We start from the raw sequence: 288,358 nt of genomic DNA, 5'->3' as shown, positions 1-288,358 counted from the left end.
GCACAGATGACTCACGAGTATGACTTTTGTTATGGGACTTTTGGTACCATCCAGCAAAGAAAAGCAGTCCCGGCCAATAACAGAAATTCTGTGCTTTCCTCTGTTCACAGTCATTGCCCTCTGGCTATTTCTTCTAGAAAATGAATCCTCCATAGTGGGAAGGCCCTGTGTTTTTTTAGGGTAAACCTAGAAGGTCTCCCACCCTAACCACTAAAGCTGGAGAAGGGTAAAAGTCCCATGGCAAGGAGTAGATGGGGGATACATTTACTTTTTCCTTTAAAACATATCATTAGCCCTGGCTGGTGTGACTCAGTGGTTGTGTGCCAGCCTGCAAATCAAAGTGTTGCCAGTTTGATTCCCAGACTAGGGCACAGGCCTGAGCTGCGGGCCAGACCCTCAGTAGAGGGTGGTTGAGAGGCAACCACACATTGATGTTTCTCTCCATCTCTCCCTTCCTCTCTCTAAAAAATAAATAAATAAAATCTTTAAAAACATATCATTATTACATGTTCTATTTATGAAAAAAGGCAGACAAGCAATATGGGAAAAGAAAATTCCCACATCACTGGACACGTGTGTGTATTCTTCCAGATGGTTTTGTGTGTGTGTGTGTGTGTGCGTGTGTGTGTGTGTGTGTGTGTGTGTGTGGCTTCTTTGAAAAGAAGAAGAAAAGAAGAACAGACATCCTTGTACACTACTTCTGAGGGTAAACTGGTGAAGACTTTTTTTGAGTCTTTTAAATTAAAAACTTTAAAAAACTGCACCAACCCTTTGGCTCAAAAATTCCACTTCTAGGAACCCTTCCTCTAATAACAAGAGTGGTGGATTCTTAGCTAAAGCTTACAGAATGCCAGGTACTGTTCTATGAATTTTTATGTTAACTCAGTGAATCCCCCAAATGCATGAGAGAAGTACTATTAATTTTTCTATGACAGTTCTATTGAATTACAATTCATGTACCATACAATTTGCCCATTTACAGTGTACAATTCAGTGGTTTTTAGTATATTCAGAGTTGTGTGACCATCACCACAAGTTTAGAAGGTTTTCATCACCCCAAAATGAAACCCTATACCCATTAGCAGTCATTTGCCATTACCTCAGCCCCTTGGGAACCACCAATCTGTCTGTTTCTATGGATTTGCTTATTCTGACATTTCATGTAAATGAAATCATACAAGATGTGGTCTTTTGTGACTGGCTTCTTTTGGTTAGCATAATGCTTTCAATTAATTTATGTTGTAGCTTATATCAGCACTTCATGTGTTTTTAAAGCTGAATAATACTGCATTGTATAGATACACCATTTTGTTGACATGTTCATCAGCTGATGGACATTTGGGTTTTCCTACTTTGGGCTATTATGATTAATCCTGTTATGAATATCTGTATACAAGTTTTGTGTAAACATGTTTTCATTTATCATGGGTATATATGTATATGGAAGTAGAATCGTTGGGTCATATGGTAATTCTACATGTAACCTTTTCAGGAGCTATCAAACTTTCTTTTAAAGTGGCAACACTGAACTTCTGGCCAAGACGGAAGCATAGGTACATATACTGTGCCTCCTTGCACAGCCAAAAGAAGGACAACAACAAATTTAAAAACAAAAAACAACTACAACTGACGGAAAATTGACTGTGTGGAAGTCTCACACCAAGGAGTTAAAGAAGAAATATTCACTCAGACCAGTAGGGAGGGCAGAGACAGGCAGCTGGGGTGGGGAGGACTCACGGCATGGCAGTGGCTAGAGGACTGGGGCAGACGAGGCTGAGGCTGGCAGAGCAGGCTGTCCCATATTTGCATGTGGATAAACCAGGAGGAACAACTGGGGAGCAAGACAGACCATGCAATCTAGGATTCCAGTGTGGGGAAATAAAGCCTCAAAACCTCTGACTGAAAACACCTGTGGGAGTTGAGCTGGCAGCAGGAGAGATTCCCAGCCTAACAAGAGACTTCACTGGAGAAACCACGGGGTCCTAGAATGTACACAAGTCCACCTACCAGGGAATCAGCACCAGAAGGGCCCAATTTGCTTGTGGGTAGCAGGGGAAGTGACTCAAAGCCAAGAGAGATCTGAGCAAGTGGTACTGTTTCCTCTCACACCCCACCCCCACACACAGCACAACAATGCAGTGATGTGGGTTGTCCCACCCTGGCAAATACCTTAGGTTCTGCACCTTACTACATAACAGGCAAGCCGAGACAAAAAAATATGGCCCAGATGAAAGAACAGATTAAAGCACCAGAAGAAATACAACTAAGCGATGAAGATGTAGCCAACCTATCGAATGCACAGTTCAAAACACTGGTAATCAGGATGCTCACAGAATTGGTTGAGTATGGTCACAACATAGAGGAAAAAGTGAAGGCTATGAAAAGTGAAATAAAGGAAAATGTGCAGGGAATCAACAGTGATGGGAAGAAAACTGGGACTCAAATCAATGGTTTGGACCAGAGGAAAAAAATAAATATTCAACCAAAACAAAATGAGGAAACAAGAATTCAAAAAAATGAGGAGAGGCTTAAGAACCTCCAGGACAACTTTAAACAGTCTAATATCTGGATCATAGGGGTGCCAAAAAGAGAAGAGGAAGAGCAAGAAATTGAAAACTTATTTGAAAAAATAAATAAGGAGAACTTCCCCAACCTGGCAAAGGAAATAGACTTCCAGGAAGTCCAGGAAGCTCAGAGAACCCCAAAGAAGTTGCACCCAAGGAAGCACACACCAAGGCACATCATAATTACATTACCTAAGATTAAAGATAAGCAGAGAGTCTTAAAGCAACATGACAAAAGGAGATAGTTACCTACAAAGGAGTGCCCATAAGACTGTCAGCCAATTTCTCAAAAGAAACCTTGCAGGCAAGAAGGGCTGGAAAGAAGTATTCCAAGTCATGAAGGGCAAGGACCTACATCCAAGATTGCTCTATCCAGCCAAGCTATCATTTAGAATGGAAGGGCAGATAAAGTGCTTTCCAGATAAGGTCAAGTTCAAGGAGTTCATCATCACTAAGCCCTTATTTATGAAATGTTTAAGGGACTTATCTAAGAAAAAGAAGATGATCAAAAATATGACCAATAAAATGTCAACAAACTCACAACTATCAACAGCTGAACCTAAAAAAAAAAACCCCAAAACGAACTAAGCAAACAACTAGAACAGGAACAGAACCAATCACAGAAATGGAGATCACATGGAGAGTTTCTGGCAGTGGGGTGGGGGCGGGGGAGAATGGGGGAAAAGCTACAGGGAATAAGCATAAATGGTAGGTACAAAATAGACAAGAGGATGTTAAGAACAGTATAGGAAATGGAGAAGCCAAAAAACTTATTTGTACGATCCATCGACATGAACTAAGGTGGGGAGGGGAATGCAGGTGGGAGGAGTTGCAGGGTGGAGAGGAATAAAGGGAGGGAAATGGAACAACTGTAGTAGCATAATCAATAAAATATATTTTAGAAATAAAAATAAAATAAAGAAAAAAATAAAGTGGCAGCACCATTTTACATCTCCACCAGGAGTGTATAGGCATCCACTTTCTTCACATCCTTGTCAACTGGTACTGGGGAAAGGTGGGGAGACAGGCCACTCCCGCAGGGCACCCCTACTCCAGTTGACAAGCTGCTCTTCCTGGTAATGGGAATCCAATGTCAAGGGCCAGCAGTACATCTTGTTTTCATGCCCGAGATGATCTTAAAAATCAATAAGCATGGAAGGACACAGCCAAGTATTTTTCTCTCTATCATTTTTCAATATTTGTTTAATTTGTCATCCCCAAGGATCAAGGGCTTCTGGTGAAACATCTCAGCTGGAAAGGCTGGGTGGGTTGGAAGACAATCAGAAAAGGGGCCAGGGGCTGGCTGTGGCCTACCTGTGCCAGTACACTTCAGGGGCAGGAATGACATAGATTACCACAGCTGCAGGTGACAAAACTCGAATCATGAGAATAGCAAGCTGCACCTACAATGATGTTTAGCAGAGGACAGGACAAGAGAAACGTGAGTGGAATGTACAGCAGTCTGCTCCTCTCAAATAGGGGGAATGTTAGGGCTCTCCTCATACCCTTCCCGTGCTTGGGAAGAGGTTATCTCCACATTCTCTCTGTCCATTTCTCACCCTGAGATAAGTAAGCTCTCTGTTGGGTGTGGCCCAGGCATCGTCTTTGACTCCGCCTTCCCACAACTGGCCAATCACTGAGTCCTGTCGATTTCACTCCAGAAGAACTCTTCTGTCCTTTTCGTTCACCTCCACTGCTTCCACTTCAGTTCAAGTCCCCATCGCACTTGCCTGGGACTCTGCAACTGCTTCCAAAGCAGTCTCACTGCCTTGAGTTCTGCATTCCCCCAGTTCCTTCTCCACAGAGACCAGACTGGACTTGAGCGGCAGTGTGGCTTGCGGGGAAGAGCTGGGCACGGGCCCAGCAGCCTGGGTTCCATCCTGGCTCCTCCAAATTTGTGAACTTGCATGGGTAACTTAACTCTTCTGTGCCTCAGTTTGCCTCATCTCTGTAATCAACATGCTAACTTTTAGGTGCCTGGAAAAGGCACAGAGGTAGTGAATTAACACAGATGAAGTGTCTGGAATAGCGGCTGCCAGCTCCATGCCCGTGAGCTACACCTTCTGGAGTGTAACCGCCCTGCTTACACTCGTGGTCAGGACAATCTCTCCAACGCAGCTTGCAGCTTGAAGCTCCGCAGGACCTGCTTGCTTGTCCTTTCTCACCTCTTGGTAGCTCCCTGCTTCACACTCCACACTCACATGAAATGCCTTTTTGTTCCTCTAGCCAAACAGGCTAGTGGGGATCTTTGCATGTGCTGTTCCCTCTGCCTGGAACATTCTCCCTGATGTTCTTACCATCCCACTGGTCTCTCATCTCTCAGGTCTGGATGGTCTTTTCTTTGTGAAGTGTCTCTCACTCATCAAAATCCAATTAGGAGCTTTCCTTTGTGTTCCCACAGAACCCTTGCTTCCCATCAATGCACTTGCTACCTTGTATTTTTAATTTTTTTATTATGAAAGATTTCAGACAGAAAAGAATACAATAGCCCCTGCTGGTGTGGCTCAGTGGATTGAGTGCCAGCCTGCAAACCAAAGAGTCACGAGTTCAATCCCCAGTCAGGGTACATGCCTGGGTTACGAGCCAGGTCCCCAGTTGAGGGGCACACAAGAGGCAACAGCACATTGATGTTTCTCTCCCTCTCTTTCCCCCTCCCTTTGCCTCTCTCTGGAAATAAATAATTTTTAAAAACGAGAATACCACAAGAGTAGAATTAGCTCTTGTGTTGTCCCAAAATTGGTAAAGTTTTGCCACATTTGCTCTCTCTTTCTCTATCATTCTCTCTGTATTTAGTCTGTTTCCAAGTAAAGGACAGATAGCAGGACCTTTCACCCCTAAATGTTCTAACTTTCATATCCAAAAACTAAAAAAACCAAGGGGTATTCTCTCACCTACAACACAACACCATGATCACACCTAAAAAAACGAACCCTTCTCTAACATCACTAAAGACTGGATCCACACCCAGCTTCCCCGGCCCTTCTGCTACATTGCATTTGAATTGCTCCTTCGCTGGCCTGTTTTCTTCCAATGGGCTGTAAGCTCTCAGAGGAATGGAATGTGTCCCCTTTCTTCCCTCTCCCAAGCACTCAGCTCCTGGCAGAACAACCCTGATGCCCCAATTCCTCCTGCTGAGAAGAGCTTCCAGCCTCCTGCAATCCCAGCCCAGCTGTCCCCCTGTGCGTGCACACACACACCCTTTGGTAATGCTTGGCCTCTCTCCAGTGTCCCAGGTCAGAAACCAGTGGGGCATTCTAGACACCTCCCTCTGCTGAGCTGACGTGGGTCCCCTACCCTCTCTGGCCTGACCCCTTCCCGTTCTCCTCCCCATTCCGGAGGCCAGGCTTTGGTCTAGCCCTTCATCCTCCCTGGCCCAGCTCCCTGAGTCTTAACACCACCGATGCTGCATCATGTCCCTGTCCTGCCTCAGAGCTTGCTCTCTAAAGGCAAACCCACTCCATTTGCTCCCCTTCCTCAAGCCCTGCTGTGGACCCTCTGGGCCCAGCCTCCCCATCCAGCCTCAAGTACTAACCTGGCAGCTACCACCCCCTTCCTTCTCCCTGTTCTGGCCCCTGCCTTCCCAACTCCCTTGGCCTCTAGCCATTCAAAACTATCTACCCCATGCCTCTCCCTGCCTCCAGTCTCTCCACCTGGCACGCCCACCTTCCAGTGCCTCACCTGCCTCTGAGAGCCCAGAGGGAAAGCCAGATGTCGCTTGTCTCCAGGGCCATTCACCTACCTGTCCCTCCTGGCAAGAGTGCCCAGAGTGCTTGAGCATAATCGGTGTTAAGTACTTGCTAAGTGGGCAGACAGAAACACCATCCTCTCCTTCCTCCCTGGTCTAGGTCAGCTGCAGCCCTAGTCCATCTCAGTCCTTTCCCTGGGCCCCGACGCCAGCCCAGCCCAGTGCTGCTCCCAGATGGACAGGCCACAGCCTGGGCATACTGCCTCCCCATAGCTGCCAGGCCCATTTGTTGTCCTCCCTTTCCTAGCAAACTGTGCAAGGAGGGCAACAGCACCCTGGACTGTTTCTATTTAAAAAATAATAATAATTAGCCCTGGCTGGTGTGGCTCAATGGATTGAGTCCTGGCCTGGGAACCAAAGGGTCACTGGTTCAATTCCCAGTCAGGACACATGCCTGGGTTGCAGACCGGGTGCTTGGTTGGGGGTGTGTGAGAGTCAACCACATACTATTTCTCTGCCTCTCTTTCTCCCTCCCTCTCCCTCTCTCTAAAAATAAATAAATAAGTAAAATCTTTTTAAAAATCATCAAAAATCTAAACAAAAAGTTTTCTTGGAAAACTTTTGAAGTCATCTTAAAGCGAAGTACTTCCTAGGAAACAGAAAGTGAGATGGGATGGCCCCTTTTGCCTGGAAGAGGATTTTCAGAACACAGTGCAGTTTATGCATGCCTGCAAGAAAAGGTATTCCACGTCCATATTGGTATGCCATTGATTCGGTTATGCAGGGGGAGGGGCAGGGGCTTCAAGCAGGGATGCCCTTGGTCCACGCGGTTCACCTCCTACTGTACCTGAGAAGGTTCCTGACACCCTTGTCACTGCTGGTACCAGCCCCTGCATCACACCTGAAGCACAAGCAGGAATTTTACCTTTTCACCTTTATAACATTCTGCTCAAAGGGATGTTTTTAGCAGCACAGAACAAGACCCGGCACGCAACCTCTGGGAACCCTGGTGGTGAAGGCCCAGGAAGTGATGGTGAAGGGGGTCTAAGCCAGAATCTCCACGCCTGTCCCCCCGAGAGCTGAACAGTCTGTCCTGAATGAGGCCTTGACCGATCTGAGCACCTACCCCTTCGGCTGCGTGAGGCTCCTCCCTCCCTCACAGGGTCCTTCATGAAAATTAAATGAGGGGTTGCATGCACAGCAGGAGGGAAAAGCAATTTTCATCTCAGGTTGTGCTGAAGCCATGAAACATTGATGACACATTCCAAGGTGAGCTGTGACAGCATCATGCGGGGCTCCTGGCTTCCCTTTATCTGACCACCTCCGGCCCACAGGGAGGGTTGGGTGAGGAAGTCAATGGGAGAGCAGAGAAGGAGTTCTAGAATGAGCGAGGGGTGCTTGCCACGTTTCAACTGCCCACTCCTGACTCCCCAAGAGCTATCTCAAAGGCCCTGTGGCCTGGGATCTGGGACTCACTGAGGACTGTGTCTGAATCAGGCCCAAGAAACCTCACATGCAAGGCAGCCAGCTGCAGGGACAGGGAGTGGTAGCTTTGGATTCACCAGGGTAAAGGCGCGTTGGGTGTTTTCCCGAAGCCAGAGGGGTACAACAGGTGACCTTGTGGGCTGTGCAGGTCATTCTGAAGAGGGCCACAAGGAGGAGTGGAAACTTCCAACTGCACCTGGTACGGCTGACCTGTGTCATCCCCAAATTCATGTGTTAAAGCCTACTGCCCAGGACCTCAACATGTGACTGCGTTCAGAGATGGCTTTAAAGACAATCTGTTAAAATAAGTCCCTAAACTTGAGCACCAACTGACACCATACACAAAAATAAAATCAAGGTGGATAAAAGATTTAAATATAAGCCGTGACACCATTAAAGTCCTAGAGGGGAACATAGGCAGGAAAATCTCAGATATTTCATGCAGCAACATTTTTACTGATACATCCCCCAGAACAAGGGACATAAAGGAAAGAATAAACAAATGGGATCTCATCAAAATAAAAAGCTTCTGCAAGGCTAAAGAAAACAGTATTAAAATAAAAAGAGAACCAACCGTATAGGAAAACATATTTGCCAATGATACCTCAGACAAGGGTTTAATCTCCAAAATATATAAAGAATTTACACGACTCCACTCTAAGAAGACAAGTAACCCAATTAAAAAATGGGCAAAGGACTTGAACAGACACTTCTCCAAGGAGGACATACAGAGGATCCAGAGACACATGAAAAGATGCTCAATATCGCTAGCCATCAGAGAGATGCAAATTGAAACCACAATGAGATACCACTTCACACCAGTCAGAATGGCCATCATAAACAAAGCAACAAACAACAAGTGTTGGAGAGGTTGTGGAGAAAAGGGATCCCTAGTTCACTGTTAGTGGGACTTCAGACTGGTACAATCACTATGGAAAACAGTATGGAATTTTCTCAGAAAACTAAAAATGGATCTGACTTTTCACTCAGCAATTCCACTGTTAGGATTATATCCTAAGAACCCTGAAACACCAATCCAAAAGGACCTATGCACCCCAATGTTCACAGCAGCACAATTTACAATAGCCAAGTGTTGGAAGTAACCTAGGTTCCCATCAGTTAATGAATGGATCAAAAAACTATGGTACGTTTACACAGTGGAATCCTATGCAGCAGAAAGAAAGAAGGAACTCCTGCCCTTTGCAACAGCATGGATGGAGCTGGAAAGCATTATGCTAAGTGAAATAAGCCAGGCAGTGAAAGACAAATACCATATGATCTCATCTTTAACAGGAACCTAAATGACAAAACAAACAAACAAGCAAAATATAAACAAAGACACTGAAATAGAGAATGGGCTGACAGTGACCAGAGGGGAGAGGGGAGGGAATTTCAGGGGAAAGGGGGAAGGGTTTACAGGAACAAGTATAAAGGACACATGGACAAAAACTAGAGGGGGGTGGAAATGGGAGGGAGGTGGGGAAGGCTGAGGGGTGGGATGGGATGGGAGTAAAAAACAGAAAACTGTACTTGAACAACAATTAAAATTAGAAAAGAAGAAAAAAGAAATAAATAAAATAAAATAAGGCCCTAATGCCATTGGACTGGTGTCCTTATAAGAAGAAGAGATTTGGACCCACAGAAATACACCAGCCATTCGCGTGCAGAGCAAAACCGTGTGTGGACACGGGCAAGAAGTGGCCAGCTGCAAGCCAAGGAGAGGAGCCTCAGAAGAAAGCAACCCTGCCCTCCCCTTAATCTCAGATGCCTAGCCTCTGCAACTGTGAGGAAGCTAGTTCTGCTGCTTCCGACCCCGAGTCTGTGGCATTTGCTGTGGCAGCTCCAGCAAACTCACACAGCGCCACTCAGAGGCTGGGGACTGAGGAGAGGGTCCAGGGCAGTCAGCGTCCAGGGTCTAGCAGTTCAGAGATTGTTCTCTGAAATATTCACAAAATCATGCAGGAGATGAAGAAATCAGGTCTAAGCACCCACTAGGCCCAGCCAGTGGGGTGCCAGCCTACCTGAGTATTATTAACCACTTAAGAACTTCCGGCCCCTCGCCTTCCTCTCCTGTCCCTGTCCCCCACACCCTCTCGCCACCTGGGTTCAGAATCCTCAGTGAGCCAGATGGAAACATAAGGTGGGGGGTGAGGGGCTGACCACAGACCCCCTCCCCCAACTCCAGGCACCAGATGGAGGAGGAACAGGGGCGTCCACCTGGAGCAGAGTTTTAGGTCTGGGTTAGTCCACAGACTCAGACACATCAGTGGCTGAACTGAGACAGTGAGGGAACCAGCAAGGCCACCGGACAGTCCTGGACTGGCCCTAACTTTCCTCCCCAGGCAAGGCAAGAGTGGGGCTCTGCTGAAAAAAGTCAGGGGTAGTGATAGGGGAGTTGGCTTCCCGAAAACACCCTGTGAGTCCTGTGTATTCAACATGCAACCTCCTACCCACGGGGCGCCTCAGCCCAGTCTCCGGCCAAGTAAGACATGGCGTTCTAAATTCCTTCCCTGTCACCATGAAGCAATTCTATCTTTTCCAAGCAAGACAAAAGCTAACAACAACTGACAAACCATTTAAGAGCATTTGTGTTCATCGAACTGACAACTCAGGCTCTACCAAGCCTGGACAGGATGCCACCCGCCACACCTGCTGACCCAGGAGAGGACACTAACTCCAAACCAGCCACGGGGCTGGGCAGGCTTTAGAGGCACACAGCTCCCCGGGGAGAACAGAGTTCAAATCCTGGCTCTGCCACTTAGAACCCTGGGTGAGTCACTTTTCTGTACTTCAATGTCCTGATCCGCAAAATGGATATGATAGAAGTACCTATGCAACAGGGTCACCACGCAGGATAAATAAGGAAATCGGGGCCAAAGCATTGCCTGGCACAGGGCAGAAGACTCAATACGCACAGTTATCACTGCCTCTCAGAGTGAAACCTTGGGATGGCCTTGGTTTATCGTCAAGAACAGTATATAAGAGGTGTGGTGATGAAAAGCATCGATCCAGCCCTGGCTGGCGTAGCTCAGTGGATTGAGTGCAGGCTGTGAACCAAAGTGTCACAGGTTCGATTCCCAGTCAGGGTACATGCCTGGGTTGCAGGCCATGACCCCCAGCAGCCGCACATTCATGTTTCTCTCTCTCTCTCTATCTTCCTTCCTTCCCTCTCTAAAAATAAATCAATAAAATCTTAAAAAAAAAAAAAGAAAAGCATCGATTCTAGGACCAGACTGCCTAGGTTTGACTCAAGCAAGAATGGGAAGTACATTGTATAAATGTTTGCTATAATAGATACCCATTTATTTATTTATCAATAGCTAAGCCAATAAATAAAGATACATACAGTAACATGCATGCAGATACAATACAGATAATAAGAGCATAGTAATGGCAGCTATTACTAAGGGAACGACCATCTCAATAAACTCACATGGGTCCTGAAGTTTCTGGTCACCAAGAGACATCAGAGGCATTGAATGGGGCTCAGACAGGCAGAGTGACCTCAGCTGCTCTTGCCTGTTTGTTGGCAGAATGTCTTGAACCCAGAAACCCATCCTCCTGGGGCTGGGCTTTCAGCACCGCCTCCCACCCTGGCGCCCGCCAGCAGCTCTCAGCGTCTCTCCTGTGTTACCTGGTCTGGTTCCCTCCTCCAGGGCAGGTCCCTTCTTGCAGGGGAGGCATGAGGTCCCCCGGCCTTCCAGCCTCCTGAGAAGGTGACATTTCAACAGGCCCAGCTCCCTCTGATCCTGGCTCTGCATGCATTCCCGCTGACTCGGGGCCTGAGGACTGATGGAGGAAAGGGGCAGTCAAGATGAAAAGCTGGTACACCCCGCAGGAAATAATTGTTTAGCCAATTCCAGAACTGAGAAAACAAGTGTAACATTGGAGAAAGGAGAGTGAAGTGCCATTCAAGGCCATTGTCACAGCCTCCTCCCTGTGTATTGGGGAAACAATAGGGCCTGTGTGTGTGAGGACAATGCTGGGTGTTATCAGCCACGTCTGTGTTACTCCTGGGGACAGGAGGGCGAGAAACGAGGCCACGATGCCCTCCTGGGTCTGCTGTCTCTGGAACTCACGAATCACAGCCACCAGGCCCGTCGGAGCTGGGAGAGGAGCCTTGCCCTCCAGCCCGGAGTGCTCTGTAATGGGGGAGGGGACACCTGCTCGGGAGGGTCCTCACCCTTTCCCCTTCCCTGACCAGCTTTCAGAGACTCCCCACAAGTTAGAGCCAAAAGGAATCACAGGCATCACCCCTGCAAGCACACATACCGTCTCCTCCAAGTCTTGACTTCAATGACGGGCACCTGGCAGGGACTGTGGCCCAGCCACAAGCCTATTAGCAGCAGTGGGTCAGGCCAGAGGGACGCTTCCACTGTGTCCTCCACCGAAACCCCATGGTGGACCAGGGCGCAACAAGACCTCGTTTGCTCCTGCCTCTAAGACCTGGCTCTGTCGCTAATTACCTGTGGCCCATGAGCCAGTTTCTTCTCTGACTGCTAGGTTTGCCACCTGAAAACTGGGGTTATTTGGAGCCACTGTCAGGATTAAACGTACGAATCCATGCAAAAGTCCTAGAACAGTGCTTCGGCCATAGGCGTCCCTCAAGAAGCATGAGTGACAACTTAGATGACCACATCACACCTGCCACTGGCTTAGATTCATGAGGAGATGGTGCAGAGATGGCTGGAAACCTGGGATCCCAAATACCCAAATTCTATGTTTCCCCCGCTGGGTCCCTGAGGGAAGTTGGCACTGACCAGTACTCCCAGGGATAAGGCAGGTGACAAATGTATGGAGAGGGTTAACTGTGGCCCACAGAGAGCAGCGGGGATGGTAGGGGTTCCGAGAGCCCACACCGGGCATCGGGGGCAGCCAGGACTCAGGCCCAGCCAACCGCTGCAGCGTAGACAGGTGGGAGCAGCGTGGCTAGGCCTGTAAAATGTTTTTAAAGAGCCAGAAATTTGAATGTTCATATCACATCTCCCCATTTTTAAACACCGTGTCAACTAAGACGTTGTTTGTGCAGAGTCAGCCCCTAATCACACAGCCTGTGATCCGGACACAGAGGGCGTTTCCAAGCCAGGGCGTGCCTGTCATTATCGGTCCTTCTGGCCCCAGGCTGCCTGTGGTCTCCTGGTGAGCGACCAGCTCACTTCAAAGCCACCCCTTAGCTTGGAGCCTCAGACCAGAAAGACAGAGCAGCGCCTTCTGCCCGGACACTACCCTCCTCTCAGTCCATGAAATGGGGGTGAGGAAAAGGGAAACCGGGGAAGCGAGGGGGCCCACCCTGCAGGACCACCCCACGCAGATGTTCCTGGATAAAGAAGGCAGTTGGAACCTGGTGGTGGGACCAGAGGGCAGACTGGGGGACTTAAGGCCCCAAATCTTCACCCAACAAACTGAAGCCGTCTACAGGATGAAACGTGCTTGCTGTGCCAATGCAATTTCAAAGCAACACTGCTCACAATGAGGTGCCACGCCACAGCCGCGGGGGTGGCTGCGGACAAAAAGGCTTAAGGATAAGTGCCGGCCAGGAGGCGGGAACTCGGGGCCCTCCCACACTGCAGACGGGAATGGGAAATGGTGCAACCGCTTTGGGAGACAGTCTGGCACTTCCTCAAAAAGTGAAACACAGAATTACCACATGACCCAGTAACTTCACTCCTGGATACATATACCCCAAGAGGAATGAACACATGAATCCAAAGAAACTTGTTCAAGCGTGCTCACAGCAGCATTACTCATGACAGCCAGAAGGTGGAAACCACCCAACTATCTATCAGCGAGCGGGTGAATGGATAAACAGCATGTGGTGCAGCCACACAGTGGAAATTATTTAGTAATCGCAAGGAATGAAGTATTGATACATGCTACAATGTGAGGAACTTCAAAATATTGGGATAAGTGGAGGGAAAAAAAAATAAAAAAGACCACGTAGCAGATTATTCCATTTTTATGGAATGGCCAGAATACACAAATCTGCGGAGACAGAAAGGAGGTGAGAGGTGGCCCAGGGCTGGGGTGTGATGGAGAGGGTTCAGGGCTGGATAGCTGAAGGGCACGGTGACCTTCAGGGGTGGTGATCATGCTCTAAAACGGACTGTGGTGATGCTTCTACCGCTCTGTAAATATGCTAAAATCCACTAAGTTGTAGCCTTTAAATGGGTAAATTGCATATGTGAGTTACATCACAATAACACTGTCACCACAAAAAAAGAACCCCCAACTAAGACCGCTACCCTTGACTCCCTTTGGTTAAAACACTTCTGCATCCATACTGTTCTCTTCGCGTCAGCCCCCCTGGGGAAGACAGCGCAAGCGCTCTGCAAAGATGATTTTCCTCAGGGAATCAGAGCTCAAATGAGGGTGACCAACTGGCCTGGTTTCCCCAGGGCTGTCCCAGCATTAGTACAAAAAGTCCTGTGTTCCCAGAAATCCCTCATTCCTGGGAAAACTGAGTTGGCTGGTCACCCTGGGGCAAACCCCTTCCGGCGGCACAGGGAAGCGCTGCCAGGGGCAGGCACAGTCCCTAGATCCTTCCAGAGTTGGGGTATAAGTCACCCTGAAGCTCCTCCTAATAGTCAAAAGGTATTTTAATGACTGGTGTTCCCATTCTACAGATGAGGAAACTGAGGTCCAGAGAGATGAAGTAACTTGCCAAAAGTACACAGGAGCCAGGAAATGAACCCGGGGCTTTTCCCAAAGCCCGAGGTACCCCCTTCTACTCATCACACTGTCTCTCACCACACCACTGGGTCACCTGTCCAGGAACACCCTTAGACCGCTTTTGCCCCCCGGGGAAGGTAGTCTGACATCCAGACCGAAGCAGCATGAGTTTTCAGCTATGGGAAGACGAGAAGACAGGTCCAATTTGGTGGGTAACAGCTCAGACCGTGGAGTCAGATTGCTCAAGTCTGAATGTGGGCTCTGCCACTACTGTGCTGTGTGACCTTGGACAAGCTACCAAACTTCTCTGTAACTTAGTTTCCCCCTATGTAGAATGGGAAAACTGATACCACCCTCTGCGTGTGTGTATTGCATAGGATTGTTATGGGAAGTAAAAAATCAATAAGGGTGTCAGAGGCTTAGATGGAGGCTGGGAAGTTCATTAAATAAATATAAGAAAGCACAGTTTGCTATACCCAGTATTGGAGAGAAATCAGATTAATCTTAAGAAAAACCAGGCAGTGGGACCAAATCATGGAAATGTTGAACTCTAATATTCCGTTCTGTTTCTTCCCGTGAAAATGTTTATGGTTTAGGAATTGCTGGGAGATCCCCAGCCCACAGGCAAACCTGTCAAAGCAACATGGTAGGGGCATCTGGGCAGCCTGCCCCAGTGGGATGCCACGGGGCAGGCATGAGGCCCTGCCTGGCCACCCGGAGCCCAGGGGATCCCTTCGTACCTGACCTGCCCACGAGGACAAGGGGAGCTGGAATTCTCCAGCTGGGGTAGCACCTCTTACTCAGCGGTGCTCTCTGAGAAGGCATGAGCAACATCATTTTACAGATTTGGAAACAGACTCAGAGAAGTTCGAGAACTGGTTCAAAGTCCAGTTAATAACACGCAGAGTCGGGATTCAAACTGAGATTGAATTCTAGAGTCCCTCTGCCTTATTGTTTCCGTGTGCGTTTTGACTGTCACGTAACAAGGTACCTCAACACTTAGTAGTTTAAAACAACAGACATTTACAATCATACAGATTTGAAGGTCAGATATCCAGGAGTGGCTTGGCTGGGTGTTTCTGGCTCAGAATCCCTCATGAGGTTAGAGTGAGGATGTTGGTCAAGGCTACCGTCAATTTCAGAGCTGTACTGAGTTTGCGGCTGGAGAACCAGCTTCTAAACTCGGCAATGAGGCTGTTGGCAGGCTGGCTACTGGCTGGAGGCTTCAGTTTTTCATCACATGGACCCCTCCAGAGGACTACTCGCAACGTGACAGCTTGCTTTCCCTAGAGCAAGAGATTCAAGAAAAAGAGAGCAGCCAAATGAAAGAGCATCAGGAGGTGCAGCCTTTCATATCTCAGTAGCAACACACCATCACTTCTGCCATCGGCTGTCAGTCACACGGACCAATCCCGGTAAAGTGTGGGAGGGGACTACGCAGGGGTGTGAATACCAGCAGGCAAGGATCTTTGTGGGCCGTCTTGAAGGCTGGTGACCACACTGCTCACTTCTCTAAAATCAGACAAGAAGGCACATCCTGCAAATAGTAAGGCAGTGCCCCCCACAAACAAATCACAGGAATTAATCTTAGTCTAACCACTTTTGGGATGTTGTTTATTGAACACACATTCAATTCATTCAAGGCGTAGGCTGGCCCCTCTGGATACAGGCAGGTGTTAAACCTACAGCTTACAGTGGCTCATGGGAGAAGAATAAGAATCAAGCCATGTGGACCCCCGGAGAAGAGAAGAGGGAGAGGCCAAGAAATAGAGGTGGACTCAGGACTCCGTTTCAATGTGGCTCTAAAATCTTCTAGTCCAGGTATGGGTTCATCCTGACACAACCTGGGTTTATTTTCCTGGGCCTGGACAACACCCCGACAGAGAACAGGAGAGAGAGAAGGAAAAGGGAGAGAAGTAGGAAGCCTTGGAAAAAATGTCCTAGTTTACCAATGTCTGGAATTTCACAATTAGGCATTCTTTTTTTTAGCATGAACTTATCAAGCTAAAATTTTGAGCCAAATTTTGCTAAGGAAATGGGGGTGGAAAAAACAGTGAGTCAACCAGATACTAAAGGTGGATAAGGGAAATGACAGAGAGACTGGGTTTGGGGTGCAAAGGAGACAGGTGTTTCCTTAAAAAATCAGTCCTGTACTGTCTACCAAAAACCACCTGCCACATTCACTGTAACTATCTCGTTGAACAAAGGAATAAAATCATTTCCGTGAATGCCCCCACAAGTGTGATAGGAACCTAGTAGGTAATATCTATTTTAATTTATTTTTTACTTTTCGATTACAGTTTATATTCAAAATTAGTCTGTATTAGTTTCAGGTACAAAACAGTGGTTAAAAACTCATACTACTTTACATGGTCCACCGATGTTTCAAGTACCCACCTGGTCCATACTTAGTTATCTCAATATCATTGACTACATTCCCGCTGCTGTAGCCTACATCTCTGACTATTCTCTAACTACCCATGTGCACTGCTTAATCCCTTCACTTTTTTTCACTTGATTCCAGCCCTACCCCCACTCTTCTAAATGCTTCTTCACCTGCTCTTCAGAACGGATCTCCCCTAGGACTATAGCAAAGTTACTAAAAACTTTGATTCAGTTTCCCCGTCTGGGTAAGGCAAATAGTACCAGCACCTACCTATCGCACACATAAAGAAACTACACGTGAAAGCAATGTTACATTCTCCGAAATGGGGGGAGGGATAAATTCCAAGAATTCCGACACGCACAGCCACATTTTAATTCCAAGCAGCTAGGTAGCTACGTTCCCAAGGCTTCTGCTAATGAAGGCGCATTCCTCAAATCAGCCAGCCCATCCACTCGGGTCAGGGAAAAAATCAGGGTTTTTCCTGATCTGGTAAGTAAACAAGCTAAGTCATTTCCTTCCCTGGAAACCAAACGGTGCCCACGTCCTCCGATCCCACAGCCTTAAAGTCGCCCAACAGCACTTCCAGACATCGCGCCCTGCTTGGCTGGCTCCGCCCCATTTCGCAGGGGCACCAGCCCCGGGCGGTTTCCGCCACCCTAAAGGACTACAGACCCCGGCCTGCCCCGCGCGGCCGCAGGGACGGCGCTTCCCCAATGAAGTGGTCACATGACCTGGGGAAAATGGCTGCGTTGACTGCGGAAAATTTTGCAGCACTCCAGAGCCTGTTGAAGGTAAACTAGAGCGTGGGGACAGCGTGAGGCGGCCCTTTGTCACCGGGATTTTAGATGGAATCGGAACTTGGGATAAACGGACCTTGATTTGGAGCCACGACTCTGCCATTGCTTCTCTGTGGCCCCGGGCAAGTCGCTGCCCCTTTCTGAGCTGTTTACAAGAAAAAATAAAATTAATGCTGGCCTGACAGTGGTGGGGGGACAAATAAGATAATGATTGTGAAAGCGCTGCTGGTTTTCCTGAGCGGTGCATTAGGGTGGCAATTGCTGGGTCCACGAGGCAGTTCAGATTGCATCCAGCAGCCCCTGTGCAATGCTAGGCAGTAGAGAAATTCTCTCTGCACGCGCCCTGCCCTGAGTGAAGTGCACATTCTTTGTTCTCCACAGTCCTGGGTTTTCTGTCCTTGCTTTTGAAACCGGAAAAGACGGTGTTCATGCAGCCTGTCACCTACCAGTGATTGAATCTTTATGGGCTCTTTATTCAGATGGTGGGCAATCTGAGAAGACAGCGGGATTGTACCCTAACAGACTGTCTAAACTTCTACTTTAAACCTTCCCTTTTTTTAAGGGGAAGGAAGACAAGCCTAGGTAAGGGGTTTGGAATTCAGGGAAAAAGTTAATCAGATAAAAGCTGCAACATTCTTTCATCCGTGCCCTGGGTGGTGGACTGCTCTCCCTGGAGCACAGTGACTCAGATACCATCTTGAATTGTTTGTAGTCCTCCCGAGGCACAAAGGTGGAACTGCTTAAGGTCTCCTGGAGTCAGGGTGGGTTGTATCTTCAGTTCCTGAAACAATGGCTTTTTACATACATTGATTACTAAGCTTATTAACTGTTACCTGAGATTAAAAATTTTCCAACATTTGAGTTTCCCATCACTTTAACCTCTATAAGGGCCCGAAGTTCTGATCATCATTTGAAAGATTATAAGGTCAGAAGGGACGTACTTCACAGGTCTTGGTAAGGATCGAATGAAATGACGGATTGGATTTATTTGCTTAACTTCAGGCTTCTCCTGTAGGAAGGAGTGGCTTTATCTTCCTCTGCAGTTTACAGTTCTTGTCACTAGCGGACATTATGCATCGATTTGTCTATCTTTCTCACAAGATTGCAAGATCCATGAGTGACTTTTTTTCAAACACACCAGACGAAGAGGGTAGAGTTAATTACACTCAGCAGTCATGTGGGGCACAAGTTCATCATTCACGGCACAACATTCCTCATTGGTCCATGCCGTGGTCCCTATGTTGTTTTAACCACCTCCCCCGTGTTCTTCTGTATCTTCATCCCTAAAGGCATCTAATGTTATTCACAAATGTATCGCCGACAAGTGTACCCCCAACACCTGAGATACAGCATATGCTTAATAAGCAGCTGTTGGACGTATTCATGAGGGAAGTGAGGCCACCGGGTGAGGGCAGGGTCATGGTCCTTTCTGCGGTGTCTGACGGGAGTAGAGAGCCGTTGCTGTCTAAGGTTTTCTGTGTTGCTGGGCTGCCCTTTTCTTGGTCCCTTGGCTAGGGAGCAGGTGTTTGTTGGAACTTTCTTCTTTCTGCACCCATTGGTGTTCTCGGTTGCCCTTGTCTTCGGCTCAGAGTCTGAGATATGTGAACAAAAAGAAAGCCCAGGGGACTCACCTCCATGCCATTCCCTGGCCGTGAGGTCCACAGCAGGGCGGTCTCCTCCTCTCCCCCTTTCAGAGTCACCTTGGGTTTGTTCACCTGGTGCCCAGGGACATTTATTGTGCTTCACAGGAAGAATAAGGAAAAGTACTCCGAATCCATCGTCCCAGACATGAGAGTGTCCTACTCACTGTTAAATCTGGAGTGTCAACACGGTGTCACACCATCACATCATAGAGGGACAAAACTGTTCTAAAACATCTGTTTTCATCAACTGTTTATTTGCTTTTCCATCTGTGAATTAATTTCTAGGCCTCTTCAAAAGACGTCGTCAGACAGCTATGCCAAGAGAGCTTTTCCAGGTCAGCCCTCGGCTCGAAAACACTCTTGGACACCACGTGTTCCAGCTTGTCTGTGACCCAGGAGGAGGCGGAGCAGGTCAGTGTGGTCAGAAACAACCTTCGGCCACTGGGCTCTTGACTCCTTAGTCTCTTTCTTGACTTCCCAGCCATTGCTGTGTCCAAGGAAGTTTTTTCCCCTTAAATGTCTATTGATATTAAAACCACTTAAAATAGATTTTTTTAAATGTTAGTGAACTTAAAAACCTTGGTTTTGAACCTTTATTGTTCATTGAACCTTGTTGTCAATGAGGCGTGAGTGGGAGAACTTACCCAGAATCAGGGTTCCTGACCATTTCCATTTCAGACATGTTACCCACCAGTGTGGCCGAAGCCAGCCATTTCGTCTTTTCTTTCCCAGCCCGTCACTCACTGCTGCTCACTAATCGTTGGTTGGATAGCTCAGGCAGACTCTTCTGGGGTCAGTGGCAGGAGCTCCACGGCCTGAGTGCTGTGAGGGAGGATGTGCGGGCTGGGAGGGCGATCTCAGCTGGTGGCCAAGAGGAAGAGTAGAGAGACTCACGGGATGTCGCACTCCAACACGGGAGTGCGTCCAGACCGGCCTCTGTTACTGCTGCTGCTGCTGCTGCTGCTGCCATTTCTAAACCCGGAGCTTTGTTCGTTGAAGTTAGCTGTGGGAGGGTAAAAGGCAGAAGTACGATTATCAAACTGAGTTGGAGACTGACTTTGGGTTCCACATCTATAACCCTGAAGCAAAGACTTGGGTGCAGGTACCACCTGAGAGGTGGTTCTGGGAACCACAAAGGAGAAGGTGGGGGAAATCAAACTGGGAAGAGAGGCAGACCAATAACAGGGTGTGTGTTAGTGAGCGGTCACTTCTGTGGGCAGCTAGGGCCCAATCATAGGGGCCTGTTAGAAGCCGTGGGGAACACACCCCAGAATGTTGGTGGCCTGGAGGGCAGAGAGGCTGGGGAGGTCTCCACTAACGCCCACTCCTCCTCAGTGGCGGGGTCACTGTCCCCTGTCCTCTGGTCGTGCCCGCCTGTTGCTGAACAGCCTCCCGAGGCGTCAGGGAATGCCCTAAAGCAGCAGGTGACCTCTGGAGAGTCCCCTCAGGTTCAGCTATGCGTCATTATGTCCACAGAGCGACCACAGCCACGCCTGGAAGGTGGAAGGGTGGAACACAGCGTCCTAGCCCTCCTCTTCCGCAGGGCGGGCCACACAGCCAGCCTGGAGCCGATGGTTCTCTGTCCTCCCAGGTGACAGCCCAGGGACAGGGCCACAACGCTCCCACCACTCGGGATTCAGCGCCCAAACCCGCAGGGGCCAGTACCTCTGGGAGCAGACAGTTCGGTCGGCACAGCCTCAGGCTCTGGCCAGGTGCGCGCGGAAACTGATTACTAGAATTCTGTAGCACACTAAACATATGTTTTTTGCAGATTTGACCAAAAAAAAAGGTATAATTTTGATTTATGCACACCAGATGGCTATGGTTGTGTTGTCATTCTTTTTATTTGACAGTCTAAGGGGAAGAGAGGTCAGCCCCCCTGACTAAATAGTCAGGTACTGCATGTTTTAAAACTTCTTGCGGCGCACTGGTTGAAAATCACTGGGCTAGAAAGTTAACTGACGGTCAGAGTCTGTGCAGTGGGAAAGGGTACTCAGTAACTCTGTGCTCGAAAGCAGGGTGTGTGGCAGGGTGACAGCTTCCCATGCCAGGTGGCCACGTCTGTCTTCTAAAGCAGCAGGTGAGCTTAGGGACAGACTGAGGCACGTGGGCATCGGCACCTGAGACAGAGGCCTCAGGACTCACGAGGCCACGCTGAATGGCTGTCGCAGTGTGTGGCCGGCGGTGGTGGGGGGAGCCTGGCCCCGGCCCCTGCCCGCTTTCCCTCAGCGCGCAGGGCGCCCATCTCTCTCCTGCAGCTGCTCCAGGCTCTGCACCGCCTCACCAGGCTGGCGGTGTTCCGTGACCTGGGCTCCGCCGAGGCGGTTCTGGCTCTCTTCCCGGAAAACTTCCACCAGAACCTCAAAAACCTCCTGACGAGAATCATCCTGGAACACATGTGAGTGCTCGTTTCGTGGGAGTTCCTTGTAAGGCTTGTGCTGTTTGTTCCTGTTCTAGAAGTAGTAGGTTCACTCTTTTTTAAAAAAAAATTTACTTTTTTTATTTTTAATGAGAGGGAGGGGAGGGAGAAAGAGAGCGAAGGGAGGGAGAAAGAGAGGGAGAGAAACATGAAATCAGTTGCCTCTTGTACGTTCCCCAGCTGGGAACCAAGCCTGCAACCCGGGCATGTGCCCTGACCCGGAATCGAACTGGGGACCTTTCGCTTTGCGGGGTGATGTCCAACCCCCTGAGCCACACCGGTCAGGGCAGCAGGTCCGTCCTTGAAAAGCAAACACGAGTAAGCAAGAAGAAAACCCGAGCCCTGCCACCCAGGGGCTGAGCAGCATCGCCTGCTGAATGGAGAGCCTTTTCGGACCTGTTTGGTTTTTTCACTTACACGTGCAGAGAGAGGTTGGCGTGGTTTTTAACACAATGGGACGATGCCATTTGATAACATGCGTGTTTGCAGTTAACAGTCTTAATGTTCATGGCACTTCAGGTCAATAAACACTCACCTTCAGTAACATTTTTAATGGCTAACTGTATCCCATTACGTAAAGAAACTATGTGTAGTGTAATTAAGGAATTCCCAGGTGCTAGGCATTTGTGCTGTCGGCCGTTTTCACTTCAGTGGAGATTTGTCGCAGGCGGTGGGCGGTGGAGGCTTCGGCTTTATGCCGTCAAGTTGGCCACAGAGAGGTCGCCCGGCTGCTGTTACACCAGTAAGACACAATGTGCCTTTCTCCCCAGACCTCCACCAGTGCTGAGGGAGTGTGTTTTCTCTTTTTAAAGACTTTATTTTTGAGAGAAGAGAAGGGAGAAAGAGAGACAGCGGGGTAGAGAAACCTCAATGTGCTAGGGATACATTGACCAGCTGCCTCTCAAATGCCCCATGCTGGGGACCTGGCCTGCCACGCAGGCAGGTGCCCTGACTGGGAATCAAACCTGCGACGTTTCGGTTCACAGGCCGGCACTCAATCCACTGAGCTACACCAGCCAGGGTGGAATTTTTACTTTTCTTACAGTTTTTTCTGTTTCACACATGGCAAATAGCACCTCATGTCAAGTTGTCTGTCTTTGCTACTGGTGATGTTGAACATCCTTTTTGGCCATGTTTTTTGGTCAGTTTTATTTTTTGGTGAATTATCTGCATATTTCCTTGGCTGGGGAAATCCTTTTACACACACACACAATTAAATCAGATTCCACGAACTGGCCAGCAGCAGGTTTGAACAGACCTCCCGAATAGGAATAACAGAGAATGCCTGTTGACACAGGGTTTCGTTGTCTATTGAGAAACTTCCTCCTACGTGACCACATTGTAGTCTGACTGTGCTTGGCACCCGTCTCACAGCCGCACTGTTCACTGTAGCGTTAGGCCTGTGTGGGCATGCTTGGCATACGCTGTAGTGCACTGGTCTCTCCCTGTGTGGCTCAGTTGGTTGGGCGTCGTGTGCGGCCAAGTGAAAGGTTACAGGTTGTTTGATTCCTAGTTGGGGCACAGGCCTGGGTTGCAGGGTCCGGCCTGGTTGGGGTGCGTACAACAGATAACCGATTGATGTTTCTCTCCCTCTCTTCCTCCCTCCCTCCCCCTCTCTCTAAAAATACAGTTTAAAAAGTAAAATAAGATGCAGTGCATTGTGTAGTAGATGCTCAGTAAAAAGAGACTCAGTTGCCCTTTGTTTTGTCTCTGAGAGTGACAGGCACAACAAGATCACAGTGCATTAAGCCTTTTCCTCTTTTTTTTATGTTGTGAAAATAGCACTTATGTCCTTAAAGTCTCTGAGCTTTACAAAACAGACAACAAACAAGTGTTTGTTGGAATGCGGCTACCTCTGTGGTCCTTGCCTGTCGGAGGCTTGAAGCTCACAGGGTCGGGGAGCAGGGCCGGGGCCCACGGCCCCTCTCATTGTCAGAAGACGCCGTCTGCATCCCCTTCCCATCATTTTTACCTCCTCTTTCTCTCGGAAACAGATCCACATGGAGGACTGAAGCCCAAGCAAGTCTGAGTGAGTATCAAGAAGTCGGCCTTTTCCTCCTCACCTCTCCTTCCCAGCCCCAGCTCCGAGTCTGCCAGGTGGCTGAGCTTTTAACCCAAAATCAGAGTGAGCCTGATCCCCGCTGAACAGTGTGTGTTGTTTGCCTCTCGATTCCACTTTTTAAATAATTAACTTTTTCTCTGATTATAAACTTAATACAACATAAGCACGTTGTTAAAAAACAAACAAACAGAAATCTCCAAAGCAGTAAGTGAAATACTTAAAATAATGACATTTCCATTAGGAAAAAACCATAATTGAAATCAGGTTGAAAGTTTGGATGGAAGCGGGTGTTTAATAAATGATCACTCTGCTCACGCAGAGGCAGTCATTGTGCTGAAGAACTCTCCCTGCGTTAACTCAGTGAGTCCTCCCAGCAACCCTGGGAGCTCGGCCGAGAGCATCCCCACTTTACAGGTGAGGAAGTGGAGGCCCAGAGGTCAGACAGGTGGTAGAACCCACCTGCAAGCCTAGTCCATTTGTTCCTCGAACAAAAGCTCCTTCCACTGCCGTGGAAGCTGCACATTTCCGAAGGCTCCAGCCACAACCTCACCCTCTCTGCCCTGTGTCATTTCTCTGCCCTGACATCGGGGGCCTTGGGTGTCTGGGCACAGGCCTGAAGACGCTGCCGCTGGGAGTCGGTGCTACGTGCAGGTGGCACGGAGCAGTGGGCCCCGCCGGCCCGTCCCCCTCAGGGACTCACTGTGTGGCTCGCATGCGTCGCCCACAGACAGCCCTCAGAGCCGCCGGTCACAGAGCAAAGGCTCGGGAAACACGGGCGGCGTGAGCTCTGAGCCGAGCTATCCCCTCCACAGTCTCGCTGCCGCGCCTGGTTGATCTGGACTGGAGGGTGGACATCAAAACCGCCTCCGACAGCATCAGCCGCATGGCTGTCCCCACCTGCCTGCTGCAGATGAAGGTGCGTGCACTGCCACCCTCGCTGGGAGGGAGGGAGGGAGGGAGGGGCCGCAGCGACTCGGTGCCCCTGCGTGCCATCGAAGACACCGGTCTCTGAAGTGTGGGCATCTCTGACCCCATAAATTAAAAAAGCGAGCCCCCTCCCCCCGAGTACAGTATTTATTTACAAAGTGTGTGTTGCTGTATTAACCTAGATACGATAAAGCATACACTGAGAGTAGAAATTTTAAAATAATAAGACAAACACAAAACATAAATTTTAAAGACATTTGCCAATACCTAGAGGTTACCTTATGTCCTGTGGGAAAGGTGAGCTTTAATAAGAAGAGCGCGCTTTCAGATTCCGAACGGCCTCTGGAGGGTTTGCTGCACGTCAGCCAGCTTCTCCTGCAGCGTGATGCGGTCGTCACTGGGGGTGACGTGGCTGGTCCCCGTTAGCAGTTGGAGACGTGTCAGTTCTTCATTTTCTTGTCCCCAGGCTCCTGCCTCTTGGGTGTCACCTTCACTTTACAGTTCTTCCTTTTTTTTTTTTTTAAATAAGATTTTATTTATTTTTAGAGAGAGGAGAAGGGAGGGAGAAATAGAAGGAAAGAAACATTGATGTGAGAGAGAAACATCAATCCGTTGCCTCTCGTGTGCTCTGACTGGGGAGCTAAACCCACAACCCCGGCATGTGCCCTGACCAGGAATCGAACCAGTGACCTTTCGCTTTGTGGGATGACACCCAACCATCTGAGTCTCAGCGGCCAGGGCTTCACTTTACAGTACTCTCCAGGAATCGGTTTAAGCCACGTTTTCCATTCCGAGGGTTTGTTTAGTTAACACTCCATAATGGGAAGCTGGCTGTGTAGACCAACCAGACACTCAGGAACTCAAAACTTGTAAGGAAATGAAAATGTAAGGTTGCCTCTAAGTTATTAAATATTAGTAAAGCTCACTTTTTAATAAGTGGAAGTCATAATACAGGGGTGGGCAAAGGTAGGTTCACAGTGGCTCGCGTGGTTATGATTATTGCCAAGCTTCATTAACGCAAGAGGACATCACAGTGCACTCAGGCAGAATCTAGTAAGCAGTGCTCGAATTGCCGGCCCCGTTATTTACGCATTTCACAGTCTACTTGCTGTACTCCAGCACAGGCGGCACAGAGTGCTTTATAAACCTGCTTTAGCCCACCCCTGTGTTTTGCCTGCATCCCACTGGCTGCTTCTGCACCCCGAGGGCCCCTGTGTCAACTGCCAATATGAACACGTGGTGTTTCCTCCCTTGACTGCCGCTCGGGATGGGAGCGAGCCCGGCTTCTCGGGTACCCGCCCTGAGTGCTTGTTGTGAGTGGAAGCTGACCCCCAGCCTCTGAGGCATCTCCCTCCTTCTCTGGTGGCTGAGTGACGCCAGGGCTAGGACTGTCTGTAGCTCTGAGCAAAGAGCCTCTCTTCAGAGGTTCCCCAAACGGGGTGGGGGCCCGGGTCCAGGGCGTTTGGAAGTGAGGTGACTTTGACTTGGGGACCATGTTCTCTTTTCAGGTCCAGGAAGACCCCAGCCTGTGTGGGGACAAACCCTTCGTCTCAGCCGTCACAATGGAGCTGAGTAAGGAAACGCTGGACACTATGTTGGACGGGCTGGGCCGCATTCGAGACCAGCTTTCTGCCATGGCCAACAAATGACCCCGGCCAGCTGCTGGCCCCAGCTGCTGTCTGCGGTGGAGCACCTCGAGACGCTGGGTGGGCGGCCCAGGCTGTGGTGGCCGCAGCTACGGGACCTTGGGGGTGCAGGGGGGCTGCCGTCCAGAAGGCGCGCCTGCACCCAGAAGCAGCAGCCACGCCCCCACGCCGTTCTCACGCACCTTCTCCGTCCTCTTTCTGACGCCGGTGCGCAGGAGCCTCCGTCTGTGGAACGCTCCTGCTCTGCGTGCAGTGATGACCGTGGTGGCAGGTGAGGGAGCCTCTGCTGCGACTGCCGCCTCAGCACGTCTGCTGAGAGAGCTGGTCTGATCAGTTCCTTTCCAGCATTACTCGGAGAAGTTCGTTCCCAGCCCTGGAGCTCGTGGGGGGAGCAGGTGGGCGGCGCCAGCGGCTCGTGCTTCTCTGTCTGAGAAACCGGGCAGACCCCACGGAGCAGCGTCACCGCAGTGGGCCCCCCGCCCTGAGTCCAGAGCCTTCCCAGCTCCCTCGGCCCTGCTGGACCTGTCAGCACAGGAAGTCTGCAGGGGGGGCCACTGATCAATGTAGCCACGCCTGGGTGAAGACGTGGGAGGGACTGGGAATAAACAGCAGTTCTGAAAACGTCTGGTCATGCCCCTCACAGCTTCACCCTCCGCCTGAGACTGTTGCCTCAGGCCGGTGCCGCCCATCCTTATTCCCAGCTGAGCTCGTGACCACAGTGTGACCTGAAACCAGGCGCGCGGCCCTTGCCACCTTCTGTGGGTCTCGTGGAGAGCAAAAGCAAGGCTGACAGTGTGTGCTTGTCACAAGAGCTGGGACATGCGAAAGCACTCCTTGGAGTCTAGTCAAACAAGAGCATCTCTGTCACGTGCCTGACATGTCACAGGGACACAGGGTGTAGGGCTCCCCCACCCCCATCCAGGCCTGCAGCCTGCTCTCAGGGGTTGGGGACGGCGGGGATGGGTGGAGGGGAAGCCTGGGTTAAGGGGAAGGATGTGAGGCAGGCAGCCAGGGGTGGGAGCCAGCTCTGCTGCCCAGGGGTGAGGGCTCTGTCTCTGAGCCTCAGTCCTCCCACCTCCCCACTCCTCAGTTAAATGGGGATAATAATACTGCCTACTCTAGAGGCCTTTGGTGAGGATTAAATGACATCACACACCTAAAAGCACTTAACACTCTTTTGGCCAATAGGAAGGGCTCGGTGATGTTCACTTTTGTTATTAATGGGAAGGAAAGTAGAAAGCGCTGGGCATCCATTGGTCCAGCTACCATGACGGGGCTGGTGTGACAGTGTAGTTCCTCCCCCTGCTGGTGAGGGCGTCCGCTCTCTGAGGTTAGGTCACCTGCTGGTGAACAGCCTCACTGGGACTTGGGCCCAGGTTTCTCTTCCACACAGGACTCTGCAAGGGGCGTGGAGTTCTCTGACTTGAGGTCCATTTGGAAAATACGGGAACTGAGGTAGAGATGAGAACTCTGCCCTCCCGGTGAGACGCCAGGAGAGTCCAGGGGGACATCCCAGGCTGCTCTTCGTCCGCCAGCACCCGGCAGCTGAGCCGCCCCCTGCTGAGGTGGCCGAGGTGGCTGTGCTCAGCCCACTGGGGGTCACGGAGGCTGGCGAGAGCCGTGGGTCCTTTCTGCAGGAAACGAACGTTCATTCTTGACGTTCAGTGACAAGTCTGTGGACCAGGGAAGGCGGCCCACTATTCCAGGTTGAGGGCCTTGTCTTGAATTCATTCCCTCTGTTTTTCTTCTATTCCCAATGACCCACGAAGATCAGATCTCACCCGTGGGCCCCTGTAAAAGACCAGCATGAAGCAGGGAGCCCAGCATGGGTGCCTGGAGGTCTAAGCGTTCCCTCTGGGCAGATCCAGCGAACGGACTGTCTGGGAGCACGGGGTGGGGAAGGCATCAGTGACTGGAGACCTCGATAAACGACTGCTACCCTCTTCCTCACGTGCTCATGTAAGGTGCTTGTTTCCCGCTGTCAGGGAAGCTGGGTTTTGGACACCCTATTTCTGGCTGGCCTGACCCTATTTCCACTTATTGATTTCAGAGGATGTTCTTTCATTCAATACTCGCCTGGTTTCCCAGCAGAACTGTCTGCATGCCATCCTTTCCTTACAGAGCAGCACGGTCTGGGTATCCAGATGCCACCCACAAATGGGCAATGACAGGCCTCAGTGGCGACTGTGCTCCTGGCTGCCCAGGGCTTTCCACCGCCCGGCCACAGGGCTGAGCGTTCGGCTGCATCCTGATCAGTGTGCGTGTCCCGTGGAGGTCGTCCCACGGTTGTACAGGACTCAAGCCGGGCCTGTCTGAGTCTTCCTCTACAACTTTTTTCTCTGCTGGAGTCGGCAGCGAAGACTACTTCCTGCCTCTGGGCTCTGGCAGTGAGGCCAGGATGCTTAGGACCATCCGCCTTCCCACTCAGAGACAGCGCATCTGCGAAGGGGCCAGCCCAGAGAAAAGCAGGGCTCGGAGGTTGCAAAGGGGAGAAACCCAGTGTGCCTGATGCCAGCCTCATCTCCCTCCTAGTGTTTCTATCAGGATGGAAAACGTGCCCAGGATTTGCTTGAATCAAGAATGGAAAGACAGACACAAATAATTGTCATGAAGAAAGATTCTATTCATGGATTCCTGGACCCAGGAGGCACGCACAGTACAACGGGCCACATCAGGGAGGGACTGGGGTGGTTCAGGGAGCAGCAGGACTTCATTGAGGTTTCCCTGGGAAGGAAGGGGCGAGGCAGGGTAGGTACGCTGAGTAGACTCAGGTTTGGCTGGTTTGGAGGATGTCAGGCCCCAGGCTACACCTGGTTGTCCAGTGCCTGCTCCTGGGTGGCTCAGGGCCGGGGCAGCCTTGGCTTGCTGTGTGCCAGTTTGATGCAAGATGTGTCTGCAGGTGTGACTACGCAGTGGTTGGTTTGTGTGTCCCAGATGCGCTCTCAGGGGTGGTTTGCAGTCTCTAGGAATTAGCTCACCCTAGGAGGAACAGTCCAGGATCAAGACCCCACATGCCAGAGCATCAAGAATACAGAAAATGAAATCCAGTCAATGCAGGCTTGTGGTGCAGCAGCGGACAGTCCCGTGGTACGGTGGCGTTGAATACAACCCAACTTTATCTTGGCCACACAGCCAGTGGAGTTGGGGGGCGGGAGGTGGTGGTTGACTTGCTGCAGTCACCGAGGGGTCCCAGACCTCGCGAACTGCATCTCAGCGTGTGCCTTCACGATCCCCGAGACGGGACAAGGGAATACAGCAGACTGTGCCCTTGTTCTTAAAGCTTTTGCCCAGAAGCGACAGGCAGGTGACATGCTCATATCTAACTTTAAAGAGGGCAGAGAATGCCAACCCCATCATGTGCCAGGAAGGAAGGAAAATGGGATATCTGCTTTTAGCTCTGATGACTGCTGTCCCCCATTGTCTGAACCGAGTTTCCCGTCGTTGCCCAAGCTAGTTTGCACGCACAGACAAAAGAACTGCGAGTAACTGCCACCTCAGCATGCTCTCTCGTGACAAACACCGTCACCAGTGTGGCAGACATCTGAAGTATTTTTGGGACATCCTACGGCGCTCCAACCCCCTGGGATCAGTGTAGCATCCGCTGATTTACTGTTTGCATTCTATTGCAAAGGCAGCTCAGCCAAGTCCGGGGTCTGCGTTGGGACCCAGATCTGAGTCTTGACACTCAAAGGCTGTTGATTTCTCCACTCTGGCCTCAGTGTAGGGAGAAGAAAACCTGCAGTTCCTCCCAGACAACCGAAGCTCTCCCTTCATGTGGTGGCCTTCAGCCCTTCCTCATCCACCCCGCCTTCCCACTTCTATCTGGGCCACCTTAACCCCCCTTCCCTCCCCTTTCTGGCGATTCTCAGGGCCAGAGACGTTGACGTAAGGATCAGGCACTTGGGTCTTTCCCACGGCAGCCAGTTCTCCAAACACACACGGTGGGCACCGCGTCCAAAGTCGTTAGTCAAGCTCTGTGGTCTGGTGTTTAGGAGTTTCCAGGAAACGAGTCCAGTGTGGTGGCCACGGGCTCTCCGTTGCTTTGCTCAGTAAGCTGAGACATCAGGAATGAGAGAGGGTTTTTGTTACTCTCTGTATGTCTAGGGTAACGATGTATATATTTGAATCTGGGAACCACTGGCTGCCTGGCATTCTGAAAGTTTCCCAGTGGTCGAACATTCACAAGAACCGTTTGAACGAGTGACCGCTGACCTCCAAGTACTGATCGTTCCTGAACATTCTTTTACCCGCATGATGTTGACTTCCGTACTTCCCCCTTCAGTGCTCGCATTTCTGCAGTTTAATTGTCCTTTTTACAACTCCTTTAAGAAAGGATCAAAGACCTCCTGGCAGTATCCCCTGGTTGGTGCCGGCGGACCCTCATCTCCCAGGAGAGAACCGTTCTTCCTTTGGGGAAACATCAAGAGCTCACGACGGGGACTCAGAGAGGCTGAGCTTCTGTCGGCCCTGGGCTCCAGGGAAAGACTGGTGGGTTTCTGATGCCTTATTGGCCAGTGGAGCTAAGATGCCCACTTAGGTAAGGCACACGGTGGGCTGTGGAAAAGTGGGAAGCGGGCTCCCAGCGGAAGACAGGGATGCTCTCGGCTGTGGAGTCAGTGTTGCTCCAGCCTCAGGGCCTTGGGCTCCTCCCACACAGTGGGGCCTAACACAGTGAAGGAAGAACGAACCGAGAGATACCTTGGCACATCAGAGGGAACTGGGGACCTGGTTATAAACACCAGATCTGCCGTTCGGCAGTGGCCTCTGGATCGGGCTGCAGGAACTCGGATAGAGCGCCCACACTATTCCTTCGGTGTCTTCGCCTTGTGGGAGTGAGCATGTTGTATTCGTGTTGGGGTGCTGGCTCGACTGCTTTAGCCACAGCCAGTTCCCGTGGACTGAAGGATGTAGTGTGTCTCTCACATCAACGTCTGGGCTGGTGGAGGGTGTGAGGAGGATGGACGGCTCTGCCCCGGGAGACAGTCCATAGAGCCAGGTTCCCTCCATGTGGTTGCTTCATCAGCCACCAGTGAGCAGGGTCTGCTCATCCCTGCACTCTGAGTCCGTGCCCCAGCCCGTGGGGGAGAAGGAAGAGGAAGGGAAGCATGGGCTCCAGAAGATGCCATGTTCTTCCACTTACATCCTGTTGGTCACGGTCGCATGGCCAGTACGTAGCTGGGAGGTAGGTTGGGAAATGCATTCCCCAGCTGGGCCGTCAGGGGTCTAGCCACAAACCAGAGGGCAGGCAAGTGAGTGAGGCTCGTTACTAATGTAAGGAACAGAATGGACAGAGCAGATTGGCATGGCTTTGTGATCAGTTGCTTTCCTGAGATCAGGTTTCCCAGAGGAAGAGAACAGAAAGGCCGCCTAGGTATGGGTGTGTGTGCGTGGGGGGGAGGCGGCGGTGCAGTGGAGTGCTTCTTGAGGCTGGAGACCACGTCTCCTCGGCTGGGTGTGCACAGCGCCTCAGCACGCGGCAGACTGCTCATAGATGCCCATTTGTGTCCCACCGCCCACAAACTCACTCAGGATCTGACCTGCGTTAGTAAATGATGGTTGAATTATAGTGAATTGATAGAATGGCAGACTAACGTTGACTTGACTTGCTCGTCCTAAATCCACCTCAGCAGTGCCTCCTTTCACCCTAAAAAAATGTATTTAAACCCCCGAAATGGGGTCTGTGGCTGCTGGGCCCCCGAAGTCACCAGGTAGGACCACGCCCCCACCTGGCTAGGACCACGCCCCCACCTCACCACTAAGCTTTCGGGCCTTCGCTTGACTTCAGGTCTGTGCCCTGCAGCCACCCTAGTGCCCCCGGGACACGAGGAGGAAGGGGGTGGCATCCCGGGTGAGGGATCCGCCTCTGGCAGGTTGATGGTGCCGGGCGACATCAGCGGGCTGAGCTCCTGCCACAATTACAGGGTCCGGGACCGGCGTTTCCAAGGGGCGAGCAGACGGAAGACGCCTCCTGGGGAGAGCAGGCGAGGAGGGACGCCCTGGGCCCCGGAAGGGAGGGCAGCGCACCCTTCCAGGTGCCCCCTCTCCGAATGTCTCCCCTTCATCCCGGCTCCACTGCCGGTCCTCCTGCTGGGTCCCGGAGCAGCACCTGAAGGGATGGAGGAAGTCGACAGTAATCGCCTATCTTCTCTGCCTGTGTCGTCTGCGTCATTGCTCTCACCACACCGCCCTGTGCGCGGCTGGGCGTTTGCCTTCTCCCCTTGCTGTTCACCTGCGGGCACCGGTAATGGGCAACCCTGTGGGCACTTCCTCCTGCCACCAGCTGAGATGGGGTTCTGTTCCTAGGGTTGCTCCCAGAGAAGAGGTCACTAGTCACATCCTCTTGGTGGGTCAAGATTCTTCCTGTGCCCAAAAGCCACACCAGAAGGGAAATGCGTCTGCCTACACCTCACCTGAGCGCAGCTGGAGCTTGCCCAGCATGCCCAGCAGATGGCGCAGTTGCTCTCCTTATCGTCCCACCCTGACCTCATGCGGAAAACAAAGGCCAGGAGAGCAGGGAAGGTAGGGTAGGCCACTCTCAGGACACAGGCGAGGGGAGAAGCCCCCTGCAAAGGCAGGCCCCAGGCCCAGGCCCTTCAGAGCTACAGAGCTCCCAGGCCCTACAGAGCTCTTCCCCATGGGCGCAGAGCAACAAAAAGAGACGGGAGACGGAGGCAGGCAGCCCCCTACCCCTTGACCCTGGGGGGCCCATTCAAGCCTGCTCCCAAAGCTCAGCTCCAGGGCACCCACTTGTCTTCTCTTGCTTCTATCCCTGGGTGGTGGGCGCCAGAAATCCCACCACTGAGGCCTGGTAGATCGACGCATCCAAGTAAGGTTTTGTTAGGAGCAACCGCACAAGTCCAAGTCTCAGCCCACGAGGCCTGTACTGCATAAGTTTCTACCCATACTATTAAATAAAGATTCAACCGAGTACATTTTAAAGATGTAGTTGGCTTTATTGAAAGATTCATGAATTGGGCAGTACCCAATCTAGCAAGTGGGAGTGTTTTAAAAGGGAAATGTTTTAAAAGGCAGGACAAGGAAGTCATAAACAAACAAACAAACAAACAAACAATAATAAAGGATGATTTCAGGCAAGGTCACCTCTCTTTGGGGACAAAAACAGGCCTATTAAAAGGATTACCTCATCTTCCTTTGGGGATCGGGGGCCCCATGTGGTAGATGATCTCATTGGTGCCTAGCAGAAAATTCCAGACTGACCGGTTAAGACTGCAATACATTCCTGGGAGAAGTTGTAACTGTAATCAGTTCAGGGGTTAAGTTCTGGTTTGGTGGTGCCGGCTTAGCCCAAGTGACTCCATTTTGGACTGTTGCTTCTTTTTAACAATACCTTGGGCAGGTGGTAAGAGCGAAGGTTCACATTTCAGGGGGGCTTGGAGCCAAGTCTCCGTTTTTCCACCCATAAGAGAGAGAGGTCAAGTGTAATTTTTCCTGACAATGCAGCTTAGAGGGAATTAATTATACATGAAGGTGTCGGAGACATGGAAGCTTCCCAATCAATGCTGGTTAAACTTCAAACACACACCAATGCCCCCTGCTGGGGTAGACCTTTCCATGGGTCAGAAGACTTGTCAGTTCCCTTCCGAGAGTAGCGTGGGTGTGACAGGCAGGGGCAGGGGTGGGAGCAAGAGAAATTAGCTCGAGTCTGGATTCTTCCCAAGCCTCCGAGATGGTTTCTCCACTCCAGTCTTGCCCTCCTTCTCGCCTCGCCTGCCACCCTTCCTCCTCAGAGCTGTGGGTCTTTTCTAAATGGAAATTAATGCTATTCCCTCGCCAAAAATACTTAAATGGCTTCTTAATGCTCTCAGAATAAAGGCCGAACTCGGCAAAATGTCACGCGGTGTTCTTCACAACCTGACTTCTCCCTACACTTTTGTCTCATGAGACAAGATGAAAGGAATGGGCTTAAATTGGAATGAACAGTGTGAGGGGCCCGAAGACAGAGGCAGTGGGATGTGGGGACAGACGTGGGGACAGAGTGAGGGAGAAAGGAGTCCGCATCACCCGGCTGTTGACCTGCCTTTTCTCAAAGACAGAGACTGGGTCGTGCTCACTGTCCTGTCCCCAGCACCTGGGACATGCCTGCCCCTGGCAGAGGCTCAGTCAGTACTTGTGGGAAGCGTGCAGGCGGGAACCAGGGAGTGAGCAAAGAGTCTGACAGGGACCGGAGGTGACAGAGTGGCACCTCCTCCTCCCCCACCGCTGCCAGGCCAGCCCCTCTCCCTGCCGCCTGGGCTCATCGCTGGGCTGGAGTGGGCGCTGCCGCACAACCAGGAGGCCACAGACAGGACAGCTGGCCGTGCCGTGCGGCCTGGGCCCCAGATCTAGAGGGGAGGTCATGGAGGCACTGAGGGCAGAAATCCCAGAGTGTGTGATTCCCCGGCCGCTCCGCATGCCCCGTCCTAAGCCACTCAGGAAAGTCACCCTGGATGCAGAAGGTCGGCCGCCCTGCCTTTCCCCTGTGAACCCGTGGCTGCCAGGCCACCTGTTCCCCAGGATGGCCTTCTCCCTGCCCAGGTGGCGCTCCCTCTCCCCTGTCAACTGCGGCTGCAGCCACTGCTGGTCTCTCTTGGGACCCCCACGTCCCACATCACTGGCCTCCACTCCTCTCTGCACACGGCGGTTTCCCTTCAGTGTTCTCCAAACAGCCCTGCTCCCTACCTTCCCCCCACCACTGGCCAGCTCCGCCTCCTCACAGATAGCAACCCCTAGCCTCTGGGGAGGCAGAGGCTCTCCTCTGTGCTGGAGTAGCAGGGATATGGGTTCTCTCACCACCTCCTACCATCCCCCATGGGCACCACCCTAGGTGGCCCTCACCTGAACCTGTCCCCTGGGAGACTGGGTCAGCCCTGCACTGGCTCCCCGCCCTGGGCGTGTCTTTCCCTAGTCTAGCTTCACCGTGCTTTCCAAAAGGGAAACTGAATCTTGTTTAACCTCCACACCTGATCCCCCTTTTCCAGGCGAAGAACAGCTGCAGCCAGAAATGTGGGCCACGGCCTCGCCGCCTCCGCCTCCTCCTCCCCAGTGCCACCCCACCCTCAGCCCGCTCAGTCCACTGGCGAGGCCACGGGTTCCACCTCCCAAACAGACTCACAGGGGTTTGTTCCTCTTCGTCTCTGCGCCAGGCTGGTTCACGGTGCTGTCGTTTCTCAGTGGCCTCTAAGTGCGATGGCCTCTGCTGACCTCCGCCCCCTGACCTCCTGCCGCTCTCCTCAGTACACCCACCTCCCGTTGGTGCTTAAGGGCTTCTGAGCTCTTCCGGGGCAGGGCCTCTGCACCTGCTGCCCCTGCAGCCCCACCCTCCTCCTCCTGGTTTACACCAGACCAGCTTCTTCTCACTGTTTAGGGCTGGGCTAGAAAGTCACGTCCCTAGAGAGACTTCCTTGGGCTCCTCTCTCCAAAGAGGATGCCTTCTTTTATTCTCAATCCCAGAAGCCTGTGTATTTCCTTCCCGCCCCCAGTATCAAGTCTTATCAGTTTAGTGAATGGACGAGCACGTTACTCATCTAACCGTGCACCCTCTGCCTCCCCCCTGGAAGGCACCGCGAGGCTGAGACTCCGGTCGGCCTTGGTCAACACTCTGCACCCCCCCACCTCCCGCGGCACAGAGCCTGCACCGTGTGTGCTCGGTGGGTGTGTCAGACGAACAAAATCAGCAAGCAGAAGAACCACGTGTCCCCGCCCTGCTTTTAGTCTGTCTCCTCACTACACACTCCAGACTCCACAGCGCCCACTGCTGGCCCTTCCCACCCTCGTGGGAGCTTGCCCTTTCCGGCTTCCTCACACGCCAAGTGAGGGTCCCAATCGAGACAGAAAGGATGGAGCCAGACTGGATGCCTCAGTACAGACACGACCGCAGGCCTGGGAGGCGGGAGAAAGGGACAGGTGACAAATGACCTTCCTGATGCTCTGCAGAGCTTTGATTCTGTGAGGCCTAATTTTTCACATTTAGTTTCAGTTAGCATTGACACACAGTGCTGTATGAGTTGCAGGTGCGCAGCACAGGGAGGTTACATGCTGACACCTACGCAGCGATCCCCCCCCGCAAGAAGTCCAGCAGCTGTCGGACGCCATCGAAGGATTAAACTTCGGACCAGGAAGCGGAGGGGGCAGCTCAGTGTCAGACGGGCCAGGTGGCTGGCAGGATCCATACAGACGTCAAACTCCCTCCGAGTGCTGACCCAGGCCGGGAGGGTGGGGGGCATGGAATTCTCGAGAGAACAAGCCCCCAAAATAAGCAGACCTGGGAGCTGGGCAAGGCCCCTGCAGCTCATGCTGAGCCCAGGTCTCGGCATGTGTTAGGTCCTCAGTGCGGAGCTGAGTTGAGAGCTGTCTCGGGGGCCAGAAAGCTGCCCCCACTCATGTCATAACTAAGATGCAACCAGAAGCCCTGGCCGGGTGCTCAGTTGGTTGGAGTCTCGCCCCATGTACCAGGAGGTTGCAGGTTTGATCCCCGGTCCGGATGCACACTGGAGATAACCGATCCATGCTTCTCTCCCATCTCTCCCCACCTACCGCCATCTTCCTCCCCCCCCCCCGTCTCAAATCAATAAAGCATATCTTTTTAAAAAGATTTTATTTATTTATTTTTAGAGAGGGAAGGGAGGGAGAAAGAGAGAGAGAGAGAAACATCAATGTGCAGTTGCTGGGGGTCATGCCCTGCAACCCAGGCATGTACCCTGGCTGGGAATCGAACCTGTGACCCTTTGGTTCCCAGCCCACGCTCAATCCACTGAGCTACGGCAGCCAGGGCTTGTAAAACATATCTTTAGTGAGGATTTTTTTTAAAAAGATGCAACCACAGCCCCCCTCCCCCCCCACACCCCTTAGGGGTGAGAAGCCTCTCTGCACGGCAGAGGCAGAGGAGGGAGCTGTCTGCCCCACCCCCACTCCCCTCCCTGGGAAAGGCCATGACGGAGTCATCAGCCGGTCCAGGGAGTGAGGGTGTCTGCTGGCCCAGCCTCCGCTCCCCACGCTGCTACACGCATCTGGAAGATCAAACCCATCTCTGCTGCATCCTCCCAAGCGACTCTGCGCTGAGCTCACCACTCCTCCCAGCCCACCACCCAGCGGCTGCCAGGGCTGAAGAGGCCTTTCTGAGTCTCTGGGTCAGCAGCCCCCTCAGACAGCCCTTCCTAGGCGCCCAGGCGCATGCCACTGTGGGTGCCGGCCTCCGGCCCAGCCCTGACCCTGGCATAAATCCAGCCTCTGCTGTGGGAGTGGGTGGGGGCAGGAGTGGGGTTTCGAGAAGGAGCTGAAGACATCTAGGCACCTTTCCACCGACCACGGTCCTTCTGAGCAGCGTGAGTGTCCCCACGGCAAACTCGGAAGCCTGTTTGTATTTCTGAGCCACCCGCTGAGACCTTCCAGATGGGTCTGCTGAGAGGGCGGAGCAGCTTCTGTTTAGTGCCCAGCACTGGCGCCGGGAGTGGCACGGAAAGCCTGCCTCTGGTGGGAGGCGCACTCCGTCCGCTCGGGTCAGGGAGCAGAGGCCCAGAGAGGCCAAGTAACTTGCTGGGGGTCACACAGCTGAAGGCCTTCTGGCCTCAAGTCAAGTGCTTTTCCAGGGAAAAGTTCAAGCTCAGAAAAGTACAATGTAAAGACGGATCCTCTCCCAAAGAACGGAAGTCAAAATCAAAGAGAAGACGTCCTGACGTGTGCGGGAGACCTGAAGGGCCTGCTGGGCAGGGAGCTGCCCCAGACGGACCCGCCAGGCAGAGGGACCTTGAGGTGTAAGGGGTGGCTGGGAATACAGGGGGAGTGGAGGGGGCACCGCCTTGCCGCAGCGCCTCATTAGGCTTGGGGGAGCAGGCAGAGGCTGCACCCCGTCCTCCCCCCACGACGAGGAGGGGGCCGGATGAGACCCTCCGCCTGCCGACAACTCCAAATAAATCTCCACTTTCCTACTTCCTGCACACATGCCTTTTAACTTTTTTATGCGTTTGAAGTGGGTTTTGATCTTTAAAGTCCTCAGAACATTTTCAGCACCTCCTTTGCAGATCCTGCCTCAGCGTGGAGTACAGGGGGTGCGTGACATTTACCGCTTTGTGCTTGGCCTCTGGGGATCTCAGTGAAGAGGAAAAGGTTCCACTTCAATGTCAAGGTTCATTTTACTTTATTTTTTTAATTGGTGATACATTTACGTGATCAAAAAATATCCAAAAGTACAAAAGTGCACACGAGGAAAGCTCTCCGTCACGCCCAGTCCCAGGGTCCCCGCCGCAGGGGCGCTGATGGTATCGGTGGCCTGGTTATTCTTTCAAAGAGATTTAATCCCACGGTCAGCCAACCGGCAGCTCCGATCGCCCAAGGCCAAGGCCAGCTCACAGCCTGTTTTTGTATAGTCTGAGAGCAAACAATGGATTTTACATTCTAAAGGGTTATAAGAAAACAAAACAAAGAAAAATATGCAACAGAGGTCATCCGACGCTTGCAACGGCTAAGGTCTTTACTATCTAGCCCTTTGCAGAAAAAGTCTGGTCAGAGTTTACCCAGAAGATGGTGTACTCTCCACATCTTGCCTTTTTTTCGCTCGATCATCTGTCCTGAAGGCCTCTCTCTATCAGCACAGAAGCTCCTCTTCATCCCTTTCCACAGAATTCCGTTGTCTGGGTGGGCTATAATTTAACCCGTTTCTAGTGGACAGTGAGGCTGTTACCGACTTTGGCTGTTTGGGGGCTGCTGGATCCACACCACGAACCGGATGGCTCATAACTACGAGAATTTACTGCTCGTAGTTCTGGAGGCCTGAAGTCCAAGACCGAGATGCAGGCAGACTCGGTATCTGGTGAGGGCCTGCGTCCTGGTTCCCAGACAAGTGTCTTCTTCTTGTTTCCCCAACCTGGCTGTCTGGGTCTCTTTTATAAGGACACTGATCCCACTTATGGGGGCTCCACCCTCATGAGCTGAGCGCCTCCCAAAGGCCCCGCCTCCTAGAACCATCACACTGGGGCTTAGGTTCCAACATAGGAATTCTGGGGGAGGCGTAACATTATCTATGTATGGCAGGGCCCATGCCCATTTCCTCCCTCCCTCCCTCCCTCCCTCCCTCCCTTCCTCTCTCCCTTCCTCCCTCCCTCCCTCCCTCCCTCCTTCCTTTCCTCCTTCCCTCCCTCCCCTCCCTCCCTTCCTCTCTTCCTTCCTCCCTCCCTCCCTCCCTCCTTCCTTTCCTCCTTCCCTCCCTCCCTCCTTCCTTTCCTCCTTCCCTCCCTCCTTCCTTCCTTCCCTCCTTCCCTCCCTCTTCCCCTCATACCCTCCAGTCCTTCCCTCCCCATCGTCTTTTCTTTCTCCTGACTCATTTTTTTTCTCTTGGCTGTATGGCTGGCATCTCAAAAACTGTTGGGTGAAGTGTGTGAGCGCGTGAGTGAATGGACTTGCCAACAATTTTTTCCAAACAAATATCTGTTTTCCAAAGTCCTGCACACATTCCTTTCAATTCTTTTATACTTCTGAAGTGACTTTTGATCTTTAAGTCCTCAAAACATTTTCAGCGCCTCCTTTGCAAACCCCTTCTCAGCATGAACTGGGGAGGGTTCAGTGTGGGGCCAGGGGGCCCAGGGAGAACCAATCTCAGGTGTTGTGGCGCCGGGTGTCTTCCTCCCTTTCTCACCCCTGCTGCCAGCACTGTGGCCCCAGGAATGGGCCCACAGTACCTTCCTGTGGTCCTCAGAGGCCGTCCTGCAGCGCCCCCTGCAGGAGATGGGGGTGATGAGGAGGACAAGTTGGCGAAGGAGGTGGTCCCCAGGTGACCTGCACTTCCTTCAGGCCTCCTCCAGCTCCTCGTCCCTTGGAACTTTGTGCAGACGATGAGGCCCTGCACTCCATCCAGACTAGGAACTCGAGGACCACAGATAACCCACCCGAGGGCTGCCAGGGCCCAGCAGCCCCCACAGCACATAACTCAGGGTCCCACGACACAAACATCCCTTTTCCAATCCTCCCAAGGCCCCTCGCTTTCCAAGCTCTGTCCTAATGGCTTGGTGTAGGGGGAGCAGTTGTCCGAGAAGACCAGCCACTGGTGGCTGAATCCTCTCATCCGCTGAGCCCGAGGCTGGACAGACAGGCTCATGTTGGGACTGGGCTGTCCCCAGGGCCTCTCCACTAACCCTTCTATTTTCTGGACAGTGCTGGGCTGGCTTTGACCAGTCCCCTGTTCCTCAGAGCCCACCCACCCTGTGGCATCGTCAAGCAGGGTTCCTTTGAGGGTGGTCCCTCAGGAGTTGTAAGGAGAGGTTCTCTTCTCTGTAGTTCTGGTGTTCCAACTGCTGGCTCAGCTCACCCGGTGAAGGGCCTTGAGACAGACCCTGTGCAGGTGGACAGCCCACTGAGCTCAAGCCCCGGACCCCCAAACCTGCCTGCCTTGTCCTTTTCCTCATGCCCCACATCTAGGGTACAACAAGTTCACTTGGGCCCCTAGTCACAGTAAAGTTCCAGCTTGCCCATTCCCTTCAATGTCACTGTTTGAGTTTGGGGTAACAGTGGACTCCTAAAGACCCCCTAAGGGGCCACCCCACTGTCCTGTTGTCCCTGGAATCCATTCTTCACCTGGGAGCCACGTGATTGGGGCTGTCCGTCCTGTGCTAACAACCTGCACAGGGCTCATCATGACAAGGGCATGCCTGTCCCAGCCTTGAGGTCCCTGTCCCCCGGCTCAGGGGCCCTTGTCTTTTGTGCACTGTGCTCTGACTTAAAGCCCCTTGCATGGGCTCACCCCTCTCTCCAGAAAGCTCTCTCCCAGACCCTGGGCTGGGTTGGGGGGCAGCTCAGGGCTGGCCCAAACATGCCCTTCCAACAGAGGCTTCCTTGACAGCCCCACACAAAGTAGTCCTCCAACCACCATCATAGCACGGGGTCCTCTGTATCAGCCTGCATCACACTTGCTGAACTGGTCCTGCTTGGTGTTGCCTGTCCCCTCCCCTGGAAGCTGGTTTGCTGCCATGTCCACACCTTGAACTCCCTTCTCTGTAGAGCTCCAGGGGAACTGTGTCCTGGTCCCTGCCCTGAACCCTTTCAACAACCACCTTCATTAGTCAAAGGCCCAGCGGCCCCTTCATTTTGGTTTATGAAACTGAACTAGGGGTCACAAATTAGAGCACAGGCCCGTCGCAGAGGATGGGAAACCCTCCAGCCCATGGCCCCTCTCTCCTCTGATGTGGAGTCCCTTCATCTCCCCCCGCCCCACCTCCTCAGCCCCAGCCTGCCTCCTGGCCCTCCCCAGTCAAAAGAAAGGAGGTTGCTCAGGAACTCCTGAGACCATTTGAAACAAGCAGAAGGAGCTAGGAAAGGGAGGCAAACACAGAAAACATGGAGGGAGGGGGAAGAAGGCTACCAGAAGTACAGTCACAGCCAAGGACTCACGGCATCAAGGATGCGCTTTCGGGCAAGCTCAGCTGAACTGGAGTCCAGGGACAAGACCAGGAAGGAAGGAAACCTCGGAACATCAGCTTTGTGTTGGGCTGTTGAGCAGTTGGGGGGTAGGGGTCTGAGGAAGTCACATGTCTCTTGATTGCTTTGTCTCTTTATCTGGTCCTTGACCTCTACCCCTGGTTGACTGGAGAAAGAAGAATAAAAGCTCAAATTCTGAGCATTTATTATGAGCCAGACTTTGTTCAGGGACTTTAGATGTTTAGAATATTGAATTTACACATTACATATTCAAATGACTTTATGAAGTAAGAACTAGCGTTAGTGTTTGTAATGGACGAGGACATTGGGACCCAGGAAAGTTCAGTCACTTGCCCAAGGTCACATAGCGACTATTCATGAGAACTGGAGTTTTCTCCAGGCTGTGTCATTCCAGGCTGTGCTTTCCACCACTACCCCCGGGCCCCGCACGCCTCTCCAGCAAGGTAATCCATGTGAACGAACCTTGTTAAATGGGACATCCTACGTAGGAACTCACTGGCAATCAGTTTTTTCTCCCCTGCATCCCCCCACATCTCCATGATGGCACTTCTACCCCAGGGACCTCAAGGGTTCCACGAGAAAGGGAGGGAGGGAGGGAAAGAAAGACCCCCAGGGCCCATCCCTAAATATTTTGGCTCACTAGGGCTAGAATGGGACCTTTAGCTGATTTAATACCTAAATATTTCAGGACCCACTCATATCCCAGGAACTCCTCACTTTACAACCATGGCTCCCCCACTCGGCTAGTCGGGAGAGACTTCATTATGCTGCAGTAACCAGAAATACCAGTGGCGTCCCCCACAGAGGTTCAATTCTCCCTCCTATCTCAGTCTGAGAGCAGTTGGGCGGTCCTCCTCCACCCTGAACTAAGCCACCTGGAACCCATGGCTTCCCAAATCACTGCTGGGGAGCAAGAGAAAGAAAGGAGTCATCATGGAACATGTGTATAAGGGTCAAGCCTGGAAGTAACTTATGTGATGCCCACCCACAGTCACTGGCCGCACCCAGTCTCTCAGCCCTAATAGACATGCAAGGGATGCTGGGAAATGTGAAGAACAAATGAACGCCTGGGGGACCACAGCAACTCTCTGCCCTGCCCATTAGTTGGCCGGTAGTTATGTACTCTTTTGCAAATATTATGTTCTTCCTGATTCCTCAATTCAATATCATCTTTGAGGTCAAGGGCAACCTTCATCTCTCCCCCTAGGACTGAGCACTTAAATGTTGCTAAAGGTGTTCTTCCAGATAAACTGGTGATGCTGTAGCTCCAAGGAAGCAAACAGCAGCCATGTGACGGAGGGTGGGACGGGTCTGTGTGCGAATCCCGACTCCAGGACTCCCTCGGCAGGTGTCTGAGCCTCAATGATTTTGTCCGTAAAATAGGAATGATCATGAAGAACACCTCGCACAGTGATTATGGGGACTGAGTGAAGTCTTTAGAACAGAAATTACCTGCCACCCTTCATGCGACGTAGTGGAGGACACACAATGGTAGTAGCTGCTGTCATCTGCCAAGCCGGGGCCTGAAGACGGATGAGTTCACCTAGAGTTGTGAACCCCCTGAAATCACATGAAAACATTTTGGATGTGCCTGAGTACACAGGGACTTTTTTGTTTTACTCATCTTTTGTTTATTCGCAAGAGCATGCATGTAATAATTCCAATTGTGGAGTGTTTAAACATTCCAGATCATAATCACTAAGGCATGTTAAGGGCTTCCCTACAAGCCGGGCTCTGCCCTGAGTGCTTTAACTCACTTAGCTCTCAAAAGCCATGAGGCAGGGACTACCAGTGTCACTCCTGATTTACAGGTGAGGAACCTGATTCACAGAGAGACTGAGTTGTCAAAGACCCCACGGCCAATGATAGCCGAGTTGGTTTCCAGTCAAACCCAGCAGCCTGAGCCCGGAGCCCATAACCACTAGTGTCGGTGCTTCTCAGAGGGTGGCACCATCACCCGTGACACCAGCACCACCGGGGAACCTGTGAGAAATGCCAACCCTCGGGCCTCACCCCAGACTGAGTGTTTTCACAAGCCCTCCCTCTGGGTGACGGAGACACGGTCAAGTTTGAGAACCCTGCCCTCTGCTGGAGCGCTGCCTCTCCTCTCCTGCAGGCTGCCCTTCTGCTCAGGGGAGCGCCTGCAGCTTACAAAACGAACAGATAAACGTTGTCACTGCTCATCACTCCTGTTCAAGGCCCTTCTCCCGGCATCGGATGTCAGAAGCTTCAGAATTAAACGTTCACCCCAAATGGCCAATGCCCTCCTTTGTCCTGCTGGAGTCACCTGAGCTGTTCTCACACTGGACAACTCAGCCATCGCTGCTGCTCACTGGTTAAAACTGGCCCAATCCCCATGCTTCCTGCATGCCAAGAAGGAAGGCCCATAGTGCCTGGCTGCGTCCTGGAGAGGATGGTTTGTTCCTTGCCAAAAACCATGCATCTCATATGAGTGTGCAACAAGCAGATTGCAGCCCAGAACTCTCCCGGGCCTCCGCCCCAGCTGTTCCTGCCTCAGAGACCGGCCCTCCCTCTGTGCTCCCTCTGAGGCCCAGATGGCAGCAGACACAGCGGGAAAGGCCGCCCCAGCCTGGAGGCTCCCGGGCCAGCTGTGTATTTGATGAACTAGAGAGCTGGCAGGCACATCTTATGTGGACAGCTCATGCAGGCGGTGTGCAGGCCGCGGCAAAAAGCCAGCCTGTTTTACCCTCAGCCCAGCCCAGGGAGTTTTCCCCATTGATTCCAACGTTTGTTAAATGGCACGGTGATGACTGAGCACTCACTCTGGGTCGGGCAACCGCACGGCAATAACCCTTGGTGGAGAGAGTGTATTATATTATCCCCCTCTCACATGGAGGAAACGGAGGCTGAGAGTGGTCTCAGAACTGGTGAGTGTGAGGGTGGGTTGCAGGAGGCTCTGTGGGACCCCCATGCCTGGATGTCTAACCATTGTGCTAGATATGACGCACTTGAACTTAGGCCTGAGCTGGCCAGCAGGGACTCTGGCCCACCTCCCCAGGCCCCCGGAGCAGCCTATCATAAAGGCTGCTAGTGTTCGCAACCATTTACTGATGAGACCCGGTCTTTGCTTAGAATTGTGACATTTTGTTCACCATTAACTCTTTTTCTCACCTGAGGACATGCTTAGAGAGAGGAAGGGAGAGAAAGAGAAAGAGAGAGGAAGCGCTTTGACCAGGGGTTGAACCCATGACCTCAGTATGTGCCCTGACTGGGGATTGCACCCTCAACATTTTGGTGTATGGGATGATGATCCAACCAAACTGAGCCAATCAGCCAGGGCTGTTCACCATTGACTGTTTTTTTTGTTTGTTTGTTTTTGGTGGTTTTTTTTGCATTAACTTTGATTTTTAAAAAATTTTCTATAAAAAATATTCTTTCTGCCCTGGCTAGTGTGGCTCAGTGGATTGAACACTGGCCTGCAAACCAAAAGGTTGCAAGTTTGATTCTCAGTCAGGGCGCATGCCTGGATTGTGGGCCAGGTCCCCAGTAGGGGGCGCGTGAGAGACGATCACACATTGATGTTTCTCTTCCTCTCTTTCTCCCTCCCTTCTCCCTCTCTAAAAATAAATAAAATATTTTTAAACATATTCTTTCTGTTGGTGATTGAGCTTTGTGGCACCTTACATTTTGTGCCCAAGGCAAATGTCTTGCTCCTCTCACCCGAGTCCAGCCCTATCAAGCCTTTCCAGGTAGGCGCTGACCCAGAGTGAAGAAATTACTGCATGTTTCCAAATGGGGACACTGAGGCTGGGAGGGAGTGGCTTCCGACACCCAGTGGCCTCCTGAGGCCAAAACACAGACCACTCTCCGAGAGTGAAGGAGGCTCCAGCCCCAAGCCATCCTTTCACGGTCACTGTCACCTGCTAGCCCCAAGCCTCTCTTCAGAGGGTTTGTCACCCACTCCCTGGTCAACGAAGCCGCAGTGCTCAGCTCTGGTGCCACAGGGCACTTGAGGCCAGGGATATGGGAGCCACAGTCTCGTCCATGGCAGAAACAGCCGGGGCTGGGGTGTCTCCTACAGACATTTAGTCTCCTGCCCCTGCCTCTGAGGAGGAGCTGGCCCTGTTGCCCAGATGCCCAGCCCAGGAGGACCTGCATTAAGAAAGAGCTAGCAAGCCCTGGCTGGTGGCTCAGTGTGTTGGAATGTTGTCCCAAACACCCAAAGGTTACAGGTTTGATTCTTGGTCAGTGCGTATTACCTAAGTTTTCGATTTCTCTCTCTCTCTCTCTCTCTCTTCCATCCCCCACCCCCACTGATAAATCAGTAGAAATATCCCCAGGTGAGGATTAAAAAAAAAAGAGGTAGCAATTAAGAAATAATGGTAGAAATGACACTGAGATGAGACATGACCCAGCTTGTGTATACTGACCCATTGTTGCATAATAAAATGTCCCCAAACTTAGTGACTACAAACAATCATCACCTCATAACTGGTGTAGATGAGAAAGCAGGCACAGCTGAGCTGGGCCCTCTGCTTCCGGGTCTCTCACAGGTTGACGTCAAGGTGTGGACCGGCGTGGGTTCGGCCCAAGTGTTTGCGGGGACAGGGCCATTTACCAACTCATGTGACTCTTCGTAGGATTTCTGTTTCCAGCTGTCGTTTGGAGGTCACCCACAGTTCCTCTCCATCAGGGCAGGCATATGAGAAGACCCAGAGCGAGAATACCAGCAAGACAGAGGTCACCTTGGGCGACGGAATCACAGAAGTGACACCTCATCACTTTGGCTGTGTGCTCTGGGTTAGCAGCAGGTCACTGGGTCCAGCCCCCACTCAGGGGGAGGGAATGACACAGAGCAGGACCACCCGGAGGCAGGCGTCATCTGGGGGTCGTGTCAGAATCTGCCCATCATAGCTTATTTTTGCAGAACCGCATCTGTGCCCAAAAGTCACTACTTCCATCTTTCTGGAAGCTTTAGATTACCTGCAAGGAGTTCTTCACAAACACGTGGGCCTGCTAGATATCGGCCAGAATGAATTGGACCCAGGTGGGCTGCCTGACCAAATACAGACCTGCTGGAGCTCAACTTACCAGCTCCCAGTTTTTGGCACGTGTGAATGGAAAACTCAGAGAAAGACGAAAATCATTTGCTTATGTGGAAGTATCCAAGGCCCTGGGTGCACAATGGCACAGAAAGGAGGAGGCGTGGTCTCTGCTCTCCAGGGTAGGCTAGGAGGAAGTGGAGGGATGCGTGAAGCAAAGGCAACGGGCAGGGACTAGGAAGCATCAGTGGCCAGGAAAGGGAGCCGTTAGGAGGCGGCAAGAAAAAAGAGGAGGGGAAAGTAATGCAGGAGGAACGGAAGCAGAGGCAAAAACAAAGGGGAGACCCGCCCACAGGAGGCAAGCCCAGGTGTAAGGACAAATGCATACCTAGCAACCAGTTCAGCTCCACTGAAGAGATGCCATCTTTCCTGAAAATTGTGGACAAGGAGGACACTCATTGGCCTAGGCTGGGACAATTGCCCACCATTGAACCAAAGAGCGAGAGTTTCTCACTGGCCACCTCTGAATTACCAGTTGGCCTGTGGCGGGGTGTGGGGGGAACTAGGATCAATGTACATAAACCACGAGAAAAATGGGTTCTGACTCTAGAGCTAGGGCTCCTGGGTAGGCAAAAACAACATGTGGAGTTTAGAGGAGGGAAGGGCAGGGACTGGCTACTAATGTCCGTCTGAGAGACCTCCCTGGACGGATTTTGGATAGTTGTTCTTCACTTCTGACACAGCCATGAAATACTGGGTCTTCCAATGGTCCTCCTGCTTGTAACCTCTGTGGGTGATTTTTTTCCACAAGCTCTGCGTTCTGAGCAAACAGGGCACCTTTTCTTCGCTGGGCCAGTTGTTGAATCCAAAAAGCCAGATGTGTGTTTCCATTTCTTGTTTATTTCTATAAAATTGCACATTGAAAATTTTCCAAGTTGGCAACTTTTTATTTCAATTTATTTTCCCCAACTCCCCTATTTGAGGTCAGAGGTCATTTGAAAAAAATGAGGACATGATTCCCTTGCCTTTGGCCTGCCCAGTCCAGTGTTTGACAGGTTCCTGGAGTCCCGCTGACTTGTTCTTATTTAGTTTGCACACCCAGGTCTGCCCAAGCTGCCCTGCCCAGTGCTGTGCTGTGTTGGGCCGGCTGGCAGTGGCTGCCTCAGCTGTGCTCCCAGATGGCCCATGGTTCACTTGAAGGCAGCCATGGTGACTCACTGCCCGGAAATCTGTGAACAGGACAATTCACAGCTCCCCCGCCTGCCAGCCCCCGCAAGACAGCTGGAGGTTAAGCATTTACTAGCATACCATTGCCTTCAAAAGGAAAAGGCTTTTGAAGTTGCCTTATTTTAGTAACTTTCCTATTTTTCTTGTTCTTTCAAGGACATTTGAAGAATTGCGGCACAGCTGGGTTATTTAGTTTTCTCTTCCTCCTACACTGCTGCTTTTAACACCACCCCTCACCTATTGTTAGTTAAAGGGATTAATAATGAGGTAAACTCGTTGGTATACACTTGATATAGCCCAGGAAAATCACTATAACACAATCCTGAATTCTGCAGCCAATTTCTGTCTTTCTTCCTGAGGTTTACAAAAATACTATAATCATAGCTCTCGATTTAGCTCTAGACCATGGTTAAAATTCAACTTCTATAGATATGCCTTCAAGTTTAGCAGTTTTAAGGGGATCTTTTGTGATGTGATGGTTCCTTGCCTGAGACAAACTCATTTAGGATGTCAAGAGAAAGAGCAGAAGGCAGAGGGGGACTTAGTGGGTGGGGACAAAGGAGAGACAGATAGCAGAGGGCGGAAGTCTGGAAGTCTGAGCAGAGGCAAGCTACAGACTCAACCAGACAGACTGTCTTGCAGTCAGTGTTTTCTTTTGAGTTGTCAACATCAAATCAATCAAAGAAGTCAACTATTGCCTTTGAGGTCTGTCCAGAAAAAGTCCAGCCATCTTTAATCTAACAAGAACAGTTTGTGCAACATTGATGTAACCTGGCAGCCACGGAGAGTGGACTGGAATGCACATGCATGAACAATGACGACTTCACTGTACTAGTCAGTGGGGTGGTAGACGCTGTTGAGGGAGTACGTCTATGGTGCGGCCATCACATTTAAAATGACAGCCAGTAGAGCAACGAATCTGCATCCAACTTTGTGTTAAGCTTGAGCATTCCTCCATAGAAACTATTCAGATGATTCAGAAAGCCGAAGCTATGGGCAACTGGTGATTGGCAGCTTCATCATGACAATGTGCCTGCTCATCCATCGCATCTCATGCAGAGATTTCTGGCAAAACATCAAGTCACCCAGGTGACTCAGCTCCCCCACAGCCCAGATTTCGCACCCTGTGACTTCTGGCTTTTTCCAAAACTAAAATCACCTTTGAAAGGCAAGAGATTTCAGACCATCAATGAGATTCAGGGAAATATGATGGGGCAGCTGATGATGATTGGGAGAAATGTGTGAGGTCCCAAGGTGCCTACTTTGAAGGGGACTGAGGGATCATTGTCTTATATACAATGTTTCCTGTGTCTTCTTCAATAAACGTCTCTATTTTTCATATCACATGGCTGGATACTTTCTGGACAGAACTCATTGTATAATTTTCTAAAGATATTGTTAAATGTCTTAATTTCTTAACATTGACATGTCAAAATTCCCCCCAAAGTTCAGTCGTTCCAAGTGTTATAGGCTGAATTGTGTCCCCCTCAAATTCACCTGCCGAAGTCCTAGCCCCAGCACCTCAGAACATGCTGTATTTGGAGACAGGGTCTTTATGAAGGTCATTAAGTCAAAATGAGGTCATCCAAGAGAGAAATGGTGTCCTTCTAAAGCAAGCAGGAAAAAAAACCTGAGCAGATTAATGGTAAAAAAATAACAACAAAAAATAGGTCTAATTATCCAATGACTGAGGTCAAATTTCCTTGTACAAAGATTTGGTTGCAAATCTTAGGGTTACAAAATTCTGCAAAGACATTTTAATGAAACACATCAGGAAAATCCATAAAGTAAGTGGAATTTGGGCACCAAGGGCCCAGTGAGGGCAGCTGTGGGGCTGGAAGTCTTCAGAGCAATCTCCTTGGGGCCTCCCGGTTTACCAGCGGAGGCGTCCCCCATCCCAAACCCAAAAATCGTTCTGCGGTCAACGTCAGGAAGAGCCATGCTGGTCAGACCATCCTCAGAGCAGAGCAGACTGCCGGGTTTTAATGTCATTGCTGGGAACTGTGCGTTTGGGGCTGCATTGGCTTCAGAGCAGGAGTGGGTTGGTGTCAGCCTCAGAGCCGTGCTCACAGAAGCGAGTCCGCCAGCAGTGGGCCGACTTCCACACATGAGGCTGTCACCGACGGCCTGGCTTTCAGAGCTGTAGTCATTGGAGTTGGTTGTCACTCATCACTTGGTCCGGTTTAAAACCAGCTCTTGGTTTATTTGATGCCAAGATGATGGAACCGTCATTGATGGATGAGACAGACTTAAAACCAGTTGTGACGGAAGCTTGTAGTCAGGACCACAGAACAGTCAGTCCTTTGCTAGGAGTGTGGGGACAACATATACCAATCTCTGTATTTCACCTATTTATTTTGACTAGGGCCTGTCTCTCCATTGGAAGAGAGAGAGGGGTTCGCTCCATGAGGGCAGGGATTGCTATCTGTTTTGATCCCTACTAGATTTCCAGCACCGAGCCAAGTGTCCGGCACCCAGGAGGCACACAGTAAGTATTCATTGAATGCACAAAGGAGCCTGGCCTCCAGATGTTGGCCTGCGGAAGGCACAGGCAAGATGTGGTTTTCTATTTGCATTATTTTAAAAATAATTCATCTGCACCAGGGCTGAGCTGAATCTAATGATCAATGCCCTTGAATTGAGGATGATTAATGAACTGTGAGACACGGCTAAGTGGGGGGTGTGCCTGTTGCCTCTTCAGGCCACGTTCCATCCCTGTGGATGATACCGTCCTGCAGTATCCATCTCGGCGGCGGATGCTCGTCAAAACACGAGACAAACATACACAGAGACAACCAGGTCCTGTGGGGGAATAGGAACAGAAGGGCCACTCCTCATGTGGGGAGCACCTTGGCCACCCTCTCTCCTGGAGGGCGCCCCCTGTCCATACCCAAGCAGATTTGTATTGAGAAAACAGACTTAGTTTGTGGATTCACAGTCTGGCAGAAAAGATCAAAAGATGTAGGCAACTTACAAAGGTGGGGACAGCACTTCTGCTGAGATTCTGGGCAAGGTTTGTGGTCTTTAACATATGGCTCAAAGGGCTAGTTTTGGTTTCCTGCCTGTGCTTTTAAATTCCAAGTTAATAACATCCTCCAGCAAACAGATCTCACAGGATCTTGCATATTCTATGTCCCAGGCCTGATCACCCTGGGGTTCTGCCATTTCTGATCTGGGCCGCCCCTGCTATCCTGAGTTAAGAGAAGACAAAGGCAGCCAGGAGACCTGGATTTCTCACATCTAAAAACAAAGACTCAGGCTTTGACAAAGCCAAGGGGGCAGGGGTTGATGTCCATCATCCCTTCATTTCCACAGCCCCGAGTCTCTTCCCAGAAGCCTTGACGTGATCATGCCTGTCTTAGACGTTTCCCTCCTTGGGAAATCTTACCCGTCATTGGCTAACTGATCAAGCTAGGAGGTTTTGGCACAGAACAGGCAGCATTCATGTCAGGGAAATAAGTTTTGTCTTCTTCAGTGGCTCCTGGTCTGGAGGCCTTTCACTCAGCCTAAGTCACGGGGGGTTACAGCTTCCTGAGACCAGGCAGGGCGGCCCCCAACACATTCCCACTGATGCTGTAAGTGCAACAGATTTTGGATCCTGGTGGCATCACTAGGGTCATTAACCTTGGAACATTCCTCCTCTGGTTTTGTACTCTTTTGGTCTTCGAAAGTGAAATCGAGAAGGTGGTATGGTATAGTGACCAAAAAGGTAGGCTCTCATCTTTTCTAAGCCTCAGTCTCCTCTTCTGTGTAATGGGCATAATAACAGAACAGACCTCCTATAGCTCTTTTCATCAGCACTAGCAACATCACCCATGCCCTGGGTCTCCAGTGGGCTCTTCGGCCAGGCCCTGGGCTTCACCAGCTTGGACAGAGGGGTCATGGGCCTTTCTAAAGAGCTGACTTTGCCATGGGAGCCAGAAGAGGAAAGGTGACATTAAAAGTTGCTGCTGAGCATGATCAGCCCAAACCAAGTGTAGTTCATGCTCACGTTCAAGGGGAAGAACCGGCGGAATCCAGCAAAGGTAGTGGCGACAGACTCTTTTATTTGACTAGTCAATATTTTCTTTCTCCCTTGCTCCACTAGAGGGACTAGAAATGATGCCATTTGCTTTCCCAGCCTCCCTTGCTTCCAGGGAGGGCCACGTGACTGTCTCAGGCCAGTGGAACGTAGGTGGAAGTCTGCTGGGAAAGGTCTGGAAAAACTTGCTTTCTGGATAACAAGCACCAGAGTTCTTGACACAGTCTCTTCCGGTTTCCTTGCCTTGAATGTGGGCATGAGGCCTGGAGCCGGGGCACACACCTAGTGATTAGGGACTGGGCACACCACCTCTTGGAATTCACGTTCCAAGAATAGAAGACCAAAGGGCAGCAAATCTCCAGGGACCACAAAAGCTGGAGCTGACATGTTCCGTGATCAGGGACCCAAGGGATGCTACCAGTGGCCAGTCACTGAGCATTAGGGAATTCTCACGAGACTCCTGAAGGTGATATCACTGAACCCTGAGCCAATGCCAGCAGCCATCGACAGACTTTGGTTACTGAGAAAGAATACATGTTCTTGAAGTCAGATTTTCAGTAGCTTGCCGTCAAAATCATTCCTAACTGACCCAATGCCACCCTCCCCAGCAGTGGAGCCACTGCCGGATGAACTTCTGCAAAGAGGCACCATGTGCTGGTCTCCAGAGGGTGGCCACGGCCCACCCGACCTGGGGAAGACTGGCCAGGGGTAGTTTGCTTCTCTGACTTTTGAATGCAGACTTAGTCTTTGGGGTCCTAGATTCGGATCTGGGACAAAAATGAAACGAGTATTAGAGCAGGCAGAATAATGCCCCCCACTTCCCCATCAAAGATGCCCACATCTTAATCCCTAGAACCTGTGAAGATATTTTACATGGTAAAAGGGAGTTTGCAAATGTGATTAATTTAAGAATCTGAGATGGAGAGACCACTCTGGGTTATCTGGGTGGGTGCAATCCGATCCCCAGTATCCTTATCAGAGGGGAGGAGGGGGGTGAGGGGTGTGACCTTGGAAGCAGAGGCCAGTCATGTGGCCAGGAGACAAGGAACCTGGTGACTTCCAAAAGCTGGAAATGGCGAGGAATGGATTCTCCTCTGGACCCTCAAGAAGGAACTCAGTCCTGCCAACGCCTTGATGTTGGCCCAGATGAGAATGTTGGGTACTTCTGATCTCCAAAACTGTAAAATAATAAATCAGTCTTGTTTTAAGCCACTAACTTTATGGTAATTTGTTATAAGAGCAACAGGAGACTAATCCAATGTTTTGTTCTTTGCGGAAATCAGAACTCCAGCTTCCACATTTTTCCATGAGAAATCAAATCCCACTGCGTTATATTAATTCATTCTAGCATGGAGAAAACACAGTTTTCTAATAATACACTCCAAGCCAGTCCCATGGAGTCTCTGGCTCCGTGCTAGTCTGTGCGAGCCTGTTTGTGCTCAGGCCTGCCCACCGCCCTCCTCTCGTTCAGCTCTGCACCACGGAGAGCTACCTTTTCAAGAATCTCCTTCTTATTGGCCCTGGGTCCATTTTGGCCAGTGGGTGGCACTCCCAGAAGAAGGTGAGAGGAGAGGAAAAGCCAGAGCACGTCTTTATCTCGCTCTGCCCCTGGTGGCATCTCTAGCTGTAGCCACACCTCCTCTTGGCCTCAGTTCCTTCTGTGGTCCCAGGTCCCACCGGGCATCACCCACCACGGCTTTGGCTCTGCCCGTCGGTCCCTGACTCAGGGCTCCTCCTTTGTTCTCTCCAGCCTGGGCATGAAATGACTTCCTGTGCCTGCTCATCTCTGCGTTGTTTGACTTCTCGGCTGGGCCAGCACCTGCATACCCAGTTCCCTGTACTTGCTGCCCTCTGTGTGACATCCCTGGAGTGGCTACTTCTCACAGAGGCACTGAGGACAGTGCGAGGTTCTCTGGCTGCCAGCCCTTCCGCAGGCTCTGGGAGTGCGGGCTCTGTCTGCCGGAACTGTGACAGCACTTGACCTCCCGCTGAGCTCAGCAGCTCTGTTTGGTTTTGGTCACGGTTTAAAAGGGGGGAAAAGCAATTACAGCAGTAACGGCTTGTTGTTTCCTATTCCTCATAGTAATAGTATTCCAGATCTTAGCTGGGCACTTCACACGGCTGTGTGAAAAAAGTCCACTCTTCCCAACCTGCTTTCCAGCTAGGTATGGCCGTAGGACGAAGCTCCGGTGGGTAGAACTTGAATCGAAGTGACGAAGTGACAGGTGCAACTTTGGGAGCACGCCCTCCTCCCCTCCCCTCCCCTCTTCCTGCTGGCTGGCACGTGGACAGGGTGGTGAGCCCCCTTCGGCCACGTGGATGAAGGCAACACGCAGGCATGGCAGGGCCACAAGTTGGAAGGATCACAACCCCTGATGCCCTAGAGCTGTCGTGACAGTCTCGGACACCTCCTGTCTGGACTGTCCTGTGAGGGAGAAGTGAACAGTCACCTTGTGTGAGCAAGTGCTATTTTGTTCCCAGGCAAGCCAGCAAGCCTAGACCCCATCACTGCAGGGAGGTCAGGAGAGGCAAAGGTGCACATGCAGTTGGCTGAGTGTGCTCGGCTCCGGTGGCCTTCCCTGACTCGTGCGGCATTAGGTGGTTCTCTGAAATAAGCCTACCTGCCACCACCACTTAGGAACTGCATGCCTGTGGCATTGACTCTCTCCGAGTCACAGGTGTCTCGTCTGTCAGATGGAGATGATAGATAAAGGTGTCCATCTGATGAAGTCGGTAAGTGGATGAAATGAGTAAAGGCCTCTAGACCGAGGTCCCCAACCTTTTGGCAACCAGGGACCAGTTTCATGGACAACAATTTTTTTACAGACCTGGGGGTGGGGGAGGGTATCGGGATGATTGAAGAGCATTATATTCAAGCTCACCTCCTGCTGTGCAGCCCGGTTCCTAACAGGCCTTGGACCCGTACTGGTCTGTGCCTCAAAAGGTTGGGGACCCCTGCTGTAGAGCGTTTATCTCAGTGTGTTGCACATGGCAAGTGCTTAATAAAGGGCCCTTTCCTTGCACACTGAGATGGGGAAGGGGGAGATTCTGAGAGCAGAGTCATGAGCAGCATCAGCGATACCCAGTGTTAGCAGGGAGCTGCACGGGGCCATGGGATGCAAGCCAAGATGAAGCCCTCTCCTCTACTTGTCCTGTGAGCAGAGGTGACAGTAGACAGCCCCTGTCCCCTGAGATGCCCACATGGGTCCCCAGCCACCTGCCGGCGGCTCACCCCTCCCTCCTTGCTCAGACAGATTGCCCCTGTCAGGAGCCACGGTGGACTGCTTCATCACTGTAATTGCCGTGTGGTTTGCATTCATCAAGGAAACAGCAGGGATTCCAAATTAAATTCCAATATGCAATTCATTCAAGATAGAGGCCTATTGAGAGATTATCTGCAGAGCCCCGCCTCCTGTTTTGGAGGCAGAGATTTGCTGCTGCCAGTGGTGCTGTGCCCCACGTTTATCTGGGGGACCGAGGCCTCCGGGGACAGGAGGCTCCCTGGGCTGATGGCCAGCTGCACCCCCATTTTACGGAAGGTGTTGCTGAGGCAGACAGAAGGGTCTTACATGTGGGAAGAGTCCTGGGGACCCCGAGGCCAGGATGGGCATGGGCTTGTCTGTGTGTGGGAACTATGCACGACAGGGTATCTCCCTGGCACGCCCCGAGGTGACAGAGGAGCCCACCAGAGCCAGGTGGCTCCTAGGAAGGGCTGGGGGAATCTCATTTTGAAACCAGAACCATTCTACTGGCATCCATAGGCCTGAAAGAGGTCACTCAGAGCCCAGGCATGAACCCTCTGTCTCGGGCCTCACACCAGGGGCTAACCCCTTCCTGCCAGAGCCAGCTGCCAGGCCTTCCAGACTGGCTCCTGCCACCTGTTTCCCCCAGTGCTGACATGCTGCGTGTGTCAGTCACACAGATGTCAGGACCAAGATGACAAAGTCGTTGACAACCACAGAGCTGAGGAAGCAACAGAACTGGGAAGGCAGCGTAGTGGGGACTGTCCATCCTCTGGCCCCTTCCGTCTTAGCTCTGCCCTGACCGGGTATGTGGGGGCCCAGCCCGAGGGCTCCTCTCTGCAGGAGCGTGGGTGGTGGCCAGCGGGTCTGTTGTTACTCACTGTCAGAGACGGATCCTCCCCAGTAAGCTTTGGGCACAGATGAGCAGTACAGCAAAATACCAAGACTCCCTCTGGGGCCCGGGGCTCCCTACAGTGGGAGGTGTGGTGCAGGGACATCAAAGTGACATGAGCTGAAGCCCTGGGAACGTTTGTTCCGGAGGGAAGAGTTTCAACATAGCCAGCCATGCCTGGCAAATTGCATTTCCCCTGGGTCCTGGCTTCAGTCCCCAAACCTGCTCAGATTTCCTGTCAGTGTGCAGAGCGACAGCACCGTGGCTTCGGGAACTGATTGATTTTGAGAAGAGCAAGGCAGCACATAACCGCTAGGGAAGAAACATCCAGTTCTGAGCGAGAGCCGGCAGCAGGAAGTGGGTGTTTCGATCCAGGTGCGATGCCGTCATTTGAAGGTGGAGGTGGGGGCAGCTGTGCACCTGTTTTCTCCGAGGGAACGGGAACAGGAAGGAAGAGGGAGACATCACTGTGGTCAACAGATGGAAGGTCTGAAACTCGGGGGTTGGTGCTCCAATCTGACACTTGAGGACTTGCCAGGTTTAGGTCTTAGATCAAGCTGTTTTCCCCTCTGCCCCTCAGTTTCCCAATCTGGAAAGTGGGTAGAACAATGGCATCCAACTGGCAGGCTTCATTCGAGCAAGGGCCAGCAACTTCTTCCTGAAGGGACAGATAGCAAGCATCTCAGGCTCCCTGGGCCCCGTGAATGCTGCTGCCGGTGACTCGCCTCTGCCGGTGTGGAAGGGAAGCTGTCGCAGAACCGGCCAGAGAATGAGCACCGCCGTGTCCCCAGAGAACGTTATCTACGAAACAGGTGGTGGGCCTGATTCGGCCTGCGTGTCAGCACTCGCCAGCTCCTGATTCAGGGGATTATGTGATGATGCAGACGAGGGTCCAAGTGCGCGGCAACAAATAACTGACCAGTAAATGCCACATCACCATCATCCTCACTGCTCTGCATTGGGCCATTCGGATCGTCAGGTTGCCTAAGACAACCCTCCATTCCCCCTCTCCCCGCCTTTACCGACTTCAGGAAATTTCTAAAAAGGGACTTGAATAAATGAATTCGACCCCTGGGCACCAGTGCATCTAAGAGTTTGCCCTGAAGTGGTCTGCTTGATGCAGACACCCCGATCGCTTCGCATTTAAAAGTCAGGGCAGGCCGCAGGGCTCAGTGGTTAGAGCGCCGGTCCCACAAAGGCACAGGCAGCTGGGTCCCCGGCGAAGACACGGCAGCACGACGTCCCCATCGGACAGCTCTGGGGCCCTTCGCGCGGGTTTCCCACGGCTGCGAGAGGAAGCAAAGATGGTGGCCGAGTTTCACCTACTGGACACAGCTTTGCTGAGGCAGGCCGGCTGGCGTGAAGTCACGCTGGGAGTCGGGAACTGAGCGGACCCTCGATCTCGGCTCTGTGAACTCGGGGTCCAGAGCGGTTCCCACACATTCCAGCTGTGCTGAGCGTTGGCTTAGTCAGATCCTTGCTGCGGATGACACATTTGCTGGTTTACACAGAAAAGGAGTTCATTAAGTAAGCGGCTTGGAGGATTTGGGGGAGGACCAGGGACGCAGGCTAGAGGCTGCGTGGGGGAAGGGCACCCCAGGGAAAACGCCGGTGCTCAGCGGCAGACGCTCCTGGCACAGGGGCCACGGCTGGTGCCACCGACGCTGGGCGCCTTCCAGACGCCGGCCCCTGTAAGCAAGCCATGCATTTACACAACGGAATATTACTCGGCCGTGAGAGAGAAGGAACTCTTACCATCTGGGCCAACATGGATGGGCTTAGAGGGTATGACGCTAAGTGACGTAAGTCAGACAGACAAAGGCAGATCGCGTATGATTTCACTCACATGTGCAATCTAAAGAACAACGTCAAGGGGCAGAGAAAACAGAAGCAGGCTCACAGACGCAGAGAAGAGCCTGACGGCTGCCCGAGGGGAGGGGCTGGGGGGCCGGTGAAACAGGCGGAGGGATTAAGAAGTGCGAGTTGGTGGCTGGGAAACAGTCACCGGGTGTGGAGCACAGTGCAGGGGACGAAGTCGGTAACACGGCGATAATGCCACGTGGGGCGGGGCGGGCACCGGACTGGTCCAGGGAGCTCTCTGGGAAGTGCAGGGCTGCCTGACCACCATGCAGCACACCTGAAACTGATACAAAATAGTATCAGATGTAAACTGTAGTGGAGAAACTCTAAAAAACGTCCCAAGGAAATAAAAGATCCCTGTCCCTGCTGCAGCCTGGAGCTCCGCATCCCCCTGCCGCCCTCAGAGGGAACGCTGCGTGGCGTCCCTTTTTCCCCGCACTCTTGAGCTCGGGCGTTCACTCAAGGGTCCTATCAGCTGAGCCCCTGTCAGGGGCCCGGGCCCCAGTTCCCAGGGAGTTCTTGGGGAGGCAGGACTCGCAGGAATCCCCCAGACCTATAGGAAGGATGAGCAAAAGGTGCTGGGTCAAGTCCACTTTTGGGTATCTCCCCGAAAGAAACAGAAACAAGAACTCCAAGAAATACTCGCACACCCCCATGCGTAGCAGCATCAGTCACTATCGCCAGAGTGTGGAGACCAGGCACATGTCCGCCTCTGGAAGAGTGGATAAACCAAGTGTGGTGTTCACAACATGGAATGTTATTCCGCCCTTAAAAGGAAGGAAATTGTGGCACATACTACATCATGAACGAGCCTCGAAAACATTATTCTAAATAAAGTAAGCCAGACACAAAAAGACAAGGGCTGAATGATCCCACTTAAGCGAGGTACCTAGAGGAGTCAAGTTCATAGCCACAGAAAGCAGGATGCTGTTTCCCAGGGGCTGGGAAAAGGGGAGATGGGGAAGTCCCATTGGATGGGCACAGGAGTTTCAGTTCAGGAAGATGAACAAGTTCTACACGTGGCTGGGGGTGATGGTTGCAGAACACTGTGCTTGTACTTAATGCCACGGACCCTGCAAAGTGGTTAAAATGGTGAGATGTGTCATGTGTATTTTAGCATAAAAAGGCACGGGGCATAACAAATGTCCACTATGAGAGCTGTTAGTGAAGGGAGACCCAGAAAGTGGTGAGACTCATGGACAGCTACATCGGCAGTTGTCCATCTTCTTGCTCCTTCCAGAAAGAATCTGCCCGTGACGGTGAGAAGTTTGGATAGCAGCTCCTCAGCCTCACAGCCTCCAGGTTCTAATTAGCGGATGGGGCCCAGCACGCAAGTCAAGGCGTGAAGCGGGTGGGAGGGGCCGAGACCCAGAAGCAACTGCGGTAGGCTACTGAGCAACGTTCCCTCCGAGCAGTGCAGCCGCTCCTCCGCTCTGCAAAGTTTGGCATGTGGGAAGGTGGCCCCAAAGCCCTGCACCCACTGGCTCTTCAAAGAAGTTGTGTACCCAGGTGTTTGTGTGACCTATCCTGAATTTCCAGCATTGGCAACAGTTTCCAATGAAAAAAGAGAAGAGTCTACAAGCCCATTGAAATATTCAACCTGTGGGTTGAATACTATCCGTGGGCTGCTGGTTGCAAACTCAGTGTTTGGGTGCAGAGGCGAGGACCAAAGATAAAATCCATATATCTGTTTTAGGAGTAGACGTGAGGGTCCGGTAATGTGTCAAAGTAGATGGCCTCTCCAGTAAAGGCCAATAAGAAAATTATGGCTCTGCAGCTAATGTTAAATAATATTGAATGACAAGTGTAATTGAAGAATTAAAAAAAACTATAGCTATATCAAAACCAAAATGAGAGCCTCCTATGACATCCTATTTCTCAGATCTAAACACTGAGATGTTCCAGGGAGGAGAACGGAGCCTTAGCCGCCTGGCTTGCTCCACAAGCTCAGGGAGGTCAGCCTTACAAAGGCACTGACCAGGAGCACAGTGAGAGAACAGGCAGGGGGGAGGAGAGGAGAGGGGAGGAGAGGAGGGGGGAGACAGAGGACGGAGAGGAGGTGAGGGAGAGGGAAGGAAGGAAACTGGGTCTCCAGGCCTTTCCAGGGCTGACTCCTCCTCCTCCTAGAATCTCACACTTCTGGTCCCAGTTCGAGCCATCTGGTTTCTGGTGGAGGTGGACCAACGGATGTTTTCACTTGACTGACTCTCGCCTAGTAAATTTGCTCCCACGAGAAAGTGTCAGTAAACAAGAGAAAGGAAAACCAGAAACCTTACACTTTTCAACACTCCCCCGCCCCCGCCCCCCAACTCACGGCTTTGTGGCCAAACCCACAGCCATCCTGTGGCCTGTATCTCGGGGAGAGAGCTGCCTCTTACTTCCCCCTTCCTGAGGCCGCCCACCCAGCGCCCACTGCCGCCCCTCTACAAGTCTCTCTGGGACCCACAGTGGGCAGCAGAAAGTTCTGTTCAGGGCGAAAACAGATCGTTAATAAAAATAACTCCAAAGTTATTATTCCTATTTCCTGACATCAATCATCCAGTGTACCAGAGATTATACCAAATCATATCACGGAATCATTGTCCTTTTGAAAATTGTGAACTCCAATGATTGGGTACGCCTACAAGAATTCAAAGTCGAAAGTGAAATTCCCTCTTCTCCCTAGATACAAAGAAACGGAGGTCCCATACTTGTTGAGTCCAGTTCGCTACACAGTAAGAATCCTTTCCCCTGGAGGATGGTGGGTCTGGGCTGGAAGCCGCTGAGTGGCCCAAGATTTCGGTCCTCAGGGGCTGATGCCTGCTGTCTCCGCCCTCTCCTGGGAACCATGCTTCCTGAGTCCCCTTCCCTGTGTGGTTCCCAGGGCAAGTGTGCCAATGGCAGATGCGCCTGTCTTGAGATTTGAAGGCAAATGTGCGGGCAGAGTCCTTATGCTCAGGGGCCGGGTTCATGAGACACCCGGCTTCAGAGTCCTCTCCGGGAGCTCCCTCGCTGCAGTGCCACCTTGGAAGTCCACGCAGTGGCCTCTTGGCCTTCCGTGCAAGCTCTGGTTTCTCCACCCGCCCCAGGCCCAGGCTGGTGTCCTTGGTAACCGTGTCTCGGATCCTCCACCTGATCCTTCTGGGCCTTCCTTCACTCCACCAGCTCTTCATCAGTGTCGGCCCAAATTTCCAGATTCAATCCCTCGTTTCCATAACGCTTGTTGTGGCTCTGACTGATCCCTGCTGACACACTGCGCAAACACACACACTGTTTTCACGAAAGAGCCACTTATTTGATTTGAGCCAAACCAGCGAGTAGGGTCGAGACACCCATATTCAATTATTTCCTGACAAGTGATTCCAACTCGAGAGCTGAGTTGTTTACTTTTCACGTACAAGGAGGCCAACCCCTTCTTTTCTAGAATATCTACGTCACTCTTTTACCCGTTTGAGCTGGGGGCCAGTTCCCCACCTCTGAACTGGGGACGCCACCGTCTGCACGCACAGTTTGTGGTGCTGGGAGTTCCCACGCACGTGCGTGCGCCCTGAGCGGACGCACAGGCCGGCACACCAGGAACACACTCCGGGACGAAGGTCTGGCCGGGGCTCCTGTGCAGAAGCGCTGCACTTCCTGCGGAGTCACTGCAGGAGCAAACTCCCCGACGGGGCCTGTTCAGCTCATTCCAGCGCATCACTTCCATTATCAAGGCATTTCTTCAGTTGACTCACTTCCTAACCCGAGAACGTTGATCCAAATCAAATTAAATTAAATTTCCATGCCACGCTCCGAACATATTCCCCAGTGCTCCTTCCCAAGCGCCCATGCCCTGCTCTGCTCTAGGGCAGCAGGCCCAAATCCCTTGGGTGGGAGCCAGACGTTGGTCGAGAGAGCACCCTGGGGCTCCTCTCCTCTGGGAGTCCCCACGTGGCCACTGCTGAGGTCCCAAAGATGGCGGTAGCAAGCCTCTCCGTGGACGTGGCCCCTGGCGGTCCCCCGAGGGGGAAGTTCCACAGGTACCTGCAGAGGGGCGTCCCAGGCCGAGGGAACTCGGAGCCCAGGTGCTGTGCGGGGAGTGGGGCTGGTGAGTTCCAGAGCCGGCCAGGTGGCGAAGGCAGCTAGAGCAGGTGGAAGAGCGGGGAGAGCAGAAGATGAAGTGAGATAGGTCACGGGGAGCTGATGGTATAAGGCCCAGGAGACCATGATTTGGACTTTTATCCTGATTGATTTTTAGATTATTCAAGCATTTTGAGAACAGGCCACAGGGAGGCAATCCAGGAGAGAGAGAATGAGAGCCGCGGGGCTGGGCACCGTCTTACCGGAGGAGCCGCATCTGGACCTGACGTATAGATTTTCACCAGTTCCTGGACTTGGAATCGGATTACATGGGGCGGTTGGGTTTCTTCTTTCCGGGGTGGGGCGGAAGGTGAGTGTATTCCACGTGTGAACAGAACACACAGGTGTTTGGGGGCCAGCGCCTAGCCCCACTCCTGGTTCTTCCTGGACACACAGCCAATCTCCCTTCCCAGCCTAGCCTCCCTTGCGGGCAGGTGTGGCTGTAAGACTGACCAGATGACGGGCAATGGAATACGAACGGAGGTGATGGCTACCTCCAAGCCTGGCCCATAAATACCTCCCATGTGGGCTCCTTTGTGTACCTTTCCCTCTGCTGCCTCCCTGGGGTGATTCGCCAGGGTGAACTGGAGAGCCACGGGAAGCCAAATACTGTCTAGCACTGAAATCTAGTGAGAACCAGCCTTGCTCAGACCATAGGCCTAAACCCAGCCCAGTCGAAGCATCGGTCACATTAAAATACACAAACCCCCCCAACACTGCATCCCCGTCCCCCATGGCCATGCCTTCACACCCCAAACATGATGGACATTCAGTCCCTCAGCTCCTGTGGCACCAGCTGTCCCAGAATTTCCAGAGGGTGGTTACCTAGGTACTGATGTACCTTAGCTCTTAGGGCGTAAATGAAAGGTTAATCCTGGAAAGCTTAGTTAACAACGTGCATAACTGAGTCTGACTCTTTGGGTAACCTGACAAGGATAATCAATGGGAACATGTCTTTGATCCACTCACTTAAAAATCCGGCGCAGGCTAGGTGTGACCCTACGTAGGATAATAGCTCGTTTCAGTGCTCTCAGTGGTTTGGGGAGAGTTCTGGGGCCTACAAGGTGGTTCAGATTTCTTTAGTGTGGAACTCTTCCTGCGTGGCTTCATCCATGCTCTTGTGACCTACCCCAGAAGTCCACCTCACATAAACACACCTAACCCAGGTCCCAAGTGTCTGCAGCCTGCCCTTGCCTCTTAGCTTTAGGGAAAGGCTGTTGAGTCTCCTGTAATTTTCATTGTCACATTGCCTCTGCGCCCTGCAGACCTGGCTTTGTTACCTGAAGCTTTTTATTGGGATGCTTTTTTCTTATATGAACTAGAAATTGTGCCAGCCAGCTGTGGGTCCCCTTCTTTGGTGAGGTTTTACAGTAGATGCCTTGGTATTTTGCCTTCCACGTGTCCCTTTTGGGTTCCAATGTAATTCATGTGGGGCTGTCAATCAAGAGACGGATTGTCACACATAGTAGCAGACATAGGACCAAGCAAGTCCATTTGAGGGAACTTCTATAGACTCTTGGGAAGATGGTATCTCTTTTCCTGAGTGGTAAGCCTGGACCCCTGGGACCCTCGCTTCTACCTGATGGAAAGCCATCAAGCTAACACTGAGCAAGGCCGGGCTGAGAAGCTAGGGAGAGAGAAATAGATTCCTAATGACAGTCGTTGAGCGACTGGGTCCAGCCAGTCCTGTCCCAGACCGACAGCCCCATACCCTTGGACCTGGATGCATTAGCCAACGTGTCTTCTAAAATTAGACACAATTGAGCTTGCACGAGTTGAATTTCTATCATTTACAACCGGAGGTTCTATGGACATTCCCAAGAACGTGACTCATCATAAGACGTCAAGGGGTGATCTGCCTGTTTTCCCGCCGACGCTTCTCCCGAGGCCCTCACTGCAGCACTTCCTTTCCTGTGTCCAGTCCGGGCCCCTGTGCTGTGGCCAGCTGAAGGTCTCCTTACACAGTTCACCCTCTGGATCTGCCTTCCCGGGGGTGGCAAGCTAAATGGAGAACACAGGTACTACCTTTCTGACCACTCATCCCCATCCTTTTTCTAAAAGACAGACTGTTGTGTCAATTCATCATCTTACAGAATCCTTAGTGAGAGGTTTTTGGTTTTTTTTTTTTTGACCAGGACCTCTGCATTCGATCTGCCTGTTGAGGATGTTACTGGGAAAACCTCTATGCATCTCACTCCTTTGTTTCCTTATTCACTGCAAACAGCTAATAGGGTCAATGAAAGTGAATTTTACAGCTCCTCGAATTGCCCCCTTCTGAAGTTATTCTACTTTTAATTTTGTGAAGGTCAGTGCCATTTCAAGGGTCCTACTATTCCAGGCCATGGACACACTTTTCTAAAGTGTCCCCAGCTCTGGGCCCCCGAACACAGTGTGGGAATGCTCCTTCAGACCAGGGGTCGGCAGATGACAGCCCAGGGGACAAAAGCCAACCAGTCACCTATTTTTGCACGTAGTTGTTGGAACATGGCGCACTCACTCGCTCGCGCATTACATGATGACGGCTGCTTTTGTAGTTGCCACAGAGACCATTGGCCACAAAGCCAAAAATGTTTTTTATTTGGCCCTTTACACAGAATGTTTACTGATCATCTGCTCTGGATTAGCACTTCTCGATCACTTCTTCATGGTGGCACCTGTTAAAACATGACACCCCAGGAGATGGAGACATCAGCAACTCGACAAACCTCTGGGGCACTCTGCCGGGGAAGGTCTACCCTAGACCACGTGCGGGAGAACATGAGCTGGCCTGCACTTGTGGATTTCACCTGTGGCCAAGACCAAGACCACTTGTCCTGTTCATGGGTGGTGGCAGTAGTGACCCCCTGGGCATCCTGATGTCCTCTGCAACTGTCCTTGTGGCATCAGTCGGGACACGGTTCTAAAGTGAGACTTAAAAGAGCACAAAGATGTTCTCATCGCTGACGGGGCCAACCTGCCCCATTTGTGGCTCAACACCAATTACTGGCACACTTGTGCTGGCACCGCTGTGCAGCCCTGATGACATGGTCACAGCCTGTCACGGTCATCACAGTCATTCCCCTTCCCCTACAGGCAGCACTGGGTAAACACAGCTAATGCCCGTCTTCTGAGGGGCCTCCCAGGGCCCATGATACTAACCAGACCTACTGATTTCACCTCTGGATTCCCATCGCACTGGCTGCAGAACCCTTAATTGCCTGCCCCTCATATTCCGGGGTCCCGTCAATACACTCTTCCCTTTTCTCCCTTTATGATGGCATAAATTCATTGCAGAAGCTGTGACAGGAGTGACCGTTCATTTTTTATGTTGCTGTAGAGGAGAAAGGAATGTTAAGAACCAGCCACACCGATAAAGAATGAAACTGCAAGTTTATTTGAAAGTATAAAATTAAAAAAAAAAAAAACCTAACAAAAAAAAAAGCCCTGCACACAATCTTTCCAGTTTAGATCAACTTTGAACATCACACACCGATAACCACTTAGTTGCATTTTTTAGAAGTGTCAATTTCAAATTAGAGGGAGCTGGGTCAGATGATGACCTATCTATCACAGTAGAAGTATTTTAAGGCTAAAATAAAAAGGACTCGTTGACCTCATTTGAGAAAAGAGAGCAGAGACGGTTTTCCAGTTGGCATAGATTTAGGCAATGTATAAAAAAATATCCTGACTGGAATGAGTTAAAAAATATCGCTGGGCACTTAATTTGCTATCTTGAGTAGAGGGGGGGAAACCCCCCCCAAACCCCCACAGCTTTGGCGTCTTATTAACATATTTTAGAAACATTCATTAAAAAAGTCAAATCTGGAACAAAAGTGTCCCTGTGTTTTAAAAAACATTAAAGAGGCTCCCCTCACCTACTAACACCATTTGTTCTCCCAAGACGCCCGGAAGCAGAAACGCACGAGAGCGTCACGCACTCACTGCCCTGCTCACGGTTCACTAAAACCAGAGCCCTGGCCCCGAACAACGTCCGGGGCACCAGACGGAGGCGGGGCCCGTCCCAGGGAGGAGTAAAGCCATTCCGACTCACAGGAGGTGCAATGTGCAGCCCGAGTTTCTGACGTACTCTGGCTGCCATCAAAAGTTCTCTCTTCATTGGACTTCTCAGAAAATAACTACAGTGTTATTTTAAAAATGAAGGATGCAAGCAACTAGGTTCCTTTCCTTAAAAAAAAAAATCACAAGTGGTTATAGCTTTCCTGGAACACCCTCTGGGTCCGGTTCGAAAGAAGGGGTCTGCAGAACGGGGTCACTGACCGCCACTTCATTCCCCCTCTGCAGGCTCCACGGGGGTTAGCGTCCGAGAGGCTACTGCGGGTTTGCTGGGCCGTGGGGGGGAGCCCTGAATGGGTAACAGCTGCCCAGGGTGGCCCCCTGGTTCCAGTTGTGTCCCCTGCCCGTTTCTTGCCGAATAACACCCAGGTTTTTCTACCCAGTGTGTCCCCGGGGGGCGGGCCCTGCGGCTGGCGGGGCGGGGAGGAGAGGAGAGCTAGCAGGCACGGAGACTGGGACCGAGGGAGAAGGGCGCCCCTCACTCGGGTCCTTTGAGAACTAGATAAATAACAGCTTGAAGTGCAACAACGCACAAACACCGGGCACGCAGGTTGGTCTGTGGTGACTTGTTGTCAGGGATCATTAGCGGGACACAGGCGTGACCTCCCTTAGCATCGCTCTTTGGACCTCACTCGAGAAGCAACGGCGACGACGACGACAGCTGTCCTGTACACATATAAATAGTCCCTTAACTGGAAGGGAAAAAACAAACACACCGTTTCAAATGCATTTCTAAAAGTTAAAAAAAAAAAAGTCCAAATGGCAAATCCTGACTCCAAATTGTCCATGTCCATGTCTCTCGGGGGAGAAGCTACGGGATGTTCGAAGAGGCTTAACCTGCTCTAACCCTAACCCTCCACTGGGGCCTTGCGGCGGGGAGTGTGCGCAGTGCAGGGAGCTGGCAGCTCTGCTGGGAGGTGCTGAACATGGTTCCTCATGTGTGAGCAACAGTGTCAAGCCCAAACACACAGGTGAAACAACTTCTGGGTGTTAAGGGGACTTAGGAGGCTAGTGTTGAAACTGCATGAACGGGCCAGGCAGGCTGGGTATGCTTCATAGGGACGGAGGGCCAGATCAGACATGAGGCCAGCTTTGGCTGGGTGTTCATCCCTTGGCCACGATCAGGCCACAGCTGGGAGGCCGACGAGCCAGAAACCAAGGAAGGGGCCGTGGACAATAGCAGGGCTTGGCTCCTGGCAGCCTGCCCTTCAGGAGCCGTGAACTTGGACAGACCGCTGGTGGGGATGTCCTGCCTATTCTGGCAATATGTTGCCAGAGAAAGCTCTCAAAACGAGGATTCTTGGGCAAAATGTTAGAGCCAGAATCTAGCCAGAGAAGGCAGTTTCAGGGTCATTTGCAAGCCCAAAATGACATGGCTGATTACAGAAAGGCTCTACTCATGCCAAAGGTTTTCTCTGGCCACCGCCTCCCCTGAACTGAGAGTTAAGCACAGGACAATGCAAGGTTTCCACACTCACCTGGCTTCGACCCCAAACCCCCAACACAGCTGCCAGGTGGCAGCCCACAGAGCACATGGCCCCGTGTCTCCTGCCCTTCTGAACGCCCAACACGGCACAGAAACGATGCTTCTCGGGGCTACTCACACCCTGCTTCGTGCAGCCGCCTACTCAGCCCGATTACAGTGGCAACAGAAGCACAGTGCGAGGAGTGAAGCTGTGATCCCAGGCCCCAGCGGAAGGGTGACCTCCCAGAAAAGATGCGCAATATACGTCATGTCAACTGAGAGGCCGGGGAACACCCTCCCAAGAACATCCCTGAAATCTGCGGGAGGAAGGGAACGGAGAGACAGCTGACGCCCCTGATCACTCCTGGAGGCACCCCGAAGAGCTTCCCACAAGTGCAAGTTGTTAGGATGGAACAAGTCAGAGCAGATGAACCCACATGGACTTTGGAATAACTGGATTTTACACTTCTTCGGTGCCCTGGCTGGGCCCGGAGTCCCTGGGCTGGGTGGCGCTCTCCTGAGGGCCAGGCTGCCCTGCGCTGTGGCCGGCGTCTTCCACGCTCAGGAGGCTGCTGGCGGCCTGGGAGCTGGTGCTGTCGGCGCTGCCGGACCGGGAGCGGTAAGGGGGCAGGTCAGCTTGGTTCAGGGACTCAGTGTCGGAAGAGTAGGGCGGCGGAGGAAGGTCGTACCATGCGGGTCTGCAGTGGAGAAGGCAGGTGGGGCGGGAGAGGAGGAGGAGAATGCATTACGAGGAGGCAAGGCAGGCAGGCAGTGCTAGCCTCTGCCCGTTTCTGAGCAGACGCTGACCTGAGGATGATCTCCCCTTCAAGCACAGGGGCAGCTCAAGGTGGTGCGCAGCAAGACGGGGCTGGGACTGGGACCGGGCACAGGTCGGTGGGCTCCGGCGGGCTCGTGCCTGCTGGGCAGTGCCCCAGCCACATCCTCTGGGTGGAGCCGGAGCGAGGATGCCAAGTGTACCCTCGGCTCGTCCTGGGTGATCTGGCGGAGTGGCCTTGCTCCATCAGCTGGGGTCCCCGTGGCCAAGCCGCTGGCCTGGTGTTTGATGGAACCTCTGAACTTCTTACTGAGAGCTAAGTCTACCTGGCTGTGTGGACTTGGGTAACAGAGAGGATGCCCTCTCAACACCTCAGTCTCCTTGTCTGTGGAAGGGGATACTAATGACGCTTTGCTTGCAAGGAAGTGACAGCTCCCTTTCTGGCGCTCACTCACTGGGAGCTCATGGAGCCGGGCCAGACCCCGTGCCTCACACTCACGCCTCATGTCAGGGCCACAAGAACGAAGAGGCAGTGGTTGCTTTGTGCCCTTGCACTGACTGGGGGGGAAGCTGAGGAGGCGGGGGCACAGGATCACCAGTGACATGGAAGCAGCAGGGTGGGATCTGTACCCAGGCGTTGTCTCGGTTTCAGTGATTTTAACCTCACTCTGCAGTGAAATCAGAGGTTGTGAGTGGGGAGTGAGGTCCTGTATATTTATGCTAATTTGCAAAGAGATCCTAAAGCACCGCTCCCTGAAGCTACCTTTTATGAGGGGGGAAAGCAAAGATTAAATAATACAAGAGCTGCCACTGAGGAGGGTGCAAGAGGAACCCAGTCACCCCAGAAACATGGGCTCACACCCAGTCAGTCCCGAGCTCAGAGGAAGAGGGACACTGAGCAGAGCCCTGCAGGGAGAGCACGGCAATCTCAGAGCCCGAGGGGACTCGGACAGCTCTGGTCCAGGTCCTCTGGGACACCCTGGAGGTCAGCAAGGGGGAGAGGGAGGCTGAGCAGGCAGGATGCAGGCCCACTACCCACTTCAACCTCAGAACTCTGAGTTCTGACTTCATACACGGACTCCATTTGTAGGGAGGGCTCTACTGTGTAACAAAGCTTGAGAGTGCTCTGCTCCGCCCCCTTTATTTTATAGATGAAGCCAAGCAAAGGTAAGGAACTAATTAATTGGCTCACTCATTCATTCACTTGGTCCCTCATTCATTCATTCGTTCCACAAACATTAACCAAACCTCTAATATGTAGGGGACACTGGTCTGCGGTAGCAGCCGAGGCCTCCGAGTGTGAAAGCCAGTGGGCTGCGCATGTGCCAGTGCGGCAGTCACAAGGAGGAGCAGGGCTCTCAGCTGGCCAGGACCCTAACTGTATGCCCTTAACAAGTAACTAAAGTCCAATGGCCTCAGTTTCCTCATTTGTAAACTGGAGGCAGAAACAGAGCCATCCTCAGTGAGTCATGGAGAGGATGCAGCGAGAGGATGCACGCAAATGGTTCTGCAAGAACTCAGCGAATGCCAGGTGCTGCTGCGCCTACAGCACCTGAACGCAGACTCTTGGCAAGACCCAGGAATCCAGGTGTGCACACATTCTGCTCCCCCCACTGGATGAGCTCCCTCCCCACATCTCCTCCACTCGGCACGCACCTTTGGTCCAGCAAGGCCTCTGAGTAGGAGGGCGGGGAGCCCACTTCTGAGGAGTTCTGCTCGGCCTGGCTGGCCACGTACTGGATGCCATTGTTGACGTTGTAGGTGACGTTGCAGTGGTGGGGGTGGTCTAGGACCACCAGGCGCGACAGCAGCACAGGGTGCTGCAGCCGGTGCACCGGCAGCGTCATGAGGTTGTTCCGCTTCCGCTGGTGGTGCAGGACCAGCGCCAACAGGGCCACCACCAGCACGAAGATGACGGAGCTGCCGATGATGGCGTAGGTGATGCTGGGGTAGTACACGAGCTGGTTCTCCGAAGTCACAAACACCTGCCCGCTGCCAGGTTCTGAGAAACCCCAAAGGGGAAAGAAGAGGAGAAAGTCATCATTTAACTCACCCCAGGGTGTGCATTGCAGATGTTTGCAGCAGCACGATTCACAACAGCCAAAAATGAGAAACCACCCAAATGTCTACTGACTGGTGAATGGATTAATAAAATGGGGTATGGCTGTACAATGGAATTTTACTCAGCCATAAAAAGGAACAAATCACTGGTATATGCCACAACATGGATGAACCTCAAAAATGTCATGCTAAGCAAAATAAGTCAGACACAAGACCATATTGTATAATTCTGTGTGTATCAAATGTCTAGAAAAGACAAATTTATAGACAAAAAGTAGGTTAATGGTGGTCATGGGAGGGAGGGTGGAAATGGGGATTAACTGGTAACGGGTCCCAGGGATCTTGTTGGGGTGAGGGAAACGTTGGAGGTGGTGAAGACTATGTATAAATTGGTAAATCAACGACAATACATTGAATGACACTCAAAATGGGGAAATTTTATGTTATGTAAATTATACCTCGATAAAGTTGTTTAAGGGTATCAGCCCCGGGAACTACAGTATCCAGGAGGGGCAGCTCCTGTGGCAGAAATCAGTTTTCCCCGGAAGCTTTACTGTAACAGACACGAGGAACACTGGTCCATGTGTCTAAGTGCTTATGTGTGCAGAGCACTTATTTTACGCCAGGCCCATGCCCAGCTTTCAAGACAGAGAGCCAGCACAGCATGGGCTAAAATCGTGGACTCTGGAGCCAGACTAGGTTCAAATCCCAGCTGCTCGGTTTACTGGCTGTGTGCCCTTTGGAAAGTAGTCCACCTCTCTGTGCAGTACTTTCCCAACTGCACAATGGGGGTAGTAAGTGCCCACCTCACTGGGCTGCCGTGAGCATGAAATAAATGCAGAACCACCAAAAGGCCCCACATAGCAACAGTGATCCTGAGAAAGAAAAATGAAGTTGGAGGAATCATGCTACCTAACACCAAACTATACTATAAGGCCACAGTAATCAAAACAGCATGGCACTGGCATAAAAACAGACACAAGGTCAATGGAACAACACAGAGAGCCCAGAAGTAAACCCACCCCTTTACAGTCAATTAATATTTGGCAGAGGAAGGAAGCACATACGACGGGCTAAAGGTAGTTTGTTTATTCAGTAAATGGTGTTGGGAAAATTGGACAGGTACGTGCAGAAAAACGAAACTAGACCACCTTCTTACACCACACACAAAAATAAAATCAAGATGGAATAGAGACTTAAAAGTTAGGCCCCAGATCATAAAAATCATAGAAGAAAACATAGGCAGCAAAATCTCAAACATTGCTCATAGCAATATTTTATCTGACATATCTCCCCAGGCAAGGGAAACAAACAAAAATAAATAAATAAATAGGACTATATCAAACTAAAAAGTTTTTGCACAGCAAAGAAAATCATCGACAACATAAAAAGACAACCCACAGAAAGGGAGGACGTATTTGCAGACACATGTGATAAGGGGTCAATATCTAAAATTTATAAAGAACTTACAAAATCCAACACCAAGAAAAAAAAAACAATCCAATTAAAAAATGGGCAGAAGACCTGAATAAACACTTCTCCAAAGGGGACATACAGATGGACAATAAACATATGACAAGATGCTCAACATCACTAATTATCAGAGAAATGAGATGTCAGAATGACTACCATCAATAAATCAACAAACAACAAGTGCTGTCGAGGCTGTGGAGAAAGGGGATCCCCTTTACACTGTTGGTGGGAATGCAGACTGGTACAGCCACTGTGGAAAACAGTACGGAGATACCTCAAAAAATTAAAAATGAATATGACTTTTGACCCAGTGATCCCACTTCTGAGACTATATCCAGAGGAATCTCAAACACTAATTTGGAAAAACATAAGCATCCCTGTGTTCACTGCAGCATTATTTACAATCACTAAAACATGGAAACAGCCCAAGTGTCCATCAATAGATGAGTGGATAAAACTATGGGACATTTACACAATGGAACACTTCTCAACTGTAAAAAAGAAGAAAAATTTACCCTTTGTGACGTAGGGATGGACCTGGAGAACACTACACTAAGTGAAATAAGCCAGTCAGAGAAAGAAATACCATATGATTTCACTCGTATGTCCAATCTAGTGAACAAACTGAACTAATAAGGAAAACAAAGATAGACTCATAGAGAACAGGATGACAGCTGAGTGGGTAGGGAAGGTTAGGGGGTGGAGGGATTGAGCAAAAAGGAAAAAGGACTCGTGGACATGGACAACAGTGTGGTGACTGCCAGGTGTAAGAGGACTAAATGATAATGGAAAAAATGCATTAAAAATAATGAAGAATCACAACTACCCACATCTGCGGCCCAGCTGGAAGAGTAATCTAAATTCAGTGCAAGTGAGCAAACCTGGTGACCACACCCTGTGCCTTTCCACCTGGGAAGCAGTGAGGAGGGTTAGTGTGATGTAATGCAGCAGTAGCAACGACCCCTGCTCCTTGGGCCAGTGCCCTGGCGCCAGGCTAAGCTTCACTCCACTCCTCATCACTTGATGATGCTTGTTCCGTTCATCACTGTATCTCCACTAGTGTGCCTGGCACATAGTAGGCATTCATTCAGTAAGTGCGCACAATTCAGTGGAAAAAAGTCTGTATGCACATACCTGGTAAGGTAGGTGCTTTTATTGTTTTATTATTCCTAGTTTTCAGATGAGCAAATTGACTCAGAGAGGTGAATTAACTTGTCTAATGTCACGTACGTAAGGAGTCAGCATTAGAACCCAGATAGTTCTCCTTCAAAATATTCCACACGTGCTGAAACATACTATCTTCCTTCCTAACATCGGTATTCCCCGATTCTCCCCAAAAATGCTCATCTGAGACAGATCTTCCCCTTCGGGCTCCAGGCTTTGTGCTAATTTTCTTCCCATCTACGCTCAAATGTGAATGAAAGCTACAACACTCCTGTGGGTCATTCAGTGATTAACTGTACAGAAAGGAGCAAAGAAAACCCCAGACAAAAGGCAGAAGCGTGCTCCAGAGAGTTAGGGCAGGGGGATAGCGTTGAAATTTTCCGGAGATAGCTGTCACTCAGGGGTTCTGCTGGAGTTCTGTCTGTTCTCAGTTCAGATCATTAAAAAACTGGGTGGGGGCTTGAGTTTCAGAATTCAGACTGAAACTATCCTCTTTATTTTGTTGTCTGCAGCCAGCACAGAGCAAGGGGTTGAATCCTGGGACCATCACGTCTGGCTGCTGCTCAAGGAAGTGACTGAACTTTTATGGGCCTCTGATGCCTCATCTTTAAAACAGTGGTGGTTCTGTGTAAATAACAGTGGCCATCTCCTTGGTTACTGAGAGGGTAAACTACAGTGTCCCCAGAGTTCTGAGCAAAGAGCCTGGCAAGGTCGTGTGTGTATGTGTACGACACAAAATCGATCATTTTAACCATTTTTAGGTGTAGAGTTCAGTGACATTAAGTACATTCACACTACGGTGCAAACCATCACCATCCACCTGCAGAACTTTTCATCACCCCAAACTAGTTAATGCTAATTCTTGGTGTTCACAGTCTTTCCACTGAACTTCTCTGGACCAGAGAGAGAGGCTGGAAGGTCTGCTTTTGGGGGGTAAGGCCGGGGACAGGATAAGGACTGAGGAATTTCCTTTCCAGTGAGATATGTTTCTTTTCTTTTTAAAGAAGAGTTTTGTTGCTTTGGGGAGTCTTTAAAAATTTTATTTATTTACTTTTAGAGAGAGGGGAAGGGAGTGAGAGAGGGAGAGAAACATGCGAGAGATACATAGATAGATTGTCTCTTACATGCCCCCAGTGGGGGGCCTGGTCCACAACCCAGGCATGTGCCCTGACTGGGCATCAACCCAGCGAGCGACCTTTTGATTCACAGGCTGGTGCTCAATCCACTGAGCCACACCAGCCAGGGCGAGATATGTTTCTTAAAAGAGGAAAGTGGCTGGGTTTTCACATGGAAAACCAATGGGTCCAGTTTTAAGACCTTGACTTCTGTGGAACCACTCGCGGTTTTAGGAACACAAGAGAGAGCTCCCTCAGTGAATGGAATGTCAGATGCTCGTGATGCTTGACAGTCTCGGTAACGTCTCCAAGGGCAGGCCCTCTGCTGATGGGCCCGCGTTGGCAGGCGAGAAGCGGCCATCACATTCACTTAAGAAATTATGTTACATAAGTCAGCGGTGCCTGGTCTCATTTTCGCTCTGTGTGTAAAATGTCATCTTGTATTAATTCATTAACTAGACTCACTTTTCTTAAGAGCTTAATGAGCTCACTGGCCAAATTACTAATATCAGAGTTGCCTGGGACCCAGGCTCCAAGTGCATAACCATGGATAATAAAGTTCCCATTCATTCTGTCTATCCTCAGGCCGATGCCCTCCTGCTCCATTGTCCAGCAGCATGGACCCCTGTCCTGTGCCTGCTCCTCCTGCCGCATGAACTCCAGGCGACCTGGTTACTAGCCAGAGGCCATCGTGCTGGCTCCCTCTGATGGGGTGTGCACCACTCCAGGGACGCTTTGCCCCTCAACATCCCCCTGGGTTTGTGTAGGTGTCACAGCAGTTTTCAAGGGTCTCAAAGCAGAGTGCCTTCTTCTCATTCACACAGAGGTGCTGTCTGGACCGACGGCGGGATGAAGGCAGCTGACACGTGTGACTTGGGTGTTCCTTTGCTTCTCAAAAATTCCTTCCTGCAGGTACAAAAGAATTTCCTACAAGAAATCCTTTTTTTTTTTTTTGCTTATCAGATTGGTGAAGGCAAAGATGGACTTCACAATTTGCTGGCCAGGACTCAGGAAAACAGGCGTGATCCTGAATGCATGGTCAGCGGGGGGTGGGACGCTGGTATGAGTCAGTGTGGTGACAGGGTTAAAATATACATTAAAAAAAGTACATTTCCTTTGACCTAGCCATTCCACTCTGAGAAACCTATCTGGGTGTGTGTGTGTGTGTGAGAGAGAGAGAGAGAGAGACAGAGAGAGAGAGAGACAGAGAGAGAGACAGACAGACATGAACTTGTTGCTCCACCCGTCCCCACACTTGTGGTTCTCCTGTATGTGCCCTGGCTGCGGGATCGAAGCCACAATCTTCATGCATGGGGATGACACTCAAAACACCTGAACTACCTGGCAGGGGAGAGAGATAACTTCTTAATTTAAGTATCTGCTGTTCATCATAGTGCACATATCCAAAAGCATCTATCAATTGCAGCCTGGCTAAATTACAGTGTATTCACACATCTTTAAAAAATTAGAGCAGCTCTACATACGCTGACGGAACAACCTGAAAGATACTATATAAATGAAGAAAGGCAGAGTTCAATGGAAGATGCACAGAATGCTTCTACAGGGACCCACAGCACTGGCATCACTGGCAGTGTCTAGGGAGAGACAGAGGCAAGAGAGGGACTTTGGTTTCCCCTTCTACTCTGCGAGGCCTGTGGTCCTGTGCTACCTGCTGGACGCGTGCACGCTGGTGCGTCTTGCTTCCTTCTTTCTGTGTGATGTGAGGGCTCCCCGGGGTCCATGTCCCCGTCACTCACTGAGACCCCTCGCTGACGGACGCACCACTCCCTGAGGATGCTCCACAGCCTCCAGCCTGACTTTGGGGACCCCAAAAACATGTTCTGGAATGTTCACTGCCCTGTTCAAACGGACTGTTTACCCTCCCTCTGAGAAACTGACTCCTGTGTGCCTTTTTTAAAATTATTTTTTTGAAGTTTATTTTTCTCCAGATGAACTATTTTAAAAAGCGAGGTTTCTTCAGGTATAACTTACGACCAATAAAACTGTAAAGCTGTAGTTACCCTTTAAAAATGTACAGTTAGGTGAATTTTAACAAAACAGTTGCATAACCACCACCATAAACGCAATATGGAACCTTCACCCCCGCCCCCCGCTAATTTGTTCCTGGGCTCCCAGGCAGTCACCAGAAACCACGGAGTCACATGTGTGGAATCACATTGTGTGTAGCCAATTGTGTCTGGCTTCTTTCACGTGGCAAAATGCCTCTGACATTCATCCGTGTGTCTGTGAGCATTCCCATTTCATTCCTGTCCATGGCTGAGCAGTAACTACTGAAGGGATAGGTGTGCCGCCATTCGTTTATCCATTCACCAGTTGAGGGAGTGAATAGGGGTGCTGCCAGTTTCTGGAAAGCAGGTCGTTATGCTGACATACATTTTTCATGTCTATTAATATATATTTAGGGGTAAGGTTGCTGAGTCATATGGAAAGTATATGTTTAACTTGGTAAGAAACTGTTATACTATTCCCCAAAGTGACTACAGCATTTGGTGTCCCCTGCCCTGCCAGTTGCGCTGCAGGCTCATCTGCACTTAATATGCTCAGTCTTGTAAATTTTGGCCATTATGCTAGGTGTGCAGTGGTACAAACTGAGGCTTTAACTTGCATTTTCCAATGGCCAATGATGTTGAATATCTGTTCTGTGCTGATCTGCCATCCCCTGATCTCTGGTGAAGTGTCTATTTAAATCTCTTGCCCATTTTTAAATGGGTTTGTCTGACTGCTTATTACTAAGTAGTTAAGTGGCTTTTATAGGAGTATGTTCTGGGATACAAATCCTTTTCCAGAAATGTCATTTGCAAATTGTTCTCTCCCAGGCTGTGGCTTGTCATTTCATCTACTTTACGGTGTCTTTTGTAAGATAAGTGTTTTAAAAAATTTTTCATGAAGTACATTGTATTAATTATTACTTTTCCTTTCTGTACCTTTTGTATCCCATCCAAGAAATTGTTGCCTAAAAGAAGTTTTATAGCCTTAGATATTACATTTACTTCTATGATCCATAGCAAGTTAATTTTTGTTTATGGGACAAGTTGAAGTTCAATGTTCTTTTCCCCCTCCCTTTGGATACCCAACTGCTCCAGCACCATTTGTTAAAAGCCCTATTCTTTCCTATTAATTACCTTGGCACCTATGTTGAAAATCAATTGACCAGACAGGCCTGGGTCTATTTCTAGGTTCGCTATTCTGATTGAGCCACATGCCAACTCTTATGCCAATAAGTGTGTTGATAACTACGGCTTTAGAGTAAGTCTCAAAATCAGGTGGCAAGAGTCTTTCATAAATAGAACTTCGTTTCTGATTATAAAAACCTATGTTGATTATTCAAATTAAAGTAAGATATTAATATCCAAGACACACATAATCCCCCCTGTAAACCAACTTAGAAAGCCACCAGAGAAAAATAATGGTCTGGTATAGACTAGGTGTCGGTTCACTTTATCTGTTTGGAGCCAGATTGTAAATATTGCTCTGTGGGATGTGCAACTTAGGGATGTGATTTTTGTAGGGCAAAAATCGGTGACAAACAATATGTCAATGATCGAGGATTTCTGTGTCCCAATCAAGCTTTATTTACAAAAGCAGGAGGCAGGCTGGGTGTGGCCCACTGGCCTTGGTTCACTGACCCTCGGTACAGACCCTTGAGAAGGATTATTCACAGACACAGACACACACGCACCTTTCTTCATGCCATGCAAAAACTTCTACAGCAAACGTCTTTCCTCACCCACCCACATCTTTGTTAAGGAGCGGCTGTGTAGTGTTCCATTATAGACTATATCACAATTTACTTATCCACTGAGAGAGGGAACTGGGAACGACTAACCCCTATGGGTGTACATTTAAGTTGCCCTATTGCACTATTAAAGACAAAGCTACAACAACATTCAGGCAGACCCACCAGACCGTGAAAGCCTAAGGAGAGGAACAGGCTTGCTTTCTGTCCACCAGTCTACCCCCGGTGCTCAACACAGATGCCGAGTACATTAGTGACCTGTGTGGTCCCTGGTGCAGAGATTTCTTAGGATGGGCTCCTGGATGGTAGCCATTTCTCTGGCCACACGGTCTCCTGGGTCTGAACACTGCAGGTTGTCTTGAATTCTCTCCTTTTCTCTGTCCACACCAAGCCACCATTCTGCTTCTGGTTTCCATTCCCACGACCACACCCAGGCTCAGAAAGAGAAACCTCCTTGTGGGTCCTCTAACCCTTCTGCAAAACTCCCATCAGTTTGAACATCACCCAGCTCTGTGACGCTGTGGAATTCTTGTGAAAATCTTCAGACCAGGGACCCTCAATGGCTCCTATCCCTCTCCTCAGCCAGGCATTCAGTGTCTGCCATCTTCCCTGCCTGGGCTTTGCAGCACAAGCCCCGGAGGCCATGGGGAAGGAAGGCCAGAGCTGGAGTGTGGAACACCCTTTGCCCTGTGGCCTGTCCTCACTTCTGATCTGAACTACACAATACAAGTAACACTAACCACCACCACCACCACAAAGAGTAATAACAATGCCATCCTAACAACCACCATTAGCAGCACTGGCCCTGTATCTATGTGTTTACATATATAAACTCTGGTTTTATAATCCTTATACCATCTGGAGTGAGTGGATTGGTGTCCCTGCAAAAGGTAGGTCCATTGGGAATCTCAGATGTGACCTCATTTGGAATAAGGGTCTCTGCAGACGTAACTGAGGTGAAGATCTCAAGAAGAGATTATCCTGAACCCAGCTAACAGAGAGGAGAGGAGAGGACACGGAACCAGACAAGGGAGAGGCCCCGTGAAGGTGGAGGCCGGAGTCACGCAGTCCCCGAGCCCGGGGCCGCCGAGCAGCGCAGGGAGCTGGCAGAAGCCGAGACAGACGTGGAACAGACTCTCCCTCGGAGCCTCCCGGGAGAGTGGACCCTGCCAGCGCTTTGACCTTGGACTTCTGGTCTCCAGAACTGTGAGGGAACAAGTTTCTGTTGTTTTAGGCCACTAAGCTGGTGGCAATTTTTTACGGCAGCCCTAGAAGACTCACGCGCCACCCTGGAAAGCAGGCCGTGAGGAAATGGGGGCTCGGAGGAGTGACAGAAACCCGCCCGCGTCCTCCACGCCCCGCAGTCATTGTCCGCAGCTGTGATTCCAGGACTGGGCAGAGCCTCCACCAGGCAGACATACACTGTGACACTTTGTGAGAGGATGCGGCTGTTTTACCAACCTCGCTGCCATGCTGAGATGAACAGAAAGCGCAGCGTTCCACGAAAGCACATTCCCAACACTCTGGAGAGCGTCTTTTCACAGATCAGATGGGGCCTGGCCCTCGGCACGCTGCTAGGGGAAGCTTCTGGCTGTGGGTACCAACCCAAAAGGCAGAAGCTGAGAAGGGACCGCCTCAGCCCCTCCCCTCTCTGTGCAGCAGCAGCTCCACCTTCCAGGCCACACCCACTTAGGGTTCAGCATCGCCACCTCTGGCTGATGCCTGCCCAGCTCCTGAGTGTGAAATGAGAGACCCCATCCTCGGGAAGTGCTGTGTGACACCCTGCCATCGTGACACCTGACAAGAAAGGAGCTGATCCTGTCAAATGCACCAGGAGCCCGAGGCAGCCGTGGGTCTGTTCTTCACATCTGCACGTCTGTGACGGCCCCTGCATAATCGGTTCATCGGTGCTGCGTCTGCCTGTTAAACCGTATTACCCGGGGAAACGCTGAGTGCGCACACTTGGACCTAGTGAATGCAGAAAACCTTCTGAATAATTTAGGGAAAAGGGCTGATAACAGAGGCATTACAGGCAGGGCTCCCAGGGGGGAGCTTTACAGACCATGAACAATTTCCCGGCTTCTGGAGATTTCAGAGAATCTTAACACAACTGGGGCAGACACCCCACAGCGAAAGGCTATTCATCTGGCACACAGTGGGGCCTTGCGCTCTGGTCCGAGGGCTGGCAGATGAGGATCCTCACAGGGGGACACAAGCACATCTGACCCCAGTCAGACTGCACACCAGCCCTGGGGTGGGCCGGTCCTAGTGCCCACGTCTCCTTCCCTCTGCTGCTGCCGCCCTTGTCCCAGCCATGGTCTCCTCCGTCCACCCTGCCCCACCTGCTCCCTACAGTCTCTTTCCCCTTGGCTGCAGAGTGCTCCTTCTAAACCCTATATTCCTCCATCATGTCACTCTCTGCTCAAAACCCTCCAGTGCCTTCCCACAGATGCAGTATAAAGTCCAGAGTCTTCACCATGGCCTCCCAGGCCCTAAAGAACTGTGCCTGTTACCACTCCAACCTCCACTCCTGCCCGCTCATTCTGCTGCAGACTCCCTGGCCCCCCTGCTGTGGTTCCAGAACACACAAAACCCCTGCCCCAGGGCCTCTGCCCACGCTGTGCCCTCTGCCTGGGCATTTGCATCACTCACCCTATGCCACTCAAGTCTCTGCTCCTAGGTCAATGTTAGCAGGAAGACATCCCGGGCCACCGCCATCCTCTCCATCTCCTACCCTGGCCTTGTCTGTCTTCGTGGCACTTGTCACTGCCTGCCACTGTTCACTGCGTTTGTATGCAATCACCTGCTTCCTACTGAAGGGCAACCCTGCGTGGGCACAGCCAGGCTCTGCTCACGTGTCGCTGCATCTCCAATGCCCAAAATGGTGCTCAGTGACCATGTGCTGGGGGATGTGCACAAAGGGCCTCTAGCTCCGTGGCTCTGTGCGTCTCGGTTTCGGCGTGCTGGGCTCCTGCAGCAGCTCTCGCCTCCTTCACCGGAGACTAAGCACTGCCTATGCCAAGTGCTTCCTGGCCGGGACTCACTCAGCCTCGCAGGTGAGGAAAATAAGTCTCAGAGAAGTAAGGTCACACACCCCAGGTCACACCGTCTAGAAGTGACAGAGTACAGCTGTGAGCCCAGGTCTGTCAATACAACACCCAGAGATCCTACGGTATAAGTGCAGGTCTGTGGAGGCGACTTGCTCTGAGGAACGGGAAACCACCCCTGTGGCGGACATAGCCAAGGTGTTACTGATGGGCAGCCGCCGAGCTCAGCGGCTGTAGAGGAGATACATGTTCACTGCTTAAAATATACAAGGCCTGTCTGGAAAAAGTCCAGCCAGTGTTAATATAACAAGAATGATGTGCATGGCATTGATGTAACCTGGCAGCTGAGAAGAGTGGGCTGGAATGCGCATGTGTGAACAATGATGCTTTCACTGTACTAGTCACTGGGAGAGGTAGATGCCATTGAATGAGTATGTGTACTGTGTGTCTGTCGCATTCAAAATGACTGAGCGAGTAGAACAACACATCTGCATCAAAGTATGTGTTAAAGCTTGAACATTCCTCCATGGAAACCATTTGGATGATTCAGAAGGCCGCAGCTATGGGCAACTGGTGATTGGCAGCTTCATTAAGACAACGTGCCCACTCAAGCATCATGTCTCATGCAGAGATTTTTGGAGAAAAATTATTATTGATTACTGATTTTTGGCTATATCCACTCCACTGTTGATTCCCTGTAAATTTTTCTTTATTTCACTTAGGGTAAACTTCATTTCTGCCTGGGTCTTTTTTATGCAGTTGAAATACCCAATGAGTTCTTTGAGCATCCTAATAACCAGTGTTTTGAACTCTGTATCTGATAGATTATTGCTTATCTCCATTTTGTCTAGTTCTTTTTCTGGAGTTTTGTTCTGTTCTTTCATTGGGCAGTATTTCTTTGTCTCCTTATTTTGGCAACCTCCCTGTGTTTGTTTCTGTATACTGGATACAGCTGCTTTGACTCCCTGACTTAGTAGTGTGGCCTATTGTAGAAAAACACAGGGGTAAGTTGAATGGGGTGGAGCCTCAGGTACTGTATTTTGCTGTGTATAATGCGTGCTTTTTTGCCCAAATTTTTGAGGGAAAAGTAAGGATGCACATTATACATAGGTAAAATAATCCCGTGTAAAATGCACACAAAAACATGGGTGCACATTAGACACAGCAAAACACAGTAATCACCAGGGAGGGGAAACCCACAGGGCCACTCTAAGCCTCCATGTGGGGGAGGGCCCAGAAAGGAGACAATGCTGCTGCCTGGCCTCCGGAGTTTTGTCTGGGAGGAAGCTTTGCTGGGAGGTCTCCCAGCCTCACCCTGATGCCAGTCACTTCAATTTCCCCCCGTATGCCAGCTGCTGCCCTGGTGCTGGAGCCCAGAGGGAGCGAGTCTGAGGAAGTCCTAAGTCTGTTGCGGGCCCTTTAAAAGGAGACTGCTGGGAATCTGCAGTTTCTTCTGCTGCCCCAACCCCCACTGGTTTTTACAGCCAGAAGTTATAGGGACTTATCTTCCTGGCACTGGAACCCTAGGCTGGGTGGTCTGACGTGGGGCCGGGTTCCCTTGCTCCCCAGGTGTCCTTCCCACTTTTTATCCACCACACGTGGGCGTGGGACTGTTCCGTGTCTCTGCACCTCTCTGCTCGTCTCTGTGTCTCTTCCGCATCTCTGCGCCTCCGCCCCTCCTGCCTGCCTGGATAAGTGTGGCTTAGTTCTTTGGTGGTCCGACTTCTACACTGCTCAATTTTCTGATGATTCTGGGTGGTATCTGTTTTATAGTCTGGCTGTAATGTTTGCTGTGGTTGTGTGAGGAGGTGAGCCGTGTTTACCCACACCTCCATCTTGACCAGAAGTCTGGGAGACTGAGAGAATTTAATGAACACCCGTGGGAAGCTGTTCCCGACCTCAGGCCTGAGGGTGAGGATGTGGCTTCCAGAAGCAGGTGAGACCTGACAGGAGCTGAAGCCTTCCGCAGATGAAGACGCCACCGCTGATCTGTGGCCTCACCGACAGGGAGCTGGGGGAACAAATGTTCTGATCTTTTCCTTCTTCCACCCTCTACCTCGTGCTGGTGCTGCCTATTGACCGAACCCACCAAAGCCAGATGGTAAGAGGCCCAGCAGACAAAGCCCGTGAAAAGCAGCTGTCGCTGCAGAGAAGGGGCTGGCTGCAAACGGTGATCAGAGTTTCCAGGGTGCTCCCTGTTCTCCTGCCCCCACCTCCAGGGAGCCCCTTCCCTCAGCCCTGCAAGTCCCACCCCCTCTCCACCTTCACTCAACTGCTAGCACTTTCACAAAGCCTTCCACTGTCCCCTCCACGGGAAGGAAAAGGTTCCTTCCTGCGCTCCCCTCACTGCCATTCCTTCTGCTACGCCCCTGTGACATCTTGCTTTATGCCACGTCTGACAGCATGCTGGAGGCAAGGCGGCTTAAGCGAGACGGGGACGACCCGAGGTCCCTCTGGCCCAGTGCTGACCAGCCCTGCTCGGCTGGGCTCGGGGCCCCACGCAGGGAAGCACCTTCCTTCAGAGCTGGCACTCAGGCCCACCGCACCCCAACTGGAAAAACACAAAAACCACCCAAAAGAGCAAAGCGGAGATTATTTATTCTGAGCCTGCCGCAGCAAGGGAGTCATGCTTCACTTGTGTGTTGGTCGAGACCGGAAAGCAGGAAGAGGAGCGGGACAGCGCCTCAGTGGGGAAAGGGGCGGCTTCAGGTAAGTCCAGACTGGGGACTGTCGGCAGGGGAAGTTGAAGGGGGGGCTACGTAAGTGGCTAGGGGTGCATACTCAGCTTTCTCCGCTGGGCCCTAAGCTAGAAATGGGGATTAACATCAGGGAGGCTGTCAGTCATTAATCAAGCCTTGGATGTTTGGGGCCCATGGTTAAGGGGTCGCTGTTTGGCTTCGTTGGGTCAGTTGCTGTAGGTTGCGGGTCAGCGTTCCGGTCTTACACACCATCTGCCCGTGCCCGTCTGTATACTGCGTCTCTCACTGACTATGTGACCCACGTCTCCAGGTCTGGCCCCCGTCCCACGGCTGCCCGAGTCCCTGTGACACCCTGGGCAGGTCTAATGCTCGGTTCCCTCATCTTCAAAGTCGGGGCCACAAACAGCCCCTGTGCAGAGTCGCCGAGAGGCCGAGAGCGAGGGTAGGGGAGTCCCTGTCGTGGAGCAGCAGGTCTGTGGAAGGAGACGCCGGTGCTGCTGTGTGCCCGCCTGTGCGTACGGGGAAGACACGGGCTAGAGGAGGGTGAGCCCACCTAGTGAAAAAGGCGGTGTGCGTGGCGGCAAGTCCGTGTGGAAGTCCAACTGGCTTAGCTTCTGGTTTTGTCACAGACCACACGAGTGACTCTGACCAGTTTACAGCCCCTTTCTCAGCCTCGCCTGTAAAACTGGGACTAAAAACCTGCACCTAAGTCAGACCTGATACGAACACTAAAGACTATTCTTTTAAGCCTGAACCGAGAGGGCTGACCGTGAGCCTGTTTCTGGGACTCCCTTTAATCTGTGCGAAGACTCTGATCTCTTCACGTCCTGTTAAAAAGGGCCCCGAGCCCTGGCCGGTGTGGCTCGGCAGGTTAGAATGTTGTCGTCCCATAAACCAAAAGTAATGGGATGGATTCACAGTCAGGGCGCACACCTAGGTTTCAGGTCTGATCCCCAGTCAGGGCGCACATGGGAGGCAACCAATCGATGTTTCTCTCTGACATCAATAGTTCTCTGTCTCCCTTCTTCTCTCTAAAAGCCATGAAAAAAAAAAGTCCTCATGTGAAGATTAAAACAAGCAACAAAAAAAGCCCTGTGAGTGGTAACCGGCCAAGAAGAGGAAATGCTGTCCAGAGGAGACAGGAAGAACAGCCGGGACCTTAGGGACGTGGAAGGAGTGGCCTTCAACGGGCTGGGCTGAGAACTGAGGAGGGAGGTCTTGCTGGGTGCACGTTTATTCATCCACTTAATGCAGTCCCGACACAGCAGCTGGGCCCTGTGCTCAGTGTGGAGGATTCTGGAACCTAAATGGCAGGACCTGGCCCTGGAGGAGCTCCCGTGTGGGCGAGGCCCTGGGGCCGTTTCTCTCCAGCATGGCCCTGGGGTGACCTCTGCCCTCCTGCAGCCAGACCCCGGAGCCACGGCCACTGTAAACCAAGGGCGTCCCACAGCCACCCAGGCTTCCCTGTTTAAAGAAAACACCCTGTGGACTGCAGTGCCTTTGGGGATCCCATTCCAAGCTCATCCTCTGTCCCAATTTAGATACAAATTGAAGAAGTTTTATTTAAAGGGCAGACCAACAAATAACTGAATCAAGAGAGAACCATGAAAAACTCCACTGAACCATTACCATGGCAACTCAAGTTTCTAAAATTAACCAAAGGGAGGGTGACGGGAAATCCACGCTGCCAGGCTGCCCAGCGGCAGTCGGGCCACAGCAGGAGCCATCCTGTCGGAAGCAGCAGGAAATCAGACAGAGAGGGGATCCATCTGCTGGGGGGGAACCAGGGTTGCTAAGACCATCCAGAACCAGGAGACAAGCGCTATATGATTAAACTCAAAATGAGAGAGGTGAGTACAAGCTGAAAAGCTTCTAAGGCTAAAGACGGAATAAGGCAGACACCCTGGGAATTCTCGGATGTTCTTATTCCAAAGGACCAAAGGGGTTCTGGTCCAGCCTGCCCGTGGGCAAAGGGGGCAAGGAAGCGTCCCTGGAAGGCCCTGTAGTTTTAACAAGTGCTGTGGGGACAGCAGCTGTCACCAGCGGCCTCTAACGCACAATGAGGAGAGCACATTGGAACGGAGGAAGTGCCCGGTGATCCCAGGCTCTCAAGGCTCCTCAGCTCGGCCTCTCACCAGGAAAGGCCCAGTGATAAGCTGGGGAGTGGGTGGGGAGAGGCCTCTTTGCTAAGAAACAGGCCCAGGGTAGTTATAGTGTTGGCTGGAGGGTAAGAAGCTTAAATATTTAAGGTATAAAAGGGCATTCTTAAAATATGAATTCAGATTGCCTGCAGAACTCTGTGATGAGGGTAACTGCGAGCTAGGGCTCAGGGGTCTTATTTTAGAACTCTGCTCAACTGTGCAATGGCCTAAAAAATGTCAGCAGAAGAGCACAGTGAGGGGGAGCAGCCGTTCTTCGGGGCCGCTGCTTCTGCAGATCACAGAAAGCAAAAACCAGAGCAAGCATCCGTGGGGGTCTGCAACCTGGTAATGAGCTCACGTGTTGGAATGAATGTTCTATTCACTCTGACTGCTAAAGTTCTGATTCTTTGAGCAGACACTGTAGTGAGCCATGAGCTAGGAGGGACATGACCTGCTTTCACCCAGCGTACAGTCTCTTTGGGAAACTACCTGACTACAAAAAACCTGTCAATCATGGCCATAGCTGAATGGTGAACTGAAAGTCAGGCCCCGGCCAGGCTTCCACTGGCTTCTGCTTCCTGTTGTCTGTAGAAGCGAGTGACTGAAATACTCCTGCAGGAAATGGCAAGCTTGCTCATGCGCTCGGATATGAAACACCCGAGTGGCCAGAAGTCCCTCTGCCAGCACCACCTCCGTGGGTGGTGGTGGTGCTGCCTGACGGTGCATCCACCCGTGAGAAGTGCCTGGATGTCTCCTATTTACGTCCTGACATGATGACCGGCCAGGGGAGGTGTCATGCTCTCCAAGACAAGGTGCTGGGGCTCCACTCCCACACCACAGGGCCCTCTGGGCAGCTGACTCTGGCTGTTCTATCACGGATGAGTAACGACAGGGTCCCGGCCAGGGGAGGACTCGAGGTTACCTGCTCGATTCTTTAAAGAGGAAATAACTACCGACAATCCCCTGGGTGTTTTAGAACCCGTGTATCCCTGTCAAAAACTCTCCAGACACCGAGGAGAGGCCAGAGAGCTCGGGTGAGCATTTGTAAACATCAGCGGGGCTGTGTTTATACAAGTACGTGAAGAACTGTAAGTCCTCCGTCACTGACGGGGAGCCCAAGCTGGCCTCCTAAGAGGGAGAATCAGAGGACCCGCCTGGATTGATGTGATGTGAAGATGAGTCCTGTGAAGGGCCAGGAGCAGAGAGCACCTGCTTAGTCGCTACCATTTACTGAGCATCCACTGAGGGCCGGCCAGGGTGCCCGGAGATGCTGGGTTGCCGCTTTGGCGCAGGAGTCACTGGGGAGTGGACAGGGAGCCCTGGGAACTGCAGAGCTGCCACGGCCACATAGGCCTTTTTAAAACTTTTTGAATAGGCAACATACACGTGGTTCAAAACTCAGGAGGTGAGAAAGGATATGCAGAAAAATAAGTCTGTCTCCCACATCTGCCTTCTGGCCGCCACATTCCTCTCCTGGGAGGCAACCGCCGGTGCCAGTTTCCGTCTGCGCAGGCTTCCGGAGACGGGCCAGGCACGCGTCAGCAAAGATCCAGTATTTCTAACACACACGGCAATTAAATTTGTTCCGCTTAACCACACGAATACATACGTTTTTTCTAAACCAAGTGCCATATTGCCTATTTTAATAAACGCCTGTACAGTCCTCACTTTATGCTAACTCTCCTTTTTAAAATAAATTGAGCTTTTAATTTTTGAAACAAGATTAGATTACAGGAGGGTTGCAAACATGGTGCACGAGTTCCCATGTGCCCCACAACAAGTATTCCCTCATGCTAACACCTTACCTGGCCACAGGGTGACCGTCAAAACTAAGAGCTAACCAGAAGCCATTACATGAACTGATTATGGAATTTACTAAGATTTTGCCGGCTTTCCTCACTGATGTCCTGTTTTCTGGTCTAGTACCCAGTCCCGGACCCCACCCAAACTGCAGGCGTCTCCTCCCGTCTGTGACAGACTCTCAGCCTTCCCTGGTCTTTCATGGCCTTAACACTGCTGAAGAGGACTGGGTAGTTGCTTTGGAGAGTGCCCCTCCACCTGGGTTTTTCTAATGTGGTTTCACCATTAAAGAGAGGACCTAGCCCTGGCTGGTATGGCTCAGTGGATTGAGCGCTGGCCTGCAAACCAAAGGGTTGCCGGTTCGATTCCCAGTCAGGGCACATGCCTGGGTTGCAGGTCAGGTCCCCAGTGGGGGGGTGTGTGAGAGGCAAGCACACATGGATGTTTCTCTCCCTTCCTCCCTCCCTTCCCTTCTCTCTAAAAAAAAAAAAGTAAATAAAATATTTTTAAAGAGAGAGGACCTAGATTATTGAGAACATCACAGAGGTGAGGTGCCCTTCTCAGTGCGCTGTCAGGAGACACCTAATGTGCGTTTACTCACGATGCTGACTGTGATCACCGCATTAATTTAAGGTGGCGCCTGCCTCAATCTTACACTGCCGAGTTCCTAGCTGTCCCTTTGTAATTAATTAGTGAGTGTCTCGGAGATCCTGTGAAACTATACAAACACGCTGTTTCAGCTTAAACTTTCCCCTACTAATTTTAGACTTCATCACGGATCTTGCCTGCAGTAATTATTACTGTGCTGTTCTCATGATTTTCTCTCTCTCTCTCTCCTTCCTTCCATGTTCATGTACTGAAGTTTTCCTGTAGGGGAGATGTTCCCCCTCCTCCCACCTCGTTATTCTGTTATTTATGTAAAGAAACAGTGACATCAGATGGGCTCATGAATATACTATTTGACTCTCTGAGCCATAACCCAATGCCATTACTATCTAATCTGTCACTGCGGTTGCCCCAACTTGGGCCACGGGAGCTCCTTCCGGGAGGCCCCTGAGACAACCTTTGACCCGCCCCCCTTATTCTATCTGTTGGTTTTTTGGACTTGTTTACTTTCTGGCAGAGGATGCTTCGGGCTCCTCTTGTGTTTCCGGCCCGAGGCCTGGCACCGACTCTTTAATAAACAGCTGCACAGTGTGCTCTTTGTAGAGACGCGCCATCCCTTATTTAGCCAGAATCCATCAGCTGGGCGCTTGGGATCCACTTCCAATCTTTCCCTATTATAATCTTTTACAATAAAAAAACCTGGTAGGTGGATTCCACACTGTAGCAGCTGCTAGAGTAAAGCCCGAGTCTTCACGAAGACTTACAAGGCCTCCCTGAGTGGCCCCTGGGTTCGCTCTGACCCCAGGTCCTGCTGCCCCTTCTTCCCTCCTGCCCAGCATGGTGGGCCATCCCTGGGGCGGCCTCCTCCTGCTCTCGGGACCTGGAAGGACTCCGGAAATTCACCCTCTGGAGTGATCGCTTTCCTGTGAGTTGGGGATGGACTTATTTTCTCACTTCTAGGGAACAGACAATGGCAGAAACAAGGAACGAATGAATGGTCATTTCCTACATGAGGTTATAAAAAGACTGGCTTTTATTCTGCTTTAGGTGCTTGCTGTGGTCTCCGCCAATCAATCAACCAATCAATCTCTCTCTCTCTCTCTCTCTCTGTCTCGCTCTGCAGGCCATGACGGGAGCTGCCCTGTGGAGAAGTCCCTGTGGCAAGGAGTGGAGGGAAGCCACCAGGCAGCTGCTGAGGGGCTGAGGTGCTCCTTCCAGCAGCCCACAGGGAGCTGCGTGGTGCCACCGTCTACCTCAGTGAGTCTCGCAGCAGAACCCCCCCACCCCCCCAGCCTTCGGATGAGACCACAGCCCCGGCCAACGACGAGCCTGCAACCTCACGGGACCCAGAGCCAGAGCCTCTTGCGTACGAAGGGCGACATCAACTCCCGTCACAGAAGAGCTGACGCGGCGAGCAGTGTTCTCAGCCACAGGGCTCCACAGGCCGACCTTTCCAGAAGCCCTGCCTTCCCAGCACTGCCGCTGGCCTGCAGGGCTCTTCCCCACTTGACCTCCCTCTCGTCCATGTCCTGGCCAGCCTTCGAGACTGGAATGGCCATGGAGCCACGTTCTCCCTGGCTTCTCCCCACAGCTTTCTGACCAGAAGGAACTTCTCTTTGCCACAGCTTTCCCTGGCGCCTCACCTGGTCCACGTCATGGCCCTTCTCACTCCCTCCTTTGCTGAATGAACAATTATGGACACAGCCAGTTTCCTGCCAACAAAACCCTGCCTTTCTTAAGGACTGACTTCCTGTTTCAGTCACTGTTACACCCTGTCCCTCTTACCTCCAAGCGTGAAGTTCAGCCACACTCACACCCATTAGGTGCTGATACCTGCAGAACCAGGAAGAGACGATGAGCCTGGAATCACGGGCTTAGGGTCTCCCGGCAGACAAGGTGCTCACCACACACAGTATGAGCTATTGTAAGCGTGATTACCACCACTTAATACTCCATGAATGAATGGATGTACCCTTCTCTAATGAGGATTTAATTTTTTGGACTCCCCCATGAGCTTCCTCCCTGATGTTACACTCTCCAAAATTACAAGAAGTAAGAAATAACTCCTGACCAGAAGCTGAGCGCCTTTGGCTCAATTCTGTTGTTTTTATCTATCAAATGTTTTTACATATCCGGTGACGCCTCCACCCAGAGCAACAAGGAGACACTGGTGTTCACACCGGCCCCGGATTTCCACGGGGTACTCGGGGCGCAGGAGCCGCCAGGCAGGAGCACCGACAAGACAGGTGCGTGTCAATTACTACTCTCCTCCTCACTTCTGAGAATTTGCAGCCACCCCGTCATTCCCGGCAAAACTCCCCTTGCAACAGTGTGCATGTCCACTGGCACTAATTGAACACACAAATGAGGGAGATAGAGGGCGACCGGGCTAATTGTATTTCTTTAATTGGCTTCAGAGGAGGAAAGCTCATCATCAGTCATGATCATAAACTCCCCTTGCGGTCTCAACAACACAGACCCCAGCGGGAGCCAGCCTGAAGCGTCTCGCCTGAGGGCAGATAAACCGGTGCTTGGCCCTTGTTGGTCTATAAAGACTTCGAGGGAATAGGGGTGTTGGAAGCCTTCCTGCTTCCTTTGGCTTAGAAGACCCTGCAACCCCGAGTCTTAAGCTAGAGATACTGTCATTTGTCCCATTTCTACCAGTATCGGTTGTCTTTCTGGACAAAAGATGCTGTGCCAATAGTCTCTTTGAAAAAATTTATTGATTTAGAGAGAGAGAGAGAAGGGGGGAGAGAGAGAGAGAAACACCAATTTATTGTTCTACTTATGCATTCATTGTTTCTTGTATGTGCCCTGACTGGGGGTCGAACCCACAATCTTGTTGTTTCAAGATGACACTTTAACCAATTGAGCTACCCAGCCAGGGCCTGAATAGCCTTTCAACGTGAGCATCATTGGGACAACACAACCCCAGGGCTAGGCTCGAGAATCCTGTGACTGTCCCACTTCTTGGAAGTCACTTTCGGGAGGCAGAGAGGAGAAGCAGAGGCACTGAGGGAAAGGCCCTGGGGTTCCGCTCTCTGCAGGGATGAGCCGTGCACCTCCTCTGGCCTTTCACGCTGGCAACAGTGGGCGGTGGGTGAGCCCCGTTGATGGCAGGAACCTCCATGCCCGTGCGGACCACAGGAGGGACCGGGGTGTCGTTGCCTGAACTTACCCTAAATGCACAGGTTTTGTGAGAAGAATAAGGCAAATCCAAACTGAACATACATCTTAGTTCCAGAGAATTCTGGTCGCTTGTTAATGAAGAGGAGGAAGGGGCTGGGAGCCTGGGGTGGGGGAAGAGGGGGTGGTGTGCCAGGGCTGGGGGCACACAGGGACAGGCGGCCTGAGTCTGGCCACCGGCTCTCTGCACACTTGAGCAGGGCAAGTGCAGGCGAGATGGCCTGAAGGGCTGCCGGCAGCAGACGGGGATGTCTAATGGTGGAAGGGTACTTAGGGCAAACGTCATGTGTGTAAGAACTAGATAGAGGGGAGCTGAAACCATTAAGCAAGAAACTCCAATGGTAACAAGAAGACAGAAAATAGCTGGAAGAGATCCCAGGGCCCAGGAGCTCAGCCCCCCCCCCCCCCCCGCCCACGGGACGGCCTGCGAGGGACACAGGAGCAGGAGGGAGTGGATTGGGTCTGGCCCACTCTGGCCACTGGCCGGCTCGTTCTCCACCTTTGGGTGAACTGCCTCACCGTGCCTCAGTTTCCTCTTCTCAGGATGCGCCGGACACAGCATCCAGACTGGCTCAGACCTCACACACCTGTAGCGCCATTATTTCTGATGGACACCCAGGGTCTACCAGACAGACACGCCTGCCCAGAGCCTCTGACTCCCTCTGACCGCACGCCATAAACCGATGCGTCTCACACATCAGCAAGTCTGCCCATAAATACATTCAGCCCCAAATTGCTTTAATTACAGGAGGAGGAAATTGCTTCACTTGGTGAAAGGTTCTTCCCAGTTTTGTTAATGGCAGTCTGGTATGCATGTCTGTGATGGAATTTTTTTTTTTCAACTAAAGCCATCGAGCTTAATGAGAACTGGAAAGGGGCCGTGGGATCAGCATTCACAGGAGGCCTGCGTTGGCCCTGCTGGTGAGCTGTGACTGCTGAGAAATCACACACTATTCCAGACGGTAACCACTGACCTCAAAGACAGTGCTTCAAGAACCAAATGAAGCCACTGGCTAGGAGAGCAGGACCTGACAGGCAGGGGCAGCGGGGCAGAGGCCTTGGGCGGTCATGTATTTGCAGTGCAGCCCCAGGGAAAGCGCTCTGGGTTCCACGAAGACAAGACCCTGCAAAGACTGCAGTGAGACGCACTCTCCTCTCCTCTAAGTCTTTGCTCTGGAGAGTCTACAAAGTCCCTTATAGGCATCCAAGTATCACCCCATCTGCGGACGGGAAATCTTCCAAGATTTCCACATGCTCAGACTCTGGCTCTTACCACCAAGGAATGATGTGGAAGTCTGTCTTTGTGGGGACATGTTTTCCTGCCTGGTGGGAGGCTGCCCAGGGACACTGAAAAGGGTTTAGAGGGATGCTGGACGGGTGATGCAGTGACGTCTAGTATAGACCCCAGGCTCTTCAGGCGGAGAGACCTGCACCTGGGTCCTGGCTCCACCATGTGCTGGCTTTGCCATCCCAGCAAGCTGCTGAAGCTCCAGAGGCTCCATCTTTCTGATCTGTGGAATGGGGATAACAGCAGCCATCGCACGGGGTGTTTGTGAAGATCAGACTTGGCCATCATAAAGCGCACAGCGCAATGGTTGGTGAACAGCCTGAGGGCGTAATACGTACTTGTTGCCGCTACTGTACCAGAGCCACCAGCACCTCTGCTGTCCGGTCCCTCGTGGCTTCTTGTTGGGGCCTCTACTGCTTAGATGCCCTGGAATGTCGATGTGTCAGGAAGGCGACCTCAGAGACACCAGGGAGTTGAATAAACTCCACTTGCAGCTTAATGTGGGAACTAAAAAGATTTCCTTCTGTGTTTCCAATGTGGAGAAATGTGAGAGTGAATGAGTGGCAAAGAGCCCAGGTCTAAGGATTGGAAAGAGCTGGGTTCAAATCTACCTCTGCCACTTCCTCGGCAGGTGACCCCGGGGAAGTTTCTTTAAGTTTCAGACCACAGTGGCCAGAAGGATGAGGGAATCGTGCCATGCCAAGTGCTCAGCACACTGAGTAGCCTGCAGGAACAGTCCAATCCAGGAACTGGGTTATAACATGCTGTTACCATCATATTCTTGTTATAAGCCAATTCCTGTACCCAGCGCCCTGGACAAGGGTGCCCGAGGGATGCTCAACGAAAGGTTTTTGACCCGGGCTGATGTGACACACGGTGGCCTGTGCTTGTCATAAAAATGTTAATTCAAGGTACTATTGTGGCCACACCCTGAGCAAGGACGATCCAATGATCATCCAATGATCACCCCAGGACCTCAAGATCCAAGGAAGTTAGAAGTCTGCAAAATTAAGAGTGAGAAAAAAGGCACGTGTGCCTGTCTTCTTCATATTTCTGGGAGCTATCTGTTTGGAGAGACTTTGCTGTTTATTAAATAGTTTGAGGAGACGAAAACACAATGCAGGCTCCCCGAGCGAAGCCAGCGGAAAGTTTAATTAAATACAATTGCTTGCTGCGAGTCCCTTTCCCAACCGGCCTCATACATATTCATCACTGTAATTGCGGTAGTGAAAAATCCACAACTAATTACTCCATGTTCCCCATCTTTCACATGCCTTGAGTTTTTGCATAATTATTGTTGAAATTAATTGCAAGTTAGTTAATTTTATACTTTGTCCGCTCAAAGCTTAATTGAAAATTAATTTAAAAGATAAAAAAAAAAAACCCAAAACTCAACAACCACACAACAAAAACCCCACCGCCAGCCATCACGGCAAACCTGGTTCCTCCCACTTACTATATCATGGGCAGTCAAAATGCGATATGGTCACCTCTAACCCAAGTGCAGGGCTGTACTCGTCAAGCTGAACCATGAAAAGGCCGATCCCATAAATGGCCTCACGGTCACGTCCCTATTTTTCTGCCTCACAGCAACAAAGGGAAGGCTGGTGGTGCCTGGAGCCGCCTGTCAATTCCGGCTGTGGGCTCATCATTTTATTCTTCGTTAATGGCATCTCCCGGGAAGGCCAGCATGTGCTTCTGTTATCACCCCATTCCACTTCCACCATCCAAAGCCTCTACCGGCACCCACTTTCAGGACCCGACTGCAGCATGGCACCCAGGATACTTTTCTCGCACGCTGAACTGAAGAAGACAGCTCTTCTCCCCGTTCCGTCACTGCACTCGGGTATCACCAGTCCCTGAGAGACTCCCAGTGACTCTGTTTCTGTGATCCGTTCTGTGTGGGGCCAGGAAGGAAACACTCACTGAGGCCCCACCCTGTTTTGCACTTGGTTTTACGCATGCACATGAGTTTCATTTAATTTCAGCCCCTAACACAGTGCCTGACGCATAACAGCTAACCAATTGACCCATAGTTATTTCTTGACTGACTCATGGAGTGAAGAATGCCCCTTGCAAGCCCCTGAGTGAGCATCACCTGCCCTGCTTTTACAGAAGGGGAGCAGGCAGGTTCAGAGGGGTTAAGTGCACCTCTCAAGTTCACACAGCCAGTCAGTGGCAAAGCTGGCACCTGCCTCCCTTCTCGGCCCACATCCTCTTCCTCCTGAAGTCCTCCCACTAACAGTCTGGATTTTATCTTCTGCCCGCCACGGTCTCTCGGTAACATGCTTTTCTTATTCCCAAGTCCTAAAATCTGGTGGTGATGGACTGAACATTTTGTCCCCTCCCCACATTCATCTGTTGAATTCTCTAACCAATACCTGTTGGTATTTGACGGGGGGCCTTTGGTAGATAATTAGGGTTAGACGAGATCGTCAGATGAGGGTTAACTCTCATCATAGGATTTAATGCCCTTACAGGAGGGGATGGCCGGAGAACTTGGGCTCTTTCTCCCTGCCACGTGAGGACGCGGCAAGAAGGCGGCCATCGACAAGGCAGGGAAATAGCTCGCACCAGGAAATGAACTGGCTGCACCTTCATCAGGTGACTTCCCAGCCTTCAACACCACGAGAAATAAATGCCTAAGGCTCCCAGCCTATGGAATTTTGTTATGGCAACCTGAATAGACCAAAACACTGTTCCAGTCTTACTGAGTGACCTTGGTTACTCGCCTTATGTACTGTGGACTGATTCGAGGTGAAGCTGTGCGAGTATAAAGGAAGAGGAAGTGAAAACCAAGTTGAGAGGGAAGACCAGTCTTTGTGACACAAAGGAGGCAGGTCGAGGGGCTGTTAACAGGCTAAGGCTTAGCACGTGCTAAGCAGTGGATGCCACCCCACCTGGAGGAGACGGTGCATCTGTATCCGCTAACTGGGGCCCTCATCCGCACAGCAGGTGTGTCTTCGATCCCACCACAGAGGAAATGAGTGAATCAGCCTGTCACTGAGTAGACGGGGAGGAGAAGGGGTGGGAAGCCAATGCACAGAGCACAAGGCCATTGATTTTTTTTTTTGAGTCCATAAACTATCTCCTTTAAAGGTGACCTTTAGTGATCTGAGCCTTCAGCCATTTCAGGACAAGCAATTCATCCCCCAAGAGACTTGTAAGATTTGGTGATCTCTTAGGACCCTAGGAGCCAATTCCTTAACAGGAAATCTTTATTAGAGTTCCAGCTCCCAAACTGTGAGAGGTGGTTTAGAAACAAGGCGATGCATATGTGCACAAATTTTTCCTGCAAATGTTAAACTGAGCCCCCCATTCCAGCCCATAAACGCTGGTGGCAAACCCCAGTTAGGTGTCCTCCTGGATACCATCTGCACAGTGGGAGAAGAGCCCTCGGGCGTCCAGAGGCCCTGCGTGGTGCTGGAAGCAGCCTGCAGACAGGGGGAAGCCCAGTCCGTCACTGGGTGTGCGACCGGAGTGGAAGGGCTGGCTCTTGAGCAGAACCTTCCTGCCTCCTGGGGGGGGGGGGGGGGGGGAGGGGCAGGGCGGTGAGCGGGTACTTGAGGAGCTGGAAGGTCCAGGGTGGATCTCGGGGATAAGAAAGTCAGTCCTGATGGCTGACACGGCAAGGTGAAAAACAGTGCTTTAGTGAAGACTATGTATTTCATAAGAGCAGAATGCCGTTTTTGTGGATCAGAAAACATGTACATGTGTGCATGGATTTCTATTCATTTAAAAAATGTGGATAATGGTTATTACTGGATGGATAAATCATGGGTGATGTTGGGGACTGCTCTACTGTATTCTGTGACTTAATTATTCTGTCACGAATTAATGCTTCCCTCTCCTTTGATCTCAAGTCAGTCACGCCTCCCGGAGGAAGCCTTTGCAGAGTGCCCTGACAAGGACACCTCTCGGGTCCCCCTGGAGCCAGCGACCTCCCCTGCATCTCCTGCAGCGCATGCTGCTGTTCCAGCCCCACTGCCACCTCCCACTAGTGTCTGCTGCCCCCGGGAACCTCTGCGTCTCGTAAGCACAAGGTTTGGATTTGTGTTTGTGGACAAGTCGGTTCCCGGCACCTAATAATAGTGATGCTCATGATATCGACAGCAGCAGCAGCAGCGGTGGCGGCTAGCCCTTGCACGGTACTCACTCAGAGCCAGGAACGAGGACTTGAGAAGGAGGTGCAGCTGACATCCCCCTTTACCAAAGCGGAAACCACGACCCAGGAAGGCTGTGTGCCGAGTGCCGCCTCCCGCAGCCACCAACGGCTGAGTCCATGCTCACAGGGACTAAATTTACACTGCCCTCTTTTAAAAAAAATTTTTTTTAAAAGTCCTCACCTGAGGACATTTTTTCATTGCTTTTAGAGAGGGACAGAGGAGGGGAGAGAGAGAAACATGGATGTGAGAGAGAAACGCCGATCGGCTGCCTCCTGTTCGAGCTTGGACTGGGGATCAAACCCATGACTTAGGTGTGTGCCCCAACTGGGAATCGAGTCCACGGCCTTTCAGTTACAGTTACGGATGACGCTCCAACCAGCCGAGCTGCCCCAGCCACGGTGTGCTGCCCTTTCACCCAGCACTTAACACACAGGGTGCCCCATGAATAGTTGTTAAGGAAAGATCTATCATGCAGTCCCTTTTAGAATCCTAAAAATATTACCTTCTTTTTTTGGATAAAGGGAAATGGAAAAAAAAATCGCTCCCCTAGGAATGAGCCAGCAGAATAAAAGCTGTAGTTATGAAAAACCAGAGTTTCCTGGAAAGCAGTTTCCTGTTAGGCAGCGGTGCTTGACTCTGAAGAAAACACTCCACGCAGCCCCATTCACGGGAACAAGTCCCCGTGTCTTCGGTTTCCTGAGTCCAGAAGGGCCTGGGGACACACAGGGCTCAACGCCGTTCTCTTCACACACAATACAGCGGGACGCCAGACTCAAGCTCCCGAGCCTTGAGGAAGTCAGAGGTCCTCGTCCCCGTAAGTGGCTAATCAAAGGGAAGGCCAACCCTCGATGTGACACCTTCCCAGGGCGCACGCAGTGAGAGGAGCTGACCCTACAGAACGGGCTGTGCACCACCGCTAAGGTTAACACAGGCCAAGTGCCCCCTCATGTGAGGGATTCGAGTACAACCATGGCAGCACGGGGCATTATTGACTCCCTCCTAAAAAAGCAGGCAGGAGCAGTTGTACGTGCACGGTCTTCGCAGAACAAGACTGACTGTGGAGCGGAAGGGCCCCGTGGGCATTGTTAGTTTGAAATATTTAACAGATTAGGACCGCGCGTCCTGGCAGACAGACCTGATTTAAAGTTTTCGCGTGGTGTGAATTCCCCAGGGTGCGAGCCAGCAGGCTGGCGTCTCTCCAGGTTCCAGCAGGGGATCAAACTGGGAGACTCCGGGCTGCTCCATTCATTCGGAACCGAGAGAGAAAACACTCCTCGGAGCTCATTGTTTCGGGATTAGGGTGTGTAATGTCAGTGCCAGAGTGAATGCCGAGGAGACGGGCCTCACTTCATTAAGCACTTGATACGGTTAAACGGCCTCCCTGTTTCAAAGTCTACAGGAATTTCCACGCCGACAACCCGTCCTGCGGATGGAATGCAAAGTACACCCCACACCCCGCTTCCCCTCTGGATCGTTTTAAAATCCAGTGGGAAGGAAGGAAGAAAAAAGGACGAACTTTGCCCCCACTCCCTGTATTTTTGAGTAAGATAAGAACACGTTTTCTACTATTTCTACCATCATCCTCTGGCTCACGTGGAAGATACTGAATAACTCAGCAAAGCCAGCTGCTTCCCACTCCCGCCAGAGCTCGCAAACCGACCCAGCACCTGGCGGCTGTGAAGGGCAGCAGCCGTCTGTCATGATTTCATTACGCCAGCTTTTTGGATGGGGTATACTTTAAAAAAAACTTTTTTTGGACAGACATTTTGGCAAAAAGGCTGGGACGGGCTGATTTTGGCATAGGTGTGTCCTTGATTCAGGTGAGGTCTGACTGATTAAGAGTGGCAAGAATGACTTCCCCTTCTTTACCTGCCCACCCTAAACACAAACAGATACAGACCCAGAAGTGTCTGAATTTCACCCACAGGCCGGGAATTAACAGTGGCATTTCTGTGGCTTTCCTGCCAAACTCACACTGTCATGGCCTGGTTCGGTGTCGGGAGATGGAGGGGGCAGCCCCAGAGGAACTCAGGATGCACTCAGCCCCAGGACCAGTGACTAAGATCTGGCCACAGAGAAGCACACGCAGGCACTGGTTTCATGCATCATGAGGCTGCTTTGCAGCCCTTTAGGTCTGGCTTACAGAGTTATTAGCCATTTTCTCCCTGCTTTAAAATGTTTAATTCATATTCAGCTGTTCTACGTTCTGAGCCTTAGTAGTGAAAAGCCACTGGAATGTTCAAAAGGCATTAGACGGTGGGGCTTCACGGGACAGCAACAGCAGATCGACGGGCGTCACCCAGGTGGCCAGCGTCAGGGGATTAGCTGTGGTAACTGTACCAGATGCTTAAGGGAGGGGTCGTGCAAGGGCTTGGGGGGAGTCTCATGCGGCTACTCCCCGGCTCCCCTCATTCTTCCTCTGAGCGGGTCTGCACGGAGTGATTAGTGATATGAAAGGTCAGGGGGTCTGATCTGCAGCAGCAGCAGCAGCGACAGGCTCCGGGTGGAAAGGTCACCCTTGGGGTCAGGTCCTGGCCTACCATACTTGTTTCCCAGTTCTGCCTGTTGCTGGGCACCAGGACTTGCTGCCCTGGTGACATGGCACACCTGGCCGATGGCTCCTGCTCCCCATGTCTGCCCAACTGCCCTAACAGGCGGGCGCAGCGCCGTGCTGTCAACCGGGGCGAGGCGCGACTGCATGGTGGCATTCACGGGACATTTCCGATGAACCCGAAATGGCTTCCAGGGGCTCATGTGCAACATGGACAACCCTTTGCAATGTTGTTCTCACAGGAAATGCAAAACCTTCCCTGTTCGTGCAACATCTTGTCATTCCCACCACATCTGTTACTGGTACCACTGTTACTGGTACTGATGGTGAGGATGATGATGATGGTGATGGTAATGCTTAGCAAGGGCTTGCCATATGCCAATGTCTTTATAAAATGTTTTATTTGGACTATCTCACTTGCTCTTTATAATAACCCTGTCATGTAAGTATGGCTATCATTCCCACTTTACAGAAGGTAAGACTGAGGAACAGAGAGGGTTAGGGACTTGCCCACAGTGGCTAGGAAGGGATGCACAAGCCCACGTGGGTGGTCTTGCTCCAGAGCCCGTTCTTAACCACCACAGTCCACTGCCTTCTCTGCCCAATCGTCCAAACAAATCTGAGTTGGCAGGGACCATGCCGGTCTCGGTTATCACCACATCGTTGTAAACAAAACAGTGCCTGACACATAGAAGGTCTCAGTAGATACGGTATTTGTCAAGGAAACAAATACACGGATGAATGAGCCAAGATGACAGAACGTTAGAGAGCTGGCGTCCCTGAACACTGGTCAGGGTTTCGGGCAGGATGGAGCTTCCCTCCCTGAGTGTCCTCGGTGCTTACAGAGTGGTCGAGTCTCTAGACAACTGGACTCGCTCCGGGTTTCTGGGAGAGGCTGTGGATCGCAGTGAGAGAACCATGGACCCTCAGCAAACTGGACTGTTTCTAACTATTGAGGCTCCCAGTGCTTGGACGAGGCCCGGATGCCCAGCGGTGACACCAGGCTTTCAAACAGGCATCACCATGGGCGAGGCCTGACACGGGCCCCTGGAGGATATGGCGGTCCTCAGGAGGCTGGCCAGTGTTCCTGAATTTCTCTCCTTCCAGATACACAGTAAGACTTGACTTCCCTGTCCCCTTAGGAGTTAGTTAGACTTGGCCTTGTGACTTGCTCCGGCTGATGAAACGTGAGCATACTTAAAATGAGAAGAGCAGGCCCTATGGGTCCATAACAGACATGCAGGTGAACAAGAACTAAACCTCCATAGTTTTGAACTGTGGAAATGTGGGTGTCTCTGTTACCACGGCATCAGCCGGCATATAGCGACTGACACAGGAGGACAAGTGACTCAAAGAAAATGACCAGGCCCCGCACCCACGGAGCTGATGTTGCAGCAAAGCAACAAAGCTCTCGCATGTGAAGAAACAACGGAGGGAAGGGAATTCACATGCAAGCAGCGCCACGCCAGATGTGAAACCAAGGGGTGCACATGGCTGTTTTATGAGGATTTCACACATCCCTTTATCTCTCACTGACTCACCATGACACTACCCTGTTTTACAAACTCCCCGTTTACGAGTGAGGACACGGAAAGGAGACACTCTGCTCCCAAGGTCTCTCAGGTAGCCAGTGGCAGAGCTGAGATGGGATTCCACCTCCCTCAGACTCCAAAACCTCACCCTCTTTCCCGCCACAGTGAGGTGGTCCCCGCCAGGGAAACGCACCCGAAACTGCACACGCCCAGTGCTGGCTGCAGCGTGGAGAAGTGATCAGAGAATGCTTTCTGATGGAAGTGAGTTTCCACTCAACTCTTAACATATCTGATGCTCTTAGGAAGCAGTAGACGTAAGAGCAGATGAAGAAGAAGATGGTCACTTGGACAGAAAAGAGGCAGAGCAGCAGAGTGGGAAGGAGACAGTGTGAAAAGCTTTACACAGCCAGCCAGGGCGTTTTGATTTTACAAGCACTGCGGGCTGTTCAATGAGGGTGGGAGGTGATAAAAGCAATGTTTGTGAAACGTTGTTCTGGCTACTGCGTGGAGGGTGCATTCCAGAGGAGAGAGGGGAGACTCGGGGTGGCCAGAGAAGGTATTTTGGTGGCCAGGCATGAGGCAGGTAGGCTTGAATAAGGACAGAGGCTGTGGAAGTGGAAAGAAGGGAAGTGGTTACTGCCTTTGTGAGCCAAGCTCTCACTAAGTGCCATGCATCGGGCTAAGCGGTGTGCAGACATCGGCTCCCAGAACGTGCACAAGTACCTCAGGAGATGCGGTATCACCCCGTTGTGCAAATGAGGAAACTGGAGCTCCAGAGTCTCCCAACAGGACATAAGTAGATTAATGCTGAGTTAATAGCTAATACGTGACAGGCACCCTTCTACAAGCCCATCTTATGTATTATTTCATTCTATGCTATGGGTGCTGGTGTTACACCCCTTTTAGAGATGAGGAAGTGGGAGCTCAGGGAAGTGAGGCCACTTACTCTGAGTCAGCAGTCAGCAGCCAGATCAAGACCTGAGCCCTGCCTGGCCTGTCTCCAAAAGCTCATGGGCTGAACCACTGCACCCATGAGAACGTGCCTTTGGCCTTTGTGGCCCTGGCTGGATGGGCTACGTGCCTGGGTGCACGCGGCAGGACCCCATCTCAGAAAAGGAGCCTCTGCCATTCACCCCGGGGGGTTGCCGGGAGAGGAATCGGTAACACGATCTGCCTTGGGAGCTCGAGAGGAAGACCTCAATCAGTGTCCCTAATCCAGGCTGCCTAGGAGCGTGGGGGGAAAGAGAATAAATCCTCACCCCACTTCCCCAGGTACCTGCCATGTGGTTTCGCTTTAAAAACCAGGGCAGAATTATAACTTGCTCCCCAAAGGGGTGTGTGATGCTTTGTGTGGGATCCAAACCCACTCAGAGGCCACCTCGGCCACCTCTTCTGGTTTGTGGTAAACCAAAATGCTCAAAATTGGATTTTTTTCAATAAACCACTCACCCTGCAGAGAAAAGAGTCAGCTCACAGGCTTCTGAAAAGTCATCTCTGCTTCCACCATTAAGGCGGACCCGGGGCTGGCAGGCCAGGCGGACAGAGGCGTCTGTGCCGGGGGGCCATCTGTGGCCAGGCTGAGAACACTTGAAAGGGCTTTTCCGCCGACAGCTCCCTTTGAAAGTACAAGCGCTCTTACCGACCAACTGTTCCTCCCAGTGCATTCTTTACATTCATTTTTATTTCTATCAAGTGAACATGTGCACACAATGTAAAGAGTCAGATGGTTGTAGAGGCCTCGATAAAAGGAACAGCGTTCTTTGACCCTCCTCTGCCAGAAGCGATCACTTCCTACTAATTTTGGTTGGGTCTTTCCTCAGTTTCCCTCCGTATCTCTCAGCCACACGCTTACAGAACTACTTCTTCATTTCAGTTTTAGGAATCAGCTGCGGACTGCCCACTGGAAGACGAGGACGCAGCTCTCTTGTGTTACCATCTCAGCAGCCGGCACACGAACGCCCACGTTCAAGTCCATTCCAAGCCTCCTGGTTAGACAGTAGTTTTAGATAACCGGTGCTTTTCTGATCTTGATCATAAAAAGGTTATTCACTGCTGCATCGTAATGTATATTATGGTTTGCACACTTTTCTTCCTGGCAAAACTTTCTGTTTTCCCTGGAGTTCCTACAGCCTCCCCCCCCCCTCATTTGTTTAGAGTTATATATGTATTTGTCTAGTACTACATATAACTCTCACTAATCCAAACACAGAGCCTTCCCCAGCTTCGTAAATACCTTCTCAATACACTCAAGCCCGTGAAGGGTTTCGTCCATGCCTGGAGGCTGCCTTTCGCTCTCACTGGTTACGTTGGATTTCCCGCGACCTGTCTTCTCATTTCTCGGTTTACTCCTTGAGTTTGGGTACAGCATCCTCCTTCCCAGTTTCCTGGAAGGGCTGTGTGAAAGTCACTTTTTAAAAATCATTTCTGAAAATGTGTTTATGGGGCAGAATTTGACAATGTCCACTTTAGAACTGTTGACTCATGCACAATGTTAGTAAGAAGTCTGATGCCACTCTGGTTCTTGAGCCTTTGGAGAAAGCCTGCTTCCCTCTGCACATCTGTCCTCCCAGGCCCTCCAGGGAAGCCCGCAGGGTCAGGCCCTCCGGGGAAGCCCACAGGGCCCATCTCCTCTGTGCCTGGGGTTCCGACATCCCACACCCATGTGCCTGGACCAGAGCACTAGACAGACCTGTTCCTGTTTGAAAACTCCATCCTTGGTTCGGGGGAATTTCCTTTAATTTCTCCATTTTCTCCCTTCTCTCTAGAATTTCCTATCATCCGGGTGTAAATAACCACACCCTTGATTTACTTTTCTTATCTTTTTTCGACTTTACTCTGCATTTCTCTGTGTTTTTGTACTGTCTGGGACGTGTCCCCCTACTCATGTCTCAGCTTTGTCATATTGTAAGTTTCTGAGTGCTTCCCCGTTTGCTCTCTTAAAAGGACATCCATCCTGTTTTTGCTTCCAGAATGCAGTATCTTCGGTTAGCTCTCAGGCTTTAAAAATCACTTTCCTCCTCTTTGTATAGCCTGTTTCCTTTAGGTGCTTTTCACTTCTGTCGCTGTCTCTTCATAGGCATGTGCCTGTGCACACATGTGTGTGCACGTGCGTGTGAGTGCATGTGTGAATGCTCTGTCCCTCACATTCCAGTGCCTGGCGATCCCGGCTGGACACTCACTTATAGGATGGGGCACTAACAAGCTCTCGGATATGGTTTATTGACTGCTGGCTTCCTCATAAGATGACTTAGTTGGCCCATGTCATTGGGGACCTCTAATCCCTGAAACTGGTGAGATCCCCCCCAAAACTCTGTTTAATTCTTGAATGGAAGGAGCCTGAGCCTGGCTGTGTCCTGGGAGATGACTGGGGGGTGGAGAGTGGGGGGGATATGTCGGCAGGGGCAGAGATTAGTGGTTTCAACACTCATTATATCAATGTGCACTAAGTCCATTTCCAGAAAGGTACCCTCATCCTCATCCTCAACTGCACTTGACATACGGTATCCAGAGACCCTCTGTTTCCCCTCACCAGAGAATCAACCTGCATCTTCTGCCTCAGTGACAGGGGCAGTCGCCTGGCCGAGTCAGGTGTGGAGAGAGTCTGGAGGTGTGACAGCTTCCCAACGAAACTCCAAACAGCAGTCCTGGTCACCTCTGCTTCCAGAGTTCTCTCCTGCTGCCAACCCCCAGACCTTCTGGGAGTCAAGCTGGTTGGTTCTTGGTTCTCCCGAGTGCTGTCAGCCAGAACCCTGCTTTCTCAGCTAAGTCAGGCACTACTCATCCGACTGTTCTCCTGCCTCCCCATTTTTATTGTTGCTTTTTCTTTCCTCCTTACATTGTCCTTGGGGGTTTACTCTTTAAAATACCATTAGGGTGGATTTTTAGGAGGAAACAGAAATACACGTGTGTGTCCAAGTTGCCATTTTAAACAAAGAGGCTTGTGGGCAGGCAGTCCTCTCATGTACTCCCCTGAACCCCAACGGTCTCGGGCACCTGTGTTTTCAGGTGACTAGTGCTAATGGCACCCTGGGCGGCTGCTCTGTGATCACCGATCCCCCCACCCCCGTGGAACCTCAATGATCTCAGGCACCTGGGTTTTCAGGTGACTAGTCCTAATGGCACCGTGGGTGGCTGCTCTGTAATCACTGTCCCCCCCACCCCCCCCCCCCGGCCCCTGGTGTGGTTCACTTTTCAGTGTGGCCAGAACACTGGGCCGGGAGTAGGGAAAAAGGTACTAATCCTAGCTCTGATTCCCACTTACTGTTTTCCCTGGTCTCACCTGCAGTTTTAGGATAATCACCACCAACCTATGCACTTTCAGGGTTCAAAGAGGGATCAAGTAGGATGATGACTATGAAAGCATTTCGAAAAGCGTAACGGACTACAGGAACACAAGGCTTTGCCATTGCTTAAACCCTCACTTTCATCTCCTGAAATCCAATCTAGCATCACCTTGGCCTGTCTTCAGGGGAGAGAGGCTTGTCGGGAGTAATCTTATAACCACCCTTTGACGTTCAAAAGAATGTCCTCTAGTCACAGACATACGACAGAGGATAGTGTTACCCCTCTACCGAGACCTTTCTATCAGTTGCCAAAGCCAGCCTGACTCCTCAGCACCCCAAACAAACACACCCCAGAATCCGAGACAGTGTTACTGAAAAGCAGTGAGAGAGATGGAATTCTTTTGGGGGTCCATTCCACAATGGGTCTGTCTCTCAGCTGAGCTACATATGCCCACCTTGAGTGATGCGAGAAATATAGCAGTAAGAGTGGTTAAATATATCTCAACAACACATTCTATATCATAGCCATTGAAAAAGAGTGGGGAGGAGGCTCCATACGTGATGTCGTAAGAAGACGCCCACGGTCTGTTAGTGATAAAAACAAGGTGCAGAACCACGAGAACGATTCCATCTCTATAATAAAACAAGACCATATATATATATGTGTATGTATATATCTACTTACCTGCATATTTGCATTATACATGTTAAACTACAAATACATTTAAAAAGTGGTTGCTTCTGGGAAACAGGGTCGGGGGTGGGGAAGGGGAATGACTTTCACTTTTTACTTAAACCCTTCTGAGTGGTTCAATTTTTTTTCATAGTATGCACATATTACTTCTGATCATAAAAAGAAAAAAAAAGTAAGTTAAAAGAGTAGGAAAGAAGATCAAATTCAGGGGGAAGATAAAGGTGATGAGAAGGCAGAGAAGGCACGGGACAGGCTAAGGAAGGGCCAGCGCTGGCAGGAGCCAGGGACAGGCCCCGCACTCCTGCGAGAGACATGGCAGGCGCGCCCCTCCCCGGGAGCCCCACAAGAACCCCTTTCCGGCCACGACAGCCACCGATGCGTCTACACAAGCCCCACTACCAACTCATTTGGAAAAGGAAAACTCATTTTTTAATTTTACCTTGGTTTTTATTTATTTTTAGTTTTAATAGATTTTTAAAGTTTATTTAGTTTTACTTATTCTTTAAATTTTTACTGTATTTTTCCATTACCATTTATCCCCCTCAACCCCTCTCTCCTCCCCCTCGATCACCACACTGTTGTCCACGTCCACGAGTCTTTTTTCCTTTTTGCTCAGTCCCTCCACCCCCAAAGCTGCCCCCTACCCCAGAGGTGTCCGCCTGCTCTCTATCTGTAAGTCCGTCTCTACTTCGCTTGTTAGTTGCGTTTGTTCCCATACAGCTATGGGACATTTACACAGCGGAGTTCTACCTGGCCATAAAAGAGAAAAACATTTTACCTTTTGTGACAGTAGGGATGGACCTGGAGAACACTATGCTAAGTGAAATAAGCCAGTCAGAGAAGGACAAATACCATATGATTTCACGCATATGTAGAATCGAATGAAAACTCGTTTTTAAAAAATTGTGTCATTTCAGTCCAGTGACTTCTGACAAGTGCACACAGCCGGGTAACCTACACAGAGCATTCGCTTCAAACACAGTCCCCTCTCTGTATGCCCACGTGTGGCTCTGCAGGGAACGAGCTCATTCGGTGAGGGTGAGACACAGGAGAGGGCCGTCTCAATTCTGGCAGCCAGTGACCGGCGGGGCTTGGTCCAGTGTGGGGTTCACGCCCGATCCCTCTCACCAATCCCCAGCCGGCGCCTGCCTGCTGGTGCCATCTCATCTTCTCTCTGCATTTCCCAGAGACCTCCTGATCCTGCACTCCTCATCTGAGTGTCTCCTGGCCAAGCAACTCATGTCTCTTGGCAACGAACGTGAGAACCCTAGACCACATGTGCAATCAGCCTGGCAAGGAGGCACTGAGCTGCAAAGACCCTCGGAAGTGAACCAGCCCTCTCCAACAGGCCAGCACTACCGCCGATTTCCCCTTTCAGAATGGGAGCTCCTAGCTCCCTGACTCACTGGAAGAGTGGACTGTTTTCCAGGCACTGGCGGCACCTGCGTGCGGTCCCTCTTGGCCAGCATAATAATCATGATAGCTCGCATTTACTGAGTGCTTGCCATTGCCAAGCATTATATTCTGAGCAATTTGCATGATTTATCTGCACAACCACACCATGCCCTAGGTACTATCATTATCTCCTCTTTATGGATGGGGAACTCGGGCAGAGATGTGAGTCGCTTGCCCAAGGTCACTGAATTAGTAAGTGATAGTGTCCAGCCTGGAACCCTGCAGGCCGAGCTGTCTCTCACCGGGGAGAGACTGGCAGGACTGAGGTGGGAAGTGTCATCTCCTGACTTCCTGGCCAGAGCGTTCTCTGCCAGACTCCGTGGCCTCTGTCCAACACATAAAGCCGTCAAGTCCATCTTTCTTCTACAAAGAGGCAAACGGACAGCAATCTCGAGGTATTGATTGCTTGGGCCACAAAGGAGCCTCGTAGCTCTGTCTAGACACAAAACCCACAGGGCATCATGCCTAATGGTGTTTTATAGCTACAGGTTTTTATCTCGTTTCCTCTCTGAGGAGCTGCCTTGATAAATCAGGCTTCACGGGTGGAGAGGAAAGTGTGTTTCGGAGAGTGGTTTTCAGAAATGGAGTGAAGGGCAAGCAATAACTCGGCCAACAGAGGCACCTTTGGAACCAGTGGCAACCTCGCCTGGAGAGGCCGATCCACCCACCCGAGGGAGTGACAAGAGTGGCAGAGCCCCGGCGCAGACTGTCTACCCAATCTTCAGCGACGGAGCTGGATCACTCTTCCCGCCTCCAATCTGTCAGTCTCTGCGGTGAGCATGAGCCACCCTGTGCCACCACACTGATCGAAGTGCACTTACCGTCTAGTGGCCCCCGGTGACTGCGAGAGAGAAGACCAGCCTGGGCTGATCTGAACGGCTGTGGCTCCTGCTCCCTGCATTCCTGGCACCTAAGGATTCCCAACTCAACACTAGCCCCCTGGCCTCCTCCTAAAAGCACCGCTTGACCTTTTTATTCCCCAAAGTAACTGCTGCTTTGAGACTTGTGTCATCTCATTGGAAGCACCTCGATACACATGAGGGAGAACAAAGTGAAAGATCTGGGCAAAGAAAGGCAAGTCAAGCGTTCTATCCAACAACAGGCCCGAAGCACAGCTCTCGCTCTCTCCCTCCACGAGTGTGGGCTGGAGTGGACAGAGGCGCAGCTCTCCAGCTCCAGCAGAGGGGCCTCCGGTTCTGGCAACGTGGGGGGTTGACTGTTCACACCAACGTTCCCATGGCGGGGGGAAGCTTATAATGGTGGAGTGAGGTATTTATTAAAAACATCTTGATGTCATTAAAGAGGTGATAAAAAGTAAAGGGCAAGCATCTGGGCAACAGAGATAACTCTGTCCCGAGAGCAATGGTGATCCGGACCCACTCGGGTTTCAGGCTTGCCCAAAGTGGGGAGTGCAAAGGAGACCCCTCCTTTATGACAGGGCTCCAAGAGCAACTCACAGGGTAAGGGTGGACCAGAGGCAGCTCCGCTCCCCGCCGCCCAGGGGCTGCAGGAAGGGTTATCCTTGCAACACGTGCACCAGGACAACGCAGAGGCATGTGTCAGTGTGGGTGGCCCTCTCATGGGCTGTGTGCCGTGGGTCTGCATTATCTAGATGGCCTATGACGTTCATGAACTTGGTTTCAAATGACAGTTAACTGTGGTGCTCCCAGGAACCCAGCAGAAGCCAAGTGAAACCTCTCTGGAGAAAGGCAGCTTTATCGTACCCCTGGATAAATCCCTGCAAACAATTTTTCAAAGACAATAAGTGGAACGCAGCCCCGAATACCAAATGCTTGAAGATCAAAGGCACCGTGAACAGACCCGTGGAAACAACAGACATCAGACACACAAACACTGCAGATACTAAATTATCCGACCGAATCATAAACATGTTTACTGTGTCTAAAGAAATAAAAGAAAAGGTCAACTACATCCCTCTGCAGGGAACAGTAAACTATTAAAAAAGGACCAAATAAAAATTTGAAGAAAGAACCAAACAGACTATCTAGAAGTGGATATTATTACTAAAATTAAAAACTCAATGGACCCATTTAATAGTATATTAAAAACATACGAAAAAATATATGTGTATTTCACTTTATTGTGCTTTACTTTGCTGTGCTTCATAGATAATGCATTCTTACAAAGTGAAGGCAAGACCCTTTACCAGAAAAAAGATTGTGACTCGCTTCATTGTGGTTGTCTGGAACCACACCCCCACCATCTCTGGAGTACGCCTACAATGAACTGAAAGGTGCCTCAGGAGGAATCACTCAGAATGCAGCAGAGAGGGACACAAAAAGATGGGAAATACAGACAAGATGCCAACAGACCCGGGATGGGGTGGTTTAAGGAAATTCAAACTGTGGTGTGCAACAGAATCACCTTTGGGGCTTGTTAAAACATGGATTCTGGGCCCTGGCTGGTATAGCTCAGGGGATTGAGTGCGGGCTATGAACCAAAGGGTCACTGGTTCGATTCTCAGTCAGGGCACATGCCTGGGTTGCAGGCCAGGTCCCAGTAGGGGGGCCAGCTGGGAGGAAACCACACATTGATGTTTCTCTCCCTTTCTTTCTCCCTCCCTTCCCCTCTCTCTAAAAATAAATAAAACCTTTAAAAAATATGGATTTGGAGGGCTATAATCCTATAATTCTCTGGGATTACGTTGGGTTCCAGGAATATGCAACATTAACAGGTATGTGACTCATACCTTAAGAAGTACTGAAATAGTGACTTCTGGTGGCAGACTTCAGAAGTGAGTGCTTCCCTCTTGTCTAACTGGATTAAACTTGCACTGCGCACTGACCGTACCCTTCTCACCTGGAAGAGCTGGGTGGGGTGTACAGTGTTCCTCCTCGTCTCACGGTCAGTGGGCTCTACTCCAACTCAATAGGGTTCAGACAAGAGAATCAAAATTTGTTTTAAAACCCTGTATTTCTATATTTGCACAGCAAATGGTATTTAAAATTTGCTTTGAGTGTATGTAAATTTATTACCTTTGCTTAAACTGGGGTTTGGTTAAAAAGTTCATGCTGCTTATCCTCCACTCGCTCCAGCCTGTGAAAAGTGCCTCTCAGAAGTTAGCTCACTGCCCCCGTGTGCCTGTGGCTGGCTCACTTAACCTTTCTGTTTCTCGCCTTCCCCGCCTGCGACAGGGACATCCCACCGTCTACATCCCCAGAGACATGCATGAAGCGCTCAGCACAGTGCCTGGGATGTTGCAAGCGCTCAAAATCTAGAAACCATTATTAATAAATGATGAATCCATTTCTTGAATTGTAGCCCCAACCTTGGAGACCTCCTTCCTTCTTGTTTTCTTTCCAAATGTCTTGTGCTTCTTCAAAGATAGCAACTTCTTGGCCACACTGTCTTAGCCTGGCTCCCTTGCTTAATGCTTAATACCAGGTTCTGTGTGTAACTAATAAGAACTAAAAGTACGCATCATTAAACTGAGACACACAGCTCCTGGGGATCCCAGGAACGGCTTCCCAAAGAAACAGAAGGTGACAGATGAAGGGGGAAAGCTGTTGTGACTTGTCACCACGCTCTTCCCCATGCAATGGTGGTATGCACTGTCAAGTCTGCAAAAGCTTCCACAGGTAACTAAAGGGGACTGGCAATTTCCCCTTGTCCCCCACTCCAGAAGCTGGGAGCAAGGGGCTTGTGGACTCTCTGAAGTCAAGTAGGATGAGACTTTCAAGAGGGCAAGTGCACCAATGAGTAGCAGATGCTGCCAAGATGGAAACGCCTTAGAAGGCCAGGCTGGGGTAGAGGTGAATAGGAGCAAAAAACAAACAAACAAACAAACAAACAAACAAACAAACTTGCACATCCTTTTATAATTTTTCCAGTCTGCCTAGAATATAAACCCCTTGAGGACAGGAGTTTCTGTCCACTCTGCTCACTGCTGCATTTCCCAAATCTATAACAGTGGCTGGCACACAGCATACCCTCAAGCATATGCTGCAGAAACAACACCAACAGAAAGGGATTCTAAGAGAAGCAGCATTGATGTGTGTCCTCTAGCTCACGTCCACGGGGCCTCAGCAGCAGAAGGGGTGGAGAAGAGACAAATCCCAGCTGGAGAATAGTTGGCGGCTCAGATGGAGAAGACCTTAAATAATGTTTGGGGAGGGAAATGATGGTGCACCTAGGCAGGTAAACGTACCTGGAACCAGCACTGAGAATCAGATGTGTCTTCTTTGATCTAAGGCTTGGCCTGGCCATGTTACATGTGCTCTTCTATTTGACCCACCAGTAGCCCAAAAAGGCAAGTAGGACCACGCCCATTTCACAGACAGGGAGGCTGCCCAGGTCGGCACAAGCAGGAAACTGCAGAACTGGACTCAACTTAGATCCACGTGATCTGAGCGGTTCCCGAGAGCAGTCTGAGCAGCAATCACCTTCTGAGGTGTCTGTTCATAACACAGGTGCTTGGGATCCACCCTTTGACTCAGCATCTCCAAGGGCTCAATCCAGGAATCAGTGCTCAATGGATGCCCTGAAGTCCCTTATCAGCCAGGCCCTTCTGCCTCTCTGACTGACTCCTCATTCAGGTCAGAGAAAAAGTTAAGCTACAAATAGAGACTCACTATCCAGTTGAGAGTTCAACCCAACTCACAATAGAGGGCTTACGATTGCTAAGGCAGATGGCTATTCCTTTGGGCAACATGGCACTGTCTTACTCTTGTGACCTTAAGAAGTTTACAACCAAGTAGGTGGAACAGTAAAGGGAAACAAATAGTAGGAATAGAAGCGCCCCAACAGAGGCGTGGGAAAAGCAGCACTAATTAAACGCTATGGATGCTCCAGGTCAGGAGCGACGGTCTCTGGTCTGGCGGCGCAGTCGGGAGAGTCAGTGCAGGTGGCGTTAGAGAGGAGTCTTGAAGGATGGAAACAATTCCAGCAAGTGGAGATGGAGTGGGGACATTCTCTGTGAAGGGAAATGACAAGATCCACTTGGGGAATGATGAACAATCCAGTTTTGCTGGGCCACAGAGGGAGGGTGTGAAGTTCACTGGAATCAAAATGCCAGGGTGAGGAGCCTACTCTTAATCTAAAATGTCAACCCTCTTTTAAAAGCACCTTTCTCAAGCTCAGAGAACGATGTGGGTTGTATTCTGAATGAAGACCACCTCACAGCAGTCCTAAGAGTCATTTAATTTACTGAGTGAGACGGTCGGGAAATCACAGCATCAAGGAGCTCGGTTTCTCCAAGCTCTCGCTGCTAAGAGGAGGGTCCACTTTCTCAGGGTCCTGCTGTTTCCTCACCACGGACTTGGGGTGCTAACTCCTGGCTACGGTTGAATTCCCTGGTTTCATACTTCAGCTGTGACACACACACTCACACACACACACACCTGTTGCTGTGAAGCGAAACAAGTGACATTTACAGCTTTGCTTTCTTTGCGGAGGCTACCCTACTGATCACAGCTGACATTTACTTAAACATTCCCCAGTGGAAATGCACCTCCTTGTTCTGTGTCCTTCTGAAAAGGCCAACAAATGTGCAGGAGGCAGGAAAAAACGCACCCAGAATAAAACCATCTATCCACTCCCCTACACCCATGTTGTTTTAATATTGTAACTTTAATTATTTCTTCGGTTCTTGACAGCTCGTTGTTAGTCTAACCCTCACCCGGTATTGATTCCCTTCCTGTTAAAAATAAGCATCAGCCAAGCACCCAAAACTGCCTGCTCGAGCGCATTGCTATGCCAGGAGGTTATGACGTGCATATGAAATCCGGACAGCATGTAAGCTGAAGCAGTCTTAACTCTGTGACCTTGTTGGTTTTTAAAGCAAATGTTAATGAAATAACACATTACTTATGGTGAAATGGCAGTCCCAGCGGGGGCACATTTTAATTAGTAGAGTTTGTTCAAAGAAAAGCAAATTGAACTCCTCGTCTGTCAGCAGGCTGCCCTGTACCCTGAAGACAGGGCGAGAGGAGAAAGGAGAGGAGGGCACATGAGAGCATTTCCGGGTCACTCTCGAGTCGGGAAGAAGAGGGGAGCCCTGACCTGGTCATTCCACCACAGTGGCTCTGAACTTCTGGTCTGCAGTAAAACACATTTGTGTGTGCACTTTGAGACTCTGGGTCCATCTTTCGAGAGAGCAGATTACCAGAAAAGTCCAGCACTGGTGGTGATGTCCTCAGGCTTGCCACTGCCTATGACTTTGGACGTTGTGACAGGCTCCTAGGCAGCTTTCTCTTGCTGTAACAAAGCACCACAATGGGGTGGCTTACACCAACACAAGCTAAGGCCCTAGGGAAGAGTCCTCCCTTGACTCTGCTTAGCTTCTGGTTGTTGCTGGCAGTCCTTGGCAGTCCTCGGCTTGCAGATGCACCGCTCCACTCCCTGCCCCTGTCCTCTGCACATGGTCCTGTGTGTCTGTATGCAGATTTCCTTGTTCTTCCAGGGACACCAGTTATACTGGATTTAGGGCCCACCCTAATCTGATGTGGCCTCATTGCAATGGTTAAACTTGTGCCAACCTGGCTAGGCTGTGGTACCTGGCTTTGGTCAAACGCCAGGCTAGATGTTACTGTGAAGGTATTTCTTTAGATGCAATTGGCACTTAAATCAGCGGACTTTGGGTAAAGCAGAAGAGCCTCCGTAATGTGGGCGGGCCTCGCCCAAGCAGTTGAAGGCCTTAGAAAAGACTGGCGTCCTCTGGGGAAGAAGGAACTCTGCCTCCAGAGAGGGCATCGGATTCAAGACTGCAGTGTCAGCACTTCCCGGGGTCTCCAGCCTGGGGGCCTGCCCTGAGGACGGTGGGTCCTGCCAGCTCTCAAAACCCCAGGAGCCCATTCCTTAAAGCCAGCTAATCTCTTTTTCTCTTGACAGATGGATAGATAGATCCCTGACTAATATCTTACCTTGATTACATCTGTAAAGCCTCTATTTCCAGATAAGGTCACATTCATAGGTTCTGAGTAGACATGAATTTGAAGGAATGCTATTCAGCCCAGTGCAGCTACGCAGACCAGAGCCTTACTGTTCAAAGTGGGTGCCTGGGCCAGTGGCAATGACATCTCCTAGTAGCGCAGTAGAAATGCAGTCTTTCTGAGACCGGGTCCTGGACCTGGTGAGTCCGCATCTTCATTTTAACAGATCTCCAGATGAGACGTACGTGCATTACAGTTCGAGAAGCCCTGGGCTGGAAGATCATGTTTCCACCCATTATGGTATTTATAATACAAGACATTGTAAAAGTCAGACAACTCTAAAGCAAGGGGTCAGGGACCAGGGAGAAAGAAAGCAGGGAGCTTCAAAGTAAATCCTGTCTCATCCATATGCCCCTGACCAAGAGTTGAGACTCTATAAATTATTTATCAACCGAGTGGACAAAGCAATAAAAGAGTGACATGGGCTCTTTAAGCTTTCAGATAAAGAGGTTTCCTAATAAACTGACTTCTATTTACAAGGAAGGCCCTTAGGCAAAAGAGAGAGAAATCTCATTTCCACCCCCCGGAGCCCAGCTCACCTTTCCCCTCTGTCACGCGGGAAGGCCCCGCTACGGCTGTGTGATCGCTCAGGGAGAGTGCCACACTCCGACACTGACGTCTCGCTCGAGGCTTCCGCCGTAACTCATGTTGACACCAAGAAATGTTTCATTTTCAGATCCATATGTATGAATTCTTAATGAACTGTGTCAAAGAAATCAAATATTCCCCCTCCACCCCCACTGTGAGGAGTCGGATTCTGACCTTCTGCCAGACGACTATAAATCACGTTCGGCAGGAAGAGGAACAGGGCCCGGGGCTGCGGCATGGGGATCGGCCTGTCCACTTCCCACCGCCACCAGGCCTCCGTTTGAGCTGTCGCAGGGTGCAGAGAGGGCTGTTGCAGGGTGCAGAGAGGACGGCAGGGCGGGGAGGGGGTGGGGGAGGGAAATAAGGGAGGAAGGGACAATTGTGACCAGGAGGCAGGCACTCGATAGTTGCTGGCTAAACAGCACACGTCAGAAAAATTAAAACCCAGGTCGGTCATTGCCTGGAAACAGTGTGGCTATCTCAGCCACCAGATCTCCGGAGTGTGAATCCTCTCTAGTTTGGTCCTGTAGTGCTTCCTGTGAGGTGACTTTGAGGTGGGAGGGGGAAAAAGATGAGAGCTTAGGCAAAATAGAATGAAAATAAACAATTTCCTGCCCTGACCAGCGTGGCTCAGTGGAGTGAGCTCCGGCCTGTGGACCGAAAGGTTGCTGGTTTGATTCCCAGTCAGGGCACATTCCTGGGTTGCGGGCGAGGTGGTCCCCAGATGGGGGCGTGAGAGAGGCAACCAGTGGGTTCTCTCACACACCAATGTCTCTCTCCCTCTTTCTCTCTTCCCCTAAATATAAATACATTAAATTAAAAAAATAAACAAACAATTTTCTTTTTCAAGAGCACTTTCCTTGAAATTTCCATACACTATGCAAAACACAGTAGGATCTTCCTAAATAAAGCCTCAGTCAACACAACACAGGAATGTGCAATATTAAAGAAAATTAGATGTCATTTCTTGCCTAGCAATGCAGGAATGATTTTAAAAATGCTAATACCCTAGGTGGGCCAGGATGCAGTGGAGTGGTTCCATACAAATGCTTCTGAGGATGTAAAAAAGATACAACCCATTTGGAAAACGATTTAGTAATTTAAGTACAATGAGCCCTAAACGTGTTCACACCTGATATAAATCTTATGAAAATCTATTGTGAGGAAGTAATCCAAAGTATGAAACAGGGCTTTAAAGACCTTTTACCACTTTGTCTATAAAAATTCAATGGCAAAACCTAAGTGTTCACCACAGGTGTGTGGCTAAGTAAAACCCAGTGCGTCCCCTTGATAGAATATCATGCAGCCATTGAGAATGCTTATTAAGAGCTTACAACAACACGGGGAAATACTAATGCAAGTAGAGAGAAAGGAGAATGCAAAACTGAATAAATAATATCATGGCTGCAAGAACAGAATGCCTCCATCATATATGCACAGAAAAGAATATGGAAGGAAATACACTGATAGCTAGTGAGTATTATTATTAGCTTTAATCCTCACCCAAGGGCATGTGTATTGATTTGAGAGGGGGGAAGGGAAAGACGGAATGAGAGAAACACTGATGTGGGAGAGAAACATCGATTGGTTGCCTCTCACACACCCCCCTATTGGGGACTGAACCCACAGCCTATGCCTGTGCACTGACTGGAAATCGAACCCGTGACCTTTTGGTTTACGGGATGACGCTCCAACCAAGTGAGCCACACCCGCCAGGGAGCTAAAAATGATTATTATGGATGGAGGAAATATGGATGGATTTTTCCCTCTTCTATATTTTACAAATGTCCTATAATGAGTGCCTGTATTTTTATAATGAAAACATGATTTCATTGTGCTTTTGAAAAGTAAATCAATTGTATAAGATTTTAAAAGACTCTCCCCACCCCCCCAGTCAACAAACAGTAACAACTGAACCCCGGCTAATGCAAGGTGAAACATGTTGGTGAATACCACGTTTTACACAATGTAACATCCAGATCTGGGGCAGGGAAGGACTTGGCCTGCTGCCTGTTCCCAAAGCATCAAAACACCGCACTCAAGTTGAATGAGGAGTCCAAGCTGTCAGCTTTAAACTACCAGGCTCTGGAGTGAGTCAAACAGCTGTCACGGGCACTCCATTTGCTGGAGCTCCCTTGCTGGAGGGAGATCTGCCGTGCAGTGCCAAAGACCCGTCCCAGGGACCAACGGGCGCAGATTGGAGTGGACAGTCCTTGCCAGAGATCATCGCCAGTCACCGTACTCTCCCTTCTCTGCAAGTCTGTGTGCTTGGAAGCTATCATCGCCAGCTTTCTGACCCAGCTCAAGCATGGTTTTTTTGAAGCGAGCCATCTGCTTCTGGGAATGAAAAGAGATCTAAGGCCACTGGCAGGGCGCAGGGGTAGGGGACATCTGAGCAATGAGCATACTAATGTATTTTCTAAGTGGCTGAATCTTGTCCAGTTTTAAATAAAGCCACACTCGGGCGACCTGCACTGCTTAAGCTGCGGCAACAGCAGCATGGCAAAGCAGGACAGAGGACTGGGCCTCTTGTGATGGGCAAACCCCATGCCCGAGCGCTTCGCATACAGTATCTTCGCAGCGGTAACTGCCTCGGAAGCCCGCACGAGACAGGCGGGCGTGGGCAGCAGATGGCTGAGATCTGCATGCAGGGCTCCATCGCCAGGGCAGCTCTGGGAAACCTGGAGGTCACTAAGGCCGAGGAGAGAGCAGGAAAGGCCCCTCATGGAGGAGGGACACCTTAATTCAGGCGGTCACTGACTTTTTTCCTTCCTCCCCAGATGCTCTAGGTCTGTTTTCAGCAGGCAGCAGGGAAGCTGTGGAAAGTGGGGCCACTCAGCACTCACGACAAAGGGGGGAAATCTACGGGCCTTGTTCTGTGCTCTGAACTGTGGGCCCCAAACGTTTTTATTAATGACTTTAAAAAACATACCTGTGTTCCCCTAATACAGACATGCTGATTTATATTCTATAGATGCTTGTCCGTCAATCCATATATCAAATAGAAAGCTTTTTTTCCCTTCAAGGTAGAAAGAAAGCCGACGAGAACCCTAAAGAAAACGTCTAAATAACTTCCGTGGGTTATCCATTGGCCATGGCGGTGATGGGGTGGGCACTCGCAGAAGGAAATAACAGTTTCCTGCCCTGGAGTCTTATTGAGCGAAGGAACACTTGAAAGAACCCCCACATCTGGCTGCTAGGTATCTTACACCAGCTCTCTCCAAAACCTCCACACCGGGCACTATACTCTACCTGGGCACAAGAAAGGCCAAACTTCATTAATGGAGCCCAAGAACGAACTCAAGGCAGACCGGGCTATGACACCCTCCTGTGCTGCAGATTAAGGGGAACAGGTCTGCTGAACGGAGTGAAGCAAGTGGAGGTGGGGGGTGTGTGTTTAACCCTGGAAGGGAATACAGATAGAGTCTTTTCAGGCTCCATTTACAGCCAAGCAATCCATCTATCAACTACAAGTCAGTTCTTATCCAGACATTAAAGCAGGCAACTAACTGCTCACGCTGGAAACCAAGCAGAAGTGCTGCTCTTCAACCTTCCCTAATTCCAGACTTTCTCCTGACCTGCCCTGGCTTCCTGCCTAATGCATCTGGCATTGCTTTTTCGGCCCCCGGTTCTAGCCCCTGGCTTCCCGTGATGTCAGACATCCGTGCAGACACACGCCGACAGGGCAGGGCGGCGTGTGAGCGGATCTTCGTTTGAACTACCTGGGGAGGCAGACGCCGTCCTCAGAACTGACTGCGGAGCCCCCCGGGGAGGACCTGGCTCGGGGACAACCCCGGTTCATCCCTCCCCTCTGAAATATTCCAGAGAAGAAGACTGTCGTGACGGGGAAGGGGGAAGCTGTGAGGTTAGCCAGGGCTTTTTAAAAATGGAGACTCCACACCGGACTGTGGATTTGCATTCCAAGTCAACTATTCACTGTGTCCACCAGTGGCCACGCTCAGGACCCTGGCTGACTGAGTGGTCTCGGCTGGGAAGTTTCAAACTTAAGGATCCTCGCTTGGCTCCCGGGTGCGGGGCTCACGGTGGAGGCTCCAATTCATTCTCCACACAGTGTCTGGCAAGGAGCTCATGCGAGGAGCAGAGGCAGAGCGGGCAGGGCCTCCCCTCCCTCCCGTGCACGCACAGCCCAGGGCGTCACCGGCTCGGGTGTCATTTCTCTGCATTAACATTCTGACCGTGCTCTGCCTTTGCACTCAACAAGTCTACTGCAGGCTGTAAATAAGGCAGTGAAGGACGAGGGGGTAGGCCGAGGAGGGGTTTCTCCTCACCCATGGTGCACCGCAGCGAGGACCATTTTAACAATGCGATCATCGGAAGAGACTCAAGGAAGATCGGATGTGCTGTAATTTCTCTCCTGATGAGGAATCCTGCCAGTGGGAGGTGATTGATATGCCAATTCTACAAAAACACATCTTTCTAAAAATGTAGATTAAACTTGCAAATATAGCTTTGAAATGCTCCTTCAACTCCCTTTTCCCCCCAGTACCCCCCTTTCCCTCTCCCTGACTTAAAAATACCACGCCAGAAGTGTATATTTGGTTCAGATTTGCTTAGCGCACCAAAGCTAAATGCAGCGTATACACCAATCTTGTTTCCAAAAACCACTTACTTGTAAATGTATGGAAATGTAATGGTATGATTTATCGCTTTCAGTTAGCTCGTTCATTGCCGATTTTCGGAGATTTCTCTAGGGGTGATTATTTTTGGATATATCCAAGTCTGCGGACCGCATGACTCTCAGATGCTCATTCATTCTCAGAGAGCCTCCCGGTAACTGGCCGACACGTGCCGTTCACTTGAACATTCAGTAAGCACCCAGGAAGCCTTAGGATACGCACGGCAGGGCATACAAAACTGATTAAGGCCCTGTCTTCAGAAACTTATTACACTTATTCTCAGGCATCTTACGAATCAGATGTGTTGCCTCAGTAACTAAATTTATTGGCAAATCAAACTTGCGTGGTCTGAAGCCCAGGCCATGTATGCCTGCGAATGCGTCTGTTCTAGCCCTTTAGCAAGAGGGCTAATTATTATTCCTGGAACGGGAATGGAGTCGGCTCTGAGGACTGTTAACCATCCATCCATCCATCTCAAAATAAAGCACTTAGAAGGTAGACTCCACAGGGCCGGGATTTTTTTCCTGCTTTTTTGGTTTGTTTTCCTACGTATACACATATCTACGTATTGGTGGCCTCTCCGTCGTTTGAAAAGGTTCATGTCTCACTCTGCTTGCAGAGACTCGGAGGCTAAAGCCCGGTCTACATGTGCAATAAAGATGAATTTCCATTTTGTCAATTAGAAAATGGGGGTAATAAGACCTGCTTCACAGGATTCCTGGGAGGAGCCAGCGGGGTGGTGCACGAAGGCACTTTTGTGCGGTGCCTAACTCCCAGAGAGCCCTTCCCCTCTTTCCCGAAGGACAGAGACACCAGCGAGGCTGAAGCTTTGCTGGGCTGGTGTGGAGACACAGGAGCCCCTCCGGGTGAGGGCTCCGGCTCCGGCTCCCCACCAAGCCACCACACGCCTTTGGGGACGTCACGAGTGCATTTTCAGCCCTGATTGCTTCCACGGGAAGTGCTTTTTAAAACTGAAAACCAATTAAAAGGGAAAACTATGACTATCAAGGGAATCAGGCAGCATTATTATTTTATGCAAAGATCGTCTCCTTTCACAAGCAGAGTTCCTGGCTTAACAGTGGGATTAAAAAAATTTTTTTTAATAACTTCTGAGAGCCTAATCGAAGGAAACAAGCTCCCAGGAACAGAGTTTTTTTTTTTTTCATTTTTGTTTTGTTTTTGGCTGCAAGGCTAAATATGGGTTAAAAGGGGGAAAAAGACTGTTGGGATATGCATTCCTGTGCCTCCTAATAAATATTTCATGTAGGATTTGGCCCGACTGCCATGGCTTAGAGGAATGTGCTCCCTGCCCGCCTTGTCCCCTCTGGCGGGAGCGCCCGGCTGGATCCCTGTGGGTGCTCGCCCCCTCCCATGTTTCGGTGGGCACAGGCCCACGTGGCTGGCCTGCAGGAAGAGCAGAGCAGAGGGTCTGGGAACAAAGATGGGGCAGCTTGCTACATTTCCCACAGAGGGGAAGGCCAAAATGTTTTCATTTTCCCTTTCCCGGGATGTCAATTCACCACACAGATTCAGGTTTACTTCCTGTCTCGGGCAAGAAAAGGGAAGCGGGGAAAGATGCTTTTATTTTTGTCAGACCAGGGCTGATCTGCCTCAGCCACGGCCACGAAGGCAATGGATTTACAAATTCTCCCGCCACGGTCTTACCCACCACCGGCCACGTGCAGCTCTGTGTGGCCGGGCATGTTGAAGGGCCTCCCAACAGAAGCCCTGCAGCCGGGCACGGCTGCCGAGATGCTGCGGGATCCACCACTGGGCACCCATGAGTGACGGCTCAGGCTGGGGACAGACTGAGAGGAAGCCAGCCGGCCCCCTAATCATGTCCTGGCCCCTGGGGAAGGGGTGGGTTCTCCCGTGGGCGGAGGTCACAGAGCTTGTCGCCTCGATGCTGGTTCCCCGTCTCCTCTTTTTCTGGGGATTTTCGCTCTCTACCATCATCTCCTTGCCCCACTGTTCCTGCTCATTTCCATTCTAGTCCAAGTGGGGGCTCAACCTTTCCTTTTAGCTCCTCAACTCGAGAAGGTGGCAGGGAAAGGCTGTAATTTACAAACAGTCATTCATTCATTCTCTAGTCTTCAGTGGGAATCCATCATGTAGCAGTTCCTTCTCCAGCTGTCTGGAATGTTATCAATCAACAAAACACAAATCCTGCCCGCAGGGAACTTACAAGCTCGCAGAGGGAGACAGGCAGCAAACATAACATAACAAATAAATTATAGGGTATGTTGTTTGTCGAAAGATTATTAGGTGCTACGGCAGCAACCAAACCACAAGCCCCAAACCCAGACTGTGAGAAGTGGAGCGAAGAGTGAGGAGGGTGGGCGGGGGGTGGGCTGCGGTTTTAAACAGGGCTGCTGGGTATCTCACTGAGAAGGTCACCCCTGGTCAAGAAGTGCGGACAGAGCCTTGGCTAGCTGGAAGGAGGAACAAGTGCGAAGGTCCTGGGGTGAGCAAGTCCCTGATGTGTTAGAGGACTGGCAAGGGGGCCTGTTCCTGAAAACGCAGGGGAATGAACGCAGGGGACAGGACGGCCGGGGACAGAGCACTGCTGGGGGGGCTCTCTTGAGGCGCCTCTCGGGACGCCGGTGCCCAGGCACTCGGGAATCAACACCCTGCTGCGGTGTTTCTAAAACGCTGGGTCTCGACCGCACAGCAAGCAGAGACACTAACACGCTGGGTCAGGGCCCACAGAACGTTAGAAGAAGGGAACAAAATCTGTGAAAGGTATCAGTGCACTGAACACAGAATGCATCCCTATCTGGAGAGTGGACTGCGGTGTAAAAGGAGTTTCTTATTGTGGGTTGAGGTCAAAATAGCTGGAAACCTAGCGACCCCCCGGGCCACCTTTTACTGCCTGCTGCCGCAGGCACCTGAGAGCGCCTGCCCTTGAGAGCCCAGATTTCTTGGAACACAGGCCCGAAAGGCGACCCAGAGGGATGGAGATGTTTCTTCACCCTTGAGACACTGCTTGTGTCGGAATGACGGAAAAAAAGATTCTACATCCTCCAAAGATCGACGCCATGCTCCCCGACCTCGGGGCAGGCCCTTGTGGGCCTTGCTCCACTAGAATGGAAGGCATTCAAACAGAGGCTCACACGGTGGGAAGGGACTCCCTTCCCCGAGGACTCCACACCACAGAGAGGAGTCAAATTCACGGGCAGTTTGCTGGAAAATAACTCCCTGACCTAACCCACGTTCATCTGTTCTCCTGGCCCAGAATCCATGGCTGGCCTGGGACTTTAAAAAAATGACGACTAAATAAAAAGAAATTTTTTAAAAATCAGCAGCAGCACTATAAAACCGCTCACACGCTGCAATGTGGGAATCTCTTCAGTCAGCTCCCCCCAGTTTTTTCTTTCCCGACAAAACCAAGCCTGTCTGGCAGCCCCCAGAGGGCTTGCTTTATCTGGACAACTCATTTCCAGCTTTTGTAATCTATACTCCACTAAGCAGAATATTATTAATATTCCTGTTTAAAGACACGAAGGGGCAGAAATGGGGGGCCCTCTAGGATGGCTTCGGGGGTTCAGGAAACTCCGTAAAAACCTGGAGACCCCATCAGCCCCTGGCAGCGTTACTAACAGCATGCTGAACGAGGTCCTCTCTTTCCAGCAGGAGACCAAAAGATTGCCCTTAACAGAATTTTTTAAATTGCCTAAAATTGCTGCTTCTATTTCGGGCTGAAAATTATAGCCCTGGCTGCATTCTCCCACCCCCTCCCGGAGCTGCCCGGAGCCCCCAAGGAGATCCGCACTAACAGCGACATTGTCAACAAGACCTGAACGCACCGTGTGTGCAGAGAGGTATTTACGGCTTTTGCACCTGATCCAAGGAGGCTGTGACTGACACACATGCTCTCCCAAGTGGATTCAGGCTTTCCTTTTTTTCTGTTTAAACACGATTTAAAAAAAAATTACCCACATGATTTATGCTCCCTTCCCAAAACATTACAAATCCAATGTGGAAAACCTCGGAGAGCCTATCGTGCTGAGGATGAGGGACGCTGACCTTCCTCTTTTGGGATCCTCCATCCGTCAAGTGAGTGGCAGGAGGGAGGGGCGAATCCTTGTTTGCGAATAATGCCACATTACTGTGTGTGTGTGTGTGTGTGTGTGTGTGTGTGTTGAGACAGCAGCACTGCTCACTCTCCCTTCCCGTGAGGGAAAGCTTTGTGTGGGTAAACAAACAACACTCAGGCACGAGCCGTAAGTGAGGACTTCAGAATGCTGCTGCACGCTGCAGTGAGGCTCGGAACTGCCTCGGGAAAACCCAGCCCTCCCAGGCTCGTGCTAATGACGACGAAAGGGTGGCGTTGTTCCAAGCGGCCCTTGACTGCCTGGTTCTTGCTCTGCCGAGGCACCTGGACCTACCTAGGGCCCCGCTGGGTAGAGCTGTCTGCGTGAGCCAACGTGGGCTTTGAGTCTGCAGTGACAATGTGCATGTACAAACTGCTCTTAATTTGGGGATGGTGTCACCCCATAGAGAAAACTGACTGATTCTGGTTCACTCTTGAAGTCCCAATGAAGAAGCTAACTACTGGAGTTCATTTTTTTTAAGATGTTATTTTTACTTAATTTTTAGGAAGAGGAGAGGGAGGGAGAAAGAGAGGGAGAGAAACATCAACATGCGAGAGAAACATTGATCAGTTTCCTCTCGCACACCCCCGACTAGGGACCTGGTCTGCAACCCAGGTGTGTGCCCTGACTGGGAATCAAATCTGTGACCTTTTGATTTGCAGGCCTGCACTCAATCCACTGAGCCACACCAGCCAGGGCTGGAGTTGGTTTTTATCGCTTTGAGTGCAACGAGGTTATACAGTCTCCACTCAGTCAGTTCTTGATTAACACGAAGGCTTTCTGACCCTGGCTGTGCATCAGAAGTGCAAGGCCCCCATCCCAGCGCAGCAGAGTCTGGCCTCAGTATTGCTAAATCAGCTCCTTGGGTGACTCACACGTGCATCTAAGACCGAGAACGGCTAGAGAGGTGGAGGACCAGAAAACGGCCTACGCAGGAATGCGTTTTCCCAGCCCTTCAGAGATCCTGTGGGCAGCCGCTGGCTCCTGCCCCAGGTTCATGGCCTTGCATCCAGGAGGAAAGCAAACTCAGGGCTTTTGAGGGCCTCTACCAGACTCTAGCAGAAGATTTTCCCATTAGGGATGCCCTGCTCTATTTTCCACTGTAAATGTTTTCCTGGGCATCTACCGTGAGCCAGACACCCCTGGGAACACAGGAAAGAAGAAGAGGTCCCTTCCTTCTCCTAAAGTGGTGCATATGACGGGGGTCAGAATACACCACCCCCAAAACATGCCACTTCGGCACGAGGACTACTTTGAGCTGAAGGCAACTGAGAAATGGCAGACATGAGGGTGGGGGCACGCAGCCTGTCCCCCCATCTGCTAAAAGCAGAGCATGAATTTCATCAGTAATGGTGACAGAAGCTCCCCCAGTGACGGTGTCCCTCCCACTTTTTTTTTCAATGCGTGGTTGCTGGGGGTCATGGCCTGCAACCCAGGTATGTACCCTGACTGGGAATCGAACCTGCAACACTTTGGTTCACAGCCCACGCTCAATCCACTGAGCTATACCAGCCAGGGCTTGTCCCCCCTTTTAACCAGGAGAACAACTCATCCCCAAAGACAGAGATGGCACTGAGATGACTCTGCACACACACCTCACTCCGCAACCCCCACCCGCCATTAGTTCCCCGTATGTCTACCTTCCCACAACTCACCACTCCTAGATGCTGCGACCTCTTTTCCTTTTCTGATCACTTCCGCAATGTAGTGCTCTTTGTTAGAATGGTATCCGACCACCAAATAAGTGATTAATCAGTTCTTCGCATTTTCAGTTCTTTTCCATGAAGCCCCCATGTCCACAAAATTAAAAATATTAACATCAATAATTTTTCCCTGTTGACCTGTCTTTTGTCAGTTTTATTTGCAGGCCCCCAAGAACTGCCAAAGAAGATCAAATTTTTCTTCCCTGACGGATAACTACACTGTTGAACTGTGCCGAGTACTGTGCATTCTCCACTTCTCTCATTTAATCCTTACCCCTGGTCTGTGAAGTAGATATTATTATGCCCACTTTGCAGAGGAAGACACTGAGGCTCAGGGACATTAAGCACTCGCTCAAGGTCAGAACGCTAGGAAGTGACACCGGTCTGACCTGTTCACGGCCAGACCGGGGAGAACACAGGCAGTAACAGGGAACTGGGCAGCAAAGGCGTAAGTCAATGTAGCTACTCAAACAAAGCTTTTAATTACAATCCTTTACACAAAAGAGTAAGAAATCAAACAGTTTAGAGTTCTTAATGGCATTTTGAGGCATGGCTTCAGAGTCCGCCAGTACAGAAATGAACGTCACCAGAAGGACACGAGTGGAATGGGAGAATCCCACGCAGGCAGTGCGAGGAGCGGGCTGCACAGGAAAATGCCCCATGGCATGCCTGCTCCCTGGGCTGTTAACAATACCTGAAAATCCTTCCAGGTCAGCAGATTTCCTAGACAAGCGCAGCCCACTTTGAGGAGCCTGTTGGCCACCGATTCATTCCTGACCAATGAGAAACCAAACCGTGGCAAACAAAACAGTTCGAACCCAGAAGAGTTGTGGGTCTGAGGTCAAAGGTCATCATCCCCTTCCCAGTAAAGTTCAAACTAAGGCAGTGAGAGAGGGATGAAGAAGAGGGGTCCCTTCTCTGAGGAAGGAGAATGGGAGAGAGAGAAAGCAGCACACAGACAGAGAGACTGAGCCTGAGAACAGGGAGGGCCTCGAGGAGAGGGCCCCGTGGTGGGAGGGCAGGCGGCAGCTGCTTGGGGCCGGCGGGTGTGTCCATGGCAGAAACTTCTGTCCCGAATGAGAGAGCACCATGAGGATGCACATGGACAGCCCTCCGTGTCTTGCGTTTGGGTTGTTACAATAAAGCACCATGGACAAGGAGGCTTACAAACAACAGGATTTGTCAGCTGCTTTCAGAGGCTGGAAGTCTCGAGCTCAGGGCGCCAGCAGACTGGTGGCTTCTCCTTGGGTCCTCGCGTGGTGGGAAAAACAGTGAGCAAGCTCTCTGGCCTCTTCCTACAAGGCCACTAATCCCATTCGGGAGGGCCCCACCCTCATGGCCTAAAGGCCCCACCTCCTAATGCGGGTTTCTCTTTGGGTTTCGGTGTGTGAATTTGGAGGGAACACAAACAACACTGTCTTTAATACTCTGCCACAGGACAGATTCCCAACCAAGTCACCTGGCTGGCTGCAGCCACAGCGTCCGGGATGGCTTTGCACAGGAAGGTAAGATGGGACAAAAAGGGGTGGGAAGGAACAGGCTCTTTGGTCAATTACATTCACAAAACACTGGCTGCACGACGCTGAACAGGCTTCTTTTCAGTAGTATGTCTCTGTATCCTGTGATTTCTCAGTGGGACAGTGTCCCTGAAGTCTGGTGACCACAAGTGGAGCTGCTCGCAGGTCTGGGGTGCCAAGGGCATTGCCACGTGGGGTCTTGTGCTCTCTTGGACACTAAGGGTGAGTCCCCACTGTCCACTCTGCCTCGCCTTCAGCTCGGGGACGCTGGAGGTGGCGGCAGAATGAGTACCTTCTTTGCATTGAATTCTGCCTATTGTATAGACTGTGACTTGCACTGGGTGTGACATTCTCAGAAATTAAACTGGGGCTCTGTGTGCTGACTGACACTCTGAAAGAATGCCAGAGATGTCAGGGAGCCCTCTGGATCAATTTACAGAAAGGGAATGTTTCAGCGACAACTCGGTGGTACAGATGAAACCAGCACCTGGGGCCTCGCGGTCTGAGCTCTCCTCCTGCCCTGTGTCCTGCAGGAAATGAAACTCCAATCAACGTTTAAAAATTCAGGAGGAACCATGTCCTTGTGCTGTGGGGGAGGCAGTACTTCCTCCCTCCCCCACTGGCCACCGCTGGTTGGTCTGTAATGACACTCGTGCCTTATTTACCCTGGGAAAGAAACAGCAAGGAGAAAGCAGCCAGAGAAACTCCCCGAGGCAGGGAGAGTGAGGGGCTGGGCTGACCACCGCTGGAGCAAACAAGTATGCCAATAACGGTTTCTTTCGCCTCTGCTTTGCTCACGAAGCAGAAGGAAAAGAGCATAAAGGGAGCACTTGGGAAATGGGTCACAGGGATTGTGATGAGGGGACGTTCCACTTAGCCATTCAAAACGAGCCTTGCTTAATGAGATCACGTACTTGGTAACTAGGTCTGCACACACAACAGCTTTCCAGACTGATCCAGAAATAGATGAACCGAGGAGATCCGGAGAGAAGCCCCAGGGCCCTTGGGGGCACTTGGCTTGCTCCAGGTCTGGCCAGATGAGCCCGCAGACCTGGCAGGTCTGGGGAAGTGGAGATCACCCTGTCCTCACCCCGCGGCGTTCAGTTAAAGACTCTCCCGCCACAGCCACATGTGTCAGCCAGTGGTCAGCCAGACGCTTCCATGCTATTTACTCACTTCGACTGACAATAACCTCTGGTTCCTCCCAGACCCACGTGCTTCCCGCAGCAATGGAAGGTGACATTTATCCAGCCTCGCAGTATAAACCCGACACATGTTTACTGAGGGCCAGCTACTTGCCGGGAGGCCCTGTTCTCAGAATCAGGGGCACAGCGCTGACAACGCAGAGCTTCCACTAGCCAAGCATCTCCCCCATGCCAGGCCTCTCACCGAATCCTCACCTATTAACACCCGCTTTGTTGGGGACCCTAGGCTCAGAACAGGGAGATGACTTGCCCCAAATAGACAGTAAATGGCAGTCAGGACTAGAACCGGGGTGAGCAGGACCCCGAAGTCTTCATTCGTAAGCCCTGACCACTCCTGCCTCCCTTAAGAGAAGAAAAAAGACTGGCTGACCACGCCCTGGACTAAGAGCTCATCTCTCCCTGGGTTGGGGGGCTGGGGAGGCCCCCCAGGACGGCCCCCAGATATGGTGATTCACTAGGAGGACTTGAAGGACTCAGTATGTGGTTGTACTCACAGCTAGCATTTATTACAGCAAAAGGACACAGAGCAAAATCAGCAGTGGGCAAAGGCACATGGATTCAGGTCTGGGGGAAGCAGGTGCCAGCTTCCAAGAGTGCCCCACAGGCGCAGTCACAGAGCGCAGGCTGCATTCCCCCAGCAGTGAGCTGTAACGGCACGTGTTAAACTTTCATCAGGAAGCTCACTAGAGACCAAGGCTTGTAACCCGGGCTGGTCACATGGGCATGCTCTGCCTGGCAGGTGCCGTGTTCCGGTGTCCCGGGCAGCACGCAGGTGTCCAGCACAAAGCACACTGTCTGTGCAAACAGGTCAGGCACAGGAAGCCCTCTCCACAGTCAGGGTGGTGGGAACCCTTCCAAAATCCACGTCCCGGGTGCCAGCCAAGGGCCAACCTTGCAAGCAGGGTTTTGTGAAGATAAGCAGTCCCAAGCTTGCTCTCGTAATTGCTTTATGCACACGCTCCTTCTGTTAGAAGAGCTGGTCAGCACAAAATGGCCAGGGGAAGTTGGTAGGAAGCAGGTAGAACCTGAAGTCTAGATGAAACCCTCTCTGATATAAGAACTGCTGCATTTTTAAAGCAGATTATGTTGAGGGTTTTTGTGGGGGGAGAGCGAACACAGCCATGGGGGCCTGGTGACTTTAAGGGGGCAGAGTGACTTTAAAAAAGAGCTTTACAGAGGGAAAAGCACTGGTGCAAGCCTCACGGGACTTAAGGTTCTGTTTGGCTTTACGTCAATCCCCATCTCAAACGAGCTGTGTGACCTTGGCCCAGGCCCTTAACCTCTCTGGTTTTCTCATCTGTGAAATGAGGAGGCTAAGCCATGTAATCTGTAAGGCTCCCATCTCTGACAGAGTTTGGTTTTATGACTGACGAGCAGCTTCCTTTAAACAGGAGATTCCCCTGGTGAATACAGAGGATGATACGAATTCCACCCAGCTTTCAGGAGCACATGTATCAAGAAGGGAGGCCCTTGTGGATGCCTGAGCTGAGGGAAAGGGGAATGGGGCGTGCATTTCTCAGGCAAGTGGTGGTTTTAGTTCCCTCAGGGGGTGTGTGGAAATTCAGCATTCCTTGGTTCTACCAGTTTTTATTTACTGGCAGGAATGGGGACCTGGATGGGCTGGTTTGAAGAGAGAGGGGGTGGCTGCAGAAGGCATTGTAGCTACCCTGGGGTCAGTTCGTCAGAGTCACCCAGTTGCAGGTGTTGGGGTCAAGTCCAGGAAGCTCCCAGGCACACCCAGTCCGTCAGTTTGCAGTTCAGACTTCCCTTGTGGTGTTACCAAGAGAGAAAATAACAGGCTCTGTGTATTCAGTATATTTTGTATTTGATATATTTTCCTCCCTTCAACTCCAGTTATTGACTCTAAAACCCGTCCATTTGGTTGAATCCATACTAATGCCAATCTCTGCTACAGCGGGTGTGACTGGCACTACACAGGACGAACAGATTTGGCAATAAACACTGATTAAGCTCCATGGAGGGGGGGGGGAAGATTACAAAGGAATGGGATGTGGGACCCTGGCTTCACAGAGTCTAGCGTCCATTGGGGCTGAAGCAGAATGTCATGGAAAGAACAGGGGCTTTGGAAACAGGCCTGAGTTAACTACTGCCCAGCCCCGTTGCTTGCTGGCTATGTTTAACACCTGCAGCCTCAGTTTCCTCATCTGCAGAATGGACGCAAGAGCATAGCCTTTCAGGGCTGAGGTCGTCTGTACGGAGGGCGCGGCACCCCTGTCCAGTGACAGCAGCCCTGTGTTTGATGTGAACCACACCCCCTGCAGCTGTGCGGCGTGGCAGCCCCCCCCGCCGTCGGCGCTCAGTAAGTGCTCAATAACGGTGCGCTGGCTAATTGTCAGTGGTGCTACTGTGTAAGTCAGAACTCGGTGGGAGTTAGCACTAGTCTGAGCCACGATGAAATTCAGAAGTCGTTCCCAGATGTAATTATGGTTCACCGAAACGAGCCATCTGAATTAGAATTTGAACAACTAGAGATCTTGCTGGGTGAGACCAGGGAGGGCATGCCAGGAAGAGGGAAAAGCATGAGTGAAAAGCAGAAAACCAAGAGGCGTGTCTAGAACAGACTTGGAGAACCTTGGATGTTATAAGCAAGACACTGGGCTTTATGCAGGTAGCACAGAGACAAGACAAGGAGGACGGGGCTTTGAGTACAATGGACTGGAGGTTGCGGGGACAAGGGGCAGGGAGCCTCGTTAGCACGCTGTGTGGAGGGAGGGGGAAGAAGCCCAGGATTAGGGCACAGGCATTCAGCTCCAACAATTTTTAGGTTGTGTTGTTGCTGTTGTTGTTGTTTTTTGGTTTGTTCATTTTTTTAAGGACCAAATAACGTTCTCAGTCCTGGGATGGGAGGTGACACGGCCACTGGGAGGTGATGCCGTTCTTCCCTAGAGGATGCGACAGCACACACAGTCCCCAGGTAAATGCCACCCACCTGCAGCCTGCCAGTAATTTCAAGAAAGCTATTTTGGAGGTTATAACAGGATCCCCCGCTCTTTCTGCCTCACCCTACTACACTCCCCACTCCAGCGCCCCACCCCCCTACCCGGGGGAGTAAGTACGGAAAGGAGCAGGGAGCAGGGCTTCACCTACTCTCTCAGCACCATGGGGATCACCTGAAGTGGGTGTGGAGCCGCCACCCGCCTCAGCACTCCCAGCCCCAGGAAGCCCCGGCTCTGTGCTCCACGGTTGCTGGGTCCCAGGCACGGGTTTTCTTCCCAGTTACTGTCTGGGATGAGAGAGGCCAGACAGTGGCGCTGCAGGCAGGGACCCCTGGCCACCTGCACCGGCACAGACACTCGTCGATGACACTTTCAACAAGGAGTCAACAGGAGCAGGGTCAGATCCCAACTCCCTCACTTCCTCTCACCTGCGGTGGTGACTGCTGCGTGAGGTCAGCCGCTCAGCCAGACATGGTGTCTCTCGAGTCGCCGGGGTTTTTCTAGGGCCTTCCAAGTGGGGCTATTGTGTCCTTTCCTTTGTATTTACTACATGCCAATACCTCGTCTCCTTTTTTCTGTCAACTTAACTTTATTCAGGGAGGTCTTTGCATTTACTTCTCCCGCACCCCCTCCATTCTTTTCTCAACAGGAGAAAATCCAATGTGTGATACAACTCCTTTGTTCTTTTATTGATTCAATTGACCAGATTTCATCTCCTCACCTTCTACACGGAGTCCCCAGATATTTTGTCTGCTCCCCGCCCAGTCCTGAATGTCTTGTTCATCCCCAAGAGCCCTGCAGAAAGGCCAGTATCCCTGTCCCCACCCCCAATGAGTGAAACGCCCCTTTTACCTGCTGTGTGGGTACTCCACAGAGCTCACCCATAGGCCTGGTGCCTGCTCCTCTTTCTAGACTCCGAGTGTCTGCAAGCCCAGAGCTTGCCTCTCCCTAAATCCCAGTAAACTCGGGGGCCAGTTCACAGGAGGTACGAACAATGCTGGCGAACTGGACAGACGAATGAACGAAGGACTAAGTGAGGGTCCGTTCCACTAGCGGCATTTGCCCTTCTGGAGCGTCCACCACCACCATCCATCACAGAAGCTTGGAGACAGAATGCTATTTCAATTCACTACCAAAGCTTTCAGCCAACCCAAGCCCTGGGAGCCCATCCCTCACAGGACAGGTGATCTGTGGGTGGCAGAAGACAACTGAATTCTCAATGTCACTCAGAACTTGGAAGACATCCAGGGTTTGGGAGCCCTGCAGGCACGGAGCAGCCCTGGCTCCGTTCCCCGGCTGCTGCATGAGCCTGAGGGTCCCCGAGACCCAGAGCACAAGACGGCCGGAAACCCTACGATAGCCCCATCTTCTTCCGCGTCTCGGCCATCACTCAGACCCCCGCCCAGACCTCCAACAGCTTGGTTCTACATAGTTAGTTCTTGTTGCAAGTGCTATAAGCTTTCCCCTTCTGGTCCTGATGGTAAATCTGACTGTCAGAAGAATTTCCCGAAAGCAGGTGGCAAGAGAAAAATAGTAAAAGCAGCAACGTCCCAGCTAGAGAACAGAAAATCTGGATCCACCACTAAAAGAACCGAGATGACCCCGGAGTCACCACAGAACTTCAGACAGAAAATGCAGCACCAGAGGTCATCCACACGGAGACCCGGGCACCCACAGGCACCCCCGTCCTGCTTGTAAACCCCTGAAAGGACAGGGGAGGCGCTAAAACACAAACACAGGGGTGAAAAACTAGAACGTCCTCACCGACCCCTCAATTTATAGTTTTCTTTTTCATCTTGTGTTTTCTAAAGCCCCTATGCTAAAGTGTACCACTTGTAGAATAAGAAAACGAAAAACATAACGGAGGAAAAAGTAAAGGAACAGGCACTGAAGACTCCAACTGATGGCTCACCCTTGGGACATCACAGGGCGAGTGAAAAGCCAGGGGCTGAATCTGAGGTCGGAATCACAATGGTGGGATGCGGTGAAACACTGATTGTTGAAGGAGCTTTTCTCGATTCTAAAAAAGGTACATGGCACTATGTTTAATGGGTTGAATTGTGTCCCCTCAAAAGGTATGTCCAAGTCCTCCCCCACCCCGCCCCCTGGTCCTGTGAATATGACCTTATTTGGAAAGAGCATCTCAGCGGATGTGACTGAATGAAGGACCTTGAGAGGGGATCATCCTGGACTCAGGGTTGGCCCTAAGCCCAGTGACTGGTGTCCCTGTGAGTAAGGAGACGGAGGTCTGAGACACAGAGACACACAGGGGAGAAGGTCAGATGAAGGCGGAAGCCAGCAGGAGCTCGAAGAGAGGCACGGGGCACACGGTCCTTCGGAGCCTCCAGAAGGAACCAACCGCGCCGACACTGACTTCGCACTTCTGGCCGCCGGACTGGGAGCGAACCCATTTCTGCTGCCATCCCCCGAGTGCGTGGTCATGTATGTCAGTCCCGGGAAACTACATGCTACGGTAAGTGGAAGGGGCTTATATAACTATTGACAAGATGGTTTCAATTATGTAAGAAAGATGGACAGTGGATGCGTGTAACTTCATAAAGTGAGGGAAGTTATTAAGAACACAAGCAATTTGCCATCTTCCTACTAATGATCCGCTAACAGCAAAACCTTGCTGCTGTGCTGTGGTCCTTATGCTCTTTGGACGCTGCAGGTTCCCAGTGGCGTGGGGAGGTGGGGGCACAGGGAACGCAGTTCCAGTTTTACAGACGAGCCACTGAAGCCAGAATGCAGGCACCAGGCTGGGCTGCGGGGTGGCTGAGTCTGAACAGGAATTCTGGTCTCTTGCTGCTTCTCACCAGCTCCAGTCTGTTTGGCTATTTACTCAGGGCTAAGGGGGTCTGTGCCACCCACCCTCTCCCCATTCATATGCTGAAGTCCTGACCCCCAGCACCTCAGAAGGTACCCACATTCGGAGGTTAAGGTCTTTGAGAGGTGATTAAGCTAAAATGAGGCCGTGAGGGTGGGCCCTAATCCATCCTAACTGCTGTCCCCACAAGAAATGGAAATTCAGCCTCCCAGAAGAAGAGCGAGATCAGACGCCAGCAGGCACAGAGGAAAGACCACATGAGGACACAGGCGGAATGGAGAGAACCCTCAGAAGAAACCAGCCCTGCTGACACCTTGAGCTCCAGAACTGGGAAAATATAAATTCCTATTGTTGAGCCACGTGGTCTGGGACAGCAAGCTCTGAGCTGTGGTTTGGGACAGCTCGAGTGGACTGTGACACTTAGGAAAGCTGGAACGCAATCTTTATGCCCGTTTTTCCTTCTTCTGTGGCATCCTCTCTGGGCTCAGACAGGAAGCAGGAAAATGCATAATTCCCAGCTACAGGTCCCCACCTGGTGAGGTTATTCCTGGGCTAACAGCAGCTAGCACTTCTGGAAAATCGATCCTCTGGAGCACATGCGCCGAGTCTGGTGGGCGGGCAGAGTGGTCAGGGCTATGTTCACCAGCAGCGCCAGCCTTCTTGGGTTTCTCACTTAGAGCCACAGGCCACCGCTGCTGGGGCATGGCGGGGGGTGGAGGGGGCTGGGGGGCAGGTGTACCTCCCAGGCCTGGGTTTCAGGCCAGAGGATTCTTCTTAAAAAAAAAATCCTCACCTGAGAATATGTTTATTGATTTAAGAGAGAGAGAGCGAAAGACGTCGATGTGAGGGAGAAACAAGGATCGGCTGCCTCCTAATCGCACCCTGACCAGGGATCCAAGGGCTCGAACCTGCAACCTTCTAATGTATTGGACAGCACTCCAGCCAACTGGGCCACCCGGCCAGGGCAGGCCAGAGGACTCTCTGTGGTTGTTAGGCAGCGAAGCGTGGCTGCAGGAGGCAGGGCATGGCAGCTAGGGCCCTGGAAGGGAATTAAGTTCAGATACTGGTTCCTGTCGCTCCTCTGCGACCCTACACAACCTGCTTCCCCAAGCGAGACTCAGCTTTCCCTCACCTGCATAGGGAAGCTGGCCCCACCCCCGGGTACGAATGTGCAGTGTCACGCGCCCACTCAGCACAGTGCCCGCCACACACAGTGGTGCTCAATGCCTGTTTCTCCTGCGCACCAAGGAAAAGGGTGCACCAATTTGGCTCCTTTCTGAGCTGCACTGAAATCCCAGTGGAGTGGTCTCATTTATTTCCCCATGGGGCTACCTGAGCCCCGGGGCTGAGTTTTTGTACGACTGCACAGTATTTTAAAAGATTTTGAATTTTTTTTTACCCCAGTGTTTTTAAAACTCAGGAACTTCCAAACAAAAATTCCAACCTGAGTCCTTTTGATAAACCAGAAGACGCAGTGATACAGGAAGTGTCCCCCTCCGCGACAGTCCCTGGCTGGGCTGGGCTGGGCTGGGCTGGGCTGGGGCTCCCCTTCACAGAGCGAGAGCCTCCTACAGGCGTGGGCCCCACCTGGTGAGCTATGCCACGCCCACCTGCCTGGCCTCCTGGAGACACCTGGACATGGACTCCAGGTGCAGAGAGAAGGGGGTGGGGCCCACAGAGCAGGTTCAGCGTGCACACAGGTCAGGTAACTGAATCCTCATCAGCTCTGACTAACAGCTTCGGAGCAGACACCCAGAGTTCATGATGAGCCACAGTTAACGTGGGCAGGTGAACAGGCTGTACTACAAGGAATTCTGCCTCAAGGTTTTCCAGGAGCTACTAAACCAAACGTGATCACAATTATAGGCAGGTGGGAGCATGATGGAGCAAGCGCGAAGCGTGGGTTTGCTCGTGTCTGGCTCTCCTGCCGCGCCCTTCACAAGTCCGGTGGGGGCTCTGGCGGAGGTCCAGACTGCGGTCCACCCTTCCGTCAGAGTAACGCCGCCGGAGAGGCCACAGACAAGGCGTGAAGCTCAGGGTGTTACTGCGCTCAGAGCAGCCCCGGCAGAAGGCCCCAGGGACCCCAAACGCTGCGATGTGACAGGGCTCCCCCACTCCAGAGTGAAGTAGGGGCGGGGGCTGGGAGTGAGCAACAGAGGTTTATTTTTCTCAGAAAATGGAACAAATTAGCCCCTGCACATCCTATCTGAGACTCAGGGAGAGATATGGCTTAAAAAAAAATCACTGATGCGGCATTTTCACAGAGCAGATCGATACTGCAGCTTAAATGAGAATTTACCGCCTTCAGAAATGCAGATGAGACCCTGCTCCCGGGCTCAGGCTCAGCCCGGTCTCGGGCCCAGCAACCCAACAGCTCTGCCCACTTCCCATGGCCTTGAAGGGCCCGGCTGGCTGCCTTTCCGGGTCATGGACAGGGCTCTGCACAGTGCCCGCCTGACTCCTCTGGCTGGGGACACCAGGCTCAGTCCCAGTGTTGTCATAGAAACCACCATTTGAACACCTGGCCCTGCATCCATACTGGTTAACTGACATCCTTCCTCCCTCCCGACAACCATCCCCCACGGACTGCCCACCCCTCACCCCACCGAGCTGCCCTGTGGGTTGGACTCTGGGCACTGGCTCCCAGCAGCCCGGCAGGTGTGAGCTGCAGCCCCTCGGACCCGCTCCGAAGATGTGACGGGTGCAGAACCCAGACGCGGGCCTCAGGACAGCCGTCTCCGACTCCCTGGAAGGATGCATCTGCTCCCGCACCCTCCCCAGCCATCCGAGATGCACATAAAAACCTGACCCCCGCTTTCTCTGTACTTTTATCTCTGCTGTGTGCTCTGGGGAGTTCTGACAAAACAAACGAACATGAACTTCAAGGTACCGGGAGTGTAAATCACTGCAAATCCTCCCAGGCCTCCAAAACCTACAAATGCTGCTTGCTTGGCCCAAACCAAAGAAGAGCTGGGAAGGCGAGTACTCTTATTAAACAGGCACTGCCAGCCTTCGCCTTGCACCCTGGTGGAGAGAGCGTTCTCGCATCTGTTACCACCGTCACACCCTTTCATGGACCCGCACAGGGGGCAGGGCTAGTAACACATCGCTCCATTTAGGGGTAAACTACACAGAAAAACACGTAGAGTGTGTGGCTGTGCACTCACCAGCACCCAGATGTAAAACTAGCTAGGATTTTGTCATATTTCCATTAATTTAAAAAAAAAATCCTTCAGTGAAAGTGAAGGTCTTCTAATACAGCCCCCCTGCCTCACCCCACTGACTCCAGGGGATCACTTTCTTCAGTTTGTTTTGCAACCTTAACGCCATTTTTAAACAACTTTCATACACGTGTTTATACCCCTGATCAATATATGGTATCGGTTGGTTTGCATGTGTTTGTAAAGTTTATAAACATTGTGATACTCTGTACTACGGGTGAACAGCTTGCTTTCTTGAACTACTCAGGTCCTGCCTGGAACTGCACCATGATGCGTCTGACCCCCTACTAATGGGCAGGTGCCTCGTTTGCAGTATTTTCATCGCTAGGAGCAATGAGGACCAGATACCCTAAACACGTCCCTGTGCGCACAGGGCAAGATTTCCTCTAACGTGAGGGGGGCCCTGCTGTCCTGACGGGCCCTGCCCTGCCCTGCCCGCCGCAGAGGGGCGCATCCTCTCGCAGGCTCATGGGTCACTGCACTTCCTCTTCCGGGAACTGCCCCTGTCGCAATTTGTTCAGATCAAACAAGTCACAGCCAGCGGTAATGAGCACAGCTTTCCGAGGCAAAACAGATCGCTTCCCTGTCACTTCCCAGGCCCCCCCCCCCCAAGGATGTCAGGCTGACCCCACTCCTGACAGCCTTCAGGGCGACGGCATCAATGCCCGCCCAGGCCCAACGCGACAGTTACAGAGCACACTGCTGCTGCCGTTGGCTTCCTGCTGCCAAGGCTTCCTGGAGGAAGAGGGGCTGCTGGCATTCTTTCCACACGAGTTCTTCCCCAAATCCATTCACAGAGGCCACCCCCAGTTCCCCTTGAACCCTGGCCTCCTAAAGACAGCCTAAACACTGGCCACGAGGACCTCTCAACCCCAGTCAGGCAGAGACAGCAGCCGCCTCTGTGCTGCCCTCCTTGACCTGGCAGCGTTGCACGGGTTAGTGGAGAGGGCACAGGCTCGTATTCATCAGCTGTGCGACTCCGGGTATGTTACCTACCCTCTCTGAGCCACAGACACTGTCCCTGTGCTGATGTGAGTTGTAAGAATTAAGAGAACGTACGCATGAAGTAATTGGAAAGTATCAGGCATTCAATTTATGGTAAGTGACAGCAAGCCAAGAGGCCCTTGCTAGAAATCAATACATCAAACGAGGATGAGCTCTGTGGAGACACAGAGAAAGCAAGATGTGGCCCAGACTGTGGTTGGTGGCTGGGGAGACAAAATGAGGACACACGCATCACAGTCGGGGTCATCGAGAATTAACTGACGGATCCTGAGGGCTGGAAATGAAGTCTCCAAGGGGAGGGGTGGATGTTAAGCTGAATCTGGTCCCCTGGGGACACCTGGCAATGTCTCGGAGATGTTTTTGGTTGTCACAGCTTGAGGGTGAGGATGCTACTGGCGTCTGGTGGTAGAGGTCTGGGACGCTACTGAACAGCCTGCCGTGCACAGGACGGCCCTCCACGGCGAAGAGTTGGCCGGCCCTGGATGCCAACAGTGCCGAGGTCGAGAAGCCCGCATTAGGCCACGGGACAGGGACGGGCATTCTGGGGCAGGGAGCAGGGGTGAGTGCAACATTTCCCTGAGACCATAAGGGAACTTACCTGGCTCAAGCCAAGACCACAAGCTGGAAGGGGCAGGCAAGGGATGTGAATAGGTGAAAATGGTCCTGATTCCGAGGTCACAGGACAGCTGCCGGGAGAGCCTGCTGGCTCCAGAGGCCAAGCTCTCTAGACAGGCTGGACTCACGGAGTCAGAGCAGGGCCACACCGAGGCTCCCAGCCTTTCACCGCCTCGAATCCTCCTCCTGGTCCAGCCACCCCCCGACCAAGGATGACATGTCTGGCAGTGGCCACCTTCTGGACCACAGGCCTCGTTCACATGAAATGATGAAACGCACGAGGGAAGTCTGGCGGCAACATCTGCCACCATGACGCAATTATTAAGGGTGATTTCAGCAGATTCTCATTTTTTATTCGTAACAAACAAATGCAACCGCCAGGCCGGGCCTCTGATCAGCCCGAGAGAACAGCGGGTGTCGCTGTGGAGCTGGAATGAGTCTGGCAAGAGCACAGAAGCGGGCACTTCTAAGTGGGCTGGACGAAAATGCCACGTGGGCTGCCGGCCCCCGGATGTTCTCGGAACCTGAGGAATCCGAGCACCCGCTGTGGGAGCTGACAACGGGCTCCGACCACTCTCTCCCGCGGAGACGAACCCGAGGTCTAGGAACGCAGCAGCGAGAGCTGACGCTGGTCTAGTCCTCCGTCACCCGCCAGGCACCACGCCAAACACTGGACACATTGTCTCACGGACCCTCCCAGCCACCTGAGAAAGTAAGTACCATTACTTCTCCTCTTCACTTATCTGCCTTTCAGAAAGGGAAGAGGCAGGGTTTGAACCCAGGTCCCTGTGGTTTCAGAGCCCAGGTTCCTGCCCACAGGCGAGGGTCCTCCTGCAGTGGACAGGTGGCTGGTGTCCCTGCTGGCCTCAGGCCCAAGGCCATGGTCTTCAGTCAAGTACTCAGGCTGATGCTGCTCAAGTTCGTCACGTGAAAGGATGCAGCGCCCCCCTGCACCGCACCCTCAGTTATGTGGAGCCCAGTAAATCCCACCTCTGAGAGGCAGTCTGGCTTTATATATATATGAACACAGACGAAACAGCCACCCCTCCCCGAGCAGGCAGACACCCAAACGGCAGCTCCGCTCCACGTGCCCCCGTCAGTGCCTCGACGAGCACGGCAGGAGCAGCACTTTTCAAGCAGCGGTTTAGGACACTGTGGCTGAATTATTATTTATCCATTAAAAATAGGAGTCTTGCTAATTAGGCCATAATGGTACTCATTTATCATCCGGTTTTGGAGCATATATTGTATTGATCTACAGTGCTGTCCGTGCGCACGAGGCACTCACTAAATAACAGCAGCTCAGCGCTGCGACCTGGTCTCGTGAACCCCGAGCCCTCCTGGAAACCAGCGTCGGAGATCGGGCTGACTGCTGACGGGGGGCTCGCTGTGACGGCGCCGGTTCCTTTGGCACTGGATGCTTCAAATGCTTTCCCCCCGATTTTTGACCGGGGTCCCCAAATTGTGGAGGGTCTGCTAATTCTGGCAAGAGAAGTTATAGGTACAAGGAACTCATGTGGTTATGTCCTTGGAAGTTGGGTGGATAAAAACTGCACTTGTCGGTACCTGAACTGAGCGTTCTAAAAGGTGTTCGATAGTCAGAGGACACAAGAGTCCTGGCTGCAGCCACAGGGACACACCCCTTGCCTCACACACTAACAGTGCGAGAATGACCCCAGCCCAAACCTCTGCTCCCCGGTCAGGCTCAGTTCAGGTCATCCGCCAGTGACAACCGATGCTTTGTGCGGTTTAGTTATGTCCCATGGATGCTTCCTAACATTTACGCTGAATCCTGCCTCTGCTGTTTACTAGCTGCAGGGCTGTGGGGAACTCAGTGTACCCCCTGCCCACCAGTGGGCACATCTGTGAAATAGGGACAATGAGGCCCACCTGTGCTACAGAGCCGTTACAAAGTCTACATAAGGCAGTGTATGCAGTGCATGTGAAATACCTGGGGAACAGCAAGTTCTCACGGTTTCATGCCTCAGTTTAATCCGTCTGCAAATGGTCAGCTCACTTACTGCAGCACAGCCCCTGACGAAGAGCGTGAGACCACGTGCGAGGGTGCACGTGCACGGATGATGGGCTGGAGCACACGGAGGGGTATCTTACCCGGAAGGACAATACCAGAAAGACTTCAGGGGTCAGACATTTGGCAGTGTCGATCCATGAGGTGTAACTCAAAACAAAATTCTGTGGTTGAGTACTTTCAGGAAATACCTCCCCCACTGAGTGATTCCTAATGTACCCAACTGTATCTGAGGTGCGAGAGTCCTAACACTAAGAAAGTGGTTTAATGTGGTGTTCACCCAGTGCTTCCCATACTTCTTATCACAGAACTTTTCCAGGAGGTGGGTGAGAGAGGGCATGAGAAAGTTATCATTTCAGACACTCGAGGTAATGAAAAGACTCAGAACGCGAATAGAAGGTGGGAAGAGGAACGGAAAATCAGAACTGTTACCCCCACCCCCACCCCCAAGAATTGTGAGTCAAAAGTGACCACTGTCCCTGACCTTCCCAGGCTCCGGCTGGATAAAGGGTAAAGGTCGACTGCGTGTTTCACAGACCGGATGGCAGGGAACTGGAATGTCTGGGCACAATTCTTCTCAGACACTGCCTTTGTCCTGAGTAAGCTGAATGCAGAAACAAAGCGCAGCAAAACCTTGTGGTCATTAAACCTCACGGTTAAATGATTAACTGACAGGGGAGAGGCGGCATCTCCAGGCTGAGTCAAAAGGCTTCCTGAGTGGAAGCCTCAGGCATCCCAGCTGTCTGCCAAACATCACGCTTACTTCACTGCATCTACAACAGGAAGGGAGAGAAGCGTGTGGGGCAGGGGTATCAAGAGGAGAAGGACACTGAGAGAGTAGAGGGCTGGGAAGTGAGAGGGAGGAGGCAAGAGAGAGGAGGGGACCAGAGGCAGAGAGAAGTGAAGGAAGTAATTAGCATTTCACCCCTTTCAAAAGCCTCATGGCGTTGGAGAGCTGATGCTCCCCGGGGTCTGATGCTCCCCAGGGTCTGATGCTCCCCGGGGTTACCCAGAGTGCCCCAGGTTTCCACCACCAACTTGCTGACTCCAAGCTATTCTTCCTGCTTGAGTCAAGTGACAGGTTTTCCAGCCAGATGGGAGGTTCCAACTATCACTGACTGAGCCCAAGGGGACCGGAGGGACGACTCCATTCCTCCATGCCGGTCAGCAGCAGACGCCCTGGGCTACTGCTCCCGCTGCCACTCTTACCGTTCAGCTCAGAGCCTGGGCTCACACTCGCAAATCCACCCGCTGCCTCCCCGGTCTGAGGAGAGGCAGCTCCCTGAACAAGAGCATCTCATTTCCCACACTGTCATGGAGACAAGGGGTAAAATTCCCTCTCAAAGCTTCATACCCCTGGATTAAGAAATCACTTCCTTCAGATATGCAAATGTCACAGGCCCCATGGAGTGAGAGTCTGGGACAGAGCAGCCTGAGGCCTGAAGGGACCAGCGGGGTGAGGAGAGCTCAGGTTTGCACAGGGACCTAACGGAGTGCGTGCTGATGGTGTCAGTTCACGTGACCACAACACACGCTGCACGGTAGGGAGACTGGCAGTGGTACTTCACACACCTTCAACTGCAACACCCGGGGCTGTGTAGAGCGTCGAGATTTACCATCTCCTGCTGGCAGGAGAGTTCTCCAGATTTCCCTCCTCACAGTTTCCATAAGACGCTGATATCCTAGTTTTGTACTGCAGGAGGTAACTTGCATATGGATGCGCACGTGCAAATACAGATATACACGTGTGTATGTGTGTGTATCGTGTGTGTGAAAATACAGGCACATGTGCATCTGTGTATGCATGTGCATAGTGCATAAATGTGTGAACAGGCACACACATATGTGTGTGCATCCATGTCACCTGTGTGTATGCATGCAGGCGTATGGAATGCCGAAAGAGGGGAAGAGGGGATAAAGCCAACTTTTTCAGCTTCCAGGTCTTTTGGTTGGAAGCGACATCTAAGAAGCCACAGGCACTCAGAGCTGGACTACCCCGCCCTCCAAAGAAGGAAACAGACACAGCCCTCTGAGGGGACGGGGCAGACACGCCTTCGCCGCAGATGCCAGAGCTCGTGGCTTGGACCTAAGGCGCCTTTACCTTCCAGATCAGAAGTATACAGAGGCAAAATTTAATGAGGACGTAGACTACATGGATGTGAGAGACAAGAGCCACCGCCAGAGACCACCTGAGTCACAAAGGGCAACACCTGGAACCCTCACTAAAATCCAGGTGTTTCTAAGTCCTTCGAAGTTTCTCTGGCACAACACACTGTGACTTTGTGGCCTTTGTCATATTATGTGCCTCGGTTTCCTCATCTGTGAAATGGGAAAATACTAGCACCTGCTCCTTTTGGTGATAAAGCCAACTTTCTCAGCTGCCAGCTCTTCCAGCTGGAAGAGACCTTTAAGAAGAGACACCTGGGTCATTGTGAGACTGCAGTCATTTACAATACAAAGTGCTCAGAGCAGCGCTGGGCGCACAGCGTCACGCAGGCTGAGCATTATCCCCTCTCATTACTCCATCAAAGCATGTAACGTGCACACCCCCACACACCTCTTCTCTCTTCTCTGACATAAAAACCGCCAAGTGCATCACAGTCGCCAGTGAGAAGACAGGACGTGGTGAAGAACCCTGCAGTGTGGTCTTCTTTACTTTCTATCTGCAGCTCTGCTTTATAAATCGTTTCGCCAAATTGACGCTTAATAGCTTAATATTGGGTTCATACTAATCTCACCCTGTCTGAGCTTCAAAGGAACAAACTGTTTTGACTGTTAATGAAACGGATTCAGTTGCTAGTTTACAAGAGATCAGAGCCGGAAAAAAAAAAAAAAACCCAGCTGATCTAACAAGACAAGTATTCCACAGTGCTCTTTTAAAGCCATTTGGGTTTACAGAGCCGTTGCCCTAAAGCGGGGGAAATTCAGCAGCCTCACCTGGCTGGCACAAGGCCCCACGGACACTAGATGGCACTAGAACACGCTCGAAACACGCGTGCCAGACAACTGGGCTTGGTCCGCCCTCCAACCACACTGCCCCGCTCACTCCTTCATCATCGACGACTCATAACCGATCCTCTTTCAAACTCCCATTCAGCCAATCCCCGACTCCAGTGCAAGCCTGCAGTTTTTCCCTTAGTATAGGGAAATAATAAAATAAACACAGTCTTTAAAGCCTGTGTGTTTAGCTTCTAATAGTCATTCTCCCAGCCTTCTTTATTCAGAACACAAGATCAAGTTTCCAGAAGTACAGGTGTTGTTTATTTTTTAATGTGGATATTGCTCTTTCAAAACATGAAAGAAATGTGCTCGATGGGAAATGTCTAACACTGGACACGAAAGTCCCCAGTGAGCCGCCAGCACAGATGACTGCTGCTCGCGGTTGGAGACCCCACCTCCAGGCTGAGCCGGGCACACAGGAGCCACTAACTCAACAGTGGGTTCTCCACTCCGGGTGCTTCCTCACGTGCAAATCACTGAGCCATTCAAGACACCCCGTGGTCTTACAACATAGGTCTTCCACAGCTCATAACTCAATGGAGTTCTCGCTTCCTTCCAACAGAAATTAAAATGGACACACACCAGGGATGCTGGAGTTTCCAGAGATTAAAAACCGAAGGATAACTCGGACCACCCAGCACCCCAGTACTGGATATGTTAATCAGCCTTCACTGGCAAGCCCAAAGGAGGCTGACAGCCCCAGTGGCTGATGGCGGGCACCAGACCTCCTTGCCCCAAAGCTCCGGCCAACAGCCAGCCGGCTTCTTCTGGGGCCAGCCTCCTGCTCCCCAGCGCTCCAAGGGCCAGGCTTCCCTCACTTCCCTGACAGCTGGGAGTGGCTGATGCGGGGCTGGCAGGGGTCTCTGCAACAACCTGCCCTCCTGAAAAAGACAGCTGAGCATCTGGGGTAGGACGAGCCATTATACTGAGAGAAAGGAAACCTGCTCTCAGTGGGTGGAAGTCTTGACTCAGGAACCGGGCCCAGGACTAGAGACGGTAAAGATGCCAAGAAGAGCAGGCCCACGTGTGGGAACTGAAGGGGTCTGCCGTGCAGCTGAGAAGCAGGCGGAGCTGGTAGAAGGAGCAGGGGGCAGAGGTCAACAGAAGGGAGAAGAGCGGGAGGGAGCGCAGTGGGGGAATGCTGGAGCGTCCTGCTGGGAGCCTGCTGGAGCCTCAGAGACCTGAAGGCAAAGATGAAGCTCAACACAGGACATGACCCTCCAACAGACTCTGTGAATGAGGGCGTGGAGAGGCATCGCACGCACAGGTCGCTGTGCACCATCTACCGCGTCCCACGGCCTTGTTCATCCCTGGCTGGGCCCCAGAGCAATCCTACAGCTTCTTCCATCAGGTGCCCCTACAGGGTAGCCTTGCATAACGGACAGTCGGATTGGGGGGAGCTGTTGGAGGGGAGGAACAGGACCATCTTGCCTGCTGCCTGAGTAAGTTCTTCTTCACCAACAAAATCACCTGCCCAACTCCACCAAAAGCACTTACAGAACTCTGCACGAAGGGTAGTCTCCCAAACCTATTTACTTTCAACCGCGGGCCTGGGTGTGGACCGCTGGGTGCCGGGAAGTGGCGAGCGGCACTGGCCACGAGGGTAACCCTGCCACCGCTGTGCTGAGTCATCTCACTGGGAGGCTCACACTGAGCCAAGAGGTACAAGGAGACTGCTGGATCGGGGACCTGCTGAGGCCCCTGCAGAGGCCTCTCTGTCACCTTCTACAAAGGGAAATCCATTCATTCTTCCATCAACAACCAGTGATGACCTAATATGTGCTGATAACGGTAATATTAATAGTGATGACAGAAATAGCAGTGAACATTTACTGAGTGCTTGCTGTGTATCAGGCACTGAACCTGAGCATTTTAATGTATTAGTTAATTCACTCCACACAACAATCCTACCATCCTCATTTCACAGACGGAGAAGCAGCAGAGGAGAGAAAGAGTCATCAGCCTAAGGTCACACAGTCTATAATAAGTGGCAGAGCTGGGATTTGAACCCAGGCAGTTGCTACCATAGCCTAGGGTCTGAGGCTCCACTGCCTCCATGTTCCAGGGTACACAGAGGTGAATAAACCAATATGATTCCTGTACGGTCCAGAGAGGAGACCTGCAACAACTAATACATCTAAACAATGTCCCGGAAGAGACACACACACAGGACACTGTGATCGAGAATAGCAAGGGTAAGGGAAGGACAGCCTGCTTAGAGAGTGGCCAGGGAGGCTGTGGTCTTTGTAGCAGTGAGTGAACAGCGCCTGCAAAGACCCTTGGACAGGAAAGAGCTTGGCAGAGGCCCAGGTGGACAAGGAGAGAGAGCATCAGGAGGTGTGCACGGAGACCAGCTGGGAGCTGGAACACACGCGGCAGTGTCATCTTTGGTAAAGAGTTTGGATTTCACTCCGGGCACAAAGAACTCCTAATACGCCACCTTACAGAGGCCAATCAAAGGCGCCAAGGTTGAGTGAGTGAATCTCGAGGCCACCCCAAGCTGTTTGACTTGTTTCAAATTACTTAAGCTCTCTGGTCACAAGTGTCCTCATCTTATGCAAAACAGGAATAAGAATGATACCCACCTTACATGGTCACTGTGGGTGTTAGGAGAGTCACTTAGAGATGTAAAAATCACCCAGGCTAGTGAAGGGCACGTGTTGAGAGCCATTTCCGTGTAATCTGGTGGCCTCTGCCTCCTCTAACCCCAAGTTTTCACCGTGTATTAATAAGCAGGTCTCCCAGTTTAGTGTGGGACTAAGTAGTAGTAATAAAGCAGAGCCAAGGAAGGGAAGGAACGAGGCAAAATTAATCTGGAGTCAGCACTGCTTGTAGCCATTACGGTGACAGGCACCAGATCAACACACAAATGGAAGTGAACACGGGCTTCCTGTGCCAGCTGCTGCCATCCGCCACTTTAGACAATTAAGCAGGCAGACGCGTAACCTTTACATAATTAAGCATTCCCTGACATTTTATTTGCAGCTCTTCATTGTATTCCCTCCCTCTTTTATTTAGGCTGCTTTCAACTGTGAAGGTCCAGCTGCCTGCCGGCTTCACTGGGGTACAGTGACTTACAGTAATTCTGAGTTAAGCTTTATTTTACAGTCTAGGTAAATAATGAGTCAGAGGCAGACTCAATAAAAGCCAGCGCTGGCTGGAACCCGAGTTCAGCTCTACAACCACAGCAGGCTGTAGAGGTTTGGGTGGCTGGCACAGAAGGGGCAGGAGGAGGCGCTGTGCCACAGCAGGGAAGTCTCCCAAAACACAAGGCATTTGCAAGGCCAAGGGCAGCCATCTGTGGCTAGAACCTACTTCCCCTACAGACTAAGTGTGAAATGCATCGCCGTTCCCGGTTCTTCGCCTTTCCTGCATCCATGTTCTAGAAGCAGACGGTACTTCCCACCCCAATGACCTTGGGTTTGGCCATGTGACTTGCCCTGGCCAATGGGAACCTTAGCATGTGCAGGCTTAAAATATGCTTGTGCAGCTGGGTTTTTACACTTCTGGCACTGCCATGAGAAAAAGAAGCCCATTTCTCCAAGAAAAAGAGAGAGGGAGGAGGGAAACAGGTAGAACCAACCTGAATGCAATTTGCAGAACGGAGCCAAGCCTGACTTAGACCAGTGGGACCCTACCAAACTAGACTGGATATTCTTCTCATGTTGCATGTTTCGCATTACATTAAAAATATTCACCAGTGGCTTACGCATCAACAACGTCTGCTGGAGTCCTTACTGTCAGGGAGCGGAGGGTGTACAGAAGAGTAAGTGAGTGATGTGGGAATGGTCTGTTCTCCTGTTTACCTCCTTCACTAGTCTCTGAGCTCCTCAAGGGCTAGGGCAGCGTCTTATTCTTCTTGGTCCCCGAAAGCCAGTGTCTGCTTAACAACAACAAGAGCAACACCGCAGTGTCAGCGAATAATGGCAGCTGCTAGCACTGAGTGCTTCCTCCGTGTCAGCCCTGCCCTAAGCTCTTCCCCAGCACCATTTCATTTGCTAATCCCAAGAAATGATAGGGGTCTTGTCCCCACTCTTCAGGGGGGAAACTGAGTCTTAGAGAGGTTGCTTCATCAGTTCTTGACCCTCAAGTGTACAGAGCGAGCCTCTTCTCCCACACCAAGCCCCCACGTCCTTGACCACACAGCTCCGTCCTGGGCAGCGTCTGCAGGCTGTTCACCCAGACCCCTCGCTTGCTCTTAGGCACACAGCACAGCTCATACTCATCGTTTAGTTTGTCCACTCGGTTGCCCAAACCAAACATGAGATCCTAGGGAGTGTGTCTTAAGAATGTAGTATTTAAGATCTTCACCTGTGAGGTCACAAGACTGTGGATTCAAATCCTGGCTCTGCCATTTGCTGGAGACTGTACAGTCAGTGTTCTCTAGGGAAAGAGAATCAACAGGAGATTGGGTGGGTGGGTGGGTGGGTGGATGGATGGAGACAGACAGATACAGACTATGAGGGACCGGCTCAGGTGATTACGGAGGCAGACAACTCCCCTGATCTGCCGCCGCAGGCTGGAGGCCCAGGGAGGCTGGTGGTGTGGTTCTAGTCCAAACCCAAATGCCTGAGAACCAGGGGAGCCGATGGAAGGCTCCCCTATGTAGGGCTCAGTCCAAGTTCAAAGGCCCAAGCGCCAGGAGCAACAATGTCTCCATGCCCAAGGGCAGGAGAAGAAGGATGCTCCAGCTCAAGCAGAGCAAGTGAATGTGACCCCTGTCCTCCACCTCTCTGTCCTCAATGGGCTGCGGAAGGCCATCTGCTTTACATAGTCTACTGACTGTGATAATCTCTTCCAGAAACACGTGCACAGACACACCCGGGAATGTTTTACCAGCTCCCTGGTCATTCATTAGCCCAGCCAAGGGCACCCAAAATCAACCATCACGATGACCTCATGCAACCAACAACTAACCCCCCGACCCTCATTTTCCTCCCCTGTAAAACAGAGATCGCACTAAACAGAGGAACTCCCTGAACTGATTCTGACATGTGAGGAAAATCAATGACCGGTGCCTGGCATGCAGCGAGGGTACAATAATATTCATGACCGTTGCAGGTGGTATGCACTACACTTTTGGGGAAGACGGTCTCATGACTTTGCCCATGCTCTCATACTGGCCCAGTGCCCCTAGCATGGAGGTGACCTTTTGGCTGAAACACTGTGTGAAAAGCAGAAGGGATGAAAATGCCCAGCGCCAGGCACCGCAGATAGACCACTGAGCTATCACTGCTCACAAAGCCCTGCTCTGCCTGCCTGAACACTTCTGCGAATGCCCCTCTTTTGAGATACAGCTTCCCCAGACTTCCATGACAAGCAGTATTTGCTAGAACGATGACAATTGGACACACACATGTTGCACCACCTTCTCACAGCCATTGACATCTCGCTGGATCCAAGGCGATGCTCGCTGGTCTGCCCTGGGGCCCAGCCCTCTCTAAATGAGGGGTCAGACGCTCTGGGCGTCTGTGCTTACAGACGGTGTGTCCACACTTTCCCAGACCGCTCCACGAGCTGCACTGCAGGCTTGTGATTCCTCATGTACACTGCAGCCTGGACTCTGCACTCCAGCACCCCATCACTCCCCCCCTCCCCTCTGGCTACCCTGTTAACACAGCTCCTCTCCCCCAGGGCGCCTTCTGGCGTCAGTCATTGCTCTCACTTAGGCAAACTCTATCCGTGGGTTCATTCCTCTAATTTTTTCCCATAAATCAATCCTCCCTCCTTGGCCACTGCTGTTATGTCTGGATTATTCCTGTAGTCATTTATTCATTTCATCCAGTTGTGTCTTCAGTAAATGGTTATTGAGTGCCAACGATGTACTGGGTACTGAGGACAGAACAGTGGATGAGAAAGGCTGTTCAGCCTCATTGTTGAAAATGTTGACAGGTGTCTGGTGCTGGGTTGCTGGGTTCAAACCTTGCCCTTTCACCCCTCAGTGGAGTGACCCAGAGCAAATGAACTAACTTCTCTGGACGTTTCCTTCATGGCCAAAAATGTGGGTAACAGTTACTGCCTCAAGGGGTTCTTGCAAGGTTTGAATGAATAATGCGTGTGAAGTGCTCAGACAAGTCTTTGGCACACAGAAAACACTCAAATGACAGTTCCCACTTAACACAACTCCAGTAGCAATGACCTCCCACCACCTGTGGAGTAAAATATATTGTTATTCTGGGGAAGGAAACTGCCACTGGATTTATGAGGAGAGGTACATGGTATTATGAAATCATCCAATGATGAAGGGAACTGGCCACTTTTTAAAAAATGTTCCCTATATCATCACACAGCTCTGTCTTCTTCCACGTCAGCTTCTCAGCTCTCCCTAAAGGAATATAAATCCTCAGAAGGCAAGGACTGTCACACACTACTTGTGAATTTGTCCCCAGGCTAGAAATATAGCTGAAGGAGTCTAGATAGTGTATTTATTAAAAACAAAAGCAGACAAAGGTACCAAGACTACTCGGTGGGGGAAAGAATGACCTTTTCAACAAAACAGGCTGGAATAGCTGGATATCCACATGCAAGGGAATGAAGCTGGACTACTGACTCACACCGTCCATAAAAATGAGCTCAAAATGCATCACAGATGGATGGAAGAGACAAAACTATAAAACCTAGGGGAAAAAAAAAGAAGCAAACTTTGGCACTTTGGATTAGGCAACGATTAGATATGATACCAAAAGCACACACAACAAAAGGAAAACAAGATGAATGGAACTTCATCAAAATTTAAAACTTCTGTGCTACAGATGAAAGGCAAGACAGTAAATGGACTACTCAAAGAGCAGGAGAGAACCTTTGCAAATCAAAGGACTTGTTTGAAGAATATATTAAAAACCCTTACAATTCCACAATAAAAAAGACAAATCAAACAACTTTAAAAAAGGCAAAGGACTTGAACAGATATTTCTCTAAATAAGATATGCAAATAGCCAATAAGCACATGAAAAGTTGCTCATCATCATTAGTCATCAGGAAATCACAAGTAACAACCACAATGTGGATTTCACACCACAAGGATGGCAAAAGTGACAACAGTAACAGAATGACAAGTGTTAGCGAGGATGTACAGAGACCAGAGTCCTGCTGGTGGGCATGTGAGCTGGTGCAGCCACTTTGGGAAACTGTCTGGAAACTCTTTCGAGAATTAAACACAGAGTTCCTGCACGACCCGGCGATTCTGCTCCTAGGTATACACACCCAAAGAAATGAAGAGATAGGTCCGTACAAAACTTGTCCCCAAGTGTTCACAGCGACATTATTTATAATAGCCCGAATGTTAAAATAACCCTAACGCCCGTTAACTAATGCAGAGTTAAATAAAACGTGGTACATTTTATTGTACCATGAGATACAAGACCTCATTCAGCAATAAAATGAAGTGAATGACTGATACGTGCCACGATACAGGTGAGCTTCAGTGACGTTGTGCCAATGCGACACGCCAGTCACGGGAGAGCACACACTGCAGGGTTCCCTTCCCACGACACATCCAGAGGAGACAGACCGGTCTGCAGAGACGGCAGGTTGGGTGGAGGGAGGAGTGAAAATGTTCTAAAATTAGACGGTGGTCCAACTGCGTGACCAGATTAAAAAACATTGAACTAGCTCTGGCTGGTGTAGCTCAGTGGATTGAGTGTGGGCTGCGAACCAAAGCATCGCAGGTTTGATTCCCAGTCAGGGCACATGCCTGGGTTGCAGGCCACAGCCCCCAGCAACCACACATTGACGTTTCTCTCTCTCTTTTTCTCCCTCCCGTCCCTCTCTAAAAATAAATAAATAAAAACTAAAAAAAAAAAGACCACTGAACTGTACACTTTAAATGGGTGACTTGTATGGTATATAAGTTAGATGCAATAAAGCTGTTCTTTGAAAACCCAAACCAACCAATACATTCAGCACTTGGTGACTAACGCCTCCAGTGGTGTTCAGGGCTCCCGAACTGAATGGAGTTCAGTTTGGAGTCTCCAACTGGCAGGACTGGGGTATTCTGGACATACACTCTTGTTTATTTATTTATTTACTTTACTTTGTTGCTTCTGTTGCTTAGAGATCCATGTCAGCCACACGGCAGAGTATATAATGTGTCAATTCTGTTCACAATAACATGCAGATTATTCCCCCTCTAATTACTATCTCTAGTTTTTTTTCCTCCTTAACAAGGAGCATAATGGGAAAGGACCTGAGTTTCGGGGTGTAAAGAAATGGGTTCCTACCCGGTCTTGCTGTGCGACCTTGGACCAAGCACATCACTTCTGCAGGCGCCCACTTCTACTTCCTCTTTATAAAATGAAAGAGTTGGTCTAACGTTTCTCAAGCAGAGAGCTATTGGTATTTTGGTGGGGGGGCGTGCAGGGGGTGGGACAAATTCTTTGCTTTGTGAGACTGTACCCCTCATTGAAGGGCATTAAGTTTCCCTAACCCCTCTTATTAAACACTAACCACATCTCCACCCCCCCACCACACCCCAGCATTCTGAAACTCCCCATCAACATTCCCAAAGCCCCGATCTCCCCCACTTTTCTCAGCCACTGCTGGTTAGGGCTCACTGTCAGTGGACACTCTCCAAGGCAACACCAAACACTCCTTGACGCTGGCCTCTGATGACGTCTGTCTCTACAGAACCCCGATTGCACTCATTTCCACGTTCCAGATCTGTTTGCAGAGGCTATAAACATCCCACAGAGGCATCTCTGATTTTCCCACCAGATTGAGAGCTGAAGGGTCTACCCAGCAGAGAACTGCCGTCGTCTAAGGTGAGGCCACTAACACCGACACGGCCCCTGGAGTGACACAGTGCCCTTGGGGCCCCCATCCTGCGGACGCTGCCTCCTTGTCACACTGTCAGACTGAGCGGGGAGCCAAGGGACTCAGGCCACTGAGGGGTCAGCCCCCCCGAGCTGGGAGCCGCGAGCTTCGGACTGACTCTAGCTGACTGATCTTGAAAATCCACGGCAGGGCTCTGATTCAAAACACTTTTCATGGCAACAATAAGGAACAATGATGGAAACAAGGAAAGACAACGACAGAACCAAGAGTAGTTCAGAAGCCAGAAAATTAGTACAGTTCCTTCTAGTTTCTGCTTCATGTGTCAGCTCATACCCCGTTTTAAATATAGCATGGATTAAATATAATGTGAAGCCATATTTTAACACCCTGTTTTGCAATTCTAATAGAAAACACGCCATAAATTAGTCTGAAGCGACTCATCGCCTGCAAACGTCTCCAAACACGACCGTCTAGAACGGATGCGCAGTGCCACCATGGGCGCTTTTCCTCCTTTCCCTCCAGAGTCCACCGCACAACTTCTGCTCTCAAAGTCCTACAATCAAAAGTCAAGGCTCTGTTCTCCTTGATAAATAATCATAGTATTTTCTTCCAAACTAACCAAGACTTACCTGTGGCTTTTAAACTGGTGCCATTCCTCAGGATTGGACAGAACCACACAATGCAGGGACCTCGAGTATTCAGGGATGCACCCCGAGTGTCTGACACACACCACTTGCCAAAGGAACAAGGGCGAGTTGCTGCTGTTACTTACCCATGAGGCCGTTTCTCTACGTTCACTCCCGAGACGCCAGCAGCCCCTCCTGGTCACCCCCCACCCCCGCCTTGCTGGTGGAGGCTCTCTGCTCCACCCCCACCCATATCTGGACATCCACAGTCTGCAACATTCCCCTGCTATTTCCATTTTTTTTTTCAGACCAGGAAGCAAGATGCCGTATGGAACCAAGCCTGGGGCCTGGCTCCTTGCGTGTAGGCAGGAAGGAGAAAAAACCTGTCAGTTCTCTGAGACTGAGAACCCTGGGGAGCTCACCTGATTCGTTTACATTTGGGGTTTCTCCAAAGACAAAAAGCTCAGGCCGGTACCCACAGTGGTTGTTGGTTGTATGGAGGGACTGTTGATGCATGGGGAATGGAACCCACACTCAGGGGTACCTGCTCTGAGCTAAGGGCTCTGCAGCTTTCTCTCCCTTTTCCTTCCAGCAGGTCTTGGTGCTGAAGAGGCTCAGAGTGGTTAAGCAACTTGCCCAAAGTCACAGAGCGAAGACTGGGCTCTTCATGTGTGAGATCATGAACACGGCTGATACAGTTGCTAAGGTGATGGAGTGTCTTGGAAATCAGCTTGCTCCTAAAATTTATACCCGAAGCCTGATGGATTGTTTAACCCCCGCACGTCTAACGTTTTCCTCTGTGTGTTCGTGCTCAGCACAGGGCTGGCGAGAAACAAACCTCCCAGCTTTCTGTCCCATGCTAAGGAAGGGGTGGGCTGGGGTCTCTGGCTCAGCTCTGCCAGAAGCTCTTTGTGAAGTCTCAGTGGATCATGCCTGAGGGCAGGAGGGCCTGGGGTATCATCTTGGGGTGACCAGGAAAGGCACTGTGTGACTGAGACATGAACAAAGGGAACTGTGGGGGTCGGCAGCCTTTCTGGCCTACGTGTGCAACTCCGTCTTTGGGAGAGCCCAGGAATACGGAGGCAAATGAAAGCCCTACTGGGAAATGAGAGGCCGGCAAAGGGTTTGAGACAATCAGCTTCTCTGCCTCAGGGGGCAGACTGATGGTGCAGAGAGACACCTTTCACTGACGGAGGATCCCATTAGCTACTGCTGCCGAACAAATCACCTCCCGATGCAACGGCTCAAAGCGACATTTCATTATTTCTCATAGTTCCTGCGGTTCAGGAATTCGGGGAAGGAGCCACAGTTCGGGCTTGGGGTCTCACATGCCGCTGCGACCGACCGTGGCTAAGGCACCCCGGGGCTGCCCAGCCACCCCCTGTCTCTCTTCACGGGCCTCTCTGTGCAGACGATTTCGCCCTTCCTCACAGCATGGTGCCCTGAGGGGAGCTGGCCTGCTCCTGGGGTGGCTGACGCTTTCAAGAGGGAGTTTTCTGAGAGGGACAACGCCTTTAACTTCCTAGCCACAGAAGCCCATTGCGTCACCCCTGCCACAAATCACCACCGTCTCCAAGGGAAGGGGCACGGGCTCCATTTCCTGATGAAAGGAAAGCCAGAGGATGTGGCCCCACTTCCGAACTGCCACACTGCGGTGGAGAGACAGACCAAGGAGAGCAGTTGGGCTGTGGATGACATAGGGGTGGGGACAGGGAGGAGGGAGGCCCCATGCAGTCACTCCCCTGCGAAGGGTTGGAGGGAAAACCTGTACGGTTCTGAGCCGCGTAGGAAAGACCACCTAACACATCAGCCAACGAGGGCAAAGCATCAGTCCTTGGGTATCTCCTCCAGATGCACTCCCATCCGAGGCCCAGGAAAGTCAGATTCCTGACGTCGAAAGAGTAGCTATCACCCTGATCAGACTCCAAAATGAAAGTAAAGGCTTGGCTCCCAAAGGGTCTCCACAGGTTTACAATAAATGGGTCCGTGGAGGAAGAAACAAATACACGAAGAGCCTCTTCAACTGGACACTTGAGGACAGGGAGGGCCGCCCCTCCTGAATGTGTGCCTCGGTTTCCCCTGTCAGCGCAGCACAGTGTTCCAGCTCAGCCTGGTTTGTCTGAGAGGCAAAGCACCCACTGTGTGTTCTCCCTCAAGCTGCGTGCATTAATGCCGCTCAGGTAAAAGTCCGGTGGTCAGTGCCCAAAACCTGCATGCTATCTGCCTAAACCAACCTCCGAACCACTGTCTCCGTTTCACAGAGTCTGTGGCACCGCACACCGTCATTACAGCATTACTGGCGGTACTCTCTGGGCTGTACTTGACATCCCCGAGACAAGTCTGTACCTACCAATCTGCACTTCTTAACCCCCGCCCCTTTTTCACCCAGTCCCCCAACCCCCTTCCCCTCTGGCAACCACCAGTCTGTTCTCCGCATCCATGAGTCTCTTTCTGTTCTGTTGCTTTGTTTATTGTGCTCTTTAGGTTCCACATATAAGTGAAATCATATGGTGTAAGTACTAGAAAGATGGGGGGGGACACTCTGTAAAAGTGTCCATTGTCTGTCTAACCACTATGCTGTACATCTGAAACTAATATAAAATAATATTGGATGTAAACTATAATTGAAAAATAAATTTTAAATTTAAAAAAGTTTCACATACGTGTACTGAGGACACACACACACATCTGTGACACAGACTGTGGCGAATTATTCCCCAGGATCCATCCACTCCTCCTCTCTGCCTTTTCAGAGCAGATATCCCTGAGTTTTGGCTAAGCACATAAGGACCCACCACGATAAAGAATCCATTTCCCAGCCTCTCTTACAGCTAGGTGTGGTCATGTGACTAAGTTCAAGGCATTGGATTATGAATAAAAGTGACGTGTGCAACTTTGGGTTGTGTTCTTCAAGATGAAAAGGCCTGGTCTTCCTTCTTTCTCCTTCCTGGTGTCTGGGCAGCAGTGACCACGGGGTGGCCCTGGGAGCCCCAAGGAAGGCAGAGCCCCCTGCTGGCCCGGGCTGCTCACCTCGGGATGTTATATGTGGGTGACTTCATCTTACTTAAGGCACTTATTCAAGCTATAACCTCAACTGTATTTTAGACACTGTACGATGGTGTCTCTTTGTTACAGCAGCTCAGCCTATTTCCTGACTAACACGGCATCTCTGGACCACTTCGAGTTGTCCAAACTGAGAACCTAATGTTGGGAAGAATCAGAGAAGGAACACTAGAAACGAGACCCTCAAGGCCCCGAAAGGAGTTCCATGTACCCTCCTTTTCTGTAATTGTTCCATCTTCCCGTTCTCTTCTATTTGTCTGAAGTGCGTAACCTAAGTCTCCCCTGACTCCACGAATGACGGGCGCTGACCAGTCCCCACAGAGTATCACTTCCCGCCCACTCAAGTCAGTGCAAATGAAAGCAAAGGTTTTCTCCAGGACACAGAGGCCTCACTGGAAGGTGCAGACCTTGGGCCTCATGGGAGCTAGAGCCAGGCCTCTGGGAGCCATCCGGGATAAAGCAAGCATGCCCCCCATCTCTCTGAGTGGGGAGAGAGGCCACCTGTACCCTCTGGGATGTCTTCTCCAGGCAGACCAGCACCCTCCATTGAGAATGCTGCCCTTCCCGGCTGCGGCTTCCACTTGGCTGTGTCTTATCCCGACACCGCGTTTGCTCAGCCTCCTAAGGCTGATTCAGCCCTGAGCATCTGAGTTGAAGAGAGACATTTTGATTCACCGCTGGCCACCCCACAGAAGGACAGGCCTTGGGCCAGGTGTCCCTGCCTAGATGGGTCATTAGTGGCTGAGGTGGTTGGGAACTGTCTTGGAGGGTGGAGGGTGGCCCTTCCAAAGGTTGTGAGTGGAGTATACGGTCTAGAAGGAGCTGAGGATGGGGCAGCTAACAGAACACAGCTAGCACACCCGGGCACTTGGAATACAGGGCACTTTAACGTGTATTTTGAAATGCAAGGCTTGACACAACATCTTCCAAGTACACCGTGCTAGTCCAAGGGTGACAGTATATTCCTGGTCTTCCCCTCCAACTGAGAGGTTGGGTAGGTACCAGAGAATGGAGCGCCCCCTAGGAGTCCTCTTGCGGCCACATAGCGCCCAGCAGTGTGCTCTGCAGAAGCACACCTTCAGGAAAGGCTGACCTACCGAGGGAAACTGGAGCTGCGCACACATCTCAGAGGGCACGAGAGCTCGAGGAAGAGAGCTCTCTCTCCTCCTTGGAGAACGTGGGTAAGAGCCACTGTGTGGCTCTCCAGGACCAAAGGTTGATCAGACTGATAACCCACTGAGTTTCCAGAGAGAAACAAGAGGGGAATGAGAAACAGGTGCCTAGAGCATTTGGCGGGTGTAGCAAGATATCTGCAATGTTAGGAGAACATTTCCACTTTGCACAGGCCCCAGAGCTCTCAGGGAGCCAGACTGGGTCCAAAAACAGAAAGCCCATTCCTGGACCACATAACCCAGGGCAGATTTTCAAGCCACTAGTCAAACTTCTACCCTCCCTGATGATTCTCATCCTGGAGAAGCCTCAGAATCTATTGCTCCCAGCCTCCTGTACAGTACCCCCAAGTCCCAATTAGATTTTCCCTGTCCGTGGGGGAACAGAGCTCGGGGTAAGACCCGCGGAGAATCTGACTGTTCACTGTGTGCAGTGATAATCAGCCCTCCTGTGAATTCCTTTCCCAGGACTGAGCATCTCATTTCTTCTCCGGCTCCACCTTCCAACGGAAGCGTGCAGCCTCAACCCGCCTCGACAGCTTCACGTCCCCGCCACCCCCACCAAGCCCCGCCAGAATATACATATGCACTTTGCTTCAGCCGTAAGGAATCTCTGCTGTTGAATATGCTACTTCCTCTGGCTAGATGCCCAGCCTCATGCTTGTTTATGGGTCCATTTTTGTTTATCATTAAAGACTGGGCAGAGATTTCGTGGCTCTGAAGCCTTTGCCATGTTCCCCGAGGAACAGCGGTCATTCCTCGCCGCCCCCGTCACGTCCTCCTTCTCCACGGCATGCTGCTCACTCCTCCATTACAGCATTTATCACACTTCAGGGTCATTATCTGTGGGGCACTACGTTTCTCCCTTGCTGACTGTGAGCGGCTTTGATCTGAGCTGGCCTCGTATTTCTCCCAGCACCCGGGTGGCGCTAGGCACTAGCACTCACCCTGCAAATAACCTGAGTTTGAATGAACATGAGGAAGTGTCCGGAGAACGGATATGTTATGGAACTCGGTGGGGAGCTGAGGGCCACAGGCTATCCCGGGGCTGGCCAGATGAAGGGCCCCTACGTAACCACGTGGCGCGGCACAGCAGCCACGGCTCAGAAAGCCCACAGAGCAGACTTGCAGACCGACAGCAAGGTCCACACTCCGCCCCACTGTCCCGAAACACGTTCTGCCGGGTGTCCGGGCGGCACTCTGCCACGTGCCAAGGAGAGGGAGGGACAGACGAAGCCAGGAGCCAGGCGAGGGAGGAGAAGGGGCGGCTACAGAAAGAGCTCCGAGGATGACTGCGATGGCTCCGAGACCAAGAAGCAATTCCTGTCCTCAGAAGAGACCCCTCCTGCCTTTCTTCTGAGTGAGGGACATTCCTAAAATCCTGAAATTCCTGCTGCAGTGGCCAAAGGCGAGGAAGCTTTCACGACAGAAACACTCAATTACTAGGAAACAGAAAGGCAGCGGTCTGCCTCCCGGTCGGCCTCCCCGGTCTCTCCCAACGCAGCGGCACTTCGGCCTTTCCCAGCCCGGCTGGGCTTTCCCACTCCAGCTCGAAGCAGAAAAAGGGCTTCCGTGCAGCTTCAGCGGTCTTCTTTTAACTGAAGCCACATGCACTCTCTCGGGCCGATGATAATAAGCTCTTGACGTCACTTGGTGGCCATGAGTTTGCGGGTAAATGTGGACCGCCCAGTAAATTCTAGGTTGTGACATTTTTGGTTGGATCCCCTAAACCCAGACTACTATTTTAAAAAATTAAAAAATAAATATATATACATCTTTCTAATTCATAGTTGAAAAATTAAAAACTAGCACTTTTTCCATCTCATTGCTCTCCATGATTTCTTGAGAAATGGTCCATGGCTGCTCAGTCACTCGGTTTTATCCTGCGGCAGAGAGCAAAGGCCTCTTCCGAAGCATAAACTCCTTTCACTCCCGAGAGGCTGGCCAGGTGGGGAGCCTAGAGCAGCAGGGCAAAAGGCACGCACACCTGGACAGTAAGAGAGCGGACTCTGCAGTTCTGCAGAATCGACATCTCCATGGTGACTCACTCAGGAAGGCTACTTTGATCCCCGGCAACCCTGATGCAGTTTGTCATCAAACCTTAGTGGCGCTAGCCTGAAATACTTCCTGAAGCCACTGTCCTGTCCACCACACTATTACCACATCTACAGTTTCCTCTGGGACTTCTCACTGCCCATAGGAGAAAGTCCAAAACCCGTAATGTGGCTTTCCGGGCCACCAGTCCATTGGCCAAAACTGACCACTCCGTGTCCTGCCAGGTTATCCTCACTGTCCGTGGCAGCGGAGCCCCACGCTTTTGCTCTCCAGCGCACCGTGCTCTCTCTCAGCTCCGGATCTTCTGACCCACGCTTCCCTCTCCTGGCACCCTCCTCCTCTTGGCCAGTGAGTTCCCCCTTCTTCTGGTGTCCACCTCAGCAACCCCTTTCTCAGGGAGGCCTCCATCACCCTACAGGTCCGGGCTGTGGACCTCCAGAGCATCCCAAGGTTGCCTTTTCCACACGTTCCTCACGCCAGTTCTTCCAGCCAGAAGGACGTTCCACCCGAGCAGAGACCACCCTGCCCTTCTTCCCTGTGACCATTCTTCATTCTGAAGTGCACACCGCTTTTCACATTTTAACACTCTGACACTGGGAAGCATCTTAAAGTCAACAGGCCATCATTATTTAATTGTCGGCATTTTTCGTTTCTCAGCAAAATGTAAAATCGTGGTGGTTCTTACACTTCAGAGCATCTTAAGAGCTGGCGAAATTGGGTGTGTCCTGTGTCTGCGGAACACAGCACCCAGCCTGTGGCAGCAACCAACAGTCCCCTGGTCAATACAAAAGACGTGCGTATATTTCTTGAGGATCTGGTGCTAGTCAGTTTTTGCTGTGTAACAAACTCACTTAAACTCTCAGGGGCTGACAACGGCAGAGACTCACTATCTTGATCACAGGTCTGCAGGTCGGCTGTACCTTTGCTGGCCTCGGCCGGCACTGACCCCAGGGTGCAGGTAGGGTTCAGGTCTGTTCTATGTGACACACGTTTTCCTTAGGCCAGAAGCTCCCCTGGACAGGCCCCCCCAGGACCAGCAGCTCTCCCTATAGCTCCCCATCTTCTCCTTAGGGCAGATCACTGGAATGCAGGGTAACAAGCACAAGTACACAGCAATTTCAAACCTTTCTTCTCATCACGTCCGCCAGCATTCACGGCCAAAGGAAGCCCAGCACCCACAAGGCAGGGACACCTCCTCTGGCCACTCTGCCAGTCACGGGGCGGACGGAGGGAGTGAAAGACTGAGACTAAAAAGCCAACCTGCCACAGGCCCCGTGGGAGGAGGGGGAGTAGGGGTGGACGGACATGTCAAGGGGCACCATACTTCGCATTTCAGCGGCACTACAGGACAGTCCCCCTAATGGACTTTGCAAAACATGCACTTGGCCACAGTGGGTGAAAGGCCCAGCAGTCAGCAGAGGTGGCCTGAACTGGTGACCGTCTGCCCAGCAGCCTCAGGACCCTCGTCCCGCTTGCTGCAGCTATGAGGTTTTATTTGAGGTATTTATTTGAGAAGGGAACATATGAAGCAGCCACTGTCCCCAATTCTCACTTCCGGTGGCTGAGCACTTGCTCACTGGGAGCCCAGGCCCCAGCTCTCAGCTGGGGCTGGCCGCCGACTCCCTCGGGTCGGCTGGGGCCGTAGAGCGGAGAAAGACCCAGGTACAATGGTCCTAAGGTGCCAGGAAAACAGACTCAGTCCGGCCTCTCTAAACACACGCTGGGAGATGTCCTGTTAACCAGGCATGGCTCCGCCAACCCAAAGAGAATTCATTCTCAACTGTCATGGTTCCCTACAGACACCAAGCACTTGCATGTGTCCCTGAGGTCCTCATCTCACTTTGCTTTTACACACTGTCACACTCTTGCAGTTTCACCGTGCCTCAGTGTGGGACTGTGCCCTGCCTGGGACTTTCAGGGGGCAGTGTCTGTTGCTAGGGCCGCTGTAACTGAGTAACACCAACCAGAGAGCGTAAGCGGCAGAAACCGACTACCTCGCTGTTCTGGGGGCTGATGCTGACAGGGTTGGCTCCTTCAGGGGCCCGCGAGGGAGTGTCTGCTCCATCCCCTCCCCTCGTGTCCGGCGGTTGGCTGGCCATCTTCGGAGTGCCCTGGCCTGCAGATGCATCACCCCGACCTCTGCCTTTATGTTCATATGACATTCTCCCAGTGCCCGTGTCCATGTCCAAATGTACCGTTTTCATAAGGACAGCGGTCACCTAGGATTAGAGGCCCACCCGACTCCAGTGTGACCTCATCTTAACTGATTACACCTGTGATGGCCTTATTACCAAATCAGGCCATACCCTGAGGCACTAGGGTACCGGGTTCCAGCATACGGACTGAGGGGGGAGGCACAACTGAAGAGGGGCCAAGACCACTTCTGCATCCCTGCATTCGGCTCAGGGCCTGGCACGTGCAGGCACTCCATTACCTGCCCGCTGACAAAATGCCAGTAAGCATCTCAATCTCTCTCTCTCTCTCTCTCACACACACACACACACAATTCTACAGAAGAAACTGCACAAAGCTGTCACTGTTAGTTTTTGGTGAGGTGCCAAACCTCACGGCCAGCTTTCCAAATTCCCTTGAAGCATTATCACCAGAACGCAGCAAGCAAGATAAAGAAGCTGCAGCCCAGTTGCCAAAACACTTCTTGAACTACCCTGGCATCAGTGGCTTCTTCAGAAGAACTGAATTTCCCAGCATTCCTCACAAGCCAGGAAGGCGGACAGGCATCATTACGCTTTCCTGCAGAAAGGAAAACTTGAGCGCAAAAAGAGGGACGATATGCCAGCCCTCAACACAGCCTCCCCCGTGAGCTCACAGGACCAAGGGCTAGACCCGGTGCTCCTGGTCCCAGCACAGTGATAACCAGATGGCAGTACCACGGGGGACAGAGGACCACAGAGGACCTTGAAGAGTGTTATGTTTGAACGCTGGATGGTCTGAGCTCCCACCCTGGTTCCACCACTGACTCATGTGGACGTGGCACAACCTTGAACAACTTCTCTGTTCCTCAGGCTCTCCATCTAGAAAAGGGGGGCTCATTTTCTGTAAGAGGGTCCTTCTCATACACAAAATGCTTGGAATGGTGCCTGCCATTCGGTCAGTGATCAAAGTCACAGTAGCCCTTATAAGCACCCTACCTGACCTCCTTCCACCGGTGACCCCCTGTCATCGCCTGAGTCTTCATAAACCCTCTGTGACCAGAACAGCCAGAACTGGGGCCCACATGAGAGGCATTCATTACATTACTTATCTACTACCAAGTGTGTAACAAATTACCCCCAAACTCAGAGACTTAAGTAAACCAAACATTTTATCTCAGTTTCTATGATCCAGAAGGAGCAGCTTAGTTCTGGCTCAATGCTACGGTCACGGAATCTGCTAAGGTCTCAGATGGCTCGAGCTGGACCAGAGGAGGAGCCACCTCCAAGCTCACCCACGTGGCTACTGGCAGGCCTCCATTTCTTGCTGGCTATTGGTCAGAGCCCCTGCCAGGTCATTGCCCCATGGGCCTATCCCAGGGGCAGCTGGCTTCCATCAGCATGAACAAGAGAGGGAGCAGAAGAAACACCAGTCTTTTGACATCTAATCTTGGAACTGAAACCCATTGCTGTTGATGCTGTTTTCTTTGTTGAAAGCAAGTCACAATTTGTGCATCTATGTTCACAGGAGCATTATTCACAATAGCCAAAAGGTGGAAGCAACTCAAATGTTCATCAACAGATGAATGGATAAATGTGGTGCAGATGTACAATGGAGTACTATTCAGCCTTAATTAAAGACAAAGGAAATTCTGACACATGCTGCCACGTGGATGAACCTTGAAGGCATGATGCTAAGTAAAAAATAAGCCAGGCAGCAAAAGACAAATACTGTATGATTCCACTTACATGAGATGTCCAGAGCAGTCAAATGCAGAGAGACAGACAGTGGAAGGGTGGTGCCTGGGGCTGAGCAGAAAAGGAAGGAGTGTGGCATTTTTGTTAATGGGTAGAGTGTTTCGGTTTTGCAAGATGAAACAGTTACGGGGACTGGTGTGCAACAATGTGAATATACTTTAACACAACTGAACTATACACTCCAAGATAGTTAAGATGGTGAATTTTATGTTTCATGTATTCTGCCACAATTTTTTAAAAAAGCAAGTCACAAAGTCTAGATCAATTCAAAGGATTAGGATTCTACCAGGGTGTGAACCCCAGGAGGTGGGTATCATTAGAGGCTGCCTGCCATGCTCAGTCATTTATCCAAAGTTGAAAAGAATCTAAATGCGCAATTAGGGCTGAATTCAACTTTTTTGAGGCCACCTGAGTGCTGGCAGCACCCCGCATGTGCATGGCGGCACCTGCTGACTTCAGGTGCGTCATCCAGGGAGAATTCCTGAGCAGTAGAAAAGTCCGTATGCAAGCCTGCTCCAAGGACACGGCTTCGGGAATTATCTGGTAAACAGGTCATGGTTCCAATCAATGAGGCCCCAGTTAAAGTTTGATTCTGCCACGCTGTCCTCTGGTCTCTAATACATCCCGTACAGAATAGAAAGGCACGGCAATGGCTACACGTTCACGGTCCCATCCCGCTTCCAACTCCTGGCAGAGTTCGCCGCTGGTTTGATTGCCAAGGATCAGGCAGGGAACTCGCTGGGATGCACGGAGAAAGGGAGGAGGGGCAGGCCGAAGCTGGCGTCTCTGGCGTGGGGACAGCACTTTTCCATGCCCTCATCACATTAGAGGGGAAGCACTTTAAGAACCGTGTTTCCTGTCTGGGGCCAGCTTTCTCCACTCTGGCCAAATAAACATTATAAAATATAATTTTCTTTTCCCACAGCAATTGAAAGCAAAGATGCATCTGTGAAGGACTAGAAGCCCAGCAGAAGCAGACGGAATATATTTTGACTAAATGAGCTCATGAATGGAAGGTGCACATTAGCACAGTATCTAGCGCATGGGAAGGCTCGACGAATGCTTGCTATTATTAAGGTGACAAGGGGTCAAGTCTTCTGTGGCCGCAGATGGGATCCTGTCCAATCCAGATGCTCTCAAACTCTTCAGGAGGATGTGGGGCCCATTCTCTCAAGACCCCAGGGGCTAGGATCTCCCCCAACCCTGGTAGATGGGCATTCCTTGGTTCCAGCAACAAAATCAGCCGTTTGCCTACAGGACACCTGACAAGAGGAAAGCATACCCTTCAAGACTAGAGCCACACCCAGAGCAGGGGGACGGAGCAGGGGGACGTCACACCACAGGAGGGATGCCAAACCGAGCCCGGGCCCAGGCAACAGCAGGCCCAGGGGCCCATCCCACACTCACTGTGGGGCCAGCTTCCCCAGGGGAGGGACAGCAGCATCTTCTTTGTTTAAACAACAACAATAACCCTGAACGTGGTTACTTTCATAGACGGTGGATTTGGAAACTCTCAAAATTTAAAAACACAAATAATGTAACACTACACAGGGCACAAATTAAACGCAACTTAGTAACCTGACACCCAACAAGGACATCTTTTCTGGTCTCCAGTGCCTATTAAACCCGCCCTGTGAGGCCACTCTGCTGCTGGGCAGGATCTGCGGGCCTGGAGGGGCAAAGAAGGCACCATACCCGGTGCCGGGCCTTTCCGCCGTGGGCCCCCTTGCTCGGAGGCTGTCCCACAAGGGCCCTGGCAGCTGTGACCCACGCCCTGATGGGACGTGTCTTCCGAGAGCATGTGGGAACACCACTGACCATCCAGGGGGTGTCGCTGGAGTGTGGAAGGCACAAAGTGGAGACCGAAGGAAGGAGGCTCTGAGTCAGGTGTCCACCAGAAGTGGGCTCTGCGGGCACGCGCCCACCACTGCCTTTTCCGACACCTCACGTTTACGTGAGAGTACAACGTTACAGAGGAAAAGGAGCTGGGTTTAGAAATACCGACTTTAACCAGCCTGCAGAGGGACAGTTCTACGGTTAAGCAAAACTCTGCTTCACCACGATGCTGGAAGAGGCCTATGGGGGAGGGGGTGGGGCAGGATGTAGCTAAAACCATCAGGACAAATTCCCTGAAAACTCCTCCAAGTTTTCGACTTGGAGGTCCTTTTGCTGAACATCTCAGGGCACCGTTAGTGCGTGTAGTAAACACGTAAGAAAGTGATATACTAATACTCAACAAAAATCCTCCTCTCTCTTTCCTGTCTGTGTAAATATTTACTTGGCTTTGTGGCTGCTGCTCCCCACACCCAGCACCTATCACTGCTGATGGCGTATGCCACAGGAGGCACACTGGCATCACTTTCGGTGAGCAACAATTTGACTTTGTGTAAAGACTAGAAATGCCTTGCTGTTCCATCAGAAGTTCAGAAATTCCTCATCACGTGGCAAGATTAGAAACCTCTCTGAACTCGGTGTGGCACAGTGGCTTCAGACCTGAGTGCATATGGAAATCACTCGGAAGGCTTTGAAAACACAGAGTGCACCCCGGTCGGTTCAGCTGGTCTGGGGTGCAGCCCGAGCTCTGCGCCTCTGGGTTTCCCACGTGAGGCTGCCGCTTCCCTGAGGGTCACTCAGAGGAGAACCCTGGCGGAGCAAAGACCCAAGGACAACTGGAGGCTGATCCTACCCAAGGCGCAGCTCTCCGGGCTGCTCTCTGCACAAATTCTGCCAAAGTCTATCTTGAAGCACATTTTGTCTTTTCTTGTGTCTGAACCTCAGGTGTACAGAATTGGGCCGAACGTAATCCTTGGTTGGTGACCCGCTTTCACCAGTGGTCTGTGAATTACCTGTTTGTTCATTCATGTATTCACTTTCAATAACATAACCACCAACCAACATAAAAGCTTGGACCTTGAAAAGAACCCACATCTCACTTCATGGGGCTGACCCCACCCCTCCAACAACCATCCTTCACTTGCTTTCCTTTTTGCAGTGTTATTACATCTGTGACCCGTGGGACATCTGTAGAATGGAATACTGGCAGCAGTCAAGAAAATGAAACCTACCAACAAACAATGACGTGGGTGAAACACAGAGATGTGATATTGAGTAAAGAAAGTAAAGATTGCATACAGATGACACCGGCTTATAAAAGAAACACATACTTTCTTAGGGTGCCTTAAAGTGAACATATGTTCTTAAACCTCTGCATTTCTCCCTTGTCACTGAAGAAAATACATGTCTATAGTAAATGAGAAAAGTGAGGTACCAGGAGAGGATATTACCCTGCTGCATCCATCTGGTTCCCTAAAAAGCTCATCCTCCCATCCCGGGACTGTATCCATCAGTTTCCAGAAAATAGCTCTGAGCCTGAGAGCCCTGATACAAATAGGCAATTCACACAAGAGGAAACAAAGTAGTAAACAAACACATGAGGGAAGATGTTAACTTTGCTCATAATAAGAAAAAATGCAAATTAAAACATTTGGGGAGCTATCACTCTATGACTGCTAAATTAGCAAAAAATGGGAAAAAAAAACCAGAACAGCAGTGAACGCCTGGGGTATTACAGTGAAACTGACAAGGGCAGGCAATGCTAGTCACCATGTAAAGCAAAAAAAAGTAATTTCAAACAGCTGTGTGGCAAGGTGGAGCCATGAACCATGCAGATACTCCCCCCAGCCCCTGGTGGAACTTACCCCAAACAAGTAACTCAATGGAAAGAAACAACCCGATGGCCCCCAACAACACAATAGTGCAGAAAACCACAGCAGAGCACCATGACAGGCTGTAACAAAGCAGTGGCAAATTTCACTTTTGAGGAGAAAATGCACCAATGATGTTTAATACATGAGAAAAACAAAACAGATGGTGCGTTACAGATAAAGCCACATGCCCAAGGGCTGCAAGGTCAAGTGCAAACATTAACAAAGTATTGTACTTGAAGGGGGCACAGGTGTCGCTCCCTCCCTTCCCGAGTTACTGCACCGTGGTGCTGCGATTATTTTTTAGCACTGGGGCATCTCCTACCTTGAGAACTTTCACAGCTTTCCTCGTCGCTGTTGTCTTGGCAGTTATTTTGCCCGTCACAAATGAAGCTCTTGTCGATGCAGAGGCCGTTCTTACAGTGGTAGCGCCCCGTGGAGCAAAGCAGAGGGTTTGCTGCTGTGAAGGGAAAACAGAGCACATGACCAGTAAGGCCAGCAAGTCGCTGTGGAAACCCTGGGGACCTTCCCCAGACAGGAGCATGTCCTACTCGGGAAGCAGTGAGCTCACCTTCCAGGATGGCTGACTGGATCAAAGCCCGTCCTGGGACGCTGGCCAGCCAATGACCCAGACAGGACAAGACTCACTCTGTCCCATTCTAGAAGTTCTTTTGCCCAAGTCACCATACTGGTGCCTGAGAGCCGTACCCACATGGCCAGGGGCCCCACCCCAGTGGTCAACTTCTAGGCAGAAGAGCAGCCCCTGAGGGGCCAGGGCAAACCTGCATGTCCTGGGAGAGCTTTGAGTGGAATGCCTGGTGGCATGAGAGACACAGAGAAAAGCAAAGCCAGAAGGGGTAGCTGAGCTGGGGATCCAGGACCCTCCGCCACCGAGGCAGTGAAGGCATGATCTGGTCCAAGAGCTCCGGCAGACCCTTCTGGTTCCCCAACGACGGACCAGCATCTTAATTCCTCAAGGGTCTTTACAGATCCCTCAACTCTGGTCTCACTTCTCTGTGATCCAAGAAGCCCATTAACCCACCTGGTCAGCCTGTGTGGCTGCCCCGTGAGGTTCCCTGTTCCAGACACTTTCAGGGACCTCACAAGAAATGACAGGATGCCTCCCTGAAAGGCAAGGGGGACAACTGACCAGGGTGGGGTCAGCACAAAACTATTTACCACCATGCAAGCAAATCTCCACCACAAATCAGTATTTCTTCAGTACGATTTGCCTCATTCCCAGCTCCCTGCAGTGCAATTCAAACAAGGCTCTCCAGAGCTCTATTTTTAATAAGTGAAGTAGCAAAGTAGAAATCACTGCAATCACAGCTCTGCCAGTTATTAGCTGTGCAATCTTGGGCAAAAGAAGTCACCTCTTGAGCCTTGGTTTCTTATCTGTGAACAGGACTGGCTACACAATTATCAGGGCCTGGTGCAAATTGGAAAATGTGGGGCCAACTGCTCAAGAATTATTTAAAAGTTCAAGAAGGTAAGTGCAGGGCGTCAAAGCCAGCATGGTGCCCTCCTAAGGCAAGCATGGGCCCTGAGCGACTGCCGGCCACAGGCCCTGTGATTGGCACGGCACTACCTGGAGCCTCGCCCAAGACGACACAGGAGAGAAGGGGCAGAGTCTGGCACCTGGCGCAGGCTCAGGGAACGTTCCCCTCGTTATGTCTGAAGGAGCAACACTGGCCATGATGAAGAGGTGTCATCCTGGCCCCTGGGTGACAAACTGAGCCCGCAGCTCAGTTACACGTTGTGGGAAGAGCACCAGCATGGAACACCAGGCCCAGCACAGCAGGTTGCTGTGAGGCTGGGCAAGCTTGCGCCAGCACCTCTCGGTGGTCCTCGACTGCGAGATGCAGCTGCCATCTCTCTCCCCCGCAGCTCACTGAGCTGTTGTTAAGACACACAGGGAGCGTGGCTGCAAGGACTGTAAATTTCACAGGGATCCACAAACCCGAAGGACTGCAGAGTTATTTTTTAACTGCTCAACTCAGACAGTTTGAATGGGAAGGTCAGAGGAGGTGGAGGGAGAAGGGAAGCAGGTGCTCTCAGTTTTGAAGATGAGGGACCAGTGCAAAGTCAAACAAAAGCAGTCTGGCCTGAAAATGGGAGTTGGTTTTTTAAAAAGATTGTATTTATTTTTTTAGAGAGAGGGGAAGGGAGAAAGAAAGAGAGAGAAACATCAATGTATGGCTACCCCTCACATGCCCCCTACTGCAGTCCCGGCCTGCAACCCAGGGATGTGCCGGGACTGGGAATCAAACAGGTGACCCTTTGCTTCGCAGTCTGGCGCTCAATCCACTGAGTCACACCAGCCAGGGCTGGAAACGGGAGTTTTAGTGATTTAAGTCACTGTGAGCCAGAGAATGGTTTGACCTGATCAAGCTGAAACCAAAGTCTGTCTTCAGCCACAACTAAAACAGAGAAAACCCAAAACCACAAATCACATTTGGTTTCTGCCCAAGGCAGACCTCCAAGCCCTTCGTATCCCACCACAGTGGCTTTCAGCTTCTCTGGGACCTAGAGGGTCACATGTACACAGCCAAAGTGCCAGCGGCAACCAGCTTCTGGGACAATGCTACCAGGGCAGGCTGTTTTGGATCAGCCTTGCTGATAGTGTTGGCAAATCTTTGCTTTTCTCCACCCTTAGACTCTTAAAAGTAGACAGTGCCAACCTTCCCAAGGGAAAGAAGTCATTTATGGATGCATGTGTGTGCATATTTGCATTCATACATACCACATATATGGGCATATATACAGATCACACCTGTCTTCAAGATGAACTAAGGCTGACTAGCCCGTAAGACACAGCTCCGGTAGAGAATCCAGACTGCCTGAAAACCAAGACCCTGGCGGTCTGTAATGCACACAACCGAAAAGATTAGTAGCCAGAATACATAAAGAACTCTCATAACTCAAAAGGAAAAAGACGGCTCAACAGGAAGATGAGCCAAGGATATTATTAGCAGATAATTCCCATAATGGAAAATGGTCAATAACAACTTGAAGAGACGTTGACCTGTAATGAAGCACCACTTTAACTGCATCCACTTGCCAAACTTGTCTTAAATACCAGGCTGTTGGCAAAGAGGCGGCGGGACAGGAAGTCTCCCAGACTGCTGGTGGGAGTGCAGATTGGTAGGTCTGCCTCGGAGACCGATTTAGTCCTGTTTGGTCTCTCCTGCTCACGGCGCACAGGCCCTCCGGTCCCGTAATTGCACTTAGAGCTGCACACTCTGGAGAGAATCGTGCACACACAGAAATATTTACTGAAGCACTGTGACATCAGAATTCTAAGGCAGGGCTTGGGTAACCTTTTCTGTAAAAGGCCAGGTAGTAAATATTTTAGGCTTTGCTAACTATTTGGTCTTTGTCTCGGTCTTAACTGCTCAACTTTTCCATTGTAGTGCAAGCAGCTATAGAAAGTTAGGACACAGCAGGGTTCCTATAAAACTTTATTTACAGAAACAGGTAGTAGGCTAAATTTGGTCCATGGGCCATTGTGTGCCAACCCCTGCACAACAGCAGTGAAAAATGAATGAATCCGAGACAAGGTGAATACATTCTACAAATACAACGGTGAGGGAGAAAAGCAAGTTATGGAAGACTGTCACGGTGTTGTGCCACTTGCATGAAGTTGCCCATGCAAAAGAATGCTACCCATTGCTGGTGGGTAGGAAAACAGACACCAGAAGAACAAAAGCTTGCATCGGAAGAAACACGGCTAAGTTCAGAAGAGTGGATGCCCCTGGAGAGAAGGAAGGAGGACGGGATCCGAGAAGGAAAGACTGCAGACTTCTAATGATATTCGGTAGCATCTTATTATTTTAAACTCTGAAGCAAAACAGCAACACGATAATGTGATTTTTTAATTAAGATATAATAGACAAATAACATTATATTAGTTTCAGGTGTACAACATGATTTGCTATTTGTACATATTGCAAAAAGATCACCTCAGCAAGTCTAATTAATATCCATCACCACACATAATTATATTTTTTGTAATTGTTACAAAATTTTCTTGTGATGGAAATTTTTAAGATCTACACTCTGAGCAACTTTCAAACATACTGTACCGTGTAGTCAGTATGACTGACTACAGTTTAGTTATGATAATATAATAACTATAGGGCCCTGGACAGGTGGCTCAGTAGGTTGGAGCGTTATCTCATACACCAAAAGTTGCAGGTTCAATTCCTGGTCACGGCACATGCCTAGGTTGTGGGCCCAATCCCTGATTGGGGTGCATATGGGAGGCAACCAATTGATATTTCTCTCACACTGGTGTTTCTCTCCCTATTCCTCTCTCTCCAAAATCAATGGAAATACCCTTGGGTGAGAATTAAAGATTTTTAAAAAAATAACTACAGGTAATAGAATTTTTAAAACACACTATTGGGAACACAGACGTCTTTTCTTTTCTTCTCCAGTATGTTTGAAAGACTTCACTACGAATTCTTAAGAGTCTGGTCTGGCAGACAAGTTTCAGCATCCACTCACTTTCCTCCCCACCCCCCAACAAAATTCTCTCTAGCTCACAAACACCTGTTTTCGGTATCTTTCACACTCCGATGCCCAGCTGCTGAGAAGACACAGGTACACGCTTGTAAACCATCACACCTGGGATTCCTCCTTGTCGATGGCTCCTCATAAAATGCTGCACCCCCTACCCTGGCAATGCCAGGCAGAGACACAGGCCTAGGATGCAGGGACCCCCAACCCAGCAGCCAGCTAGAACAAAAGGCCTTGGAGCCACCAAAACACACTGGGGTGTCCTAGCCCTTCAGGTCCCAGGAGCTCCTCAGGGAGGGGCCCTCAAGCCTGCCCTCCTTCAGGGCCCGCTGATTCTCTGGCTGTGTAGACTCCAGCGAGGCTGGTGTTCGGCTCCCAGGGGCACGGCAGGTCAGACGGGCCGGGGGCTGGCCTGCCACCCTGCAGACAAACTGCCAGCAGGAAATGAAAGCTGACAACCACAGGAGGAAACAAGAAAAGCTATAAAAAGCAACCTTCAGAACGCCACAGCAGAGCAGCCTAAGATAGTTTCAAAAGAGACCGGAAAGTTCTAAAAGGAGCCAAAGGCAACCCGGTATTATAGCCCAGTCTGAAAATTAATGTTCCTAAGAATGGCCCACTGCTGTCTCCAACCAAACACCGATCACACCAAGATGCAACACATCTCAGAGAATCCCCGTCAACAAAGGTCCTCCAGGGCGAGACTGCTCGGTTATTAGGCAGGTCAGAGTGGCAGGGCTCCCCAAAGTCGCTAGACAGCCCAAGCCTCACTACGTTTCTTCCAGGGCCTCTGCAGCTGCTCCCCAGACTTGGCCAGATTTCAGGGCCAGGGTATGTGGGGCAGCAGGCTCTGGGCGGGCAAGGGTCAAGGTTAGGGGCTCCTGTGTTCCCATGGCGCTTTCCTCACCCCGGACCCTGAAATAGTAACTGCTCATAAACTGAGCTTTAGGATGTTATGTCTCCGTCATGTCCATGCTCAAAATCTATGTTTTCTTTGTCCTTGCTAAAGTTTACCAGTCACCGAGAAATGTTATTATTTTACTCAGTTGGCTAGGGAGGGGAACAATGTGTTTTACAGTAGTTATTTCAATAGGGGTGAAGAACACTGTCTGCAGAGTTCACTTTAAACACTCAATTTCAGACTTAAAAGCTCCTCAGTTATTACCACAACACACACAGGGATCCGAGGGTCTGGTTCCCAGCCCACATACCCAGCAAAGAGAATTTGTCTCCCCCTGCCAGAGGGAGCGAGGGAGTGAGGGGGGGACTGAGTTAAGAGTAAGCGCAGTGGTTCATTAAACTGGCGGCATTTACTTCGACCACATCTGAAGGGGAGGACCAAGGGCCCACTGCGGCTGCCCCAGAGCAACTGACCGGTGTCAGGGCAGCAAAGGAAGCAATGTGTCTCCAGTAGGACCTAGGGAATGTCGCCTTAAATCCTTGCAAAGTCTGTGTGGTTGGCCCCTATTCCACCTGAAAGGGTTCTTGACAAAACACACCAGTGAGAAGGTCCCTGTCACCAGCCCTCGCGTTTCCCATCTGCTCCCCATCCCAAGGTGGTTACCGCTCCCTTCCTCCACCAGCATCCCAGGGTCATGGGGCTTGTCTCCCCAGCTCCACTTCCCTGGAAACCGTGCCACTGGGAGAAACGGGGCTGCCCCGAGACTTCCTCTGCTCCAGGATGCAGGGCGCCGGGCCCCCAAGCCTCTCTGCAAATAGTCCATCCCTTTCACAAGCGCTACTTCCTTTGTGGCCTGGAAAACGCTCGAAGCCGGAATCTTCAAAGACACGAGGGAGCCTGTCTGGGGCCAGCTTCGAGTCCCTGCCCTCCTTTCAGAGTCTGCTCAACAAGCCAGCCCTCCGGCCACCGGGACAGAGTGCCCCACGGACACCCGCTCACCTCTTCCCAGTCTCTAAGGCTCAGAGGATTTAAAACCCCTCCAGACTTGGCTCCGCGCCAGTGGCAGGACTGTGTCTTTGTCCCCAGAAAAGCGTCCTGGGCATGGTGACCTCCTGTTCAACACCCAAGTCTGCCTTTTGTCCAAACCTCTCCCTCCTCTGGCAATAAACATCGTCTCTCTCCTGATGCCCCATGGGCACCTCTGCCTGGACACCCCGCCCCCCAAACTGTGCATGTCTGAAACTGACGTCCTCGCCTCTCTCCCTTTCCTGCAATTCATAGGTTCCCTGTCCCTCTGTTTCTTTCTCAGAATTTACCAATGGATGACACTGGGTTCTGAAGAATTTCCCTCATTCTGGATCTGGCAGTTTGTTTACCCACAGGTCACTACCACATTCCTCTGGCCATGAACTTCCTGTAAACTCATGGTTAATGTTATGGACTGCATGTTCTTTCTCCCAAAACCCTAATCACTTATGGCATGGTATCAGGAGGTAGGGGTCCTCAGGAGGTGATTAGATGAGGTCATGAGAACGGTGCCCCCACAATGGGATTAGTGCCCTATAAGATGGGGGGATCCAAGGGGTGTGCACACACACCAGGGGGGCCACGTGAGGGCGTAAACTGGAAGAGGGCCCACACCAAGAACCTGACCATGCTGGTACCCTGGATCTTGGACTTCTAGAACTGTGACAGGTAAGTTTCTGTTGTTTAAGTGACCCAGTCGATGGTGTTGTTACAGCAGCCCAAACGGACTAAGACTTACGGGCTCCATCAGATTCAGGTTGGATGTTCTGGGCAAAAAAAGCACATCATGGTGGTAACGTGTGTTCCTGCTGGGTCACATCAGAAGGCGGATGACACCTGACTGTCTCTTTTCTTGTGACGCTAAAACTGACCTAGAGGAGGTTTCAATTCCAGGTCAGATGCAGTCAACACTCCCCTGGCTGTCCCACTGAATGCAGCAAAACAACAGAAACAAAAACCAAACCATCCCTGGATGGAAAACACGTGGCACGTGCAGCAGCTGTTTCCAGATTCTGAAAAGAAACACTGGAGCAGGCCAATTGGGGAAGAAGACCAAATTTCGAACCACCGCTGAACAGGTAGTGTCTCCTCCCCTCTCAGGTTCCCAGGAAACTGGGATGTGTCAGAGAGACCGAGGACAGGGAAGTACTCGGGAAAGCAAACCCCTGAAGTCATTCCTGAGCTCCCAGGCTGGCCCCCACGCTGCACGGGCACAGCAGCGGTCCTGACGAGCCCACCACAGACGAGAACTGAACTCTCGCGCCACTGCCTAGCCCAGTCTGACCACGGGGAGGCGCACGTGCAGGACAGATCCAGACAGCGCTGCAAAAATAACTGGAAAACTGCTGCAGCCCCCCTGGGGGGCGGTCAGGAACTTGTGTTCTGATCTAACAAGGGCATTTGCCTCCTGAAAAAAAAAAATTAGGCGCTCTCTGTAGGTTTAAATAAAACCCAGAATGTCACACATAATACTAAAAATATCAAGAATATAATCCAATATTCCTTGCCAACTGGACAATCTCAGTTCTCATGGCAAAACATAATGAACAAATATCAATGCCAAAATAAGACACACTGAAATTATGTGATGAGACTTTAAAGCAACTATTATACAAATGCTCTAACAAGCAATCACAAACACTCTTGGAACAAATGGAAAATAGAAAGTCTAAGGCAAAAAGCAGAAGATACAAAAGAAGAACAAAAAGGAATTTTAGAACAAAATACAGTAACCAAATTAATAAAGAACCACAGTATGTGGGCTTGAAAGTTGACTAGGAAAAAAAGTAAAATTGACAAAAGATAGAAATTACCCAATCTAAACAATAAAAAGGCAAAAAGACTGGTTAATAAATGAGCAGAGCCTGAGGGACCTGCAGGATGCTAACAGAAGATCTAAAGCTGCTATCAGAATCCCACGAGAAAAGGAGAAAGAGTGTAGTTCTTAGAAAAATACTTGAAGAAACAACAGCATGACAAAAGACGAAAACCTGCAGGTTCCAACAGAACCTTAAGCAGGATGGACTCAGAGAAACCTGCATACCCAGGCACGCAATCATCTCACTGCTGAGAACTGAAGGAAAAAACCCGCAAACTAGTCAGAGAAAAATGACGTGTTCTCCATGGAGAAAACAGTGTGAACGAGCGTAGATCTCTCATCAGAAACCACAGGCACCGGGGTGGGGGGTGGGGGGGTGGCACCACATTCTGAAAGTGCTCAGAGAGAAGAGCTGTCAACCCGGAGTTCTACACACAGTGCAAACATCCTGGAGGGATGACGGTGAAACACAGACATCCTCAGGCGAGGGGGGACTCGGGGCACCTGCTGCCGGCAGACCTGCTGTAGGAGAATTGCTACAGGAAGTCCTCCAGACAGAAGGGAAATGACACCACAAGGAGACTTGAGACCTCAGGAAAGAAGGAAGAGCAACCAAAATAGTAATTACCTGGGCAAATATCCTTCTCCTAGCTTTCTCCTCTGGACATCTTTAAAACACATTTGAAAATTTAAAGCAAAAATTAAAACTCTGCCTTCTGGAGTTTTTAAGGTATGTCGATGCACTGCAACAATTAGAACATGGGGTGAGCTCAGTGCCGACAAGGTTTCTGCTTGAAGCGGCACGACGCTGATTCCCACGCTCTGCGAGGAGGAGACTGGCTGCTGGTCCCGGAGTGGCCGGCCTGACCCACCCATTACAAAGCTCCCCGTCAATTTCCCATCTAGTGGTTTCAGCAGCCATTGCTGATCCATTTCTTTATTATTAGAGTTTACAAAACAGAGATACCTTAATTCTCTCATGCTGCTATTAGAGCTGGCATTCCTCAATAAAAAGGAACTTTCCTAAGTCAGGTATTTAATCACTCGGAAGTACAATTCATAGGGGAAAGGGAGGGGAAATGCTTGATCCTCTCCTTTTATTTACCCGTTTTCAAAATAGTGAATTAGAACCACTATTTTTAAATAGTAGATAAGCCAAAGGAAAACGGTGACTTAATATGGAATGGATATAATTTACTTACTTAGACGATTAGGGACCAATATCCAAACATTTAAATCAGACACGGTCTTTAACTAAGGCAGCGAGGATGTAGGATGACACAGTTGTTTAGAATGTGCATACTATAATGTGTCACACTTGCTTTTTACTGCCGCTGGATTACTCTCTAGTATATATATATATATATATATATGAATACATACATGATATATATATATATGAATACATACATGATATATATATATATACATATATATATATATATATATATATGTATATAATTCCCCCTTAGATTATAAGATCCCCATGGCAAATAGGAACTAGAGATCAAGCTAGTAGACACTAAATGAAATATAAAAGAAGCATGTCCTTTTCACAAAGATGGAGCCAAAATTAAAGAAAGGAGCCCCTGCCCCTCCCAGAGCCAAAGCCAAAACGGAGCTCTGAAGGCAGAGAAAGCAGTGCTGAAAGGTGTCCCCAGTCACAAAAACTCCGAGATCTGTACATCACCCACATTCCAACGGCCCAAGACACTGGGGCTCCGGAGGCAGCCCAAACATCGTCGGAGGAGCACCCCCAGGAGAATCAAGGTTGACCACTAGGCCATCGAGCTCCCCGACTACCGGGTCGGCCATGAAGAAGACAGAAGACAACAGTACACCTGCGTCCACTGTGGACGTCAAGGCCGACGAGCACCAGGTCACACAGGCTACGGAAAAGCTCGATGACATTAATGGGCCAAGGTCAACACGCTGATCAAGCGCTGATCAGTCAGCACACCGCCAAGGTGCTCTGGATTCATCTAACCTGAGTCCAGCTGGCTAATTCCAAATATAAACATGTTTTGAGTGCAGAAAGAAAGGATATTCTTGGACATCTTAAGCCAAAGGCGAACCCCTAGTAACTATGGTCTTCCTCTTAATCACTTACAGTTTTGTCTGAAGTCACTACGCACCTCTATAACCAATCACCCCGTGCCAGCCTCTGCACGAAGCACTTGTCAGATATTATCTCATCTAAGTCTCACGACAACCCCAGGAAGCAGGCTCTCGGCAGTGCTCTCAGAGACTAGGAAACCACTGGGCGAGGTCACGCAGCACGCCCACCTCCTGCTCAGTCAGGGCAAACACACGGGTGAGGCCCGACTCTCCCGCTCTGGAGCCACTCTGCTCAGTCAGGCCCCCCCTGGTCGGTGATATGCAGCCTCCCCGGGAAGGTGGGTCTCAGCCACCGCATCAGCCGTTCGATAACCCAGTGGCTGTGCTGTATTTCTGCCACCTGGGACCCAGAAGATGAAATAAGGCAACGGGAGAAGGCACGTGGGAGAGTTATGAACTCCCGCGTCCCTGCTGGGAGGGGGCAGCACTGACTGCTCCCTGGAGGACATAAATAACACCGGGGACAGCCGCCCTCCTCTGAGGGGCCTTAAAATAGAACCGACAGGATAAGAGAAAATCAATTGATCAAAGCAATCGCTGAAGTCACTAAAACGTATGTTTTGAAAACAAATGATGACATGACAGCATGGTCACAGGAAAGAGGACAACTCAATGAGGCACATTAGAGACGAAAGGGAGAGAGGTGGGGGGGGGTGGGGAGAAAAGACTGGCACAAAACAGTCCAGATATTAAGTGTGTCTTTCTGGGCAGCTTTGACTCCCTCTGTATACCTTCCCATATTTTGCAAGTTACATTAACAGTCAGAAAAGAAAATGTTATAAAAATCTGCAGACACAGAAAACAAATGTGTACATTGGCCCAGAGCCGACTATAGTTACAAAGGCCCCTATAGTCTAAACATTCAAGGGGAGAGCAAAGAAGAAACAGCGAGCGGGGACCAGAGTGGGCAGCAGCAACAAAGCAGCCTGCTGGGGAGAGGGGACAGTAGGAGGAGCAAGAAGAGATGCTCGAAGGGCACTGAAGCCGCGGTGGGTGAAGTGATTCTGGACAAAGCGATGCTGGCGAAGAAGGGGCTGCATGTGCCCAGGCCAAGGAGCGGTGCTCAACACTACGACTGCGAAGAGGCGAGGTGGGGTGGGGAGAACCAGAGGGAAGGTGTGTGTCTGTGTTGACACCTCGGAGTATTATACAGCAAGTTAAAGGAATCGGGGTGGTCACAAACCAAAACCTTTAGCTTTCTTTTTTTTTTAAGACTTTATTTATTTATTTTTAGAGAGGGAAGGGAAGGGGGGGAGGGGGAGAGAGAGAGTGAGAGAGATAGCGAGCGAGAGAGAGAGAGAGAGAGAGAGAAACATCAATGTGCGGTTGCTGGGGGCCCTGGCCTGCAACCCAGACATGTGCCCTGACTGGGAATCGAACATGCGATGCCTGGTTCGCAGCCCGTACTCAATCCACTGAGCTACGCCAGCCAGAAAACCTTTAGCTTTCTATACTGTTTGAATGTATTTTTCCAAAATATATTCTCATCGTATGTATATAGTTAACATATAAATGTCTTTTTCTGAAAAAAGACGAGAGAACTGGCTCTGCTACTTGTGCGCTGGGTGACAGTGGATAAGCTGACCTGCATCTCCACGCCTCAGATTCCTTACCTGTTACCCACACACCTGCATTTGCTCGGCTACCATCAGAACTGAAAACAAGGTTCACCCAAGGCCCGGTGCGCTTAGGAGGGTCCCAATAAAGGGCATCTGAGCATTCACACCAGACAGAAGTGGTAAAGAAGGGAACTGGGGTCACAGCAGAAAATGCCGGAGCCTATGGGCGGAAGCAACCCGAAGGTGCCAGTGGCGAGCACAGAGGGGTGGGCAGCTGCAAAGAGAGGGGACCGCAGCACACACGCTCCCAGCACTCACTGCAGTTCTCTTCGTCGCTGCCGTCGGGACAGTCCTCAAACCCGTTGCACCGGAAGCGGCCGATGATGCAGTGGATGCCGCTGGCACAGGGGAAGAACGTTGGGCCGCATTTCGATTTCGCCTTGGCTGAGGGAGGAGAAACAGGATAAAGAGCAAGATGTTAGGAAGCTAAGTTTCCTGACCACAGCATACCCACCCCACTAGCTCTGAGTGTGCAAATGGGCCCGCTTACATTTGCCTGGAAGTCCGCAGAAGTTTCTTACTACCACCGCCCACCCCAGGTCGGGAGCCCACCGGCACCCTCCTCTAGGAAGGGAGTGGCTAATCTCGCTGCTTCGAAAGCCCCAGAGAGGCCACCCCCACCCTTGCGCCAGCAGGGCTCAGTCCAAATGTGCTAAACGGGAATGAATCAGTGAGTAGATGGATGATGGATGGAGCCTGCTCTTCAGGTGCTAACGAGCCATTCAAAATTCATTCCCTGGCTGTCAAAGTAATTGCTGACATTCACTGGGTGCTTACTGTCCTAGACGGCGTGGCTGGCACTCCACATGGCTCATCTGTTTTAATCTACCCAGCAACCACCCAATGGGGCGATGTGCAGAAACAAATGAATGCAACAGGCCCGAGACTGCGATCCTTAGAAGAAGGCTTGCTGGCAAGGCTGGCCCCTGCTTGCCTGGCATGGGGGAACTTGGATTCCAGGAGGGTTGGTACCACCCTCTCATAATAATGGTTCATGGCACCCAAACTCTTTATGTAAACAGCGCAGTTTATGCGGAATGCCCGCTTTTTCCCTGAGAATGTGGGAGAGGGTGCCTGTGTGACTGACCCACTCCCAGGGAAAATGCTGGGCACTGAGTCTGTGATGAGCATCCCCACTGGAAAACATCTCACATGGGTCGTCGCAACTGTTGCTGGGGGCTCAAGCACAGCCTGTGCGGTGCGGCTGGGAGATAGGACTCCTGGAGATCCGCACTGGGTTTCCCTGGACTTCACTCCATGCGCCTCTTTTCCCTTCATTGGTTTTGCTTTGGCTCCTTCTGCCGTCATCAATCACAGCTGTAGGACTCGACTGACTACAGGCAGAGTTCTATGAATGGTCCCAGCAAACCACTGAACCTGGGGACGGTCCTGGGGACCTCGACAGAGACGGGTACATTTCCCATCCCCATTCCATAGATGTGCTTTGGGAGGTGAAGCCGCCTGCCCAGGGGTGCAGGGCGAGCAGTCTGGCCCTGGCGCGAGGTCCCGGGGCATTCAGACCCCAGGAGCCCTGCCTTCAGCCAACCCACGGTGCTGCCTCTCTGCCAGCCTCTGGCACTCTTTGAAGCAGAAGCCAGTCTCCTGCTCAAAGGAATTCTTCTTCCACTTCTGCTGTATAAACAGCTTTACAAGACACTTCAGGAACACGGGCTTGACTGAGTGTCCTGCTAACCAAACAGCCCCCTGGTGTGACGTCCTCTCCCGGTGATGGGCCTGGCTGCTCTGGCTGGCAATGAACTGCATCCCGGGTAGCAGATCCCACCTAGCATGCCCCTCGTCTCCTGCCTCAGAAGCAGGATTTGGCATCCTCAAAAGGAAGGGCTATTTCTTTGGACCAAACAGGCAGTGAAGTACCTTCACATTCCTGCTGATCCACAATCAGGAGGGTTTTAAGGGCTGGGGCATGCCCTGGTTTTAAAAGACCACACGGCTTTGTTGTGGCCTGGAGCTTCTGTCACGGTGCTGGCGTGCCCTTCGCAAAGCACCAACGTGGGAGAGAGGAACGGAAGCTCCATTTTTTCATGGCCTTGGGCAAGTTTTCAAATATTACTGGTTCAGCTTCCTTATCAGTAAACTGAAGCCAGTATCTACTTCACGGGGCTCCAGAAAATACTCACGGAGATCGTCTATGTCAAATGTTTAGCACGGAGCACAGCACACTGTAGAGCCAGGGTGTCAAACTCATTCTCACCGGGGGCCACATCAGCCTCGCGGTTGCCTTCAAAGGGCCCAAATAATTTTAGGACTGTGTAAGTGTAACTACTCCTCAACTACGGGCAAGGAGCTCGGCGCTGCTGCCAGGTAGAAACAAGGTGCGGGGCCAGATAAAACAAGGCGAAGGGCCGGATAAAACAAGGTGGAGGGCTGGATTCAGCCTGAGGGCCTTGTGGTTGCCACCTGTGCCGCAGATGCTCAATTAATGACAAGGCTTATGCCATTTATCATCATCACCATCATCAACAGGCTTAAAGAATTCTAAAACTGATCCTTGAGCTGTTAAACTTTTTTTCTGATCACCACAGTTTAAGGAGCTCATCAAGGACGGTCTCTCCGAGCTGATGTGAAGTGCTCTCCAGGACGGACCGCTGAGAGTGTGAAGAGCAAACTGCAGACAGCAGCTAGAACGCCTTCGCCCCCTGCACAGTATGAGGAGGGGCTATAAGAAAATAACTGGGACAACTGTAACAGCATAACCAATAAAATACACTTTAAAAGAAAAAAAATAAACATGAATTACCTTATCTGTGCAATAGGAACCCAGGAAGAATAAACCAGAAATGAAAGACTCCAGCTACCCCCAGAGGGTGGGTGGGAAAAGGGCGGGAATGACGGGGAAGTGGGAACGGGACGAGGCAGCAGGGATGAGAAGGCGGCACGTTTCTCCGAGTCTGTCTGCGTAGCTCGGACTCTTGGAAACTCGATAATAGTTCACACATCCAAAAAGCAAACAATTAAAATCAATTGTGTGTACATGTGTGTGTGTGTGTGTGTAGACTTAAAATGCAATATAAATGGCAACAAAAGCACACAGCTCAATTACAGATGAGTACCACCGCCGCACTGAAGGGGTTGGAGAAGAAGAGAACTAGCCTAAGTAACTGCGAAATGATTATTTTTACTGGATTCTATAAGGTTAAAGGAAAAAAAAAACTACGCAAATACGGCATTCTAGCTGAAGCTGCTTGTCACAGGGGATGGATCAGCAATTTTGAAATTACTTTAGTAACAGCAAGGGGTCTCCCTATCAGAGGGAGAAGTTTCCAGTAAGGACAGTGGGGAGGCTGAAATGCACCCTGAGGCTCTGCACTGGGCTCAGGCTTGGATAGACAGATTAGACATAGAGACAGAAAGGTACAGATACAGACACCCAGAGACACGGAGGGAGGCAGGGCGGGCGGAGTGTTGATTTGCATGTGTATGGGTCTACACGTCTATCTCCTAGCTCCATCTGCTAAGAAGGACAGGAGTGGCCAGTGCGCCCCGACAGCAGTGAGCACACCCAGATCTTGGTTTCCAAACACCATCAGCCAGCAAAGGGAACCAGGGCTCCCTGAAGAAGTGCTTGATTCCAGGGGGAAACACAAGATAAACCTGGAGAGTCCTGAGTTGCCAGAAAGTAGAGAAGTGTTCACGATATGATGGAGGCGTATCAAAAGGGCGCAGGAATCAACCTGAAGGACCGAGTTCCCAATGACCAGAGGTAGAACAATTTAAGCAACAAAACAAAAATAGTACCGGCCTGAAACCCAGAGAACACAACAAATGCCTGTGAGTCCAAACTGGCATGACAAACTGTTGAATAAGTAAGTAAATGAAGGAGAAGGGAAAGTGCTTCCTTACGGGAAAATTCCCATTAATAAGTGTAGAAGGGACGAGGGAAATAGAAGGTCACAGTAATAACCGCCATAGGTCAGATCCAACGCGGGACGCTCAGGCTAAGAGGGCCAGCCTGCCTTGCTCGGGCCGTCCTTCCAAGGCTAAGGGGAGAGAATGCCTGTAGGCTTTTTACCCTCCCAACTGAGGGCGTTTCCTCATAAACCTCAACGTGTGGCTCCTCCGTGCGGAACTTCACTGCCCTCCCACCACCTTAAAGAAGCCCAGAGCCCCCGCCAAGCACCACGCGCTCCCGGGGACCTCTCCAATTTCGGGCCTGCCCACTCTCCATGCTCTGGCCACGCCGACCTCCTGGCTCCTCCTCGAGCCCACGAGGCCACGTTCCACCACAGGACCTTCGCACCGGCTGCTCCCTCTGGCTGGAACCCCTTTCTCCCCGGCATCAGCACGGCTCACCCCTCGTCTACTTAGGTCTCTTCAGCCACAGTATGGTCCATAGCAGAACCCTGCCTCCCACCCGCAGTCCCTCTAGCCCCTACCCTGCTTTTCTTTCTTGTTCTTCACAGCAAAGATGCCACCAGCTTTGTGCTGGGCTGTTTGGTGATGAACGGACACTCGAATAGTATCGCTCACCACTTTGGAAGAAGCCGCTCTCCACACTGCCTGCACTGGATGACTAATGTATACAGCAAGTATACATTAGTATACATGTATACTCTGTACAAAGGAGCCTACAAAGGGAGAGTGGGGGATTGGATAACACTAGTCAGCATTTACTGAATACTTGGAATGGGCTAAGCACTGCACTCCACGTTTTATAAATATCTCGTCGATGCCTCACAAAATCCATTTTACAGATAAGGAAACTGAGGTCCAGATATGAAGTAGCCTCACACTGCTAATAAACTGAGTCAAGGCTCGAACCTGGCTCTTGGCTCATCTTTTCTGCTGCCTCCTCGAATATTTTTAAGGCCCAGCAGTGCCAGCTCCAAAGGACTAGACCTCATAAGATAAAGAGAGTGAGAAGATGAATAATTATAAATGAATTAGCTACCATTCAATTAACCAGCTCTTTCCCCTGCCCCTGCACCCTACTCAGGGATTAGTCATCAGACGCCCTGCCTGGCCAGGGATGCTCAGATGCTGCCTCTGTCAGAGGGAGCCTGTCCGGTTATGATTTACATCTGCACCGCCAGACGCCGGCTAAGGCGACCTCCGCGGTGGATCACAGGCGGCCAGCCGAGCTCCTGGCAGAGGCTCAGAGAGAGAGGCCAGTCGCTGACAGCAGCTGTCAGCTGCTCCCCGCCTGCACGGCCTGCTGTGAGGCTTAGCGGGGTCCCGGACAAAGTCTGGCCCCCATCCCCACGGAGGGGAGATTTCAGCATGAACCTCAGCAGCCCTGGCAAAAGGCGGAAGGGCTCTGCGCCTCAAGTCGCCCTGACAAAGGCAGACAGGGTGACTCCACTCCAGTGAATGTGTGTTTAAATCTATCACTTTCAAGGAGCTGCTCCATGAACTTTTCAAAGTGGCAGCTTTCGCCAGAAGACAGGAATCAGGGCTCCCCTGGGGGCTGGTTTATTCCCTGATCTGAGTCCTTTCCCTCCTAACAGCCAGGTTGTTCCAGTTCTGGATTTCACAGACCAGTAAAATAAAATTAAAAATTTTACCTAGATGGGAATGGACAAAGGACTAACACAGTTGCTGACTTTTTATTTTATCAGCAAGGACATAAACAAATGTGCAATATCACCTCTATTCACCATCACCCTAACTGCAAGCTGCCTTAGCACCCGCCGTGCAGGAAGCACAGAGCCCTTGGCCCAAAGTCTGGGGGTCATGCCAGAACTGGTGTGGGGTGAGGGGGGGCCAGGAGACACCCCAGTGTTGCCAGGCTGTGATGCCCTCAGGAGTGAGGCCTGATGTTTACATGCACGACGCCCAGGGCACAGCAGGTCATTCACACAGGCTCACTTAGAAATGCAGCCTCACATTTCAGAGATGAGGAAAACTGAGGCCCAAGGAGGCAATGGGAGCTTTCCCAAAGCCGCCTGGCTACTTGGGGTCGGACTGCTCCAGAATCCAGTCCTCGTGCCCCGAGTCTACACTGTGCGTCAGGCAGGATGCTGCAGGGCCACACCTGCCAAGGCCCACCTCAGGGGTCAGATTCAGGAGAGACCCCGAGAAAAGTGGCCGTGAGACTCAGAGGCCCTCTTCCGCACAGCCAGAACCTCCCAGGCCTCAGACAGAAGCGCTCGTCACCAGGCACCGTGCCTGTGGCTCCCGACATGCTCAGGAAGGGCTCAGTGCTGCCCGCTGGTCCCAGAAGACGGCGGGCGTTGCAGGGTGGCCCTCTACAGCTGCTGCCCAGGCCCTCCCCGCGTGTAATCACGCCAAATGTGGGACCAAGGCCGCAATACCAGAGCCGCTCTGTTCGGCCACAAGGGCCATGAACTCAGCTCACCAGACCTGCAGCATCTTGCAGCCTGTGACAACAGCTGCAGCTACAGACCGGTACTCCAGGTCTCCCTCCCGGACCTTTGTGGCTGGCCAAATGAGCAACAGCTGCCACCTCCAGCCCCTGCTCCAGGATGCCGCCAGTGTGTTCCCGTGGCAGCCCAAAGAACTAGAAGCAGGAGCCTTAAGCTCTCGTGCATAATTACCATCCTTGCTTTGTAAACTCAAGACATTGCTCAATGTGAAAAATTCAAACGATAGAGAAACATACAGAAGCAAATGTAAAAATTACCCCAAACTGCCACCACCCAGGAAAATCCAGTGTGGTGGTTTGGGTTAACGTGCTCCTGAAGCACAGCCTCAAGAACTACAATGTGCAGAGGGACAGCCCAGGACCGCGTTCAAGTGCAGCCAGTCTGGAGTGGAGCCTAGGACCCTGCATTTCTAACTCGCTTCTAGGCGACATGGGTGCTGCTGGTTCCAAGCCCTTCACTACGAGCAAAGGACCATGGTCTTACTCACTGCTCTACCTCCCGTACCCAGAACAGTGACGGGTGCCTAAGCTGCCAGTGACTACTGACCGAATTAGTAAACAGGCATCAGAATATGCCGACTAAATGCACCCATGAAATATTATGCTCCTCTGAACCTGCTTCTATCACTTAACGTGGTACATTGGGTGTGTTCTGTTGATAACTACAGGTCTACAGGCCATCACTTTCAATGGCTAAGGGTAATTTTACTGTCTCTGTGTACCCACAAGTCCCATTACTGGTGGACCTTTGGGGTAGTTTCAGTAAACAATGCACATCCAGACATGTAGATTATTTTTCCCACTTGTACAGTATCTCTTTAAGATATAACCACTGGGTCAGAGGACATACATATTTCACATTTGGGCCTCCTTCTGATTGCCGACTGCCTCCTCCCTGAGGACCTGGCACTGTCCTCTGGCCACAGACGGCCACGGGAACGCCTCCAGCCCAGGACTGTCCGAGGTGGCCGATGCCCCGCGGGCCGGTTAGGATCTCCCTAGGAGAGCGCACGGGCTGAGAACACGGCGCGGTTCCCCTGTGTCATGTTAGACTGGTCCTTCCCTGCTGCCTGTGCTCCTCACTCTCCATCGGTCCCTGTCTCCCTTCAGTTTAACATGTGTATTTAATTACACTCTGCAGAGTAGGGGACGTTCCTCTGCGGTCAAGGAAACCATGACTCCTCTTTTTCTCTTTTTAAATTTGCGCCGGGGGCAGGGCATCAGTCCTGCTGGAGCTGTCTCCCTGGGTCACACCAAGCACAGTGGCCCTCCTTCCGGGAGGGGCTCCTTGAGCTGACTGTGCTGCGCTCTCCCCTCTGACTAAGGGCTCTGACACAGGGCAGGTTCTCCCGCCAAGGCCTGTCCCATCTGCCAATATTCCCCCTGAATATCCCGTGCTGTGAGGCAGTGTTTCATGAAGAAGGGGCTCAGTGAGCCTCCTACAGCAGCAGCTCTAGGGATGTTGTGAAAATGTAGATTCCTGGGCCTCCCCGGGGGAATCTGCATTTCCACTTGGCACCCAGGGGATGGCAATGAACGCTAACATGTGAACGTCCTCCTCAGACAGACTCTGCCTGTCCCAGGTCCAGAGAGCGAACGACCTCATCGGCCCCTCTCCTGATGTTGCCACGACACAGACTGGTGGCCCCTCCAAGAGTCCTGGCTACAGGGGCAACACGGGGCACACATGGGTCACCGCTCCCTGGAGTCAAGCCTAACTCATCCCAGACAGTGCAGTCACCACGAGAACAGCACTGCCCACGAGGAAGACACAGGCCTCCGCAGTCCTTCCCCATTTCAGCGGCTTCTCTCCTCTTCCACGTGCCTGAGCAAGACACAAAGTCACTTTGCTTTACGCAAAAAGCCGAGGGCTCCTATTCAAACAGTTCTGTCCTAGCAAAAAGGCCCTCTTAGAACTTTAAAGCTCTTAACCAATTCTGTCCACTTTTCTGTTTTGGCAGAACAGAAACAGACTCACAGATACATAGAACATTTTTATGGCTGCCAGACGGGAGAGGGGCTGGGAGGATGGGCGGAAAGGGTCAAGGGATTTAGAAATACAGACCTGTAGTTACAACAGAATAAGGGGATTACAGTCAGTAACAGTCAGGAGGTATATACGGTGTCAGATGGGGACTAGACTCATCAAAGTAATCGCTTCGTAAGTTACATAAATGTTTAATCACAGGGCTCTGTCCACTTTCTAAGGATGAACACTTCACCTGTGCCCAACACAAAACAGGGTCAAAGGAGCCAAAAATTACAGGGTCCAGCAGAAGTAACACCTGCTTGAGCATGGTGGGTAAGGTGATAATATGGGTGTAATCACTTACAGGTTTAAATTGAACATTTCACCTAAAATGTCTTATGGTGTGCTTGAGTGTGATACTGTTGTTACAGAATTACATGCTTAGGATTCTGTAATAAGATTTTGTAATTTAAAAGGGGCGTTATTTGTGCCAGACCCTGTATTTGTGCCCCTTCTTGGCCAATAACAAAATATTCCTGAGCACCGTATTACCGTACCTGTCAGGCACTCAGTCAGTTGCATGGCAACAGAACAGCACTCTTAACAGAGAACAGACAAGTCAATGAGCCCCCGCATGCAGTGCTGGGAGTGCTCTGATGGGGGAGCTAGAGGACACCCAATCTCAAACTGGGAAGGACGCTGAGGTCAGAAAACGATTCTCAGAGGAAAGCCAGGCTCCGTGGACACGCACACCACGCACGCCTAAGGTGAAAACCAGTGTAAGGCTCAGACAGTCTGAGGCCTGACTCATCTGGCCGGTCATTTGACTAACATTCATTCACAAATTCTGTGTCTCACCTGCACACAGGAGGAGACACAGGAGACAGCTAGGCACAGGTGACAGTCTAGTGCAGGTGGGACTGCGGAGCGGAGGCTGTTCCAAGGAGGGGAACAGCATGTGCAAAGGCCGGAGGCAGGAACGAAGTGGTCGTGGGAGAACTGAAAGGGGGTCAGTATGAACTTGTTCCTCTTACCAGTAAAAGGACCTGGTATCTCTTATTTAACTAAAAAAGTAAAAACGCTATTTCTCGGAACAAATGTGCTATGAGTAGTTGAAATTCAGCTCACACTAAAGATGTGAGAATTGTAAGTATTACACCTAAGTATAAGTATCGCACCTAAGTATAAAGTGGAAAAGAATCAAATTAGAAAATTCACATAATTTGAATGAACATGCACACAATCCCCTAAGTGATAGCCCACATGGGTTTGTGGCTAAACCCACGGGGCTAAAAACTTTGCAGAAAGTAATGGATCTGAAATTGCTAATGTATTCAGTCTCCTGGTTCATTTGTAAAAAGTCAAACTGTGGCTCCTTTGAAAAGTCAAAACTGGCATCATGGATGGGAGCAAAGGGGTAAAATAAGACTTCTAAGAAGCCACATGCCCCAACTCTCTAAGGCGGAGAGGGGGACAGGTCTTTCACTTTGTCCCCCAAAAGCCCCGCAAGCCAAACCCACACCGGGAATTCAAGCCTTTACGAATTCACTGCTGGGTGATCTAACCCTCCCTTTGCTTGCTCCAGCAGTTCAGCTCCGTGTGACTGCGGGCGTGGACACCAGGTTTTATTGCTCAGATATCAAGGCGCGTTACTTCCTCCTAAAATGCCACACTGGCTGCTGCAGAGACACACCCCGGGGAGTGGAGAGGCGGAAGACCACAGGCTACCCGGACTATAAAAACACAGAAAGGTGATATCTAGTTGAAACAGCTTTGCCAGAAGATTCTCAGACAGAAAGTTCTTTCTACACATTTTCTCTCTGAAAACTAAAACAGGAGGCCTACAGCCCTGGGGCTGAGAGGTCAGGAGGGTTTAGGGCTCGAAAGCATCTGGGTTTCTATCCTGGTTCTTCCTCCTTAACCACTGAGACCTCAGACAAGTCAATGAATCTCCTTTGGCCTCCATGTCCCCATCCGTAAAGAGCGTGCAGACTGCACCACTGGTTGGAAAACAGGGGATTCTGCATGCAGAGGAAACGGCCTAACGCTTGGCATCCAGCAGGGACCCGGTGACACCCTCCCCTGCCTAGCATGGTCACAGTTCCACACACTGCTCTCCACATGCGTGGATGGTCCTGGCGCAACGAGGCCGAGCCAACACAGCATCTGGACTGCCCAAGGCCTCACTCACTCGGTTGTTTTTCCGTCAGTGTTAATTCTCGGATGCTTCAGCCACACACAGGACCCAGCGTGGAGGCTGCAGAGAGAATCAAACATTCAAACATGACTCCTGCTACCGAGCTACCGAGAATTCCCCAGCTAAGGAACACCTGGTCAAGAAGGAAAACGACAGTAAACAGACTACTGCAGTGAAATGTGGTAAGAGCAGTATAAACTGTAAAACATTTGCCTTTCCTCTCTGTATTATAGGAGGTAAGGACACGGGGTTCCACGTCAGCCTGCCTGGGTCAAGCACTGGTCCCACTGCCTGGCCATGATTCGCGGTAAGTCATTTCACCTCTCTGCGCCTCGTCTTCCTCATCGGCAAAGGGCGACACTAACAGTACCTGCCTTGCTGAGTTGCTGTGGGGATTAAATGAGACAATGTCATAATTATTTAAGTCTTCTTTGGAACACAGAGCTAAGATAATTCATACCGTATTAGCTACTGTCATATATATACTAAATGTTAGCTATTATTATTTGATTATACACTATAAAGTATAGTATTGTATAAGAGTGTTATATAGTAGTGCACAGTACAGACTATTGTGATTACTGTTATCATTTTTTACTATTATTTTCAAATGGTTTCTGCCCATCAGTGGATGCTCAATCGATCTGTGGGGGATGGCCAGAGTGCGAAAGAAACCCCCAAAAAGAGCGCAACTCACTCGGCCTGGGGGACCCTGGCGGCGCGGCAGAGGAGCGCTAGCTCAGTTGGGTATGGAAGATCAGCAGGAGAATGCTGGTGACCAAGGACAGGGAAGGGCACCCAGGCAGACGAAGGGCACGAACGAAGCTCTGAGCTGCGAGGAGACCTGGGGGGAGTCAGGGCATCGGGAAGGGGGAAGGCAGAGTGGCAGAGTGTGCGGCAGGTGGTGAGACAGAGGGGGGCGTGCAGGGGAGGCAGGCAGGGGTTCGGCCACTCACCCCTGGAGCCAGCACACATCCTTATAAAGGAAGGACACGTGTCCAAGTCATTTCTCTAGGGAAAAAATCTTTATGGACTGACCGTGATATCATGAGGCTCTGGAAGTCAAAGAAATATCCTCCTCACTCCCCCAAAGCCCTGAGGGAGCTAGAGAGAGGGCCAGGTCTGTGATATTCCCGGGGCTTTTAGGAAAAAGGGCACTCTAAACAATAAGGGAATTCAAAGTGCCTGTCAGTGCCCTTGAAGGTAATTCTGTTGTTAAAAATGACAGGAAAGAGGCAAAACAAGTTAGCAAGCTTGGCATTAGAAAATTTTCTTATGGCCTGAAGGGTCTTTTTTTTTTTTTTTAGGTTACCTGTTTTGGCGATTTATGACTCATGCGGACATGTGCATGAAGGGGTGTGTGTGTGCATGCACGTGCTGGAATGAAGATTCCAGAGAATCTAATAGGGGGAAGCCCAGACATTCTCAACTGGCTCTTCTACAGAAAGATCGTGAGAGGAAAAAAGCTCTGAAAAGATAAATAAATGTGGGTCAGATAGCTTAGCCTCAGGAGGCTTTTCACTGCTTGCAGGGAAGACTTCCTGACAGCGGATCAGAGTCCCCGGGATTAAGAACAGATGTGGGAACAGACACGGGTGAATCAGACGAGTTTCCACCTTCAAAGGAGCACTTCAATACTGGCATCGGCCAACTCCAGGAAAGGGAGTATCTAAGGGACGGTTCCTAACACAGGAGAGGGAAAAGAGGAAAAAAAGAGGAGGGAGGGAGGAAGGGAGTGAGAACCAAAGAGGGGTTTCAGGTTTGCATAAAAATGAGAGTGAGGGAGAAAGAAGCCATTCTGGACCACTCCCCACCTGGCTGGGCGAGGAGGGTAGTCTTTGCCAAAAGGACGGTTTGCTTTTCAGAGCATTCACCCTCTCTGCCTCCCACTGGGCCCCTGGCAAACTTTGAGGTTTTTCTTCTTACCTCCTCATTTTAATTTTGCAGATTCTATTTCCTTCAGGCTTGTGAAGAGGAGGCTCATTTCTGACTGGCTTTCTAGAAGTGTCTTTCACCGGCCCTCCTACCTGCACCTCCTGGACAACACATGTACACAGAAAAACTTGGGGCTTAGACTTTTTGTGGTTATGACACCCGCAGAGGGCACCAGGGAAAGGTCTGTGACGTGAGGCCACACGTGGTGAGACCCACAGGACAACGGGGACCTGAGCTGAGAGACGCAGCCCGCAGGCAGGGAGGCAGGCGGCCTCCGGCTGCTCTGACTGGCTGACCGAGAGGACATCCACCGTCTGCCATGAGGCGCACTGAACACGGCAGTTTCAGAAAAGCAGTACTCAGCCCACACAAGTTTTGTTGCAGGACGGGGTTGCGTGCAGGCACCCAGAGCTCCTGCGCCGCCTTCAAAACCAGCCCCAGGAGGCGCATGGCCGGGGATCTCATCTCTCAGGAGCTGTGGGCGCACTTTAAAGCCAAAACCGCGATCTTCAGCTTCCAATTTACCCCACAGGTGCGGTGACCCTGAACTCTGACTGCACACCAGGGTGACCGTGGAGGCTTATAAAAAAAAAAACTGTCCAAAATCATAAGAGCTGGAGGGATTATGCAAAACAGAATCACCAAAACATGATTTAAGACCACAAAAGTTCCTAAAGAGAAAGAAATGGTCAAATCATCAGGAAGACAACTATATGCACCTACAAACAGAGCCACAGAACACCTGACACACGCACTGACCAAACTGAGTGGAGAAACCGACCCTGACAGCTCCGGGTTGGAGGCTTCGGTCCCCCGCCCCCAGTGATGGGCAGAGTACGCAGGGTCCGAGAGGAGACAGGAGACAGGGACGGCACTGCAAACCAGCCAGACCCACGGACTCCCCGGGCCTCCCCCCACCAGCGGCCATGCACGCGTTCATCTCAGGTGCGCACGCACGTCCTCCGGGGTGTTCCAGACGCTAGGCCATAACACAGGCCTCGGTCAACATGAAAGGAGTGAAATCACACCACATACGTTCTCCAAGCACATTGGAATGAAGTCAGAAACCAGCAACAGGGGCTTCTCTTGGGGGTGACGGAAGTGTTCTAAAGGTGGAAGAGTATTAACAAGTTGTACAGCTCTCTGGATATAACTAAGTAAAGAAACAGAGCTTTCTAAGAACCCCTGGAATCCAGGAGGGGTGGTGATACCAGAAATAAAAGAGCCGTTCTTTCCCAAGAAGGTACTAAATTGGCCACATTCCTTCCTGGTGCTGGATTGGACTGCTCGCCGGGTGACCTTCGGCAATGCTGGGGGCGGGGGCGGGGAGTACTGCCGACATCTGGGGGGCAGCCCAGGGATGCTGTGAACCGTCCCACGGTGTGCAGAACCCCCAGCAAACATTGTCTGGCCCCCAAATGTTGACAGTTCTGAAGTTAAAGAAGACTAGAAAGAAGGACGGCAGGGTGGGACCAGAGCAGAAAGCCAGGGGGTCAGGGGTCAATGAGCGGGGAGGGGGCAGGGAGCAGGAGTCCGCTGGGGAGGGCTTCCTCAGCCCGAGTTTGGGTTTGATCTGAAGTGTGACGGGAAGCTTTACAAGGGACTTACTTGACTTATCTTTTTTAAAGATCAGCCCCTGCCTAGGCTGGGGGCGTGAAGGAGTGGGTGGCAAGATCAGTCCAGGGGGTAAGAGCAGCTTGAGCTCGTGTGGGGGTAGGGAAGATGGAGAGCCATGCACGAACTCAGAGCCTTGTAGACCAGCGGGCCCCAACCTTTGGCACCAGGGACCGGTTTCATGGAAGACAATTCTTCCACGGACTGGGGTTGGGGGCCGGTTTCGGGATGATTCAAGCACGTTCCATTCAAGCTTGCCTCCTGCTGTGCAGCCCGGTTCCTAACATGCCCAGACTAGTAGTGGTCTGCAGCCCGGAGGTTGGAGACCCCCGCTCTAGACCACAGTGTCTGGACCTCTGCACTACTGACATGTGGGCTGGAGATTTCCTGGCTCGGAGGGCTGTGTTGTGCATTGCAGGGTGTTTCAGAGCATCTCTGGCCTCTACCCACTGGATGTTGGGGGCACCCCAAGTCGTGACAACCAAAAACGTCTCTGGACATTGCCCAATGACCTAGGGGTCAAGGTCCACCCCTGGCAAAGATCCACTGCTTTAGAGGCGGCGCTGACTGGACTTGTCAGGGGACTGGACTGCGGAGAGGGGGCAGCTAGTACGAGAGAGGCCACAGGGATGAGTCCTAAGCTTTCATCCACAATGAAGCAAAATAACCTTAAACATTCAGAGTGCTTGTCCCCTAGGCCAGTGGGTGATTCTGATGCTCACTGTCACTCTAACATTCATGCATTCTACAGTGAGTATCACAGTCCTCCCTGAGTGATGGCCATTCCCAATGTCAGGGCTGTACACATGACTGGCAGACCTGAGTCTAACAGGGACACTGACATACAAGGAAATCAGGTCAGTGGAGCAGGACTCGTGCATCACACAGGCCCCTGGGACTGAGCAGAAGCACAAAGGCAGATACGGGGAGGCAGGGGGAGCTCATGGGGCACAAAGGCTATGTCGGGAGGACAGAGGCACCGAGACAAACAGCATGTGAGATGGGTGGCTGGGGAGGAGCTGCTGAGACAGGCGGCCAGGCCTGGGGGGCTCTGCGAGGAGCACTTTGGGGTCCACTGAGGGCTGCTGCTATCATTCGTATTCCTTATGACTAACGAGTGAAGAAAACTCAAAGCAGACTTCTGAGCGCTCACAGTGCAGCAGCTCCAGTGCTGGGCACTCTCACTAGCTGAGGGGACAGTCCCCTCCTGCCGATGAGACAACAGAGGCCCAAGGAAGCTCCATGACCTGCACGAGATTTCCGGCTGGCAGGCGGCAGGGCCAGGACCTGTGCCCAGCCCAGCTGGCTCCCAAGTCCTCTGCCACCTGTCTCAGGCCAGAGAGCGGTAACACGATCTGAGAGATGGTTTAGGAAGATCATTCAGAGAGTAAATAGTTGGGCCCCACTAGTTTATGGGAGTGATGAGCTCTCCAAGGGGGGATGCATGAGAAGCAAAGGACGGAGTTGATTTCCAGGTGAACAATGATGCAGGGACCGATGACCAGAGGGGCTGCCTGCGGGGTGGGGTGGGGGGGGCGGCCAGGAGATGAGGGGGGACCCAGCGAGCAAAGGAGGGAAGTTAAAGGTGTTATCAATGGAGTCCAATGCTGTGCAGAGGTCTGGGAAGATCAGAACGTCTGCTGAATCTGACAATGAGGAGTTTCTTAATGATCTTCCTCAGGACAAGTTCATTACTATGGTGGACACAGAATCCAGGCTGCAGAGGGCCGAGGCTTAGGAGCCACTGGGGTGGGCAGTGTTTCTCACAGCCTGGTCCCGGGAACACCTGCAGCATCCTGGGCCCCACGCTTGGCCTGCTGCCTGGGAATCTCCCAGTTAACTGCTTACTGAGGCCTCCCGGTCCTTCTGATGGAGCCGGTCTGGACACCACGGCCTGCAGACCCTCTCTGCTCGAAGTGCAGACCTCAGACCTATGGCATCAACAGCCTCCTAAGGGCCTGTTAGAAATTCAATCAGCTTTGCCCTAGACCCACTGAATCGGAGCCTGTGTTTTTACCACGATCCCCATGCCTTTCATATACATATCGAATGTGAGAAGTTTGAAGGGGGAGGGAGAGGTACCCGGGCACCCTCCTACAGGGCGTATTTAGGGCAGAGTTCCTTGAGATTTGCCTGCCACTGATTTTTGCCAAAGACAGCCAAGTACTGCCCAAAGAACACCTGAATGCTTCAAGGCCCTGCTGCACCCTCCAGGGCCAGGGAGAAAAGTCAGTCATGATTGCAGACACTTAAAATGACATCCTTTCTTGCAGGGCGGGAAAGCGTTGTGCAGGACGTTCAACATGCACTCCCTTCGCAAGGGAGGCCAGAAGTCCATCTAACCCAGAAAAACCTCCGTACAGATCCGCATGGCACACATCTACCTGCAGGGGGCAGCATAGCAGAGAAGTCAGCCTGCTCACAGGAGCTAAATGTCTGCCTTCAGAACTTGGCTGAGCCATTCAAGCACCTTGGCCAAGTCCTTAGTTTCTCCAAGCTTCAAGTCCTCATCTGTAAATGGGGATACTGACAGGACTCACCTCCTGGGGTGGTTGTGAGGACTGAACGAGGTCATCAAAGCAGACCACTGGGCACCGTGCCTGGAATGCAGTTGAAATTCCACGGTCTGACCCAGAAGCCCCTACACTGCATGCTTGTGGGGTCTCCACGGTTTTGCATAAGCCTAAACCACCCCAGACTCACCCCTACGTGTGCGTGCCCGAATGCCATAAAACCATTCTCTTTTCACAAGAGGACGTCCTATTCTAAATGACAGATGTCTGCAGCTCAGAGACATCACTTTTCGGATGAGGAAACGAAGGCAGAGAAGCCGGAGTGCGTGCCCAAAGCACACTAACCAGGAAGGCTCGGGCACGTGTCCTTTACAGTCCGCTGGCCTCTCCTCTGCACACAGGCTCCAAGGCCGCGCAGGCACCGGCTGAGCATGCTGCCTGCCCCTCCCCCAGGCTGTGCTAAGCACAGGGAGTGTCCCCATGAGCCTAGGGTTAAGTGGAGAGGCTGCTGAAGCTGCCGGGTGCCCTCTGTTCCTGAGCATGAAAGCCCCTCATTAGCCCTTGCCTCTAGTCTGTCACTCCAAGCAAGGGATACACACAGTGGCTGAGCTGCGGCTGATAGGTGTCCACACAAAGGCTCAGAAAGGGAGAGAGAGGCGGGGTTCTCCCTGAGGTCACACCCCTTGGGACCCAAAGAAACAGGAGAGAACCTGGAGGGATATTTATCCTCAGAAGAAAGACTCATTAACAAGGAGGAATGAGGGTCTCGGGAGGCGGAAAGGGAGGTTATGAGGACAAGCTGTTAAAGCACATCAGCTAGGTGACCCCTTTTCAAGTCCCAAGGGAGAGAGACAAGCGTGTCTGTGTCAGAGGAGGAGGCTCCCTACTCCTGCTTAGCAACCCCATCTGGCTCCCTGGCAAGAGAAACACCAGCGCTGGGAGAGCAGCCGTGTGCGAGGGGCACAAGGAGGAAAGCAAAGACGTGCCCCCACAAGTCCTTTCAAATCGTCACCGCTCTCTCACTGGGCCATTCAACCAACGTGGACTCAGCAATTTTCACATGCCAGGAGCTGACACTGTCTGATGTGAGGACAAGAGCGAACAAGACACAGGTGGGGCCTTACCTGGCTGTCCTGAAGCTTCCAATGTCACCTGGCAGATGGTACCATTCGCCCTTTACTGTATGTGCTTGTGTACACGTCAGAGACAGAGAAGGGCCGTGGGAGAAGGGTCAAGGGGCATCTCCCTAACCTGGGGAGAAAGGACAGGAGGGCTTCTGGGAGGCAGTGTGGTTACAGGAGAGGCCCCCGTCCTTATCCGTCTGTCCATCCATGGATCCACCCATCCACCTTCCTTCCCTTTCAGCAGCAGCCTCTGCTGGTGGTTCACAGCTTCGTATTCCCATCACCAGGGAAGCCAAAGGAGAGGATGGTGCCGATTCTGTAAATAACTAGGATCTCTGGGCAGACGCCAAAGAGCGGGTTTCTACTTAGAGAGAAGAGGAGGCTCAGAAAAGTAAAATCAAATGCCCCAAGTACCATGCAGGGTCGAGAACAAAAAAGGGTCTTCCCCACCCACCCTGCGTAGCTGCGGCACCCCTGCCTCCCCTGATTCACTCTCAGAGGCACTGTTTCCTAAAGTGTTTTGTTTTCCCTTGATCTCCCCATGTACCCTGCAGCCATACACGGGGTAAGCATGATACTGCTCCTGTGTAATTTTCCTAAAGGTCAGCCTCAAATGTAAGACTGTGAGAAGTCTGCTGATCAGCAGGAGAAAAAGCCTGGCAGTATCAGCGAATTAAATGATGAAACAAATCTGCCATTGTACTCCCACTGTCTGGAATGAAAAACAAAATATTTGTGAAATGCAGAACAAGGGGAGGACCTGGCAGAGAACCGGAACGCCCGAGAGCACAGCGAGAGCGTGTTTCACATATGCACTGTTTTCACAGTCCTTCACACTCGCCAAGATTTGGTTTGCACACAACCCGCAGCTTATGCCTTCTCCTGACGCGCCCTGCAGAGCACAGGGAAGAGGGGGACCACGTCCACGGCCCGGTCCGGGGTGTGGCTGGTCGCCAGCATGAGGGTGAGGGTTTTAAAGAGGGAGCCACGACGTCGGGGGTACACACACAACACTTCCCGGCAGCCCTCATGGGAACTGTAAAAGGCCTGGCTCCTGAGGGTGTGTGGCCCACGGGCAAGGTCAATGGCACTGAAGGGAGATCTTAGTGGCATTGCCTGGAAACTGCCTGCAACCAAGGACATGTATGCTCTTTTCTGTCTGAGCAGCTCCCCTCCCGAGTCGCAGGAAGAGGAGCCCAAGCATGCTCCCCAGTCACTCCTGGTTAGCAGAGCAGTGGCGTCACTGCCATCTGCCCGTCACCACATGGAAGCGCTTGGCCTGTCCATTCCACCCATTCCTCAGGCAGAGAGACTGGCCGGGTCGCACGGCCTGCAGTTCGTGAAGCTAGAACTTGACACCATCATGAGCCTGAGCGTTTCTGAAAACAGAGAATGTGTGAGCATCTCCGGCACCCCACTGCTACCATTAAAGGGCTCTACCAGAAAGCAGGGTTTGGCTCATTACAATAAACACATTTCTGAGTGCTCCAGTGCTGTGATAGCTGGAAGTGAGCTTTGTTCTGGACAAGAACAATTACGGTGTGGTCTTTGGAATCTCAAATGTCAAGAAGGGACTAAAGAGGGAAAAAAGGCTTCTTAGGGTTCTAGTCCAGGGATCCGGTCCAGTGGGACTCCGCTCTTTTTGTCTGTTTTCTACAGAATGAAATCGTATGCAAAGCACATTGGGTATTAAAAAAGAGAGGTTTGACCTGGCCGGTGTGGCTTGGTTGGTTGGAGTGTTGTCCTGTAGACCAAAGGGTCATGGGTTCAATTCCCAGTCAGGGCACATGCCTGAGTTGTGGGTTCTGTCCCTGGTCAGGATGCATGCAAGAAGCAGCTGATCGATGTTGCTTTGTTACATCGGTGTTTCTCTCCCTCTCTCTCTCTCTCTCTCCTCCCTCCCCCTCTCTAAAATCAATAAGGAAGTCCTTGAATGTGAATAAAGAGAGAGAGACCTGTAGCTGCTTTGCTTTCACAGGGCCCAAAGTCCCCTCTGCTCTGAGGCCCTCCTTCCTACGCCTCCTTCCTACGTAGGTGTCCCTACGCCTTGACACTCTAAGATGCACAGTTTGCAGCAATGAGAGGGGTCCTACCCCTTGCTGCAGAGAGCTGCACCTCAAATCAGAGAGCTACATCCCACACCCTCCACACACTTAAACCATCACCTACAGCCCACCTGTTGCGTGTACATGAAAATGATGTTACTAGTAATAAAAATGGCTAATTCTCCTTAAGAGCTCCGTAAGGGTCAAACATTGTCCCAAACATGTAACAGGTATAAATGCATTTAAACTCTGTGTGGTAGACACTACTGGATTAGTTCCCATTTTACAGATGAGGAGGCTGAGGTACCAAGAGATGAACTGACTTGCCCAGGATGCTGAGGAACGAACCCAAGCAGGCCTGGGTCAGGTTGCGTGCTCTGAAACACCCCACACACCACCTCCTGGGCAAACCCCGCACCCAGAGATGCCCCTGTTGACGGGAATGCACTCTTGCTGGTGTTCCTTGTTGAGATGTCCACAACCAGGCACCTCTGGCCAAGAATTTCACTTCTGGCTCGGAGAGCACTTGGGGTCCAGCTGCTTCCTGCAGGAGACAATGCGCACGAAAAGCCCTTGAAAAGCACATGAAGCTCTAACCCCTCGCACGTGGCTGTCCCATCACCTAGTGCGCTCTCTGCTCAGGTTTTGCTCTGGAGGCCCACACACCAGTGCGGGGCTTCTCACCTGCCTGGGCTTCTCGGAAGACGCCAAGCACCCCTTCTCCCCTGACACGGAAAGGGGCTGACAGCGTAAGGACTGCCTGGTGTAACCCCTCCCTCAAGACTGACAGTTCCATCCCGGGACAGGTGCATCTCAGTGTAGCAGGTACACGGCTCACCTGCGCCTCTGGTTTAAGATGCCAGTTTTGAGGTCCCACCCACTTGGGTTCTGTTCCAGCAGGTTTTGAACAGATGGGTCAGGCGACCCTCAGGCAGCTTCAGCGAAGTCTGTTTGGCAGCTGCCCCTGCGAGCCTGGGAGCCCCAGCTGGCCAACAGCTCGAGCGTCATTCAGCTATTGTTCGGGAGGAAACAGACTTACTGAGGTATGGGGTTTTTTTTAAGTTGCATTTGGTAATATCACGTGGAGCAGCTTCATGCTGAGCCATCAAGAAAATGCTACAACACTCCCTCATTCATTCAGCAAATGCAGTAATCACGTCACTGTGAGGAGCCTGGTGACTGTCTGATGGCGGCAGGCAAGCCCTGACGATGGCTTTCCCGTGACTTTTTACAGAATTTAAAGCATGAGTGATGGCCAGAACTACACACTGTTCCCGGAGCTTCCCAGAGAGCAGTTTTCACAGCCCTAGTGAGATGGACCTGCTTCTGTTCCGTTTTACAGCTGTGGACACTGTAGCGCAGAGAGGTTTGGTGACTTGCCTGGAGCCACACAGCTGGGCGGTGGCAGAGCGGAAATGACCCACTCATCAGGCTCTTGACCACAGGCACGCAGCGAATGTCCTTCCCTTGGCAGTCAAGGCCCTGCTGGACGGCCCCCCACAGGTCTCTACATACCCCCTGAAAGTCTCTGCTCCCCCCCAACGGCCCCGGGAATTGCTTCAGGCATTCCCAAACACCACCCCCTCCCTCCACCCCTGGGCTCTGTTAGGTCTTCCCTTTCCATGCAGGTGCGCCCACCTGTGACAGGGTTACCTCCTGACCCTGCCAGTGCCAGCTCAGGCCGAGGTTCTCCCAGACACTTCCGGGGAGCCCCAGGTGTCCCTCCTGTGGGGTCCCACAGCACCGAGGTCATGCCCCCCTCCCAGAACCCACTGCAAATGCTTGTTCACTGCCTCATCCCTTCGCCTGACTTGGGTCTCTCAGAAGACAGGGATTCCCTCCGTCACCATTTCCCCAGAGTCTCCACGGTGCTCTGCATACGTCTGTTAAATGAATTAATGAATCCATCGCTGGTAGGAGCACGAACACAGCGCATCCGTGGCTGTGGGGGTCAGGGAAAGGCAGCACCCAGATCTCCTGGGGCAGGGAACGTGACTGACAGCCCCAGCCACTGCCCTCAGGACTCCCTGCACAGGTACCTCCGGCTCCGGGACACCCCACGGGCCTGGCTAAACAAGCCACACAGCAGTCTGGGGCTTTCCTCCTCCTCCTTCCTTGTCTCCTTCCATAAACGCCAACTCCCCATCGCCACTCTCCCTGCCTTCTCCAGCTCCCACCGCCAGGAAAGCTCTCAGACACCTAACTGTGTCCCAGTGGCTATATCTCAGCTGACCCGAATAATGCGATGGCAGAGCCTGAGTCATAACTGCCACTCCACAGACCTTCCCCAAAGCCAGGGTGGCCAGGCGGGGTCTTCCTCAAGTCACCGTAGGAACCAACATCCCAGCACACGGCCAAGGAACGGCTGAATGGGGGACTGGAGGAAGAGCGGGTGCCAGGCCCCCGTTTCCATCCCAGAGCGGTCCTGAGCAGCAGCAGGGACAGGAAAGGAGGTGGGCGCTGCACCAGGCCTTGCGCCAAAGCACACAGGGGCTGTGGGCAGCAGGTGACCTCTCTCCCTCGCCCCTTCCCAGCATCAGACTGGCCGGTGTCCTCAATTCCAGGGAACTGGGAACAAGCCTGGTTTGGTTTTGAATGCCAGACAGCGAGTGCCAGAGACCCACCAGGTTCCAAACCAAGCCCATCTGCTCCCTGTCATCTGACAGAGGCTCCCCCGGCTTCCCACGGGCTGCCAGCCTGCTGCCCGGGCACGCGGAGAATGTGTCTGCTTGCGCATCAAGGAGCAGACTGCGCGCCACGGAGGAAGGCCAAAGGACACGCGGCACACTGATGGCGATGGCTCGAGCCAGCTGGGGAACAGACGCACGGCCACAGGCAGGACCCTGCTCCAGGTTCGCCCCTCACCGGCCAAAATGTTCGAATCTGCCAAGAGAAAGAAACATCTCACGCTGGTGACCACCAGAGAATCGCTGAGCAAGTGGGCCGCCCATCCGGCTCTCGGGGACATCTGATGCTCTCCACATACCGCTGACAGTCTCCTCATCAGAGCCCCCTCCCCCACCTGCACCCCGCGCCTCCCTCCAGCACTTTCTCTTAGTTCAGGTCAGTGAATGTCGCAGGTCCTACTGCTGGATCCCAAAAGAACTGCAGAAGCCAATACCCCTCCCACCTGCCGAGGGACAACAGGAGCTAAGACGGTCCTTGACCCCTGCAGATTCAGCCCCATCCATGGAGGATCGGAGGCACTGACTCCCTGTCCCCTCTGCAAACAAAGGGCCCTGAAGACAGCAAAAAACTCAGGTACAATGCAAACCGAGGCTTTCCAAAGGGCTCAGAGACTGCGGGCTGACTTGGAATTAACCTGAAGCTTTGCCACGCCCAGAACATGGAACTACATGCATGTAACCTAGTTCACTCCCTCCCCTTCCAGTCACTGAGTCCAGACAACCTGGCAGCCTTCGGCCCTGAGACATGCCCTGCATTTCACGGGAGCCCTCTTGCCGCCATCCTAACCAAGGGGGCGCGGTATAAACCGTGCCGAAAGCCAATAGTTCCCGAAATGTTTCTGCAGCAGGGCCGTACCTTCTGACCTCAGATTCTCCGCCCACATTGTCTCCCACTCTGAACGGCCAGAAAACTAGCGTTCCGGTATTATTAGCTAAAGAACGCAGCAGTCACCTGTCTGCATTATATGCAGGCACCATGTCCTCTTCTTCTGACTACTCCTTTCTCACTGGTCTCTGAATTTTTTACAAGCCGTTCGGCAACTGCAAGCTAGCTGTGTCGCAGCAGCAAGTGCGAGTCTGCCCACAAAAATAAAAACACGGCCCAGTCACGGCCCAGCTTGAATCAGCAGAACTTGGACGTGCTGGAGAAATAATTTTTTTTGGTGTTCTGTGACGATGCAGCCATTTAAATTTTATTAGCAATTATGGAGCCTGTTACCACGTCATCGTGCAGCTCCCGCCACGTCCTGGCACCTGGCACCGCGAGCGAGCCTGAACGACAGGGCCCAGTGCCCCGGCCCCTCGCATTCCAGCCCCTTGCATTCCAGCGGCTCGCAGCGTGGCCCCTCCCAGCCCCCGCCCTTCATTAGGAGTCTCCTCGTGCGGCCGGGGGAAGGCAGCGCACGGTGCTGAGTGGAACGGAGTTCTCCACAGGCGGCAGCAGGAGGACTGGCGAGATAAGCGAGGCTGATATTTGTACAAAAGAGTTGACTTATAGGATGACTCATTGTCACTGCAACTGGCAGTCGTCAGGAAAGCAGGGGCCGGAAACCAGACGGAGCTTGGTGGCATTTTTGGTAGGCGCCCTGCAAGCCTCTGTCAACATTAGCATAGGATTAGGATGACACCAGCAGGGATGTGTGTGTGTGGTGGTGGAGGGGGGGAAGGGCTTAACTAAATAATAAAACAAGACTCTCTAAGAAGGCAGAGCTTTGGTGACTTCAAAGATGAAAGACTACTAAAATCCAGGGAGATTACTAACAGGGACAAATCCTCCCAGTTTTCCTCTAGGCTCCAGGGTACTTACCTCAACTTCTCTCTGGGGCGGGAGTCTGAGAGCTCCCACCCCAGCTCCAAGGAAGGGGCACCAGGGCTCTTAGTAGACAGTCTGGTTCTTCTCACTTTTGGGGGGGGGGCTCAAGAACACAGGGGTTGGGATGGGGCTCCCTCACCCCACCCCTGAAATCAGGGCTGTCACAGGATCACTGGGTCCTGTCTTCTGAACATGGTTCAGAGAAGGGGACACACTCATTTTCATTAATGTGCGGCCATTCTGGACGTGCACAGGATTTCTGAAACGGAACAATCCACCTTCCTCAGCTTAGCCAATCAGAATCTGCGGAGCACCTTCCAGCCCATCTCTCATGACTGAATGCAAGAGCCCGAGGGAGCCTGGATCAAATATGCTCTGGCAACTCGGGAGACTCCCTCTCCAGGAATAATGCATTGCTGGGGACGGGAGAAGATGGGAAAGCACACTTTAGGAAGTGCCTGCTCTGTACCAGACATGAGCACGGGCACACCTGATGCTCACACACCCCCTTTTTCAGACCTGTTCCCATTTCACAGATGAAGAAACTGAGGCTCCAAGATGGGGAGCGACCAGCCAGTGGCAGAGCCGGGATGCAAACCAGAGACGTGACTCCGTGCAGCCAGCAAGACTACAGCTAATATTTACTGAGCGCTTGCTATGTGCCAGCTGCTCTGTGAAGGGTTTTCAAGGTTTTAGCTCATTCAATCCTCATAAATATTCCATGGGATTTAAAGTAACTGAGGCTGAGGTACCTTGCTCAGGTCCCACAGTTCCCAGGTGACAGAACCAGGACCCAACGCAGGCAGTGTGGCCCCAGAGCCAGCCCCCTCCCAGTCAGCACCAAGGAAGCCATCCGCACACGGTGCATGTTTCTGTTTGGAAACATCAGCAGCCTTGGCTGAACCATCACGCGCTCACGATCAGAGAAAACCACTAGTATTTCACTGACTCCAAGGTGCCGCCGATCACAAGGCATGTCCTATGTTACGTACAGGTCAAGAAGGAAAAACTGCCAATTAATCTGGGACACCATGTTTCTTTACCTCACCACTTGTAAGAAGCACCTCAATGTCAGAGACCTGAAGGAGAGAAGATGCCTGCCTTAGGGTCAAAGGAGAACTGGAGGCCTCGGCCAGAGCCGGGCGGGGAGATGCACGCTGGAGATGGAGTGGAGACGGGTCCTCTGAGTGCCGAGAGCAACCTCACGCTGAATCTGATTTTTCAAGAAAATCTGATAATCCCTATTATTATGTGTGTTAGAAACACTGGCAACCAATTCCAGTTTTTAGGGCCTTTGTGCAGGATGCACAGAACCTGGCGGCTGCTCCAGCTGGCTGGAAGCCCTCCCGGCCTCCTCCCAGGTGGGCTGGAAGGCGGAAAGCCGCAGGCAGCGGTTTAGCTATGGCATCTCCCCCCCACCCCCCGTGGCTTTTAAAGGCACAGACTTTCACAGGCAGCCACAAACACGAAGTAGCATTCAGAGCACTTTCCTTACCGTGAAGTGGCCGAATCAAGGCTACCAGGGGACAGCTGAGTTTTCTTTTTTAACATTTTTATTTTGTCACACAAAGCACTCTTCCCATGCTTTCAAACCTCCCCTCACCCATGACCACCGTGCTACAAAGGGAGATAAAATACACAGCAACGAACTGGCCCCAGCAGATGCGGAGAGAACCCACACGGAATGGAGCTCCGTGTGAAGGCCTCATCCTGGGGGCACCAGGCTCGCCTCCTCCTCAACAGGGCCCTGGTGGAGCTGGGTGTCAGCGTCCTGCGCCTGTGAGACAACCTTGTTTGGAAATAGGGTCTTTGAGTACATAACCAATCAAGATGAGGTCACACCGGATTAAAGTGTACCCGGGTTCAACAATGGGTGTCCTTTTAAGGGGGACACTGGGATGCAGAGACAGGTGCATAGGAGAACACCAGTGACGATGGAAGCAGAGGCCGGAGTGCGCATCTGCAGCCCACGGAAGCCAAGGAAGGCCAGCGAGGAAGCGGAGAGGGCCCTGCCCTCAAGCCTTCGGGGACAGCATGGTCCTGCAACACCTGATGTCAGACACCCAGGTTCCAGATCCGTGAGAGCACAGGTTTCTGTCTTCACCCACTGGTGTGTGGGACTGCGCTACAGGAACCCCAAGGAACTAATACAACCAGAAAGTTTCAGAACGCTCTGGATTGCTCAACTCAGTGTAAAATTGCTGGCATCTTCAAATAGCTACCAGGGCCCTTTGTGAAAAGCCCGCACAAGGTCAAATTCATGTCAGGTCAAGTGTGGCCTAACAAGCTGGGAAGGTTCCTAGGTTGCCATCAGGTGACAACCTGGGAATTTATGCTGAGATCCTAACATCTGGACTGCAAGCCGTTCCTCACCACGGGCACAGGGCACCAAGAGCACAGCTGGAGGGCCAGAAAACAGTCCCTGGGAGACTGTCACTCCTCCAGGCTCTAGACCTAAAACCTTAGAAGCCACAGGAAGCAGTTCTGGATTCAGGACAGTGGCATGAAGGTGGGGGCTGAAGAAGACAGTTCAGGTAATGAAGCAAAATACCACCATCAAAATCCACACAGGTGCTTAACTGTGTGGGTTCCAGCTGGGCTGGGACAGAGCCAGTGGCGGCCACTCTGGCGGGTGGGGAACACCTGCAGGCCCCCTGCTGTCCCAAAGCCCACCTAGCCCACCTCAGGCCTTCAGATAGGTGTTTCCTTCCCTCTCCACCGGCTTTGGTGTCTGGCTGCCTCCCTGGAGCTCAAAGCTAAAGAGAATTTCATAACAGCTCATGACCGTGTGTTCAAGACTCTCTCAAGTGAAAAGATGATACTGACCCAGCAAAGGAAGGTGTGTCTAAAGTGTAGGCTCGTGAAGAGAACAGAAGAAGATGGGGGTGGAGGGCAAGGGAGAGTGGGGCCTTGGGGCGGTGGGCAAGAGGTGGGCTGGAACCTTCACAGCTAGCACCGCACAGGCCAGTGATGTCACAGCAGACTTTGGTTTGAGGAGAATGTCATTAGCTCTTAAGGGAATAATGTCAGTTAGTACTTACCAAATGCTTAGCCTGCACCAGGCACCCAGCTGCAAGCCTCAGATACCTTAGATGATTGAAGACTTAGAACAATAAGGCCCTGTGGTCGGCAGAGCTGATCACCCCCCAGTTCGCACCAGGAAACAGGGCCTGTTTGAGGTCAGCTCATTTCTAAAAGGCTTATCACCTGGACATACCACCTACTTAATGTTTTAAACAGCACCTGTGGAGTGTGCACTGCTGGTCTCAGTATCCCCATCTGACGGAGGGGTAACAGGTGCAGAGTAAGGTGAAGTGGGGCCCAGGGCCCCAGAAGCCACACAGAGTCTGGGGTAGAACCCAGCACTGTCTGGCCCCATGGGCCTCTGTTCTCAACCACAGAATTTACGGCCTCACATTTGGGATGGAGATATTAAGTGCAGTAGGGGGTATACCCAGTACTACCTGCAATACTTAAAAACAAATACACAAACAAAATGACTAAGTTAGAAAAGAGGCAACATTAACACGCAAAGGTCTTGGATTTCTTCTGTACAAGGGGCACTGTGAAGGACGGCGAGTTTTCACTCTGCAGTATTTAATGGACATAGCTTTGAAGTGCAATGATAATTCCCTAGGCTCTGTGAGGGCCAGTTCTGTTTTCTGAAGCTCAACTTCAGAAAGAAGGCTTGTGAAATTCAGTGCATAACAACGGCTTGCCAGAACCAACACCTGGAGAAAAAGAGACACTTCGATCACGTGGCAAGGCAGTGTGTCAAGCAGAAATGGAGGGTGTGATCCTTCCGGAGAGGCTAGGTGGGATGGCAGGGGGCCGGGAGGTTAACAGAACACCCACATCTACTGGGCTAAGCGAGCCGCCGAAGTCCAATAGCTTTAATTGCCCCTGGGAACTATATTAGTTTCCTAGGGTTGCCAAAACAAAGCACCATAAACTGAATGGCTTTAAACAACAGAAGCTGATTCTCTCACGTTTCTGGAGGCCAAAAGTCTGTGATCAAGGGGTAAGGAGGCCACATGCCCTCTGAGGCTCTGGGTGGGATCTCTCCCCACCTCTTTGTAGCTTCTGGTGGCAGCTGTCAATTCCTGGCGTTCCAAGGCTTGCAGCTGCATCAATCGGATCTCTACCTCTATCGTCACGTGGCTTTCTGGCCCTGTATTCACACATTGTCTTCTTATGAGGACACCAGTCATGTCGAATTAAGGGCCCACCTGACTCCAGTATGACCTCATCTTAACTAATTACATTCACAATGACCCCGTTTCCAAATGAGGGCACATTTTCAGGTACTGGGGGTTAGGACTTTGACATATTTTGCAGGGGTGGGGGGAAGGAACACTTCAACCCATAACAGTATGATTCTTACTTTCAAATTGCTAAAGGAAAAAATGGAAGGGGGATGTCTGTGCATGTCATCCTGTGACACAGCTGTGGGCCAGCTGTCACTCACTAAGCAACAACCTTTAAGAAGCAAGCGAGACGGGTAGATGGCTGGATTAGCTTGTGAGGGCTGTCATAATGAAGTGCCACAACCAGGTGGCTGGCTCCATCAACAGAAATTCACCGTCTCATGGTTCTGGAGGCCAGAAGCACGAAATCGAGGAGTCGGCAGGCCTGGGAGGAAGGACCTGCTCCTGGCCTCCTCTCTCCCTGGCTTGTGGATGGCCATCTCCTCTCTGTCCCTTCAGACGCCTTCCCTCTGAATGTGTCTCTGCATCCAAATGACCCCTTTTTATAAGGACACAGCCGTATGGAAGCAGGCCCCAGGCTAATGACCTCATTTGAACTTGATTAACTTTACAGAGACCCTACCTCCAAATAAGATTGCATTTTGAGCTGCTGGGAGTTAGGACCTCAAAACATGGACAGGAAAGGAGTGGGTGGATGACAATTCAACCCGTAACAACGGTGCTGTGCCACTTGTGCTTTAAGCTCCACTGTGGCTGCGTCTACCAGTTCGCTGACAGGCTGCCCTCCTAGGCCACAGCCCATCGCCACCCCCTGCTCTCAGGGAAGGCAGAGCAGCCTGAGAGAACAAGGAGCAACCACGTCCACCCAGCAGAAACCTCCTCATTTCCTGGGGCATTTGGCATGTGACCCGAGCATTAAGTATCTTGGTGAAATAGCTGGATTACTGCTAAATTAAAGAATAATAGCTCAGAATCCGGTTCCCCGCCCCCTCACCTCTGTATTGCTCGACTCAGTGTAAAATTGCTGGCATCTTCAAATAGCTACCAGGGCCCTTTGTGAAAAGCCTGCATAAGGTCAAATTCATGTCAGGGCAAGTGTGGCCTGACAAGCCGGGAAGGTTCCTAGGTTGCCATCAGGTGACAACCTGGGAATTTATACTGAGATCCTAACATCGGGACTGCAAGGCATTCCTCACCACAGGCGCAGGGCACCAACAGCACAGCTGGAGGGTGAGAAAACAGTCCCTGGGAGACTGTCACTCCTCCAGGCTCTAGACCTAAACCCTTAGAAGCCACAGGGAGTTGTTCTGGATTCAAGGACAGCGGCGTGAAGGTGGAGGCTGAAGAAGACAGTTCAGGTGATGAGGCAAAATACCACCATCAAAATCCACACAGGTGCTTAACTGTGTGGGGTTCTAGCTGGGCTGGGACAGAGCCAGTGGCGGCCACTCTGGTGGGTGGGGAACACCTGCAGGCCCCCTGCTGTCCCAAAGCCCACCTAGCCCACCTCAGGCCTTCAGATAGGTGTTTCCTTCCCTTCTGCACCAGCTTTGGTGTCTGGCTGCCTTCCTGGAGCTCAAAGCTAAAGAGAATTCCATTAACAGCTCTGTGAGCCCAGTGGCAACACATTCAAAAGAAAACATTACATGTGGCGCCACCTAGAGGCAGAAGATGAGAGGGAGGATGAAAAGAAAAGAGGCATTTTTGCCCCTGCTTTCCTCCTCTCTGACACTTCTTGGTGACCATGATTCCCAAGCCGCCCTCTCAACCCCAGCTTGTGGATTTCTGCTCTCACACCAGAGCACTTAAACGTCACGCTCAAGTAATGGCTGGGGACAGTAAAAGCAAATAAAGTTTAAATTCCATTTTTGGCCCTATTTTTCAATGTTTCTGAACCTGGAGATGTATTAAAATTTCACCATTTGACAAGAATCCTTGGATCTTTCCCCATCTCTTCTCACGCCCCTCCACCCCACCCACACAAACAAAAGGACTGGAGGCTTTAAAAGTCTGTCCGTGCCTGGTCAAAGATAGGGTCAATATGATTTTTCCTAGAAAAAAAAAAAAAAGAACTGTGGATCTCAAACCTCCACGATCTCACCCCCATTTGGTCAGGACACAAGAGAGGGGGCAGCTGCAGTCCAACACAGAGCTGGAGGCAGATTTTGACATCCTGGCATTTGATCACTGCATTATCATCTCAGCAGCGGCAGTCACGGAAGTGCGGTCTCCTCCTTCACAGGCTCACAGGGCTAACCAGCATTTCAGAAATCATTTATGCAGAAAAATATTATCGACATTTCTAAATTTTTCAAAAGCAGTGTGGAAACAGAGGAGACTCTCTTTTGGCAGAGTGACAGCAACCCACGTGCAGAGGGAGACTGCGGGACCCCACTGGGGTCCCTCCTCTGAGGGAGCTCTGCCGATCTCTCTGTGGCCCGGTTTCCTCGTCTGGGGATAACGACATCCCCTTCCTCGTAAGGCTTGCGACAAGTGAATGAGTTATAAACATGACTCAGCGTGCAGCTCAGAGGAAGCTCCACTCGGGGCCCAGCGCCACAGAGTGCTCTCATGGAGCATGGAGTGTCCCTGCTGTTCTGAAACGTATCTCTAGTCCTGTTATTACCAAAAAAAAAAAAAGTTATTTAGATAAACTGATTATTTAGGGCATTTCACTAACCAGGAACAGAAGTACACTCAAACTTTCCCAAAATGAGCCTCTTCTCTCAAAACCCTATGAAGGGAGGTTCTCCGGATTCATGAGGCGGAAAACTTAATGACTCAACGCAGATGGAAATTTATTCTAGTGCATTAATAGGTATCGCACAAAGGTGGAAATATAAATAGTAAATAGAGGTACAGGGAAACATTCCATTTCTTTAGATAATAAAAATAAAAATTAAAATATATATCTGTTTTCATCTATTAAATGAACCACAAAAATATTTTTTAAGATACTGCCGAACCCTGCCAAGACTAATAAAGCCGGAATTCTCACGTTGCCAGTGAAGACCGAGCTGGTGCCAGCCTTTAGCAGGACAAGTGGGCAGTCTGAATCAAGGGCCAGAAAGAGCTTCTGTCCTGAGACCCAGTCCTTTCACTTCTGAGAATCTAGATTAAGAAAACTTCTCAAAACAGAGGGAAAGTCACCTCCACCCTCATGTTCAGAACAGTGAACACCATTTCTAATCGTGGAAAACGAAAAACAACATAAATGCTGAGTAATGAGTAAATAAACATTATACCAAGTGAATAGACTATTCATCTAAGAATTAAAAATGATACAGAAAAAAATACATAAAGATATTAAAATGCCGAAACATTGCCTGGAAAGAAATTGAAATATAACAATGCCTATCCTTGGTGGCAACTGGGACAAGCCCGGATGGAAACTGTGGAGATGCTCATTAACAGCGGTTCCGTTAGAGCACTAGCTGTGTGCGTGCGTGTGATCCCGCGGGTTCTATGCCCCCTTCCCTATTTTGCACAATACATGATTTTAGTCCCTTTATGATAAAGAAACGCCCCTCCCTGTCTTACAGAAACTGTTCCTCTGCCGTGTGCACAGAAGAGCTGCCCGCTGCCTCCTGCCCCACCACGGCACCTGCTCTGGGCTCTTCTGCCTTTCAGGAGGGCAGGAACTCTCCCTGTTGAAGTGTATTATCTTGTAAAGGCCAAAGCTACTTGGTAAGGAACTCGAGGTAATCACCTCTCTGTGGTGAGACTACCAGCCGCCTTCGCTCTCCTCTCCTTAAGTACCAAATTACTCCAAAGCATCAGAGAAAGGGCCTTGCAACTTCTGAGCAAGACATGGGGGGAAGTGACACAAATTCTGAAGAGGCCAGCTGGTTGCCCTGGAGACCTCAGCTCAGCCCCTCCTGGCTCTGTCCTCTGGGTATGTATAAATTCCTTAACTGATCCTCAGCCGTTTGATCAGCAGAAGTAAAAAAAAAAAAAACGAAAGAGAATTAAACCGCCAAGAATAGCAGAATGGTTAGGCTACAGTACATCTACTGGGGGGATAGTAGGCAACCTCACAAAACAACAATCGCGAATGCTAAATATGGTAATGTGGCAAAGGGCCTCCAACTCGAAGAAGAAGAAAAAAAAAGTTGCTCAATCACATGTTTCCATGACGACGACCAGCTTAAACAGTTTGTGCAGGCTGACCAGTTAACAGTTGATGTTTACCAGGCCTTATGCTGTGTGCTTAACATGCATTCAAACTTCACAACGATGCTTATTAAAAGCCTTATTATGCTCGTTTTGGAGAGGAGGGAATGGAAGCACTAGGAATTCTCACTTAATCCTCCCGATGGCCAAGATCTAGACCATTCTGGGAACTTCCCGAAGACCACAGGGCATCTGGGCGAGGGGGAGGACGGCCTGGGATCCGGACGCATTGTGTCTTCAGCGCTCGCACCCCCGGCTCCTAGGCTGCAAGGCCATATGTCAGAAATTTAAAATGCAAGTTGAATTTGTTTCAGAAAAGGACTTCTTTTCTTTCTCTCTATTGTCTAAACTTTCTAGTGTTCTTCTGTTTTTATTTAAAGGCAAAAAAAAAAAGAAAAGTAACAGAGGAGAGGGTTTGATTTAATGCATGTGTTTGTGTGTATGGTTTGTTAAATTATGTTTTGATCAAAAGACTAAATAAATGTCAATCAAGTCTCCACTTGGGGGTTAAGGATAGGAAATGAGGAAAGAAGGATGGAGAACAGCCAAGACGAGCCTGTTCCAAACCAAACCAAACAGCGCCAGGCAGCTGCCTGCGCCATCTTTTTTCTCCCTGGGCTCTTTCTACCTCGTCTCCGAGTCTGCACGTGGATTCCATAGTCATGGCTCTGGGCTGACATGGGACACCAGACGTCACAGAGGGCGCTGATATCACACAGCTGCTACTGACAAAGCTGGGAACAGACCTTCGGTCTCAACTCCCAGCCCTACGTTCTTCCACAAACTTATCCTGTGCTGAATAACCCCCCTCAGCCCAGGGCAATTCGCATTTACTGGAGGTTCAAGGACACACCACATCCTAAAAGTGGCCATTCCACACATCTGTACAGTGTTACTAATGCTCGAAGCTGACAGATCATGGAGTTTACACATGTTATGTCACTGGAAACTCAGATGACAAATGTTACATTTCTAGCAATGTTGAAGCCACGCTAGAAACACAGAAGGCTGAGAGAAACAATACTTTTTTAAAAACTGCAAAAATAAAAGTGCAATATGTATAGTGGGCTATTCAGAAAAATATCATGCGCAACAACCAAAATGAAATACTCCCCATGAAAGAAAACGCTGCCAATCCACCCTCCAAAAACTCCCCTGCAGGGCAGAGGCAGGCAGCAGCAGTACTGGACCCCTGTCCAGGCGAGGGCCAGTCTCGGAGCGGGCTGCTCACCTGAGGACGCACATCACCGGGCAGGGGTTGGCGGTGGGGGGGGGGGGGGGGGGTGGCACTGGTTGCTGACTGGCTCCAGAGGTGGATGCCAAACAAAGCGTTCCTTCCCGTGGGTCAGCAGACTTGGCCTCAAATCTGGGTACCAGCTATGTTCAAAGTTCAAATGACTGGTCCCACCCCAGACATTTCCTCAGCTGGCTTCCAGAGAGATAGCAGGTTCAGTCAGACACACTTTCCTGTCAGAGAGGCCTGCTGCCTGAAGGCGGGGAAAGACCCAAGAATCGCTGTCCCACTGTGCAGACCCCCAGGCAGACACCTGCTGGACTAACCCGGGGCCAGCACTCCTGGGTGTGCTTCCCGCCTCCGGGGTGCCGAGCGGGGCTTGCTCTGCAGCGCCACACTCTGGGAGGGAGAGGAACTCACCTACCTCTCCAGGGCAGGGAGCATGATCACTAGACACCCTGGACGACCCTCCACTCACATCCCAGCTGCCTTCTTTCTCACGGATTACCCCCCACCCAAACCTCACATATATTTCAGGGCTGAAGGAGGTGGGTGAGGAGGATCAGAGAGACACTCCAAGGCCCTGGTGGTGCCCATTTGAAGATGATGCCCAGGCCTTTTTAGCAGAGGAAAGGGCATGTGAAAGCAAAGGACAATCTAGTCAGTACCAACCCCATGCTGCTGGATACTTGCCACAGAGCTACACCTCATTTAACCATCAAGAACGCTCCATGATGTACGAGATGTGCAAGATGTTTATCAGCCTGGGCCTTGGGGTCAGGCAACCCTGGGTTCAAATCCAGGTCAGCTGCCTGCTGGTTGGTAGATACTGAAGCTACATACCTTCCAGGTCTCAGAGTCCTCGTGCATAAAATAAAGGTAATGCAGGCCCCAGGGAGGGGTCTGGGAGAGCCTGGGGGAGGGGACCTCTGCGTACCCAGAGCTGTGGCTCCACTCCCAGACCAGGCTGCCCAGACCACGCTCTTCTGAGGCAGAACTACAGTGTGGACAAGGACAGCAAGCCGAGTGCCCAGGGTCTAACCAGATCGGGACCTGCTCCTTCTGCCTCGGGACCCCCAACCCCGACCCCCACCCCAGCAGGGCCGGGCACTCACGGCACTCCTTCTCATCGCTCTTGTCGAAGCAGTCGGGCAGCCCGTCACACTGCCAGGCGCCCGGGATGCACCGCCCATTGCTGCACATGAAGTTGCCCGGAATGTTGCACTCGTTGGTGAAGTTGTTCCCGGGGAGCAGCTGGCTGTCTGTTGGAGAGGGGGACATGGATATCAGAGGCCTGACGAATACGGCAAGGACCCGAGCCCCCAACTGGAAGCGCTCTTGTCTGGCACGGGTTGTACAGGTAAGGCCCCGGGTAGGTGACTTGACCTCTCTGGGTCTCGGTTTCCTCATCTGTGAAATGGACTGATAGTCTTCGCTGCCCCACCCCTGGGGATTCTGGGAGGACTAAATGGAGAAACACCGAGAAGTATGGCGCGGGTGTCTGACACACATTACAAGCTCACTGACTGTTCTTCTTTCTCCGTCAACAAGATGGGCTGTAAAAGTCCAATGTCTCTCCCGGCCAGTGGCGGGGAGAATGAAGGTTCCCGGACAGCAGCGAGTACTGGCCTCCCGAAGGCTCCCACAGCAGGAGCTGCACATGCCCGCCAGGCCTCGGACTCCGTGGTCCTACAATCACAGAACCCTTGAACCTTGGCCCAGTCCACAGGAATACTGGCAGATAACTTCACTTTAGAAAATGGGAACCCCAGCACAAAATCTAAATCTGCCTGAGGTCACATGAGGGGGAAAAGCCAAACTGAAACTTGAACTAAGACCTCTCACCCCCAAGGCCACTGGACTGCCTGCCAAGAGTTGTTGATGTTGAACCGGCCCCAAGGTCTGGACACAACCCCACTGAACAGAGTCACAAAATGCCAAGGCCTCACCCACGGGTGCTCTTGGGCTAGGGAGCAGACAGGGCATGGGGGCGGGGTACTGAATGCATCCGCCAATGGACTCGCAGGGGCAGACTTTCCAGGGAGCCGGAATCTAATCAATCTGATCACTGTGATGGATGGCTAGGGGATAAGGATCCATCTGGAAGTAAAACAGTCTCAGGGTAAAAGGAGAAAAAAAAGACCAAACCTTCCAGGGCTCCCTCCTGAGTCATCAATGAGCATTTACCGAACATCTGTGACCAGACACTCGTGCTACATCCTAAAAGTGCAGAGACGCAAACCAGGGCTGGAAAGGCACGCGGCACCCTGACGGTCTGGCCGCCATGGACGAACAGGGGGCGTCCAGACCCCCCTGCAGGTAGCGGGAGCAGAGGGAGCTCACGATCCTCGTTCACAAGCTTTGCCAAGGAGAAGCATCTCATTCCAGACCCCTGCCACCACATCTTTCACGCCACTGTTCTCCACACATGCTATTATTTTTACCTGGAATGCCCTCGGCCCATGGGGTCTCCTCGCAAATCCCTGTCAGCAGCTGGTAGCGTATAGTGTCTGTGTGACTCCCCCTCTGAAGTGTCCCTGATCGCTCCAGGCAGAGACGAGCACTCACTCTTCTGTGTGACTGTGGTGCTACTGGGGCGACACTCAACATGTCGGACTGGGAAGAGCAGGCGACGAGCAGCACCACATCAGCCCCGGTGCTGTGGGTACTGCCGTAGGCCCAGCTGCCCCACGGGGCTGAATTAATCATGGGCATGCACGTCTCCCTACTGAAAATGAGCTTGCAAAGCCCACTGAAGACTTCTACAACAGCAGCTCCAGTGAGGGGCCTCACCCTGCCCCAACTGCCTGCACCAGAACCCTAACAACCCTCCGTGTCCCCTCCTCACTCGGTCGCCCCCTACAGATGGCCAAGCACCAAGTGCAGCACCCCAGTCTCCACAGCCACAGCCCTGAGTCCAGCCCAGGTCACCACCGCCGCTTACCTGGGCTCCTACCACAGTCTCCCAGCCTGACCGCCCTGCCACCCCTCACATCCCTCTGTGACCAGGGGGACCTGTCTAAAGAGCAAGTCAATCAGGACCCTTCCTCACTTTAAAAAAGCCATTGAATAGTTCCCACTGTTCTGAAGTCAAAATTCAAGGCAACAAGGAAAGGTTCAAGGAGCGAGGTGGCATTGGTAGTGGATGCTGATGGATACAGAGATGGAGCGTTCAGAGCCCTTCAGGCTTAGAGCGAGACAGCAAAACAGTGCAAGAAAGCCCGACCCAGAGCACTCAAGGGCAGGGAACAAAAAATGAGCCGTGGTTGTCAGGAACTGCAAACATACTGTGCCACTACGTCCCCTGTGCCACCAGCCAGACATCATGATCACAGCACTGCGCCCACTGCGCCCACACCCGATGCCGGAACCCCTCTCGAGACTGGACTCCTTAAAAGCCACCACCCGCCCTGAGGAAAACATGAAACCAATTCGCCACCTCCAGGCGAGGGCTCTGGAGGGCAGAGGGGAAGTCACAGGGCAGAAGCCTTGAGGGACGGCCAGGTGCTAGATCCTGGCCAGACAAGGAATGCACAGCCCAGAAAACCCCACACATTCCAGCTGCTTCCACGCAGCTGCTCGGAGCCCCACCAGTGCGCAGGGAGTTCTTCAGGGCCCCAGAACATAACTGTCATGCTGTTTTATTAGGAAATCACCTACGCTCGCGTTTGTAGCACTAGCTCCTCGAAGGCAAGCTCCCTGAAAAGTCACTGCAACTGTGAAATCTTGTTCTGATAAACAGATTTCCGGAGGCAGAGAATTGGCCAGATTAGATTCCAAAGTGCTTGCTCGGAGAGTCAACAGGCTGGCGGCCCACAGACCTGACAAATGAGAGGGTGTGATGCAGAGACTTAAATACCACATCTCTCACAGGCAGGTGGCCCTGCCAGCCACAGGGCTCAGAGCTCCGCAGGCGGGACCAGGATCCCCAGGGCCTGGTGACTGACAACACAGAGGAACATTCTTCAGGCTCTTCTGAGCAACCCCACTATGCAAGCAGGGGGCACAGGGCCTCGTGCCTTAGGGAAACGACAGTATCATCAAACTCAAAAGCAAGGGGAGAAACCAAGGCAAAGAGAGGTTAAATTTCATTGATTCTGTCCTCAAAAATCTTTCCCGAACCCATCCAGTGTGCCTCATTCAGCTGGTACCAGCCAACCCACACTGCCAGCCCGGTTCTCAACCTGGGGTAATTCTGCCCACCAGGGGACACAGGGCGGAATCTGGGAGCATTTTTGGTTGCGGCGTCTGGTGGAATGAACGCTTCTGCTCATCTGCAGTGCACAGGGCCAGCCCTCACAGCAAAGCATCATCCAGCCCGAAATGTCCACAGGGCCAAGGCTGAGAAATCCTGGCTTAAACCCACCTGCCAACTTTCACTTCTCACTGCCCCCAGTTCCTTCTCTTCACAGCAGAGGGGGATTTTTAACAGGCTGCTGACGGCTTCTGGGTGCCCTCGCAAGCATCTAGAACTCCTGCTGTGGTTGACGAGGCCCAGCATGACCCAGCCCCGGCCTCCCTCTGCTGTGTCATCTCCAACCACTTCCTGGGCACAAACGTCCGTCCCGCAGTGAGGCCCCCGCACATGCTACTCACCGACCCCGGTTCTTCCACCCGCCGTCCCCCTGATGTTGTGGGTGTTAAGGGATGAACTGCATCTTCCCAAAATCCCTGTGTTGACGCCCTAACCCCCAGTCCCTCAGAATGCGACTGAACTCAGGGGCAGGGCCTTCAAAGAGGGGGTTAAGTTCAAGTGAGGCAGTGAGGGTGGGCCCTTGCCCCATCCGACTGGCCTCCATGCACAAAGAGATGAGGGCACGGACTGGCACTGAGGAAAGACCATGTGGGAGGCCACCTGCAAGCCAAGAACACAGGCTCGGAAGAAACCAGCTCCGCCCACACTCGGATCTCACACTTCTCGCCTCCAGAACCGGGAGAAAACACATTTCATTTGAAGCATCCAATCCACAGTCCGTTGTTACAGCAGCCCCAGCAAACTAACACAGTTGGCTAATCTCACTCACCCTTCGGACCTCAGCTTCAGGTCACTTCTGGCGAGACCCTGCGCTGACACCCAGTCTAATGTGGCTCCCATCTCTCAGTTTGATATTGGCACGCGTTTGCCTTTATCCCGACCTGCGCTGACCGATGCATCTGTGCCATCTCCCCACCAGCCTGCACACCCACAAGGCAGGGGCCAGCCCTTGGCTCAGTTCCACATCCCTGACATCTGGTGCTCAGTGGTCCCTGGTCCACTCAGTGGTTCCTGGACCTGTGGTCGCTCTAAGAGGAAAACCAACCGTGCAGTTACTTATCCCCATCCCCACACGCCTCCTTGGAAAGTTCTACTTCCTGCCTTGTCTCCCTAGCAGGGGAGTGGAATCTACACCTATACAGTTAAAAATAAGGAACACGGGGGTGTGGGTTTGTGCAAGTGAATTACTACGCTGTCGGTTTGAAAAGAGGTGAGAAATCTCTCCAGCCCGACAGCAGGACTTTCTAGTGGCTGAAATATTTATCCCATCTCAGTGTCTTGGGACACATTTAGAATCCAGAAAGACAAGCATTAGGCACAAAGTGGGCTACCTGGGGTTTCTCCTCGTCCCTTTTCTTTTTTTCATTAAGCTGAGAAATGAAAAAGAGTTGCTGTTTTCACCACAGCACATCACTTACTTAAAATAACTACACCATCTCGCCAAGAATGAAAGAAAAAGTCCCCAGTACTCCCACACCGGACAGAGGCAAACCGGCGGCAGCCTCTTCCAAAATTTCTGGCACCCACAACTTGATTATTCGATGAGGGGCCGGGGCGGAGGTAGCTGCAGACTCAGACGGCGGCCGCATTCTGCCCCAAGTCTCCTGGAACGGGCAGCCAGCAATGCTGGCTTTCCCGGCTGAGAAATGGGAACTCTGCTCCAGTGGCTGAAGTCCTCCACATTCACTGCTCATCTTCGGGACGCCCACCCTCGGACACATCCCCCGTCAGGATGCGGTAGAGGACCGACATCTGCAAACTATCGACAGGCCCTGAGTCCAGATTTCTGCCCAATCGCCTCCGTGTTCACCCTTTGCTTCCTGACGACCCAGTCTGCAAGCTCCATGAGCAGCACAGCAAGACACACAAACATGTGCACAGGCGCACTTACGGCGTAGCATTCCATCCTGCCACTCTCACACAGATCTTCCCTAGAACCTCCCCAGAGAGCTAGCACACCTCTTCCCACTGCCTGGCGCCAGCAAACATGACGTTAGGAGGCCACTGAAAACAGCCATCTGTTTTCCCTTTGACTCACTTCTTCAAACACAACACATATGTTCCATGCACAGGCACATGCAAAGCACCGAGCGCGCTGGTCTGCAGCGATCTGTTTGTAAACACCCCCGGAAAATCCCCGAAGGCCCCTGCAACTGCAGACTGCTCCACATGGTGCCGTCAGAGTCGGATGGAATGAGGGACATCTGTCCCAAGCACATCCCAGGGCCATTTGGTTCTCATCAAACTGCTTCCTGCCAGAGTCTTGCTACGGGGAGCATTGTGGTGGTCACCAAGAAGGGAGCAGTCACGTGTGGACGCATGAGACCACAGCGAGGATGTGCTTCTGGTTCTGAGTACCAGCATGTGGCCAGGTCCCCAGCTCTGTCTAGACTGCACACGGCCCTGCCCCATTTGCCCCTCTGTTCAGAGAAGAAACCGGTGAGAAGGTGTAAAATGACTCACGGACTCAGCCCAGGACCGGTGACCCTTGGCACGTACAGCTTTCGAGTTTACACTGACCGTGAAGAAAGGTCACGTGCAATTTTCCGCAGGAAAACTTATGGACGGTGAGCAGGCCTAGCTGTCCGTCCTGCATGTGCACTGCACACGCTTTCTTCTCTGCTTCTCCCATGCAGGGCGAAGCAGCAACCCCTCCAAGATGCTGAATGCTTTGCTTCCTTCTTAAAATGAGTTGGCAAAGAAAGCCAATGGCCAGGACTAATGAGAAAAGCAAAGAGAAAGTGCAAAGGTCTAGGGAAAGGACAGTTCCTTACCGGGAAAGAGCTTTATAAATTATTTTTGTTCTGTATTTATAGCCTCATCAAGGGTGCGAAGCTGTTACTGACATTCTTTAGTTATGCTCCATTGCGTTTCGAGAGAAAAATTGTGTCGGAGCGACATTAACGTCATGGGGATCTGCAGGGCCGTCAGGATGCAGCCTGCGTGGGGTCCAAGGTCCGCAGCTCAGGGGCTGGACGGCAGCGCGGGAAGATGCTGGCCCTGGGAGGGGAGTGCTGGGCCGTGGCCCACCTGGGTCTCCAGCCCCCTGCGCTCCCTTGAGCAGCCTTTAAGAAATCAATCATTACTGACTCCTCGCTAGGGAAGATCTACCATCTCCTGCAGCTCCTGACACACGGCAGGAGGTCACCATCAAGTCTTTTTATTCCTTCACGACAGCACTCCGAATCAGGTTCCGTGCCCATCGGCAGGTGAGGAAACAGACTGCAGAAGTACGTGACTTGCCCAGGGACACGGCTGGAACAGGCGTCTGTCAGTCCGTTGCGCCCTCTTTTTACAAAATGCTAGGCAGTAATCATTCATTTTAGGATGTGCAGGTCGGGAGGCCAAATGAAAGATATTATATAAGAAGAGAGAAAACAATATTCCACAAAGTTTTTATTGATGAAATTCAAAATATAATCATTGAGAACAATTTTCTGTAATAGTTTTCTTCTCATCTACTGACGAGAAGAATGAAACCCTTTGAGGGGACAGGTGAGATTTCACCTGACTGGGGTTCAAAGCTAGTGTTCCCTACCATCAACATTTATTGCAAAGTTTATCTTTTTGTCGACCATTTTAAAATGTTCAAACCCTTCTTAGGTCGGGGACATGGCCACAGGACCCACTCCTGAGCTAAAAGGTGGCAGGTAGACACCTGGAATGACAAACCGGCACAGGTGCCAATCCAAAGGCACGCCCTCTCTGTCCCATCACACCCACTCCCCCCACTACGAAGACAGTGACCTTGGCCGTCCCGTTCCCCACTGTGTCTTCAACAACTAGAAACTACCAGGCACCCCCAGCTGGCACTCAACAAATGCCTGTTGACTGGGTTGGGGAACAGAAACTGCTGACTCCTAATGAGCCACCCAGTTCTGACACTCTCTCAAGGTCTGCGATTTTATCTAAACCCCACTTGAATCCATTGGCACTTCCGTGCAAAACACAATGACTGCAGACACTCCTGAGCTCCTAGAGGAAAGGACGGGAAGTGAAGAAATCTGGTGACCTTTTCAGGGTTCTCTTTCTCCCACACACCACGTCCTCGCGGGGACCGCGTGCATGTCAGCCCGGGTGAGAACCTGGAGCAGACAGATGCTGTCCCCCACGTGTTCTGTCTTTTCAGCTTCAATCATCAGCTGACGCCACCACCACCGCCACCACCGCAACAGCAACAGCAGCAGGAAGTGAGAATGGGGCGGTGAGACTAAACTGAAGGGGACAACTTTATGACTGATTTTATCAGGCTCGCAGATAAGCCAGATTTAAGAGAGAGCCAATCACCCCTGCACTTTAGCACCTCTCAGAAACAGCCACAGGGTCAAGAAGAAAGATTTTGCTCTGACCCCGAGTTCAGCCCAGCCCTGTCTGCCCAGGGTCGGCTGCAACAATTCTTACAGTCACTGCAAACCGTTCTAGCCTCTCCTCTGCTCCACAGACACACCCACACAGGGCACGTATGAAAAATACCAATGCAAATGAAGGATTAATAAGGGCTGGAAAACTAAATGAGCTTCACTTAGGCCCAAAAGCATATCTCCGTGAGCTCAGGGTAATAATTTCTGGAATAAGACTCAAGAAAGCACAGGTCATAAAGACTGATAAATATAACCAACTGCATTAAACTGTAAAACCCCTAGTCATCAGAAGACACTACGAAGTTCAAAGATAAACCACTAACCAGAAGACAGTATCTGCCACACACAACCCACAAAGACAGACACCTGGGACTGTGTTATGAGACCGTGTAAGAGAACACAGTCAACCCAGTGGAAGCTGGACAGAGCACACAAACAGCTACTTTCACTGATGAGCAGCCTCAAACACCCACTTAATAAATGCTCAGGCTCACTTGTAGTCAAAGAATGATAAACAAAACAAGCAAGTTCTCTTTCACAGCCATGGGACTTCCTAATTTTTGAAGTGTGGCAATCTCAAGTGGTGAGGTGACATGGAGCTACAGGAGCTCACATGCGGCCTGCGGTGGAGGAACTCAGCGGTTTGGCAATTCCTAGCGAGGTGGAGATACCACCGCCCTCCGACCCAGCCAGTGCCCCGTGGTGCCTGCCCTGAGCCTGGGGGAACTGGGTGCAGACAAGAGCCTGAGAACATCCGTGGCGGCACGGTTTTAATACAAAATTGCAAGATGCGCTAAATGTTCATCAAAAGGAGGATGGATGAAAACTCAGGGCACGTCCACATAATGGACTACTACCCAGAGCCTCCCTTTACTGAACTGGGGTGGCATGAATCAACATGGAAAAGTCTGGGAAAGCTAACGCTTAGCAAAAAACACAAGTTGCAGAGTATCACGGGTCAGTGGATACATACAGATGGTGAACGACGTGTTTTTGAAAATGTACAGGAAAGGATAACATCAAATGCCGGAGAGGGGATACCCACTGACAAACGGGACCACGAGGCACACGATAAACGTCAACCAGAAGGCGTCTCCCTTTGAAGCAGCCTGAAGTAAGCAAGCACGACAAGACACCAGCATTCAGCGGAGCTGGGTGGGAGGCACGCAGGCTTTCTTTGCGTGACTCTGTCTGGATCCTTTCAATACTGTTTCATTAAGAAAATTTATTATAAAGAACAAAAATTATGCTAATATTGGAGAAAAACCTATGAAAGACATATGGAACCATCTACCAATAGTATCCTAGCTTCAAAGTCCCCATCCACGATAAAAGAATGAGAGATAAAAGGGGCAAGTGTGCTCAGTGGGGAGAAAGGAGCAGAGGCAAGGACATCCGTCCGGGAGACTCGGTCTCTCGAGAACTCTTCATTTGCTGAAAGGCAGCAACAGTTGCAGAGCAGCAGCCGATTGTGGAGGGGAAAAATAAACACATCTCACAAGATAGATTTACCCACCCAACTTACTAAGCCATGGCATTCCAAAAATAAAAATAGCCAGGCCTGGCCAGAAGGTCAGATATTTTTTAAACACCACCTCCCAGAGACACCAGGGTGGGAAGAGCCACTGTAAAGCTCTCTTTCTCAGAACAGCGCACGGCCATCTGCCTCCTCGCCCTGCCCCTCGGCATGTGGCTGCGGGAGGCTGAGCGGCGACCGAGGCAGCCGCGGCCGTGATTTGGCACGCCCAGGCACAACTGCCGAATGCCTGCTTCTCTTACCACTATAACTGGCTGTGTGACTTCAGACAAGTGAGTCACCTTCTCTGAGCTAAGAGTCTCCATGTGTAAAACCAGGGAAGCCCACGTTCCAGACAGGGTGGCCACCTATCCATCTATCTGCAACAGATGGAGGGATGAAGGGAGAGAATAGGTGGCACACAGTTGGGGGTCAATAAACAGTCCTCGTACCTGCTGCTCCTTCCTCCCCCGCACACGTTCTCCCTGCTCTCCTCTGAAGGCTGGCACAATCCATGTCCTCGGGCAAGGCTGGGGCCCTCTTCTCGCCCTGCCTCCCTAGAAAGGGTGCAGCCTGAGTGGGTGGGAAGCCTGCTGGAGCTGAGGCTGGCTGGCTGAGACCCACGGTCACTCAGGGCCACAGGGAGAGATGCCAGGCTTTAAGAACACAGTTAAGGAGCTCACATTGTGACGCTGGCTGTGTGTCCTCTAACACACGACAGTCTCGGGTTGATGATTCCTAATGAGCCCTGCCTGGGTCACTCCTTGGGCTCCTTAACAGCAGCCACACTATGAACACGAACCACCCCTCTAAACAAGGTAGTGATGAAGCAGGTCAGAGAAGAAAGGCGCACGGGGTTCACCACTGGGATCTGGGGGAGTCTCTCCACGTCCCTGGGCCTCAGTTTCCATGTGTGAAATGAGACAGTAATTGATGATGTCCACGTTCCTTCTCAAGGCTCGACCTGCCGTTCTTGTTGGTGTGGACAATAACACCTGGTTCTCCTGACAGGCCACACTCACCATCTGCCCATCCCAGATACATTCTTTAGCACTTAAACACAATACCTAGGATTTGCACAGAGCTCCTCCTCTAAAGAACCAAACACCTCCCTGCGAAGCCGGCACTAAAGGCAGTTCCTCCTTTTTAAATACGCAGACTAAGACCCAGAGATCAACCAGCCTGGCAAAAGGCAGGGCTGGAGCTGGCCTGAGAAGCCAGGTTTCCAGGCCCTGGATGACACTTAGGTCTTGCCTCTGCACTTCAGAACCCTGACCTCTCTTGGTGTCCCCTGGGAGAAGGCCAGCCCCCCCACTCCCTCGCAATAGGAGAAAATCACCCCCAAAGGGCCAGCAATCAGACCTGCCTCCGGTTCCCTATGGATCCAGGGGCCTCCCAGGTTCACTACCAATGCCCACAACCTTCCCTCACGTCTCAGCAGATGAAGGACTGTTTGGCTCATCACTTCTGATTAGGAGAGGAACTCTGCCAGGGACATCAAAACACCAGCCCGGGACTGCTAAGCAAGAAGGGAATGCATATGAACTGGTGTGTCTGTTTAAATTTTACTAAGTAGCTTTAATCCACTAAACTAGTCCGCTCACTCCTACAATCCGCTCATGAGGGCACCCTCCCCCTCGGCTGAGCCCGATGACAGGCCCTCCATCATGAGGAATTAGCTGATTTCTTGAGTAAATGGCGTTTGCATATGTAGCGAGTGCCAGCGTTAAGCAGCATTTACGGCTGGAGTCTCCGCTTCCGTGCGTGACTGAATGAGCGCAGCTTTCTGAGGGAGCAATTTACCTCCGCGAGAGACTTGTCGGATTTGGTAAATCAGAGGGCTGGAGCGTGCAGACTAACTGGTTCGGGTTTTCCAAATCTTGGAGGGTAGCTTCTGACAGTGAAGAACACAAAGCAAATGAAAAATTAAAGAGGTTACAGAGCTGGTCTCACTCGGGCCAGCCCTGCGGCCCACAGACTCGGAGTTCGAATTCCACTCCTTCCCAGCTGAGAGAATGACTTCACCCCCTGCGCCTCAGTTTCCTCATCCACAAGGGAGATGGACCCAGCCTAAACAAGCTCCCTGGGTATCTTGTCCATCTTGGTATTGGAGTCACGTCACCACAGCCCTGAAAACATTAGAACTCTCAGGAGTATCAGTCACACCACAAAAATCTCTTCATGAAAAAAATATGTATTAATACAGGCCACACGATAAGCCAGAGTTCATTTGTTAAGGGTGAACTACTATTCACTAATTAAGAGTCACTATTATACAAAGGCTAGATGTAATATAGGCACATAACATGTCATTACACCAGGCATATGATTATAATGCAGTTCCATGATCAGTAATTAGAGGAAGAATGATCTCAAGTATAAAGGGAGTTTTGAAATGAACACAATGGAATCCCACCAGGTGAGATGAGAGATCAGGAGAAGAGGGCTGCTCATTAAGAAACGATTTTTCAAGGAATCAAGTACACTCACCGTGTGGCTCCAGCCTGGGTGAGTGAGGTGCTCAGCTAATGGGGGCAGCTCAGCCCCTACTCACTGGAAAGGAGCCAGTCACTGCCAGACTCCAACCCTACAGCCAGAACTCCCTGGACATCCAGTTGGTTCCCTCCCCCTTTTGCGTTCTGAGTCTGTCCCCACTAAGGGACTGGTGGCCTTCCAAGTCTCTCAATCATTCAATGCAAAGGTTAGTTTTTAATCTTTCCCTTACACACAATTTTGCCGCATTGGACCAACCGGATCACTCCCTCGTTATGAAACTCCATTCCTGTGGCCTCCCCCACACATCTGGCTCTCTGGCTACTCCTCCTCAGTTACCTTAGAGGCTCCTCCCCCTCCATCCGTCCCTTGACAGCCTTCAGTGGTCTGTCTCCTGTCTGCTAGAGAGGTAGCTACATCTGTCCTAGATACGTCACCTCATCTGCCACTGGGTTCCACCTCCAACTCAGCCCTCTCCCCTCCAAGTCAAATGACCCACAGAGGAAGGGAGAGAGGGCAGGAGGGATGGATGGAGGGATGGAGGGAGGGATGAACAGATGAATGGAGGGAGGGATAGACGGAGAGACAGATGAATGAACAGTGGAGGGATAGAGAACTGGAGGGATGGATGGAGAGATGGATGGAGGAATGGATGGATGGAGAAATAGGTGAATGGATGGTATAGGGATGGAGGGAGGGAGGAATGGACAGATGAAGAGATGGAGGGAGGGGAGTCTACACCTCTGGATTAGCTTGAGTTTAAATTAATGATTAAATCTCCATGGCTCAAAGTAAAAAACTCAAATGTAGCCCAGTGCTTTAGACGGTAACCTCAGAGGTAAAAGCTGGCCTCTAGAACTCTGGGGCATGAGGACTCCACATAAAACATGAGCTGTCAGCAGTATCTGACACAGCTGAGCAAATCCAACACTCTACGATGACCCATTCTCGCAGAGCCAGCCAACAAAAAAGCAAGGTTGTACACAGGCTACGGGGGAGAGGAACCAGGCCAGGTGCATCTAGTCACTGAAAACACCCGTAAGAGTCAACCTTCTATTTCTGCTCAGCCGTGGGTTGGAGGCAGTCCCGGTCAAGCCGCCAGGCCTCCATCCACAGGGGGGTTGATTTCCCCTCTCCCCACGGCGAATCCCAAACCATCAGCACCCTACATTTGGTGCTGTTTGTTTCTGTCTGTATCCAGGGAGTAGTGACAGCTGCACCAAAGACAGTGGCATTTTGGGCTGGGACAGTCCTCTAGAGCAGACAGCAAAGCCAGCCCTGTGGGGGTGGTCAGGCAGAACAAAGGGGTCTCAAAGGGGTTAAGGGTCTGCCTCTGTCATCCATGGGACCCCAGCTCCCAGCTCCCCCCACTTCTGAAAGCCCTGGCAACCTCCGAACCAACAGCCCAGTCTGTTTACCAATACGGAGGTGGCACCCCTCCAGAGGCTCTGGACCCGAACGGAAGAAGGCTGGCTCCACGTGAACCTGCCAAGGGAGTTTAGGGAGCCGCACTGATCCAGGAATGCCAGCAGCATAAATAAACATAACGAACCAGAACTGCCAGCACAGCTTGAGAGACTCTCCCTGTCTTTTTTGTTGATCAGGTGACTTTATGCTAAAGACCGGAGAGACCGCAGTTTTTTAAGAGAAACGAGGTGAGGGATCCAGCTTCTCACTGAGCGCCCGAGATATAATCAGCGCCGACAGGAGCCAGCCCCTGCCTGGCTCCGCTCCCTCTGCACTCCGAGTGGCCGCCCACCCTGCGCTGCACGGAAGAGAATGCCTTCACAGACAGCCAGGACTCGCCAGCCAGGGGGGAAAATTTCACCTGATTAAGTAACAACAAAACAGAAAACCAAAGCCTTTAACCAATGCCAAAAAATAATAATTTTTTTAAAAAGACGCACTATTAGAACTTTTATGGAGTTTTACAGCCAGGAATGCCAATCAGGATGACTTTTTTCTTAAATGGACCTCTCAAAACAATCCTGTGTCCCCCACTGCAGAGAACTCCTTAAACACCAGTAAGAAAGTTGTAAACAAACCAAGAGAAGAAGAGATAAAGGAAATAAACAAGCATGTCACCAAAAATAAAGATGGCTACTAAACAAAAAGATACACAACCTCACTGGTAGTTAAACAAATTCAAGTGGAAATGCCACCTTTTAAAGCAATCTGGTCAGTAAAAGTTAGAAGGACGGATGATGCCCCGAGCTGGCATGGGAGCGAGGGAGCAAGCGCTCCCCCACTGTTGGTGAGGGCATGAACGGTGCACCCTCTCTGGGGCCGTGAGGCAGCTTCCCGTACCATCTACTGCGAGCTTACCATTGGGCCCGCCAATTCCACTTCCAGGAATCTGTCCTCAGGAATATGGAAATGCATAAAAGGCTTTTTAAAAATCTACTCGTTGTTTTTGTAAAAGCTCAGAAGAACTTAAATATCTACCGACGGGGCGATGGGCCTGTGTGATACGGCGCATCCCTACTACAACCCCACAGCCTTCAAGAAGAACGAAGAACCCAGCAGCCAGAACGTACTGACATGGAAGAATTTCCCCCACGCGGTCAGAGGGGGAAGCCAGCTACAGCACGTGTACAGCATAATCCATTCCTGTTCATCTCCAGAGTTGTATGTGATAATATATATGCACCTGTGCTTGTTAGTTATCTGAAATGTCCTAGAACATACACTCTGAAGGAAGAAGGAATTGAGAGGTCCTTTAAAAATATAGGTATATTTTCTGTTGGCATCTTTGCTTCAAAACAAATTTCTTAAATGTCAACACAGTAAATATGCCTGGAGACCTTTTAGGAATGACCATTATGATATGGGGGAAGGACTGCCCAGCACCACTCATTATCAATGCGCGCGCACACACACACACACACACACACACACACACTGGCCCCTTTAAGAAGAAATGCTGAGCCCTGGCTGGCATAGCTCAGTGGATTGAGCACGGGCTGCGAACCAAAGCATCATAGGTTTGATTCCCAGTCAGGGCACATGCCTAGGTTGTAGGCCACGGCCCCCAGCAACCGCACACTGATGTTTCTCTCTCTCTCTCTTTCTCCCTCCCTTCCCTCTCTAAAAATAAATAAATAAAATCTTTAAAAAAAAACATTAAAAAAAAAAAAGAAGAAAAGCTGAGAGGTCGTCCGACTCACCAATGTTCAAACCATGAAAAAGACAAAGCATTCCTTAAAACTTAAGAGAAACAAGTTTGGGTAAAAGCACTTTTACAGAGTTATGAAACAGCCTCAACCACTGGCCCAAACTAAAAGTAAAAAAAAATTTAACCAAATAGCAAATCATTTGGAAAAACCTGTGGATGGCTGCTGCTTATTCTGGGAAGTTGCCGAAGGGCTATATTCCCTCTTCTTCCCTTTAGAGCACAAACATATTCCACAAAAGAGGTGATGAACCACCTTTCCACGGTCTCGAGCCTCTCCTCCCTCTTGCCCACCAGAGGCCCCCACCCTGCTGGCTTGTGGGGGGTGCTGGGGGCTCCGACTCCGCTTAAGGGGTATAAATTGAATTTGTCCTCTGCGAGGAATGTAGCATGTTTCTCCAGGGCTTGCTTGTGCTCACTGTCAGCCCACAATTACGGCTGGCTGGATGCCTGCTTCGACGCTGCTGGATCTTCCAGGTGGCACCCGGCCACACTTTCTGCTGGAAGACAGAAGAGCTCATTCAAGGGCGCCTGGAGAGAGAGAGCAGGAGCCTGGAGCCCGTGGCTGGTGGGGCGTCTGGTCGCCAAGGTTTCAGAGTTGTCCTCGCAACCTAAGTGGGTGGAGGGTCATCCCACAGCCTGCCTCCTGGAAGAGGCAGGGGAAATTAGATGTTTTTAATGTTGAGCAAAAGGAGCCAGACGCTCTTCTTCTTGCCAGCTCAAAACCGGGCAAAAGCAATCCATGATGGTGGGAGTCGGGACTGGCAGTGGGGAGGACCAGGCGGGGGCACGAGGAGGGCTCTGGGGTGTTGGTGATGCTGTTTCTTGGTCTGCCCACCAGTCCCCCAGCTACGCTACCCCGTGAAAAGTCACGGTGCTCCCTACCTCTGTGCACTTTTCAGTACGCATGTTAAATTCCTATTAAAAGTTTACTTAAACAATTAAAGGGAATCTTTTGAATATGAAGCTGGCTCACGGGCACCTTCTTTGTCCATCCCAGGTTGACTCTCTCCTTTCTTCCCTCTACAGCCTGAGCCACTAGCAAACTCACTGGTCCACGTCACATGAAGGCCCAGTCGTGCCAAGTGACCGCTGGGGGACTGGCAGTGTGAGGAGAGGGCAATGTCCAGCATATATTTCTAACTGGCATGCTCATTTTCCCCTCATATGAAAACAGTCCCAGCCCTCTTCCCCGATGCCCCAAATGGCCTCGGCCACGCCCTGGGAAGCCCCAGGCACCTTGGGCCTGGCCCCAGGCTCTGCAGTCCCAGCCAGTGAACTCAGCCGCAGCTCCAGCCCCCAGGAAGCACTCAGAAAAGTCTGCATGGCCGCTCCCGCTCTTGTTCCAAAATGAGTCCGAGCCGGGGTGGGACCCCCTCCTGGAAGCCAGTGCCATCTCCCGTCACCTTCGATGCACTCCCCTTGCTCCGCTGGGGTCCGTCTGGCCCCTCAGGGATATCAGGGGTCTTCAGTGAACTTTCCCTTGGGGCTCGTTTGCGGGTTGCCTCACTTTTGTGAAGTGAGAAAGGTTTTTGTTTGTCTTTGATGAAAAGCAGAATGTCGAGTTTACAGAAACTTACACGGAAAGCGAAGCAATACAGAATGATTTACATTCGACGAGCCCACCAATTTTAGGCAACTGAATGTGCACCTCTGGCCGAGGCCCAGTGAGAAGTCTGACTCTGGCTTTCTCTCCGCCCCTGGCTATAATCGTGCCTTCAAAGGGCACCACCAAGTCGCCACCACCCGGCTCAGACCTTCAGGGGGAGCCCCCCCCCAGATCCGGGAAAGGAAGGCTGATCTTAGCTCTCCAGCAAGGTGGCCAGCCCCCTGATGGACAACGAGGAGTGGGCGAGGCGAACCACCAGCCATGGGGAGTCTCTGGTGTTAAGAGCAGGCAGCCGGCACCCAGGTGCAGGGCCACACCTGTCTAGGGCACCCCTCCAGCGACCTCCACTCGTCTGGCCCAGCAGGGACCGTCATTCCGTGTGGAGCTGTCATTACAGCGTTCTCATTCAAGGCCAGGTCGGTAATGCCACCCATCTGTGTTCTCTGCACCTGCGCGGTGCATCCCTGTCATGCACCACTGTCTGTCTCTCTCCTTCTCTCTCGGGTCAGCTCCCTGTGTTCCCCAAAACAAAACAGCTTCTGTTCAGACTTCAGAGGACAGCAACTCCATCTCCTGACACCTCCTCCACCCCAGGAAAACTGGAAAACTTGGTGTAAACACAGAGTGGCCAAGCTCAGGCTCCAGAGGCAGGGAGTTGGGGAGGTGTGGGAGGAATACCTCAGGCCACGCTCACCCGGCCAAGACCCAGCCCGGGACCCCTGGTTCAGCAGCAAGTTGCAGACCCCAAGACCACACCAGGGAAGCCTGAACAAGAACGAACCAGCTGAGGACCTGTTAAAACCGTGGTGCATGGCTCTCCTCCAGGGCCTTCCAGAACCTAGTAGAAACAGAGAAAACGGGGAAGACAGCCACCTAACGGCTGCTGCCTGGGGGTCAGCAAAACTGGTCAGTGGGGGCACAAGATTCCATCTAAGATTCCACTGTCAACGCTGCCCCCCGCCCCACTACCTCAACAGAGGGAAAGCCACGAACACACTCCCCCAGGGCCTGCAAACCTGGGAGGCGCAGAGAACGGATACATAACAAGCACGGCCCCAAGAAACAGACATCAGCCCTTGAAGCCCCTTCTTTAAGCAAGCTGCCGAGAGGCTCAGGGGCCCTGCTAGCAAGCACAAAATTTCCTGAAAATGTTTGTTTTTACCCAACTTCCCTATAAAGCAGGCACTATTCCTCAGTACTTCTTAAAGCACAAGAAAGAAGAAAGCTCAAAACATTTCTCAGCAGTAAGTAACCGCATTTCTATCTCTAAATATGCCCAAATAAAATCATCTGTGAGCATGCCAATGTATACACAGTAGATCTTTCTGTGTTTCAAAATTAACAAAACCTCAGCACTATAAAGGAGAAATGAGAATGTAAACACTGCATGGAATTCCACTGTCTGCCTCTAAGCACCAGGGCTTTTGCCTTCCACCTGTTCCATTCACAGTTTTACTTTTCTTGATTTCCACAGCCCCAGGGGTTCACATCTTTAAACACAGGTACAGCGCTCAGAATTCCTACCCTCTGGTGAATGTGGAAGGAAGAATTCCCAACCTCAGACTCTAGAAGGCAATCTAAATGTATTCATTAAAATCAAGAATAAGAAACCACATCAAGCACAAAAGAACACAATTTCAGACAGCAATGCAGACCACGAACAACGGTGCCAGTAGCAAGACACCCTGGAAGCAAGACCAGCCTATAAAGCCTGGACCTGACTTTGCCCACAGTGAGAAACCGGCATCGGTTTTGAGAAGGGGAGTGTCGTAAGGTGAGTGATGCTTCAGGTTCTGTTAACCTGGCAGCCCTATGCCAAAAGTCACTGGGGTAGGGAACAGTGAGAAAATCTGGCTTGGGAGCAATTCAAAAACCGTAGGCACCTATTCGGGGATCAAGGAGTTGGGCCTTACACTTCACGAACTCCAACATATGTTCCCCCTTGGAACAAGAAGTAGTACAGAGGGCTGGTGACACTTAAAATAAGTAAAGATATCGAGTCTCTATTTGCTGAAGGAGGAGACACCCAGCCATCAATCTCTGGCTTTGGAAAACAGCAGATGGTCTTTTTGGCAGCAGATCCACTGTCCTAGTTATATGTTTTGCTCCGGCTAATGCTGCACTTTGTTTGTATTGCTTCAGCCCGCACCACGGAGCAAGGGGCAGGCAACCCTCACGGGAACGATCAAGGAAGCGGCACTGGGCTCCGGATTTGCCCACGGGGATAACCCAGACACGAACACATCAGGACGGACTGCATTCTCCAGTCTCCTGTGCTGGTGGCGTTTGGGGGCGAGGGAGCCCCGGGCACTCTGCACAAACAATTCTGACCGGTTAGCTTTCAATCTGTAAAATTCAATGACAACCGAAGAGGCGGGAAGAAAAAAAAAAAGCAAGAATCAGAGAGTAGTAAGTGGCTCTGTATGCAAAACTGGAAAATTCCTGACACTGGTTACAGATTTCTGGAAAATAACTGCTTTAGAAGACAAATAAAACCACCTTTTTGAAAAGTGGGTTTTTCTAGACCTGCCTTTTGATGTGCTCCTTTCTGCAATAATAATAAAGAAGCTATTGCAGGAGATGAAGTGACTCATGGCATTTTCTGCATGGATTCAATTTTTGCTACTTTCTGTGAGCAAATCAATAATACAGTGAATGGCACCAAACCAACTCATGGGGGGAGGGGGCGCACAGGCGAGACTGTAGCAGGGGTGGAAGATCCATTCTTTCCTGAAGAGTTTCATTTCATCCTCCCAAATCCACCTTATTCCTTTCAAAAGAAACCTTTGGCAGGGGAAAATCCATCTCTGTCCTAACGGAGACTAGTTTTTCAGGGAGTGTGTAAGGGAAAACAGTGCAGGACTGTCTTCTGCACTCTTTTCTTACCCTTCTTCTCAGCCAGGTAACAGGACAGCCAACCCAATCCTGCAAGTGCAATGCACCTGCAGGCTTGCCGATGGTGACCGCTCCCAAGCCCACCGACCTCAACTGTTATTCAGAAGCATCTGATTTCATGAAACAAAAAGTGTCCGTTTCAGGGCAGAAAATGGGGGGGGGGGGCGGGGTTCCTAGGAAACGACGTCAAGATAAGGAAATGAACTCTTCAGGAAAGGCCTAGGAAGAAAAAGGTAGAAGGAGGAGCTGGGGAAAGGTAGGACGTTACGACAGTACAAAATCCACGCCGCCAGGTCCCAGGAAGCAGGGTGAAAGTGAGGGTGTGTTCTTGTGCCTAGGTCGAAAAGTGCTGGAGGCCGCAGGAAGAAGTGCAATGGAGGAAGATACCTGGCCCAGTCCCGCATGCAGAAAAATTAAGGTGAGAGAATGGTCAATTAAAAGAAATAAAAACACTGCATAAACTATATTGGTAACCAAAGTTGTAAAAGACTGCTATAATCTCCACAGTTGTAATTCTGCTCTAAAAACATGTTTTTAAAAATAAGGCCCCCATAGAAAGAGAAGTCCAAGCTGGAAGGCCTACAAGGACAACAAAGCAGTACTCCTTCCTCGCACCTCGCAGCTTCCTGCAGAAACACGGTGAATACGGACAGTTCATTTCATAGGAAACAAAACAAAGGCCTCAATTCTCTTGAACAACTTATTATTATTTAGGCAGTTAAACATTTGCCTTTCCCAGTTGCAATGCACCAGCCCATAAAGGAGATACAGGCACACGGTATACGCATGTGCCACGTGTGTATGCAGACATGCACTCATATAACATGCACGTGCACCATATATGTGCACACATGCACATTCAGGCATGTGTGCATCCACCATGCACACACATGTACAGAATACTCATTCTGCCTCACCCCACAGCACCGGGATACCTGCGAATACCCGTGCATTCACAAACCCACTCTTTAACAGGGGCGTCTAAAGCTCTGGCCCCTGACCACGACCAACTCCAAGGAGAACGAATCTCAGGATCTCAGTTACTTTCTCTCCCGATTATAAATTCCTCCTTATATTTTTTTAAGACTTGAGGAGGTCCGGAAGCCAAATAAGAATCCCACCCTCTTCAGTGAGCCCTGAAGCTGGGATGAGTGAGCCTTTTCACTGGCCACAAGCCTACTCCAATCCACAGTAGCAACCCAGTCTGGCCTGCATTTTCAGGCCTCCGGGGACACATGCAAATGGCTTTTAGAAAGAATAAAGGACTCTACCCATTTGTTTACCAATTCTGCCTGTTTTGTACAGCCAAGCTTCTTTAAAACTGAAAAAGAACACGCTCCCCAACCAAATGTAAGTGCACTGATGATAATCACCATTTATTGAGTGCCAGATGCCTTTACAAACATCTAATATTTGTAATAGCTTTAATCAAAGGATTCATTAGCTCCATGTCACCAATGAGGGCAGGCGGCCGGCTCAGGGAGGTAAAAGCAGTCTGCCCGAGGTAGCATGGAGTCATCGAGGACCTGGGGTTTCTACCACGGCTGGGGCTGCTGCGCTGCATCTCATCTCCCCGCTGGATTCTTTCATCTGGCCACTGAAACACAACCAGGGGGAAACCCAGCTGGCTCACACCCTCCTCCCGGCCCCTACGGAACAAGAAGCCTGCAAGACGGCCCCCGTGATTCTTCTGCAGGTTTCCCACAACAAAAAAAAATTTCCAGGATTTTACAAAATCACTGGTCCACCAAGGCTGCCAAGTGACTTCCAGTTTTCAAGACGAACAAGAATGTCCCCAGAGCTGATTATTAGGGCTGATGCAGCTCATAAAACAGGCCATACAACCATTTCTGTTCTATCCGTTCTGTTTTCCTTTTCCAGAGGCCTGTCCGAGGGGAGACGGCCGCAGAGATGCCAGCCCCAGGCCTGCGGTCCGCCCACACCCAGCAACAACCCAGGAAAGCCTAGACTTGCGTCTTGGCCTCTTCCCTTCCTCGCCCTTATCAGAGACTCTCAAGTTTGTACAGAGGAAACATCATGAAGCAGCCTCGTCCACCAGATCTCAGATGGGTCCCAGGAGCCGGTTCTAATTTACTTAAATGATTGAGATCTCTATCTCCCAGTTACTCAATCCTGCAATACCAGCAGCCAGCAGATATAATTGCAAAGCAGGTAGGCTAGACTCTCCAATCTGCCGATCCGGTGCCAGCAAACGTTGCAAATTACAGGGTATAAATTTAGCAGGGTGGGTCCTGACACACATTCCTGCATATTACATGTTCCCTCGCTAGCAGAAAGTGCATTAATTACTTCAGGAGCATGTACTATTTCCACTTATGCCGGGCTTTCAAGAGAGCTGCAAGCAACTTGGGGTCATCTCTGAAGATTAAAGCATAAATAAATAATGCCTGGTGGGGAGGTGGAACTTTTCCAAAGCTCTTGGCATGAGAATTGTTAACATTCTCCCCGCAGATTGAGAGAGAGCCACAGCATGGCGTTGAGGTTGGACGGACCTGAGCGTGGGCCGGAAGGGCTGCAAACTTGGAGCAGGTGATGCTGTCACTGCTGCTCCTTCCTCCCTCATGAGCCGGAAGAGCTGCTTCTCCTCCAGGAGGGAGACCAGGCGCCAGGCATGGCCAGGGGGGCAGATGCACGGGAAGTGGGGTCTGGGTCTGCGGGCTGGAGCCCATCAGATTTCACCCCGTGTAACAGAGCCAGCGCGGTCTGTGTGCCAGGCACCGGGCTAGGACACAAAACCTGCATCTTTATAGGATCCTTCACTACAGCCACACGAGGGAGGAAGGAACCAGTGCTAACTTTACAGAGGAGGAAACCGAGGCTCGGACAGTTAAAGACCTTGCCCAAGGTCACATCACCAGAGACTAGTGGACCTGGGTCTGTGTGGCTCTCAAACTCATGCTCTGCAACCCCAGGTGCTGCAGCATCTGCCAAGGGGCACCTGGCCTGATGCTCGTCGGGGCACTGTTTGGGGAAGGAGGGAACACCACACACTGCTTCGGTGCCTCCCACGCCCGGGGCACACAGCTCAGGGCTCTCGCCAGTGCTGTTCTGCTTAATTCTCGAAACAACTCTGGGAGGTGCCCCACCCTCCCAATTGTACCCACGGGAAAATCAAGGCTGGTTCAAGTCAGATTCATCTAGCTGGTACGAAGCAGAGCCAAAACTTTTTAAACCATCTATGTATCTCCTAAATTCAAAGCTTTTCCCTCTAAACTAAAATCCTAATCTGTGAGTTTGCTGTAATTCGGATAGCTCCGCAGCCTATGTGATTTAGGCAGAAAAGGGATTTCAAAGATCAAACTGCTGGGGACGGAGGAGAATAGCAAGTGGAGGTCCCACAGTGTCCCAGAGCCCGTACTTCCAGGGGTGGGCAGGCCGTTTTCGAGTCACAGCTACAGTGGACACTGGTGGCAGGTGTTTGTTTAAGTTACGCAGCATCCACTTCTCCTGCCTTATTGGCACCACCTCTGTCTCAATGGCTGTGATGTAGCAGGACCATGATCAGGGGCCCTACACTCGCCTACAGTCCAAGGGAGCAGCAGTCACACGATCTAAGCTGAACTAAGATGCTGTCCCCTGGAACGTGACTCTCGACAAAAGGAGCAAGGACCCCGAAAACATCCACGTCCTTCCAAGAAGCCGGACGTGGCAGGACTCTTTTTACATAAAACTAAATCTCTCTGATGCCCCTCAGTTTGGAAAGCTCGCAGCCTCCTGACCGAAGGGACGTGCACACCAGCAGGAAAGCAAAGCTAAGAAAACACAGCTAACGAGGAAGAAAGGCAACATAACTTCCACACAACCTGAGTGCTACCTGCACTTAACACGGAAAACACGCATGAGAAGAGAACGTGGCTGACTTCCAGAGGGGACATGTGCTCGCTCTGATAGGAGAGGCTGCCTGGACCAGCCAGATAAGTTAAGGCCATGCGTGGCTATCATAAAAATGACTTGTCACAGCCAGATTGCTGTCCCGTCACATCTCATATTGATAGGACATTTCCTCTTAGTAATAATAATTTGGTGGATTAATTAAACTTGGAATTCCTGCACCCTCAAGGTTATGACCTGAATCCCGACTTCAGGAAATTGCACTGCTTTGTCTTAATGGGAAATGTGTATGGTTTTACCTAATAAAAATGTGTGCGGTAATCTCATATCACACGCAAGGTTACTCTCTACCAGAAAGCCAATAAGTAAAGTTGACACAGTTGTACAGGAAATGGCTGTCCTTACATTAATCAATGTGTAGGATGACTGTGAGCTTCTGCAGCGTAAACGCCACCTCACTACTATGGTGGTTCCTCTCTAATTCTTCTCCACTAAAACGTAGGAAGCTGTGGGGTAGGTGTGCCACAGGGACCCTCAACTCATCTATGCAAGCCAAGATTAGAACAGTTTGAGTCTTGGCTGGTGTGGCTCAGTGGATTGAGTGCCGGTCTGTGAACCAAAGGATCACCAGTTCGATTCCCAGTCAGGGCACACGCCTGGGTTGCCGGCCAGATCCCCACCAATGGGGGACGTGCAAGAGGCAACCACACATTGATGTTTCTCTCCCTCTTCTTCTCCCTCCCATCCTCTCTCTCTAAAAATAAATAAAATCTTTAAAAAAAATGGTTTGAAAGTCACTCGTCTGGTACACTTCTGACTTCCTGGGACCCTTAGTGTGAAGTGAGACTCATCACCCTGAAGCCAAGTGAGATTCTGGGGGGCCTCTCCTTTCTGGGGGTGGGGGGAGCAGATGCCTGGATCGGGAAGACCCAACGGCACCCTCGGTGGCTGCTAAGACAAAGGGCCAGAGCTGAAGATTAAAACTAAACTAAAATAAAGTGCACCAGGAGAGGGTGGTGCTAACTGGGGGTATCAACGGGGCCCCCTGAAAGGGTCTCATTACCTTCTCTCCAGTCAGGGCAGTGGCGGCAACAGAGTAACACAGTCCTCGCTCCTCTACTGTTAAGGAAGGGATGAGGAGGACACAGGTAACGTGACTGCGTGCACAAAGCCGTGAGCTGCCAGGCGCCTGAGAGGGTCACTGTGTGGTCTCCAGAAATCAATTATTATGAGGACAGATATCCTACATTAGGAGACAAATAACATAAAAGCTTACCATTTCCATAATATAGATTATGGAAAATAAATCTAATAAAAATTATATTGACTAATAGAGATGCAATAAAGAAGACTGCAGATAAACTGAAACAGAAATATTTGAATGAACAGAAAAATGTTCAGCACGTGTAAAATGAAAAAAGTTGAAAAACTATACACTCACACATGTAACATGTCTGAAGGATAATATGCCAATTTTTGAAGGGTAGCAGGGCTGATGATCTTTGTTTTCTTCTTTCTGATTAATATTGTCTTCAATAACAAATCACAGTAAGAATAGTAACAAATGTTATTTTTCAGAATTTTAAGGGCGGGGATGTGTGTGGCTAGAGACCATCCCAGAACCGAACTGTCGCAGGGTCAACGTAGGTTGAGCGTTGACTCTGAAGAGACAGTTGCCCCTGAAAAGTCAAAGACATTTTTAAAGTTTTATTGCCTTTATTAGAGGGGCATGGGTTAAAAAGGCTGTACAGGTTTCAAGTGTACAATCCTCTAACACATCACATCGCACTGTGTGCTCTCCTTCCCAAGGCAGCTCTCCTTCCGCCACCACATACATGGTCCCCCGACCCTGCTCGACCCCCCGCCGCCCCCTTCCCGCGGGAAACCACCGTGCTGTGGTCGGTGCCTCTGAGAGTTTGTTTATCTTGTTGGTCATTTGTTGCTTTCTGTTTTATATCTCAGTACAAGTGAAATCATATGGCTCTTGACTTTTCGGTCTGATTTATTTTGCTTCACATAATATTTTCTCAAGATCCATCCGTGTTGTCGCATATGGCAATGTTTCATCAAAATGTTTTTTGATAAAGAAACTACACAGTGGTGCATAAATGGAGCTCATTATGTAGCTAATTCCCCCACAGAATCTCTCTGTACTAAGTGGCACCTTAATGTGCGACTTGGCAACGTAACAGCTGCTTTACATTTCAAACGTGCCCACAGAACACTCAAATCACAAAACGCTGCGGACTTCCACCTGCCTGGTCTGACTCTGGGAGACCACCACCTTCTCCTCAGAGTCATTTTTTCCCCCTCCAAGCTCTCTTTCCAACCACAAGCTGCCTTTCCGGGCAGCTTCCTGATTATGGAGGTCCCGGTGAAAGGCCACAGCAGACAGCCCTCAGGTCTGGGGAAACCAGTTCCACCACTTCAACAGCCAACACTCACGTGGCAAGGGCCCCACGGGAATATGATCGTGCCCTCAGCAGGTCCTGCTGCCTCGCCTCGGGCTGATTCATCCCCCGGCCCTTCCCTCCGAAGTCTGGCCCTGGCCCCTCGAGCTGGACCATCACAGCAGCTTCGCCCCCAACCTCAGGGACCTTGACCGAGCTCTCCCCTGCTGTCACTCTTCACGCTGAGGACAGGTCATGTCACCGTCTCCGCTGCATGTCTCCGGAGCTCTTGCCTCCAAACCCCACTGGCTGGGAGACCCACCTCCTGGCCTAACCTGGATTCCACCTTCCTTGCTCCCTGCAGCGTCCAGGACCGTCCTCCCCACGATCTGAGTTCCTGGCACTCACATCATCACTCATCCTGCAAACACACTTTTTAACAACATGACCTATTTCAAGTGTGTACAGTGCAGATTTTTTAACACAACAGACCCTCATGTACCCAGACCCCCAAATTCACAAACATTAGTTATTTTGCCAATTTTACAGAGTCTGTTATGTGGGAAGATCTTTAGTAAAAGAAGGTCATGAAAATCGTATAATAAAAGTCAAATCAGAATACTCTGCTAACTGCTAATAGGACAGAAGACAGATCGCAGGTAAATAAATGCAGATTTTTACTGGTCCTAAGAAAAAAGTATTTTGCAACAGTTCATATGTGTTTTAAGGAATAAAATGCCACTGAGATGGATGTTTCCGAGCACCCTCCAGCCCACACCGCACTTTCCCCAGAGGAACTACAGTCCTGGCATGTCTCTTCTTCCTGGGTTTGCTACTTTTACCACATACATAGAATTCAATTGTGTGTATTTCATAGGTAACTATGTACATACAACACTATATATACACCAGAGACGGACAGACAGTCCCATTCTGTGTGGTTCTGAAATAAACTCAAGGGGCATGTACCACCTGCCACTTCCTCTTTCCCACTCTCAGTGCCTTGAAAGATCTATCCATGTTGGGATGGGAAGATCTCGTCCATTCATTTTAGTTGCTGTGTAGCACTCCACTTTATGATAGCACCGTCATTTACTTCCTCAGTCCCCTTAGACGGAGGATGAGAGGACTTTCAGCGTGTCACTCCTGTGAACAGAGCTGCAGTGAGCATCCTCACGGGCGTCTCCGGGGGCCGTGCGGAGACCTGCTCTGGAGCAGTGCTGCATCCACAGGACACAGGACTCACCCGCCCCAGCTACTGCTGTGCCCGGGGCTCCTGAGGAGCGAGCAGGTCACCACTGTCGCTGGTTCCGGGCCCGGACCACTGCTGACCGAACCAGAAGGGGGCCACTGGTCCCAGATGGGGTGACATGCATGGTATGGCCAGAGAAAACAAACAGGAGTCCCACATTCCTCCCTTAGGGTCTTTAGAATTAGGGTACAGGCCGGCCAGTGAGCCAGGGGAGCTGAGCTGGAGAAGCTTAGGGGACACCTGGGACTGCGATGACCCGGCTGCAAGGCCTTAAGGAAGCAGTGGGTAGGACAGGGACATGGTGGGTGTGCAAAGAGAAGAAGCTGCTCACACCTAGTAGGGGCAACCACTCAGGGTGAAGACGGACAGGCAGCCTCTTGGTTCTGGAGAGACTCCCGGCTCCAGTCTGGCCCCGGAGGAGTAGCCCTGCTTTAATGTCCTTTAAAGGTAACCTGGCCGATTCATCAGAGAGGAATTCCTTCAAGGACCCTTTAAGGTCACCTGTGCCACAGAGCCTTCCACAACCCAACCAATGGAAAGACACATTCCTTCCGCTATGTTCACAGCACTTCCATGCACCCCTCTTATAACAAGTAGCTCTCGTACGTTTAGCCCTAGGCTGCACCCAGTTAGCTGCCTCCACACTTGTCCTCTGCACGGGACTTTGTACACAATCAATCAGTGTTCCGTAGCTGAGCACAAGCGGTGAGCTCCCTACAAGCAGGGCGCACCTCGCCCCCACCCCCATCATACATCCAGGGCTCTACAGAGTCGGGTGCAGAGCAGGTCCTCATTAAATGTGTCCTGAACAAATGACTGACACGGGGCTCCCGTGAGCGCGCGCATCTGCCTGAACTACTCTCCCAGGGCTCATCCCAACGAGCGCATTTCAAAGTGGAGGTGACCAGGCCGAAGGATCATTTATCTCCCTAAAGACGCTAAGTGTCAGTGAAACTGCTGTATTTAATAGGGCCTGACTTCGATGGGCCATTCTGAACAAAAGCAATAACTGCTCCAGTAATGAGCCTACTTTAAATTGCTATGACTATTACCACACCGAGTCCAAAGGATTCCTTGAACCACCAGACCAAGGCTCCAATTAGGGATCTGCCTCCTTCACAAACCACAGGCGCCGGACTCACATCTCTGACCTCCCTGGAACCACCGAGGGTATTTTCCAAAACCATCCGGCATCACCCTCTCCCGAGGTCCATTCTAGCGTTGGTTTTTTGTTTTGATGGGCCTGCCCAACAGGCTCTGAGTGATGTCACGTATCGGGTCTGATAAAGAGAGAATATGTTACGGCAGAGGCCTCAGAGAACCAATCGCGTACTAAGTGATTGGTTCATTTTATTTCTTGGATGCATCCAATACTTACTAGCCGCTGGGAACGTTTGGAAGCATCAAAGAAGAGATGGGAGGGAAAGGCTTTTATCTGCCAGGACAGACTGCAATCTCTAACGACAAGATGAACCAAGGGCACCCCACACTGAAACTGGGTGACAAAGGAACACGCACCACCGAAAACCAGCTCTTCAGTTCAGAAGGGAGCGGAGAACACCTCCTGGGCCTCAGTCATTCTGGGCACAGAGGAAGGAGGAAGCGAAGACAGAAGCAGGTCCACTCCTGCACACCACGTGACTGCCTCCCTCCAGCGAGCATCCTCGGGGTCACCTGGGTGAGTCAACTCCCTTCTGAGAAGACTGCCAATCAGAAAGGGCACCATAGGTCCAGGGCCCGCGGCCACTGTGTCCTCCCTAAACAACACCTTCACTTCACCAGTGAACAACACTGATCAGTGAAGGGAACACAGTGGTAAAAACATGAGGTCTAGCGCCAGACAGCCCTGAACTCAGGTCCTGGCCCCGCTACCTTGTAGCTATGAATTCTGAGCAAGTTACATGCCTGTCGGAGCCTCAGCTTCCTAATCTGTCAAATGGGGGTAAGAAAAGTTGCCACATCATAAAAATAGCTATTATGTTATGAGCACCTGTCAAGGGCCGTTCTGCTACGTGTGTATTGCCTTATTTCAGCTGTCTATGGTCCCGTGAGGTGAGGGCATTGCGATGCTCATTTGACAGATGAGGAAACTGAGGCTCAGAAAGGAAGACACTACATTCCCAAGGTTACAGGGGGAGCAAAGGGAGAAGCCAGGCCCTGAGGCAGGTCTACCAAGTCTCGGCAGTTCTTTGCTTCTATGCTGGGATGTTGGGAGAGGCTGAGTGAAACTTGAACCCCCAAATTATTATGTTTTTGTTTTATTTAGTATTATGTATATGTGCTGCTTCCCCTTAGAGTGTGCTCCTTGCCCCTGGCCTTCTGGATCAGGCCAGGCAGGAAATCAATTCTGATCAAGAATCAGACCTCCACCCCACACTGAATCCATCCACACACAATAGAGTCTCCCTGTTGCCATGAAAACCAGCCGAAGGCAGAACTCCCTCCGCGGTGCGCAGGGCCCCGGGGTCCCCACGGCAGGCCAGCCCCGTGGCAGCACAGGCCACTGCTCCCTGCACCGCCACTCCCCACCAGCTCAGACCCTCGCCTAGCACATTTTCCACCCCTGAGGTGGGCCCCTGTCACCTGCACTACATTCATAATGGGAGAGGGAAAAGAAAACTCTGAGATCCGTGTGACAGCCCTTTTTAACACGGGAAATGGTCCTGCCTGGTAGAAGCAAATATTTATGCAAATAATTACCTAAGGACATAGAGTGTTTGTCTGGTCCAGTGTTGAGTAAAACATGGTGAATAGCCCGGGCCGTGAAACGGCCACTCAGAGACCTGGGAGCGAGCAGCAGGTCTGAATCGGCCCCTAAGTCCTCGGCAGTGACCCCTGGGAGGATGCACCGAGCACCCAGACTAACCCAGGACCTCTAAGGATCTCCATTCACTCACCACTCCCCTCCCCATCCTTTACCCCAGCAAAATTCTCCTTCTCCTGCTTCTCTGGCCCGGGCTGTGTACTCAGGGCACATACACAATTAATTGCTATGACCTGGGCTAATTCAAGAGCTGTAGGGGAACCCAGCTCCTCTTTCCTCCCTCATTTCCTCTATTTTCCTAATTTTCTATCCCCTGCCTCAAATCTTACTTTCCATAGAAGGGCTAGAAGCCTGGCGGCTAGGAATTTCTACTGTTTCTACTCTGCAATGCTCGGAAAATAGCATCTGTGCCTGAAAATAAACAAAGGGAGCCTCCCGTGTGAGCTGGGGCCATGCCGTGTGTCACGCACCGAACCCTGTGTTCAGCACAGAACCACGCAGCCAGCCCTTCTCTGTGTCCTGAGACTTCCTAACCCCCGCAGACCCCACGGTGAAGGTGTTTACAAGAAGGCTATTCATTGCCAGTACCTTTTTTTTTTAAGATTTTATTTATTTACTTTTAGGGAGGGAAAAGGGGGAGAGGGAGGGAGGGAGGGAGGGAGAGAGAGAGAGAGAGAGAGAGAAACATCAATGTGCGGTTGCTGGGGGTTATGGCCTGAAACCCAAGAATGTACCCTGGCTGGGAATCGAACCTGGGACACTTTGGTTCCCAGCCCGTGCTCAATCCACTGAGCTACACCAGCCAGGGCCAGTACCTTTTTTAATCCCAAGTTCCACTCGGTCTTTTAAAAGAACACCCAACCTCTTGGCTGGCACAGTGCGATGGGCGTTCAGACTAACCAGTTTGTAGTCTCAGCTCAGCCACTAATAAACCGTGTAAACGTGAACCCACTTCTTACACTCTGGGGCTCGTTCTTTTCAGTGGAGAGGACAATCTATAAAAACGTGGGTATGAAATCAATCTGGTGGGTCACAACCACCAACTTTTTCTAGAAACGGAAGGAAACAGATTAAATAAAATCAGAATGTACTGGACATGAAAAAAGTGGGTTTCGATTCAGCTGTATGTAAATGTTCTACTTTGCAATGTAAATGTGATTTTAACAGTCTTATTGAGATATAATTCACAACCACACAAATGACCCACTTAAAGTTTACAACCCAATGACTTCCAGTATGTTCAGAGTTATGCGATCATCACCACAGCCAACTGCAGAGCATTTCATCACCCCAGAAGGGAACCCCACACCCACTGGCAGTCACTCTCCGTTTCCTCCCAAACCCCGCCTCAGCCCTAGGCGACCACGACTCTACCTTCCGTCTTCATAAGCAGCATCGCACAACAGTGTGGACTTTGGTGTCTGCTGACCTAGCATGTTTCCAAGATCCTGCCACACTGTGGCATTTATCAGTACCCCGTTCCTTTTTACGGCTGAGTAATATTCCACTGTGTGTATATAACACGTTTATTTATTACTCATCCACTGGGGGATGAGTAATAAATCCCAGGCTTGTTTCATCCACTGGGGGATGAGTAATAACACAGGCTTGTTTCCACTTTGGGGCTAACGGTAACTCTGCTGTGAACTGTTCATGAGCAAAGGTTTGTGTGGACGTGGGAATGTGTTTCTATGGGTCACTGTGAGCAAGTCTGAAGCCAGGCTACAAGAGTACTCAGGGGTAGTTACACTGTTCTGTAATTTTTAAAAATCAATTCATGGACTTTCGCTTTGGAAAGGAAATAAATTATCAGCAAATCACACTTGCATTCCTATTGACAAGGCCACCAGAGAACCTGTGGCCAACAGTGCTTCACCGCCATCTTGAAGAACCTGTCATTTCAGAGAATTTCAACCCTTGGAATGTGCACCTCCGCTGTCCAAACAATTGAGACGGGGGCACTTCCACGCCGACGGGAGCTGCGGCCTGACCCACAGATGTCGGCCATGGGCGCATTCCCTTCCTCGAGGCAGCTCCAAGGTAGATCCAATTCCAAAATGTAAATTCCTGAACTGTGAGGTTTCGGACACAAAGTGGCCTTCACACAATACAGTCAGAGGCTCCTACGACCTCCTTCCACCACACACACACAAACATGCACGTGCAACTCTGGATTCACAGTTCATATTTACGAACTGCTCCGTCTGAAATCTGACTCCTACAACCACGGCTATTAAAGAGCTGATGTCAGGAGACAGACAATGGTCACGAGCAGCTCCCTCCGCCAGCAAACCTGCATTAATAATTCAGCTATTAACAGCCGTGAAACCAAAGAAGCTTGGGAGGGAGGGACAGACACCTAGCTCTATGGTCTGGGACGCTGGGGACATCTCTAGGGTCACCCCTTTTCTACTTCAAAATCTCAGACCAAGTTGTCTTGAAGACCTTGTTGTCCTCAGAGACAGGAAAGGTGACGAATTTGTGAATTCTAAGGAATAAATACCATCCCTGTAGGCCTTAAGTTTATGACCCTCACAAAACCTGCAAAATATGATAAACCATTATAGGTTTTTCCTGTCTCGCCTGCCTTGGCCACAATTAATCTTGCCATGCTGGAGTGTAATATGGGATGCAATCTACGGAGCTGGGAGATTTAGCGCTGGAGTTGCCTTGCGGTGAATAAGCTTCTGCAGTTTGGGGCCCCCGGAGGTAAAAGAAGCAGTAAGGACGGGCCTCATTCTGGGACCATTTGTGTGCATTTTCTGCTTTGCATCATTAAGCAAAACAAAAGTGCCTGAAGGAAACCATGACAGCATCGAGCTAAGTCACTTAAAACCCAAATACCGAACGTCTTCTGTAATTGAGATGCATGGCAGCTCTTACACAGGCCCTAGAAGAGCATCGTATTGCAAATACAAGTTGTCTAGCATCAAAACCCAACAGGAAATGCTCTGGTTTCATTGACACCATAACCTCAAAGGTCTGAACGCACAGAAAAATTCAGTTAGAGAGTTCCATGTAGGTTTTCCCAAAGACTCAGGAGAGGAATGGAAACTCTTCTTTATGGAAGGCCTGGCACGTGGGTAGAATTCTGTCCCCTAAATAGATATGTTCAAGTTTTAAGCTCCAGTACCTATGAACGTGACCTTATTTGGCTGCATCAAGGTCTTTGCACAGGTGGTGAAGTTAAGAAGAGGCCATACTGGATCAGAGCAGACCCGAATCCGGGGATGGTACCCCTCTAAGAGAGAACTCTGATACAGACACAGGGAGGAAGGCCAAACGAAGACGGAGGCAGAGTCGGGACTGATGCACCTGCGAGCCAAGGACGCCAAGGACGCCAAGGACTGCCTGCAGCCGCCAGAGGCTGGGAGCGAGGCATGGAGGAGACTCACCCTCAGCGCCTCCAGAAGCAACCAACTCTCATAACATGTTGATTTGGACTTCTAGTCTCCAGGTCCATGAAACAATAAATTCCTGTTGTTTTAAACCACCTAGTTGATGCTGATTTGTTACGGCAGCCCTGACAATTTAATACAGCTATCAATAAAATCCTTGCTAACAACAACCCTGAGAGCTAGGTATTTTACAGACGAGAAAGCAGGCTTGGAAAAACTAAGTATTTAGTTCAAGATCACACAGAGAGCCAGTAGAGGGACCAGGATGTGGGCTTAGGTTGCCTAACTCTTAAATAAACCCCATGCCGTAATTACTAGCTAACACGCACCAAATCTTGCCACTGTGTCCATAGAGTGGTTTTCCTATGAGAAGGTTTTTAAGAAAAAGATCCCTTAAAAATGCAATAGCTTTGGTATTTTCTTGCTAACAAAATACAGTAATTTGTCACAGAGCTGGGCTTGACCCACTTCCACCACAGGAGGCACAAGTACTCTCCAAGCAGACAACGCTATCGGCAAGATTATTCTGAGAAGCACTGTCAATCAGGCCAAAAAATCGGAACATCTCTAGGGTCGAAGCATTTTAAATGCTTCATTCATTCAGCTCAACCGACACTTGCTGAGTGCTGAGACAGGGGGAGGAAGAGAGCCCGCTGTGAGAGAGGAGGGAGTACAGCCCCCCCGACTCTGAGGGGCTCAGGCCCTCACCTTCTCATCAAGTACATGGGCCCGACGCTAGTCATGCCTGAGCTTTCAAACGGCCTCAGTGACCTCGTGACCAACAGCTGTCCCCTGTGCTACCCACCTGACATTCCATCTGTACCGCCCCCAGGGCCCCCCTTTCCCAGGCCAGGCAGGGCCACATGACTAGTTCTGGCCAACGGGATGCGGGCAAAAGTGACACACATATCACTTTCAGGGTGAAAAAGAGAAGAGCAGCATGTGACAACTCCTGCAAGCCATTCCCTTGCTTTGCCCCTGTTCCAGGCGGGGCACACGATCAGCCTGGGACAAAGGGACCATGAGGAGTGGAGGCCCGACCCCACTTCTGCAGGCTTTTGCATACTAAACCCATGAACTCTTGGTTAAGTGTACTGGTTCCCTAGGGCTGCCGGACAACCACAAACTGGGCAGTTTTCAACAACAGAAGTCCATTCTCTCACAATTCTAGAGGGCAAAAGTCCAAAACCAAAATATAGTGAGGGGGGTGAGGGGGGCTCCTTCTGGAAGCCCTGAGGGAGAATCCATCCCACACCTCCCTCCCAGTCTCTGGGGGCTGCCAGCAACCCCCGGGGCTGCTCGGCTTCAGGACGCACCACTCCACTCTTTGCCCCTGTCTCCACACGGCCTTCTCGATGGTTCCTCCCGTTGTTACGAGGACACCTGTCACTAGACTGATCGAAGGCCCACCTGAATAAGCCAGGATGATACCATCTCAAAGCCCTTAATTACGTCTGCAAAGATCCTTTTTCTAAATAAGATCACATTCACAGGTTCTGCACAGACACATCTTTGGGGACAGGGATTACCTTTCAACTCACTACACCCCACTACTGGGGTCTAAGCGTCAGTCAGGTAAGTTTGCTTCAGAGCACTTCACACCCACCTCGCCCCCAACCTTCAACCCAGCCATAAAACCCGGGCAGGTCCACGCGGTTTCTTGCATGGGTAAAGGGAGACAGACCTGCAACCAGCACTGTCTAACAGAAGTGTCACCCAAACCACACATGCATGTACTATAAATGTTGCTAGTAGCCACGTTACCGAAAAAGTTAAAAGGCACAGGTAAAGTTCATTTCACTCAAGTATTTCATTTAAGCCAATATGCCCAATATAGAACTGATACGGTCCCTGTCTTCAAAGAGCTGGCAGAGGAGGCCCTGAACGTGGGACTCATTATTGTGACCCAGAGCAGCCGAGGAAATAAAACTGATGACAGAAGGGCCTCAGAGTTCCAACTCCCAAGCCACAGGGCCAAGTAAGAAGTGGCCTTTCTTTAGCTTTTTTTTTTTTTTTAAAGATTTTATTTATTTTTAGAGGGGGAAGGGAGAGAGGGAGAGAGAGTGAGAGAGGGAGAGAGAGTGAGAGAGAGAGAGTGAGAGACGTCAATGTGCGGTTGCTGGGGGTTATGGCCTGCAACCCAGGCATGTACCCTGGCTGGGAATCGAACCTGGGACACTTTGGTTCCCAGCCCGTGCTCAATCCACTGAGCTACGCCAGCCAGGGCTAGCTTTTGATGGAAGAACCAAGAGTGAAAAACGCAGCTTTTCTGACATGCAACCAAAGTGTGCCCCAAACATCCCCCCAAAACACCATGTTCACAGCCTGGGCTGAGCAGGGCTACCGCTGGCTCCTGCTCACAGCTCATGCCAGGGCATGAGAGGTCCCACGTGCCCCTGGATTCCCAAGGCCTCTTGCCAGGGGGCTGGTGTGTGCCCTTGACAGTTTTGGCAAACTGTAAGTGTACTCTTAAAAAATATGAGGATGTGAAAACAAACCTTTCAACAGGATATGCACCTGCCAACAAGGACCTCAGGTCTCCACGAGATACATTCTGTTCTTAACAATACTATGAGCCTACCAGTGCTGGTCTAGGTCACCCATTTTTTACATATGTTATCCCATTTGGTCTTCTCACCAATCCACTGAGGTAGTTACTGCCTCCATTTTGCAGATGGAGGACCTTGCGATCAGAGAGGTTTAGTGACATGGCCAATGGCACACAGCTGAGACATGCAGGCTTGGGTCGGGTCCAAAGTCACTGTGCCTACCAAGTCCACACGCTCACTGCAAAATCCTCTCTCCTGACTCCGCCTTCCAACTGCCTCCTGTCTTTCCCAGAGATGTGACTGTGAGCGTGGGGAGCAGGAAACGGGAAAGAACCCAGACCCAGTTCTAAGTAGCCCATGGGCCCAGGAGAGAAAGATTATATAGAATGTTTTTCTTTCTTCTTTTTTTTAACATGAAATGTCCCAACCAACGTGAAAACCAAAACCCAAATAAGGATGCCCTGACTCCCCCAGGGGTCAGCAGTGGCCTGAGAAGTCCCCAGGAAAAGCTTCCTAGCTCCACATGGTTAGGGTAGGAAAGATTCCCAGGACTACTTTAAAAGGACCAACCAAATTTGTCCATTTGCCTAAATGCCGGGAAATTAGCATATCAAATGTTTTTGTTCTTGGCTGAAATCAAAACATTGGAGTGGTCACAATAACTGCTTCCTTCAAACAAAATCTCTTATAGTTTTAAGTGTCTTACTAATGTTCTAACAATACAAATTATTTAATTATTGTGGTTTGGTAACAAAAGCTATTTCAAAACATCTGGTTTGTGGGGGAATATTCTAAGAGTCCTTGGCTGGATGGGACAGAAACGCAGACTGACTGAGACTTCTCCGTGCCTGTGGCATCCATGCTCAGGAAGCTGGGAAGTGCCCTCATGAAACCTAGTAGCAGAACCCAAGTTTATCATTAATAAAATACCGTTTCTCCCAAACTGTTTAACGAAGTTCACATTCACTCCTTAACCTTCACAGCGGGGAAGCTAAGTGAATCAGAATTTCTACTGTGCATGTGGGGTGGGGGGAGGGCAAGCGAGAGGGAAGGAGTAATGCCATTTCCAAAAGGACTGACTGACTCAAACCAACTCACCACTCACTAGCAGATTCGCTCCCTAAAGAAATCATGCCTGTCCTGATAAAGTCAAGGGGGGGAAGGAAAGAGGGGGTGCCAGAAAATCTTGGCAATTCTGCTCTGATTTGACTTTCTAGGGGTCACTTACTTCTCTATAAGAAGCCTCAATTTCCCCAGCAGTGAAATGGGGGTAGTATCTGCCACCAGGTAATGAACATGTAGCGATAAATTACTTGAATTGCCTGGATAATCAGTATTATGCAAATTGAAGGTATCATTAGAGAGCTACTAAACACAGTTATAAATCTTTCAAAAACATTTCAATGGAAATTGAAGGCTCAATTAAAAGGCTCCATTTCTTAAAAATTTCCATCACCTTGTTACATTAAAAACAAGAACATTTAAATTCGGCTTAGATATTTCCAGAAAAGGGCTACAGCACCTTTCTCTCACAGTCCTGATAAAGCTCTACACTGATTGAAAAAAAAAAAAAAAAGTTGTCTAATCAGAAAGGAAGAGGGTGTTTTTGTAAAATAGTTGAGAACTAGGCTGAAATCTAGAGACCAGGAGATTCCCCCCAGCCACTGTCTCAAGAACCTCGTCCCAGGCAGGACACCAACTGCCACTTTCTTGTCACAGAGCTACAAGGTCTGGTGCACCTTAAAAATTCTTTCAAGCACGGTACACAGGAAACAATCTCAACTAACTTGACTCACTTTGACTTTGCTTATCCCAATGCCTTTGAGGCAACAGAATGGCAACGATCTGAAACGAATGGGCCAGAAGCTCTGACTCACGGTTTCAATCCTCATCTAAAGCTCACCAACTTGAAAAGTTGTCTACAGCCTCATGTTCATTGCAGCACTATTCACAACAGCCGAGACATAGGGGTGTCTCGACTGATGAATGGATCAAGAAACTGTCACACACACACACACACACACACACACACACAGGAGTATTATTCAGCCTTTAAAAAAGAAGGAAATCCTTCCATTTGTGACAGCATGGATGGACCTTGAGGACACTACACTAAGTAAAATAAGTCAAACAGAGAAAGACAAATACCATATGATTTCACTTCCATGTTTAGTCTAAAAACAAAACAAACAAACAAGACAGAAACTCCTAGGTTCAGAGAACAGATCTGTGGTTGCCAGAGGCAGTGGGTTAAGGGTGAGTGAAGCAGTAAAATAAGTCCTGGGGATGAAATGAACGGCAGGGTGACTGTCGTCACTTGACCCCAGACTACTCTCCCGCTGCCTGTGAACGGGAGTGGCGTGAGTGGCAATTCTATGGAGATAAGAGTGTAAGAGCACGGCTGGAAGGAGACAGGACATATTAACATCTTTTATCCTGATTGGTCCGTCAGTGTTTCCAGTAAATATCCCTCCTAGGACCTCTATCTTTGGGCAGAAACTTTTCCAGCCCCACCACTCAAGTCCCAAGTCATCTCCACCACCCTTCCTTCTCCCTGCTGAATGCTGACCTTCCGTGCCTTTGGGAGAGCTGGATCCAAACAACTAACCCCTAAAACTCTGCTTTTCTTAATTACTAAGGGATATAAAGACCCCCTTGGGTACACTTCCTAGTTCAAATGCTACCATGACACAACTCACTAGCAACAAGTTTAAAGAATTACCTGGCAAGTTTATTGCCAACACCACCTCAATCAAAAGAGGGGGCTGATCTTGCTTTAGTGTCTTCCTCCTTCCCTCGGGCTGGAATTCACGTGACTTGGCTGCTACTCAAGCAGTCATCTGGGGCCATGACGTAGCTAGCAGAACACACAAGTCTGTCCACTCCACACCACTCCCTCTCCTCTGACCTGACATCCAAAAGCCCCCTCTGCAGCAACCAATTCTCCAGCCCTGCCAAGGAAAAGCATCTTCTGAATGGCCCTTCTCCCTCTCCTGACTCAATTCCTCATTCGGTTGCTGTGAGAAGTATCTACCACCATCGGCACATCCAAACAACACCAAAATTCTGTTTTTATCTCATATCCTTCCACTTCTTCAAAAACCCCCCACTGTTCCCTCCTCCTCCAGGCCGGCTCTTTGTCCCAGCCCGCCTGAAGGGTCCACCCCACCTCATCCATCAAGAACCAGAGCTCTATCGTCTCCCTGTAAACCCTGCCAAGCTCAGTGCCAGGGATTACAGCAGATGACGACCAGCTCACATACTGCTTATTATTGCTGGGGGGTTTTGTTAACCCATCATCTTTTAATTACTGCTCAAATCCTCTATTCGTCAATCCACACTGATTTGGGGGAAAAGGAATAGGGGTTTTCTTTAGTTTTGTTTTGGGGTGGGTTTGTTTTTTGGGGTGGATTTTTTTGCCACAAACTACAGGTTACAAAATTGACTTAAAGGAGTGTGGGGAAAACAAAAGTAGAGAGAACACACCTGCCGGAATGTCCACCCTTCTTCCAGAGGCCTGTGCTGCACGCCCTTGCTCTTCAGGGACAAGGCCTGGGACTGATCCCCGAGCCTCTCCAACACCCCGAAGCTGATCCCACTACTGCGTTCCACTAGGATAACATTTTCAAGGTGCAATGACACACCTGATTCGTCTAGAGGCAGTGGAGCGGTCAGAAAGTAGTGTTCATCAACATGAGCAGAATCCCTAATAAAGCACAAAAGCCCAGGACCAAATGCATGCCAGTGAGACTGCAAACTTGCATTACACCCAGGCAGTTGCTAGGTTATCTCTGCCTTCATGTGAATCTGGAGACACAAAGCATGGACGTGAAGGCAGCGGACAGCATTTGCATCAAGTTCAGCCACGGAATGAAAGCAGCTGCCAAAGGGTCTCAGAAAAATGGGGTCCACGACTGGCCAAGGTTAAGCTCCACCACGATGGGAGTCGGGAAAGATGAGTGCCGCTCCATGGCGCCTCCTCCCATCTCTGAGCAAGCTTCTCTTCCTGCACTCACCTCTGACAGAAATGGGTCCAAATGTACACGGAAATCTAAGGTATAATAAAGGTAAGGTGACAGACACATTCTTAAGAAGGCCCGGACAGTCTCCCTGTCCCGGTGTCATGCTGTTGTCTAATCATCTCCCCTTGAATGTGGACAGGACCTGTGACTGGCTGCTAGGCAACAGAATACGGCAGAGGTGACGGGATGCATGCAACTGTGTCACAGAAGACCGCAGGGCCCCTTTCCTTGCTGACTTGATGAAGCAAAAGACCAAGTTGGGGACCCACAGGACAAGAAACTAAGACTGGCCTCCAGCCGACAACCAGTGAGAAAATGAGGCCTCAATCCAGCTGCTTGCAAGGAAGCGAGTGCTGTTCCAACCACGTGGGGCTGGAAACGGGTCCTGCCCCAATCCAGCCTCAGGTGAGACTGCAGCTCCAGCTGACACCTGATGGGAGCCCTGCAGGGAACCCGAGGAAGAGGCAGTGGTGTGGCCAGAAAGTAACATTCATCACTGTGAGTATAATCTCCGATGTGTTTTCCGTGCCCAGACTCCTGACCCCACAGAAATTGTGAAATAATATATGTGTGCTGTGTTAGGACTCTAAGTTAGTAATAATATTGTTTACACAGCAATTAAAACCTAATGCAGGTCAAGTCAGTGGGCAGGAAAGGATTATTCAATAAATGATTGGAACAAATTAAGTAGCCACCTGGAAAAAAAATTAAGTTGGATTCCTGACTCATATGATGTGAAATAAATTCCAGATGGAGGAAAACTTTAAATGTGACAAATAAATCAAAAGGCAAAAATGCAAGTTTTTTAGTATGTAATTTGGAGTGAGGAAGGCCTAAGTGGGACATGAAAATCTGTCATTTTTTCACATAGAAAGAAAGGATTAACAAATCTAACCAAAGTGAGAAAATATATCTGCAACTCATATCACAAAAGGCTAATTTCTTTAATATGTTATTCTGAGATATCAGGGTTAGAGTTTCAACATTTGAATTTGAAAGGACACAATTCAGCCCATAACAGTGTCCAACAGGCCATAGAATTCCCAATAAAAACCTTCACTGGTGTCCCGATGCCCTTAAAATATGTCTCTCCAACACACAACCCCTGACTACTTCTCTCCCCAAGCTGAGAACAGGAGTGGGGGCGTGGCAGTTGAAATGGAGGTAAGAACACCACTGGAAAGAGGTAGGAGTGGCAACCTTTTCTTATTTCCCTTCTTTTTTCCGACTTCACACAGGCTTTGGGCAAGCTGTCTAAGCTCTGTAGAAGGAGACTCGGTCCCTGATCACCTGTAAGCCTCCTTGAACGCAGATGTCACATCACAGGTGCCACGACACCTCCACCCAGTACTTAGACCCCTGTTCAGAAAATACCCGTGTCGCCTGAGGAGAAGTTCCCTCAGAGTCACACACAGGGAAACTCTGGGCTGGAGGCAGGATCTAAGGCAGGTCTACCATTGCTTCAGATGCATAACACCCCTCTGAGAGCTAACTGCTCACTCAGGTGACCCGGATTACCCGCACCCGACAGTTACCACCTGGAAGGCATGGCCCCGGCGGCACCCTCCCACACTCCCCTCATTTGTCTGTCTCCATGCGAAAGCCGAATGACCTGGGGCAGGAGGCTTAACATTTCTGAGCCCTGGTTTGCTCATCAGCAAAATGGGACAACTGAGATCCTTCCAGGTAACCCCTTACTGTAGTGTTTCCTAGGGCTGCTCAACAAATTCAATAAACTGGGTGGTTTAACACAACAGAAATCTGTTCCCTCACAGTTCTGGAGGCTGGAAGTCTGAAACCAAGGCTCTGGGGAAGAATGCTTCCTTGCCTCTTCTAGCGGCCGCTGGCAATCCTTGGAGCTCCTCGGCTGGTACCTACACCATTCCAGTCTCTGCCTGTCGTCGGGTGGCCATCTTCTTCGGCATGTGTCCGTGTGTCCTCTCCTCCTAAGGACACCAGCCACTGGCGTCTGGGCCCACTCTAACCCAGGATGACTTCATTTTAACCTATTACATTTGCAAAGACCCCATTCCCAAATAAGGTCACGTTCACAAGTACTGGTACCAGGACCTGAACATGCCTTTTGCGGGGACACAATTCAACCCACCTGGAAGATCGTGAGAGGATTAAAGCGATCACAGAGCACAGCACTAAGAACTCTGTCGGGGGTGCTCAGAGTGAGCACCCAGCAGGTGGGAGACCACATCACCATCAGCCACACAAGGGAGCACCGCTCTCCCAGCAGCAGGCTCCTTCCCAGGTCAGGCCTGGCTTCCTCGCTCCTCACGAAAACAAAAACCCCACGGAAGAAACCAGGAGTGCACAAGCTGGCATCCCAAGGGTTGCTGTGTTGTTAAAACTTTCCAAACCAACCAACCAGGGCTACGGACCGAGTCACTGTGGTGAACATTTCATCGGCGGGTCTCTCTGAGAAACCCTGCACGCGCACATGGGCCTCACACGCCTCCTCCTAGGAGGAGCTGGGCTGCCAAGAAGGGGCTTTGTTTCTGAAAGCCGGGAGGGGTTTACTCAAGGTGTGCACCTCTGCCTGCAATGCCTGGCTGCCTCCCAGCTGAGCAACGCTTCCAGAAACAAAGCCCTGGGAGCCCCACATGCTGCACAGGGAGAAAAGCCTGGGGCGGAGGCTGGGTCCCAAGCAGCCCGCTCACGGGGCCTTCCGGGGAGAGCCAGGCAGCGACGAATAAATCATTGGCCGAGCTCCCCCCCCCCCCCCCCCCCCCCCCGCTGCCCGCCTCTGCAGAAACCAGAATGCCCATCACAACGATCAAAGCTGCAGCCCACAACTTGATATTGACTTTGACTGGGCTCATTAAGTCATAAGCTCCTACAGGGTAGATTTTCTCCACGGATAATGCCTGAAAATGAGGAAGTAAGTGGCCTGGGAGGGCCTGGGACCCATTAACCAAGCAGGCAGACAGAGCTTCCCTTTACAAGAGAAAAATGGCTGAAAATCTGAAAACTGTCCTTGGGCAGCTGTTCAAAGGTTCCATTACGAGTATTCTGAGCAGCCCTCTGGGGGCAGTTGTGCCAATGAGAGGAAGGAGCCTCCACAGATGTGCGATGAGAAGAGCCTGGACTGAGATGGCAGGGTCCAGGGTTCGAATCCTGGCTGTTCTGGAATAGGGAGGCCTTCCTCCCTCTTCCTGTGTTAGTGATTATTTCCTCAGGGGGAGGAAATAAGAGCTCCAGCCACCACCTTCATGTAAGGTACACAGACTCCACGCCCCCGACACATGTATAAAACCGTGAAGCTGAGCCAGCAATTGGTGCACACCCTGGAAAGGATTCTCCTGAGAGGGAAATCTGCATATCAATGCAGCCTCCTCCACCAGCTGCCGCACATATGAGGAGGCTGTGCTCTGGGAATATAACCAGGGGCCACTGTCACCGGTCACAGGACAACCAACTGCACAGTCCCACAGGGAAATGCACACGTGCCTCAACGAGTCCCCTGCTGTCACTCAAACCAGAGAGTCGTTGGAAGGTTCCAAAACAGCATGCCGATGCCATCCTAGAGTCAGGGACCCCCGAGGAGAAATTCAAGAATGTGTCAACCTCCATCTGAACCCCAACTCGGCCACTCAGTTGAGAGGTGACTTGGATACATCCAACACCTGCAGCTTCAGTGTGTCCCTGTCTATAAAATGGGAGTAGCCATGCCTCTGCCCCCAAAGACTCTTCATGAGGGCTAAGTGAGAGACCCCTCATAATGCACTGCTGGTAGCTGCAGCATAAACGGTAGGTCTGCCCCCTCCATTTCTCTGCTCTCACTCCTCTCTCTGGCACTTCCCGCCTACCTGCTCCTCCGTTCACAAGAGCCTTCCCCAGGCCCCCTGCACGTAGTGGGGACTCCCCGCCCTGGGAAACCCTTCCCCAAATCCTAAATACCCATATCCCTGAACACCAGGTACCTACATCCTCATACTGCGACGAGACTCCGCCCCAAGGCTCCCTTCTCGCACCTGGGGCCAGGCTGGCCTCTACCCAGCAGTTCCCAGACGCACACTGCAAGAACACCATGGTCCACTGTTGGTCAGGGGCAAAATGAGAATCTGAAGAAGCCACTGCTAAAAACTCTTCTTAGAACTAAACTTACTTGATTTAAAAAGCCATCCTTTGTTCCAAGGATGAGCCATTCCACATTTTTATATTAAAACCTGATGTCTTTTAGAAAATGGTGGTGATATAGTAAACAGTGACTTTTTTCATTGTTCTCATTCGATCAAAGCAAGTAGGTGACCTCACATCAGGAGCCCAACCTTTTCGGTTTATGTATTTTTCATGATTTTATGGGTCCATAAAGCCCTCATCTGGGAATCACTGGCCATGTGAACAAGCAGTACGTGGTTGCCTCCACTTCCTCTCCAGTTCAACTGCTTAACTCTAATCTACAGACCCAGCCTCTGCTCTACCATTCAAGGGAAACTGCTCACAGAGGTCTCCAAATCCAGGCCCCTCCCTCCAGCCCCCATGGGACCGCCCAGGACAGGCCCTGGTTACACTCAGACATGAGAGCGCCTCCAAAGGGCCAACCCAGCCTCTCTAAAAACAGCTTTGATCAAGGCAAAGGCTCCCCAATGCCAACCCCATGAGGCCAAGTTCTCACTGGCATTCGTGGTCCCCATCATCACCCCACCCTCCAAAGCAGGGGCCATGGAGCCAGAGGGCCCAAAGTCCACCACCCAGCTCTCACCCGTGTCCCACCAGGTAGCCTTCCGTCAGTCTCCTACTGGCTGAAGTGATGGTGACAGTGCCTATTTCACAGGAGTCTTGAGAGGATGCCACACAATTCTGTGTTAAATCACTTCCCACAGTTCCTGGGGCACGGTGAGGGCCAACAACTGGACACTCCGCAGCAGGGGGAGTGTTCCAGCAGACTGTGCCCTCTCTCTAGCCTTATCCCCCACTGCTCCTTGAGACTCCGGCATAACTGCAGTCTTCCCCAAGTACAGGCATCCTCTCCCACCTCTGGGACTCAGCCATGCCGGCATGGAATTCCAGCCCAACTGCACCCTCTCCTCCGAGCTCACGTCAGCGCGCACCCCCCCCCCCCCCCCCCCCCCCCCCCCCCCCGCCCCTTCAAGCCCCTGCTGACCCATCGTGGCCTGACAGAGTATGGCCTTCCTCTGACCTCGGCAGCGTTTGGTCCGTGCCACTCTGCAACTCTGCTCTCCACATTACTGCACAAGGCCTCACTCAGCCCTACCTGCACGGTTCCCCTCTCCTGCTACATGTTTGATTACCTAAAGTCCAGGGGAGACTGTACATCCAACAGTGCCTGCCACAGTGCCTCATAAGTGAACAATAAATAATTGTTCTAAAGAGCCAGCGACATCATTCTCCATAGATCGTTCTAAAATAGGTGATAAGCAGATACAGTATAAAGACCTCTTATGTACAATGTTGAATGTCTTCCTAGGAAAGCTAGCAAAGTTGATACATGTACAAAGACATACACATACACAGGGCTGTGTACACCTACACGTATATAGACAAACACAAGCACACAAATATGCTCATTCCCAAATCTCAGGCAATGCAAGTGGACAGTGGGTAAAATTGGAATCCTGTGGGATTTAAATCCACTGTCCTCAGGGTCTGGTGCTTCCTCGCCCTCAGTTCCGATGTCCGTCCACGCCTGGGCTTTGTTCCCTGTTAACATTTACAACTTTGTACTTCACACTTCTCTTTCGTTTTGATGATGCTTTCTTTTGGTTTAGCCTTTGCCACGTTATTTCCCTATCCCTGCTCAAGTTACCTTTCCCAGGTGGCATCGTTATTTATTTATTTTACAAAGCCTGCCTTTTACCTCCTGCTTTGTTCTCCATCCCTCTTCTCTCTAAATCCGCTAAAGGGCCTTTTTAGGGCACCCTATGTACAAAAATAACTCGAGTCCGGAGAGATTTCAAGTTCTTTCCATTCTGCTCTCATTCTCCATCGCTCAAATAAATGAATTATTTAAACAGAAAAGGGAACAAAAACAGCCAGTGTGTCTGCCTCTAAAGGTACCCAGAGAAAGGGCACTTCTATTTCAATATCTCTGAGGCTCTTCTAGGACATCGTCTAAAAGGAGATGCTCCCAGGACCCTGCACACTTACGGACTTCCCAGTTTCTGGGGCACGGTGAGGGCCAACAACTGGACAGACACTCCATGGCAGGAGGAGTGTTCCAGCAGACTATGCCCTCTCTCAAGCCTTTGCCTCCCAAAAGCAAGCTGTCTGCTCCCTTGAAGCCAGAGCAGAAACAACTTGGTGGAAAATTATCAGTCACTTAGTCTGCATGATGGCCCTACAGGGTGTGTATGCCCACTTCCGTACAAAAGTTAGGATGGAAAAAAATTACTCTCCAGAGCAGTGATTTTCAAGCGGTGTGCCATGAGAACTTCTAAAACATGCAATACCCGACCATTTAGTCAGGGGCACTGACCTCCTTTCCCTGAGATTGCCAGATAAAAAAGACGATGACAGCCAACAGAACAACAGTCGTTTGGTGTGAATGAATCAAAATTACACCTATTTTTTTGTCAGGCTGGCAAAAAATATGATACATTTTTGAAGTGCCACAAAATTTTAGTAATTAGCTTATGTGTGCCATGCACAATTTTTTAAAAGGTTGAAAATGGCTGCTCTAGAAGCAAAACAGACTGAGATGAGCCATCTGACCTTGCAGCAGATCTGTAATGTATCCGGAATTCTCGGGACCCTGTTTCCAAACTCTAACTTAGCACTGACCCTTCAGTGTGTCCGAGGTCATGAAGGAGTATGTGCACGCTCTGGAACTTAGAGACAAGCTCAAGTGCAACCTCCAAATACTTGGGTATTTCAGAGCTGCCAAAGACGGGGAGCTATAAGAAAGACCAAGAACAGGGGAAAAACCTCTAAGGAAGAGGGAAAAATGGGAAGAATCAATTTCTTAAAATCACTGCAAAAGTGAGTCAGAAGAGGTACCTGACTTCAAGTTCAGGCTTGGTGACGAGAAACTTCAGGACCGACAATGTCCGGGTGGACTGACAGCTCTCGTCTCTGTTTAAAGAGCAGAAGTAGGATCACAGTCATCCCTCATTAAAAATAAGCCATCGATCTTAGAACAAAACTCAAATGTCCGACCACAGCCCGCAGTCCTACACACACCGAAGTACAAACCGTGGGCAGGAACTCAGGTCCTTTTCCAACGTTCATGGCGCGCCCACTGCAGCACCCGGGCTGGGCTGGGCTGGGCTGGGCCCTGGCACTTCGGACATAAACGGCACTCCCAGTCCTCAAAGCCCATCTCAGAGAGTGGATTGGTAAGCATGCCATGACTGTTGACAAAGTGCCCGGCGCTGGGCCAAGTTCCTTGCATGCATGACCTCGCCCACTCCCCCCAAGAATGTGATGAGGCTGGCATTATCCTAATCTCCCTTTGACAGGTGAAGAACTCACTGAGTCACAGAGAAGCTCTGCAAGTTGCCTAAGGTCACACAGTCAGGATGTGAGCCAGGCCCCTTGACTCTAGAGCTGCCACCGCCGCCTTCAGAGCCTGCACCCACCATGCCCCCACCAGAAGGAGGGCCCAGGAAGTGGCTGTCTGCTGCTCTGCTGGTTTTCTCATACAGACACCCTCAGTTCCGTGGTCTCAGCAGCCATCTGAGTAAATGAGCCCCCAGGAGGAGGAACACAGAACTGCCCTGCAGATGCTGAGCCCCAGGAGCACCCAGAATCCACGTGAAAAGAAAACGCTCGCTCCACTTTTCAGCAGAAGTCGACCTCATCCCCCGGCTCTAAGGCCCGCAGTGAAGGACCTGGAATTTCTTGCCACATCAGCACCTGCGCCAGTGTCCTTGGGGTTCTCCATCTATATTCAACTGGGGAACATGGGCGGGGAGGGGGCAGGGGGGAGCGAGAGGAGGGGAGGCCTGGCCACGCCCACCACATTCCCCTCCCTGGTAATCAGGGGGAAGGACAACAAAACCACCACAAGTGACCACCATGTGCCCTTTGGGAAACTAAGAGCTCTCAATTCCAAATACCACAAGAAATGTGGGGAAACAGGCACTCTAATAAACCACTAATGGGACTACCCATGGGTAGGAGGGTACCCCTTTCAGAGGGTAAGTTGGCAATATCCACTCAGGCTGAAAATGTGCAAATCCTTGGATCTCCCATTTTTTAAGAATATTGCAAAGCCCTGTTCTTGTGTACAAGGATTTCCACTGCAGTATGCCTAGTCATGGAAATAACCTAAATGTCTTGTTAAGAGATGAACTAACAATACATTCATACAGTGGAATACCCTACAGCAGTTATAAGAAGATACATCTATATGTGCCACCATGGAGGGGCCTCAAGATTATAAGAAAAAATGAAAAAAGTTAAGTTGCAGGCACTGGCTGGGTAGCTTGGTTGGTCAGAGCATCGTCCTGATGTTACAGAACAGACCCATTGTGAGGGGAGGTGAATGATAATACTATCGCTGAATGGACTCGCCCTTGTGCTCCGGGGATCCCCCACCCCATACTAGGTTCACCCTGCTCACTGCCTGGGAAAGATATCTCTCAATGCCAGAGATTGGTGAAAAGGAAAGGGATTATTTATTTAACGAGTTATACAAACTTAAGAGTAATGACAATGTCTTCACTGAGACCCCAAAGTCCTTTAGAATACCCACAAATGCACACAGTCCTCCTTTACCCCTCTGCCCAGTCCAGGGCACCATATCTCAGAAAAAGAAATAGAAGTCCATGGTTCTTCTCTGCCCAAGCCACATGGTCCCAAAAAAATACCCAGTTCTTCTCTGCCCAAACCGAATGGTCCCAAAAAGACCCCGCATGGCTGCCGAGCCTGGGTTTAAATCCCAGTGCCAACCTTCCTCTGCCGCACCACTTCTGACTCCTCCCACAACTGGCCACAACTGCCAGCATTCCCATATTTTTCCAGCTTTACTGGGCTGCCATAGTAAGCCTGGGCAGGTGTGGCCCTGTGGTGTGGAGCCAGTCATCTCCAAGCTCTTATGCAGCCTCTGTAACCAGGGGGAGTTGCCTCCCAGTTATATCCTGGGTGGAAGTCACTCCCATTCTCCTGGCTCAAAGCATGACCACAGCTATTTAACGTATCTATACAACCAGTTAGAGGTTATAGATATGTTAAACGACCATTGTAGAGGTTATCTGCAAAACTGTTGCTATTCAAAACAACTCTCAATACCGCTGCTCCATGCGTCCCATCCCCCAGCTCAGACTCGTGGGGGTGAGGACATCCTACACATCTATATATATTTTTTAATATTTCCTGGACACTGAGTTCTGGAACCCATTACAAATCCCTATTTGGGGTCCCCCTTGGCTGCACCCTGTTACGCTGATATGCCAAGGTTTTAGGTTTGATACCCTGTCAGGGCACATAGAAGAATCAACCAATGAGTGCATAAATAAGTGGAACAACAAATCAGTAATTTTCTTCTTCTATATTTCTTTCTTTCTCTCTTTCTCCCCCCTCATTCTTCTCTCTATAATCAATTTTAAAAATTTTTAATGAAAATGTAAGTTGCAAAAGTATACACAGTATGATAGCATTTCTATACACATTAAAGTATGATATACTGGATAGAGATGCATGCAAACGAGGTAAAAAATTCAAACATGGACAGAAAGGTTATACACCAGCTGGGGAAGAGTAGGAACTTCTGGGAGGAAGTAACTTCTGGGAGAAAAAGTAACAAGCTGGGAAAGCTTTTCAGAGCATCTGTAACATATTTTTCTTGAAAAAATCTAAACTAAAATGGTAAATGTTAAAAATATGATAGAGTCGTATGATAGTTACATTAGTATTTGTTATATTACTCTTGATTCTTTTATGATGTTTGATAAATTCCAGAATTTCACGTAATTAAAAAATACATATGTAAAACGCCCAAGTTACTCTTTTAGTCATCTAATAACCACTTAAGATTGGGAATGAGCATAAACAAATTAGAATACCATGTCTTAAGTCCAACACAAACAAATTCAAGGTAGAGGTAACCACTAAGAAGGGCTATTATAGAATATTATTCAGCCACAAAAAGGAAGGAAACCCTGACATTTGTGGCAACGTGGATGGACCCTGATGGCACTATGTTATGTGAAATAGGTCAGACAGAGATGGACAAACACCGTATGAACTCACTTGTATGTGGAATCTAAAAAACCCACACTCTTCGAGACAGAGAACAGACCAGTGGTGCCAACAGGGGCAGGGCGGAGAAATGGGTGATGGTGTCAGAAGGTACAAATCTCCAGTTATAAGATAAGTCAGTCTTAGGATGTAATGCACGCAGCAGACTGACTATAGTTAACAATACTGTATTGTACACTGGAAGTTGCTAAGAGAGTAGATCTGAAAAGTTCTCATCGCAAGAAAAAAAAACTTGTAACTATGTGAGGTGATTGATGGATGTTAATTAAACTTACTGTGATGATCATGTTGCAATCTACACATACATCAGGTAAAAAAAAAAAGAAGAAGAGGAGGTGAGATTGATTTTGTGGTTGGCAGGTACCTATGGGAAGCCAGCCTTCTGGACACATGAGCAGGGTGGGGAAGGGCGAATAGGAAGTTTTGGAGAAACTGTACAAACACAGGCATAGCCTAAGTCAATAGCAAGACTAGACAGCAAACAAGCGTGCACACTCTATACATAAAGGCCACACTGAGCTGTGGGGAAAGGAATGAGCTGGGAGACACCCCCCCTTCTCAGCGGAGCTGGCCAGAATCAGGTGCTACAAATCCAACGAGAAAGAGCACTTGGGTGGCAATAACATCTTCCAAGAAGTTGGGGCATGGGCTGTGTCAGTTCACTCCACCGGCAAGGTAGGAAGAAAGTTCCCATGGAGGCCTGGGTGCCCTGAGGCCTCATGCTGTGGGGGTGGGGTGGAGATGGAGGGCCCCCCCAGAGCAGAGCCCTCTTACAGTGTCCACTACAGCCTGCAAACTGGACGAAAGCAGAGCACGCATGTCCATGGGGACCACAGTTACACTGGTTACTGTCTTCCCCCCCCCCAGAGGTAACACCATCTCCACCAATCTGAATGGGGGCTTCGTCTCCCCCAACCCTTATAAACGACTGCTGTAAAATGTGGGTGGGGAGTTAACTTATGGGAAGAGGTGGACTGACGTGTTTGGCAGACGAGAAGGCAACGATGGGCTTTGGAACAAAAAGCAATTGTAACACCAGTGTGGTCCGGTGCCCAGGGGTCCTGAGAGAACCCAGGGGAAGGGGAGAGTCAACAACGGACTTGCACCAAATCTCTAGCTTTTTAAGTGAGGGGCCATCAGGGCTAAAGTTGCTGAATTTAGAAAAATGAAGAAATGCCATGCTGTGCCCCAGGGGGCAAGGGGCAATCTCTCTCTCTCTCCCCATGCCCCCTCTTTCTCACACACACTCACACACACACACACACACCTGAATCATTCTGTTTCATAAGGATTTCCCTTCCATGTAGGAGTTACTGTTCGAGCAGTGCTAGCGGTACTAGCCAGAAAGACTTTCTGAGAAGATTAAAGTGTCACACACATCTGAGCTGGGCAATACGGCGGCCACTACCCACAGGGATGTACTGAGCATGTGAAGCATGCCTGGTGCGAATGAAGAACTGAATTTTTTATTTTACTTAATCTTAACTAATTTAAGTAGCCGCGTGTGGCTAATGGATGTCTTATTGAAGAGCACAGATCTATGGCACAGATCCATACAGGGTTCTAGCAGACGGGTGCGACGAGCCACCCTTTCCAGCGACTGTCTTGTTAGCTCCCTCCACGTGCTCCTGGCCCAGTGTCTGCACACATCTCAAGCTACTTGATTAGAATAAAGTCCTAAAGAGGAATTTTTGAGTCACCGGGTAATTGTGTTTCTCAGCTTCTCCTGCATACTAAGACCACCCACGTACAGTAACATACATGTGAACAAGGTTTTGCCTGTTACTAGCTGTTTTCACATACACGGTTCTCACTGGATCCTCACACCTACCAGGGAAAACCAGACAGGAGACGCAGCACATCCCCTGTGCACAGGGAGAAGAACGAGCTGCGAGAGAGCATGCCACTGACTCGGCCGTGACGGACGGTTTTTACAGCCAACACTGAAGAACACACCTGGCCGTCCTGCGACGTTACACCACCTGTTCTCCCAGATTACCTTAACAAAGAAAAATGCTTATGCTGTATTCACAAGTGAAGAGGGCAGGGTATAAAACTATATTCCGAGTATGATCAAAACCATATAAAATCCAAGAAAATAAACCAATGTGTTAACAGTCTTTGGGTTGTAAGACTGTAACTTATGATTTTCTAATTATCTGCCCAAATTTTATAACAAACCTCAATAATTATTAAAATAAATAACATGTTGTGAGCAATATAGGTATATAGTGCATATAAACCACTTAGCCTGTAAGTGGTTTATATGCACTATATCTCATTTAAAATATTCATACATGCTGAGGACCATTATTACCCCTATTTACAGATGAAAACACAGTGCATTGAAAAAACTTTAAGAAACCAGGCCAAGAGAAAGGGAGCAAGCAGCATTTGAACCCAGGCCGACTCACTGGAAAGGCTCTCAGACTGTAACACGCACACAGATTACTGAAGATCTTGTTGTAATGCAGCTTCCCATTCAAGTGGTGCTGATGCTGTTGGCCTGGAGACCACACTTTGAGTATGGACTACATAATCTCTATACTATAATCTTTAAAGAGAAAACATGTCTCTTTTTTTTTTTTTTTTAAGATAGAGGGTAAGGGAGGGAGAAAGAGAGGGAGAGAAACATCAATGTGTGGTTGCCTCTCGTGTGCCCCCAACTGGAGACCTGGCCCACCACCCAGGCACATGCCCTGACTGGGAATTGAACCGGCAACCATTCAGTTTGCAGACTGGTGCTCAATCCACTGAGCCATACCAGCCAGAGCAAAAACATGTCTCTTCTAGGAATTTAAATAATAGCAATTTCTGCATATGCAAAAACATAATTTTCTCCCCCATAACCTCTGCAACCCTTCTCTCCTATCCATGCGGCAGACCTAAAGTGCTCCTGCCAATTCCCACCACCGACAATCCCCTGGCCACACGCTGCTGTCACACTCACTAAGCCCAACTCAGGGCTTAATCAACCTTCTCATCGCATTAGCAGGGAGCATGTTACCCTCAAAGCTTCCAAGAGCAAGCTTTCCCACACACCCAGAGAGCAGGTTCAAGGAGGAGGGGCCGCAGGGCTGTCCCAAGGAACCAGTCAGTGCCACCATCCGCCACTCCCAAAGGCAGACACTTATCACCAAGCCACCAGCTGGTTTTTCCCTATTCCCACCGACTTTTCCTTTGAAACATTAAAATTATGTATTCTCTCAACAGTTCAACCTTCCAAAATCTGGCAAGCCCTAGCTAATTTTATACTTAAAGAAACTTCAACACCCTTTAATTATGTTCCTAATTCTTCATGTCTTTTTATGTGGGATTATCGGATACTCGTTGTTTAATGAACCTTTTGCCATCTGCAGTAATCCTGTTTATCTATCTTAATGCTTAAGGCCATGAAATTACTTATCTGATACCTTGAAAGTAGCTCTTCCAGAATGGATTTTATTACCCTAACTCTTCCGTTTATTTATATCTCTTCGTTTTTTTACTGCTCTTCCTATAGTGAATAATGGGTGATTTTTTTTTCAATAAGAGTGACAGTTCCACATTTAGGCAGTCTGTACGTGATGTAGTTAGAGATCACCTTCCATTTCCCTCTAAGATTGTATTTATTAATGCACTTCCTTCCTTGGATCATTTGTGTGACTTCAGCAGAAAATTTTTATTTCCTTTTAAATTAGACCAAAAGATAATCTTAAGCTTCCTCTATTTAATGTTTCTGACATCCATACTTTATAAAACAGAACTGTTTTCACGTTTTCCTCTTGGTAACTTCTCCTACTCATTAAGTAAGTAAACTATGTAAACTCCCTTCAAATGGAATTAAGATGCGTAACAGTTTCCATTAACCTGTCAGAAACCTTTTATATACGCCACATGCTAGTCTTAACGTATCATCTGACTTTAAATTGCTATAATCCATTTCCCTCTCGAAGGCCTCTTTCTCTTTGCCTTTTAAAGCCAAAGGTATCTCTGGTCTTGGGAGATGAATGAGACTGTTCTGAAACCTAGAGGAAATATGATGTGCCACCCAAGGGCAAAGGTGACTTGGCCAGGTAAATTTCAGCCCCTCCCTCAAGTCCTTCTCCCCTCCGGTCACAGGCACACCTCTCCAGGGACCAGCTCCCTTCCTTCTGGTAACTGGCAGGAAACTTACTGGGTGCCTGGCCCTGTGCCAAGCACTGACTCAGGTGCTGGAATAAAACAGCAAATAAGACAGATATCAAAGCAGGTGACAGATCCCATCCTGCCTCACGGAGCTTTAATTACAAGAAAAGAAGAGTTCTTTCTTCTCTTGAGGATTATTGCCAAGAAACGTATTACGGGTACTTCCAAAAGTACCCACGTTGCCCCCTCAGTGCTGGACAGAAGTCTTGCCCCTGAAGAGACATCCCAGTCTCTGGGCACCTCCATTTCCTCTGGCATGCTTATGACTCTAAAACTGAACATCCTTATTCCCAAGTTTTGCCATCCATAATGTGCTCCTGTGCATAATGCACACCGACATTTTTGTCCCTAAGTTTCAGGATAAAAATCTTTTGTTTTAATTCTTTAATTCAATTATTTACTTATTTATATTTAGGTACTTGTTTTCTGTATTATGAAGTAATTTTAGCATTTACTTTTGAACAGGTAACGATATGAGAAATTTTATGTAACGAATGATTATAAAACACAAGAACAGATACGAGGTATTTCGGGTACTACCCACATATAATGTATATCCTTATTATTCCCTCAAAAATTTGGGCAAAAAAAGCCCTGGCTGGCGTAGCTCAGTGGATTGAGCTTGGGCTGCAAACCAAAGTGTCACAGGTTCGATTCCCAGCCAGGGTACATGCCTGGGTTGCAGGCTATAACCCCTAGCAACCGCACATTGATGTTTCTCTCTCTCTCTCTATCTCCCTCCCTTCCCTCTCTAAAAATAAATAAAAACTTAAAAAAAATTGGGGCAAAAAAGTATGCATTATACATCGCAAAATACAGTATATTTTTGACACCTGTTGGCTTTTCTTGGATGGTCACTACCATCTACTTGGGCAACACAAACCTCGGGCACACTCGGTCACACCCTTCTGCATCACTGCCGACCTTTGTGGGCCCTGCCAATGTTTCCAGGCTCTCCGCAACACTGCAAGGCGAGCTCTGCCTTCCATTAACACCAGGTACTCCGGATGCAAGTCACCCTCCCCACCTGTAGCTCTCCGACAGCAGTTCACACCAACTCCAGCCCTGCTCCTCGGCGCCCCCGACGGCGGGGCTCCCTTGCTGCTCTCGGACTTTCTAACCGAACTCAGGCTGATGTGTTTACAGAGTCTGTGCTTGAAACCCCGTATTCAGTTCTGTTCTGGTTTCTCTTAGCAGTGACCACTGTTCACGGCTTCCAATTTTTCCTGATGAAATGTTTTTGTGACGCAACACCTTACGTTGCTAAATCCCTTTTCTATCGTCCCCAAACTCCCCCCTTTTATTTTTATAATTTAAAGAAAACAAGTTAAACTTAGAACTTTCCAAACCAATGGAGAGGGTTTTTTTTTTTCCCCAACGCGTGGAGCTGCCAGTGTGACGAGGGCTCATTTTTCAGCCATATCCAATTAGCCTAATGACTCCTCAAGAACACTGCGCTGGTTCCAGGCTCACGCTGGAGGAACATGTTCCAGTGATGCCATCAAAGACGACGCACTTCTGATACCCCCAAAGCCAGCCTCACTGGGCCTTATGATAGCAAAACGGGATTTTTAACGCAGTAAAATTAAACACCCTGTATGCTCTCATTCCTCTGCGCCAACAGCCACAAAACGCCCCAGGGAGAACACTTGGCTCCTTGCGCCTGCAGGTCTTCTAAATCAAGTTATTCATAACCCCCGCACCCTCCACTTGCTGAGGGCCAGTTCCAGACCAAGCTAAATGGCTGCCCTCCCTCCTGCGGCCTCTCCCCCAGCCAGGGACAACCCTCGGCTTCACTCTGCACTGACTGTCAAAAATGACAGTTGGATACGGGCCGGCGCACTCACCCAACGTACAGTCTTCCAGTATCACAGTGACTCATTCAAGGAGAGGCCGGCTTGCTCGCGGGGAGCACAGAGTGAGAGTTTGGAAGCCTGAGGCTCATTCTGCACAGCCGCTGTTTTAACGCTTTACAGACCCGTAGCAGTCCTTTCTCGCAAGGCACGGGGTACCGCTCACAAGAGCCCCCTGGTCTGCGTTAACAAGGTGGAGCAAATTACTTCTAGCTGCTTTCTGGAGTAGTACGGTACCATTTCACCTGCCATGGTAAGTTCAGAGAAAGTTCTCTCATACGTGAATCATACACGCTTAAGCTCCGGATCAGAAAGTAAGAAAAACCTTACATTTTTCTTTTTATATAAGGCACTGTAATTGGCATTATTATTTTTGTCTTAAAAATCTGCTCCCAGACTGTTTAAACAGTGGGCCCTTCTATCTGGCAGCCAGCGCTATTTGAGGGAAACTCACCAAAATGAAACTGCTTTTGGTTGGTATTCCAACCAAGTATTACTATCAAAGACGGGAAGAAACGTTCTCCATCATTAGTATATTCAAAGGCAAGGCTCATGGTTCTGGAATAATGTGTTTATCATTGTTGTTGTTTCTTTTAATAAATCAAGACTCTGCAAAGGTCAACTTAAATGGCTATACTGACAAGTTCTCCATAGTGGGAATGACAGAACATGTTTCAATCTGCCACAGACCCCACTTGAATAAAATCAATTTAGGATGCCCCGCCCCCTGATTCCAACAGCTCTCTGACAGATCATCCCATCCAACAGGATAAGCAAGAAGTCAATATTGACATTACTATCCACCAATGGAATTCTCTTACAGGGGTGTCCAACCTTTTGGCACCTCTGGGCCACAGTGGAAGAAGAGTGGTCTTGGGCCACACATTAAACACGTTGTGACATGTGATCACACAAAAATCTCATAATGTTTTAAGTAAATTTACAATTTTGTGTTGGGCTGCATTCATAGCCATCCTGGGATGCATGCGGCCCATGGGTCATGGGTTGGATGCCCCTGCCGGGCACAAGCTGCACAAGTGCACTTCTCCCAGTAAACACGAACTTGACTGTCTGTTCTAAGCCAAAGCAGTCAAGCCAGTGGTTAGGAGCACAGGCTGAAGCTGTGCAGATCTACCTGCCAATTCCCAAACTACCTCTTATGGGCTCGGGGCTTGAAAAAAAGCCATTTAACCATCTAGTTTCCTATCTATAAAATGGCAGAGCATACTACCTCCCTGAAAAAACTACTGTGAAAAAGAAATAAGATTTATCAGCAGTTGCTCTGGCTGGCATAGCTCAGTGGATTGAGCGCAGGTTACAAACCAAAGAATCGCAGGTTCGATTCCCAGTCAGGGCACATGCCTGGGTTGCAGGCCACGGCCCCCAGCAACCGCGCACTGATGTTTCTCTCTCTCTCTCTTTCTCCCTCCCTTCCCTCTCTAAAAAAAATAAATAAAATCTTTAAAAAATTAAAAAAAAAAGATTTATCAGCAGTGGAAGCACTAAATAAATTGAAGTGTACACATATCCCAGAAGATGTTTTTAAAACAATGGGAAGCTACACAAGAACTAAAGGAAAGACAACCAAGAAGACACGTACCTTTGGTATCGTAACACCTCAGAATTCAAGCTATGCTCAACAACCAAAAGCATCTTATGATAGCACAGGGTGGGTGGAAGCTGTGATTTCTCAGTCATGGGCAGTGGTGACTGTGTTATCACTTCCATCCAGTTCTGGGCATGTTGGCACTGCAGAGGTTGAATTTGCCTACTTAGAATGTCCTTTGGAAGATTACGCTAAAATCTGGCATTGAAATGAAAAGTTACCGTGTGCACAAGACAGCAAGGAAACAGAGCATAAACCTGATTAACAGTGAAGCAAGTATCTGTTACTGGAGAATGACTGCAACTCTGTATTTTCTGCACAGCAAGAGCCAAGCACTCTGAAGGACGTATGGAAGGCACTCACGAAGAGCTGAAACTATATTGCACTTTGCTTCCAAAATAGAGATAGTAAGGGGAGTGCCATTTGCGAACTGAGCGATGCAGGTGAAGGTGAGTGAAAATGCCAAAAGCCGTGGAATAATCGAAGTGTCTAAGCCAAAAGGAAGGCAGATGTGGCCAATTCGCGTAGCTCAAAGCAGAAGTAACAAAATACTGTTAAGTTAATAAAAGCAACTACAAATATAAACAAATATGAGCTCATTAAACTATACACGTATGTATGCACATGCATGTGTGAATGGGTGTATAATCCATATGAGGGCTAAACTGATACATTCTATCTAGACAGTTAAACTTCATTCAGAAAAGGGGAAAGAAACATAAATGGAGGATGAAGGAAGGTTTTAATCCTTAGTTGTAATTACTTCTATTTTGTTTGAGATTTTTATAATGAGCATGTATTGGATTTTTTGGGAATGTTTTTAGTTTAAGATTATAACAAAACGGTACGTGTACAGTCTTGGCACCCTGCCAAAGAGAGTAAATTTTCAATGAGTAGTGGCCATTACTGTGCTTTTAGATGATACAAAAGAAGTAAGAAATGTGATCTCAGCCCTCAAGCAGTTTACAAGCTAGTAGGATTTGAGACTAAAAGAAGAGAGATAGGTAAATGGATGGGGAAGTGGGTGGGTGGATGGATGGACAGATAGGTAGCTGATAGATAGACTGACCTAAATAAAGTAGAAGAAAGCCACAAGCCACAGAAGAAATGTCTCGTTCAAATCTCAGGAGCCGACGAAGAGTAGCTACTAGAGTCTTAAACAGCAACATACATACCCCAGCATTTTACCTGGAAAGCTAAAGAAACAAGCTAGGGCATATGTCATCATTTCTGAAACCTGTTCAAGAATGACCCATCCGGCCCTGGCTGGTGTGGCTCAGTGGACTGAATGCCAGCCTGCGAATCGAAGGGTTGTCAGTTTGATTCCCCGTCAGGGCACACACCTGGGTTGCAGGCCAGATCCCAGTCAAGGGTGTGCAAGAGGCAAAGACACACTGATGTTTCTCTCCCTGTCTTTCTCCCTCCCTTCCCCTCTGCAAAATAAATAAATAAAATCTTAAAAAAAAATGATCCATCCATTAAATATGCTGAAGGACAGGGCATCCGTGTTTCCCCAAGCCCATGATGTCCACACAGCTCTGTCCCCACCAAGGCCATAAATCCATCAGCATATCTCACACTTAGGAATGCCTTTTTTTAAAAGGTTTTATTTATTTATTTTTAGAGAGGGAAGGGAGGGGGGAGAGAGAGAGAGAAACATCAATGTGCAGTTGCTGGGGGTTATAGCCTGCAACCCAGGCATGTACCCTGGCTGGGAATCGAACCTGCGACACTTTGGTTCACAGCCCAAGCTCAATCCACTGAGCTACGCCAGCCAGGGCAGGAATGCCTTTTTTTTTTTTAAATACCGCTTGGGGAACAGTGCCTCTGCTCTTCCCAGATCATGGAAAGAGGGGAAACAACCCCATCTGCATCACTGGATCACTTGATTCTTCAAGAGAAAAGAACAGGTTTCACACAGCTTTCCATCCTGAGAGCACAGCACAGTGCCAGAGTTGGTACCGCACTAACGAACAGCCAAACAAAGCTTTCAGAAGAATTTCTAGTGACCCAAAGACAAAAAGGGTAAGAATTATCTGCATGCTTGGGAAGCCAGAGCTCCTCCCTGGAGACACAGGTGCCTGATCAATGGGCACGTCTCCCCTGCAAGCCCAGCACCCCTCTCCTAAGCGCCTCCTTTCTCCCTGCAGATTCCTGCACAAAAGAGGACAGCAGCAGACAAAGGACACTGCTAGTCTGAAGAGGAGAAAGTAAAAAACTCAAGGAAGGCTGGACGCTGAACAAAGGAAACAATGGCTGGAAGACTTGTCCTAAAGAATCCAAGTGTTATACAGCGATACAGAGCATAGCTTCTATAAGACCAGAGATGAAGTCTGAGATGAAAATTTCTCCAAAACCCACTTACTGCTAGTACAGATGATTTTCCCCACCACCTGCAGGACTGACTCAAGTTGTAAAGCCCTTTGATGGGAAGGGAAACGGAATTGTGGGAGGGTAAGGGGAACTGAAAAGAACAATAAGGGCTCTGTAGAGTGGAGGAAGAGGGACTTCCAGGGCTAAGATTTCAACACACGACTCCCAAGGCAAACTTTGAGGCAGCCTCTCCCTTTCTTCCCAGGGCAGGTGAACCTCCCAAGGAACCAGGTGGCTCTTGGTGTCAGGTGCCACCTCTCCTTTACCTGCTTTCTCAGCAGGTCTTTTCCAAGAAAACCAAAGAAATCTACAATCTAAAACCCCAAAAGGGAAGTGGGAGAGAAAAGGTCAGCGGGGAAGTGGGAGGGAAAAGGTCAGTGCTGATAACATTTCTCGCTAACAATGGGTCGTCACATGGAATTTTCAGGGAACCTGATGACTAAAAGACCCCTCGGGAGGAGAATGACCCGCTGCATCCAGAACCCATTTTTCGGATGAGCAGTAATAATGTTCAAGAGGTATGGCAAGCAGGCTTGCTTAACTAGGCCGGAGGTTCTCAACTGGAGTTTTCAATGGGATGACTTTGCTCCCCAGAGGGCATTTGGTAATGACACGCATGGCTGTCACAACTGCTGGTGGCAGGGCTTGGGGGAGTGGTACTAGCATCTAGAACCAACGATGCTACTACATAGCCTACAATGGCAGGACACCTAGCCCCTCCCCCAACACAGAACTAGGCAGCCCAAAATGTCAACAGCACCGAAACTGAGAAGCACCCTGCGGCGCGAGACTCACCCCACTCACGCAAGCATCTCTAGAAACCCTAACAACCCTGCCTGCAGTATTTGCCATCCCTTGGACTGAGCGGCTACCCTGCCACGAAAGTCCACTTACCCTGACAAGCATCGCTACACATCAGGCAGATGATGTAACAAGCAAATGCAACATCTGCAAAGGACGCACATGCCCTCCCAGCAAACATTTTTAAGGGCATTCCTCAGGATCCGAGACAGGAAATTCTTCTACGACAATTAAAATGAGCAGAAGGGAACGTGCATGCGTGCGCATGCACGCACGCACGCACATACGTACGCCCGCATGCTGGAGCAGCCATCTTAAAAATCTCCCCGGGGTGTCACTGGCAAAAAAGCTGCACAAATTAGGATGGCCCAAGCCTTTCCAAAATAGTCCAAAGAGAGATAGAACGAAAGAGGGAAAGAGAACAAACAAGGAAAACTCCACAACCAAAAACAGATTCGTCCCTGGGTCTATCTCCCAGCTACAAACAGTTCCATCACTCCAAGTTGCATCCATGGCATGTAGTTATCTTTTGTCAACTGTGAGATGCAGTAACATGTAAGAAAAGAAGAAACTATAAAGACACAGCTTAATGAGCAACAGCGAACCCCCCTACAGCTCGGGTCAAGAAATCTCACGGTGGCGGCCTGGGGTATCTTCCCGCCAAGTGTGCTTCCCCGCCACGCACACCGCAAGAGAAGATCAGTGCTATTTGGAAATGAGATCCCTTAAGGATTGAGATTTATTTTACGTGTTCACCAAAAACGGTGGCTGCTAAATTCAGAGCAGTGACCACAACGTGAACAGATTTGGGAACGGGGCATCTCTAGAAGCAACCCCACCGGCTGCTAATTCACAGAAGCAGCGGGAGGGAAGGTATGGAAGCGCCGTGCCTGGAAACAGTGGGAACACCCAGGTTGACAGCCAAGAGAAACTCGGGTTGGAATCCAAGCTCCGGTCCTTCCTCCTGCATTCTGGGTATAGATGCTATCTCACAAACCATAAAATAACTTCCTGCCATACCACAGCATTGGAAAAATTCAGCAAGATACATGTTTAAGGCGGCAAGCAAAGAAGCCCACGCACAGATGCTCCTTCCACCAACACCAGGCTCCCTGTCCTCCCCTCAACAGGCAAACACGCAAGGTGGTCAAGACCACGTCTATAATATGAGATTATTTGATTATTAACTTCCCTAATCCCAAAATTCTCTCAACTGTTTTGCGCAGGTGATGATACAAGCCCACTTTCAAGTTACTCTGGAGACTTTGGCCAGAAAGCGTCTGAACCAGGCTTGCAGGCCCAGAAATTACCTTCCTGCCCTCTCCTACTCACATCCCCGTCCTTCCCCCACCCATCCCAAAGTAAATGGCCTAAGTGGGCTGTCAGGAAAAAACACCCCACACCCCAGGAGGGAGGCTTCTGCTCAGCTCTTTGAAGATGCAAAGCAACAAGGTGTGTTTATTTGTACTTCGGCGCACAGTCTCATCTACCTGGGCTGTGCCGCACCAAGCTACTCGGCTAGTAAGAGTTATTCATAAAATCCACCTGCTGACACCATTAAGCAGACCTTTCCAGGAAAAAAAGGTCAATAGCCATACTCCTGGGAGTACACATGGGGGAACCGGGAGCCTTTCCACCGACAGGAAGAGAATGTCACGGAATCCAATCAAAGGTCAGCCCGGGAGGAGGTAAGAACACTAACCACCATCACACATGTCTGCCTTCAGGGCACTTAAACCCACCCAGTCCACTACATGAAGAGACTGGACATTGTATGGGCAGCGTCTTTCTCACAGGATACATTAAAAAATAATAACAGCCAAAAATCAATGCTTCACTTCCCTAACACAAGCAATAAAAACAAAGGAAGAAAAAAAAAACCCATGAAGGTGTCTGAGATGGTTCCTGAATAACAAAGGCTGCCAGACTGCTCTTGGAATGCCTGTCATGGCCTTGAAGCCCCACAAAGATCGGGAACTCTGACTCAGGCTCAACTTTAACCCCAGGTTTCTTCCGAGATTATCAAAGAGACACACAAACCTGACGTACTGGCTTCGACAACCTCTCGTTTCACCAACTTCCCAGAAGATGAAAATGTAGGATATGGGAAACAATGGCAGGGTCTCCGGTCCTGCAATGGACCCCGAACTAAACTACATGGGCTCCTCTATAGGCTGGCAGCCCAGGATACCAGGCCGGCAGCCCAGGACACCAAGCCGGCAGTGCAGGACACCAGGCCGGCATCAGGGAAAAATGGCCAGCCCTGTTTCTGGTAACACTTCACGTCAGGTCAAGGAGGGAATCTATGCTAAGAGGAGATGCTTCTTGCAACAGGAAATATGCACACACCCCAACCTGCCCGGAGGTTTATAAACCAGCCACTGTAGAGGTGACTCAAAGCCACACAGGCTCGATGACCATGGATAACAGAAAAACACCACCTGGGACAGTTAGGCAGTTCTGTGACCCCACCCTACTCTGACTATTTTATTTATGTTAGCCCTGTTTTATATGTGCATATGTGTTAAGTAACCAGCACTGAACAAGAGAAGGACAAAATTAACTTTATGGCTATTTTTACAGAGATGGGGACTCAACCAAAGCAACCAGGACCAACTGGGAGATGCAAAAAATAGTTTCCACTGAGCCACGAGCAGCTCTCTGAAGACACACACACACACACACACACACACACACAAGCTGGATTCCAGGCTGTCCTACTTGGGTGTTATCCTGGGACACACCACGGCTATGCAAATTGAGAGCGTCAATCTAGGTGGATCTTCACATCTGAGATGCCCAGGAAGTCTGCCTGTTCTGCTTCCAAATAATCATTCACATCAACAAGTGGCTGCCAAACGCCCCCTTGGAACTCCCTCCCTGGGATGGCCCAATAGTTCAAGACAACCAGGGCACTCTGACTCAGACCCGGTTAAAAATCCATAGTGGCTACCGGCATTCCACCCTCTCTGGAAGCCACAACAATTTCACAGATATCTAAAGGGAGCCTCTGAGGAGTGGGGAGGGGCTTGGAAAAGGCTGCCCAGTGGCCAGGACCTGGGGTTCACGGAAGAAGGGAGATTTCTCTCAGCACACTCCTGCGGGGATGGGCGGGGGTCAGAATGAAATGAGCCTCAACTTCCCCTACAAACACCCCGCCAAAGATACCTCCATAGCAAGTAGCTAGAAGCATTTTGGAAAATCAGGCATAAATTACATTATGTGGGTGCCACAAATGTCAGGCAAGCAAGCTGCTGCTGAAGAAAGTTCACTGGGCCCTGTCACCCACTTTCTGGGCATCGACTGCCCAGAAATAAACATCAGGGGGCCAAAGGCGAGCGGAGGCGAGGAGGGGCAGCTGACAGCTGTGGCTGGCAGGCAGGGACAGAGGAGGCAGGGCTCACGGGCTGCAATTCGGAGCGTGCCCACATCAGCAGAAAAGTTCCTGGGAACAGGCATGCTGTCTGGAAGGAAAAGAGGTTTGCTGCTCCTCTGGACCTCAGGATGCACTCACTACGGTGATGCCAGATTCAAAGGTCCGCCAGATGAAGCCCGGGTCCTCTCCCAGGGCACCTCGCCAATCAGGGAGTCCATTGAAGGGCGAATGGGGATGGTCAAATGACAAATGATCTGATCCCAGAACCAGTAGGAAAGATTATTAATTCCCAGACCCACCCTTGCTTCATCTCTTTGCCCAAGACAAACATAGTCCAGGGAGGAGTGGAAGGAAGCGGCGGTATGGCCCGCTCCGCGATTCAAGGTGGGAAACTGAGGCCCGAAGGCGCACGAAAGAGACCAGGGAAGAACCCCCGGGGAGGCTGGCCAGCTCCGAGTACCCGGGCGAATGGGAAGATGGGATTAGGGAAGAGTTCTCTCCTTTCCTCTCCTCTTTTCCCCAACACACACAACACACAGACTCACTCGAGCTACGCCCAATCGGGGCAGTCGCCGGGCTCCCCAGAGCCGGGCTGCACACAAAGCCCCGCCCGCGCACACACACTACACCGCAGAAGCCGGCGCGCACGCCCACACAATAGGACCGCGCGCACCCCGCCGCGGCCCCTCGCCGGGGTCCCGGCCAGCCCGGCGCCGGGGTCCGCCCTCCCTGCACACTAGCGCCGGGAGACGCAGCCCAGGCGCGGGGAGGGGGCGCTATCACAGCCCGGCCGCTGCGCCCAGCGCCCCGCAGGAAGTTCGCTGGACGCCCCCCGACTCACCAGCCGCGCTGCTCAGCAGCAAGCACAGCGGCCCCAGCAGCCACATGGCACGGCCGCCGCTCCCGCAAACCGGCGCCGTCGCTGCCCCCGCGGCCTTAGCGCTGACCCCGCCCCTCGCCGCGCCGGCCCCGCCCCCCAGCTGTCCCTCCACCCTCCGCCCCGCCCGCTCCGGCCCGCTGGTCTGGCCCTGCCCCGCTCCGCGAAGTTTTGCAAGCGACCTAGAAGCGCGCAGTGGTCCGCCTGCTAGCGCGGTTGTCCCGGTTGTCCCGACTCAGGGAGGCCGCAGAGGGGGCAGCGGAGGGTCCCACCCTTTCGGCCTCTCGCCGCCGCTTTTTCTGGCTGCGAGAATCTAACAGCCCAGGCTCTGTTTTCTGCCTTCTCTTTCTCCCCTTTCCTTTTCCCTCTGTTCCTCCATCCTCTGAGGATGCGGCGCTTACCCCTCCCCGGACCCCAAATAGAGTTCTTTACTCAACTTTACTCAATGGGCTTATTCCAGAGACGGAAAGAAAAAGTTGGAAGGAAGATCCAAATACTCTGAGAAACTGTTTGGGTTTGGGTTTTTTTTTTTTTTTTTTTTTTTGGTTTTTTGTTTTGTTTTTGGTTTTGATTTTGATTTTAATAGGGGAAGTGGAATATGACCAGTGCTTCTCCAAATTTAATACGCATCCGAAACACTTGGGCATCATGTTAAAAGCTGCCTCTGACTCTGTAAGTCTGGGGTGCAGCGTGGGATTCTGCTTTGCTAACAAACTTGTAGGTGATTTGGAGACTGATGGTCTGTGAACCACACCTGGAGAAGAGAGGCTAACACCTTCAAGGTACACAGGCTGGCCGTATGAATTATTTCATCTGGACCTGGTCTACCAGTGGAACGTTTGGGCTCCGATTTGTAGAAAAGTAAATGTAAAGGAACACACCCAAGTGCAAAATGAACAGTTGCTTCAGTGCAGCTGGGGCTCCTGGACAGCACTGGTGCAAGTACCGGGAGTCAGATGGTGAAAAAATGCAATGACATTTTCTGTTACACTCCCATTCCCCACCCCACAAAAAGCAAAAAGCTGATGAAAAAAAAAGCCAAAACTGGAAATAACTAAAATGTCCATCAACTGGTGACTGGCTGAACAAATTGTGCTGTATCATTTACAATTCACAATTTGAATGAATCTTAAAAGCATGCTAAGAGACAGAATCCGGCCCTATGGGGCCTTACATTCTGTAAGATTTCATTTACCAGGTGTGGGGCAAGGGGCAGCCAAACTATAAGGACCAAAATCACATCAAGTGGTTCCCTGGTTCTGGGCCTGGGGGAAAGGGTTGAGTGCTCAGGGGCACAAGGGACCTTTTTGGAGCAGTGGGACTGTTTTGCATCTTGATTTTGGTGGCCGTCACACAACTTAATACATTTGTCAACAAATACAGAGCTGCATCCCTAAAACAGGTGAGTTTTACTGTATGTAAGTTATACCTGTTTGGAAGAGTCCAGAGGGGGTGGGTGCCAGGACTGCTTGTGAAGGGAAATTGCATAGGGGATGCACTGCATCCATTTTGGATGCACTGCAGACAACCTGGAGGATGCTAAGATGCAATGACTTGACGTTTCGTCTGCTCTAATCTGGAAACATGGAAGCTAAAGTGGATCAGGTCAAGAGTTAAAAATACCAATGCCCGTTTAAGTTAATGAGAAAATTTGATGTGATGTAGGGAAGTTTAGCAAGTTCGATATTACAAAGTAGTTTCTCAAGTATGGAAAATATAAATTCTCCCAAAGAGTTACCATTTGTTTTTTTTTTTTTATCCTGGGATCCATGAACATTAGGACACCATCCATGGGTTCTGAGGAGTTTTAAAGCCCCTCAAATTTTATGCAGAAATTCAGGCGTTATGTGGGTATGTGCATTCTTCCAGAAAATGTGTCGTGGGAAGGCCTCTGGCCTTTGATAATGACACCCAAGAAGACAAGTGATTTCTCCTACAGCTGTTCACTCACCTCCAAACATTAGTAATACAGAAAGACAGTGGACCTGACCCAGTGCTGTCATTCTTGTCTCCTTAGGTTTTTTGGGGCACATGAATTTCAACTCTGGAAATGATTTAGAGTGCCTGGCTTACTCTCTACATGACTCACTCTCTCTCTTTCTCTCTCCCTCTCCTCTCACACACACTTTAAATATATTAATGTCTTTAAAATCATTTGGACAAGTGTAAAGTCCTCTTTAATTTCACTTGTTTTTAGAGTTTTACTGAATCACTCCCAACCACCTCACCATACAAGCTGGGCAGGAGGTAAAACCATTCATTATGCTCTCCTATTTTGCAATTCTTTAGAATTTCATCAAAAACACAGGACACGCCATTTCCAGAAAATGTAAGAGCTTTCCATGCTAGTTGTTTGGGTTTCAGGGAGCCAGTCCCAAGCCCTTTTTGTTGGTTCAATAAAAATCAAAGCCAGAGTGTTTATGTCTCTGATTTACCAAAAGTGAGACACTCCGACCTTGGATGTGTGCTCTGACATGGCTTCACATGGCCGAGGGAGGGAGGAAAGAATTTTGTCTCTCTGTGGTCTTTGGTACAGTACCCATACATGTTCTTGAGACAGAGAGATCTGATCAGATCGCTGGGGAGAAGTAAGGAGGGTCCACAGGAGGAGTTTGTGGAAGCAACAGCAAACAGTCTACGACGGGACTGGCTGAGAAGCTGAATGCCTCCGGAGCTCATGGAATTATGAGCAACAAGATTTGAAATGAAAGAGGGGCTCTCAGCTGGGTGGGTGTGGGTTCTCTTAGGCTCTGGGCCCACTTCTTCCTTGAGGATGCATGGATGACCGTGCTGCAGTTGCCTGTATTTCTCAATGGATGGAATTTTGGATGGGAAGAAATTCTGGGCACAGCCTAGGGTCCGGCTGGCCTGACAGAGGGTGGCAGGGTTATTCTTCTGGGGGTGTTCTAGAGAGGATGACTTCTGAAGCAGAAGCCTGCCATTCTTCCAACATTATGTAGCTTTTGTATCTTGGGGTGCTTTAGTTTATAAACTAACCCTATAGAAAAAAGATAATTAAAACTAATGGGGAAAATGATAGGAGAATTCAAGTGTTAGAGTTTAGCTGTAATTGATAGATTTAGGTGATTAGTAGTGTAACTAAAGAGTTAAAGAGTTTAGGACTTCCGGCCAAGATGGAGGCGTAGGTAGGCACACTGTGCCTCCTCGAAAACCAGAAGAAGGACAGCCACAATTTAGAAACAAAAACCAACCAGAACTGACAGGAAATCAAACTGTATGGATGTCTGACAATCAAGGATTTAAAGAAGAAACATCCATCCAGACCAGTAGGAGGGGTGGAGATGGGCAGCCGGGCAGAGAGGACTCGCAGCAAAGTGGTGGTGGAGGACCAGGGCGGGCAAGGCTGCAGCTGGCCGAGCGGGCAGTCCCACATTCACATGCGGATAAGCTGGGAAGAACAACTGGGACAGACCGTGTAACCCAGGGTTCCAGCTCGGGGAAATAAAGCCTCAAAACACCAATCAAAAACACCTGTGGGGGTTGAGGTGCAGAGAGAAACTCCCATCCTCACAGTAGAGTTCTTTGGAGAGACCCATAGGGTCCTAGAACTTACACAAGCCCACCCACATGGGAGTCAGCACCAGAAGGGCCCAATTTGATTATGGGTAGCAGGGAAGTGACTGAAATCTGGGAGAGAAAGGAGCAAGTGAACTGTTCCCTTTCAACCCCTTCTTCATGTACAGTGTCACAGTCCAGCAACTGAGTTGCCCCGCCCTGGTGAACACCTAAGGCTCCGCCCCTTATACATAGCCATTGAGCTGAGACAAAAAAAAAAAAAAGGCCCAAATGAAAGAACAGATCAAAGTTCCAGAAAAAATACAACTAAGTGACAAAGAGATAGCCAACCTATCAGATGCACAGTTCAAAACACTGGTAATCAGGATGCTCACAGGACTGGTTGAATTTGGTTGCAAATTAGATGAAAAAATAAAGGCAATGCTAACTGAAATAAAGATGAAAATGTACAGGGAACCAGTAGTGATGGGAAGGAAACTGGGACTCAAATCAATGGAATGGACCAGAAGGAAGAAAGAAACATTCAACCAGAAAAGAATGAAGAAACAAGAATTCAAAAAAATGAGGAGAGGCTTAGGAGCCTCCCGGACATCTTTAAACATTCCAGCATCCAAATTACAGGGGTGCCAGAAGGAGAAGAAGAAGAGCAACAAACTGAAAATTTATTTGAACAAATAATGAAGGAGGACTTTCCCAATCTGGCAAAGGAAATAAATGTCCAGGAAGTCCAGGAAACTCAGAGAGTCCCAAAGAAATTGGACCCAAGGAGGAACACACCAAGGCACATCATAATTACATTACCCAAGATTAAAAATAAGGAATCTTAGAAGCAGCAAGAGAAAAGAAGACAGTTACCTACAAAGGTAACTGTTCCCATAAGACTGTCAGCTGATTTCTCAAAAGAGACCTTACAGGCAAGAAAGGGCTGGAAAGTATTCCAAGTCATGAAAGGCAAGGACCTCCATCCAAGATTACTCTATCCATCAAAGCTTTCATTGAGAATGGAAGGGCAGATAAAGTGCTTCTCAGATAAGGTCAAGTTAAAGGAGTTCATCACTACCAAGCCCTTATTATATGAAATCTTAAAGGGACTTATCTAAGAAAAAGGAGATAAAAAATATGAACAGTAAAATGACAGCAAAATCACAGTTATTAACAACCACACCTAAAACAAAAACAAAAGCAAACTAAGCAAACAACTAGAACAGGAACAGAACCACAGAAATGGAGATCACATGGAGGATTAGCAACAAGGGAGTACGAAGGGGAGAGAGAAGGAAAAGGTACAGAGAATAAGTAGCATAATTGGTAGGTACAAAATAGACAGGGGGAGGTTAAGAATAGTGTAGGAAATGTAGAAGCCAAAGAACTTATATGTATGACCCATGGACATGAACTAAAGTGGGGGGGGGGAGTGTGGGTGGGAGGGTGTGTGCAGGGCCAAGAGGAATAAAGGGAAGGAAATGGGACAACTGTAATAGCATAATCAATAAAATATATTTTAAAGTAAAGAGTTAAAGAGTTTAGCCTTAACTGATAGTTTAAGAGACTAATGCATGTGGAAAGCTGTTGTTCCAAAATGGTGAAGCTTTTGAATAAAGACTCCTTTCCTTTATCACCAAAGCTTGGCCCCTGGAATTTTGCCCAGAGGGTGGCAGTGGGCAGCAGGACTCCAATTGTTCAGTAATATTCTTGTTCCTCACAGCAGCCCCAGTAACACCACAGGTAAAAATCGAGCAAAGCTGGACTTGAGCTCAAGTCTGTCTGGGACGTGCTCCAGTGTTCTTTTCACCCGCCACATACTAGCTCTGTGACCTTGGGCAAGTCAGTAGCCTCCCTAAGCCTTAGTTTCCATATCTGTAAAATGGGGATATGCAGAGCACCTGGATCTCAGGGTTGCTGTCAGGGTTAAATGAGGTAATGTCTGTAAAGTCCTTGGCACAGCACCATGGGCAAAGTAACTGCTCAGGAGGCGGTGGCTGTGGAACCTGTTACAAGGCAGCTGCGGTAATAGCCAGTCTCCAAGGAGGTTCCCAAAGGTCCTTGCCTTCTGGGATCCATGCTTTCGCGTAGTCTAATTTCACACTGTGTGGGGCCAACCTGTGTGACCAACGGCTTTTATAGAAGTGACATTGGGCAACTTCCAAGGCTGGGTAACGAAGCACATAGCGGTTTCTTTTTCACTTTCTCAGACCCCACATTCTGGGGGAAGGCGGCCACCATGTGGTGCGGGCGCTCAAGCATCCCCGTGGATAGGCCCACACAGGGAGGAACTGAGCTTCCGCCAACTTGCCAACCATTGGAATGAACCACCTTGCAAGTGGAACCTATAGCCCCAAATAAGTCTTCCTAGGACTGTAACCTTGGTGAGAAATGCTGAGTTGGAACCACCCAGCCACTCCTAAATTCCTGATCCACAAACCATCAGAGATAATGAATGTTTATTGTTGTTTTAAAAATACTAACTTGCAGCTTGCTATCTCCCTCTCCCTCTCCTTCTCCCTCGCCCTCTCCCTTGCCAGCCCTCATGTTGTGAACTGCCCCATAGCCATCGATCCACAAAGAACTGAGTCCTGCCAACACCCACACAAGTGACCTAAGAGGCAGACAAGGTCACGGTCCTGGCCGCAGCTTGACTATGATCTCATGAGAGACCTGAAGGCAGGACCACCCAGCTAAAGCTATGTGCAGATTCCTGACCCAGAAACACTGTAAGATTATATATAGTTGTTTGCTTAAGCCACTACATTCTGAAATGATTTGTTACACAGCATTAGATAACTAATACACTGAGTCTGTGACCACTTACTGAATCTCACTCACCCATTAGCCTGAGGAGGGCCCTGTGAGAGGATGATCATTAATCAAGTGTCTCCTGCAGACATTGTACGTTTGTAATCAAACTTATCTTCACAACAACCTCCAGGTTAGGTATTGTTATCCCCTTTGCATAGATGGGGGAGCCGGGGGTGGGAATCTGTGGCCCAGAGAATTTAAGTGACTGACTGGCCAAAAACAACCCAGGAAATAACTGAGGTCTGAAGCCTGATTCTTTTGATTCCAAAGGATTCCCATGCCACCACACTGAACCTTGCTTGCTGCCTTCTCCAGCAAAACCACTTCCAATTCATAAAACACAGAATGCATGTGCAACTTGAAAGATAATGTGCTCACTGGGTTTGGGGCTAGAAAGGTAAAGATGCTCAATATATCAAATAAAACTTGATTTATTATGTTATACAGTTCGACTCCCAGAAAACTTTTCTGGATGCATCTAATAATTGCAGTCCTCACCCCCTCTCCCCGCCCCCAAAAATGCTGAGCATGAAAGTTCTCCCAGCTAGGAATTAAACTCATCCCAGAGCTGCCAAATGTGTGTGTATATATATATATATATATATATATTTTAATTGTCAGACTAATCTACAGGAAAATACTGCTGGGAACCCACAGTGTTCTTGTAATTCATGTTTAATATAGTTGCTAGCTTGCAGAGGAGAGATCTGCTGACATTTATTAATGAAAATTTCACACCATCTGAAAGGATGGAATTTTTACCCCTCATTTTGAAAAAAACATGCAGCTTGTGATTTATTTTAATGCCTCAGTTTTACTTCCCCTTGAATGAAGTTGTCTACACCCTTGAAAGGGTGATTTTTCACTTGCCACCAGTCTTGGAACCGAGAAACAATTATATGAAAAAGAATTTAACCTGCAATTTATCAACAAAGCCATTTTGCCAATTTTCATCACAAGGACACTTTTTTTTCTCATTCTCAATTGGAAAAGGAAAAAAAATGTGGATTCATTATGTGTATAAACCTACTCTTGGTCTATAAGTTTAAGGAGGAAAACTGACCTTGAACTGTATAGATCTACAGTGTACAATGCAATATGGTGTAGCCACCAGCTAGCTACACATGGCTTCCTATAGCTACATCGAGGGCTTGAAATGTGGCTATTCTGAATTATGATATGCTCTAAGTATAAGACGCAAACAAGTTCAAAGACAGTGCAAAAAATATAAAAGATGTCAATAATATTACATTGATCATATGTTGAAATATAATATTTAGATACAGTGTTATGTAAAAGAATATTAAAATTAACACCACAGGTTTTTTTCCTGCTTTTTAAACACGGCTCCAGGAAAATTTGTAATTTCATATGTAGCTTGCATTTGGGGCTCACAACATATTTCTTTTGAAAAGAACGGATGTAGATAATTTTTTTATGTGGTAAATGAATGTGACCCGTTCATGTTCCTTGCATCACAGGTAAACACAAGCCCACCGGGGGATCACTGACTTGGGAAGGACATTTTTCCTCCCAGTTTCTCATCTGCCTAATTCTACTTCCCAACCCTCTTCACCGTATGTTCTAGGCATCCAAGTCTACTGACCTAAAAGTGATTTTAATGTCATAATGTCCATATTACAAATATACCACAGGGTCAAGAAAAAGGGAAGGGAAGGGGGAAATGAATGGAGCAAAAAAAAAAGAAATCATCTTTTTAAAGAGCATGAACATTTGGCACTTGAATTTCAAGATGAACCCAACTCTGAATAAGATCTCCGTTTCAGTAAGGAAAATTATACAGTAATTAACTAACAAGCCAAAAAATCACAGGAGACACTCATTGAGGAACAATGCAAGAAAATGATTCCAGCATGCCCCGGTCTGATTACCTTCTCTAAGTAACCAGCTCTCTTTCATAGACAAACGGGCAAGTGGCAGACTTTAATAAGAGCACTCAAAAACAACATCTGGAAGGTAAATAGATTTACATTTTTAATCTGACATTATTGGAACAGCTTCCCTGCATCATGAAAACTCCACTTTAATAATTTAGGTTGTTTTTCTCAGTGCCCCTCAGCCTACTTTTTAAAAACACACCTCTGTTTCAAACTAGATTCTTTGGGCTTCACTGATTTTCATGTTTAAAGGCTTAATTTGGGGTGCTGTTTGATTGCCTAATCCGGGGCTGATGCTGTATGGGTTTGTACTTCATCTTGGGGGAGGAGGGAGAGCAGAGAGATGGATTTTGTGTTTGCTTTTTGTTTGTTTGCTTGCTGAGCTTTCGGTGCATTCCCACACCCAATGTGGAAGGGAGGGAGCAGGGAAGGGAAAATTGTTGACAGCTTCCGGGACCCTTCAACCTACATGTAAGGAAAGCACAGGAGAATTACAGGTGCATTGGCTTCTGTCAAGCACTGATCACAGCTCCTAAAAACTAGTTGGTGACTTTGGCTTTGTTCAAGTCAGAAGTCTGGGTATGAGCCTCAGCTACCCTGTCCTTCACTTCTCAGTATGATCAGTCACCATGATTTGTAGACTCCACCTACTGAATGTTCTTGAATCCAAGTCACCCCTGCCCCGCCGCTTCTTGAGTTCAGACGTCCGTGTACCTGTGCCTGGGTTGCTTCAGCCCTCTCCTAACTGTTCTTGTCTGCTGCAGACCTCTGTGGCTCCCTACTGGACAAGTGCAGACTTAGCTGAGAATATCCTTTATGCTGCTGCTGAGGCTGCCCCTCATCGGGGTCAGGGGTGGAGAGAGGACGGAAGGGTGAGACCAGGGGAGTGAACGGGAGATCTGGGGCATGTTAAGGAGGTTATTGATTATCCTATGAGTAATAGGAAGCAGAAACATGCATGCACAGATTTGTACAGAGGTTAAAAGCAAGGGTTCTGGAATCAAACTTAAATTCAGTCTGACCTTGCCACTTAGCAGTGTGACCTTGGGCAAGTTACTTGGTCTTTCTGAGCAGATTTCTTCAACTGTGAAATGGAAAGTAAGACCCCTCTGAGGTAAGCTCAACTGTGATATCTAAATGAGGCAGTACTTAGCATACTACCTAGTATAGAGTAAACACCCTACTAATTATAATTAATATTACTATTAATAACTCCTAATCTTTCTAGGCTTCTTCCAAGAAGCCCTCCATAAGCTCTCAAGACTGAGTGAAGCCACATTCCCTTGTGCTCTTGTAAAACCTTGCATTTTTCCCTGTTGGGAGCATTTCTGGGTCTGTATCTTAATGGCCTATTAATGTGTTACTTCTCCCACTAAACCGTAGCTCCCTAAGGGTGGGAACTCTGGCTGAGAAGTGGCAAGAGTTCCTTCGATATTTACAAATGAATGAATACCTTAGATTGCTTGGTACTTTGAATCGCGTGATTTCTTTTGTCTCATAATTACCCCCACC

At 50.6% G+C, this 288,358-nt stretch overlaps 2 protein-coding genes across 3 annotated transcripts; one reads left to right on the top strand and one right to left on the bottom strand.

Moving 5' to 3' along the window:
- The first annotated feature begins 17,486 nt into the window (after positions 1 to 17,486).
- Positions 17,487 to 26,908, top strand: COMMD9 (COMM domain containing 9). The gene is made up of 6 exons (XM_028516867.2): positions 17,487 to 17,580; positions 19,515 to 19,640; positions 21,488 to 21,627; positions 23,643 to 23,677; positions 24,523 to 24,626; positions 26,146 to 26,908. Exons 1-6 carry the CDS (start codon positions 17,503 to 17,505, stop codon positions 26,284 to 26,286), a joined length of 624 nt encoding a protein of 207 aa, XP_028372668.2. The 5' UTR covers positions 17,487 to 17,502; the 3' UTR covers positions 26,287 to 26,908.
- Positions 26,909 to 65,396: 38,488 nt separating this feature from the next.
- On the bottom strand, positions 65,397 to 278,683 carry LDLRAD3 (low density lipoprotein receptor class A domain containing 3). Of its 2 annotated transcripts, none has more exons than XM_028515797.2 (6): positions 278,580 to 278,683; positions 213,977 to 214,123; positions 179,265 to 179,390; positions 167,328 to 167,462; positions 69,996 to 70,341; positions 65,397 to 68,262 (listed from the first exon to the last, which is right to left on the bottom strand). In XM_028515797.2, exons 1-6 carry the CDS (start codon positions 278,623 to 278,625, stop codon positions 68,025 to 68,027), a joined length of 1,038 nt encoding a protein of 345 aa, XP_028371598.1. In that variant the 5' UTR covers positions 278,626 to 278,683; the 3' UTR covers positions 65,397 to 68,024. The 2 variants fall into 2 exon arrangements, with proteins under 2 accessions (XP_028371598.1, XP_035885143.1); XM_036029250.1 differs by having other exon boundaries at positions 167,328 to 167,459.
- Between the last annotated feature and the right edge of the window lie 9,675 nt (positions 278,684 to 288,358).

This window comes from Phyllostomus discolor, chromosome 6 (assembly GCF_004126475.2).
Source record: "Phyllostomus discolor isolate MPI-MPIP mPhyDis1 chromosome 6, mPhyDis1.pri.v3, whole genome shotgun sequence".
Classification (NCBI taxonomy): domain Eukaryota; kingdom Metazoa; phylum Chordata; class Mammalia; order Chiroptera; family Phyllostomidae; genus Phyllostomus; species Phyllostomus discolor.
The sequence above is the reverse complement of the archived record's forward strand: the minus strand, read 5'-3'. Positions and strand labels throughout refer to the sequence as shown.

What these genes read in the sequence shown, in the direction of transcription:
- COMMD9 (XM_028516867.2), top strand. Translation starts at nt 17,503, where the DNA reads ATGAAGTGGTCACATGACCTGGGGAAAATGGCTGCGTTGACTGCGGAA. An exon ending in TGAAGCCCAAGCAAGTCTGA is followed by an intron (nt 23,678 to 24,522) that starts GTGAGTATCAAG and finishes TCCCCTCCACAG; the next exon opens with TCTCGCTGCCGCGCCTGGTT. An exon ending in CCTGCCTGCTGCAGATGAAG is followed by an intron (nt 24,627 to 26,145) that starts GTGCGTGCACTG and finishes TTCTCTTTTCAG; the next exon opens with GTCCAGGAAGACCCCAGCCT.
- LDLRAD3 (XM_028515797.2), bottom strand. Translation starts at nt 278,625, where the DNA reads ATGTGGCTGCTGGGGCCGCTGTGCTTGCTGCTGAGCAGCGCGGCTG. An exon ending in GCTGCTGAGCAGCGCGGCTG is followed by an intron (nt 214,124 to 278,579) that starts GTGAGTCGGGGG and finishes CCTCTCCAACAG; the next exon opens with ACAGCCAGCTGCTCCCCGGG. An exon ending in CAGCGACGAAGAGAACTGCA is followed by an intron (nt 167,463 to 179,264) that starts GTGAGTGCTGGG and finishes TTCCCTTCACAG; the next exon opens with CAGCAAACCCTCTGCTTTGC.